This window comes from Typopeltis vanoorti, chromosome 2, assembly GCF_054136105.1.
Source record: "Typopeltis vanoorti isolate ZY-2024b chromosome 2, IOZ_Tvanoo_1.0, whole genome shotgun sequence".
Taxonomy (NCBI): Eukaryota; Metazoa; Arthropoda; class Arachnida; order Uropygi; family Thelyphonidae; genus Typopeltis; species Typopeltis vanoorti.
In genome coordinates this window covers 47,871,122-48,159,479 of record NC_143550.1, presented here as the reverse complement: position 1 = coordinate 48,159,479, position 288,358 = coordinate 47,871,122, and the positions used below count along the sequence as shown (strand labels likewise).

At 34.4% G+C, this 288,358-nt stretch overlaps 1 long non-coding RNA gene across 1 annotated transcript; it reads right to left on the bottom strand.

The window, feature by feature from the left end:
* Window positions 1–79,935: 79,935 nt before the first annotated feature.
* LOC150108986 (uncharacterized) lies at window positions 79,936–263,913 on the bottom strand. Its single transcript, XR_016549470.1, has 3 exons — window positions 263,668–263,913; window positions 199,962–200,241; window positions 79,936–80,551 (listed from the first exon to the last, which is right to left on the bottom strand). It is a non-coding gene; the product is annotated as an uncharacterized LOC150108986 (long non-coding RNA).
* Between the last annotated feature and the right edge of the window lie 24,445 nt (window positions 263,914–288,358).

Genomic DNA, 288,358 nt, shown 5'->3' with positions numbered 1-288,358 from the left:
CCCTTTAGTTAAAAGAGACCAGATAAAGGTCACGTCACTGAAGGGAACCGAACCCAGATCTTTCCGACCAAAGGGATTCGTCTATACTGACTGAGCAACAGAGGCGAAACAAGTTTTAGTTTCCTAAAATATATACATGATTATGCATACTGCAGAATTTCATGTATATATTTTTCCATTCAGCAGGCTAAATTAATGCATTTTACTTAACCGTTAGTCATCTGTATAGATTCTGTGCAAGCAAACTCAGTTGATAGTTAGTTTCTCTGGCATGAAATTGTGTTTTGTCTTGAAGAAACAAATAGTATCCAATTTTATTGGTATTATAATAGGCATAAAACGAATTCCATTTTTTTCACTGAGTTATTTACTCTAGTTTTTATCACTGTTTTGCTTTCATAATGCTTTTATTTGCTTTTATTTTTTTCCTTTGACTGCAGAGTCTTTCCTACTTTTGTATCATTCCTTTTTTTTTTTTTTCGTTTTTAGTTCCATGGAAAATGTAAAATTATACGAAGTTATGTTTACATACTAATACGAACAGTATAATCAATAAAGCGACAGAGATTGCGTCTAGGGAGGGACAAATCATTTGGTCCTCAAATCACAGGTGTGACCTGGTTGAAGTCAGTGTGACCTGGTTGAAGGAAGATTATATATTGAGACGAATAGAATCTAATGGGTATAGCATTTTTCGAGAAGACAAAAATTAATATCGGGAGTGTGGTGTTACTGTTGATCGTATGGGAATTTTTTCTCCTTCGTGAATATTTAATGGCGGGTTGCTATAAGCCGGATAATATAGATTGAGGTAATTCTGAGATGTTTCTGCATATGAGATTGGTGATACAGAGAGGCAGGTGATAATAATGGGTGACTTTAACTATATTAGATTTTATAATAGCACATCAGAGTGATACTTAAAGTCACCAATTTGCCAGTGAGAGTGATCATGTGCTTTTGACATAAAAGGTTGTTAGGCAGATGCAAGCTTAACCAGCTAAAGAGAAATATTACAGCTTTCTATCTGTGCTAGTAGAAGAAAGGGTGAGTATGGAATAGAGATAGCATACATGGGTGACATCCGCAGAAGAAGAAGATATAGTGTACCGCGAGGATTTTGTCAATGTATTTCATACTTAATGGTGCTGGGAATTTGGAATAGCATTGAATACGTTTTGGAAAGAAAAATCAGAACCTGGCAGTTCATGAAAGTGAAGTGTTTTTAAAATTTTAAATTAGCTTGCTGTTTATATAATTGCAGGATAGGATGAGATGTCACCGCTTGTATTAAGGGAATGTACAAAGAACTGCTCTTGACTCTCGTTTGTTTAACAGGAATCTAGCAATGGGAATGTCTCTGAAGAATGGAAGAAGTGAAAAATGATGCAGCTTCACAAGGGGACATAAGTCAGTGGTGGCTGTTACAAGCCATTTTGTATATCAGGAGTGGTGGCGGTGGTGAAGACGTTGGAGAAACTGGTTAGAGATAAATACAAAATTGGACTGACGATAACAAGCATATCGATGATGGGATTTTGAGATAAGATATTTGTTTATTTACTCTCCAATTTAGCATCATCTGATGCTGATTAAGGAAGAGTAAACAAATGAATGACAGTAACGTAACAAAAGCGCATCTGAGTTTGTTCCAAGAGGATTTGAATAGGTTCGGTATGAGTGGAAATTTTAGTTCGATATTGCCAAGTATAAAGATATGCACTTTGGAGAGATGGGATGAGTTGTATTGTATTGGTGAAGTTTCACTTCAGTAGATGGAGGCTAGGAATGTGAACTTATTGGTGGATGTGACTGAAGTTCAGAGGCCGCATTACGAAAGTTGTGAAGGTTACTCAGAAAACTGCTGTTATTGCATATATGAAGGCTACTGGCAAGTAGTGATAAGAAGGTGATAATGCTATTATATAATGAATTGAGCAGCCGATATTTGAATTTCTGAATAACTGGGAGATAAAAATGCATTAGAGAAAGTTTAGAGATTAATACTAAGCTTTAGGATTGTGTAATGTTAATTATATAAGATAATAGGCAGTGGAAGAACGAGGTATCATTCCTTGTAAAAGCCACGTGAATAAAGAAGAGAAAAGATTATTCATTTATTTTTTGCTTAGTGATGGTGAATGAGTAGCATGAATTGATGGAGTTCGGTATATCGCTGTGATATGCATGGAGATATGGAAAACGTTTCGCCTCCCATGAAGAATTTTGCAATTCTATGAATGTCTGCAAAATTACATTAATACTAAAAATATATCACTTGTATCAGAAAAATGAATAATAGTGGTTTGTTTGGCACTGTGTGTCTGTATTGTTATTATTAATGTCAAATTAAAACATAGCACTGTATGTGGAAAAATATTGCCTATGGATTGTTCATTTATGAAGTCAGAATACGTTGCCTTTTTTCTTTTTTGGTGATAGCACAAGCGTTTATTTACTAAGATTGTTCGTAATCTTGCACATTTTCTCTTTAGATTTCAGAAAATATGGTGTATTTTAGTTTTAGGAACACCCAGATTTTTTTCCATCTAAGAACAAACTTCACTCCAAAATAAAATGTTTCCAGCAAAATGAAAATACTCAATCATACTAATTTCTTTATTTTTTCTCCCTTACTTTCCCAAAATTAACCAAGAGGAAAATTGTAACATCTCCTAACTGAATTATCTTCTCACTAAACGTTGCAATGTCAAGAACGCACGAAATAGCTAACGAGAAAAAATAACCATTCAAAATCTAGCATAAATTTATGAATGCCAGAAAACATCTCCACTAGGAAGTGACAATTATACATGCAGAATCACCACTTAAATTAATAAAATATTTCTTCGACTTCGAATGTCTCTCTCTCCTATATATATATATATATATATATATATATATATATATATATATATATATATAGGAGAGAGATATATATCGGAGAGAGATATATATCACTGAAGTTTTATCCTTTCTATAACTCAGACTTATAGCTGTTACCCTCAAGTCAGAAACCAACACGAGAATGAGAATGTTTCTGAATACCTGACCTAGGCAGTGTATTCAACTGTAATCAACTCAATATAATTAAGTTCTCATTATCAGAATTTCATTAGAAATATAGTATAAAATAAGCATCTAAAATTCAGTTCAGAGAACAGTATATTTGCTCTTAATTCACAAAACCAATAAAATTTCAGTCTTTCTGAAAATCCTTCTGTTTTTTCAGTAGACTTGCTATGGGCACACTCAACTCGGACAGCCTAGTAAGCTGGCATACCTGACTTTCCGTGAATATGAACTACAATCTTATATTTTCTTTATTACTCATAGACTTAACTAACACCAAATCCACAAAGCTAGCAAGCGTTCTAAAATCGAAAATGATTCTCTCATACGAACAGCTGATATGCAATATCGCTTGTTTTCTTTCTTCGCGCATGCTCAAGAATGCACATAATGCTTCCGGTTTCCGTTTACCTTATCGATGGAAGTAGTATCGCCATTCCGAGTAATGCTTAAGCGCTTGAAAACGGCATAACATGCAATTTGAAAGAAGCAGGTAAGTTTTTTTTTTTTTTTTTTGCATTAGAAACATGTCTGATTCAAAATAAGGATAGTTTCAATCACAAATACTGGCGTCAAAATAATTTTGTCTATGCAGACAGTTTCCTAGTCAAATTACACACACATTCACACTTGATGCTTCGAGAGGAATCAATCAAACTTCATTGGTTGATTCCTTGAGTAATTTCAAGCAAAACTGTTTTATCACTTTCTATTGGGTGATTTCTTAGTAGTATTGAAATATGTCAGTTATAAGAAAAAAACAACTAGAATAGCATGTTAGACGTTTATTTTAGAATTTGGGTGTAGAATTCGAATTTACAAAATGTTTTAATATGATATTTTAATATGGAACCTTCATTTTGGAAATGTGTCAAATCCGCATTCTTCCAAGGCATATGGAATTGCCTAGTGGTTGTATCCTCCCACGAAAGATGTAAATGCCTAGTACTATAAGTGGACTTATAGTACTAGGGTTAGAAAGGACTAAGGGTTCTTTCTAACCACCTAGGCCGGCAGTTAACATCACATTCAGGCATAACAGAATGATCCAGTTTTCAACAGCCATCAGTAAAAACTTGTGTGTTAGAAATCTTACTTTTAAAAATCCCTATCGGTATACCTCAAACAAAACTCCGCGTTGTTTTGTTTGCGGTTTTCTAATAATTTATATTATTAGAAAACCGCAAATGAAATTATCTTCTTATTTGAAAACTTGCCCGGCGTCTTTTCAGTAAAAACTACATTTAAACATGTCAACCTAATAAAACACAATACAATGTAGTAGTAATTTTAAACTCCGAGAACGCATTACGGAAAATATACAGCATATATTTATTTCAGCATAATCGTGTTTATTACATTTAAAATTATAATTTTAATGTTAAATACTTTTCTCCATATATATATATATATATAAGTATATAAGTATACATACATAAAGACATATCGGTTCTACGAAACTAATGTGACTGCATGAAGAATAATTCCCCCCCCCCTCCTTTTTTTTCTTACTTATTTTACTTACTGTTATTGCAATCCATTTTTGTGACATAACAAATATATACAAACGTACCATAACTCGGTATGAACGATACCCAGGGTTTGAATACCGTCTAGAATGCGAATAATATTTAAAGTTCTTTTCAGTTGCATGTGGGTTAGCCGGAATTATACTGAGATTGCAAGATTTTTCCCTTCCCGAAACTGATTTTTCATTCCGCAATGGAGAAAGCCGTTCAGGAGAAAATGCACACATATATATATTTAAGGAAGTTAAAGACACCCGAGGATCATGGACTGGACCTCTAAGGTGTAAGTACCACTAATGAATAAATGAACAGCAGTGTCCCAGCGTTATGAAATCAGTCTTTAAAATTTTCGGTTAAAATTCAGTTGCACGAACTAATGGAAATTTTAATCTCTTTTGTTATCTCGTGTACAGTTAATCGTCGTCCTTTACTAACTAACGTACGTACTTCTTTTCTACACTTTTGCCCTTGTCTACGTTGATGGTCCTCTGGAGCATAGATAACGTTCAATTATGTTTTCTCTCTGTTTCTTAACTTTCGAAACCACCCGGAGATGTATGTATGTCCCATAGCATCATCTTCATATGCCATTTGTAGTAAACCATATTTCGGTAGCCATTTTGACACTTTCAATATGATTATGCTGCTCTGCATTTTCCGGAATCGTACGAATCATCATATATATATATATATATATATATATACATACTTCATGATCCTATATTTAGATTCATCACTGATGTGAACACTCACATCACTGAAATGCATGTACGTCATTTCCTGCAATGTGTTTGCTCTCCAATATAAGAGAAACCAGTTGTGAAACTTCCAATAAACTGCTTGACTTTTGAAGTTAGTGAAGGTACTATTTCTTTAAGTGAGCAGCTTACCACTTAAAGAACAAAAAACCAGAGTGGACCATTTCATTATGAGAGTGGACGATCGCCACATTTTTTCCCCAAGAAAATAGTACAATTCTGATAAATCGGTCGATTAGCTCTATCATAAAAATATATAAAATAGTCTAAAGGAGTGTTATTTATAATATTGTCAGTCAATAACGTACCACTTACTACAGCAGATTTTTCACTGGCTTCTCTATGCACTATATATATATATATATATATATATTTCCATAAAGCGAAATTTAGCAGTAAGATATGGCTAACGAGTGCTTTAGAAGCCCGAGAAAAAAGGAACCAAAAAAGTATCATTCTGGCAAGCTATTAATATGAAGGGCGTTATTAATCCATCATTGTTATAGTCAGTTAGAACTGAAACTAAAAAGTTTCAAAATTGACCAGAGCTTATGAATATGTAACTTTCGGCATTGGAGTTGCCTTAGTTTGTGCCACAAAAGATATTTACCCTGCCTTAGAAGCCTGTATATTATCCTTTTATTTTTATCAGTGTTTTTAGGTTTCACTCTCCTGGACTGTTTCGAATTGTTCGCTCTCATCAGAGACTAGGAAGAAACCTTAAAGGGGGGGGGGCAAAAACCTCTCTGTTCAAACTGCTAGTCCTGATGATTGTTTTGCTTGTTTATAAAGTAGGCATGAGGTTGTAACAAACTGTCCTTATTGCTATTCTAGAACCAGTTTTCATCATCTTTCTTAATATACAGCTAACTAATTTGCTTATGTAAGATTTGAAACACATCGATTCAAATATTGACGTTTTAGCATTTCAAACAGATTCGCTGACATGTCGAACTACAGTAGTTTTAACAGTAGCTCTCTCTCACACACACACACACACACACAAACGCGCGCGCGTATCATCTGAATTTTATGCACGAGATAGAAAATAATTTAATTTCATAGTCAGACCACCCACAAAAGAGCAAATATCCCATGGGATTTACCAGTTTAGAACTAATAGTGCTTTACTGGTAGGTTTAAATTTCCACTAATAAAAGGTGAATATACGAACTACTAGGCAGAATCCGTAACTGCAAGCAAATATCATTGATAAATATCATGGGTATTTCTACACATTGATGTATATTAAATTACCTAATTCTCAAAATTAAGACAAAATTGCAGTAATACTGTGTACATAGCAATACGAACTTGAAAGCTCGAAGAGCTTACCATGAAGAGACTACTAATGAAACATTATACAATGGAAGGTATCTCCTGTTGTAGGATTGCGATGAATAGGTCTGAATGGTACCGAACTAGAAATGAACTGATCACCCGGTTAGTCCATTATTACTTTTTAATAAATCATATAAACTGAGTGAAGTATTTCAGGTGGGTGATGTTGGATAATCTGAATTTAAAGTAGCCAAATATGGCCTATAAAACTTAAACTGACAAAATATCCCGATCATCTTCATTATGCCTTAGCAAAAATTTACCTGAAAAGTCAACGTTATATGACATGTCTGTAAAAGTGTTGACGTTCATTCTGACTTGAAATTACTCCTGAATTATCAATAATCAAAATTAAAACAGATAAATTCAATGTGCACATTTCCAGTCTTGCTACTTTTTTAAAGTTTTTTATATACTTACATAGATCGTTTATTTCTGATTGTAAGCATATATTCTCAAACTTGGCTGGCAAAACAATGCAACTACAGTGATACCTCGGCTAACGAAGATAATTCGTTCCGGAATCACATTCATTAGCTGAAACGTGATTTCCCGTAGGTTTCTATAGAAAATCGTTTAATTCGTTCTGGATACTGCCTACTATTTAAAGATAAGTTTTATAAAATAGTAAAAAGCACACTATAAAAGGGCAAAAACTCACCAAAGGCTGAGATGAAGGAGAATGGAAAGTAGAATGAAAAACTGACGATCTTTACACTATTATATACACTTTATTAAACTGAAAATATGTACACAACGTTTTTACTATTCTTCTTCCAAATTTTAAAAGTTTATTCAAGGTAAGTCTCCTCTTCTTCAGTAGCTGGCCTCTGTCTCTTTGCTAAAGGAGAAGTCAAAAATCTGTCCAAAGTTGATTGAAATTCTCTTTTTTTTCAGAATGTTTTTAAAGTGATTCAGACATTTGTCTTCAACCAAGGCACAAAGTATGTTCATTTCAGCTTTGTTGGGATGCCAGTTTGTAGCCAACGACTGAAACTCTCCCCAGTAGTGCAGCATTTTTTTAATGTCACCTGTTGGCATTCTTCCATTTTTATTGCTGTCCTCCTCCTCTGATGAGCACTCTTTACCTTCCTTGTCTTTTTCCTGATTCAGTTGCTTTTTCAACTTTTCAAGATCTTCTGTTGTCAGATATTTTGAGTGTTCTTCAACTAATTCTTCTACATCTTCTTCATTTACCTCCAAATGTAATGCTTTGCCCAAGGAGACTATCTTATCTACAATGTCAGCAAGTTCCCCAGCAGCATCTTCAGCATCTTGAACACTGGAAACATATTTCTTATCTTGCAGCAGTCTGGCCATAACTTTTTCTAGGCAGTATTAAGTATCCTAAGAGTCAGACTGGTAAATGAAGCTACATCAAAACATCTTTGGAACGTAAACAACCCAGTCGGGTTGTTGGGTCTCCCCTATGTGATGTGGTCAGCTCATTTCTTTGTCACACACATATACAGATGAAAAAGATAAGCTCCTGGAATGGCCCGACCGTTCATATTTGCTGCTTTATGTTAGCGCGCGCACATCCACTAAAACATTCGTTAGCCGAGTCCGAAAAACAGCGAAAAAAATTTTCGTTAGCAGGGTCACTCGTTAGCCGACGTATCACTGTATTTAAATATATTCTATATTTGAATGTGTTCCGATAATGCTAAAATACTAGTGTAGCTCTTACAGATTTGTCATTTTCAGGCGGTCTCGCTCTATAATTAAATGCGTGTAAAATAGGTGGAAGAAAGTTTAGAAAGGATCTGAAAGCGCAGCTGTCTTGGGGAATGAGGTAATTTTTCTCATTTATGGTGTTTTATATCTGTTTGGCTTTATTAATAATTTCCTTGCAGGTTTTAATATAGCTAATGAAGAAACATAAGTTTTTTTAAAAAAAAAAGACGTGGTTTTATATGCCATTTGAAGTTCATTTCGTTATCTTTCTTATTTAAACTGAGTTTAAACGAGTTTAAAGTAGAATATAGGTTCCCATCGATAATAGTGTGATTCCTATTCCGTATATTGTTTCGGATAATGATTAATCATTATTCCTGTTGTGTCCTATGTCTGTGTATTGTGCATTCTTCTGGCGGGATGAAAAAAACGAATTTTCGGAGTGGGAACCCTGCTATCTCCTTTTACGAGACCGGCTAACTCACTTTTCATTGAAAAACTTTAATACCGTTTACGGGGGACTCTAAATTGAAGATAAATTACAGAATTATTTCATTTAGTATTATACTGATTCAAACATCATCGGCTCGGTGTAAGATCATCGTACTGCTTATTGGAGGATGAAATGGAAAATTTCCATGTTTGATCTCTAATTAGCGCAGAGTTTCGTATTATCCAATCCTTAAGCCGTCCGCTTTGCTAATAAGCTATCAGCGTAAGCCCTTCGTAAGTGTCACACACAAGCAGAAATTAGTTATGTGAAATTGTAATTAATGTACTGGGCCATGTAGTGATCTGGAGGATGTGTTTAAATTTTTTTTCTAGCTCACTGCCTAGCACATTCTTTTCAACTCTAATGATGGCTGCAGTTGGAAACAAACCACATGTAAGATTCTGTTTAGTAAATGTGATCCGCAAATGATTACCGCGTGAAAAACCGTTAAGAGAAATTCTGAGTGATTTGCAGTGTTAGGGGAAATTGAGATTGTCAACAAATGAAAATAAATTGTGGCCAGGCAACCTCAGAAAGGAATTTTTTTTTTCATTTTTGGATATCAAAACATATGCCCAAATACAGCCCGACTTCTGTTTCTTTAACCATTTTAATTAAACGGTCTTAAAATGGAAATTCAAAGTTGCAGTACAGGGATCCTTGTTTCTAAACTTGCCTCGTCTTTATGTGTTTCTTACTTATATATAAGTAAGCAACATGCACCCTATATATACGGTGTGTGGGTGTATAAAGGTAATATATAAACGATAATTTCCCTAAGCATGAATTAATTGTAATTTCTTTCTCTGGTTACCGTTCGATATTTACGTTGCTTCTCCTAATTAATTCAGCTAGTACTAGTGTTTCCTTCATCGATTTTAGCGCTTGAATATGAATAAGGTTAGATATAAAGTGTTATTTATTTATTAAGGAATGATTATGCATGCAGTGCATAATGATTCCTTAATAAATAATTAAGTTTGGATTCGATAACCTTCTGAGAACTAATCCCAAGAGGGATTTGAATTGAAATTTAATTCTGTAATTATACATTTCCCAAGTGCTTCATTCTAATGAACAAGACATTATAGGGTTCATTAGTTGAAATTTATATTATTAAATTTCAATATATATGTGTATATATATATATATATATATTTGTACAGGAGATTGTTTTATATAAAGCCCCTTTAAAATCATAGTATAACGGCACTCATCCCCCCCCCCCCAATGTGTACACACACATCCTCTTCAGTTTCTTTTATTCGTTAGCCTACTCTTCTCTTAAGTATTCCGCAAATGAGCAGGTTCTTCTCTTAGTAGCAAAAACTTTCCACTCTCTTCTGTTCTGAGCCTTCTCTTTCAAGGTTGTGTACCCGTCTCCATTCAGCATGTCATCTAGCATTGTTTTCCTTACTCTTCCTCTGGATCTTTTTCCGTCTATTTTTCCTTCGATGGCATCTCTGATGATTCCATTTCCTCTCAGAATATGTCCCATCCAGTTTCCATTTCTTCTTTTTATCCTCCTTAACAGACTTCTTTCTACTCTTTTTAAGACCTCTCCATTAGTTATTTTATCTGTCCATTTGATTTTTTCTATCCTCCTGCAAATTCACATCTCAAAGCTTTCCAAAATCTTAATTTCTTTCTTCAATGTCTAAGTTTCAGCTGCATAGAGATCAACACTCCACACATAACATTTTATTAGTCTTTTCTTTAGGTTTCTGGCCATTATTACTTGCACTCATTATTACTTGCAAATATAAACAGTTGGAATCGATTTTTTATTTAATCAACATTCGGCTGTATGTAGAAACAGTAATATGAAATATGAACTAGAAATATATGTTGGTATTTACAAATGGTTAATTTTATATAAAAAAGAATTCATTCAACTAATAGTAAATAGTTATTTAGAATTTAAGATATTATGAATTCCAGTTTAGATCAGATAAAAAAAATGATATGTATTCATCCCGATGTATTTATCTACGATTGTAGAATGTAGATTATGAGAACAGATTGAAAATTTGTGGACTACAGACATAAATAAACAGGAGAACGAGGGGTGTTATATGAACGAAACCTACAATCTTCTGAAAGGGTAATACAAGATATCATAGATGGAATTTTTCATTTTATGAAGGTTAAGGAGAGGACGAAAGGCAAATTCATGGAAATTAAGAATGAATGAATGCAATCAAGAAAGGGGTGAGAGCTAGATTTTTCTCTTGTAGATCGGTGCGTGATTGAAATGGTTTGCTTTTGGAGGTGGTGAGTGCAGGTAGTGTGAAAGAATTCAAGAAAAAGTGTGGCGGTGTGGGTGATGTAGTCGTTCTCGATGAGTCCCCCAACTCCTTGGAGATCTCTAGTAATAATAATAATTTTATTAATTTGTAGTAACCGAATTATTTTGGAGACAGTAGAGAATTGCATTACTGGGGTTTTTATTTAAAATTTACAGATGTAATTACAATAAATTAAAACGTATCAGTCTAATGGCTTCCTCAGAACTACTGCTAATCCTTTTCTGATAATCGAAATCCCAAATGACGTTGATTTTCTTTTCAGTAGAGATCACCTGCACAAATGCTGTTATTCCATGCACTAGTATGTCTTTATAAGTGCATGCAAAATGAAATGATCTCATAATTTCTGTACATTCTTTGCTTGATTAAAGTATTGTTTCAAGTCTCCTAATCCAGTTATTTAAGGAGAATTATTTAAGCCTTTGCTTTGCAGTAATACTCCCAGACAAACTGCTGTGCATCAAATCCTTAGTTTCGTTTTTCTAGCGTAGTATTATTCATAATAGATAAAATAAATTAAATACCAGGCGCAAACATTTTTGTAGAGCTTCAAAGTAGCAGACTTTCCACATTCCTCATGCTTGGTGCTTGCAAGAGCCACTGACAGCTGTTCAGCCCTTGCATTCCATTTTTTTTATTTTTTTGTGCTTCAGATCGTTCTACCGGAACATCTTCTTAAGATGACAATTACTCCCGCCTCCAAATACAATACACTCATACCTGTTTTGAGTTTTTTAAGATGCCTGAGTAATCGGCCTTGATTGTTTTGACCTAAAAAGAATAAAAAGAGATGATTGCTTTTTATTCGGCTGATATTTTTGACCTGTGGCTTACAAACTTTTCTCATTCATCGTACTGTCATTACTTATTTCATTTAATTCTTTCCATTAATACGAACATTTCACTGTTAACCCAATTCGGTACTTCGAAGTCTCCACCCTCCCTCTTTCTTTTCTTTTTTTTCCTTTCCTAATATGAATGGCTGTTAATGTGGGTTGCAATGCTATGATCCCAAAGAATATTTAATACCACTCATCTTTTCACAAATGATATAGAGAAGTTCGGAGAAACAAACGCTTTTGTTGATATACCTGTAGATTAGTTTTGACCAGCATTGGTCGAAAGTGTTTTTCTGATGTGCATAGTCGTAAAGTAATCTTTATCCTGCAATTCTGTGAAAATAATCCACACTTTTGCAGATGAAAGCATGTACTGCACTTTCGTTATTATTTGAATGATTTGCAGTACACAGATGAACAAAATCGCAAGAATATCCCCCCCCCCGCCTTCAGTTCTTTTTAAGTACTGGAGAACATATTGTTTGGCATATTGCGCTACTAGTTAAAATGAAATCCTGTTTTATTTCTTCCTCCAAAAATCGACTTATAATAATTATATTACTTAGATCTCTAGAAAAGATGAATGAGATTTCTCTCCTTGGAATGATCTCAAAGGAAGATTAGCCCGTAATTCTCTTTTACATAAACAAGTCGCATGCATAGTTTTTCCAGTATCCATAAAAACTTTAATCTTACTGTACAGGCTTTACTTTTACGGTTCAGTTATTGTTCAAAAAGAATCGCTTTTGGAGGCCGGTTATTTATTACAGATGGGAGATGGTTCTTGAAATAGACTTTAATCTTTCTCCTGATCTGTTACCTAGTGTAACTTCCTAATCCAAGTTTCTGTTTACAGTCCCTAAACCAGGTTTCCGAGCTTTTCGCCCCTAGAGCATCTTTCCGATATTCCTTCCGCTAATACAGATCTTTTTAAGTAGCCTCCAGCAGATCAAGGTCATGTGCTTAGATTACTCCTATATTACTCCCTATTATTCAAGACACCTATTATTTGCCTGACTTAATTGTATGTTCTTAGGCCAGTTTATCTGTTTGTGCAAGAAAAACCCGAGTTAATTTCGAGGGACAGAACTCCCCCGTATAATTAGGGTTTTTAATCTCACAAACAGATGTGGAGGCTCCTATGGAGTGAAGTGATTCGCTCCATAGAACTACTAAATCATCTTAGATTGACAAAGCCATTCAACCGCAAGTCTTTTTCATTTTCGTGCGGATATTTTTGTTGACTGTTCATCGGAATTGGACTAGCATATATACACATTGGTACGCTTTTTATCTCTTAGAACACTTACAGCAAATAGTTTCACTCCATCGCGGAATTCAAGCCTTTTTTTGTCACTTTCATTGTTATGCATATTATTTAAGCGGTACATTTGAATACCAGTATCTCTCATATTTATAAAACGCTGACTTTTTTTTTTTGACGTGCACAATTCACGTATTTCGGCATTTGCTACTGATGTTTCAGTTTTAAATAATTATGTTAAGATATCAAGCTCTTGGTGTACCTCATCCCTTCTTATATGTATGTTGTTTCTGTTTCATTTATATTCATTTTTAGCTCTACGTTTCTTTCCTGTGCATCAAAGCGAAGGTCTCATCACTTTGTCAAGGCCAAATTGGTGCTTTAGCCTTGACACTTGGCCGTAATTTCGGTTAAGGTCCTGGGTCGATTCCTGAGAAAGCTCAGTGTTAGAGTAAGACGGTTTGGAGATGGATCAAGTGTTGGCAGTAAGAAATTCTTAAACCATCGAGAGCGACAGTGTCGTTCTCGTGAAAAGAAAACACACCTAATGCAAATATTATTCTCACTACTAAAGTTTACCTGATATAACACATCAAGAACGAACAATAGTGCTGCTACAAAAGCGTGTGTAAAAGTGCCAACGTCGTTTGTCATTTGAGATCCATGAACCACCACTCAAATCACAAGAGAAAATGGTAATATTTAAGTTAGTTTGTTGTGCAAACAGAACATTGCCCATGCTTTATATCAGTGTTTTCCAATCTTTTTCGAGTCGGACCCCATTTTATAATAGCCAAATGACCTGCGACCCTCGCCATATTTGCATAAAAAAGCATTTTTAATAAAGTAAAGAAAACACATTAAAAATAGATTTTTCAGAATATAATTCTAACCTAATATTTAATTAACTTAATATTTAATGCGATGGTTGTACTTGCATCTGGGCAACCAGATTCAAACTTCGCGGCTGAGTGTTTGTTAAAGCCAGCATCATGTCATCGACAACATTCAGTCTGTTTCTTTTTGTAACTATTTGTAACATAGAATGTTATTCTAATGATAACACTGCATTTATATATTTTATTTTTTGGGAGTGAATCAAGTTCTGCCGCAGGAAATTAAAAAAAAAAATTAACGGCCCGTCATAGCAAATAATTAAAATAATATAAAATGTTTATTATGTATGGCCTTTGATATTTTTTAAGTATCTGCTGCGGTGGACCTTAAGTCACTTCCCTTCATTTATCAAAAATCAGTAATACAAGTACTAGTAGAATACTGCAGTGAACCATATTGAAATAAATAAGTGTTGAAAACACTTTGCGACCCCTTAGGTGTCGCAACCCAGAGGTTGGGAACCCTGGCCTTATACTGTCATCTTCAAATAGCCACTGTTGTGTAGTAAAATGCTTTCATTTCATTCAGTTTGATGTTTATTTTAACGTTGCTCTTTAGTCAGAATAATAAATATATATGTAATCCATGAAGAAGAGAGCTCAATTTGGCATCGAAAATTATTCGAAGCCAAATTGGATATTGAAAATAATATGGATAATATATACAGTGGTTCCCCCTCCCTTATCCACGGGCGATTGCCCCCCCCCCCCCCGCGGATGCCTGAAACTGCGGCATCCACGGGGGGGGGGGGTCATGTTTTTTCCTAGATATAGGTACCTATGATAGCATTTAATTTATAAATTAGGCATATTAAGAGATTAACAACGATAATAATAATAAAATAGAACAATTGTAACAATACATTATAATAAAAGTTATGTGAATGTGAAGGAATCAAAACTAATTTAAAACATGAAATGTTTATTTCTGGAATTTTCCATTCAATATTTTCGGACCGAAGTTGACCGCGGATAAGGGGGGAACTACTGTAATGTTTATTATTTCATAGCGTAATGTTTATTATTTCATAGCTAAATAGACAAAATGTATGTTTTGAAACTTTAAAACCTTAAAGTGATTATTAAAAAATTACAACCTTCCACATGAGTTGCCTTAGTGTTACTATTTAAAGAAGACTGTTCTAGAATCCGTCTATTCGCGTTTTATTAGTTTTGCTGAAGGGCGAAGGTTTCACGAGCTTGTTATCTTTCGAAACTGTTGATTTGCATCAGAGACCACGTAGAATTCGGAATACCTTGGCCGTTCTAGTTTGAAAGATATATTTTTTGTGAGTGAGAGCCAAGTAGGCAAACATCGTTTGCCTACATGTGGATTTCAACTACTGTTCTTGGAAATCACGAGATAACTTCATGGTACACACATCATCATGAGCAAAATACAGTATCATTTTTAAGTCTTTTATAGATTTCGAAGTCTTCTTCCATTTGAACTATACTCCTCATTTTCATATTTTTTTTAGCTTTTAGTAATATTTTGTTTTCTATAGTATATTCTGCTTTCTACTTTTCATAATATTTTGATTATATATGGATATAATTCTCTGTAAAAAAATAAAGGAGGTATTGTGTACTCCCTTATGTTTTTGGATATTTCTGTATTGTATAGAACGCTTCCAAGTTTGGAATGTGTGGGAAAATTTTCTGTAACTGTACTGTTCAATTGAATATTTCACATTGGTTTAGTATCTTCATACTATAACTGTAAATCTAATATGGTTTGTATCTTCAAAGCCTACTAGATTTAGAGTTATCGAAACCGAAAGCTAGAGTCGTTTTGGTAAATGTTTTATTTAAACAGAAGGCTGGAGAAGAAATTCAGCGTACGGAACAGTAACTAAATCAAAAATCTACGGGTTTGTATTAAAAAACTCTAGAGGAAACGAGAATTTTTAATAACTTAGTGTTATACACCGCATTAAGTTGTAGGTAATTTGTGAAATTAAATCTTTCTCTCTCGTTCGCTGCTAAGGTAGGACATATTGCGAGCCACAGAGTCCTTAATTTAGAACACCTCGTGCATGGTTTTCACTTAAAGGACTTAAAATGGAAACTAACGTGTGTTTATGGCAAGAGAAACCTTTTAATTTTAGCTCGCAAATCCCGTAAATACTTTTACAGGAAATACTGGTTATTAAGCAAGCATGAAAAATCCTTAGGTGCGGGAGATGGGAAACGAAACGGTTTGTCATCGGGAAGTGGCGAGCATTCGCGTGAGGTCATAGTAAACAAATACATCAGCTACAATTGTACCGTCACACACATTGGCTGCTGCAATCGATAGCTAACACGGCATTGTAAATAAACGGTACGCGCGCGACTCTTGCATTATAACGTAGCCGAAGCGCTGCTAAAGGCGAAGGGGAGACAGTTTTAAACCATTTGTAGGTTTTTGTTCGCATAATTGTGCAGGGTTTTTTGTCATGTAACGGTATCCTGACCTGTTAAAGAAGAAAATGATTCAAAACAAGAGTGGCAAATAAATAACTAAATAAATTAAAAAAAAAATCGCGTGCGTGTACAGGAAGGTAAGGGCGGATTTATGTATCATTCAGCGGATAACCTAATGATATAATGAATAGTTCCTTCTGTTAAATCGCATTCATTATATGTTGTAACTGAAATAAGGTCTTATTGCAGACGACAGCGAAAGTAAGTTTGAATAAAAATATTAAAACATATACAACACACTATTTCTTGAATTGTCTATTGTATACTGTGTAATAGACTCATCGATTATCTAAGTGCAATCATTAGCAAGGAAGGAGGTAGAGGCAGAAAAGAATGTGTGTGTATTTAAGCGGAACTCGTCCAAATCGAAATGTTTCCGTCATTGTAAATATATATATATATATATATATATATATATATTAATAATCCACAGCTCACGCTCTGCACAGTTGGCTTTCGTAACCATAATTTTAGGATAAAGTGTGAATAGTCTTATGCCTAAATATATATTTTGTGTGTAAATTGCGTGTATTCGCCTGACCAATTTGCATATTTTCTGGGAAAAAAATGATACCATCACGGTATGAGACCAGCTAACTCGTATTCAGTGGAAAAGTACTGATAAAGGTTCTTCGCTTCCTAGATCGAATTCGAACCCAGACCTTTCCAACCAAAATACCTCCTTCGAAGCCGACTGAACTACGGAGCCTTTTTCCTTCATTGTACTAAGGATATTTATAATCGAAAAAAAATTATACTATGGGTGTATTATATTGTGCGTGAAATTCGGCATGTTACATTAAAACTCAATATGTGAACTAATATGTGCCATTGGCTATATTATAGTAGCAAACAAATTAATCCGAACAAGCCGAATTTTCGTCACGTTTTTGGTTTTGATTTCGTTTTTGTTTCATTTTACAATAGGTTTGGTTTACGGTTTTAGTTAACTATTTCGGTTGAGTGCTGCATGTTTTAACCTTCTCTCTACGATATTTATTAATAGTGTTGTGCGTTTTTAATAGTGCATACAAGTTGACATTCGTAGTGTTTTATTAATTTTTTATAGCTATAAAATGGATACATCTCCAAGAAAGCATTCAAAAATATGTACTCTTTCTCAGCACATCAATGACTCAAAGACAAATTGCCAATGAGTGTGATGCTCGTTTGGGTATTGTTATTATTTCAGAGACAGAAGTAGGATCTTTTACTACAAGTTAATTTCATGGGAGAAATAATTTTTCATGTATTTTTTTATCATGGCATAGAGTGTTTTATCATTTTTTTTTTCTATTACTGTTTAAGCATTTTTCATTGAAGAAATTTCTTTTTACGGTTCTTCATTGTGAGCTATTATCCCTTGTTTGTAAAGTAATGTTAATTTTTAATTGTAGAAGTGTTTTATTTTCCCATATTCTTGAAATCATGCCTATAGGGAACACTTAACGCTGATCGAACAGCTAGTGTTCTCTTTTTGCAGACGGTGAGATCGAATTTCTCAGTAACATGAATATTTGTGAATGTCTTTAGAAGCCTTTATTGAAGGCTCGAAGTGACTTGAGAAATAAGTTTGGCTTCTTGAGTAAGGTTCCTCGATTATCTTATCCTTATTCCACCGCGGTACTGATGTACTCTAGGTTTCTAAAATTTCATAGGTGGGTTATCATTATATATCCTTATTATTATTAATAATACATAAAATCTTCATGGAGTCCCAGGACTCATCATGGGAGACTACGCTATACATTACACGATTCTCAGTCCTCCACTGTCTGCACTGCACTAACCCATCTACTACATACTATATATTTTTGTCTTTAATTGCTTATGTTCTCTGTTTGGTATACCTGTTTGTATACCAGCCCGGAACTCGGAGGGGGGGGTGTTAGACAAGCGAGGTAACCCCCTGAGTGTCGAGTCTTCAAAATTCGAGTCATCAGAATTCAAGGAGAACCGGCCTACCAGCCCGGAACTCGGGGGGGGGTAAGGGGGTAAGCCCCTGTGTGTGTGTGTATATATATATATATATATATTAAGCAATTTAATGATTAGAGGCCGAGAGATACCAAAATATAAAAAATACTATTTATTATTTGAAGGCATAACTAGTTTCACAAGTCGTCTTAGAAGACTTCACTGGGTGCATAACATGAAAACAGAAATACATAATAAAAGAGCAACAGCTATAAATTAACTTGCAAACGTATTGCTAACATTTGAAGGCGTTCAGGATGCCATGGTAATATTGGGCATGTTCACGCAGGTATGATTTCGTGTACGCCAAAGCTAGATAGCTGAAGAGTGATAATTAGGTTATACGAGCTAAGATTAGTATTAAAACGAACCGGATTCAGGACAGTTTCTGTTGATTCCACAATTTTTCTTTCCAGCTCATCTTAGCATCTAAAATGTTTTCTGATTTGTTCCTGATCACCGGATGAGTAGCAGAAACTTTATCGTTAATTTCAGCAGAATTAAAAACGTGATTAGATAGCGCGCTGGCTGTAGTCCTGTTATACGTGATCTCTCGTATGTTCTTCGATAGCAACTCAATGGATTTCTCTCTGATCAAAATAGGGCACATTGTAGTTACATAAATAAATAGCATTTTTTCCTATTTTGGTATCTCTAGGCTTCTAGTCATTAAATTTCTTTAATACATCATATAGCCGAGTAAATCTATTGTTGTCATAATAATAATTATTATTATTATTGAAGAAGGTTAATAACGTTTACGTTTAATCATTTGTTGTTATATTGCGTCGCTATTGTTTACTGGGTTCATTTCCTACAACTTTAATATATTTTCCCTTTAGAACTCTTTATATTAAGCTTGTCAAAATTATTGAGTGCTCGATGAATTTAAATTTTAGTTTTAGATGCTTTTAGCATTTTTCTATGTTTTACAAAAGCTATTTCTTTTTTTTTTTTTTCATTATGCAAGCATTTTACATGTTTCGTAGTTAATCTTCTAGCGAAAAATTTGTTAATTTAATTTATGTTGTATGTCAGTTCCTACACTTCGAAATGCTTAGTTACCATTGTTGTTTCTCCTTTTCATATTATGAGGCAAAACGAAACGTGACAAAAAAAAAAAAAAAAAAAGTATCGCTTTGGTCATGTGTGGTTAGAGAGAGATTCATACTTGATATTATAAAGAATTTAATAAATATTAATTAATAATAATTACTATTAAGAAGTTCCGGCGGTAATATGCAAAATTTGAATAGTTTTCTAGATTTATATGCGCACAAAGATCGATATATAACATCAGCCTTGCTTATCGATTTGTCAACCACAGTCTGCTAATTCTAAAAAGGAGTGATCGTATGATCGGAGCGAAAATTATAGCAGGCGTCTGTTCTTTTGTTGCCCGTGCCAGAACCACTTCATTATAACAAATTGGTAACATGCATAAATGAAACATTTCTTTGTTAAAAGTCATAGTGTATTTGTTGTAAACAAGCTGCAGAGTATTTGCTGTTCCAATTTCTATCCGTGTCTGCCTTCTCGTCATGATTCCGTTTTATCCCTTTCGAAGGAGTGTATCTCCAAATGATAGATTGTTGTTTTGCTCTGATTACTTCACCACCATAATTTTACAGAATCTGTTCTGGTTTTGACGTATACCTCTAATTTAGGTGTATGTTCCGATTTCCGATAGGTGTATTTTACTGAAATTTCCTATCATTATGGCAAGTAAATCTCCTTCTACTGCATTTTATTTCCTGTGTTAATATTTACAACTGGCCATTTCTAGTATGTATACCTCCTGCCTTCAGAAAGTGTGGTTTTCTTTTCCACTCGTGGGGTAAAGTCTCTCATGAAAATTACTTATTGTGAAAGGGAAAAAAATTGCACTTTGGTCTACTGTATCTGCATATGGGACGATGAAATCCTCGATTAGGTTCAGATGAGCACTGTTTGGTTTAACCCTTGTTAACTGATCCGTTCTAATTCTATAACGCTAGCTCTTTTCTGTTGTCTTTGTACAAGTATTTATATGGGCACTGCTTCATTAGCTGCAGTATACTAGGAACGAGTCTATCATTACAGAATATTCTAACTGCTAACTCACTGAACCTGTTTTTTCATTGTCGATTCCTTTATTCGCCATTATTTAGTGTTTGAAGGCTTCATCGATATTTCTTAAGCTGTTTAAATTAAGCTATTCAGAAAGCGATTTCATATCATGATGTTTCTTCTCATCTTCATACTTTTAACTCGTCCACCTCAGAGGCAAAACGACAAATTTATAGCCCACTCACAACAAATTTCATCAGGTCCATGAGAATTTTTATTATGATCCTAGGAACCTTTGCATCAGCCGTTCTAAAATTTCGTGGTTTTACAGTTGTAGTTAGAGTATGTTTTCGCAGTGTCAAAGCGAGCTCTGTTTATTAATTTTAGTTATGTTTATTGATGTTGAAAGAGATTAATATCATTGATTTCACTATTAACGAATGTTTACTTTCTGTAGGGTATAGAATTTCATCATTAATCAGACCTTATTCAGTTTTAGACTGGTCTCTTAAAATTGTCGAGATGTTTGCACTCATAAAATAGTATGTTTGAACTTTGAGTTTTATGATGGATTCTTGAAATATGATCTATGGTTGTATTGGAAACACTCTCTTGATGATGTCTAAAGCAGTGCTTGTATTTTTTCTCTTCTCGTCATGCGTCACTGCTGTTCAATATATAGCACACACACACACAGGTATTTTATAAGCGTTTTGATTTATTAGGACGGGAAGTGAAGGCGGGGGGGGGAGCACCAGCAAACAATCGGTGATTCGCAGTACAACTTACACCGCTTCTCACTGAAACACGCAAGACCACAATACATAAAGAGAAATACTGCATCTATGAAAAGGCTTCAACTCTTCTGTATTAGCATATCTTTGTGTAATCACAGTGAAATTTTATAGCGAAATAGTAGGCTGCAAAGGTATAATTACCTCTGGTTAATCAGTTGTTTGTATAATGATTATGCAGCAGTAAATAAAAAAAAAAAGATATCGGACAGCTATGTTGAAATTATACGATGCAACGTTCGCTGTGAAAGGATTTGGCAGGATGCCATTCCGTCTCTTTCAGAAAGCTTCCATTTTGTTGTCGTTTAAAATCTCACTGCTTTTTTTTTTTTTTTTTGCTGAAACCTTCCGCATAATTTTTTTCCCTTTCACTAGAAACACTGGAATAACCAACCATTCAATTTTATTTATTTCTCCCGCTTCCAACCCACTTCGTAATTTTGAGATCTAAATATGGATAAATATATTTATTTACAAATTATCAGCTTTTTTGTAAACTTATCCACTTGCAGAATGGCTGCGAAATACTTCAGCATACACACGATCTATGTTCACAGGTAAGACAAGAACGAAAAAGGCAAATTTTGAAGACGGATTGAAACATCACATGCAATTATGTTATATTCAGATTTTTAAATATGATCACTACGTGTCTAACAACAGCCACTGAATTTTAGGCGGGGTATTTTTTCCATATTTTTGAATGAAATAATTAAAAATTGACCTTCCCATGCATAATTAGACTTTTGCTTGTTTCTGATTTGGATGATTATTTGTCTTTAATTTGGGATTTTGTTGCTGCTTTGCAAACGAGAAAATTTATTATGTAGTTGTAAACTCTGTTTTTCTGTTGAATATCTGATGAAGGATAGCCGAACCTGTCAAATAGACATAATGCATTTATTAAGGTATGATTAAAAAAAAACTATTCGATACCAGATGGCGCACTTTTTACCTCAACTAGCAAGGCAAAAACAATGTAGAAGTGTATTTCATCATCCATAACACCATTAATACTGCTACTGAGTTTATTATCAAAATCTTGCGAATTCACCAATAGTGACTGGCTATTTTCTCTGTTTCTTGACAATTCTTTGAGAAACGCAAACGAATGTTAAGTTAGTTTTCTCTCTCTCTAGCACATAATAGTAGACTGAAAAACACTCAATAGACAGACAATATATAACCGCTCCCAACTATTTTATAAGTTGAGAGCGGCTGTTTGTTTAACACATTCCTAGAGGATCGCATTATTATCAGAAACTATTATGATATATATTAGCCGAAATCCGGAGATTTTAATCTTGTCAAGTTTTGTTCGAATATTATAAACATTTAGAAGATAATATTCGAGGTATGATACTTTGCATTAATGGCGTAGCAAACAGCAAATATTTTATTCGCCTGAGGATAAAGATAAAATTTGCACTTTGATCATTTGTTGGAACACATACAAACTAGGAAATAATTACGAGCATAAAAGACTCAGTTCCTCGAGCATCGCTCTCGGCAGAAACTGTCTTCCCTTTGTTTCCTCTTCGCTACACCATTAATGAGTATTAAAGTATGGCATGACTGCAACCTGTAGTCTAGTGGCGTTATACACCTGAGGATAAAGAATACACCTGGTGGAAAAGGAAAAATTTTGCGTTCTTGTTCATTTACTGGAATATATGTACAGACTCGGAAATAAATAAACAAACAAACAAAAAAAAAAAAACTTCCCCACCCTTACGTAGTATGTGCCTAGTAGTGGCCGCCAGTCTCAGCTCCCCTCTAATTACGTCAGCACATTGCAGTTTCTTACGTTACGTTGGAAGTCATCAGTAACATGAAGTGTGTGTGTGTGTGTGTGTGTGTGTGTGTGTGTGTGTGCGCGCGCGCGCGAGCTTTTAACTAGAAAATGTCTGATCATGTTTGCTCCAATTACTGTACGGGAATTGAGAAATTAACAACTTATTTGTTCTTTCTATTTTTGTGATTTATTGATGGATAATGTTACTCCGGCGTTATGCTAATCGTAGTAGATATTCGTAGCCGAATTCCAGGTTTAGAGGGGAAAAAAGACTTATTTTTCTCTTTATATGTTTTCCCACATTAAAATGAAAAATTAGTTTAATTTTAATGTGGCGAAATGTAATTTAAAACATTTAAAATAGGTTTAATAATTTAAGACTAATTTAAAATATGTTTAAAACGAATGGAAGCTTCTGAAGTAGATTTTCATAAAATATACTAATAAATTTTCATAAAAGTAGATTTTCATAAAATCTACTAATAAATTTTCATAAAAGTAGATTTTCATAAAATCTACTTTTCTGCACGTTCCAGCTCTGATCGACATGCAATTTTTGTACACAACTTTTAAAAAATATAAATTATCATTACAACAAATATATAATCAATGTAAAGGACATTGCAAACGAACCCAGCCGAAGTACCTCGAAATCATCAGTTTAGAAGTAAATCGCCCAAATCAAATTAGCATCAGAAACTAAAGAGCAAGAAAGCGACAGTGAGTAAAATTTTATTTGTTTATGAAGTTGTTTAATTCGAGTTATAATTCATTAGCTTAAGTATTTCTAACTGAAAGCACATTGTAGGAAAGATAAGGCTGCAATTTTCTATAAAGTTATGCCTCTCGAGACCTTTAATAAAATTTAAGTACAATCCTTAAAAGTTATGGTGTAGCTATATATTCAGCTACTATCTACCACACCACTTAAAAACTGATATTCAGCTCATTTCCGCCCCAAAAATAATAATAAATAAAATAAAAATAATTAGAGAGGTAAATCTGTTCATCAGTCCATCGATCTGTTTTCCTCGGCTCAGTTATCTCCAGAATAATGAGAAGGTCCTTAACATTTAACGTGATTACCAACTGGAGGCCTACCAGTATGGATTTCTCCACTGTAAATCCATAGCATATCTCTCATTCCGTATTGCTCATCTCTGGATATGCGCCATGAAAGGCTTGTAGAAACTTGTATAGTCACTCGTGACATTTTTTTCGAACCTTTCTATGAAAAAAAAATTGCTACGAAGGATGGAAGACAGACAGACTACAGGAAGATACTTTGTCCAGCAGGTCTCTGTTAAATCCGATCAAATACAGGAATATCCCAGGGCTCTGTTTTATCGCACACGCCCTTTCTTCTGCATGCTTATTTCCTTTAACTCATATCATATCTCTAGGTTTCCTAACGATATTTACATAACTAACGATAGGACAACTAATTATGACTAACTCCTAACAATACAACTGACGATACCTGCACCGTTTGATCCGAGCATCCCTTTGTAGTAGTGAATGTGGCTATATACATCGCAATCAAAGTTCAAACAGGCATAAATTGAAGCACACGATTTTGCAACCTTCATAGATAAACATTGACAGTAAAATAGACCTTACTAAAGAACTCAGTGCGACATTATCTTAGGATACCATCTTTGCAACAGTTATGGGAAATTTCTGCCCTATTGTAACAGCTCCAGTCGGCTGTAAGAAATGGCTAGGAGCAACAAGAGCACAATCGCAACTTGGCAGGCCACATGAAATCACAGAGAAGGACCGCCGAGTGCTGAAACTGTACGTGAAAAAATTTCCTGTTTTAGTTTGAAACACTTGCTATATGGTTAAGAAATGATTCTTCAAACAACTCCAGCATCACAACTGTTAGTCGGGAACAGAAGAGCCTTAGATTTCCATGGCCGTACAGCCGCTCACAAGCCTAACCTTAAAAGGCAATCAGCAAGGGCAATGCCAAGCTTCGGGCAGAATGGTGTAAAGCTCGCTACCATAGGACACTGGAAACTTCTTGTCTTGATTAATGAATCGCGTTTCACCATCTGGCAGTCCGACAGACTAGGTATGGCGGATGCCAGGAGTACGCTATCCGACGAATTTTTGTAGCATCTGTGACGTTTGGTGGAGGAACCATCATGGTCTGGTGCTGTTTCATGGTTCGGGCTGGGCTGTGTAGTTACAGTGACGGGAATCTTAACGCTGCGACTTAGATAATTCTGTTGAGATGGATAACTTGACTGATCTCAACCTCATCGAACACCTTTGGGAATAATTGGAACGCCGACTGCGAGCCAGGCCGACTCGCCTGCCATCTGTCAAAGTTTTTGGGATGGCAAGCCTTTCCAAAAGATTGACGGCTATTATAGCTGCAAATGATGGACCAATTCCATACTAATATCTTGCATATTAGAGTGATTGAGATGAACAGGCATCAGGATATTTTTGATCAGATAATATATTTGAAAAACGTTGTAGATCCTCCACACTAGTGTCTTAAACTTTTGATCTTCATGCCAGTTATCAGAAGGTAGGGACTATTACACTATGTCCATGGTCTTCTCAGCCTCTGAAAAGGTTTGTGTTTTTCAGCAAAAAAACGAATATTTTTCGCCTCACAACTTTAGATTCTGTATAAATCGTAACCGTCCAACCTTAGAGTATTGTTCGCGCATTTGGTGAAGTGCTTGAAAAAATTTCTTTAAGATTATCGATAATGTCCAGAAGAGGCATTACTGCTAGTTGACGATCTTCCCCACTCTCATAAAGCCTCTCCACATGCTATTTCACAGACAGTTTATTTCAATTAGTGTATTTTATCCCTGGAGATTTACTCTAAAAACGGTCTCTGACAAGTGAAAGACGTGGTCATTATATAATAATAATAATTGTGTAGCTCTCAAATGCTGTTTGGCACGAAGAACCTTTGTATAAAGCGCCAAAGGCTTCAATTCGGCGACCACTCCCTAAAGGGTCACTTGTAACACTATCCAGGTATTTGCTTACGCTTGGACTCGCCGAACTTTATATATTTACTATATTCGGCATGAAACTCTTTGAGTTTCTTATTCGGCTATGAAACAATATGGGATGTAATATCCCTTAACTTAAATAACTTTGTATAAAAGATTTTCCACTAAAGGCGAGTTAGACGTTATCATATGGAAGTAGTGAAGGATGTCTCCAGGAGACTCGGGTTTTTCATCTCGAGAAACAGACAAGCGAACATAAGAACACTCGCTATTAATTATATGTAATAAGTGACGAGGCAATGAGGGCATAAATCACTGGCCCCACTGCCTTAGTTACTACAGCTATAACTCGAAATACTGCTTACATTAAAAATCGCCATGAAAGAAATACTCTATCACTAGGATATAATGGTTAGCTCATAAATCCTGAAAGTTGGGATTTTACTTGAACCGCTTGATAAAAGTAAACCAGCGTTTATTAGATAGGCCATTCCGTAGGTTAAATAAAAGAATTGTGTGTTCACTCAGTTTAACTTACCAGTTTGGTGGGAAATAACACCCTAGGCCTAAATTTATTTATTTGTGCACTTTACTGCCAAACTGGACTTTTGGAAACTTCACTGAGATCTACTGCTTGTTTATGGTTTGCCGGCCCGTAATTAACTCGATTGCAGAGGAAAATCTAATCATACTACATGCATCATATGAATTTCATGAAAGAGAAAAAAAGTACTCCTTGTAAAGTATCTGCTTCAAAGGTATATTGAAGCCATTAAAGCCAATAGAAATACTTCGTCGCAAAGTACTCTGTATTTTCAAAGGGGGATTAAATAATTGTTGTTTCCTTTTCATGATGAATATTGTTCTTTCTGAAATTTATCATGGACAGAATCCAAGAAATCAATTTGTTCAAGCATTGTATGAAAACTGAGTTGGCTTTCTCATCGTTCCCTGTGATGGGCAGACAGCGCCTCTCTACCCACTCCACAACGGTTGCCAGGAGACCAAAATGACGTAAGAATTGATGACGGTTGTTCAGTGTCAGAGACGACATTTCAAGGTTAGCGTTCAAGGTCAGCTTTTCCGTACCTCGTGCGCTCCTACATATACCTCCTCTCTTTCTCTCTCTCTCTCATAATAGATAGACTGTGAAAGGTTGCTGAAGATCAATAGGGTTCTTTTCCCCCCACGTGCCGTTGATTAAAGAAGCGCCAGTCGTGTAGTAAATTTGGAAACTAATTCCAGCTACAGTCAGTTATCCAAGCTTTACGGAAGTCGTAAAGGTCAGACAAGAAAATCTTTGCCGGAAATGCGCTCTTCTGCAATATGCAGTAAAATGAAAGTAACTACAATAACACAGCCGTGAAGATTATTAGCAAACTTCCTCATGCCGTATTTGGAAAGCGAGTACGCAGTTCTTACGACATCACAAAATTAAATTCTACAATGAATTCATTCAACGCTTGCCACCTGCACTCTTTGCGTAGAGGCGGGCTTGATAAGAGGCGACAATGATTAAGCAACTGGTTACTCCTGAATAATAATAGTTTTGTGTGTGTTCAGATTTTCATAATAATTAATTGCTGAACACAAGAAATTGCCTGTTGAAGTGCGCGCGCACACACACACACAGTCATAATACCTTTATATCATCCATTAAGAGAATTCTTCACAGTTCGGGAAAAGTGGTCGAAATTGCGTAGACACGCGTAATCTTTATGTTCGCCACATAATTGTTCATGTATTCTGTCTTCTTTTTACTCATTACTTTCTGGTTGACTGTATAATCTTCAGCATATCTTTATAAAACGGTTTTCTTTTGCATATTATGCTTAATAGTATAATATTTTGGGAGATTTCCCATTTTGAATGCACTCTGTCATCACTTTTCATCATACATTGCCCATTCAAAATATTTACCAGCATCCTATTCGTAGGTGCTTCTTTTGTTGCTATATTGCTGCTATGCATCGTAGCATGGATACTATACAACCTTCGAACATTCTGCCACATCGTTAAGATTGCTTCTCTCAAATCAGCGAATGTCTGAGTGGAGCATTCAAATGCCGAAACTCTCGATCCACGTAATCCGAGAGATGTTCTATGGGATTCAAATCCAGCGGATGTGGTTAACATCTAGTTGATGTCATGTAGCGAATCATTCTAGATGGATGCGAGCAACGTGCACGGCGCCTTACCCTGTTGGTACACACCTGTGGTGCCATCTGGGAAGATATGAAGGAGCGTACCTGATCGTTAAGAGACATAGGAAAACATCTCCCTACCATAACGCCTCCATACCTTCCACCTCCTGCCTGCTTGTTTCTGCTAGACCACGGTATCGTGGTGATTTGTCTCTTCAGGGTTTCACCTAACCTTCCGTCTACCGTGAACGTGGCATAGCTGGAAACGAGATTCCTTCGAAAAGGCAATTTTTCGTGTCGTTGATGATTAGACGTAAGCATGAACACCTTGACTGGGCGCCTGCTTCGGAAGCCCATATAGAGGTGGTTAATTGCACTGTGGTCTGAGAAACATCGCCATTTGTGCTCCCTAGTTAAATTCCATGGTAAGCCGTTCCACAATTTTTGTCTATGGAGCTTGTACAAGGCATGACAACCCGAGTTCACGACTAGCATCGATAATGCACAGGAGCCTACCATTGGTCTGGCGACTGCTGTTCTGTTCCGTGTTTTCTTCCACTGCTGAAACACCTTAACCGCAGCACTCCTTTAGTTGGTACCATACAATCAAGCATTTTTTCGAACCGTGAGTTCATTTCGTTTGCCCACGTCGATCGGCATCTTCGAACGAACAGCTCCACACACCTTCAGTGTCATATACACTGGCTTTCACCATGATACACGTGCCACCTAGCGAGTTGAAATGGTAGATTGTGAAATAAAGAGAATGATCGTCATTTTGTGACTCTGGACTCTGTGGTTTATGCTCAGGCCTACACTATACTATGAGAACATTGAATTTCAAATTGGACAGAATAGGATGAGTAGCCTTTATTCCCATAGTCTGCTGTGTTTGTTAATTGCCTGTTCTCTGCTTTATATTCTGCATTCTCTTGAGGATATATAAACGACATTCGGGGATGGAAAATCTCCTGTATGAGGCGGATTTAACTCACCTCTACTTGAAAAAATCTTATGAAGGTTCCTCTCTTCATTGATGGGATTTAAACCTTTGTTTTTGTATATAAATAAATGTTTTGTTTTAATACAAATTTTCACAACACAAATTTGCATTTGCACATTGAACTTACACCCTCCGATTTTGTATTTTTCTTTTAAGTAGAGAAAGAATCTAGTAAGCTATATTTGTATACGATAACGTGTATAAATATGAAATTCCCATTTGTGTTTTGACACGAGATGGAGCCGTAAACTGTAGTAAATGAAAACGAAATGAAATATAACTGTTGTTTCTCCAGTTATTTATATTAAGAATTAAATTCACACATGCATTGAAATATGTAAGAAAAATAATTAAAATTAGAAGAAGGAAGAAAGGGAGAATTTAAGGAAAGGAATTTCAGGTAAACGAGCTATCATGAATTAGTGAGATGGTATTTGAATTTCATCATCTGATGTGAGACCACTATCCTGTTTACTGGAAGTACGTGACGTGAAAAAAAGTCCAATGTTTGATCTCTAGTATAGAGTTTTGGATTATTAATCCTTACTCACCCATATGATATACTGTTGATTCATAACCTTGCTTAAGTGCAATTCACATAAAAATCAAGTAAACAAACGGTGTGTTTCAGCAATAGTAAAGTGCGCAGATATTTTTAGAAATGAGGTAGTCAGTTGCATCATTTTCTGCAGTTATCGGTAAGCATATAGACAGGGCCGAGCCGTGCGGTTGTGCAGATTGTGCGCCACACAAGGGCGCTTGAAGATACGGGCGCCATTTCATGATGGGAAATATATATATATATATTATTTATATATATATTATTTATATAAAATCTATACAAATAATAAAAAAATATATAAAGTTGCATTCAGCTTTAAATGCAACCACAACGATTTAATGTCAATTATGTATAGAGACTCTGTGTAATGTTCATAGTTTATTTAAGCTTCAGTGTTTTAGTGTTTTTTCTTTTTTCTATAATGTCACCTGATGGAGGCTGTTGCAAGCCGAAATTAGTCGTGTTTTTTATATGAAAACCTTTTTTACTTAAATCTCAGTTCTAGTCATTTAATTCTTTATATATCAAGGAATAAACATTTTTGAAAATTTTTATTATTAAAAATTCCTTATTAATGAATTTCAGTGATTACAATGTTCTACTATTGTTAAATAACATTTATTTTTATGTATGCGTATAAAATGTTTTGTACTTTTAACAAAGTAAAATTTTTCGCAAAAATTTTTCATGGAAACTTATTTTATGGGGGCGCTGATAAAAGGTTTTGCACAAGGGCGCCTCCTACCCAACGGCATATGGAAACTGCATATCGGTATTCTTTCTGTTTGTTTGATTCTTTGTTATAACAGTTTGCTTTATTCGACCTAACACTCCAAATTTTGTATGCCTTTCTGTTTTACCATGTGAGACGATGGTAGGCTTTGTCTGAAGTAAACATTATACATGTTTACTTCCCTCGTATATGTTTACTTGTATATAGTGAGAAAAAAAAATGATTGCAAAACGCATCAGGTTGAAAACTGGGTATATTAAATTAACACAAAACCTAATTTCGTTATAGGCGGAACATCGGTAATTTATAAGCATATTAAGAGAAAATAGCTCAGCCTAGTTATCTTCATGAATTCAACGCTTGTTAAAAGTCAAGCAGAAAGATGCTGCTTGGCTTTGATCAAGAGTCATTTTACGACAGCAGTAGCAATGTCGGATAATGAATAAAGAGAAAATATAAAAGAAAAAAAATTAAAAGAAATGGAAATAAGCGCTAAAATGTCGAGAAAACTGAACCTAATTATTCGAAATTTATTCTATGATAACTAATTTATTCCTTTAGATTCCGGCCAGAACAGTAAATTCATTAAAAAAAGTTTGGTCTACTCTAAGGAAAAAAATAGTTTCATGTCTATTTTTTGGATTTTTTTACAGTTGTGAAATGATTTACGGTTCGTTATTTAGGCAAATGCTCTCGTTGACTTTTTTTTTTTCTTGTGCTGCACAGTAGTTCATCATATGAGTTCAAATAAGCAGTGAAATTATCATGCAAAGTTAAAAGTGTACACATTCTTCATTAATGACCTAAGTGTCCATGAAGCTACAGTTTTGATATTCGTCTCTGTTAACTATCCCTCTCCGCCGTGTTATTTGAAATCCTCCATACATGAAATGGAAATATCTTGAGAAATTTTCAGAAAATTCTTTTTTTTTTTTTTTTTTTTTGTGCTTCTAGATTCCCTCTTTAACTATGTATACACATATCGCTGCAATACTGATGCAGTTAACCAGTTTGCTATATACATTGAATAATAAGCATATTCCTTTGTGTATACTTTTATACGCGATTACGTTATTTCATATTCATATGAATAAATTCATTGGTAATGTTTTTTTTGTGTGAAATATTTTCTTTCATTTGGAATAGCTCTCTCTTTCTGATTTTCTAGCTGTCTCAGACACTAACTAGCTATTCAGACAATAGCGATTCCCTATCAAGAGTGAGCAACAAAAGAAAAAAAAAAGAAAATAGAAAAAGGAAACTTCTATGCAATATGTTGCTCGCTTGTTATTCAACCAACAGACGCCTAGTTGTAATGGGCTGACATCACTAGGGTTTCGACATTGTCACGCATGACTAAGAGTCCAGTTGTCTGGGTTCCACGGATTGTTCCAAGGTTGTTCGTTAACGGCTTTGGAGATAATTCTGCTGTGACCGGAAACGTAGAATAGGCCCTATTCAATTCTCCCCTTCCCCTGCCTCTCGGCATAGTTGCTAAAGAAAAAAAAATGATGACAGTGAAGCGAACATCGAGATGTTTCTTGGCAAATCTGGCAGTATTTTTAGCTAATAATAGATCTGCCACATAATGAAAGCCCTTTCTGTCAGTCCATTGCAAAGAAGCGTAGTTTTGTTGGTATAATTTGTAGGTGCTTACCAAAAGATTAGCAGAGATAAGATTGTGCCTGTTTTAAACAAAACAAATGCCAAATAAATTTCTGATACAAACATGTTCATTTTTCTCATCGAACATTTTCTCAGTGCACATGGTATATAGATGAACTGTTGCATTTAACAAAGAAAATAAAGTAGAGTTTGAACACTTTTACACCCTCATTCTAATATTTAAGTTATTTCCGCATTCCAGAGTGGTTGACGGGTCGGGTCGACTCCATTATCCCCAATAATATGAAAAATCTGAGTGTGTGTAGACAGAGCTGATAAAAAAATATCTGGGACAGAATATTTTGTAGAGAAACTACTAACAGCATCGAAGCGGCAACATCTCCTGATGGTGCTTGCTGAAAAAGAAAACGGTAGCTTGATTCACTCGTAGTCAGTTATTCTGACGTATTTTCCCTCTATCGAATTTCTGAAATGGATGTGTTATGAAGGTGCATTGGTGTTCACTTCAAATTCTGCTACAAACTTGATGGGAAGGTTTCATGAAGTCTGCAAACTTCATAACTCAAACAAAACAAACGTTACCATGGAATAACAATCGTAACCATGTTCGAAGATAGCAAGACAAGTTGTCAAATTTCAAGGCAGCGCTGTCGTATTTTTTTATGCGGTGGAAAGTGGATCACGAATTTTCAAAATAAAAATAATGTTGTGGTTCCTATACCTTCCTTAATCACCAGATTAAGGAAGGTATAGGATCCTAAAAGGGATAATGAGGTTCAAAACATCGTGGTTATACAGCTGAATACCACAGTATGTTTGGTTGTAATAATTGCAGTGGAAGCAACCAAAGCTATAAATTAGTGTCTTGGGTCTGCTGGTCATGTGCTCTAGCTGGTTTGTTTGCTTTACTGAATGAAACACCCGAATTTCTGGGACGGGAAAACCCTGCAACCTCCGTATGAGATGGACAACATTTAGTTGAAGGTCCTTATAAAGATTCATCGCATCCCAGATTGATTAGAATCCAGAACATTTTAACTGAAAAGCAATTGTCGCGACTGCTCTGTGACAGAAGCCGGTCATTCATTCCCAAGCATATGCCTATCAGAAATGCATCGAACAGTGGAAAGATATTTCGAAGAAGACACGCGAAATGTCTGCGTTAATATCACTACAAAAATTCTATTTGGATATCTCTGATTAGCCTTCTTACGTATATAATGAATCACTTCTAGGTATGCAATGATATATTTAGGGCACATATTAAATCAGTTATCTTTTAAACGATAAATGCATAAAGAAGGATGCCTGCTCATTCATTTTAAATATTAGTAAGCATAGTCGTATCTGCTTGTATCCATTATTTACAAATATTACAGTACAGAAAAATTGAATATGGCGTTCTCAGATTCAGATCAAATGCAAATAAAAAAAAAATCAGCTAACGCCTTTTTTTTATTCCCGTATACGGGGAGTAGGCGAGGCCATTTAGCCCTATCTAACTTTTGGAGACTGAGTGGGCAGTTCAATCTCCACTGATACCAATCAGAGATAGATGGCCCAAGGCTATCACTAATTAAGCGGTACTCAGTGAAGAGAGACGGCTCAAAATGTAATCAAATGCAAATTAATGATTATATATATATTCTCATTGTGTCTGTTATCGAGGCTATAATCTCTCTCTCTCTCTCTCTGACTGATTATACTTTTTAGGAAATATGTGAATTTTCCTGATCCCCGAATAACATTGATCTGGAGACAAGTGATACATGTAAAAGGCGATGTTCATGCTTGTTCTAGTACGAGCCTGAACAAATGATGGCAGTTTTTCAGGATTTAAGAGAAATAGATAATCAACTTTTAACATCCTAGAGTAAAAACGAATTGAATTTCCGTAGATGGAGAAGATCTTTCTCGCTGCTTTTCATATGTAGAGACCAAATTATAGCAGTATTCTAACCATAGAGAAAACAATATGATAATTGGATTATCATATCATTGATAATCCCACTAAGCATTGATGCACAGATATTTCGACTAACTCATCCACCAAAATGTCAGTTCTTAAGCGTAACTGGACCTGCAGTGAATTGGCCTGAAGCCATGCATTTTGGCATGTTGATACTTTCCGTAGAACTGTTACGGTAAAGGCAATAGAGTTATGTCCAGAATGTTTATTATTACTCGACACCTCCGAGCACTTATCTTGTGAGGGTGCTTCACACCACGCTACCCACAGTCTACACTACTTAATCCCTCATTAACACACTGCGTTAGTATCTGCTATCTACAGAATACGTTATCTGGCGCCACCTAGTAGTATTTTGCCTGTTTTGCGTGTTGGCCGATTTACCTGTATGCAAATCGGCCAAATGTGCCGTTTTTTTTTTATCCAAAAATGTTTAGCATTTCTATATATGCCGATAATTTTTATCTCTTTATTATAATTATAATTGCCTGTTCACCGCCAATCGATCCCTCACTCAAGTCGACAGATCCTTGCGAATCACTCCTTTAGTTGATCAAGATTGTTTCTTGTGCTTCTTTTCAACGTGATGTTTTCATGACCTCAGCTGTTATCTATCTAAATGGCTTTGATTGTGCTAGAATTCAATGAAATGACTGTTATGATAACATCTTGCTCGAAGTTCAGTTGACCGTAATACACTCCTGATTTCCAGTACTGTACAGCATTGTAGTTATTTAGCATGCACCCTTTTCCGAACTTCGCTCTGCCACATGGTTCATCAATAGTATGTGATATTTGCAAAAATTAGGGGTATGGGATTAAGTCTTGCAGCATTGTGTATAATTATACATGTCATCGACCTTTATATAATATTATACATCTTTATATAATATTACACGGAATCAGTTGCTATACTGCTGAAACGTAAAAATATTTCTTTTTTAATTCGGGCTTTATTTGAGTTCTGCATTATATTTCATATGTAGGATATTCATAACCTCGAAAAAATTAAATGTTCATGTTGAAGATGCGTTTTCGCCATTTCTGATGTATGATTAGTGACTACTACGTATTGTTTGACAGACTGTAATCCTATTTAAAATGCAGGAACTGCAAATCATTTGATGTGGATTAAATTAATTTGGAGACTAACGGAAAGATTGTAATACGAATGAAGCTTGAACAGTACTGTTCATCGTATCATTTGGGCTTTTTTTGTTCTTCAGTTCTTATTTCATTACAGTTATCATAGGATTTACAGGAAGCAAAGATTTGCTGTTTTTTCTCCTCTTTTTGCATTTTCATGGCAGCTACGTTTGACCGTTTTGTTATTATTAAAATTATTATTATTATTGTTATTTGGAATGTGACGTTTCGGAGGCTCATCATGTAACTTTATAATAATTGCTGTTTCGTAGAAGGAAGAAGTAAAAATATAATTAAAAACCAAGATATTTCTTAAAGGTTTTAATCTCTTTCGCCCTCGGTCGGTATCGACCATGATCTTTGCAAATAGTTGGATCTGAATGCCATCTGGGATCTTTATAAGAATTTTTCAGCTGAAGGTGAGTAGCTATTCTCATATGGAGGTAACAAGGGTGTTTTTCATCCTGCAAAACAGGCAAACTGATCGGAGAACATAATCGCGTAATAGTAATAATAGTCCAACAGCCTTAGTTATTTCGTAATTAATCCATAATTACAAAACAGCAACAATCTCTCTCTAACACACACATAGGCTCTTTTTTTGTCTCTTCCCTTTCTTTTATATTTATTTATTCTCTCTCTCTTTCATCCCGCTTTTCAAAGAACATTGTTATTGTTAAAAATTTCCTCACTTCTTTACTGTAGATTGCGCCCAAGTCTACGTGGTTCACTGCATTATACCAGGGTATTCGACTATGAACGTAAACAACGCTCAGAGGCCCCATCGCCCACGATTACCTGGTAAGATACATTCAAAGTGAAAAGAAAGGTGGGGTATAGCATAAGTAGTAACAGCCTTAGGAGAAATATGGCCATTCCAGTGAAAGTATAGGTACGTTTCATATATAAAAAGGACCAACATGGATAATGATAATTTTTTTAAAAAACTTTTCCTCCTTTTAAAACTAAATTTATTTTAATCCCTTTAAGTTACTTCAAATGTGCATGCATCCTTGAAAAGATACGTTTGTGAAGTTTCAACAAAACTTACTAATGGCGTAATTTCAGAGCACTTTATTACTCGGAGCTGCACTTCTACATGAACAGAGTCACATGGGAGTTCTTTAGGATTGCATTTATAACTTGTATTCGTACAAGTTTACAGGAGCGTCGTTCATAACCTCTGACATTCGGAGGAGAGTACTAGCATTATGTAACGACAACCCACCTACCTCTGTTGTTATCAAAAACAACCTTTTGACATTTAAGGGATCTCTGTATTACAATCAACAGAATCGATTTCAAAGCTTAGCGGGGGCGAGCGTGGGCTGAGTAAATGGCTCTCTAATGTGGAAAGAGAGAGAGAGAAAGAGAAAAGAGATGTTTAATGAAGACAAACTGGAAGGGAGTTGTAGGACTATAATACAGGAGGGGGAAAAACAAGAAACAGAAGAGATAAAAACTGAAAAAAAGAAAGAAGTCTAAAAATGGATAAGGGAAGGGAAAGAATAGGTTTGATTAATTAGGGGAGAACCGGATAGGTACAGAAAGAAAGAAAGAAAGAGCGAAAAGAGGAAAGAAGGAGAACAGCGACACTGAACGGAAAACAAGCAGAGGATGATAAAAGAAAGAATTTGTCCTCTGTTTCCCATCGGTTTCTAAACCAGGTCATCAATGAATGCATTGCTAGCTGGGCTTGCATCTCACTCTTCATGAATCCGTATTGTGCAAATCTTTAGGTAATAAACGTCTCCCTGTGTGAGACCATTACTCTGTTTATTGGAAGCTGGAGTGGCTTGAAAAAGTTTCTAGGGTTTACGGATTAGATAACCATTAACTGCCCACGATTACTAAGGTCCGACAGTAACTGTGAGTGTGATTCACATGAAAATACTTTATAGATTGTGGTAGTTGAAAGTATTAAAGGAAAATTTTATATATTCCGAAGAAACTTTATGAAAACGTTTCAACTGTACATGAGCCAGCCAGTTATGAGAGGGTTTGTCTCCTGGAAAAACTGTATTCGCTGGAGAACATATCGATGCACATAACAGACTTTGGAAGTAGGCTTAACGTTATTATCATAATTAGGTTTACAAGAAGGTAATTTGCTTGACCATAGCAGACAATTGGATCTAAAGGAAGATGGTAGATTATTGCATCAAGAATACGAGGGAATTTTTCTGAATGAGTTATCCAATCTCAAATGGAAATTGGATAACTCAGTCCCCCATCTGTAGAATAAGAATCCATTGAGGAATCGCATTCTTTTGAAAAACACGATTTCTATTGTTTAATTATTCCTACAAATATGTTCCAAAATTGCAGTTTTCTGTTAAGTAGATCAAGGTTAACTAAATGATAATGACGACTACCTGGGTGCTCTGGTTATGAAATTGACAGCTGTGCAGTGAGAATTTGTAACAATCATAGTTCGTTATACACAGGTTGATTGCACGTGTAATATCTTCCACTTTGCTTATTTCGATCCTGAAACCTAATTGTAGATGCCGTGAATCATTCACCTGGAGATATCTTAAACGAAATATTGATTTAATTATTAATGCCACACATAGGCTGCGATATTACTACTAATAATAATATTAATAATGGGTGTCTTCGACACGCTTTTAATTGTGAAAATTTAGTTAGTATCTTCTTCTTCAACAGCTTAACGGATAATTTAGTTCTTATGCTGCCATTACTTGGTGGGTTCTCCGTCTGTCTCTAACATAACCTGCATCTAGTATGAAGTGTTCATCCAGCTGCCTTAAGTCTTTCATTAGCACATCCATTCACCTTGTTCGGGATCTCCCTGTTGGTATTTTATTGTCAATTTAATCGTAAGGTTATTCACTAGTAATAACCAGTGAATTCATTAACTGGTAATAATATCTACTCTCCAAACTTGACCAAACCACTCAGTTCTCTTACTTCTTATAAATGATAGAATTTTGGGTCTTTAAATGTTTACTGTATGGTTGAGCAGGCCAGACCTTTCTTTTCTTTTATGCTCAACATCCTCAATTTGTCATTTCCTTTCAACTCAAATCTACAGGTCCTCTTCCCCGTGTAGGCTAGTCCACATGAGCCTGGTATTCTCTATATGGTACATGATCTTTTTTAAAGACCATAACATCCGAGTGGATTTTCAAGCCGATTCAAACCGTCCTCAGCCTCCTGAGATCTCTTAAGGACAGCAGGGACAATTTTGTTATTTGATTTTTAAAAATACTCTGTGTGTATTTTGAACCCTGACGAAGCTACCAGTTTGTTAGTGAAAGCGAAACTAGTCGATCATAAGTTTCAAAAATAACGACTAATATAATATCATTGTTTATACTTTAATAAATTCATAATGTTTTTAAAGTTGTAGAAGCGCTAAAATATAATCATATGTCCACTTTCCTTTGCAGAAGCCACACTTATACTGTCTGCTCTTCAATAAGCCAGTTATGTGTGTGTAGACAGTATTTTGTAGAAAGAGTCCGAGAGAGAGAAAAAGACAGAGATCTATAGTTACTGGTAATCATGAGGTCTCCTGTATTTGAAAAAAAAATAGGAAACAGTATGACTACATTTCAGTCACTTGGACTTTCTTTATTGCCATGTCATCTTGATTAGTTCGTAAATCCCAGTCGTTAAGGGTGGTCCTCCAATTTTTAATGTTCTGCTGTAATTTTATTTTAACCGGCTACCTTATTGTTTTAGTGCTTTAATAACAACATAAGGACGTCCAAATCCATCAAGATAACAGAATTCCATTTTTTATATAAAAATTCTGCTGGGTACATAATGTTTCTTACCTTATATTTAGAAGTTTCGAAGTTGATTTTTCTGTCATGGAGGCAGACGTCTTTACCATAAATTCCCTTACTATATGCGTGCAACGCTCGTGAACGTGACACTTCCATAACATGATGCGTTTTCATGACGAAAATTTCTGGATAACGTTGGTAAAGATATTTTTAACGTCCAAACACTTCCACATCGATTTAACTAATATCTCTAGTCTCAGTGCTGACATCAATGATGCACCATTGTGGTGCATCACTGATGCCTATAATGATGCATCCTTATAGGCATTAAAACCCGACCTGTTATTCATCATTGACTTTCATCTGGAATCCTTTGCGACTATAACTCATCTCAACTTTCCATAGTACATCATACATGCTGCCTTCAGTAAGAGGGGCGGAGCATGTGCTTTTTCCATATCTGCTGTCTCATGCCTTTCATATGATTTGCTTTCGCTTAGGATTTTGCTCTCCTCATTTTGTTACATTCGTTTGCTGTCTTTACCGTTCTCTTAATTCTGAACGCGTTCTTAAAAAAAAATATATATGTACTTTTTTTGTTATGTTGCTCTGGCCCATGAAGGGTTATTTGAAAATCTGTAGTACATTTTGTACTGTGAATGGGTTAAGGATTTTGTTTTTCATTTTTATCTATTATATATATATTTTGTATTTTTATTTTTTACACAGTCCGGAAACCCTGCTCTAGAAACTAAACATAGAACTTTTTCAAGCCACTTCAGGTCTCCACTAAGCAAGCCAGTGGTCTCACACTGGGGAATAAAATTCATCTCTCACCTAAAGGCAATCACGAATATCCATGCCCACCGCGGGATTCCAACCCGCAGCCTGTTGGTTGGAAAGCGGGTACGCTAACCACTCAGCCAACCAGGCAACTCAATAATTTGTTAATGTTATTGTTCTTCTCTGTTATTCACTGGAAAGAGGTTAGTGGAAATGCCCATGGGAAAGGGGCATCGTGCAATGGAACGACTCACATGTTTGTAGCTGGTATAAATCGGAGAAAGTCAGTGCAACTGTGTCTGGGTGAAATGGCTGCAAGAAGGAATCTGACGAAGTTTGCAAGAGGTGGCGTTGTGATAGGATACCATTGTCAACAATTGGCCTGCAGGCCAATTGTTGACAAATTGGGCCATTCCAGGTCAACATTCAGTGATATCATACTGAGATGGAAGCGCAGGAGGTGAACTGCAAGTACTACTCACACTGGACGATAAGGATAATATGTAAAAATCGCCATTCGTTAGCCGACAGGTTCAATGCCGGGTTTGGGGCATCGACCGGAACACGAATCTGCACAAAAACATTCAGCTATGAAACTCACAAAAATGGCTTTCCAAGGTAGGACAGCAACATGCAGCGTCGTCTTCAGTGGTGCTGGGACGTGGAAGTTTGGAATGCTGTATTATTGAGCGAGGAATCATGCTACGCCCTCTAACAAGCAGATGAAGGTATGTGGGTGTGGCGGATGTCCGGTGAACGTCTCTTACCAGAATGGATAATCGCAACTATGAAATTCGGAGGTGATGGTGTAATGGTATGGTCTTGTTTTTCCTGGTTTGGCCCCGGACCTCTGTTTATGGTGCCACAAGCATTGAACAAAGAGGTATCTGAACGATGCAATGCTTTCTACTGAACTGATCATTGTCTCTTTCAGCAAGACAATACGCTGTGTCATAAAGCTGTTGCTGTAACTGCATGGTTTGTAGACATGAACGTCACCACACTTGACTGGCCTAGACACTATTGAACATCTGTGGGATGAACTGCAGCGTTGGATGAAGTCAAGGGACGTCCGCTCCACAATTTATCCAGGACCTCTTTACATGCCTACAGGAAGAATCGTTCAAACTTCCCATTGATCGCTATTGTATGCTTGTAGAAAGTATGATTGCTGAAGTCATCGCAGCGAAAGGAGGGGGGGGGGATTGCTGTGTGTTGCAAGCTGTGAATATCCTATTCATTATCATATCCTATGGCATTATAACGGCAATTGGGATGACAATCGTGATTTCTGCCTCTTTCTCAGTCAGATTATTTCTTCCAGTAATCTGATCCGAACATGATGGGAGCACTTGCTCTGATAAAATAACGGAAATTATTGTTGATGGGCCGACCTGATTAGCCGAGTGGCTAGCGTATCCACTCTGTAGCCAAAAGTCTGCGGGTTAAAATCCCGCCTAGGGCATGGATGTTTATGATTGTCTTTCACCTTCATACATTCATTCATACAAATATATATACACTCTCGCAATATGGAGTTGAGCGAAAAGGGAGAAGTAGACCCAACCCTCCCTCAATGGGAGAGACCTTCATCCTGCAGTGGGAAAGATATAGGCTGATATCATCATTGTTGATGGAATGGAATGCATTTATTCCGACTCCGCTCAAAACTTCCGATCCCTCTAGAAGTCCTAGTTCTCCAACGAATGTGATAGAGTAAATGACAAAAATTCAGCATGCATTCATTGACTCGAGTTAAAAACTTCATTTTCTCACTCTGCTTTGTAAGCGACAAATGCACTAAGCATGCCTCCTGTCCATGTGGTATTCGAGTCCAGAACTTCTGTTATACTATGTTTGCACATAGCAGTGGCAGACCTCTTGGTATTAGACTTTTCATTCTTGTTCTACAGCATACACGGGCTATATAAAGATGTAGAGAAACTCTTGTGATAGTTCTTGATATTTGTAGGGCATGTGATCGTATTTCGTATCGAGAACCTCTTACGAGGATGCTATATTATGGTCTGACTCTCATACCTTGTAATTGAATTGCTGGTTTCCTCTGTGGTCGTCATTGCATGTAATGCTACATGGCATCCTCTCATGAAATTTATTACTGCGGGTGTTCCCGGGTTCCGTGCTCTTGCCTACGGTCTTCCTACTTTACATCAATGACCTTCTCGCTTCCTCTGACTTTCAGTCATATGCATGGTTTTGCTGATGACACTCCTCTCCGTTCCTCTTCTTCATTCGACAAACCTTTTAGTTTTCAAATGATTCAATCTTCAGGACCTTCCATGTCGTGGAAACGGATTTCCTCCTCATTCTCAAATAGGCTGAAGATAATTTAAAGAATTTCACTGCCATCAGGACAGTACTGTCGTATAGCCCAGAAGAAAGATTACTACTTTTCTTCTTGTCACTTCATTCCATCCACCTTTAATTTTGGAACGGCCTTTCCCATAGTTTTTTTCACAATGAGTGACAACCTCTAACTTTTCAAGAACTTACCGCATCCACAGCGTCCTCATCCTCCAAAAAAAGTTGGCATTCTAAAGCCACCCCATGAATTCTCTGTTTTATGCAAAAGAGGACAATCTGCCTAGTAGGTGACCTTTTCTCAATGCCCCCCCCCATCTGTTACTTTTTCATAGGCCTTCAGTTTCAGCGATGGTTCCAGTTGCTCCAGAGAACTAGCAACCATTATTCCTCCTCTTTCCTCGAATCATGGAATCGTGTAAGAATACGAACAGTCACTATTCAGTATGTATATATATATATATATATATATATATATATATATATATATATTATATACAGTTCAGCTCCAAACATCATCTTTCTTCATTCCATCCACCTTTAATTTTGGAACGGCCTTTCCCATAGTGTTTTTCACAATGAGTGGCAACCTCTAACTTTTCAAGAAAATTGTCAATAGACTCCTTCTTTATCCTTAAGCGCTTGCCCACAAGCATATATATATATTATTTTCCTTTCAGATACAGTTATACTAAATTACTGTGCTTGAAATACTTGGAAAAAATATCTGTGTTAGACCTTTAAAACGGGAGAAACAATTATGTAAATATTCTTTTGTTCGAAACTGTCGAAAAAAAAAGATACTGCAGTTTCCTCCTGACTTTATCTGCATGCTATGAAACCTTTAAATATCTGTCCAACGCTTGTCATCTTATATTCATTGAATTCCTTTTCCCCCCTTGTTTCTTATGAACATTGGGTAGGGAAGAGGAGGGTACCATACCATGACAAAACGATATAATTACTAATAATCTTCATTGTCTGTAAATTACTTGTGTACTCTGTCACGGTTTGCATGTTTTTCTGGATGAAAAATATGATACTTCATGGGGAGGGGGAGAAATTGACCTTCACTTGAAAAGTCATAACGCCACCTCTCACTATCGAACTTAGGTCTTTTTTACCAACATATGAATATCGACGTCCTCGAGATCCACGGAGTTCTGTTCATTCTCTTGGCGCTTTATTACCTTCATTCAATTCCTCTTGTTTTGTAAACCAAAGTTTGAAAACTACAGATCGAAATATTTATGAGTAATCACTCATGCTGGTTATTTATGGTCTCCTTTGCTGAATTTTTTCAAGAATGTTACTAGCCATGCTGAACTTGAAACATGTACATATTCATTCATTTCGTATGGTGATTCAACGGCTGCGAGCCCCATTTACGGGGAGGTATGGCATCACCTCAATCCCCTCTATTTTTATCCGGACTCGGGACCGGCATAGCTGACAATTCCAACCTATGGCTGGAAGAATTGTCTTAGGTATTCCTGACTGTATCCGTGCGTGTTCACGGGGCCGGTTTGTAGGATGAAAAACCCCAGCTAAACTGGTAGGAAAAAACCCTGCTGTCCACGCTCAAGACTGGCTAACTTTTCTACGGCTGAGAAGGATCCTTAAGAACCGGAATCGAACCCAGGACACTCTTTTCTCAGGCATATGGTTGCGAAACGCAAAGCCACTAGGCTAACCGCGTGGACACATGTACACATATTTAAATATGAAAAAAAGTTTTGCAACATCTCGTTGTAGAAAATAATTATACTGTATAAGGGCATTGTATTGAGATAGGTAAATTAGATTATATTTTTGGTAAGCAGTAACGAGAAACGATATTTTTGGTAAATTGAGAATGTTCATGTGTTGGTTTTGTCTTTCATCCAACCTTATATTTGTTAGCTGTTGTTTAACCCCACTTTCAAACATAAAGAAAAGTTTTATTATACTGCGCCACTCTATGTGTGAAATCACACAATTTTTGTGAGGGAATCAAGCACCAATTAGCACTACAGCTATAAGAACTTACTACAAGCCGAAATTGTCTTACTTGTATATAGGGTTTCACGCAAGATTCGTATTTTAATGAGCGGTGCAATGAAACTGAAATTAGGCAAGCATAAGAATCAAGTTAAACAAGATATTTAATTCTCTCACAAATTTATTCTTACATAAGAAACAAGAACTCTATTAAAATCAATTAGAAAACAATTTATGCATTCTATAAAGAAATTAGATTCTACTCAGCTGAGTGCATCAATTACTGCTAGAACTTATATATAAGGCTTTTACAATTCTCATCCGTTAGAATTTCAACCTAGTTTCACTTTAAACGATATCAATATTCAGCAAAACACTTAAAAATTAATTATTTTTAGTCTCACTGAATAATCATAAACTTCAATTTTTATCAAACACTTAGCTGGGATTATCAGTAATTATCAAAGGATTAAAATAGTTCTTAAAAGGCTCAGTCTTGAATTTACATATACATTGTGAGATAATACATTCAAATATGAACTAATTCGTCAATGAAGTTTCTCACATTAGTTTCACAAGGAAATGTTTTATAATATCACTCATTCAGGCTTGACTAGCTGGCTCCAGCAACACGAAATTTGACCAAGTTCTCCGGACACAAGTAACACTATCACACGTTAGTTATAGAATAGATATTCTTACCGGTATGATCATCATAGCTTGCACATTATGGAAAATTCTTACATCACTTCTAGGCACTCGATAATCTTCCACTTTAGACGACACAAAACTTGTAGTATCCTTGAGTTCAACAACTTATTTGTCAGGACTGGAAAAGATATTTTCTTGCTCGTAATAACTTGTCTTACGATAAATCTCAATCATATTATTATTATCCATCCACTCAGGTAAATTTCTTTACAAGGTGACAGGAAACTATAAATAATTATGAGTTCGAAGTAAGATTCATTAAAATCGGAACAAGCTTCCAAATCTTTGTTGCGACGCTCGATCTCAGGTTAGGTCACGTCTCACTACCTATCTACACTCACTCCATTTTCCTTCTGGTTCCTTCTTCCTCTATATCAGTGGTTCTTAACTGGTGTTCCGCAGAAGGTGAATAGGTGTTCCGCAAGAAGTTCTGGAATTTGACATTTTAAAATTAATTTGTCAGCACAAATTAATTTAATGATGGTTTAATTGACGTTTAATTAATTAGTAATTAATTATCAATTATTGATTAATAATAAAAAATCAGCTAAATTACAAATTAATTATTAATTTATACATTACAAAATAACCAAGGTGTTCCGTAGTCGAAAAAAGTTTGAGAAATACTGCCCTATATCATAAATCCTCTCTCTTTTTCCCGCCCAAACCACGAAATTATTACGTGATCGTTGCACAGTTCTCAATGCTAAGGCACGCGCTATCATGAGATAACTTAGTTTTTGACAGCAGCCGATTAAATCACAGCAGAGTCAGAAATACTTTCACTTTCCGTAACAACAAATAAAATGCATATATTATGCATATATTGCAGTTCACTTAGGATACATTTACAAGTTAAATTAATAATTTATACAAGATAAAATAACTAAAAAAAATTACAATTATTATTTCAATGAACAAATAACAGTAAGTGTTTAAATTACAATTTATTTAGGAGCAAACTTAGCTCAGGAAATGCAATTCATGTTAAATCATGTTAAATAATTAATGAAATATTAATAATCATAAAATTCTTCATTCACAATTTAACAAAGGCTTATTTTTCTTTAAAGAAAACTTTTTTTCACACAATACTCATGAGCGGAGAAAATAGACTTCTTATCTCCCTTCTTTCGAGGTCTTAAATAATATCTAGTTTGAATAAAATCTAATTTATTACTACAGTCTGTATTTGTGTATCTCTCTACATTTTTACTTAGATTCAATCTGCTTTTATTACTGGGAATAGTTTGTCCCTTATTTTTGTAGTATGGGGATGTCTCATCGGAGCAGATCCCTCATTTTTGTCTCTAACATTGTGTCTTGATTGTCTCATGACTGGGTTTTTCATTCTAATGGTACTTCTGCGATCTGTCATTCCCTGATAATTCCTTTTCCTTTCCCATACATTCTCCAAAGAATCTTCTAAGTAGGATAGTCTGTCAGACTTGTCCTTTCCTTCCCTTCTTCTTCTTCTTTCTTTATTATATCTTGGATGTAAACTAATTGCTTTAGCAAAGTTGATTCCAATTATCAGTTGATCTGCTTTGCCAACTTCTAATTCTGGTGTAGATTTTTGCTCTTGTAATGTTAATTCTGTGGTAGGTTTAGCTTGAGGTTGATTAGGTTTATCAGAATTTGAGCCATTGAAATCTTCAATTGACTCATTAGTAGTTGGCTGTACTTCACTTGTAGGTTGTATCACATTCGTCTTACCATGCCTTTCTCTTTGTTTCTTCCATCCAATATTTGTAGGTGTATTATTTCTCCAGATTTTTCTTCTTCTATTCGTTATGGATATCTCACCCTTAGAAAAGTCACATGAGAAACAATGATTTTTCATAAAGTTAGTTCCCAAAATGATGTGAGAACTTGAGTTGGGTGTTGATGGAATAATTAGTAGATTCTGCCAAAAAATAATCCAAAATTTGGTAGAAAAATCCTTACACGAGCTTTCTTATACGCCATAAAAGTAGTGTCAGAGAGAGTAGTAATTCTCACTGGTCTCCTCAATTTAATAATATTTTTCCATATTCTGTGCTTTATATGCATGAGATAGTCTCTACTGATAGTTGAAGCATTGCAACCTGTATCTAGTAAGATATTACATTGATACTCTTGGATATTTCCTCTGATTTTCATCAATTATTCATTCATCTTAAAAGAGTTATCAAGATTACTATGTACTTTATGAGGAATCTGTCCAAAATTCAAATCCCGTCCATTGTTTGAGTATCTATAAATATATATATATATATAAAAATTACAATTATTATTTCAATGAACAAATGACAGTAAGTGTTTAAATTACAATTTATTTAGGAGCAAAGTTAGCTCAGGAAATGCAATTCATGTTAAATCATGAATGAAGTATTAATAATCATAAAATTCTTCATTCACAATTTAACACATGTTAAGTATTGAATCATGCTTTATTTTATAATTTCTGTGTCAGGAACGAGGGAGATGCCTATAAAATCAAGCTTAGCTTAGTTTGGAGCGTGTTTGTGTGATTGTGTGCGCGCGCTCGCAACCCTCTTTATGCTATTTTATTTAATCTCTCTCGCGATATGCGCTATCCCAAATAGTTTCTCTTTGCAGTGTTAAATACGAGATGTATAAGAATTGTGCTAAATAATATTATTTTATGAATTTTAAGAGATATTCTGAATATCATTTGAAATTATATTGTACAGCCAGAACGGAAAAATGTTTGAAAATTAGCTTTCAGTACTTTAATATATATATATATATATATATATATATATATATATATATATATATATATATACTGGGTGGCCACTTTATAGGAATACCTCATTTAGGAAAATGGGGAGTGTTCCTAATAAAATTATATATTATTAGGAACATAATAAATTCCACTGATCGTATACTCGATCCTTTCCCCCGCTTGGTTCCATTTCTGCATTTATTTCTTTAATGAGATGTGAGTATTTCTGTCCCGTCTTGCTAGCAATGTTGGATCAAATAATTTCTGTGCACTCCACATATAAAATAAAAAAAAATACTAATAATAAATGTTGCCTTTATTGTTTCCGTGGTATTTTGTCATTTTTTTAAAGTTTAGTTATTTCTTTTTATTAATTTTTAACTTTCTGTTTGATTTTTCTGTTCCCAGTAACTTACGACCTCTTGTAATTAATTTAATAATGTTCTATTCTGAGAAAAGATTGAGAAAGAAAATGCAACATTTTCCTTCTAAATATTTCTTATTTAGTTGTTTATGTGAAATATCAATTATTTAAAGCTTTAATCCTTCTTTGTTTATATAATTGCATAGGGTCTGTCTTAAAGCTATCCATACAAAAATGTGCTGATTGCCAAATACTTGCTCACCGTCAAATCGATGTGCTGTGTCAGTTTGATAGTAAACACATATTTTGCAAAATTTGAGATTTATTCATAAGAGATTTCTCTAATTTGAATTTTCTTAATAAAGACAAGATCACCTCATTTTAATATACATTAAAATGAGGTGATCTTGTCTTTATTATTTCTTTAATTTTAAAGAAAATTACCTTTTTGAAAGAATTCCTGAAATGATTACCTCAGTTTAATGTATATTAAAATGAGGTGATCATTTGAGGATATCATGCAATTCTCTCACAAAGGTAATTTCAATAATAAATGTGTTTAATCAAGTTAATCAGTCAGAAATCGAAAAAAAAAACTGGTTTAGTTCAAAAATCAACTTTGCTGGTGACACTCTGTTTATTTTTGATTGGCAAACTATATAATTAAATGGTTCAATAAAAACCACCGTTTTTGAACAAAGCGAAAAACATTAGTGCAGATATCCGAAATATTGGAAAGTTTGTGATTGCGGGTTTCACACTTTTCTAGATGATTTCACAGGAATTTTTAATGCATAGTAATAAAATGATGTCTCAAGAATTAAAACATACAGAATTAAATTAGGGTGTAGTGAAAATTTGTGTTATGGCAAGCAGAACATTTTGGACAATATCTTAGAATAATGAAATTTTAAAATAGCACTAACAGCATTTTATTACTTAGTACTTTTCACGTATTTGAGTACTTTTCTTATAAGCAAAAATAATGCTAAACTTATTCAAATTAACCAAAAAATTAATAAATACAGTACAGTAAAATAGTTGTGCAAAAATGTCAGCACATTTACTGATTTAAAACCTGCATTGGATGTTACCTGGATTAATGTCATTTGATATGCTCTTTCAATATTTAGATCACGGTAATTCTAAATTTTAACCTCGTTTCAAAGAGTGCCTTCTTTCAATATTTCTTGGAATTCGGTTTCTCGAAAATCCTTTAATTATTCAGTTTGGAGAACGGCAAACAACACTAACAACCATCTTTTTTTTTCTCCCTGTCTTGAAGCAATGAATGTTCATTCTACAGGAATTGCTTCAGCCTTATTCTGTCTTTATTATTGCTTTCTTTAGGTTCCTTTATTTTCTTAAGCTATGTAGGATTATTACAGCAATAATGTGATATCGCAGTCCAAGCCCACATTTAATTTCTCTCAACCAGACATCGTTATGCAACAAAAAATGTTCAGTTTTCTTTTCTTCACTGTTATTGAATTAGATACTTATGATGACATTTGCATGACAGAAGAAAGTAATGAACGTATGCACGAACATTTAGAGCAAGATAAGAGGATTAAAATTAAATGAACACAAAATACCAAGAATTATATCAATTACAAGAAAAATATGTAAGACATAATAAAAACGTCTTACTCATTATTTTAAATAAATTAATTCCTAGCTAGGTAAATTCTAAAGAATTTACTGTAACTATAATCTAATAATCTCGATAATTCAGTAACTTATCGTAATTCTCACTCCTTAGTTGGATGTCCTTCGATAGCACATTAGTAAGAACGATAAGTATATGGAGACTTTTCGACGGTTCGATCCTGTCTAGGAAGCGAGGAATACTCGAGAACTTTTCAACCGAAGGTTGAATTTACCAGTGTCAAATTTAGATAGCATGGTTTATCCTTCCTTGGCTAATTTGCGGTAACATTAGTACACTATAGTTCCTTAACCTTTTTTGGACGAGATTAACAGAAAAAAAATGAATGGTTTTCACGCACAAAACCTCGTCTACCACCTAAAAGAAAAAATATCATCATGTAATGATGATGTTTTTTCTTTTAGGTGGTAGATGATTTTTAGTTTCACGTTTTTTTTTTTTTTTAAGAAAAAGTAGTATCTCAATATGCAAGCTTTTTCGTAGACTTTTGTTAATACAAAGCCTGCAAAAAAGGATTCTTATAAAGCATTTGTACTGCAATTTTTTTTATTTCCGAATTATTTATTATCTTCATTTATTATTTTAAATAGAGATCGTCTATAATACCGATTAAATTACTTCATTTTTCCATGCTATAGTATTTTTTTGGTATAATAAAGTACGATGCTTATATAAGCTATACATAAAAAATCGAAATCCAGAAAAATATATATGGTCGTGCGTGTTACACACACACACACACACACACACACACACACACACACACACACACACACACACACACACACACACACACACACACACACACACACACACAGGAAATTAAGTGAATATCGCACTTTCAAAGTAATATTTAACCAGAGAATGAAATGCATTTGAGGATTTCTTTAATTCTCTCTCTCTCTCTCTCTCTCTCTCAATAATGCAGTATGACGATGAAACTACGCACGTGCCATTTCAGGTAAAACCTATAGAAACATAACATATGAAATAGCACTGCTAATTAGTATAATTCTCCATACTAATTAGCACTGCTAATTAGTATAATTCAACGTACTACTCGTTGACTGGATACTTTTTTTTTTTGTATGCTATGGTGTTTGTCATAGAAACTATGAAATGTACTCAATGTAGAGTACTGATTTCTTGTTTCCTCATTTTTACACACATTATATACATCGAACAATAAAACTGTGATGCATTCATGTACAAAGCGTGCTTAAAATCTGGAATATACAGTATTAGTCTCCTTAATTTGCTTTTCTTAAATGAATTCGAATTGTGAACTTTCATATTTTATTCTTGACAAAGTATAATTGAGTTATATAATGAGTTCTTATTTTATTTTGTAAGTTTTAATTATTATTATTTTTCACATTCTGTAAAGCGTGAACAATATAATAAAAAATTACGAGACAATGATTTGAAGTCAGTCGATATAAAAAAGACTTTAAGCTTGTTTAAACACCCCGATATGCACCTGAAAATAATGTTTCATTGTGGCATTAACAATAATTCAAAATTCCGTTGTGCTTAGCTTGAGTATTATAGTAATTCCTGTATACTGGTTGCATTTTACACCTCATACGGCTGCACGGCTTTTCATCCTACAAAATAGATAAACCGACTAGAAGAACAGACGCAGTTAGGACATTACACTTGCCTCATAGCCTTAGCTGCTTCGTTCATAAGTCCCGAATAGTTGTAGTCATAGCTTTTTTTTTTACTGGTATCATTATTGTAGAGTCCAAAGACTCATCAATCGCAGAAGACTCTATCCCATTAAAGTGATGTTTGTTTGTCACGTAACAGACAAAAATGAGTTCAATGGGTTGGGTTTGATGTTCTTGTTCGATTTTCTTGCTTTTCAAAGAGGGAGGAAAACTAGTTTCCTGGAGCCTCTCAATTCTTTATGAGACCAGTTAACTCATATTAGTTGGAAAGTTCATATAAGTGCTCATATCGTTACTTGATTCCAATTCGTAGCTTTTTTTTCCATCCAGATGTCGCTTCTTTGCATTTATTCGTGCTCATTCACATATGGTAAATATTATAATTGCTATGAAAAATCGACCTCATATTAGCTTTCCTTTTTTTTTTTTATTTCGCTGAAATTTGTCCTAGAAGCATTATTTGATGAATTTTTTATTCTTATCAAAATTCATTAAAGAAAATGCTGAAATGATGCAGCTAGCGATTTTTTTTTTTATTGCGCACACACAAGTTTTAAGCTAAATTTCGTTTCACAGAGATGATTTTTAGAATTATTTTGGGTCTTTTGTACTCTCGAATCAAGAAACATTTCGTTATTTCTCTAAAGTCAAGTAACATGTTTGTAAATAGACAAGCTTCAAAATTTAACTTAATGTGCAATTAAAAGAAACCAAGAAATCCTGTTCGTTTTGAACTGATTTAGGCACTTATAATGCAGATCTTCTATGATTAAATATATGTATGATCGTCTCTTAACACTTGATACCATTAATATCCACATCTCCTATGAACTTTACGTATATATAATTACAATTTTCTTAATTTAATTTCCATGTACATGTATATTGTCTGTAGTGTTTATTGTACCAACTAATTGAATAATTATTAACTAATTGAAGTTAGCGAAATGAAATACTGTTTAATTTGAACTGATGATATTTCATAACCATCGTATTTTATGTTTGTTGGCAGGAAGGGGGGTAAAAAATATGAACTGAGTTCATACAAGAGCCAAATAACTTAAAACAAGTTTTTGACTTATTAAGATCAAAAGCAGATCCACCTTCATTCTGGATATTACTCATCATGAGAATTGGCGATATGGTTGTTTCATTTCAAACCGTACACGAATAACAACTGAGTCTAATTGAAGTCCTCACCGCAAGAATGGAAGGGTAGCTTCACGTATTCTTCAAAGCTATTAGTTGCTTCAGGCTAGTCTTTCAGTGATTCTCTCTCTCTCTCTCTCTCTCTCTCGTGTAATACCCTTCTTCGCGTTGTAATTAATTTTTAGATCTCTCTCCCTCTCTTTTTTTTTATTTAGTTTGGTTCACTGCTACTAATTTAGGTCTGTTACATGCAAGTATTGTGATTTGTCATCGGTCGAGTTCTATTATATTTCCATTGTTCTTAAAGTTGGAGCACTCGTTCTTCAAGTTTGATGAAGAAAAAAAGTAGTAATAAAATTAGGACAGCTTGACTTTTCACACTGTCTCCCAGCATCGTTGTTAAATATCGGGAGCTAGGTACGATATTTTGCCTAGATTCCTAGAAAATATTTTATAATTCTCTAAGGACATTGTAAAATACTGAAAACTAAGTATATGGATTCTAAGTGTTTTTAGGTATGAAAGTAAGCAATATAATAAGAAGTATGAGCTATACAAATACATGTTGATGTGTTAAAGTTTTGATAAATTCATGCATAACAAAAGTAGAAATATTCGTTGTATCATTTTCAGAATCTGAATCGGATAAGTGCACTTAAATCTCAAGGGCATTAGATATTATTATTACTACTACTACTACTAATAATAATAATACTCTAGTATCTCCGTAGTGTCCGAAGACTAATCGTTGGAGGTTCACACTAACCATGCCTATCACAATGCCTTCTTAAACTCCTTCCTCCTAAAAATGCATTCACAGTTACTTCCTGCAACCCAATTAACTTTCTAAGAGGAAAGAAAGCAAAGAAAGTTTTTAGAGATGACTCTTCTTTTTCTCTTCTGCGGTTTGATAAAAAATTTCATATACATCTGCCTACAAATTGAAAGAGAAACTTTATTTAGGACGATGTTTTCCGTCGAAGATATCCACCAAATATGTATCATTTCATTCCCTTTAGAAATTCTTAAAATTCGTTCACTATACACTGAATGAATATTATGAATATATACAGTACCCATTGGATGTAGAGTAATCGAATACTATATTTAGGTAGTATCATTGTACGCGTATATTATATTACTGCTGAAATAATCTAATCAGCAACGTCAGCGGTTAAATTCTCCTGATAGGTCTCAATAATTTCTTTGGTAACGGTACCGATAGTTTTTTTTTTAATTATAATGCAAAGCAGTGAAAGAAACTTTAGGTACTACATGACTTTTGGTATGATGGAAGACTACCACTCCTCTTATGGGAAGCCCTGTGTGGCTTTAAAAAGTTCCATGTTTGGTCTTTAGACTAGGGTTCCGGATTATCTGACCTTGACCTGCCCATGGTGCTAAATATAGGTTTTAGGTTTACACCCAAATGTGGTTGATGTACATCATAAAACGTTAAGAATGTTATTTACAATCACTAATGTCTTAGAACTTAATCATCAAGCATCCTTTAATGGACGAACAGATAACAGTGGAATTCAGTGTAACAAAACTGTAGTCTTGTTTCACGCATGCAAAAAAAAAAAAATTCTTCGCCTTTTCTTTCCTTTTACTGAAATCTTTAGTGATAGGCAAAACCTTCCGCAGAACAGAGGTTGAACATTTAATTACACAACTGGCTGCTTTGACTATCTTGCCCTTAATTCTGAACAAGTTACCCCGCATTCCTAAACCTCCCAGTATCCTGAAAAATTTTGAAAGAATGGATACCTTTTCATGTTTCCTAATTATTATACTTCACAAATGGATATGGTATTTTTTCTCTTTTTAATCAAATTCATGCTATCATGTATATTATATATTTCAATACTCTGAACTTTAGTTTGCTATAAAGTTTTAAATCAACAGCCAGGCTGTGTAGGAATTAGCAATATTGCTTAAGTAATATTACGTAAGGTTGTTAAACCTATCATACATTGGTACCGTGGGTTTGGCCAAGGGTTGAATAATCCTGAAATTTGTTCTCGAACATGGAACTCTTTTAAGGAACAACATTTGAGGTGACCAGCAGTATACTCCAGGGATCAGCACTTGGTCTATTCATTCAGTCTTCACATTGATGATCTCGGGAAAGATTTGTCAGGATACAATGTTGTTTGTTGATAATGATAATGCAAATATAGGCAAAGTGACTGACATGCTGCATTTGCAGAATTATTTAAATAGGCTGAATTTATGCTATTTGAAAATGGTTGTCGGTTCACTGCTTATATATGTAAAGTTATGCACTTTGTAACGTGATGAAATATCCAGTGACGTATATTGGTGGGATTATGCTAGTAAAGAAAAACTGACCAGCCTAGGGGAACTTGGAAGTTTACTTGACGGTAGTGTATGTGGAGATGAGTCTGCAAGATTTAAGGAAATCAGCGGTGTACCTGATGGACTCAAAGACAATATAGTCAAGATTGTAATTACAATCTTTACTTAGAGGGTAATTGCAATGATGAAACAAGCATTGACATGCAAGGATAAGGAAGTCGTTTTGGCTCTTTTTTTTTTTTTTTTTTTTTTACAAGGATTTGATAAACCCTCAACTACTGTGCGCAGATCTAGTTCCTTCTTGGTTTCCGAGGTGATTTAAATACAATAGAAAGGGCGCAAAGGAGAGGATGTAGAAGATGGTTTCATGATTGTGAAATGTAGCTTATGAGGACAGATTGAGAATATGTTGACTGCAGACACAAATGAATTGAAATACTAATGAATTTCTGTTTTTCTCATTCCCTGTATGTGTGCGAAGAGGGGGGGGAGTATGATATGATAAACTGCACACTGACTGAAAAGAAATTTCTCTGAGGAAATTCGATAAATTCGTTTGGCGATCTCGGATCAAGGTGATATTCAGATGAAAGAGGAGAAAGAGAGTGACATGACAAAGACCACAAACTTCTGAAGGAATCATATAGAATACTATATTAGATAGAATTTTTCATTAAAAGAAGGATCATCCTTTATGTGAAAGTGCATCCCTGGAAATTGAGCATGAATGTAGTTAAGAAAGGGGCGAGAGCTAGATTTTTCTCTCATGGAGCAGTGTGGGATTGAATGACTTGTAGGTGGTGCACAGTGCAAGCAGTGTGAATGAAGTCAGGAAAAGGCATGGCATTTGCTGTAGGTGATATATGGCCTCACTTAATGAGTCCCTTACTCCCTCAGGGATTAGTAATAATAATAATGATGATAAACTTATAGTCATGCGTTTAATTTCAATATAAGAGTATTCGTATTTATGGAATGCTTTCGGTAATGAGTTCAGAGCAAGCGTTGGGATTGGTAGAAAGCACTAATCAAAGAATGCAAGAAAAGATGGAGATAATTCCATTGAAATACGAAGCTGAGATTGACTGTGGGAGGCGTTTCATTGGTGGTGCGGGGGGGGGGGATTCGTAATTCGTACCGAATTATGACCTAAACTGCTGGAGAAAGAGAGAGAGGGAGGGGGGGGGGAAATTGGCATATACTTGGAAGAGTTTTTAATAAGGAATAGATTAAACTCATCCGCCATCCGAACAAACGGGAACTTTGTCTTACTTCTGCTATTGATCAACTTATTACTGAAGGTTCTGCCTTTACTCCTAGTGACTAACATCTTGATCTAAATATCACCTGGGCTCGGGATAGCCAAGCGAATTTATCGTATTTACTTAGAGAAATTTCTTCTCAGTTAGTGTGCATTCATCATCTCATTCCTCATGCAGAGAAACTGAGAACCAGAAATTCATTAGTATTTCTATCCAATTTATATTAATGCTTAAATCTTCATATAAGAAAAAAGATCGTTAAAAAACTGCATCCCTTCTTTCCACTCAGCCAATGTATAACCCTGAAAGGATTGTTCTATTTTCTTGTCTAATATTTATCGACAAGTTTCAGCAAATATTTTATATCACTTCCCTCCTGAAAAACGCTACTTTATTTGTCAGTTTATTCACAAACGCGTGTTTAATCTACCCCTTTTCTACCGCTTCGTATGCACTTCTGAACAAAGGACACAAGAACTAACATCGATCGAGTCTAAATACTTCTACAGTCGTACCGCAGTATCGAATACAGCTCAGCTGCCTGCATTAGAGCGCCCCAAGCGGTGATAGTGTGTTATCTAACGATTATGTTGCTCACTTAATGTTTAATTCAACAGTTTTATTTAGCTCTTTAATTTAGCTTTAGAGTTAAACTATAATTACAGTAGAATATTCAGAAACAAAAGAAGGACAGTGTAAAGATGTTCATTTTGTTGCGTAAATACGATAATTGTTCACACGTTTTATTATCATCATCATCATAGAACAACTTAAGATCGATTAATTGAAATGTGCCCATTAAAGATTCTCAGAGTGACAGTGATTATAGTAACTGCCAGTCAAAAACAGTGAAGCTCCCTGTTTTCAAAGCACTTTTTTCTTACTGAATAAAAGAATGATCTCTAAGAGATGCAGCATTGAAATCTGTATATATTATCTAACAAGAAGAATAAAAGCAGTGATACGCTTTTTGCATCAGCACAAAAATTGTCTGATTCACCAGGAAATGTGACATGACATTTAGAGAACGTGCACTCAGATGCATCGTGTAGTAGATGAAACCTATCAAAATTGTAAGCACGTACACATGACGTCAAAGACATGACGTTAGCGTCAAGAAGAAGGAGAGTATATTTCATACTTGTAGTGATAAATTGTACTTTCTACACAAAAATTCTCTTTTCTCTAATCAAGAGGTTATGCGAATAATTCTCATTCATATATTCTGAATTAAAGGTTACGTTTAGGCACTTCTGCACACATTTTCTGTCGCACATTGCACAGAATGGCACAAATAAATACGACTTTTAGGTGCAATTAGGGCAAGCCTGCTTCTGAATGATCACAAACTCCTTTCCTTTCCTTAATTATACTGTTTTGATTTAGTAGCAAGGATTCACCTGTTTTGATCTGAATTTTGTAATTTAGATCAAAACAGGTGAATGCTGTGTATTTAAGGACAAAGAAGGTAAAACTGGAACTTATTTTGTCCTCTATCCATGAAGTGTCTTTGTTACAAATACGTCCAAACATAAAACTTGTGTAAGAAATTAAAAAAAAAAAATTGTCAATTCGGTAAAAATCCTAATGAATAACACAGCGAAAATTCAACTGTTAATATTTTATGTTTACAATAAGGAATAAAATTTACAAAAATTTTAAAATCCACACAAATTTAATTGCTTAACTTGTAAGCACTTTCTCACCTCCCTCTTTAAAGCAGCTAACCTTAGTTTCCTATCATACTAACATTTCATCTGTTTCCTGGCGTTGTTTACCATTTTCTCCACTACTGAGAATTATTGACCAGCCTCGTCACTCACTGCATCGAAATTTTTAGGAAACAAACCAGGTGAGAATGGAGGAAGTAAAACTTGAGTAACGTCCAAGTATCTCTTTGTATCGACCACCCTTCGGTTGGAGAACCTAGGTTCGAATTCGGTCTAGGACACGGAGAACCTTTGTGAGAGTTTTTTTTTTGTCTGAAGGCGAGTTAGTCATTGTGATACGGAGGTGGATTGATTTTTCTCATCAAACAGAGAAACTGGCCAGGAGAACAATTTACATTCACAATACACTCGTTTCATAACCTTAATGCTTTATAATTCCAAAAGCAACAGCAACAATAACACCATAGTACCCATTTTGTGGTACTTTTTATAAGTAGATCAGTTAATTATAATTTTTAACTTCAACTTTATTTTTCCCAAAAATCGTCCAACAATATCTTGGAACGATCTCTTGATATTCATTGGTTGCAAAAGCGTAGGGTCAAAGAGGCTTATGCTGTATTTTCTCCTCTTTATATAAAATGTTTTCAGAGGCCATATTTTCTTGGCATGATGTCTGCCATTGCTCTATTTTTTTTCTTTCTTATAAGCACACAACAGTCCTTACACTTTATTACTTCTACCAACTTGAACATATTTGAGAACTTGATACATGTTGAATGTGCAGAGAAGTATTAAAAGTTTATTGTTACTGTTATGCAACAAACATGTTTTTTAAGTTTGTTTAAAAATTCTACAAACGAGGGTTATAAACTTTTATCTATTTCGATGACAAGGCCATATACGTTGCGGCGGTAACAAATTCCATTCCATCTCAAAATAGGAACTTAGGTTTTTGTTTCTTCTCCGTTTTAAGTCTTAGACCTGTTGCGATACACTGCAATCCATCTTTCTTGGGCTTCCAACTGGTCTTTTATCGTTTGGTTTCTGTTTTTATAATTATTCCACCTTTTTGCATCCTTTAACATGCTTTTCCCATTCCTTTTCTTTTCTTTTTTCTGTTCATTCATTTACTGGTTAGACGTCACACTTGTTTTGTATATCTCTGCATTTTTAACATTACGTTGCGGCGGTAACAAATTCCTTTCCATCTCAAAATAGGAACTTAGGTTTTTGTTTCTTCTCCGTTTTAAGTCTTAGACCTGTTGCGATACACTGCAATCCATCTTTCTTGGGCTTCCAACTGGTCTTGTTTGTTTTACCTATAATTTTATTAAAAGTTTTGTTAAATTATTTATAAATTAATTGTTTCTAAAAACGAAAATTTCGTTCCTGATAATAATAATAAGTTCTGTTATTGAATACGAGGTCCAGGTAGTTGTTTAGTTATATTAAGGTCTCTATCAAGATGTTTAATTACATTAGATTTGTTGACAACTCCATAAATGCTTTAACTATAATGGCAATGATTTCCTAGTCCACACAAATAGCCACTCATCATCTATTAGTACTGCAGTATTATTTATATATATATATATATATATATATATATATATATATATATATATATATATATATATATATATATATATATATATATAATTTGTTATTGTTAAGCCAGTGCTGATTGATCTTAGGAGTGAGGCACTGTTCTTATATTACTTACAATAGATTGTCAGTTTAGGTACTGCATCAAATGTGTCTGTTTTTCTTAAAAATTCATATATTAAGTAAGGAGAACTAACAATATCTTACGTGATATTTTGTTTTGTTTGATTCTCTCCCATTCATTAGTCAGACTAAATTTTTCCCTGAATTCTTTTTAGTCAAATTAACTTTTGCAAAGACTTGCCATAAAATGAAAAGCCGACTATTTTTCATTATCTTTTATATCACACCCAAAAGTACGCAGCTGTGTTGCTCTTAACACATATAACAAAAGACGTTAGCGCTTGTTTTGCATCTCCCAGCTTTTAAATGTAACATAATAAATTAGAGAAAAATGAGAGATTCAAAGATAAGTTCATTCTACCAGACTGAGAAATTTGTGTCAGTACAATAAGATAAAGGAATACTGACACGTATTCTGACATATTCAGATCACGTCTCCAGTAATTTTCAAACTATTGCTAACATAAAATGAATAACTGGTGACCCTAATTCATTTTAGCATTATTGTTGACTAATTCATGATAAAATTTCTCTTAAGTGGTAGAATTTTTTTTTTTTTTTTTTTTGGATTGCAGGTTTAAGATTCAGTACTTCGAAGTGCATTAGAATCATCTAAGTTAAATTCAGTTAAAAATTAAGTTTTCAGTTACAACTAAAGGAGTCGGCCGATTTCATACGGGAGAGTCGAGGTTTTTTCGTGCCACGAAACAGGCTGACTAGACATGATTTATCAGTTAACAGACATAATACACACTGGCCGTGTAACTTTAGTTGCTTCAGCCATAAATCCAAAATTATCTAATCCATGAACCTTAGTTTTGTTAGAAACATTTCTGAGTATTTCGCTTTATATTTTCTAATGATTGCTCGTTTAGGATTAATATACCGAAGGCTGTGGGAGGCTTCATTATTGTTTTTTAATAATAAAATAAAAAACTAAGTGTACAGAGTTACTGAGTTCTAGTTTTAAAATGCTGCTTGCATCTAAAACCTGTTAACTTAACCTTTCTAGAATTCTAAAAGGCCAAACGTTTACTCCGTCCTAACAGAAGTATTGAAATCTAGGTCTCCTTCGCAACCATGTAATGATTGGCGGGGTGACTTATCCACGGAGTGATTATTTTATCCAGATGGAGATATATTTCTGGAGCTTTACTTTTGTACTTTAGCCTCACTTTACTTTCTGGGAAGAAAACATGAAACCGGAAACAGTGAAATGCGTTTCCTCTGCAATATAATATTTAAGAAAAAACTCAGTCAGAATGACTATTGCGCAGCACTTCGTATAGAAATAAGCGAATTGGTATAATTTAATTGGAATAGATATTCATCGCGGTGGTAAAACTGAGACACCTTTCTCGTTTGGAATACTTAAATGAAATTTGCAGGAAGATAAGGATATATATTTGCAAAAGTATGTCATCTGAAAACGATAACTATATATATCTTCCCAGCTTTCTAAACAATAGAACAGAACGTTTCGAACAGTGTGACATACAAGTATAGATCAAAGACATGGCCAATAACTAAAGAAATACTGGGTAGCATGAGGAAAACTGAGTGTGGAATGGAGAAAGACATGCTAAACATCACACTTGCAAGACAAAATAAGAAATTAAGATATAAGAAAAGAAACAAAAGTGTTGGATATAGAGGAAGAAATTTTAAAATTAAAATGGAGATGGATAGGACATATTGCACGGATGAAAAGCAATTGATGGTCAAAGATAATCACCCAGTGACATCCATACGAAGAAAAACGAATGCATGGATGACCAGAGAGAGGATTAGAGAATGAAATGGAATGAATGGAGAATCGGAAATTTATAACCGAAACTGGTATTAAAAAGGGTATAGAAGAAGGAGAAAATATTTGTATATATTTAGATCTGTGAATCGATTATTTATCATTTTCAATCCAGTATTAAAGGTCGCAGCAACAATTATGCGATTAAAAAAACGGGGACATTCGAGCTGTCAGTAGCAGAAATATGTATACTTATTCTAACTATTATGAATGTGGAGATTGAAAACCGGAAGTAGAATGGATATGGAAATATCTTAAATATATTCGTATTATGTTGAGTACCTCAATCATGATGATATTGATGGTCACCAAAATATTTAATGTTAATATTATTTTAGTTTGTTTTGGATTCATAAAGGTCCTCCTCAGAGATATGGAAGCGAGGAGGTGTTTTTGTTTAATCATCATTTCATGCAGGTGTAAATATATATTTTACTCTTTAGCGATTATATTTTTTTCACTTAGTTCCTTCATTAAGTACAAAACATTCTTTCTTGTTAAGAACCGTGTACTGACTACTATGAGATGAATCAAAAAACAGAAACTTTTTCAGGCTGACCAAATGGCACTACAGTTAGTACCGAAGTTCCTCTAAGGTGTACCCACGTAAAGTAGAATCTGTTGGATTATTCGCAGTTAATTTCAAATTTTTACTCTTTGAGAATTAGCATTGCATAAAATATGATTGTATATTGATCTATAGGTTTTCGTTTCAACAAAAGAAAATGTAAACTTCAAAGCGCACAAAGTTCTACTTCAAACTGTAAAAAAAATTGACAAAGAAACTTTTGAAATGCTTTGAAAGTTGTGGTTTGGTGAGTAAACAATGAGCAGCATTCAAAATATTTCATTTCTGAAATTGAATTGACATATGTTAATGATGCTTAACATTATTTTCCTCATGTCAAATAGGATAGCTAATGATTAAGAACGTATCCATGAAAACAGAGACAAGTATCCACAAATTAAATAATTCAGATCATGCCAAAGTATATTAGTACATCATCTAAACATTAAACAATGTTTCCATTCACTCTGGTTTTTGTGCAGTTATATATATATATATATATATATATATATATATATATATATATATATATATATATATATATATATATATATATATATATATATATATATATATATATATACATATACATATAATTAATACTTTGTTCCAATAAGTCAATAATAGTTCCAAGTGATTAGTAGTGTTGTATCGTTGTTTGGAGAACATTTTCTTTTGCCTGAAAACTATTGTAAGAAGGAGAAGTCAATAAATAAGAATAGGAAGAACAGTAGAACAACATTGATTTTTTTGGAAAATATAATTTGTTACATTAATTTTTGTTACTAGAATGGCCACCTTACGACGCATATTCTTAAATTATATTCTTTCATCCGTATGTAAAGTATTCTGCTTACCCATTTCGGATCATTTTTCAAAACATATCTATAAGTGTAATTTAGTCACAGTTTTTGCAATGTAGTGCACTTCGAATCTGAAAACACACATCAACCGTGAATAAGTTGAATGTTTGGGTTAGTTAGTTGGTTATTGTACCGAGAGGGGTGGCGTTAGTACTGAAGTTTCTCGGGTTAGTCTCTGATTCGTTATCTACTCATGCATAGTTCAGGATTTTACGAGGAGGGTTTGAAAAGTTCTGATAAACACCTAGAACAAAAATGATATAAAAGGCAATTGATATAACCACAAGAAAGAACATATCTTCTTTACTCCCATGTTTCATCAAATTGTAACAATTTGTTCCTTTTTCCTTTAGGATATATAAGAAGACATGTCAGATACCTCAATTCCTTCATGGTGAACTCCCCCCTCCTCTCGCAGATACTTTCTGATATTCTATCTCCTAATTCAAGTCATATTCAGGCAACGCCAAGGTCCCCGAGCGCACTTCTAACCACTGCATCCAGGCAGGCTGTAGAGCAGTGCTTCCCAACCTTATGGATGCCAAGGTCCCCCTTTGGAAAAATTAAAATATTTCACGGCCCCCATGGGGAAAAAAATCGTAATACAGACATATATTATTATAACATTTATTGTATTTATATTCAAGATTTTGCGTTTGTAATCTTTTTTGTGCTTCTTATCAATACCTTTGAAATGAAACTTATATGAATAAGCATATATTTACTAATAATATTCATTAAGCGACAAAATACGCAGGAAGCAACATTTGTGAACCAACACCAATGTGTGCTTTCCTCCATTAAAATATAAAAAATAACAAAAAAGAAATAATAAATAATAAAAATTAAATACGTTTCTTTTAAGATTAAAAAAATCTACTTAGTCTGGAAACATTTTAAATTTGTTTTCATTATTTCACGGCCCCCCCTCAACAAAACTTACGACCCCCAGGGGGGCCGCGGCCCATAGTTTGGGAAGCGCTGCTGCAGAGGATCCATTATACACAATGCTTTTATGTGGCATTACGGTGTGTTCTTAGGCCATTTCTTCCGTTTGCGGAGTGAAGGGAGCCTCCATAGCGCAGTTGGTATCGACGATACCCCTTCCTTGGAAATGGGTCTAATACCGTCTAGGATGAGAATAATATTTTAAGGAGTTTTTAATTGAATATGAATTACTAGTCTAATACAGGGGTAACAGGGCTTTACTTTCTGCTGAAAACTTGGGTTTTTTCATCACGAAAGATATGGAAATGGTCAGAAGAACACACAAAGGTTAAGAGACATAATACACTGGCATCATAACCTTAGTTGTTTTGTTCTAATTATAAATAAAATTAGCTGAATGAAAACCAGAAGTTATCATGGAGAAATAAACACACTACCACTATATTGCGACTGCCTACCTCATCTTCAGCTGAAAAAGCTCTTTTAATTCGAAGAAATGTTCCCCAAACCAAATGACTGAGCCACAGATGTGCCCGTGCATTATTGCATTTACTCAGTGTTTCTCTGCTATTAGAGAAAGAATGTGATGGAATTAAGCGAGTAGACCCGAAGACTGAAATCATATTATATCGCACTTTAGTTCCCTAGTATTAATATCAGAAATTTCTTCTTCTCGGAGGTTAGACTTGTATAGATTTTTACGAGCACTGTTCAACCGAATTGCTTCATGGGATATCATGGGATAGTTCTCTTGTTCAGTCCTTGTTTTTATCTTAAACCTTTTATTTCCTCTGCTCGCATGTAATAGTCATATTACACTGGCCTCATAGTCTTAGTCTTCAGCTGTATTACCCGTAGCAAATGAAACTTACCATATAATAATGTACAACACCATCACTTCATAAATACAAAAGGTAGGCATTGTATCTCTCCTATCTTTTGCTTTAATATTCATATTATTATGTGATATGTTTTTAAAGTCTCTTGGAAAATGTGTTGTGCTAGAGTCATAATCTGCTGTCCGAGTAGTGTCAGGTTTAAGAAACGTGAAAAAATTAAATTTTAGTTCTACTGTCCTATGTTCCATATGGTTACTCGCATTTTCCCTGTTACTTCGAGTGGTTATCTTGGCCTTTTTGATATACTTGTTATCATTAAATTCTTCTGGTTTTTTTTTAATTTTTTATATGATTGTTGAATGTTTACAGTTTCCGTAGCTCTCTCTCTTTACTATCTCTCTCTTTATCCCGCTATGGATCCTCCACAGTGGGATAAAGACAGAGCTAGTAATATCACACGCGGTTTTCAACGCTTACAGAATGCGTTTCTGGATATTTATCTTCATTTTTCAGAGTATTTAAAATCCAAGAAATAAATAGAAACTTTTTCCCAAGTACAATCATAGCGTAAAGTTAAAAGAGCTTACCAAAATGTTCTCAAGGGAAAATGCTGTACAAACAATAAGGAAAACTCCAGATTTAAGTAAGAATAAAATATAATTACAGCCATTAAAGTAAGATTAGTTGTGAAAGGATACTTGAACGAGCGAATATTAAAAACCGGTCATTGAATTTTTATTTTTGTTGAGTATTTCATTTTCTGTAGGATTATAGCTTTTTTTTTTTTTTATCAAGCTGAATTAATTACTTACTGTTCTTACAATATCTGTAAAAATTAAAAAGTATTATGAATTTACTGAGTTCATGTAAATTTCCTGCTAATTATAATTTAATTCGCACACCAAATATATATTAATTATCATCATATTATAATAAGCACTTGCAAAACAAAAAGCATTGCTCATATATATTACATGAAGATGGTTTACAAATTAAGCCCGGTTTTTTTTTTTTTCATTAGACATTTTGATAATCTGGTTTTTTTTCTGATTTCATTTGTCTTGGTGCATTTTTCGATAATTATATTTAATTATATCTTGTGGTCTCAAAGTGGCTTAAATAACTTGGAGTAAGCCTGTCGGAGTTGATATTTAGTCTGATATAACGTCATGTGTTTAAGCATCCAATGTTAAAGAAGAGAAATTTGTTATTCTTAGATCAGATAACTTTAATCTCTCTCTCTCTCTCTCTCTCTAGAGAGAGAGAGAGAGAGAGAGAAGTTTTTAAAAGTTTTTAAAATTGCTCGTTGGAAAATTTCTGTAATCAAAATCATTTAAAATAAAATAGTTAGCAGTTTATATGTTTATATTAAACAACTAAAGTTATTAGGCTAATATATTATATCGGTTAGTTGCGCATGTTTCTCCCACCCCCACTTTTTTTTTTCTTTTTGTTTCAAACCCCTGCTTTCCGGGAGGGGAAAACTCTGCTGCCTCAGTATGAAATGGGCTAACTCACATTCAATTGAAACGCCTTTCTCAAAATTCTTCGTATTTCTAGGGTGATCCAAACCCAAGTTTTACCAGCCGAAGAAAAAATGTTGCATTGTGCTTGCGACTGCGCTGTAGAGACTCTCCACTGTATGTGGGAATTGAATAACCTTCAACGTTTTGTACTCATACATTCCTTCCCTTTTGTCTTGAAGAGCTCCGGAAAACCTTTGCCTTTTGTTCGGTTTACATAAGTTAGCACTACTTTGATATCAGACGTATTAAATATGTAACATTATTTTTGATACATGTTATTGCTGTTTGATTCGGTTTTCACTAACTGAAAGAAATTAATGCTACTTTTGCTGTCTTTCATTTTAAATAAGAAAATCAGTTGCCCTCTTTAAAGCGGAAAACTCATTTTCTCTTTAATGTGAATGGAATTTATTGTTATATAAAGCTATCTATTAATGCAAAAATAGGTCACGGTTAACGCTGAATACCAGCGAAAATATATGTTAATTATGTATATTAGGGCATTTCCATTCTTAAAATGAAGGAAGAAAGTTTTGTTACTTCATTTGGAAAATGACTTCATACAGCGAAAAGTTAAAAATATTTTGCTCTTTATTCATTTCCTTGCGGTCTAAAAATAGCCACTTAGGACTTTAATCAGAAATATATTATTTCAGACACATTGACACTGCTCGCTGATGTAATCGTCATCATCGGTCTACCCAGCTATTCAGTCATCTTTTTTTCTTTTCTTTTTTTTAATGATAAGCTTACTCACGAAAGGTAAACCCTATTGTACATTAATATCATGAGTAGGCTAAGAGATAGAGTAAAGAAAGCGATTTACCAAGCTCACTACCTTCTATCCAGTTAACTTCATCAGAATTATAAAAGTTAGGTATATGTTTTAGAAGTATACGAAAGTACAGTTGGGATTTCAGCTGAATTTCAGAAGTATCAAAGGTTAACAAAGATGCCAAAATGCCGGAATTCAAGATGAATATCAAAATGCAAAAGTTAAAAAAATATTGGAAATAATATAACAACGCATTATAATAGATTTCTTAAATTATTTTTATTGACAAAGAAAACTGGTGTTAAAATACACTAAGACTAGAACTGATTTTCCCATCCAAATTCTTACAGAAATCTCCATCTGGAATGGATGTTGTGGGATAGGATGAATAGAGTAGCAAAATGTTTGCAGATGTTCACATTACAACCATATCTAGGGAGTAGTTAATATTTCGCATAGATCATATTAAAATATTTGTCATGATTACTGTTTGCATATTATTATTACACCATATAAGTGATTTTAATATAACATTTTCGTCATTTAAATCGAAATAATGTAGTTCTATATAAATATTGAATTTTTATATGATCTGCTTGGTTCTCCTATCACTTAGTTCATTCTTTGGACAAAGATATTTTAGAGGTTACCAAACTCTGCCGCGTATCTCTTTTTCTCTAATCTTTGTGCTTGGAGGGCTGAGTTTTTAAGCGGGGTATAAATTAGAAACCAACATATACGTAGTTTAAGATGTTACTTATACATATGGATAAAAATTACTTTTATTACTATTACTGTATTATTATTACATGACACCTCAAAGGACTCATCGTGGGAAGGCGCACTTCTCCATTATAAATAACTCGGCGTTTCCTGTACTTAATCTTCCTGCTACACGACACTACCACCATCAACATACAACACCATTTGCCGCCTACCATCGCCAGCAATAGTATATTTTGTCTATACATTGCGTGTGTTCTCATGACCGATTTGCTTGTATGATGAATATAAGATAAATAAAAAAAAAAAGTTGAGTTTTTAGAGCCTCAAGAAGGTGAGATTTACTTTTTTTTTATTTTAGAATTCTCGAGATTCGTTAAACGATGTGTTAAATGAATGAAACAGGTTATACCAGTCAGCTACTGAAACGCATGGGAATAACAATAATTAATAGAACACCTGCCTGTAATCTACGCAAACATATTCATGTTCCACCAGAACAATTCAGGTCAGCTTTAGGCTATAATAAACTTCCGTTCCCATGTTATGACTGTAGTTAGCTTCAATTTCTAGACTAGTACTGTTTTTCCTTCTTTTTTTTTTTTAGCAAGTAATTTTGAAGCATCGCATAATATGCTTGGAACACTTATAAATTCCGACAGTTTCCTGCATACTGCATAATTTGTTTTCTCTAGTTATACTTGATGAGACAATTAATATTGGTGCAGTGAAAATTCCTACAGATTTTTACAAATGGGAGATGATTTTCATTTTGAATTTATTGAAGACGTGAAGTGGTTTGAAAAAATACCATGTTTAGATTACAGAGAAGAGTTCTTGGATTATCTAACCTTACGCAATGAATGCTAGTAATGTGCTACAGGTTTACAACTTTCATGGATATTGCTATCATAACAAATTCATGCCTATATCATACAAACAAAAGTTTTTGTTATTGTGTGAAATTCTAGTAGCGTTGTTTTCTTTGAGGCATTTTAATGGGCTTTAACTTGATAACGTCACGTCCCTTTCTTAAAAGTGGTTTATCGAGACCGAAGGTAGATGTATTATTTGCATCCATAAAGTGATTAAAGTAATTTTTCCTTTCTTTGTGCCTTTTGAGAGTGTTGTGAATAAAGCGTAATTAATCCTTCTCGGAATTCTGCTATTCTAAAATTACACTCCTCTGCTAATGACTTTTAACATCTCGACCGTCATTAACTTAGCCTAACCGTTTTACTCAAGGTATAATTATAAGGCTTGTCTTTCATAACAATTAACTGCTACTGAAAGTAAAGTATGTATTAATAACCTAGCCAATTGTTTTAGTTTGGTACATTTATTTTTTAAGACTCCACTCCGTTAAAGTTAGCGGATTAAACCATTACACTAAAATTTATTCATACGTGTAATTTTCATTTTCTTGCTAATGTTCTTAAAAATGAACTCAAAATAAAATCACATCAAAAATTCCTCAGATCTTTCATTTAAAACTTTAGTATCATCTTTGTTCTGCTTACTGTTAACATCCTTTGTAGATTTATGTCTTCTATTTCGGTATAAAAAAGAACTCATGCAAAGAGATTACTGACTTCAAATCTTATTCCATAATGTTAGAATGTATTCTTTTTTTCCCCAGTAAATATGCGCATTCATTACATATATATATATATTTTAACTGCTTCCCATCTGTTGTGATATGAAATTATTTATCATGATTTTGGGAAATTCAGTTGTCATTCCAAGCAGAGAAACTTTTCAAGGATGAATATTTTGGAAGGCCTCAGTAGAAGCGCATGCAAAGAACACGTAAATAGGGAATTAGCAAATTATGTAGGTGATGTTCTAGGAAATTACGTATGTGAAGAAAATATCAATAAGCACTACTTTCAGCTTGAACTAAACAGTATGCAGAACAAACTTTGACTTTGAACTTGGTAACGAGAATTCACGCTCAGCAACAGTTACAGTGATGCTTAAACTGCAAAAACTGGTCGCTGGAAATAATGGGTGTTTTGGAGCGGGCAGTAAATCTTTCTGTAGTCCATTTTCATCTGAGTAGAGATCCTAGATCTGATAGCACCCCGGCGAATGCTTCAAGAAGGATTTCGTTGTCTCTCTGTAATGCATGATGGCGGAATTGTGACGATGTAGAGACATTTTTTGATACTGCCATGAACAGTGAAGTCTTTCCATGTTCTGGATAACGTTGAAAAGCCTTTCTACAGTGAAAGGCTTCACCTATTCCTGCAAGACAGTGCCATGGTTTGAGGAAAACATGTACCTCTAATGGACTAATTAATTTACATTCCGACTTAAAGCCGATTGAATACAGCGGAATAAGGCTGAATCACGTGTGAAAAAAAATCATCTCTAGAGGCTGATATCTCTGGAAGAGCTCAAGATAGACCTGCTTGGAAAATAGAAATTGAATTCCCATGAAACTTATCGAAGTATGTAGAAATGTTACTATAAACCAAATGGCTTGACATAGGCCGAAAGTGAGTCTACATCTTATTAAAATATTTCGTATCTTAGTGTGTATTTCTCAGGTCTTTAATATATTTGGCAACATAATGCATATAAAATATTCAAAATTTGTGCTCATTTGTATATTCTCAACTTCTTTTTTCGATAGAAATAGCACAGTGCTTCTCACCCTGAAGTAGTTCTAAAGGATCATTTCTGATACGTTCAGTCAGCAACCTTTAATGCAAGAAAACTTCGTTGAAATGGAAAATAAATTTATAAAGTTTTGGTGGGATAAGGAATTTTTAATGCACTTTAATGAATTCAGCATATTGTGCATTAAAGAAATATATTTTATTTGGCACTGGATGTTAGCTTTAAGTTAGTATTACAGTATCATACAAGCCAGATTGTTAACTGAATTTGTAGAAAGAAAGCGAAGAACTTTCTTTGGGGAACTCTGGACTTTGGGGATGCTGAACACAATTTAATTAATAATGAATAACTTAATTATAAACAATTTAATTAACAATTAACAACTGAAGAATATGGCTTTTTCATCTTGAATAAGCCATTTTCTTCAGTCGCTGTCCAACTGACAGGAATTGAAAAAAAAAAAAAAAGAAGAGTATTGGGTTGAATTGACAACATTTGTAAACCAATCATCCTTTACTTGCGCTTGTAAGATAGTTAATTATTCTAGAGTTCTGAAAGCTATACATGAAACGAGTTTAGATACAAAATGTTACTCTGGCTTATGTTTGTTCTGTTTCCTCCAGCTTCCCTCCTTCCGAACCAGCTGCTTTCTCAGTCATAAGCCGTATGGGCTCCCATGAGCGTTACGCTAAGCAGTATGCAGTATCATGCAAAATAAGCAAAGTAGCAAAATGCATTGAATCTTACACGATGGTCGTCTATATTGTAATACGGTGATAACTGGTTATGAAAAATATCTTGAACTTTCAGTCAGGAAGTAACCAGTAACAGTTCATTGTATGCTTTATTTATTAATGCATTTTCGTTTTTACATCTTGTAATACTTCACAATAAATGCACTGTGCTATTGGAGATTACGATTTTCTGTATCTAAAACGAATCATTTAAATAAATATGCAGTTCATTAAATTAAGGTAGTTTTGTAAGTCTTGAGAAAGTGATGGATATTCTTCCATAGACAGCTAGAGCCATGGAGAGACGCTTTCATACTAGTACAACTTATTCGAAGAAACTCGGATGCAGTTCAGGTTACGCTCGTCTTTTTTGAGTCAGCGCCTCCGTAGGAACTAGACAATGGTTAATATTTGTTAAACTTTTATAGGAACTTTTATACGCTATTTTTCAGCTGAAGATGAGTTACCCAGTCTCATATGGAGGTAGCAGGACTTTGTCTCTCGGAAACTCAGATTTTTATTTATTTATTTTTATTTTTATCCATTGTATAGTTCTATGGCCTTAGTTACTTTGATATTAATAATGGATTGAAGGCGAAATAAAATGTAAACGATTTGTTTTATATGATCTATCACAACTACGTGTATATTGCAAGTTACAAATCGGGCATCTAATTTAATCTAATTGGGCATTTATGTTTGGATACTTTATCCATATACTTTATATATATATATATATATATATATATATATATATATATATATATATATATATATATATATATATATATATATATGAATAGTGGATCTCACTGAGATTATGGTAATTTTAAGAAACTTGGCTAACATGTAATCCAGTGCTATTACACTTGTATTTGCAGATTGTTCGGATGAAGAATCCAAATAGCGGGTTGTTGGAAATAACACAAAGGGTCGGTTTTCAGTAAATACCATTTCCACATTTGGAGGTGTTCGACGTTTTTCGATTTTGGAATGGAAATGGTTGCGAATTTAGAGATTGTGTTTACATTAGACGAAAAATGTTTCATTACAGAATAAATTAAGCAGCTTTTAATGTCATAGATAGACTAAAAATTAAGAGAATTGAGTTCTTTGATTTTTTTTCCCATTACTCGCTTACATTTTTTTTATTAATTACTTCTCTAACATTTTTATTTATGAGTATCAGATGTCACTTCCAGTTGGAAGTGAAAGAAGGAATATGTTCATCCTCTATCCTTTACAAAGAGCCATTTTTTCCAACTTAATATCTTATGCCTTGTAATTTTACAATGCTTACCGACATCATAAAATATATGACGTTTTATGAAGATTGGATTTCACGGGTTAAAAATTATTACGGAAGAGAGCATACTGACAAGAAGACAGACGTAGTGATCCGATAAACCCATTTTCCTAACTGAAATTACTCTTGCAGCAAATCAGCCGTAAAAAAGCGAAATCCTCAATTCCAGGTTTCTTTCTTAAAACATACAGGGAATGGAAGAAAATGTTTCCTCTTTAACCATTTAAACATTAATGTTTAAATGGTTAAATAAACATCTAATGTTTAAACATTAGATTTAAGAAGGTATGCTAACTTCGTGTATTAAATGTTTCTTAAATGCTAACTTCATAAATATTAAATGCTTTACAAAGTTGCAAAGATCTTAATTCTGCACCAACCATTCGATTTCGCAACTCGTAATATATTGCTGGACTACCTCCATTCGCAATTACCGATGCCACTTGGTAGCTTTTCTACTAAATGGCGATAAATGAATTCGGGATTTTGATCCATTTCTTCACCAGAAATGGCAGTCGGTTCCTGTAGAGAACATCATGTGTTGGCGTCGTCGTTAACCGATGGTCTAACTGACCAGTTTAGCTTTGCGCTCTCATATCTTCAAACCACATCGACACAGTTCTTGCAGCACAACATGGTGTATTATTATATAGATACTAAATCGAGTCATTTCCATCAGACCGCCACAGTGCAAGTAACACATTCATCTTATGCTGTGAACTTCTAAAATGTGTATACCCTAAATCTTGGTAGAGAAAATCCATTTGGACACGGCAGGAACAGTGTACCATTATTTTCAGCATTTTTTTTTTTTGAAGTTTCTTTTCACAGTCACGTGTTCATCTTTGACCTTATAATTGATCTTGGATATTCTGTGTTAGAGTTGCACGAACTAAATTCATTAATATGAAACATCCCATAATAACACGTCGCTGGAAGTTCGTGAAGTCTAGTCTATATCATGTCCCATTTCCAGTGTTGCATTATCTAGTCATTACGTGTCTTTCTTTCTTTCTCCTTATATCTTGCTGTGCCATGTGGTTTTGTTACTGGTACGCAACATTCCATAAACATCGGCAGCTAATATTATTTTGCAACAGTACTGTAACCATTATTACTGATAATATAAATATTGGCTGATGTGTTAAATGCATTAAATTATCAATGTTTATTTTATGATTTGACAGCAAATATCTCAAAAAAACATCTCAGGTCGATTTTATGTTACTGATGAAGATTGATTTGAAATATAATCAGTGTAGTCGATTATATTACTTTACTTCGTTAATCGAAGGCGAATTATCACATTAAAATGGTAATTTCTTCCACTTATTCCCTCCGATGCTCCAGATATAGAATTAGGATGTTGTTTGGACCTATTGTTTACCTTCCATTTGTTTTTCTTTTACTTTTCCTTAGCTGTTGACTTTTTCTTACCAAAAGTTATTAGCGTTCCGGAACTACCTAGACCTTTAGCAATTCCATTGTAGCAGCGGATGTGAAACGTCTATGTTAAATAAAGTCATACGTTTAAGTTATTTCCAGGCTGCCTCTCCCGAGTAAAAGAAAAACGAAATGTCCGAAGTTTTAAAATCAGTGTGTTCACCGATTCTGTGTGATAGTGATAAAATAATTAATTTTAAGTTTTTCAATAATTAATCGTGTAATTTTTATTTATAAATGGTTTTGGTAAGACAAAAATGCCGGTTATAAACAGGAACTTTAGTCAATATTGTCAAATATGATATTAAGCCTTATATTATTATGGTCAATATACAAAACAGTTACCACTATTCCCCTGAAAAGGAAAACTTTTTACCAGTCTATTCTTCCTATGCTGACAGATGGCTGTGAAACATGGACATTAAATGCAAAGGAAACTCAAAACTAAGAACAGGATTTAATATGGAAAGATGTATGCATGTTATTATAAGACTGGATCGAAAAGGAACACTTGGGTAAGAATTCAAACCCAAGTCTCTGACATTATAGAAAGAGTAAAACATCTGAAGTGGCAAGGCTAGGCATATTGATCGAAGACATGACAAAATATGTACCGGATTGGATTCCATGGGATAAAAAAATGACTACAACGTCGGCGAAGAGCGCGAGGGACTGATGAAATCATAAGATTTACAGGAGTAACATGGGGAAGAAAAGCCATTGGCAGACAGTCTTGGAGTCATCTCGAAAGGGCCTTCATCCAGCATTGGATTGAAAATGACTGGCAACAATGATGATGATGACTATTATAAGAAGCAGAGGAGATAAAATTCCCTTTTATTATTATTATTTTTTTTTTGAAAGATTACATAGTATCCTTTAACTTAGACATTTTAGACATTGAATGAAGATTTTGAGTAAACAATATTTTTAAAATAAAATTCTGGCTTTCAATCAGAGGTTTAATAAATAGTTAAAATTTTGAATGTGTAAGCGATGATAGATTATTGTACGCTTTCATCTCATGGTAAGTGGTTTTATAAATTAATAATTAGCTAACGGTGAACAGGTTATGAATATTATTGTTTGATGCTATTACAAACGATAAATTTTATGCATTATATGAAGTTGATATAGACATATCAACTTCATATCGAAATATAGAATTTGTTAGGATATTCGATGATAGTAATGATATGCAATTAGCAATGGTGAGCATATTAATATTGTCATTGTATAAGAAGGATGGAGGGAAGGTATCAAAGTGAGAGAGCGAGGTAGACGTTTTCAATGTGAGGGAGTGCGTGCCGTTCTACTTAAAGTTGGAAATTTAGGAACTGAATGACGTGTTACTGTTGTTTATTATAGTAGTAGCATTAGCTAGTGCATTTCTTAATTGTTAGTATTAGGAGTTTTTCTTTTCTCCAAGTTGTCCTGTTTTCCTCTCGAAATTATGAATTCAGCCTAGAACAATCTTCAGGTAATTATTAACCTCTTTTCATTAAATAAAAGGACATTATATCTGGCTATAAAAAGAAATGGAAATATATGATCTGCTTTTATTTAATCAATCAACGGTGCCAGAATTAAGCCTTTTAGGCTCTTTATTATAGTATTATTAACTCCATTAATACAATTGACGGACTTAATGTCTTCTGGTGGAAGACTGAAATCATAAAAGAGGATCCAGAATCTAAATACCATATTCAGTTTGGAAAGTAGCTGATAATATTGCCAAGATTTCATTTCGAGATTAAAAGAATCACGATATGGTAACAGTCATGCACCGGCCGTTTTTATTCATTCCCTCAAAGTCCTTCTTGTTCGGCCCGAAGAACAGCTCCCATTGATATTAAGTACAACTCCTTTTCTAATTATTTACATAGCGTTTCTCAGGAATGTTCTCCAAGTATAATATATTAGGGCTTGTGGGAAATGCATATTCTAAGAACTTCCTTTAAAAACTCATTAATGTAAATATACTTTAAGTAAACTTACTTTAATATTATTAAATATTGATCTCATAAAAGTTATACATAAAATGTGAAGCGTGTAGGAAGGAAGTTCACTGCAGTTTAGAAGTAGTGTCTGTGTGTCTGTGTGTGTGTATATATATATATATATATATATATATATATATATATATATATATATATATATATATATATATATATATATATATATATATATATTCAATCTTACATTTTCAATAATTAAAAAACAATGCCAGCCAAATAACATTTAAATTGCAGTTAACCTTCTGCTTTCTCGATAGTCGGCTCAATGTTTATTACATACGTGGTGGTTTTTTTGATGAGATATTGCTTTTTTGTTGAAGCAGGTTAAAATAGTCAAATAACAATGAGTCAAAATAGGTTAAGGTTGGTTTGTAGCGATGTATGAGACATTTTACTTTCTGCTCCCTCCATAACAAGCTAGCATTTCATTTTTGTTCAGCTGTGCGGAATATGTCACTTGCTCTTACGCTACATAAAGCACAACTACCAAACTTGAACCAAAACTGGTTGACTAAGAGACTTGTAGAGGCGACCCGGGAAGAAGCAATTTCGCTACATCCCCCCACCCCTCTGATTTTAGTTTGATAACTTTTTTTTTCCAGGTGACTTTAAGCATTGTCAGAAACGATGAAGTAGGATATTTGCAATATAAATTCGAAAATTAGTCGAAATCAGTTGAGCAACGAGTCTAGAGGTGTCTGGAATTCTCAGGATAACATAAAAAGCTAAAAAATAAGTATGTTCTGAATTTGGTCGAAATCAGTTAGCCAGTGTGTCTTGTAGAGGAATTTCTGGAGGAGGAAAACTTCAAAAATACCGAAAAATTCTATTTCCGTTTTTCTGATTCTTTCATTAATTGATTTTTCATGTTCGATTTGGAAGAATTTATCTGTTGAATAATTATGTAATAAAAGTGGTCTTGTAACATTCATTTTTGAATAAGAATTACAGCAGATTGAATTTTGATCACACAGATTCTTGAAGAAGAGCATATCAGTTTCAGTACAGCACTTGTTTTAATAATCGCTACTGTGACTCTTGATAACTTATGCGTTGCTGACTTTCACTTACTGGTTATTTGTTTTAATGAATTTACTTTTAAAATAGTAAAGATACTTAAAGGGCACTTGAACAATACTCTTTGTTACATAAGCCTAAAACCACTCACTGTTTTATAGTCATTTACCTAATACAGATGGTAAATGACTATAAAACAATCAAAAAACGAAAATTTATAATTTCAAAATTATTTTTGTTTTTCAACATATCAGTTGAAAAACAAAGACTAATAAACCTTTAAGACTAATACATTTATTCTAGCGATGCTCCAGCGCCATTACCCCGTCCCTGTAGTGGTTCTCAGTAAGATCTGCAAAATATCCCTCTACAGCTGCAATCACCTCTTGATTCGAAGAAAAACGCTGACCAACAAGGAAGAGTTTTAGTTTTGGGAAGAGATAGAAGTCAGAGGGAGCCAAATCTGGGGAATAGGGTGGATGTTCCAATAATTCATAGTGAAGATCCCTTAATTTTCCGATTGCCAAAACACCTGTGTGGGCAGGTGCATTGTCCTGATGAAAGATGATTTTTTTTCTTCTGCAAACTTCTGAAAATTGTTTTCTTCTATTTTGTTTCTGAGTATCTGCGCGTAGATTCTTATATGGGAAAGTCGATGTTATCGCTTTCTTTCCAGGTTTAATCTTAAAAAAAAATTAAGTAATTCATCCGAGCGCCGGTTCAGTTGGTTTCGACGAAGCTCTTTGCTTGGAATGATCTGGCTTTCAATCTAGTCACGGTTTCGAAAGCCACTCCAGGCCTTAAGAGACTACAAGTACGCGGATTATTATTAATAATGAGGAGGGCTCTCTCTCTCTCTCTCTCTCTCTCTCTATATATATATATATATATATCGTCTCTCTCTCTCTCTCTCTCTCTCTCTCTCTCTCTCTCTCTCTCTCTCTATATATATATATATATATATATATATATATATATCGTCTCTCTCTCTCTCTCTCTCTCTCTCTCTCTCTATATATATATATATATATATATATCGTCTCTCTCTCTCTCTCTCTCTCTCTATATATATATATATATATATATATATAGAGAGAGAGAGAGAGAGAGAGAGAGAGAGAGAGAGATAAGATAGATAGATAGAGAAGAGAGATCCTTAATTATTTATTGCCTCTATGGGTCCACATACACTCGACGGTTGGAGGGGCATTAAGGTGGGGGGTGCGCTTCACTACGTTTGATAATTTTCTTCATCCGAGTTATTCAGGTGGGTAGCATATCTGCTTTCCAGTCTACAGGCTTTGGATTCTCCTGTCACTACAGCATATACATGTATGTTTGCGAACATCTAAAGGGTAGACGATTTTTGACGCCCGTGGGAAGCTACTACCCAGCTTATTGGAGGATTTGAAGTGGCTTGCAAAATACCGAGTTTGGTTTCTAGGAGGGAAAGAACCAGATTGTCTGATAGCGCACAGACGGTTGTCAAATGTAATGGGTTTACAATCTCTCTCGTGGGCGGGATTCATATTAAAAAACAAACAAACATCGCCGTTTATGAGATTCTAAACTATTATACTTCACAGAATATTAATTTTCAAGTTTCCTTGAGTAGTTCCAAGAACAAAAGGAACTTCATTGTAGTGGGTATGTGTAAAAAAAAATCACAACCTGTTAATGACTGTCATGTAATGGCAAGCGTTGTTCGATAGCCTACCTACGTTCTAACTTCTTGTGACATTTGATTTATAGGGAACAACTATTCAATTCCTTGCGGAAACCAGCCAGTTGGTACAATTCAGTCTGAAAAATCTGTCATATGAGACTCCGCAGTACATGTTCAAATGCGCATATAGAATTTGGCATATTTACAGCAAGAAGATAGAAGTGGGAAGAATATAAATATTATAAATCGAAAAACTTTATGAATTGCTTCTTAATAATGATGCTTCTGAACTTTTCTCCAACTTTTCCACACATGTTATTGGAAAATTCTACCTGATGTCATAAGATTTTTTTTTTTTGTGCCATGCGTATTTCATATTAAGCAAAACGGTAATAGCAAACTGATTATTTTTGCGAATTCTTGCCTGGCATATGTCTCTGGTTGTCCTATACGACAGTGCTTCCCAAACTTCTGGATGTCAGGGCCCCCTTTGGAAAAATTAAAATATTTCACGGCCCCCCCTCGAAAAAAATCGTAATATAGACATATATTATTATAATATTTATTGTATTTATATTCAATACAAAACATACACAGCGAATATTGCAAAAATCAAATGCAAATATTACATTTTTAGCATCTTACATACACACTTGATATGGCACATTATCTCATAGTTTTATATAGATAGATAGATATATTGTTATTGTACATTTGCAGTACAAGCCCATGAAACGTAAAACGATTAGTAATAAAGAAAGAATTAAAAACATAAAAGAAGTTTAATAACAATTTAATGTGATGGATGTGTTTCAATACTGCTACACCAATATCAGGTGAAATATTTGAAACTGCAATTCTTAGATTTCTGCTTTGAAATGAAACTTATATGAATACTCATATATTTACTAATATTCATTAAGCGCCGAAATACGCAGGAAGCAAAATTTGTGAACCCGCACCAATGTGTGATTTTTTTTCAATTAAAATATAAAAAATAAGAAAAAAAATTAAAATTAAATAGATTCTTTTAAGATTAAAAAAATCTACTTAAGTCTTAAAACATTTTCAATTTGTTTTCATTATTTCACGGCCCCCCTCAACAAAACTTGCGGCCCCAGTTTGGGAAGCGCTGCTATATGGTACTGCTACACTAGTAACGCTCAATAAAGAATGAATGGATAATGACGCCCTGACACACCGCATGGGCGGTGTGTAAAGTTGCTTTATCTGTCAAAGATGATGAAATCCAAATATTGCAGACATTGAATTTCAAATTATTATTTGAATTTCTGAAAATGGACTGGTACCACTCAGTACGTATGCTAAAATCAAAAGAAGAAAATTGCCTATAGTCTGGATTTAAGTTAGATTACAAGGCTTTCCAAATATAATTGTATTTTGAGAACCACAGCTGTAGACTGAAATCAGTTATTATAGATTCAAAAGTGCCTTTAATGCATTTCATTTGGTTAAAGTAAAATGTGACAGTTTTTTGAAAGTGACTCATTTTTTTCCTATGATAATTTTTTAACAACTGTTTTATTGCTAAGAATATCTGGTTACAACGTACTTATAACTGTAACATGAGGTAATTATCAGATGAAGCTCGCAGATAGCTGTACTCCTGTTTTGCTTCAGTAGAGCTTTGTTTGTGTGACCCTTTCCTTTACCAGACGCAGCGCTGATGATATCCTTGAACTTGCAACGGTTTCTTTTGCAGCTTGCTTCTATTTTCGTCATCTCGTTAATTAATGACAGTTGTTTTGTAGCCTTGAAATAAAGCTTGGCGGGTTGCTACTAACTGTTGCGCTGGAAGTGAAATATTAGAATAACAATTTCCGGATGGATATCATCATGATGTCTTTTTTTTCTTTCTTTTAATGCTAGCAGAAAAAATAGGAGTATTTGTTTTCCACTGTTCTCTACACGTTGAGGAACAAGAAACGTAAAATAGACTTGAAATACTGTTATATTTTTTCCCGTAAACGAAGTGACAGTTGTGAACAGAGGATCACAACTTAGTTTTTCTAGTTTATTACATTTTGCTCTCTGTAACGAGGACCATTTTTGCCTTCAGATCAAAGGAAAAAAATCGATGAAAACATCGGGATGGTCGGGCTTTCTAGCTGGATTCAACTGTAAGGAGAAAAAAAAATTATAAGTGGACAATATGTTTGCTTTCATTTAATACTTTTTCTGACATCTACAAGTAAGAAGATATTAAAAACATAAATAACTTACCCTGTTATCAATATTTAAATTGCTTCATCGTAGAAATACACACGTGGTGGAGAAGCTCACTTTCGCAACCTGTCAAAATCGATTGTAGAATCAGTTTTGACAGGTCGAAACGATTCTAGCATCATTTAGTGTAAGCGAATCGATTGCGATTACCACTTGATATAAGGAAGCCAATCTAAACTGCTTTATCAGTATGCAGTCTTCTGTCTGCGCGCGGTCAGAAGTTTTCTGCGCACAATGAGCAATGAATTGCGATACTAAAAAAAACAAAAATCATTTTCTAGCTAACCAGTATTATTCTTATGCATCTATCAGGCTATCTTATCTTTCATTTTGTCTGTGTTAAACGTATTTGTTTATAACTGAATGCTAGAAGAGCTTAAAAGAGTGAATCCACTGTTTTCACCACAATATCCCAAACTGCTCGCAAAATACTTTACTTGTTCATCATCATATTTTCGCAATATAGCAGAGATTTTTATTCTGTGTTGGAATTATGCAGTGTGTCTGGACTTTTGCATCGCCTAAGTTGTGACTCTTCACGATGCAATAATAACGCATCGCTAGGCTAGAATTACAGTAATACCAAAAACTTTAGGGCAGTTATTTGCGTTTTTATTTCCCTTGAGGATTGTTTTATATATTTCTGATATTTTTTCTAACAGAATTTATATATATAATAATTATATAATAAAATACTTATCATATATAGTCCACAAATAATTACTATTAGCGAATATTTTTTTTCTGAAGAAATTCTATTATCTCGGTAAACTCATACTGTTCTATTTGTTGGTACTAAAGTTTTTCATCGGTGATTGCAAAAAACTACTGCCTACAGTTTTGTACACTAGATTGGGGAAAGTTGTAATTCGTCCATAAATCTACATTCATAGCAGCTTGTAGTGGCTAGCATCAAGGATATTATTGCATTTGGACTACTGGAACATTTTTCTTACATGCCTTCCGGTTTAGTATTGTTTTCTTTTTCTTAAAAGACGTGTCTGCTTCGCGGATAAATTTAGTGCTTTAATTTAATTTACACCATTGCCTTTGTGTGAATATTTTATTAGTCCAGACATATGAACAGCATTAGCATCATCTTGTTGCATGTGCCTTTGTTGAATGAAGGTTACAGAGTCTCTGCGGCATATTGCTTTAGTGAGGCGAGACCTTTATTAATTATGATATTTCTAAAGACTGCCAGCGTAATCTCCTAAACACTGATGATATCGACCTTACGCATTTCATATTATTTCTGGGTCTTGTAGTTGTTTCAAGGAACCAGAATAATAATGGGTATTTGTAGTTACGATTATTTGAATAAATTATAATTGTTTCAGACTCTTGCTTGTAATTTTAAACGATAAAAATATTATGCTGAAATATTTGTATCATAACCCATAGTGACATTTAAGGCTGTAGCGGAATTATCGAGTTTTATTTTTCCATTTGGCTGGTAAAAAGCTGACCAGAGTGATTTGATCATTGGTCCCCGATAATGCATTGTGGTAACGTGGTCCATTAATGCAAACATAAATAAACAAAGATTTAATATTAATGGAACTTATCTGTATATGTCACTCTTTGTTTTAAAATTAAAACTTAATATTTATCCTGTATTGGTTGAATATTGAGAAATTGAACCTGTTTAGGTTAAATATGATGGATTTGTAAACAGGATGTATAGATAGTATTTTATATAACTTAAAAACTTATTATTATTATTATTACAATGTATGGTAAGAGGTTTTTTAAACAAAATTGAAACGGAAATTACTGTCTGTACTTACATACGTAGCCGAACAAACAAAAAAAAAACCATACGAATAAGAATTTAAAATATTGGGGGCATAAGTAAAGTAAAAAGTACATACTATTTTAACGAAACATGGATTACAGTGTGTATTACAAATTATCTCAATTTGTTTTGATTAAGCACAAAAATTAATTTCTTGATCCTCTTCTAACATTTAATATCACACTTGACCCGACGATTAGTAAGACGTTTATTTTTAAATATACTTTTCATGAATTACTCGCATACTGTCCAGCTTCTGAAGTCCAGAATATCACGGATGCTGCGTATAGGTAGCAGTAAAATTCGTTAATGCTCAAGAAGGTCTAGAATGTTAAACGAACAATTGCATAAAGGTAAACTGCAGTTGTCTTCCATGACATAACAAAATAAGAATAGTTCTGTTAATTCTGCTTGCTATTTTATGTCAAAAGCAAGGAAAAACTACTTATTTTTAGTGTACTTAATAGTAGACTCATCTTTCTCAGATATTCAGAAATCACTTTCCCCCTAGACATTTTTCTTATGCCTTTTCTACAGAAATTAGAAAAAATTTCTAATTTTTCTTATGCCTTATTTTCATGGGCGCTGCTCCAATGAACTGGACACTGTCACTCCAACATCTCTTTCCTCTCAGCATGTAAAACCACGAGAGCTCTCTTATGGAACAGTGGAAAAGTCTTCCTTACACTGTTTCCACTGACCACTACCTTTATCTGACCATTAAATATACCAGTAGGTTATTCCTCCTTAACACTTGCTCTCATACGGGACACTTTATATATATACTGTAATCAGTATTTACTATACTGTACAAGCATGTATCTGTAGAGTCTACTCTACGTCAAATGTACTCAGTATTAAGCGGAGTAGAATCGGTGAACTTCAAAGGAGGTGTTATGATAGGCTGCCATATCAGTGGGCTTCCCATCTACGACATGAATAAAATACTGTATTACTCAAAATCAACTGTTGGAAATGTGATTTCCACTTTTAAGAAAGTTAAAATATAGAAAAAAATTAACTGGCCTAATAGCATTCCGTTCTCGATCAAGATTCAGGAAGTAAGCTGATACCAGGGGATTAAAGAGCGACTGGGAGTGGTACAGAAATCTCGGGGTCAATGTGGAAATCAGGCAGGAGTTCAGACACTGCTACTATATAGCAGTAGGACACTCGGTGTTTCTATGGAAGAACAGCTGCACATAGAAGCCAAACATCAGTCATTTCATTGAGAAGCGCATTGCAACTTCGTTATGTACACTGTGATTATGACTAGTCCGTAGAATGTTGGAAGTTTATGATATTGAACGACGAATCATGCTATGTCCTTTTCGATCGTTTGTGACAGTGTGGGTGTGTCGGATGCTTAGGAAACATATTATGCCTGAATGTAACATTCCAAATGATGTGTAAGGGAATGGAGCTATTTCTTTTATGAAGCTATACTCTGATGTTTTGTCGTATTGCCTGGAAGGAAGAACTTTGATGAATATGCAGCACCTCTCGATAATAAAATGGCTCCTATATAGTAGCAGTTCTAGAGAACTGCTAGGTATGACTTCAAATAGACTTTAGATTTGACAGAGCGCAAGCATAGGTGGTTTGGTTACATGGTTTGAAGAAATGTATGGAAAAACTTAGCTGGCCTACTAACATTCTCAGTCAGAGACCAACTGGAAGAACGTCGGGTGTTTGCGTGGCAAGTGCAGATTGAAGGAAGAATGACCTAAAATGCTCCACACAAAGTGGTAGGTGTATCTAGGATAGAAAGTGTAATGAGTATCAAAGAAGAAAGTTACACGCTAATGAGTTAGTTTTGATTTCTCGGAAATGTAGTTCTGTCCCAATACTTATTTGAACGTAACATGCATTTTATCATGTTAGGTTGTGATGCTGCTGGCTTCTCTATTGTTGTTATCTTTGTTGTTTTGCACATTGACGGACATTCCGCCAGTTGGCGACGGTGTAGAATTGTCAACGGGATCTCAGTGAAGTGTATACTAGTCAGGCTTTAATCTATTCTTTCGATTTCACTTTCTCAATTATACACTTCTAAATGTTTACTCTCTAACTTCTTACGGTAGTAGATCTAATTGCTTTTCATTGTGTGTCTAGATCTCCTGAATCAATTGCCGAGTTTATTTTGGCTCACGTTACTAATGAGTTTGGACTCCTGTGCCATGAATCGGTTTGGTTCTTAATTGTCTATTCTTGGGTTTTTGCTTATCTTGCGAGAAGAAAAATCTTGAGTTTTAGAAAGAAAAATAAACATTCTCATTTAATTTAAGATCAGTTCACTTATCCCTACTTAAAAAGAAAAATCTGGAATATTCTGTTGATAAAGCTGAAATGGAACTCGGATTTGTCATTCGTGATTAGCAATATTGGAAGAGTTCGGCTTAGTGACGCCCTTAAATTGTTTAAGAAAAAAACTAATATTTATATCTTAATGAATGTAATTCAGTTTTAATTCTTGCAAGATTTTAATTATTAATTCTATGTTGTTGTGTGAAAACATCACCTCAAAATACAGTTATATGATATGCTCATTTATAGACCGTATCAAGTAACACTTCCATGCATTTTAGTAGCCGCTAATACTGACTATATGTATTCGAAAATTGCCTTTGTTTTGCGTTCCTCTTTGAATCTGTATCATGTGAATACAGCAGTAGTATCATGCCAGCCTGAAAGAAAAATTGTGCATACGGTTTATAAGGGGGCACTGGAAATTAAAATGAGTGTCGCGTCTTCGTCTGTGAACATAATGGCACAAAAATTACATTATTTACCGCAAATTAAACAAATTTTTCACACAAAGGATTCACCATACCGTTATAACAAATAGTTTATGCATAAAAAATAAGAAAAACGTTATTTCTTCTTGGCTGAAAGTGTTCTGCAATTCTAAACATGTTTTAAATGTTTCGTTGCTATGTGCTAGACATATTTGGTTTCTACTTCTGTGCAAAGCAGAAACGAAAAAATATATAATTTTGTATCGCTAAGCTGAAACAGCCAAAGATGAACACTGGCTTCCCAGTGACTTTCCTATTTTCCTCCATCCGAGCCGACTACGTGAAGGTCTCACAGTCTCCTTCACGCATGACATGAATTTGCTGTTGTCATGTCTGATGCTTCACTTCATGCCTTTAATAAAAGTTCGGATTTTTTTTATAATTTCTTTTCAATTATTTGTAGTTTTATTCGCAGCTGACTTTTACATAGAAACATTAATTAACCTTCTCCATACTTGCAAATTTCCAATGACGGTTCCTTATGACAGACAGCATTAGAGGTCCCTTTGTTAGATCTTAGAACACTGAAAATCTGACATTTTTCGGTTCCTTCATATTCATTGTACGCTGACTCGCAAATTCCGTTTATGCTGTATCAATGTGACTTGCACTCCTGATAAACAGTTGTCTGGGAGGTGAGAAGAGAATTCACTTTTACGAACATGAATATTAACTTATTAATTCCTTCTATAAAAAGTAAAAACGATTGATGATGAATATATTTCAGTTTTTGGATGGAATTTACGGTTAATGAATGGTCATTCTCTCTCTCTCTCTCTCTCTCTCTCTCTCACACACACACACACACACACACACACACACACACACACACACACACACACACACACACACACACACACACACACACACACACACACACACACACACACACACACACACACACGTGAAATAGAATATTCTTAAAGTTTGAATATGAAGAGCTGTGTGCTATCTACCTGATTAAAGGCTGCATAAGCTGCTACATAAAATAGCATTTACTTGCTTCATTGACTAGTGTTCTCATAGTGAAGTGCTGTGTTGCTGAAACTTTTTTGCGGAAACCCTTCACATTAATTCCAATACTCAGTGAGTGTTTGTTCCTTTGTTAGCTATAAACATGTGCGCAATTTATCTGCGATTGCTAAACTTCAATCATCCCAGTCTGTTTTTCCATTTCACTAAAAATCTCTTAAGATTTATTTGAATGCTAATTCTTTATCTTTCCACTCTGTAGTTTTCTCTTTTGAACTACCAGTAAATTACAATACGCATAGTTACCAGATTTCTTTATTTATTGCTTTTTATTTTTGGGAGAGGGGCTGAAGAAACAAGCCAGCGTGAATTTAAACGAAGCTTCATATAAAGTTAAGTTGTATTATATTATACTATGTTATACTGTACTATATATAGAGTTATATTATATATTAGAATATATATAGTCAGAAAATGTAATCAGATTTAACGAAAAAAGAAAGAAAGAACTTGGCGATTTTTAGAAAAGTAATTTCGAACAAATCAGCACTCAGATTCAAATAATTAAAAAGATTATATTGCAATAGCATGTTGATACCAATAAGGCTATTATTTATTTATTTATTTTTTTATTTCAAATGAGAACAATATATAGCTACTGAAGATAAATTTTAACGTTTGTTTTCAACGTTGCTCAGAAATTTATTCATCTTATCAAAAAGCGTACACAAACTCTCGATCTCATCGCTTTTCCTTCCGAGTATAACATTTATAAATATGGGTGTCTGATTTATTTTTATAAAAACGTGCATCGTTGGACCTACATTTCCAATAAATGTGCGGCTTCCAAACTGAGTCTCAGGGCCATAAGTTATGTTTAAATCTATATTTTGAAAAATAAAGCAAGGAAAAAAGTATTAAACTGTGTAGAAATACAATTTTATTAATACAGACCAGTATTTTACAATAAAAACATTTATTCAAACCTACCAGTTTCGCCAGCAAACTGTCTGGCTTTTTCAAGGCATTACGGAGATATGAAAGTTAGTAAATGCAAATTAAAAGGAACATAAAAAACGTTGTAAACCAAACTAGTATCTATGGTTACACATTTTGCGTGACAGAGATGACTTATTGTTCTTATTCATTATCACGCATGCGTGTTTGTTGTAGACTTGTAATGTGATTACTGGCTAGCTATAGTTCAGATTGATTGAGAGAGAGGATCAAGTTTTTCCACAAACTGTTTAGAATTACACCCTGATTTCTGTTGAGGTTTCCGCAGGTTATTAGTACTATTGTGGCTTCCTTAAATACACGATGCCTGTAGTCGTCATCGAGATATGGCATGGAGCTGTTTTGCCAATCTATCGTGTGGTTAGACGTGCAGAAATGATGTGCTAAGCCGGAAGAGATGCTTCTGTTGTGGTTTACATCACCAACATGTTCTTTTGGTCTAATTTCTAAACTTCGTGAAGTTTGTCCGATGTAGGCAAGACCACAGGAGCAGGGAATGTAATATACTCCTGGATATTTGTAGAACGGAACTTTATCTTTTGGAGATCCTAAAACTTGTCTGATGTTGGTGGTTGGTTTGAAGACCACTCTGATGTTGTGGGCTCTTAGTATTCTTGCTATTTGATAAGAAATTGACTTGATGAAAGGTATCACTACAGTAGAAATGTGCTGACGGTGGGATTCTTCTTGTCTGGGGTTGTCATTTATAGATATTTTTTGATGATGTTTTGAGGATATCCATTTTGTGATAATGTGTTAGCTATTATTGAGAATTCATTCTGTGTATCCTCCTCTTCTGATATAAACTTTTTGGCTCTATGTTTCAACATGTGGATAATACTCATGGTTTGAAGTATAGTGAAGATATCTTCCAGTATCTGTGGGCTTTCTGTAAATGGATAATTTGACACTGTTAGGTTGTTTTTTTTATCAAGATATCTAAAAAATGCAGTTGGTTGTTGTTTTCTACTTCCAGAGTGAATTTTATCTTGCTATGTATTGAGTTGATTTTATCCACAAACGATTTTAGGTTGTCTAAGCTGTCTTGCCATATGATGAATATATCATCCACATATCTCCACCATGTAGATGGTCTCGGAGAGATTGCAGAGAGAATTTCTTTTTCAAGTTTTTCCATGAAAAGGTCTGCACAAGATGGCGATAGTGGGCTTCCCATTGCTAGGCCTTCTAATTGTTGGTATATGGTGTTGTTAACCTTGAAGAAATTAGATTGAAGGCAGTGTCTAAACATCTGTGTGATGTCTAGAGGAAAGAGGTCTTGGATGATGTTTATTACCTCTTCTACTGGAACATTGGTGAAAAGGGATCTAGGCTGGCTGAGAACATCTAGGCTGGCTAGCATGTCAGTTATTGCAATCTTAATGGCTTGGAGTTTATTTACAAAATGTTGACTATTCTTGATATAGGATTCTGTTGATCTTATTTTATTATTTAATAAGTTTGCAAGATGCTTTGCCAAAAGGTAGGTTGGTGATGATCTTCCATCAAGTATTGGACGGAGAGGTATATCCTGTTTATGTATTTTAGGTGCCCCATATTTTATCATCATCGTCATCATACGTATCAAGGATTTAGGCCTAGTATTTAGGCCTATTCCGGCCTTAGACGTCATCGTTGAATCGTTTAAGAGGACGTCCTGGTTTTCTTTTTCCTAATGGCTTGTACTTTAAGGCTTGTTTTGGTAATCTTTCTGTTTTCATTCTTTGAACGTGTTCCATCCATTTATGTTTATATTTTTTAATTTTTTCAATTACTGGTTCTTGGTTTAATTCTTTCATAATATCTTCGTTTCTTTTGTGATCAAATAGGGTATACTTTGCAGTTTTTCTCATAAACTTCATTTCTGCTGTTGTTAATCTTTGTTTGTCTTTTTGTTTTATTGTCCAGATTTCGCTTCCATACATTAAGACCGGTAGGGCTAATGTATTGTATACTTTTAGCCTGGTTTGTTTTTGAACTAGGTTTGGTTTAAATATAGAGTTAATTACTCCTGTTATTTTTAAATATTTTGCAATTTTTATGTTTATATCTTTTTCATTTTTATAAGTGATCATACATCCTAGGTAGTTAAATGAATTCACCTGTTCTAAGATCTTGTTATCTAATACTATTTTAGTTCTTGCTGGATCTTGTCCTTTAAAGGCCATAGTTTTTGATTTTTCCGTTGATATTATCATACCATAATCTTTGGATATCTCATTTAGATTTAAAATAGCTTTCTGTAAGTTATCTTCAGAATTTGTAGTTATTATTTGGTCGTCTGCAAAGAGGAGAGTGTTTCAGTTAACTGTAGGTGAAAGTTTAATTCCTTGATGTAAATTTTTACTCGATTTTATTATTATTTCATTTAAGTAGATATTAAAAAGAGTTGCTGAGAGGGGACATCCCTGTTGGACCCCTTGGTTTATCTCTCTTGTATATGATAGCTCGTGATTTAATCTTATTTGTATTTGATTATTTTCATATATACTTGTGGCAGCTTTTAGGATATTATTTGGTATTTGTCTTTCTTTTAATATGTTAAATAATATGTTTCTTTTAACTTTGTCAAATGCTTTTTCAAAGTCAATAAATGCAATATGTGTTTCTAAATTATATTCTCTTCTTTTCTCTGTTATTAATTTTAGGCAGAAGGCTGGGTCTATACATGATCGTCCTTTTCTAAATCCATTTTGTACCTCTAGAATAAAGTTTTCGGAATATTTCATTAGTTTGTTATTTAAGATTCTGCTATATATTTTGTAACATGAATTTAGTATACTGATACCTCTATAGTTTTTAGGGTCATTTCTATTACCTTTCTTAAAGATAGGAATCACAATTGCTTTTTTCCATTCTATTGGGGAGATACCAGTTGAGTAAATTTTATTTAAAAATAATAGGAGTCTTCCTTTGAATCTTGTTCCTGCGTATTTATATAGTTCTGAACCTAGCTTATCTTCTCCAGGTGATTTTCCGTTTCTTGTTTCTTTCAGGCTGATTTCTAATTCTTCTTCAGTTATTTCCTTTTCATTTTCGTTAATTGTTTGCCAGTTGTCTTTTTTAAAATATTTGTCTGTCCACAGTTCTGTGTAGTAATTTAGATATTCTTCTAATTTCAATTCAGTGTTTAATTTTATGTTTTCTTTGGCATCTGCATTTAAGTGTTTTAAAATCTTATATACATTGGGTCTTATTTTATATAAATCATGTTCTAAATTAGAAACAAATTTGTTCCATGATTCTCTATGTCTTTTTCTGACTTCTCTTTTAGCTATGGCTCTTATTCTTTTATATTCTATTTCATCTTCTAATCTTTTACTGCTTAACCATTTGTGATAGGCTTCTTTTTTCTTTTTGATTATTTCTTTGATTGTATCATCCCAGATCTTCAGTTTTTTTCTTTTATTGAATTTTTTGGTCTTTCCTAAGCTTTCATTTGCTGCTGCATTTAGTATCGTTTTTATATTAAGCCATTCTATTTCTATTTCTTCATTTTGTTTTATTTTATCTAGATACTGGTTAATTCTTTGTTCATATAGCCCTTGTACATTTGTGTCATTCAATAGTCTAGTTTTATAAACAAATGTTTCAATTTTTCTTTCTGTTCTTGTTACTTGTAGCCATTTAGGTGGTAATCTTAATTTTATTTTAACAAGGAAGTGGTCACTGCTTATTTCATATCCTCTGTGAACTCTAACATCTAGTGAAAATTTTGATGTCTTTTCATTTAATATGAAGTAATCTAATATCGATATCCATCCTCTTGCTGCCCAAGTATATTTATGTGTCTTTATGTTTATAGAAGGAATTCATTATTTTTAGGTTATTATAAACTACAAAGTCAATCAATTTTTTACCATTTCTGTTTAGAGTGTGTTCTCCATGTATTCCTATATTATTATTAATTTTTGTGTTTCCAATTCTTGCATTTAAGTCTCCTGCTAAAATTATGTAATCATTTTTAGTTATTTTATTATATATGTTTTGTAGCTGATTATAAAAATCAATATTATCCTGTTCTTTTCCTCCTTCTGGGGCATATAAACCAATTATTGTTAAATAGCCTCTATCTATTTTTATTCTAGCTTCTATTATTCTTTCATTCCATAATTTATAATGTTTTAACTGTTTTGAAAGGGAGTTATGAATCCAAATCATGACTCCTGCTTGTGCTCTTTGGTCTCTGTCGACTCCACTGTATATCACATTAAAATTTTCAGTTCTCATAGTTCCTTTTAATTTCTTTTTTGTTTCAGTGATTACTGCTATTTTAAAATTTCTTTCATTTAATAACTGGTCTAATTCTATTTCTTTATATGCTATTCCTCTTACATTCCAGTTTGCTATGTGTATTATATTTTGTCGTTTCCATTTTCGTTTTCCCTTTTCCATTCCAGGGTCGTTTCCCATAGATTCAATCTGATTATCTTTTTCTGTCAGCTTACAAGTATCGTTATGTTCTCCATGTCAGGGGACTAGCCTGACGATGGAATAGTTCAGTGGTAGGGCTGCTACCTTAAGGCTTCTGAACTCTCCTTCTTCCGAATTTAAACCCATAGGAGGAATAGGGTATATTGAGGGGGAAAGGGTAGATTATAGAAAGAAATATAGTAAGGTTTATAGAGAGGACATAGTTGTAAGGCCAGAAATGAAAAGACCCCATGGCCCTCGAGTACTCTAATAGCACAAGGGTCATAAAGTAAGAAGAGTTGGCTGATAAGGCCTTATAGGAAAGATTAAAGTAAGTGGGTCTTCCTCAAAGTAGAAGAAGGAGAGGATAGATCCAGCTAGGGGTCCATGGGAGTGCCGCTTCCCTTACAATCAAGATGATTGCCCCTTATGGCCCTGTTGGTCCACGAGTCCTTATTCAGTATATTCGGACCACCCCAATATATATATATATACACACACACACACACACGCGTATGTACACACACACACACATGGTGGGCTCCCCTGTCCGCCACCCAGGGGACACGCTCTCTAGGGGTTACAGGGTCCCCTTAGAGCCCATATTTTATTAAATAATAAAATAAGATCAACAGAATCCTATATCAAGAATAGTCAACATTCTCTCTGCAATCTCTCCGAGATCATCTACATGGTGGAGATATGTGAATGATATATTCATCATATGGCAAGACAGCTTAGACAACCTAAAATCGTTTGTGGATAAAATCAACTCAATACATAGCAAGATAAAATTCACTCTGGAAGTAGAAAACAACAACCAACTGCATTTTTTAGATATCTTGATAAAAAAACAACCTAACAGTGTCAAATTATCCATTTACAGAAAGCCCACAGATACTGGAAGATATCTTCACTATACTTCAAACCATCACAAGTCACACAAACTGAGTATTATCCACATGTTGAAACATAGAGCCAAAAAGTTTATATCAGAAGAGGAGGATACACAGAATGAATTCTCACTAATAGGTAACACATTATCACAAAATGGATATCCTCAAAACATCATCAAAAAACATCTATACAATGACAACCCCAGACAAGAAGAATCCCACCGTCAGCACATTTCTACTGTAGTGATACCTTTCATCAAGTCAATTTCTTATCAAATAGCAAGAATACTAAGAGCCCACAACATCAGAGTGGTCTTCAAACCAACCACCAACATCAGACAAGTTTTAGGATTTCCAAAAGATAAAGTTCCGTTCTACAAATATCCAGGAGTATATTACATTCCCTGCTCCTGTGGTCTTGCCTACATCGGACAAACTTCACGAAGTTTAGAAATTAGACCAAAAGAACATGTTGGTGATGTAAACCACAACAGAAGCATCTCTTCCGGCTTAGCACATCATTTCTGCACGTCTAACCACACGATAGATTGGCAAAACAGCTCCATGCCATATCTCGATGACGACTACAGGCATCGTGTATCTAAGGAAGCCACAATAGTACTAATAACCTGCGGAAACCTCAACAGAAATCAGGGTGTAATTCTAAACAGTTTGTGGAAAAACTTGATCCTCTCTCTCAATCAATCTGAACTATAGCTAGCCAGTAATCACATTACAAGTCTACAACAAACACGCATGCGTGATAATGAATAAGAACAATAAGTCATCTCTGTCACGCAAAATGTGTAACCATAGATACTAGTTTGGTTTACAACGTTTTTTATGTTCCTTTTAATTTGCATTTACTAACTTTCATATCTCCGTAATGCCTTGAAAAAGCCAGACAGTTTGCTGGCGAAACTGGTAGGTTTGAATAAATGTTTTTATTGTAAAATACTGGTCTGTATTAATAAAATTGTATTTCTATTATAAAACCACCAAAAATGTATAATTTAAATTTATTAAACTGTGTAATTAGAAAACTATGTTTATATTAAATATTGAGTTAAGAACCTTAGTAATACGTGTACTTCTCACATATTTTATACTGAAATTTTTACGTTTATTGTTTTCCTGCACGGTGGATGCCTAGCATTAGTCTTCACTTTTACCTCTTGTTGTATGACATATACCATATAAACACAGGATGACTCCAGTCCTTTTTAATACATATATAATAAAATACTAAAAGAATGGCAAAGTGTAAATATCACGAGAATACAAATATTATCAAATTACTGATTCAATACAATACAATATGCAGATAGGCAAATATTAAGTATTAATAGGGAAGATGGATTACATTAATAGGGAAGATGAATCTTGACAAAATTGCTGCCAAATATAGCATTTGTTCTGAAAAAGTTTACGATTTAAAGAAAATATACCAATAAGAAGGTCGCCTATAATATTTTTAAATACTAAACCAATAGAACTGACGACTAATTTGAATAAAATACATTTACTAAAATAATTGACTTGATTAATGATTTAAGCCGATTTTAATACAAAGAAATACCAGATCATGAAACATAAACACTGAAAAAACTAGATCAGCTAATAATAACATCGGCACATTTTTTGAGAAGGGCAGAAGAATGTACTAAACCATATAACAACGAAACACAGGCATTTTACAAGAACTACAGTGAGAATCAACCTTACAAACAGTATTACCAAAATGAAAAGAGAAAGATCCTTAAAGAAATGGAGTGAGAAGGCCAAAACAGTCCAGCCACAAGGCCTAATATCTTAAAAGGAAGACAACGACAAACACAGGAATGGAATTTTTTTTTTCTGCTACTGAGTTTGTTCATATGAACATAATTACTGTGGGGAAGCGTATTTTTAATAGGCTGGTCTTCCACATCTTGAGACACTCTTTTTCACTCGTCGCGCTGTATTGATAAAAATATAAGACCTGTTATTTATTTATTTGTAGCCTCACTCAGTATGTTTAATTGCATCAAAAATACAAGGGGAAAATATCAAAATCCATCTGTGGAAAATAGGTAGTTTGATTTTTTTGTTATAGTGACGGTTGCTATGTTTTGTTTTAAATTTGGAGTAACTTAGATGAGTTCATAGCTTTGTTGTTTAGCACGCGCATACACAAAAGGATGCCGCTGGCTGCTACTTACAGCAGAGTAATCCATAATTCAGCACGAATCACTGTGAGAGCATTGTCTTATGAATTCTAATATTATTCGGGATATTGAACACTATGTATTTTTTCTCAGTTTCCAGTTCTTTGCTTAATACTTTCTGAAACTGTTTCCTGTCGTTCAAGTCCAAGTGATGTTCCGTTACTCCTACTAACCAGAATATATACATCAGATGATAGCTGATCTTATCAAATCACGTTTCGCTTGCGAACCGACAACCCAGCTACGCTTTGAGACTGTTCTGACAGAAATCTCTCTTATTCTTTTTTGGGGAAGGAAATATCTTCTTTTCTTGGAAGAGTGTGAAGATATTAGTAGAGCTAATAAGTATAAAAAACATTTTGATGGTGCATGTATATTTAATTTTAATTAAAGAACCATTTAAGTGTTAAAGAATAATTAATAAAGGAATATAGTTTTGATTAACACTTTGCGGGCTAGTGAGAAATGAACATCTGATCCTTGGCTCCGGCTTGAGAAAGTCCAATCCAATTAGGTAGTCGTTTGTAAACGGAAAGGTTAAGTGACTAGTTACTTCTTAAAAGTGCATCCTCCATAATATGTTCATAAATAGGAATATTATGAAAGATACACCAAAAAGTAGTTTTTTAAGAAAAATATAATCTATAATCTTTATTATTAAATAGCATGCAGTGACTACTCAGATATATCTGTACCGCATCATTACAGAAAGTCTATTGGGGATAATAAATGCAGTATATGAAGGTTCAAGACCGCCGGTAGATCAGCAGAATGAGTTATTTTTAGATTAGTACGAGGGCAACACTCGCCATTATGTCATTTGCATATTGTCTGTAAATTGCATGTGTTCCAATGTAGTTTACTGTTTTGTTGTGAAAATTCTGACCATCCTAGTGTGTTAAAAAAAATCCGATAATTTCCTCTCGTGACATAGTCGAATCTTCATTATTTATCTTTATTCTCATTGAAAAGTGAAAGAGCCTCCGTAGCTCAGTCGGTGTAGACGAAGCCCTTTGGTCGAAAAGACCGACTCACTCTATGACGTGAGGAATATCTGGTCTCTTTCGATTAAAGATGAGTTACCCAGTTTCATACGGAGGCAGAGGGTTTTCCCTCCCGGAAATTCGGGTTTTTCGTCCCTCAGAACAGGCAAACTGGCCCCGTGAACACACACAGATCTACAGTCAAAAATACATACTTAGAAGTCCTTCACTAGAGGGGCACAACCACAACCTGTCCTAAGGAGGACGGACGAGAAAAATTGGGGGGGAGGCAAAAAATTGAAAAGTGAGCAAAAGAAACATCTAGAAAATTGCTATTTCTAAAGGTATTTCTTACAAATGATTTATTAAGAAAAGTATAGTGGGAAATTATAAAAGAGATTTCAGAGATAGTAGAGGAAATTTTAAAAAGAGAGGGATTAATAATATTTGCTATTAGTAAAACGCAAGCTGTGAAGAACAGAGCAGAAAAAAGTAGAGAATATACTTTTGAAGAGTGGACACTGTATCATGAATATAAATCTAATGGACTTTAGATACATAGTAAACTAGGAAGAGAATATTTGTATGGAAAGTGTGAGAGAAGGAATGCTTCAAAGTAGTTGAACTAAAAGATCAGATCGATATTATTTACATGATGTGAAGTCATGACTGCGTGTGTTGGAATTATGGCCTTAGCAACTAAGACTGGTGAAGGGCCAGTGTATTATGTCTGCTCATATGCTAAGAGGAATATTAAGATTGATTTTTCAGAACACAAGAAAATGGTGGAATGTTATTTTCGTATGTTAGCGTTGTTGAAGGTATGTTGGCTCTCCAGTATTAAGTAATTTTTTCAAACGTTAAATAGCTCACTCTCAGTAACATGTCCTAACGCATATTATAGATTTAATTGAGTATTAAAAATGATATAAGTGCATTGAATAATAAATGTAGCATAATTTTAGTAATGACTGTGTCGTGTATCACAATATTCACGAGAAATAAAATTAATGCAAATGTAATTAGTTATACATTTTAAACGTATGAATTGCAGTACTGTAACGATTATTTATCGTCATTATAAATTTATGAAATGCACTTGAAGAAGCTTCCCAATGGGAATTTAGATATATTTTTGCACTGTTTATTCAGCAACGCTTTCTTGATTAAAATGCTAACGATTCGTTCTCCTTAAGGAGGGTTATATTGAAATGTTGCTTTATCATGAAATCATCCTCAGTGGACATTTTAGAAATGCGCTAAACCTCTCAAGAACAGCGATTTATAAATTTTATTCTTGTTTGTATTAGTTTATTTTGTATTTATTTCCATGAAGCAGGTTCGATAACAAATGCTGTACTGGAGACGGAACTGTTAGTTTGTTAGAATTACGACAGACGCAACTCTTGCTATGAGATCGGTTATGTCTGTTAATTCCATTGCCGGATCGCTCGTTTTGCAGGATGAAAAACTCCAAGTTTCTGGGAAGGAAAATTTCCGTGTCCGTTTGAGATTGGATAACTCCCTTTCAGTGGAAAAGTCCTTATCAAGGTTCTTCGTGTTCTAGACGAGATTCGAACCCAAACCTTTCTAACCAACGGGTATCATCGATACCGGCTGAGTTACCGCTATCTCGAATTGGGAACGAGAAATGGGATTGAAATGCTATTTTATGGAAAATAATATGGAATGCTAAATAGAATATTTGTGTTATAAAATTTATATAATCATTTTGTTTTTCATTCCATAGTATGCTTTTTTTTTTATTAGTACTTAGAATGTATGTACACATTCAATACACATCAATATTCTAGTCTAATGTTAGGCATGGCGTAAACAATGCTGTTTTGATGCTGCTTCTACTGTACTTTGCTTATTAAAACATGAATAATACATTTTGATAATAAATTTTAATCATTCACATACTATTCTAATATGAATAACATATTTATATGTATTTTACAACACGAAAGGTTGTAAACCTATTATATATTAAGTGCTGGGGAGGTAAAGGGTTAGATAATCCGAACCCTTTTTCTAGAGATCAAACATTGAACATTTACAAGCTGTTGGAGGCCTACAGTAACCAGGATGATCTCCTGTCACTAAGCCATGATATTTATCTACTACTTAAATGTTAGGTTGAAGACTCCATATCTTTGAACTATGGCCGAGCTCGTCCTTAAAATCAGATCAATATTTGGGTAAACCTGTATATTTCGTTACGATATACGCTTCCATTTTAAGGTAGATGCCTATACTAAACATAGAGAATAACAAAAAAAAAAGAAAGAAAGAAAAAGAAAGAAACAGCCACGCCACTATATCTAATACATTTAATAATGCCAAAACACGAAATAAGTGACTTATTAGGAACAAAATTAAAGCTAGAAAGTGTAATTGCGAATGGCAATGATGAATCCAAACAAATCAAAGTACCACTGAAGTGGGTTTTGCAGAAACAGGCTTTCGATGGGCACCTCTTGAGATCTTTCGTTGAGCCGCATGAGTACTTTCATTCGATCCATTGACTTCTCTATCCCGACGTTAAGAACAAATGCAAGATTTCGGGGTATGGTACGTACGCTTTTTAAAGAAGACTGATGTTATTGCATGCATTTACAACATTTTAATGCCTTTGTTTTAACCATCTTAAAATAATTTCTTTCAGTGAATTCATTACTCGATGGAACATTTTTAACTAATTTGGATTATAAGAAAATCAGTAATTTTCAAGAAATTTTCCGGTTTGTGAAAAATTTAATGTGTTTATGTCAGTCTCGTGAAGATAACTCTATATTAATACCGATAAGATAGATTTGTGTTTCTATACTTTTTTTTTTCTAATAGTATTTCAGGAGAAAATGCATCAGTGGAAACATGCAATGCAAAGACATTATGATGTCATGTGTTTAACAGGTTCTGATAACAGGATGTCAAATACCTTTTTGGGATAGATAAGAAAGTTAGGCTTGATGCTTCAAAAACATCGATGGGAAAAAATAACATATTCCTGGTAAGCGAACAAAATGTTTGGTGCATTTTAATACTCTGGAGTGAGAGCTGGTTCGTACAAATTATTTAAAATGTGAATTTTGGATTTCTGCCACTCAGTTGATCACCAGTGTGTGGGGCGCTGGATGAGACGATATTCACAGTTTTTTTTTTTTTTTTTTTCAGATTTTTTTGCGGGCTACTTGATTTTCAGAAATAAACTATAACTGCTTAGCTAAAGTTACTTTCTATTGGATCTTTTTCACGAGTTACGTTAAAGTATTTGAAAGTAGTAAGCAGTGATGTCTTATGAATTGTTCTGAGAAACTTTGTTATTCATCTTCATTTAAAAATTACTTTCAACAGTATTGAAATAGCTGACATATGAAAATAATCGCGCTTGTGTATCCTTGGCTAGTATTGAAAAACATCAGTATTGATACTGAGCTGCGTAATCAAGTTCAAACGGACACTTTTCCACTTTATTGTATCCATCCCCCTCGGAGACACATATGTAAGGATTGTAATTCAGATAAAGATGGATTTCTCCAGACAGAGGACAATAACGATAGTGCGATGCAGAATCATGATAAATGCAAACCAAATAAAAACAAAACAAAACACTAGTAACGTGAACTGCTTTGTTTGATAACCAACTTTAAATTTCATATTTGTAGAAAACTGACAACCCCAACTAAGCGAAATATTGATCCACTTATTTAAATGAAAATTATTTTTACACTAATGTGACCTAATTTGTCTCTGTTTTGTTACTATTTATTTATTTTTGAATGTTGAATATCACTGTCTCCCTCGAGACCTAGTTAATTACATTCATTAAACCGATGTAATATTAATATTACATTAATATAAATAACTTTCTAATATAATTTCAGTTAATCTAAAATGTCTTGCGCTATCTCTTTTCAGTTTATATCCTTTGCAAAACGATATGAACACCTCCATATTACGGATAAAACATCAATTTTAGTACAGAACGTATCTTTTATGGAGAGTTAAATGTTTCAATCATTCTTGAAATTCTGATAAGTTAGATCTAATGTAACTTATTAATCTAGATTTAGATTTCGCCAGCCTGGTTTGCAGTGGTTAGCGATCCACTCTCTCTTGCCAGCACATTATAAATTCGAGTCACACCATAGGCAAAGGGATGTTTTGTGAATGCTTTTAAATGGTAGATGAATTTCATCGTCCGTTGTGAGACCATCTCTCTGCTTAATGGAGGCCTGAAGTGGCTTGGAAAAAATTCCATGTTTGGTATGTAAAGTAAAGTTTCCAACCTATCTAACCCTAGTCCACCCATGGTTTTCACACTAACCCAGTTTCGGTTAACAGCCTTTCATGGATTCACATAAAAAGTTAATCTCAGAAATGAAACACGGAAACAACTCTCTTTATCACTATTGATGCGTACACATACATCAGGGATTATTATATTGAAAAACCGGGATCATTCGCAAAATAAAAAAAAAGGATGATTACATATTTAACGTATCTGAAGTACAGTGGAAGTATAAACTGATTTATTTATTATCATATTTTTTAAACTAAAAGATAAAATTTAATTTGTCTTAGTTGGTAAGGGAATCCGCAATTCAAATTTTTACATCATTATACTGTGAAGTAAATTGTCATACGGGTTTGAGCGACGCTAATACCATTCATTAAATATCCTCTTTCTGATCATTGGTTATAAATGAGGGATGACAAAGCATCAACTTTTAAGGGTACATTATGGACTGCTGTTTAGTTTTCAGAGAGTAAGATGCCATCTAATATTAAAATAGTTGTAGGATGCTTTTTGTTCATAATATCCACCGAAAAAAAATTGAACAGTGAATCAACGAAACATTTTCTTTTAATTTTGAATGATATTAAAAGTATTTCCATTAAGAGTTGGAAAATATTTTCACAAATTCATGTAGAAAACCTCATCATGTCAAGACTGATATGATTAGTAAGGAACTGGTACATTTTTCAGTAACCTGAAAGCATTCAAAAGATATCGATCGCAAATCAGGTTTAATCCATCTGGAAAATCGGCGCTAATTCATTATAAACTTTATTTGGTTGGGTAGTACTATGCATTAATATACGCTACTTATGTTTCTTTCACTGAGATATGAGAGAAAAAAAGTGACAATAACATTACTGTATACTGCTAGAAATCACCGCTGCTGACCAATTGGTACTGTGCTTTGGTGTGTAGATGGCAGCACTGGTATGGTTTGCATCAGTTATTGTGCATAACGACAGTTTCGACTCTGACAGGTGCAGTGTTTGTGAATGTTGCAGTGTAAGTGAATGCGCAGTCACTTCATTGATGGAAACCGTGTTCTTAAACTTTGAACCGGCAGTGCTTTCTTACATTGCATCTTTTACATTATAATAAAATCATCTAAACGATAGCCCGTAGGAAGAATGCGTCCTAGTATCGATTTCCATGACCTTCAAGAGTATATTGAGAAATTGATTTACGAAGCATCCATATAAAGTCAAACAGTCAAGACATGAACGTATACTCACACTTTTAAGCACCCATATTCTCAAATTGTATGCAGTTATTTTTTCTATTTTAGCTTTAATTTCTAATATAACATCCATATACTAGCAGACAGACTTTTCTCATTACAACTTGAACAAATCTAAACTTCAAATTAGATTTCAGACCATTGCTTTCACTTTTTTGAGGATTGGTGTATAATCTTAACAAAGATGATTTTATATTATATATCTTAGTTTAATCAGAGGCTTAATCCTTATCTAACTGTCACAAATGTAACAATCATCACAAAGTTCTATTGATGTGTAATTTTTTTAGCACAGTAGTATACTAATTAATTAATGCATTTAAAATTTAATAAAGCATTTTTCTATACTTGTGTACTATACTTGCTGATCATTGTTGATCATTACCTATGAATGTGAGTCGGGGGTATCGCAAATGCAACGGACAGTGTACAGTATTGTTGCTCGTTCGCACATGTACGATTTAAGTTGTTTAAGTTATATCGTAACTAGAGATATTTGTTAGAACATTCCATCTGTTATGTTTTATGACGATCCACGTAACTTCCGAACAGACGTAGTTGCTAAATTTGAGCATTCTCCTCTCTGAATAATGGTCTCAGTAAGCAACTTACTACTTCTAAAACTAAAGAACCTCTCCAAAGAAAGTGTGTTCCGCGCAATAAGACATTTAATTATCCATAGATTGGTGTGTTTAAATATCCGTAGAGGACCAAATGTATAGATGGAATTCCCCTACCCACACGTGCGGAGAAATATTATCCGAATATCTAGCTATTATTAGCGGAATGCAAATATTTGGTGTAAAAGTTTTTTCTTCGAGTATTTTGCGCTAAAAGTAAAAATCCCAGTATACGAATTTGTATTTCTTTGTATATCTCAAAAAGTAGATTAAAAGCACATCGCAGGAGATATTGAATACGGATAGAGAGCACTTGCATTCGACCAAAAGATGGCGTCATTCAGCCATTCCATCTGTTGAAAAATGGCAGGAAAACTAGAAGCATGGTCATCCGTAGAGGCACACAGCGTTATCCGATTTTTTTTTATATTAAGGGTACCAACCTGACGAAATTCCATATCTTACTAGATATGGAATTTCTGTCATCTACAGAAGTGTATTGAGCACACACCATTATCGCTGAAATAGGCATTGACTTATGCCTTTGAGATATTTGGTAATGTCTTTGTAATTATTGGTTTTGGAGGTAGGTCCTTTGAAGTGGACGGATATTGTAAATATTTGTAATAATCACCCAACACACTGTCATTTCCTGGTCTGAGGCTTGACTTATGCCTTTGAGTTATTTGGTAATGTCTTTGTAATTATTGGTTTTGGAGGTAGGTCCTTTGAAGTGGACAGATATTGTAAATATTTGTAATAATCACTGTCGTTTCCTGGTCTTAGGCTTGATAAACGATTTCTTCTCTCTCTCTCTCTCTCTCTCTCTCTCTCTGAGATAGATACCTTGATGGAAAAGTATTGCATCTCTAAGTCGACTTATGTGTCAGTGCATTTGTGGCAGAATAGTACTTCACATTAGAGTACTTGCTACCTTTAGCTTCTTCTTCTTCTTTTTTCGTTCTTATTTTGAGATTTTCTTATTTAAATGGCAAACAGCAAGCCTGAAAAAGTCTGACCTCTCTTGCAATGACTACTTGAAATATACCGTGAAAAAAAATTCCCATATCTTGTCCTTTACTTATTTCTAATAGGTATTAGTTCACTTCAACACAGTACGACCTTTAGGTCATACTGTATTTAATCGAACAGTGACATAGAAAATTTCTTAATCCTCTCAAAAATGATTCTGTGCGAGCATGAGAGGGGGCAAACTATTTCGACAGTAATTTTTTATTAGTAGCTGTAGTCTCTCATAATTCTGTATTGCATCAAGAATTTAGAAATGGGAAAAGGAATAATCCTGTGCAGTTTGTCGCCTAGAACATGTTGCTAAATAAGAAAGGAAATAAATGCTTCTTTTAGGTATAAACCATACCCATTTAAAAAGTTATCTGCGGTGAAGTCTCTGGTGTCTACAAACATGATGTGCTAATGAAGTTTCAGGACCCTGTAATCTTAATGTGTTGTAACGCCACTGATTTGAATGCCAGATGTGGTAAATTCATGATGAAATATGAGTTACAAGTTCTAAAAGTACAAATTATGTGAAATGAAGCTAAATTACTCACATACATGCTTCTGCTTTTATCCTAAACTATAACAATTTAGCTGAAAACTGAGGAAAGAGAATTACGATCAGTGTACAGAACATTAATAAACAAAAAAGACTCAGAAAATAGAAATATTATAGTTACTTAGCTTACATGGTTCACAATTAAAGCATGTGAAGCTTAGTGCAATCTCCCTGAAGAACGTCAGGCGTAAATAAAGCTAATAATGTATGTGTATCAGAATCTGCTCTGTTACTTAATTTAAATTCCAGTATGTAGCTCTCTTTCTCTCGCTCTCTGTGTATGTATGTGTGTGTGTGGTCAGGCCTATTACACCAGTCTGTTTGGACTGTAATCAACGTCAGTAGCTGACGTGGCGGGTAGCAAGAGTCCTTACACGGCTGTAATCATGTGACTTGTATATACATCTCGTGAACGGTTTCCATAGTAACGGTACACAAAGTTAAGTTCCTTTATCACTGGATGTTTGGTTAGGGTTGCTCATTGCTTGTTTCCCGGTACGAGTTAATTCTTTTCCCCTCTGTCATTAGACTCTGTAAAGAAATCACCATTCTCAGTAACGTATTTGTCACAGGCTTTCTGTTTTGGAGATGACAGGATTAAAGTCTATTTGCATACGTGTTCCGTGCTCCGGGCAGTGCAGCGTGCTTGCAGTTCCAGTAGAAACATCTGAGATTTCAATAATTTCAGGAGGATGTTACTTGGTAATACTTCACAGCGTGTGCCGTGAATGTTTATACAGTTCGAGACAGAATTTTACATCCTCTAAAACGAACACGATATAATTAAGGAGAAGTACAAAATTTATATAAAATATCATCCGGGAGGAAGAAAGACGAGGATTTTGATATTGTACATTTTCTTAGTTGTATATTTTTAATTAAAATATTACAAAATGCTCACTTTTGTCATTTTGACTTTTTTCTGTATGCTACCATCATGATTAATCTGCACTAAGGCAACATCACTCAGTCGGGCTGATTGGATAGGACGAAATTTACACACACACACACACACACACACACACACACACACACACACACACACACACACACACACACACACACACACACACACACACACACACACACACACACACACACACACACACACACACACACACACACACAAACGTTGAAATAGATTTAGTTAAGTTTCCTATTTTAGAATGAAACATGGTGATATGTACGTTTTTATTGCCACGTGTAGTCTATACTGGTATACGAGAGGCAAAAGATAATCCTCTAGTACAGCGTTTCCCAGATTTTTCTTACGACGGAACACTTCACAAATCCTGAAATTTTCATGGAACACCTTGGTTATTTTGTAATGTATTAATAATTAATTATGCCATAATCATAAAGAGTATTAGTACACTTATATATACGGTGTGACATGATGACAAATATAAAATTACATTTAAATCGCTTATCAATCACTAGACATATGAAATCTTGTAGCATATTGTAGTTTCCTCAGGCTAACATCATTAAATTAATTTCTGCTGATTTTCATTGACATATCCCATTCTGATCACCAAAAATTTATAATATTATTATAAGTACTTACGATTGAATACAGACTTTTGCTCCTGTGTGCTGTGTAGATTTCCCCTCCTTTGTACACCCTGGAGATCGCTTTGTAGGCTGTAGGTGGATGAATCACTATCTGTTGCGTCACAAACACCTTCAGTAAGCGATTTCTTAACACCAAAATTAAACAAAGTCCCTTGTCTCATAATCATATTAAAATTTAAATCTGTAGGCCTATTACTTTTAAAAAATCACGGCACTACGGTTTTGAAACAAGCACTTTCACCCTACAGTACGAACTGGCGAAGAAAGTATTCAGTATTACTAGATTTGAGAACCGGATACAGACTACCTTGATCTTCAATTTCAGTGGAAAAATTTTCTTTATACTTCTTGCTGGTTGGTCACTAACATTTGCAATACAGATATTATTTCGTTCAGTTTTGAGAACAGAGGATACGCCGCCCACTGTTGCAATCGGCTTACAGGCAATTTTTACGACCAGTCATAAACAGCGGTATTCCCTTTCCCGAATTACTTCCATGTTTAAAAATACACGGCTTTGTCACTGACATCACGGAACACTTATTCACTTTCCGTGGAACACAATTTGGAAAACCCTGCTCTAGTAAAATGGTAGCGGCACGCGGAGAATCAAAACATGCTAGCTTCGAAAGAAGCTAGCATGTTTTGATTCTCCACACGAAAGTCCACTGATATGCAGGATGCATATCAGTGGACTTTCGACCATAAGCGATGGCAGCCAAGGAAAATGTAGCTGTAGGTGCATGCCTCTTGGGCATGCACGTGACGACCTTGGTTTTTCCATGATTCCATGCATTCCTGGAAGTCCTCAAGTAAGTGTTGTGTTGAGCACTTCCTGCGATTCTGCCTGGATCTCAATCGTGTCAAAACGACGCCCTTTCAGCCGGAATTTCATCTTGAAATTTTTGGAACAGGAAAAAATTCGCAAGGGACGAAGCGAAACTAATATACTGTAGAAGGGATGGAGAATGGCTATCTTCATGGTGGTGAACCCAGTCGTTGTTCTTCCACTTGTCTGAACGTTTGACGACTGTTCTCCTTTAGCTACTTTAAATCTCACAGTAAGACTTGCCGTTGACAATTTGACCATGGGAAGGAAGGAATTCCTTGTTTACAATGCCTTGAATGCCAACAAAAAGAGATTAACATTGACCACCAAAACGTTTTGCTTTGGCTCAGCATTATCACCAAACTCTTCCTTAAGCACTCTGTGCGCGGTTTTTTGAGGTTGAAACAAAATTTGATGCAGAGTGAGAAAAGAAAATTGCCGAACCACTAAAATACGACGTTACAAAAACGCAAGATCGCGAGAACGCAGCCTCTCAGCTTGTTGGCTGTTGGTATACTGATTCACAAAGGATACTGTTCGCCCCTTATAGCGGTGGAAGGCCATACTACAACCGGTTTGCCCGCTATTCCAATTCCCAGAACTTCTGGATAGTACCTCGTATATGGAAGTGAATACTTCAGATATGTTTTCAGTCCGTGCATCATTTTAACTGTGAAGTTAGGGAGAGGTGCACCGCTCTGGAGATGTACTCTACTGGTATCAACTTAGTATCTGGAATGATGAGCGTCTGGAATGCGACTTCTGGATGATACAATGCTTCCTTCGTTATGCCAGTTTTACGGGAAAAAAAACTAAAACAACTAGACTGGCTAACACAAAGTTCCGATATCAGTCAGTAGAAATCTATAGAATGAACTGAAAAGTCATGGGCACGATCAGATAAGTGCATTTAACAGCGGTACATGGACTGTCGGTCATTGTTGATAGAAGAATGCTTCAGACTAATCACTTGACTGATATTTTCACAAGCTGCTAGCGGGTATGCTGAGAAAGGTGGAAAATTAGATGGGCCCACGGGCGGCTCACACTCTATTGAGGTGTGTCTGTCCAACGCAGGCTTCTTTGAAATATAGTGCTCGCCTAATATATTTATTACCATATAGTTGTGTGTGTGTGTGTGCAATTATGGAGGAAATATTCTTTATGCAGATTTATTTTATACATTAGGTTTCTCTTGGTGATAAAAAATGCTTGTTATATATTCAGTTTATATTCACGTAAAAGAGTTGCAGTTCGGAAAAAAAATCTCTAGGTATATGTAGAAATGGGAAGTGATTCTCGTTTGATTGGAAATAAAGATATAGTTATTTCTTTTGCGCAGGTTAATTTTGAATGCTTTAAAGCCGAATATATCCTAAATGAACATTTTCTGAAGTGGAAAATAAATTCTCGCAATCAGGGAAACGTCAGGAGAACACATACATAACATTTACTTACAGTAATATATTTATAAGAGTAAGACTAACCATCTTATCCAATTAAAGTTATGGTTACGGAAACCAGAGGATACTTGCTGGTCATGGGCTCTTTGTGCTTGTATCACGATGGATAGATGGATGGACGGACGTAAAGATTCTCAATATTATCATTAATACTATCAATACAAAATAGTATTAGGACTTTTGAAGTTAGGTTGTTTAACAATTTCTGTTGGATAACTCAAACAAGTCATGACGCCTCATCCGTCTCTTACGTTTAGACATCTCTTTTATGTCTAAGAGAAAGAGAGAGTGACGGAGCGGGATGCGGTGGTTTTTTGTTTTGGTCGAAACGTGTTTTTCCTCGCTAATAAAAGAGAAAATTTTCTTTAGAGGATAATTAATCTAATGTGTCTATATTTTATATGTGTATATGCATTATTTCCGACGATCTATTTATGTTGTCTTAATCATGTTATCCGTTTTTATTTTACGCGAGAGTTCATGCAACGTTAATTCTGTCAGCTTCTATAAAAGTTTAGAAAAGTTTTGTTCAGAAGCCATAGGAAGCTCGCACAGCTCAATACAAAGTATTTTTCCCCATAACGTCCAATGCGGGGAATTTAATCAATCTATTTGAGAATAGATTGGTTATAGAAAATCAGCCTGTAGAAAATTAGTTATAGAAATATAAATATATATTTCGTTTTTACCGCAAACAAAAGCCGTTGTATACTCACACGTCTAATCCCAGAATCACAGAAAATTTGCGCAGTTCGATCTCCAGTCGTGTTATATATTCACGATATATAACACGATTTTTACCGGTAAGTACGATTTTTGAAACACATGATCTCTGTTTCTGTTGAATAACGTGTGGGTTGTAAGGGTCGACATTACTGATAACATCATAACGGCCCATTGCTTTCATTATTTTTTGGGGAGCTATTCAATGAGAAAAGACGTAACGGGCTTTGAAACATTTTTGTGTTGCATAAATACAGCACTTAAGTCCTTAGATCATCGCGAGGAGTGTTGTTCGTTGATTTAATCAACAAGTATCTGTCTAGTAGACTATGTTAATGACCACAAGAAATTAGAATTATTTGGCATTAAAATATCCCACATTTCATTTCATACTCGTTGAGTAATTTGTATATTTTATTTTGTATGAGATGAAAGGAAGAGAACGCTCGTAAAATAAGTTGGTGTAAACATTCTTTGCCCTGGGTTGTGTAGAATTCTGTTTATGCTGTTTTCATTAGTATTCATTCATAATTAGGTTTCACATTAATTATATTTGATTGCTTCGTTGATTTCATAATAGTTAGAAACTTTTTACTACCTTTCTCAAAATGTGTAAGCACCTTTATCTGTTCGTCCTCCTTTACGCATATAATAACTCCACTCTGAGTTGCGAGCTTTTATTTAAATTTGGGTATTTTTGGAATTATGGCCGAAGCGATTGGGTCTATAAGACCCATTATGCCTGGTATGTATTCTCTGACTGGCAGCAGTTTGCGTTTCTCGGGATGAAAATCCCGCTTTGAGGAAAAATCTGCGCCTCCAGAGATATAACTCCCCTTATTTGAAAGTCCTACAGGGCTTATAAAAGTTGAAATTTGGAATCTTTCCTGAAATGTGGAGTTGGCCCAGTTTTGGTATAAATCGGACCACTGTTGGCAAAATTAGACAAACAATTCGAAGTTACAACTCAAAGGCTACAGGAATGCTATCGTAAAACACGTCGTTTTATGATTGTCAGTGCCAGAGTACTAGCGATATCGATGATACCATTTGGTGTCAGAACTGTGTGTTTTATTCTTGTGTCAGTATAGAGAGACGTTTATAAAAACTTTTCATCTTTTGAATTAGCTGATATAATTACGCAATTGACAGGATTTCTTCATTCTGGAATTTCAGGTTTTTTGCCAAATCTTAGTTGCTTTAGCATAATTTTTATTATTATTTTTTTTTGGTTGGTTAGAATTAGAGCCGAATCATCTAAGGTTATGCCTGTTACCTGTACGCTTTTTTTTCATTCTTGTTTGCTTGTTTTGTAGATAAAAAAAATCCAAGTTTTTGGTAGGTAAAATTCTGCGACGTTCATATGAAATAGGCTAAATGACCTTCATATGAAAACGTGGTTATAAGGATTCGTAATACAGTATCCTGATAACGACAATCGAAACATATTTCCCAACCAAATGTGTTGCGTGTCACACCGTTTCTCCGATTGCATTATGGAAGTGCCCAATTTTATGCTCTCAAAGTTTTTTATTTTATTTTTTTAAATTGATTCGTTACCTGTGAATTAACCTATGTTTATTCACCATTTGGGGAATTAACATTTAATGGAAACGCGCCAACTGAAAATTTTGTGCGTAAATATAGTAAATATTATAGAAACTGGCCTTTAGCTATCAACAACTGTGTTTATCTATTTATTATTTTAAATAAATCTAATTCACATCTTCTACTAACTACCGTTATTGGTCTATGTATATATTGAGCAATCTCAGCTAAGAGAGATAGTTATCCAAGTATTCAAAAATAACGCTGACGAAGCTAAAACTTGAAGGCAAATGTTTTGTCTCCAAGTTGCTTGTGTTTCGCTGGTTTGTTTATTACTTTCGTGGAATGAAAACAAACCCTTCCAAGGCCATCTGAGATCGTCTAACTCATCTTCTGTTGAAAAGAGTCCATGTCCTCAGTGGAATGCAACCTTAGCCTTTCTAAGCGAAGGGAATGCATTGCAGTTAGTATACATTGTATATGTATATATTTTATCAGAAATATAAAGTTCAAGAGATAACTTTATTAGTATTTATAAAGCAGCGGTATACTTTGCAGTAATACTGTAGGGATATTGCGAATTAGAGGGAATAACATGTTCTCCTTAATTTGCCCAGTGCATGGGCAAAATTAATTTTGCAGTGTGCCCCACTTAGAGTAATGCGCTTATGCGAGCCACAACGCTAGTCATCATCACTAGGGACAAGCACGAACTATAACAAAATAATTAATTGCGGCAGTCCATGGACTATTGCGCAATGGCGCAACTTACAGATGAACCTTGCCAACCAGCTTAATTACTAGATGGATTGGCACTTAATTGCAATACTTAAACAATATTTATCTATGTGGTCAGAAGTATAGAAATGAATGCCAAAAATTCTTTGGCTTGCTTTCCGTTTTTTTTTTTTTTTTTTTTTTTTTTTTTTTTTTTTGTAAACAGCTGAGGCAACATTCAGTAAGTTTTTTTTTTCTATTTGATTTTGAAAAAAAAAAAAAAATCAGAATAAAACCTTTTAGACAAGGTATGTGGTCCAGATACGAGGAGAAAATTAAAAAAAAATTAATCAAAAACCATTATCTTCTTTTACATCTTTTATACACCTTTCTCAATTGTAAAATTAACAAGACAAAACCTTCATGTTTTCATTTTATCTTAATACTTTTTTTGTTATATTATTGCCTGTTTCCTTTGTCAATCTCTCTCTCTGTGTATTTGCAACCACTCTCGATTTTTCTTATATATTATATTTTAGTATTGTATTATAATTATATGTTATGCCATATGTTTTATATATCATAATAAATATTTGATGATGATAGTGGATATGATAGCTTGACACACAGAAACAATCACACCATATTTGAATCCTTGATGACGCTGGATGCATATTACTTGCCACTGTTATCTGTGAAAGCTTTCTGAAGGTGCACACATATCTTGTGATAGTAAAAGTGTTAGTGTTGGATTTATTTTTTGGACACTTATTAGGGTGGGAATGCGGGCAGTCAGCTTTCTAAGTGTTGAATTTCTGTTGTTTATGTGAGATGCTCGGAAGCAACGTCTTTTGCAAAGTGAGTGGTTATATAATATTGAGAAATCATGACCAAGGTGAATAAAAATACTTTTTTGCAAGTAGTGTACAGGTATTAATATCTAAATTTGCCATTTTTATATTAGACGAGATTCAAAAGTCTAAGAAGAGGAAATTCTTTCAGGAATTATTATTATTATGTGACACCTCCCAAGGAGCCCAAAGACTCATCACGGGAGGGCACACTATTCTACTACAACTCACCGTCTCCCTTACTTAATCCTCCAACTACACAACTATTACAATTAACACAACTCCATCTACTGCTCACCACTATCAATTTTATATTTTGTTTGTAAACTGTGTGTGTGTGTGTGTGTGTGTGTGTGTGTGTGTGTGTGTGTGTGTGTGTGTGTGTGTGTGTGTGTGTGTGTGTGTGTTCTCCTGGCCGATTTGCTCATATGCGAGATGAAAAACGCAATCTCCGGGAGAAAAATCCCTGCTATTTCCGTATGAGATCGACTAACTTACTTTCAATTCCAAAAGCCCATATAAAATATCATCCTCTCGTCACGACAAGAATCGAAATGAATTACCCATACAAACTAATTATAATTATGCTTTCTTCTATTATAGTAAGGTTTAAAAATTGTTAGAGCTAACGGAAAATTTTCGAAAATATATAGAGAAGAAAATTGTGGTGATAAAATTTTAATAAACACACATACACACAAGCGAACTGATTTGAAATAATAATAAAAAGTTCGTTTCGTAATAGATTTGCTGTTTATTGACACTGACACGGCAACTGAACTCAGAACTGTTTTTGACATATTACTAATTTTGCCTTTTAAAAATAGTCTGAGAAATAACTCGACAGATCTTCAGTATTAATTCTTTTCAGCCAATTCGGACTTATTACTAATTCTTCAGTTAATTTTTCTAATAAAACCTGTCTGATTGAAACCAAAATTGAGCCAGCCAAACATTAAAAATTTTACAGCCATTGTAAATGTAAATGATTTAATTCCATCCACTCAGTCAGAGGAATTTTGTTTCACTTCGAAATTTTGTCAGGTTTGCCCCTGGAAATCACGAATTTGAAACAAAAATCGAGATGACGCGAGAAATTTTCTTACGAATCTCAAATACCAAATTTAGCCTAAGAATAATGTTAATGATATTTATGTATATTGGATGGTCTAAGGCAGTTGTCTCAAACTCAAATTGCATGCGGGCCGAATGCACGATGTGAAAGCAGCTGACGGGCCGGAATTTTTTTTTTTTAACAAAATGAGAATGAATATATTTATATATATTGAATCGTACTTACCCCTAATGTATGGATACCACCCCTTTATAACCTTTATAATTATGAAACCCTTTTATAACCTTTATAATTTGAGAATAAATAATGACAGCCTATTCTCTTTCTTTTATTTATTAAATTTTTCTTCGACACATACAGAAAAAATACATATGTTTGTATGTAAATAATTATAAACTTCTTTATTTCTTACCGTAACTTGACACTTGATGGCGTTTCGATTCTGATAAAGTTTGTAGCCTTGAAGAAAAATAACTAGAAACTATCTTCATCACGGATTGTAGATGCTCATCGGTCAATCGGGTTCTTTTCTTAGACTTATTAATTTTCAACTGCGGAAAAAACTGTTCACATATAAATGTACTCCCAAACAAAGCGATTATTCTTATTGCAAAAATTCGTAATTGAGGGTACTTATCTTTTGACAAGTACGAATAAAAGTTAATCAAATCTGTGCCTTCAAATCTTTGAATAGGATTTATATCACACTGTAAATTAATTAGCTCCATTTGTAGATTTTCTGGTGCGTTATTCACGTTTGTTTTTAATGGTAATGAAAATAATGTAAAATCGGACTCCAAATCATTAAAATCTTTCTTTAAATTCTTGTCTAATAATGCTATTTTTCTTGCATATTCTTGAGATTTTTCATTTGAAATAATAGGGCAGGATTGAAGATGTAGGAAATGTACGAAATATTTTGATTCCAGTTGTGTTTCCCATAATTGTAATTTAACTTTAAAAGCTTTAATACAAGTATACATGTCAGATAAGTTTATTGGCCGGTTAAGTCAACAAGAAATGTTAAATCTGTTATCCATGTATCATTACGTAGCTCGTAGATGGTTTTATTTTTTTTGTGTCATGAAAATTTTGACTTCATTTATTAAATCAAAAAACCGTTTTAATACAGCTCCTCGACTTAACCACCTCACCTCGTTATAATAAATCATTTTTCCGTACTCACTTTCAATTTCTTCAAGCAATGCAACAAATTCTCGATGATTCGGAGCTCGTCCACGGATAAAGTTTACTGTTTCCATAACATTATCCATCTGCAAACTTTTGGCACAAAGTGCTTCTTGATGAATAATGCAATGTATAGTGCAAAATTTATTCTGAAATTTTCTTCTTTCACTATATTTCTTAATTTTACCGCTACTCCATTTTTTTTACCAACCATAGCAGCTGCACCATCATTTGCAAATCCAACCATTTTATCCCAAACTTAATTTATCTTTATTTATTACAGTTTTTATTTCAGAAAAAATATCCTGTGCAACAGTTTTTCCTTTCATAGGAATTATTTCCAATAATTCCTCAATTACTTCAAATTCATCAGTGACACCTCGTACGAAAACGGCAAGTTGTGCTATATCTGTGATGTCAGTACTCATCAACTGCTATTGAGAATGCTGCAAAATCTATACTTTTTTTCTTTTAACTGACATCGTAAATCACTAGCGATTTCGTTAATACGTTCCGCTACCGTGTTGGCTGACAAACTAATATTTTTAAGTAATTGTTGTTTGTCAGGACAAATAAGTTCAGCAGACTTAATCAAACAATCAAGGAATTCGCCATCAGTAAATGGTTTTGATCGTTTTACAATGATGTGCGCGAGAGCAAAACTTGCGTGAACTGTTGCTTCACTAGATTTATTTGCTTCAGTAAAAAATTTTCGTTCTAAGTCAGATTTCAGAAACTGTAACTTTTCTTCCCTCAATTTGCCTTCCAACATTTCAAATTTTTCTTCATGATTCGTTTCGTAATGGCGACGTAAATTGTATTCTTTTGGAATTGATATTCCCTTATTACAAATAAAACATACAATTTTATTGCGTACAACACCACAAAAGTACATAATTTCCCATTTATCTTGAAAAACACGTTCTTCTTCTTCTTTTACTCCACTTTTCTTTTATTCTTTGTTAAAGACATGGCTTGCAGTTTAATCTCTTAATTAAAATCACTATTATAATTTTATTTATAACTTTAATTCAACAAGATGAATTTTCATATGAAAGCAACACTCAAAAGTTATGCACAATTCTAAACGATAGGTATTGATATAATGTAGATCTAACAACAAGCACAAATAAACAGGTTTTATAAGCCGTACGTTAGTTTGTCTCCATCTATATTGCAATATGAACTGCGCAGCTCTGCATTGGAAACACCAGAATAATGAAGCGCCACCAACTGTCGGCTGGCGAACTAAATTTACTGATTGTAAATGTAGATATGGACTGAGCTTATGCGCACATAAACTCAGTCCATATCTCTATGTCTCTAAAACTATAAGCACCATATTTACAACAAATACATAATTGAAATGTATTCGCGGGCCGTGTAAAATTGCTTCGGGGGCCGGATGCGGCCTGCCAGTTTGAGACCACTGGTCTAAGGAATCTAATAGTTCCTTGCACATTTTGCGAAGCACCTAAAAAAAAAAAAAAAAAACTCTTAACTTAATTTCAGAAACAAACAGCATCATGCGTTGACTGATTATGCACTCGGTATCCACTATCTATATATATCACTAGACGTGTACTATATAGGTATAGTACAGTCTAGTGATAGAGAATTAAAATATCACATTTCTGTATTTAATACAATAGAAATTGATGAAAGGTAACTTCATGAGTCTTATACTCGTAAGTTAGATCTACGGATTCTTGTAGTTTTCAATATATTTTCTTTCTGTTTTTCAGCGTTTTTGTTTTTTGTTTTATTTTAAAAGTCTAGATGAATATGCTTGGCATATTTATCTTCAATTCCAGAACAACCTTCTTATTTCAAATAAACTACACACCATTTGTTTGAATGGCCTAGCTTCGTATCCCGTCTGGGACACGTGGTATCTTTATATGGGTTAAGAACTGTAATTGAGTTAGCCCGTCTCTCGTACTGAATCATCTCGAATACACTTGAACAGGAAGACCGGCTACAGAACATGCACAGTTGATAAAGACACACGCATGGCCATTTACACTGCGTAATTCTAAACAACACCTCGCAACCTGCTTGTTTACTCTGGACTCTTGTTGCCCTGGAGACCTGGATTGTAATATATCGGACCATTTCTTCAATGTTTACATAGCGTAATTATAAACCAGGCAAAGAAAAAATGTTTCCATTCATATTTTATTTTGGAACATTAAAGTACATGGCGAAGTCTTATTTTTATTATTAAGAACTAGTTCCATATATTATTATGGATTGGATAATAATAATATATGATAATATAATATTATACAGCATTGAGTATGCTAAGGAAATTTTGTTTAATGCTGATCCTCATATGGAACGAAGCTTTGAAGTCTATCGAAATCTTGATAAAGCGATCGCCGGCTATCGCAAATTGCATGACAAGATGAAAAAGTCAAGCACGATTCAAACATCTTTACTTATTTTTTTTTGTAAAAAAAATTTGTAAAATCAAATGTTTAGACATTAAATAAAAAATTAAGCAATTGATTTTTTTATTAACTTTGATTTTATCCTCTAATATAGCTTATACTGTAACTTTTTTTTACCAAATTTATACTAATTGATGGATGAATTATAATTATTCCTATTGTTTATTGTATTCGCTTAACGTCATTTCGCTTAGCGTGCATTAATTGATGGATTAATTAATCGTTAAGCGAGGTTTTCCTGTATTATATGATAATCTATATACGTTATATACATACATATATATAACGTGTGTATATCTACCTTATATATATAAAATGATAAGCCATTTTATGTCACGTTTTTTGAAACGTTTTGAAACTTCAAAAGTCCGCATTCTCCAGTGTCGCACATGCTGTGAACAAGCACTGACGTGTTTCGCGCGGTCTCCATTCATACACGATTTTTATAGTCTACAAACCTTGCGATTGTTTAATATTATGTTCTTGATAAACATTTTATCACATAAAAAATAATTATGTCATCCAAAAGAAGCAAGTCCGATTCTTCTACAGCTAGCAAGAAAAGAAAACCATTGACTTTGGAAACAAAACTCAACATTATTAAGGATTTTGAAGGCGGAATGAAAATTTGTGAGCTAGCAAAGAAGTTCGATCTACAGGAATCCACAGTAAGAACAATCGTAAAAGAAAGGTTTACAGATTTTGCAGGACATAGATTCTAACGAGGAACGAACTGTAGCCACAAGGCAAGGAATAATAAAATCATTTGCTTGCTATGAAGAAATTTTGCGTGACAAGAAAAAGACATTATGCTGTCAGACGAATCTATTAGATTTTATGAAACCATCGACATCGAAATAACTTTCTTTTTTTATGTACGAAAAACTACAATTATGATTATATTTCTTAAAAAATATAGGTGTTTTTGTAAACCTTTGTATGTTGGTATATATAAATTACATGCAAAATTATACCCCGAGTTACGCGAATTCGACTTACGCGCTTTTTGTTGGTCCCACCTACCGCGTAACTTAGGGGTTTTACTGTATTGCTTCATTTTTGTGAAGAAGTGAAAGAAATCTGAAACTCACGAATCAGTGTTGGTTCGTCATGACACCAAGTTTGAGGGAGTGATGATATAAAAATAGAAAAATAAATATCAATCAGGAAAAGACATAATAAGTTGAAGTGATTTGTTGGAAAAGAGCGGCTTCACAAAACAGCCAAATATTCTGCAGGCATGATCTAGGAAACGAACGATCTCCGGAAAATGAAATAAAACGGAAGAACAAAATAATGAAGTATTTCTGTCTTATATATATACACACACACACTACTATTAGTTATGTTTCTAGATGATTTAGTTTCTAGATGAATTATTGAATGAATCAGAGAAAGATTATTTTGTGTTGGCTTTTGTCTCCTTTCATTTATCTTATAATAGTCTTTCTCTCTCTCTCTCACACACACACACGCACACACACACACACACACACACACACACACCTGCAGATTGTATACAAACAACCCCACATCTATCCAACGTTATAATAATGTTCTTACATTTGAGATAGCGTACTGAAAACCTTCCTAACAATTGTTTATGCTATCCAGAAGAAGGTGTGAGAGATGAACCTCTCTCACCAAATCATGGAATTCACTTTCTCAAATACGTTGTTTCTTTCTTGAGTCTTTTATTTGATGTTTTAAGGGACTCTACTCAGCTAGTCGCTGTCATTTCTACTCTTCATTTAAGCTTATAAATTATGAGAACTGTTGGTCATTATCTATTCAGAGTTTAGCTTTAAATATACAGATCCAACTTCTCAACCTCCTCTGGAACATTCTTCCACACATTTTTTCCTAAGGACTAAAGACTAGCTATTCAGGAAGCACATTAGTAAGTTCCATCTTTCTTATTGACCACTTGTCCCACCCAGGGCACTGATTTGCTTATGTTTTGTGAATGAGGCCGACAAGAGAGGATTCGGACCTTGGTGAAAAACACATCCCCCCCCCTACCCACGCACGGACCAACTCGATCATCATCATATTGCCCAGTCGAGAAGGTGTCCTTTCGGACCGCCAGTAATATGTAGCCGGCCTGGTTGGCCGAGTGGTTAGCGTGTCCTCTCTCCAGCCAAGAAGCCGTGGGTTTGTAGGACAATCACAAACATCCATGGGCATGGATGTTTGTGATTGTCCTACAAACTTTGCGTGGAAAGGGAATCTGCGACTGTACCGCTTGTTCTTACAGAAGATATCGTTGCCAAAACCATGTGAGGTACGGCAGTGACCATACGGCATCTACGGACGTCAAATGTGGGGGGAAAAAAAAGAAAGTAATATGTACTGGTTCCTTCCCCCCCGTTCATCGACCCTGTTTGCGAAATATGTGCCATATTAATATTTAAAAAATAATAAAAATAAAAGATCTTAAGATGATGAAATAACCCAGAGAGCAGATAAGTTTTACTTCGTGTGAGCGCAGTTAGCTTCCCATTGTTTCTAAAACAACATAGTATGGTTAAGTGATGCGGGCTCCGTTCATCAAAATTTATTGCATTGTCTATTAGAAGTGTTTACAGATAGTATTCAATTTTTGTTTAATAAGCATATTCAAAAAACCGGATTATTAACATGTAATTGCTGTTTTCTTAACTGGGGTTTTATGTGTTCTCTATTATTTGAAAAACATTTCTCAGAAAGTATATTTACAAGGACCAAAATCCACCACAAATCACATAATGCAGCTGCTTTAAACCTCGAAATTTGGATCGTGTCCACAATCGTTGGACTTTCCGATTAAAAAATCAACAAAGTGACTCGTTGAAATAATTACCTGTGGGAAACCTAACGGTGAGATCTCAGTATAATTGTATTGATTTCACAAAGGCTTCATAACGATAATTATGCACGTTATCTAATATATCGAACGAGAATCGCCGATAATGTAACCGTGAAACTGAGGGGAATCGTTTCTGATAAAAGTAACTGCAGTTGTATTAATGGACAAAAGTGTATACTGACTTAATGAGAATAGTTAAAGGATCCACATTAGTTGGAAATTGATTACTTCAGCCAATGTTAAAAGTAAATTGACATTCTCCAGTGATACAAATTATCTTCTCTCTCTCTCTCTCTCTCTCTCTCTCTCTCATACACACACACAAACTACAGAAGTAGTAATTAGCACGTCATTGTTATTACAAATATTCAATACAGTACAAATCATATCTTACATATTTATAAAAAGATATTATGCATGTATGTACCTTTTTCATTTAGAAATAAGAAAAACTCTTTCAGATTGTGATACTGAATATTTCTCAACAGCATCGCTTATCTCAATCTCCTCTGAAAGGAGCTACTTTGAGAGAGCAATGTGTTTTTGTTTTTACAACATTAATTGATAGTAATTTTAAAGAATTTTCACACTAATTACAAAAATATGATTTGTCCATAGGTAGCTATTACGCTGCTGTCGAAGAGTGTGAAATGGTTAATTAAATAAAGAGTAATTGTACTAGCTTTAAGCATTTGATGGAAAGATATAAGAGCATGTGGACGACATGTAACTGACATGTTTATTACGGTATTTCCACGAACATTTACCAAGAGAAGAAGAAATATTCAGGTTTATTGATTCTAAGTGTCATGTATATATATCCTAAAATATATGATTCATTAATTCGTCATGTATTTTATTATTAGGCCACATTTTTAATACCTTGTTTAGAATAGCGTTGATTTGCCACATAACTGTTCAGTGTTTCGAATTAAATTTATGATCGAACTTTAATAGCTATTTAACCGGAAACCGAGTATTACAATATAGTTAAAAGAGTAAGGCTTATGCTAAGTATAGTACTATTCCTTTTTAAAAGATTCTTAAATGTAACAGCTTTAAAGACATTTCGTGCAGATACAATCTGTTATAATAATAATAACCCACATTACATACAGGCTCACAGTCTGCCTAGATTGGCTCCATTATTTTAGGATAAGGTGGTTAGTCTTATGCTTAAATATATATTTTTCCTTGTGTAGATTGTTTGTGTTCTCCTAGCCGGTTTTCCGGAGAAAACCTTGCCACCTTCAGTTTGAAAAGACCTAAGAAAAGTTCTCTACGTCCTTCACGGGATTCGTACCAGGTCATTCAATTCAAACTGATTGGTCGAAACCGACCGAGCTACCAAGCCTCTTACAGTCTGTTATACGGTATTGCATTCCTGGGAAGGAACCTAACCCACCAGTAATATTTCTGATTTCTCTTACTCCTTTCTCTCTCCAAAAACAAATTAATATTTTCTAATCCTCAGTCAATATTACAATACGCAATAAATATTAAATATTTTATCTTAGACATTTTTACATATAGGTTTCTCGTCTTGGCGAAATCTGATAGTGGACACGTAATTTCGAAAATTCAGAAAGAAATAATGCAACCAAACACTACATTCATCTTGTCCCAGAATGTTTATAATCTACCCCTAATAATATTATTAAGAAAAACTCGTTCACCCAGTTAAACGAATTTAATCAAGTACAGTAGCTCTCGAATTATAATAAGAATATCGATAGTGTTTAGAATAAATGCATACGTTCATTAATGAGAATGACATGATAATTGTATTAGCATAATGGATATTGTTGTATTGTCCTTCATTAACTCTATGTGTGTGTATACACACAGACACACACACACACACAGACACACACACAGAGTTCAAGACGCCTGAATCAACAAAAGTCTCTATATTTAGAAAGACAACACACACACGGACAGATATTTGCATGCGTCCTCACATCACCATCCAGCGCAAAAGTTGGGTATTATATCAACTCTTGCGAATCGTGCAAGATCTGTACTGTCAGATGAAGAAGAACTAAAAAAAGAACTACAACATTTTAAATGGCCCTTTAAAAACAATGGCTACTCTTTAAAAAGTATTAACAACCAATTATCCCACCGTCAACGTAGCAACGTAGAGACACAGGACGACTCCAAAGGTCATATCGTCTTGCCATATATCAGCACACTATCCAAAAAGCTGAGTAGAATCCTAAAGAAGTTTAACATATATATATATATATATATATATACATATATATATATATATATACATACATACATACATACATACATACACACACACAGTAGCTAACAAATTAATCCGAACAAGTCGAATTTTCGTTAACTTTTTGGTTTTGGTTTGGTTTTTGTTTCAGTTCGCAATAATTTTGGTTTAAGTTTCATATTTTCGTTTTTAGTTTGTTCACTATTCTGGTTCAACGCTGCGTGTTTTAACTGTCTCAACAATGCTTATTAATAGTATTTTGCGTTTTTAATGTTGTAAACAAGTTGACATTCGTAATGTTTTATTCATTATGTGTAGCTATGAAATGAATACATCTCCAAGAAAGCGTACAAACATATGCACTCTTTATCAGCATACATCCATGACTCAAAGACAAATTACCAATGAGTGCGGTGTTGATTTGAGTACTGTTAATGTGATTTTAAAGAGGATTAGGGACACAGATAACTTTTCTCCTGACAGAAAAGGAAAATTACACTCACTGAAGATTGTTTATTTACTAGTTAGGAAATCAAAATGAATCCAAGATTGGCTACTGTAGACATATATAGAGACTTGGCAGTTAGTGGGATTAATGTTTCTAACATGACAGTCCGTCCAAGATTGCTGGAAGCAGGGAGGACTACCCACAATCCAAAAAAAAAAAAAACACCTGTTGACGAAGGCTATGCTGAAAAAGAGGCTCCAGTGGCAGTGGACAAAAGTGTACAAAGATTGGACTGTTGAGAAGTGGAAGAAGATCATGTTCTCAGATGAGAGCTATTTCTTTATCCAAGGAGAGCGAGTACCCTTTGTTCCCAAATCAGCTTCTCAGAAGACTTCTCCCACCTCCCTTCAACACGTTCCTAAACACCTACCTAAAAAGATGTTCTGGGATTGTTTCACACAGGACGGTCAAGAATCACTTGTGTCTGTTGACGGTATGAAGAAAAGTGACCCATAAATCCAGAGAGAGACAAAGAACTCATCTTCGAACAGGATTTCGCTCAGTGTCACACTTCAAAAAAAAGTGTGGCACTGAGCTAGGAGAACACAAGCAATCTACACAAGGAAAAATATATATTTAAGCATAAGACTAACCACTCTCCTGACTTTAACCCAATGGAAAATTTGTCGGACCAGAATAAAAAAAAGAGACCGGAAAAATTAAATTGTGATACCAAGGATAAAATCCATTATAAGAGTATGGTTTCGAGATGCAGAAATAAGAAAAATGTGTTCTGCGTTGGTAAAGTCCATGCCTAAGCGAATTAATGAACTTATTAGGAACAGAGGCGCACCTATAAATTATTAGCTAAAGTTGTACTTATTTTCTTGCGAAATTAAATTTTTTCTTTAAATTGCGAGCTTTCGGATTAATTTGTTTGCTGCTGTATATATACAGTTTTTCCAGATCATGTCACAATTATTTGTTGTTTCCGGCCACTTTACATTACCTGCATTATTTCTCCTCTCTTCTGTAGCATTATTTCTCCTTCGAAGAGATGTTTTGAATTCATATTATAATCATTTAGTTGCTGTTAATTAAAGCTGTTTAATACAAATTTGTAATTCAGCTCAATTACAGTTCTGTATTTAAACATCTCTGAGTCATGTAGCATCATATGATTCAGCAGTTACTTCAAACCATTTTTCTGTACTTCGTTTAACTTTTGTTTCTTTGTCTTTTATTGATTTTTTTTGTTCTTGTTGATTATTTATCCTCATGGCATTATCCTTTATTGGTTTTATGGTAATAAGCAAGAACACAAAGCCTGGCATACCAGACACGTACGTGAGAGGAACTAAAAACTTACACAAAATCTCAATTTCCTTAGGCCATCAATTATCATACCGATAAGACCGATTTCAGAAACCCGCAACAAGACGATCATGTAGCTTTCTCTCTCCTCCCCCTGCTTTGGGAGAGAGAGAGAGAGAGAGAGAGAGACCTGTCCTGACACCACTTTCTTTCTTTTCAATTCTTGTTATATAGCAACATACTTTGTGAGCTATATGGATATTTTATTGTTTTTTTGACGTGAAACACCTAGATTGGATCCCATCTGTGACGGCAGGAACTTTTTTAAGGGTATAGAAGGTGATTTAGCCGTGCTCATACAGAACCGACAAGGTTTTTCATACCCCAAAACAGACGAACCAGCCAAAGAACGCACACCATAACAGTATATATTCTGGCTATGAAGCCAATATTTTATGTTGTAATTATTCGCTAGTGATTCCACCCAATACAGTTATCCTACTAGATAATCTTCGGATGTTGTAACATGTTCTCTCCTATTAAAATAAAATTACTATATTATCTCTTTCTCTCTCTCTCTCTCTTACTGTGTGTGTGTTGGGTGTAAATATATTTCCCGCGCGACTTTTGCAATATCTTGTATTCAACTATATAACTGAAAGGCACTTCGCTTTCAGCTTTAATGGGGAATCACTCTATACTTGTTTCAGTCACTGATTAAGAGTAGGTTCCTTAGAAATACTAGTGGGCAAGTTCGTTACCTAATAAAGATGAATATTCTGTTCTGATTAAATGCATTAATTCGTATCAATCATGAAGCCTTTCAGCACTCTCCCTTTCAAAGTTTAACTGTTACATCATACGTAAACCGAAGCGCATACGAATGACAACGAAATACAATTAGTTCATCGAAGAACTAATGCTACAGCATTTCTAAAGAGGCTATTCCCATCTCGAGTTATAACCAAGAAAAAAGGTTAAACAAGCCGTCGTCATTTAAGAATGCACAGGATAGCACTCAAGACAATTCCTGACATCATGCCTCGTTGGCTATTGCAAACATTTTAGATGCAATTTTAGTTTCGTTCTTAGAAAATGTGATTCTGATTAAATTTTTAATATATTAGGAGTCGGGCAGTAACCAGTTACACTCCATTTTCGCTTCTAACACACAGAATGAAGATTTTCCCCCCTCCCTCTGCATTCTGTAATTATGCCTTTATTCTTTCGGAGAAAAACATTTCGTCATGCGTATATTTGACCATCTTCAAGCGAGATGATTATCCATCCAAATTACATTTCACACATATTTAACCAAATGTTAAGTTTATTCTCCCTTTTCGATCTTGAACTTATGCATGGGTTGACGTATATCCCGCAACCTTTCGTATTTGGGATTACCATGTACTGTTTTTCATGCTAACATCATGAAAAAAAACAGTACAGTGAAGTTATTAACTGTACTGTTTATAACTGTACTGTTTATATATATACTAACAATCCCGATGTTCACGCATAGTGGAATTATGTCTAACTCCAGTAACTGCTAATGTACATCTAAATTTGGAATGCCTCAGTAGAACGTAGTGAAATCGTAATGATTTTCAATGTTATGTGGAAAATATGAATGTGGCCTTGGGTATTTAGAGGAAAGAATGAAAACTTCTAACCTACTGCAGCTTGACGTCCAGCCTTAAATATTCATTTTAGTAATGTTGCAATGACTCCCGTGACAACTCTTACCGTTTTTTTGATTTTTGTATAGATCAAGCTCTATTTCTGTAACAGTTTGTAATTTCTCGGAATCAAACATAGTATCAAATTTGAATGTTTTTTATATATGGACAAGTTAGTGTTTAAGTTGAACGTAACTTAATATGTTTTTTCTTAAAACATATGAAATAAAAAATTTGTTGTATAGTTTAGTTGCTAACGTTACATTTGTAATTATTCTTTTTATTAATATATTTTATTTTTATGATATAAAAATTTCGCTGCTATACAATACCCCTTCTAACATGTTTTGAAGAAGGTCATGCATCCTTACCCAATTCCGTTTAGTTTTCAAGTAGGTGGCATGAAATCATACATATCATACTCGTTGATGGCCGTATATCAATCTTCCTTTTACAGATACAGAACTAGTAAATCGTGACTTCTGTGTGACCGGTTTCACGAACACCTGTGAAAGTTACCAAACCTGAATGCACTGGGAATGTCCTGGATTTATTGCCTTGGACATGAACAAATAAGTACGTGCCTGATCAGATGAGTGATTAGCATTTGAAGTAAACATGCACATGATTATTTACGTGGGCCACTTAGCATCAATTGATATCGTTTTACTTTTATTTACAGATTCGATTAAATATTTCTGAAAAACATTAGTAAACTAATATAGTGAACCGATGCAAAAATAGGTGGTGAGATGGGAACAGCATCAAATTTATGGCATTCCACCTCTACTACTGGGAAGCTGTGTATTTTCCAAATTCTTCGGAGAACAGAAAGAAATATATAATTGTTTAGAGAGAGAGAGAGATATATAGTGATCCGTGTTAAAGGTACCATTCTAATTTCTCCTATGTCTCTTCTTAGTATATATCCAATTCGTTTCTCTTTCTGTGACTTTTTTATTTCACTGGCGACACTTTTTTGCTGTGTCTATATATAACAAAGTTGTTGCTACCGAACTGTTTTTAAATTTTATGCATGCACTTGTTTGAAAACTATTTAACTTGGCTTCCTGTTTCTTTCTCAGTTTCCGTGTCTGTGATACATGTAATAATATGGCCTTCACATTGCTATGGCAGATCTTTATTTTGATTTGATTATGATATGTAGATGATTTCCGTATATTATTCAATCTTCTGAAAGTGGTATTTGCTTTCGTCAGTCTATTGTCGCATATTTATGAGAAATTCATGGCCTTTTAATGATTGTCCATAATGGTTCTGTTAAGAATTAGTAAAATCTTTAGAATTTAGATATAAGAAAGTAAGTCTTTACTTTATTCCATGATGTTCCTAAGTAAAAAATGTGATGTATGATTTTTACTCTTGAGAGACACTTGTGACATGAAATTAGGAATTATAGACTCGTTAAACACAAGAATATTTTAATGTTTGCCAAATATTTTAGTCTGAAACTAACAAACTATCCTTAGTGGCTACATAGGAACAGTTTTTTTACGAGGTGGAATACCAACAATTGATCATTCAAAAGTAGAACGAGCCGCGTGATGTTACATTGCTAAGCATTAAAGAGAGGTAAATTTCATAGGCGTGATGAATAAATTATAGGTATTAATTCACATTTCATATAACAATCTTAATTTATAAATTCAATTAAAGATAACATAAGACTAATGTAAGAATTAAAGGTCTCAATTAAAAAAAATTAATGTATTATTCGGATTAAACTTTTCCATATTTTTGATAAGTATATACAATCATTTCGATTCAAGTTAGGGCGTTGAAGTAAGGGCCTCATTACTCCCTTTGAATAGGCGTTCGAATTTATAGCGACATCTGTGTAGAAGGCGATTCTTGGACCAGAGGATGTTGTGGCTTGTCTCTATCCCGTGCTGCGCCAATCCAGATCTATCCGATTTGTTGTGAAGAAACATCAATCATACATTCTTCACAACAAATCCGATAGATCTGGATTGGCGCAGCACAGGATAGAGACAAGCCACAACATCCTCTGGTCCAAGAATCGCCTTCTACACAGATGTCGCTATAAATTCGAACGCCTATTCAAAGGGAGTGCTGTGGCCTAACTTCATCCTAACTTGAATCGAAATGATATATCCTTTATGTTTGTCAAAAATATGGGAAAGTTTAATCCGGATAACACATTAATTTTTTTTTAATTGAGACCTTTAATTCTTACATTAGTCTAATATTATCTTTAATTGAATTTATAAATTAAGATTGTTATATGAAATTGTGAATTTATTTTATTTATTCGTATGGAGTTTCCTCCCTTTTTCTCCCCCCGTCCCTATTGGGACAAGTTGATGGGGGGGGGTTAAGTATTTATGGCTATAGATCTGTGTGTTCACGGGGCCAGTTTGCCTGCTTGCGGGATGAAAAACGCCAGTAGTATGGGGGTCACTTCTGACAAGATCAAGATAAGATAAGGAATCGTGACGCGATTGGTTGATAAGATGATGACGTCATCATGCGCATGACGTCATGAGTTTGGAATTTCCCTGGGGGGCATATGTGTCAATGGCTTCAGTTCTTGTGTTTTGTTCGCGTATGGAATTATGGGTGATGATTACAGATAATTATGTGTCGTGATTGGTGGGACACTTCTGACAAGATCAAGATAAGATAAGGAATTGTATCGTGGGTGGGTGTTATTATCAGATGTAGATAAGTGACGTCATTTGTTATTTGTAAATAAGTGACGTCGTTTGTTATTTGTAAATAAGTGACGTCATTTGTTAGTTGTAAATAAGTAACGTTATTGTTTTGAATGGAAAGGGAGATATATTAGTGGATAAGGCTTTATCGTGATTGGTGGGACACTTTTACCAGATCAAGATAAGATAAGGAATCCCGACGTGGATGTGTGTTGTTTTCAGATGAAGATAATGTTTGGAAAGTTCTGGGGAACATAAACATATGTCTCTCTGTGATATCATATGGTGTTTTGGTTTGCCTATGGAATTGTGGGCGATGTTTTTGAGATAAGATATCTTGGAATTTTCCCAGGGTGACACACACATCCATCATTGTCGTCATGTGTTTTGTCTTTGGTTGTCTATAGATGGCTGTACTAATTTTCCAATACAGTTTGGGGTATTTCTTTCCTGTTAAAGGGAATTCTTAGAGTAGAGTCGTGATGGCGGCAGTGATTAGGCTTTTCTGAATAATTTAATTATATGCTGATGTCCCTCAAACACACACACACACATTAGACATGAAAAGTCGCTAATGTATCCATGTTGATACTCTAATATGTACCCTATGATTATTCTTATGAAAAAAAAAAACTATTCAGTATTAGAACTACGCTTACCAAAACATACGAGCAGTGATTATTGAAATTATAATTATCAGGTGTTATGTTTAAGTTTAAAAAAAAAAAAACTAACATTTCTTTCAAGAATGGGAACGTCTTGGTACTATCTAGGTTTTCTGAATATTCCAAATTGTTGATTTTTAACATATATTCACAGCACAGAACACAAACACAAGTCTGAAAATGCAGTTGACTTTTTCATTATAGGTTACTGGGGCTAACATATATTCATAGCACAAAAACACACAAAACATAGGAGTTGAAAGATATTTCTATAAATAACCAGAAAGGCTAGTTGACTACTTAATTTAGATTACTATCCGATTGGTTCTCTGTTTTAATTCTTTCCCACAGTTTCTCATGCTAATGTTTTCCCAAACTTGGTGGGAAAATCTATGCACCATTTTGTTTAGGGTAAGTGTTATTTCCGGTTTCGAATTCAGGGTGCTGTTAGAGTATGGAATTCTGACAAGTGAAATGATTTTTTTTTCAAATTGATTGGTTACTTTTTCTATTTTACTTCTAAAATTCAGTTTAACTACATATTCTAACAGAATAACTGAGCATAATTTTTTCTTAGTAATTTTTTTTTCTTTCATAATTTTTTTAGCAGGGTTTTTTCTCCCGGAAACTCGGGTTTTTCATCCCGCATACATACAAATCGGCCCTTCAGAACACACGCAATTTACAGACAAAAATTACTAGTTGTGGTGGTGTTGGAGGTGGGCGGTAGATGGCGTTGATTCGTAGTAGAGGTAAGGTGTAGAGACAGTTGAAGATGTCCTCCCGCGATGAGTCTTCGGACTCCTTGGAGGTATCAGGAATAATAATAATAATAATAATAATAATAATAAATAAATAAATAAATAAAATGTATGTGAATTTATTTTCCAACACTGTAGATTTCTCATTAAGTCTTATCTTATATCTCTCTTATCCTGTCGCCAATTTTGTTGTACGTTGGTGAGAAATTGAGAAATCATGTGTTTAGGTTGGAACTCTTCGTTCCCGTGGGAAATTATTGCTGTAGTAAATTAATGCTTACATTTATTTATTTTTTTAAAACCAATATGACTATTAATTTTACCTTCGATTCCTTGTGCTCTTAACTATTTATGTAACTGAAATTTATTATTATTATTTTTTCTTTAGCATTAGTAATTTTAAGTAACGGATATGAGACAAACAAGGTTTTGAACTAGCTGTAGCATTTTCTTTTAGAAACTTCTTTTGCCAGCACAACAAATAAATAGTTATTTCTTATTATTTCAAATGAATATTAGCTCTGTAATATATACTTTGTTAATTTCTATGTTACATTTTATTTGCCTGTGATATTATTAACAAATTGTATTTACTGAATCTAACATACAGAAATTAAATAAAGTGAAAAAGACAGTATTTTTTTTCTCTTATTCTTTTGCTTTAACATTTGCGCTGATGTTCATAGTGTATGATTTGCTACTGGTGCTTACGTGTAATTCATGTGATTATTCTCCATGTGACATTTCAAAACAAGTTAAACTATGGTTTTGACATAGTTCAACTATGTAAAACTCATTTCCGTTAGTCCCAGTTGACTGTTGTCCTCTCAGCCCGACATTTATTTCACAGTAGGGATATTTATATATATTTTTTAACACAATTATTATATTAGATATTCTTTCCAATACAAATAAATAATTATTTATTCTTATTTCAAATGAAAATTAGCTCAGAAAGAAAGAAAAAAAAATGTTTACCCTCAAATAAATATTTATGATCACAGCAAACAAGAAATTCATCAGCTTTTTCAAAGTTTTGAAATTCATGCACATATTGTTTTCATCATTTGGTATCATTTAAATGAAGAACGGGTCTGGCTATTAAGTTCGTTAATGATTTTTGATTTTTTCTTCCAATGGCGAGTATTTTTTGATATATGCATGTTGATTCACCTGTTATCTGCATGGTACGATACCTTTTTATTTATTTTTTTTTGTCACTTTTCAGGTGAAATATTCTCCACTAAAATTCTGCCTATTAATTTAATACCCATTTCCTTTTGCTTCCAAGAGTTGACAGTTTCACTGAGTGGATTTAAAAAAAATGGGGGGGGGGGGGAAGAGTCTATGGTTAGTTTGTGGCATGAAATTTCACAAGGGAAAAAAATGTTATGGTCTTACTTAAATTTGTATAACACATCAACGACACCCAATTTGTGCATTTAAATTTACACATTTTATTTGAATGAAATATTATTTACAAATTGTATTTACTGAATCTAACATACAGAAAATAAATAAAGTGAAAAATAAAATCTATTTTTTTGTTCCTTAATCTTCTTATTGTTAAATTTGCACTGTTTTTCAAAGGGTCTTCCCATTGTCAAAAACCACATGATGGAATTGCCATCATGTGGTTTTTGACAATGTGACTCTCATCTGAAAGTTATTTTTGGTGATGACGTCATCCTCTTATCAACCAATCACGTCACTATTCCTTATCTTATCATGATCTTGTCAGAAGTGACCCCATGCTACTAACGCCAGATAAACTGGCGGAAAAAACCGTACTGCCCAAGGCCTGCTAACTTGGCTATGGCTGAGGAAGATCCTCAAGTCTTCGACGGGAATCGAACCTGGGACACTCCTTCCCCAGTCACATGGTTGCGAAGTGCACAGCCACTAGGCTAACCGCGCGAACAAAATTGTGAATTAATGAAGGTGAGTTAGCCGATCTCATACGGAGGTAGCAGGGTTTTTTTCTCCAGGAAACTCGGGTTTTTCATCCCGCATACATACAAATCGGCCCTTCAGAACACACGCAATTTACAGACAAAAATTACTAGTTGTGGTGGTGTTGGAGGTGGGCGGTAGATGGCGTTGATGGAGATGATTCGTAGTAGCGGTTAGGTGTAGAGACAGTTGTAGATGTCCTCCCGCGATGGGTCTTCGGACTCCTTGGAGGTATCAGGAATAATAATAATAATAATAATAATAATAATAATACTTCTCTTATGAAATTTACCTCTCTTTAACGCTTAGCAATGTAACATCACGCGGACCGTTCTACTTTTGAATGATAGGTACTGAGGGTAGTCTGTTTCAGACTGAAATATTTGGCAAACATTAAAATATTCTTGTGTTAACGTGTCTGTGATGTATAATACTTTCACTTGTTATAAAACCAACTTGATTAGGCCATAATATGTTTGCTATTTAACTATTAATGCTATTTATCAAATTTTTACAAACATTTTTGCAGGTACTGCCTGTTAACTAATTTCATTCCAGTTTTCACATTTAGTGAAATTGCATTTCTTTGTATGGTTATTATTGCTTATTTCTTCTGTCTGGATATCTTTTCCCCTCTCCAGCACATTTTTAATAATAGTTTGCAATTTATCAACAGGAATTTCTGTAGTTGTCTTAAGCATTTGTACTGTTATATTATCATTGCCACATGTCTTTCTAGTTTTCCTCTTCTGTATTACGTTCAGTATTTCGTTTTAAATTGTATTGTACTATTTAAATCTATACTTACAGGAGGTTCCTCTATTATTGTACTTCTTATTATATTGTTTTCCACATAAAAATCAAATCAAATTTCTCTCTCCATCTTTCAACAGTCTCATACTATTTAGTTAGTAACAATTTTTTTTAAAATCCTTTATTGCATTTTCTTTCTTTCAGAGAGTATATTTTTCTTTTTACTTCACACACGTTTCTATTGTGCCTAATACTAGCTTTTCGTGCTTCTCCTGAAATACGGTCCACGTAATATCTCCTCTTGCCGATATTTGAACTAACTTGTCTTTCTCTCTATAATTTCTGAGATGAATTTCTTTAATTCTCTGAAACAGCATTTAAAAAACTTCTATGAATTTCCAAGTCTTATTTGCTAACCAATGAAGTCTGTCTACTTCATTATATATTATCCTAAAATATTTACATCTTCTTTCTATCATATCTTCTGGCTTTCTTCTTTCCCACTTTGTTGTTCTCATCCTCCAAAATTTGAAATCGATTTTTTAACATAACAGAAATATTTTCTTCAATTTTGAACTTAGACATATCTTATCCTTAGTTTTTGATTTTTACTTTTCATATAAAACTTAAGTTTAGCTGTCATTAAATAATGATGACATCCTACATCAGCTCCTCGCCTTGCTTTAACATCTAAGAGTGAGCTTTTAAAACTACCCTTGATTGCAGTGCAATAACTTTGGTTTTTGATTATAGTAGCTAGTGATATCCAAGTCATATTTATGTATTTCTTCTATGTTTAAATATGCTTCCTCCTATCAAAAAATTATTCAATTCACAAAATGCATTTGAAGTAAACATGCACATGTTCATTATTTCGTTTAAATCACCACTCATCTTCATCATTTCGTTTGCTAATTTTGGTGCTCATGTATGTAAGAATAATTATTATGATAAGCTTCTATATTTGTTCTATAATACACGTCTGTAATTTTTCATAAAATATTTTTTTCCTTCAAGACCTTATCGTATTTTAGTGCATAAGTCTGTACAAAGGTTAATTTAATACATCTCGAATATAATCTAGCCATTATTATTTGATCAGTTATAGATTTCCACTTCATCAAACTTTTACTTGTCTCTTTAATATAAGCGCCACTACTCTTTCATTTTCCCCACCAGATCCTGAATCTATAGGTCTCACTTTTCCAAAGCCTGTTCATCTTAGTTCACTTACTAAAATATATATTATGTACTATCTCATTTCCTTAATGACTTGTCTTTCCAGTTTAGAACATACTTCTAACATTTCATGGTGCAGTCTGTATAGAATGATATTTTAACATATTTAGGTACTTGTATTAACAATTGATCAGATTTTCTCTGCATGCTATTCACTGCCTCTTTATTAAATTCGCTCAGAGCTGTAGCTACAGATAATGAGCCTTCATCATTATCCAGCCTAACCCAAATCTCCATTTTTTTTCTATAAAAAGCATCAATGATTTACACTGCCTCTTTCCTACGTTTTTGGGGGGAACAGCTTGCTTTTCTCGTTAAACTCATGATAAATACTCATTAAAGACTAATAAATAACAGTTGTAATACCAATAAAATACTTAAGAATAGCCCCTGAGTAAAGGATGCTTTCTCAAGTATTTTATTGAACTGAAGTAAAAACGACTTTTCTGAATGTAGATAATAAGAAGGCGAAGACAGTAAGAACTTCAACTACACCCTCGTGCCATTTGAGTGCTACAAGTAAAATAGTGCTCTATCGATCTCACTTTTAAATTTCATTAGCATATTGTGGCATGGATGTTTGCGAAAGTATCTTATTGGAAGTCTGGAGTAACAGTACAAAGATCATGTTTGTTCTCTAAGGAGTAGGGTTTCCGATTTATTTTATCCTTGACTAGCTCTTAACTGCTATAAGGTTTATCTTTACTAAGTTATATGATTGTTTTGATAATGTCGATAAGCAAATAAATTGGAGAAATACTTGTAAATTATTTCCACAGATAAAATTGTATAGAAAGGATCATGAATAACTTTTTAATCATTTGAGATACATCAAACGCAGAGGCATGTTTAAGTCATCTTCTAAACATAAATGAATAATAATAATAATAATAGATAAATGATAAATAATAATAATAAAGTGAATATCACCTGTTGAAGACATATTACTCATTAATTTCAACGAAAAATTATATCAAAAGAAATACTACTATAAGCGTACTCCTCTGTAAGTACATCATCTGGAAAAACAGTGTGATCTCGCATCCATGTGAGCTGACATCCTTATAGCATTTGTTATAAGGATGTCATGGGTGGTACCATCTGATTGAATGGAAATTGATGGTATTTTGCTAGAGAGAACGACACCTTGTACTCGCATGACTCAGTTTCAGTCGAAGACCTGATTGTGAAACTGAGAGGTATGATGAGAGTATTTGTCCAGAATATTTCGGCCAAAAAGACTGCACTCTAAGTAATCAACCTCCGTATTCGACAAACTTATTGTGGACACCTTTTTTTTTTCTATGTTCATAAAATCTTTTTGAAGTATCACTGATTTAATGTCGATGCCCGTAAATGATTTTCTAGCAGTTTACAATTTGAACATGCCGAAAATGAATTTTGAGAAATATTTGCAAGAGAAACGGCGACCATAATGTAATTACATTAGAAGGGATTTCCTTTGAAGGAAATTAAATTAATTATGAATCTTATATAAACCTTTTAGTATTTATGCAGTGCATCAGTACGAATAGTTGTTGAATAGACCTTGAATTTGAAGATACATAGAATAGAAATCCCTTTAGATTTTGGCTTAAAACGTTTTAATGATTTTATGAGGTAATTTCTGTACTTGTTGGTCGTGAATTTATGCACGCCTTGCTCTCTGATTTATTTTTAAATTCAGAATGCTTGCTAATTTACCTAACCCTTAGCCTTTTATAAACGAAAATATTCCATGCATATCTATTCCATTAAAATAAGTACATTTCGATTGACGCAATCCTCAACAGCAAATTTACCTGCTAAATAGAACGATGTTTTGGTTTTATGCGGTAGGAGTGGAACTAAACTTAATAAAATAAATTAAACAATTTCGTACAGTTCTCCAAAAAAAAAAAAAAAAAGCACACTCGTAGCAAGAGGAGATAGTCGCGTTCGAAAGCACTGCTCAATTGTCTAATTGGTTCTTAATTTATTTATTATTAGTAGTAGTCATTGCACAGTGTTCTTTACCGTGAAGAATCAAAAATGTTAAACTGAACGTTTTAATTGACAACACAAGGGGATATTCGGAAAGCAAAATAAGAAAAGTTAGAATAAACCGATTTCAATTTTCGCAACACGTCTTTAGAAAAGCACTAGTTCAACCTGCGCGATGCTAGCTTCGATCTTCTGGTAAACATAACTCAAATTCAAGAAGGGTATGCAGTGTCAAGTATGTCAATGTATGATGATAAATATTCGTCTGTAATCAATAAAAATTGAAAGGAAACAAACCGATAAATGGGATTTACAGATGCTACAAAGCGCAGCAGTAAAATCAAAATTCAATGAAAATGTTTCAGAACTACTGGCTGTACAGTTACGAAATGAAAGTGAACTTTCTCAATGGAACAAACTACAAACAGTTATCATAACTTCTGCTAAGAACCACATCAGTAAACATGAAGTTCTCTTATCCACTGATTTATATCTTAATCTTTCTTCTTCATTTGCTCTTCTACGATGAAAGAAGAACATGGAATAGAAGAGCAAATGAAGAAGAAAGATTAAGATATAAATCAGTGGATAAGAGAATCAAACAATTATGCAGAAGATTGAAAGAAGAATGGATAAATAACCAAGATGGAAACGTAATCGTTTATAATGAAAAGATAAATGAGAGATGGGTGGAATATTTATCAAATCTCTATGATGATGAAAGCGAACATGATCGACGATTTACGACACTTTAGGTTATGTGCAACAACACATACCACTCTACCTACAAGAAATGAGATACAACACATAATCAAGAATCTTTCTAATAATAAATCACTTAGGTGTGTTATCATCCCTGCAGAACTGCTGAAAGCTTTGACTATTAATACAATAACACCTACTTTGTGGACACCATTCAGCACATCTATAAAACTATAGAATTACCTGAATCTTTTACAACATCGCTCTGAATACAATTCCAAAGAAACATAATGCCCCAAACTACGAGGATTATAGAACTGTGAGTCTAATCTCTCATGCATCTAAAATCATTTTAACCACTGTTAACAAAGAAATTGAAAGAGCCTTAACTGGAAAACTAAGTGAATAACAGAAAGGCTCCAGAAGAGGAATGGGAACCATTAATGCTATCCTGGAACTAAAAATATTACTAGAAAGATCACTTGAAAGGAATAGTATCTGAAACATATACATATGCTTCAGAGACTTTCAGAAAGCCTCCGATCATGTTACACACAATGAACTATTTAATATTTTAGAAAAATTAGACTTTGAAGATCATGTACAGAAACTTATAAAACAGATTTACTCCAAACAAAAAATGCAGCTGTTTAACTCTGAGACTTATGAAGTGAAAATAAAAAGAGGGGTTAGACAGGACTACATCCTTTCACCAAATCTATTTAATATCTACAGTGAGACAGTGATGAAAAAGATTGAAAAACAAAATGTAGTAATCAGTATCAATGGTATAATATACAACAATCTTAGATATGCTGATGATACCATTTTAATTGCAGACAACAGAAACAAATTAATCAAATTACTGCACCTACTAATTGAAGAAGGTAAAGATTTCGACCTACATTTAAATACAAAAGAAAGAAATTTCTTTTATATATGGAAGTGAGACCTGAGTATTCAAGAAGAGAGTAAGACAACAGATAGAGCCCTTTGGAATGTGGTGCTACAGAAGAACCTTGAAAATGATAGAACACTAACAGTTTTAGAAGGAAAGATTATGGGAAGAGGATCAAGAAGTTGATCCTCTTCCCTATGCTCAAACAAAAAGGCTAGCTGCCAACAGAGAGGACTAGAAGGACATGGTGCTCTACTCTCGCATTGAGGAAGCTACATAATGATGCAGCGTCAAAGTAATAGCTTTACACTATCCGCAAAATGCAGATTTCAGAAAATAGTTGGATAACTATTCGCTGAACCTTAAATTTTTCGTGCATAGAAATGTCAGACCTCTTATGTTTTAGACAATACCTGTCTATTGATGACATTTAGCCAATAATTGAGAGCCAAGCCCTTCTATTAAAAGATTTTGAACCTATTTCTAAAGACACTGAACTTTAAAAGTATATAGTTCGGTAGTCATCCTCCTCCTCCTTTCTCAGTATTTGGTTCACTTTTTTAGATATGAAATACTTATGAAATATCACTTTATTGCATGGAACTTGATCACGCCACTTCAGGCCTCCAACAAGAATGATGGTGGTTTTACCTCGGGTGATAAAATGATACAATTAATATTGGCTCCATTACTGATGTACTTTCTTTTCCCTCCTTTATGACTCCATTCTTCATTTTTTCCGACTATAAGTTAAGTGATAGGGAATCTTAAGTAACTTAAAAAAAACAACCATATTTCAACTTTTGAAAATATGGGTGTGAGTAGGAAGTTCTTCCTCCTTCAGTTGAGTCCAGTTAGGCGTAATTTCGCAAATGACCTTTAAACGACATAAGCATCAAGCATATTCTACATTTAATCGAAATCTACCGGTAGAATGACGCGACCTATAATTTAGGTGTCTGCGGAGAAAGGTCTTCTTAAAATCCTCTCCACTCTTCATTTCTGTCATATTAGACTGAATTTATCAAGAATTGTTTCGAAACATAATAAGCTATTAACGTAATAACAAATGTTTGGCCACACTTTTCTAAGATGATGATAAGAGCTTAGAACTTACGCTACTACTATTGTCTTCAGGATTTCTAATAGGTTAATTAGAACTTAATTAGTTCAATTAGAACTGACAATCAAGTTAGCGAATTTCAAAACTTAATGAGTTATTTCAACTGATTTTTCTTATTTTAATTGTTATTCATACTAACGTCCTAAGTATGAAATTCTTAAAAAAATATAGTACAATAATAACCGATTACAGTTGTGACAATGTTTTGCTGATAAAATGAAGAAAATATTCAATAGATCTCAAAAATTAAAGGAAAAGGAACAGTAATAAGCTTTTCATTAAAATTACTTCAGCTGTTTTGAAAGGAAGCGAGCGCATTGTGATCTGTAGTAATAAAAATCAAGTAAATAGTAGCTCATACTGAGAAATGGTAGCCGATCTCTTATAAGAGATTAATATCTGGTTTTATTTATGGAATATTTTAAGTTAAGCATTTAGTGGTTTCCAATTTTCAGGATATCAATTATTACCAAACAATAATGACTATTAGTTTAATATTAATAAGTATAAAGTTATTCACTTAGGCGTGATGAGATATCCAACGGCGTATTATATTGGTGAGATTATGCTTGGAGTAACTGATAAGGCTAGAGATCTTGGAATTATGGTGGATAGTGAGTTGAATGTCACATTGCAAATATGTGTCGGAGGATAATTGCGATGTTGGAACGAACATTGACATGTAAGGATATGGAAGTCATTTTGCCTCTTTATAAGGCATTAATAGACCTCACCTGGACTATTGTACGTAGATTTGGTCTCCTGTATTCTGAGGAGATAAAGAAGTTGTGGAAAAGCTGAAAAGTAGAGTTACAAATATAATATCGGAATTATGGAATGTAGATTACAAGGACAGAATAAGAGTATGTGGACTGCAGGCACTGGTAGACAGGCGAAAAAGGGCGTCATGTCAAAGAAGTCTATAAACTTCTAAGAGGGTGTTATAGTTTATCGGTTGATAAAAGTTTTCATTATATGGAGAGTAGAGATATGACAAGGGGGGGGGAGCATCCTTGGAAGTTAAGTTCGCGTGTGGTTACAAAAGGAATGAGAGCTAGATTTTTCTCTTACAGATCAGTGAGTGAATGGAACTGTTTACCTGCTGAATTGGTGAGTACATCAAATATGAATGAGTTTAAGAAAAGATATAAGATATGGATGATGTATGGCTTCCCTCGATAAGTCCTTGACGCCCTGGAGATGCGATGATCCACTTCCTCCTACTAATAATAATATAAATTGTCCAGTCCAGCTTCAGATTTCAGCTTTTAAACTGATCTGGGGATCAACTATATTGGTCATATTGGAAACAGTCCAGTATGATTTCTTGTAAAGAAAAAACAGATATAAGGTTATACAATCCGAATTAAAGATACTGTTCTTATATTGCTTTCTCAGAAACTCAGTTCAGTAAGTCCCCTTATGCACACCTCTAATCAATAATTTACTAAATAAATACAGACTGCGATGCCATTTTCATAAGGTCATGAAAAGCTTTTGTTTTCAGTCTTTTTGAACATTACCGCGAAAGTGGCTTCCCATTTTCTGAAATATAGCTTTAAAAAGGCATACATAAAGAAAGTACAGATTTAGATATATCATTGCACGAAAGAGAAGAAATGTATACGCTACTAAACCTGAAACGCCCGCCGGAATATTTCTTACTCCCTTACGCTAATTTAACTAATTTCTCCTACGCTGCTTTCTAAATGAAACACGAATCATGAAAGGAACTCGAGCTATAAATATCCTATTCACCATGTGGAACACCTTCAAAATCAAATACCGATCAGTCTGGTTCTTCCAAGGACCATTCAATCCCAAGAATAATAGGATTGGATGGTGGTGGATTACATTCCCCCTCACCTACACTTTTTAGGGTGATCTAAATCATTTCTGTCATGTTAAAAAGGATGTACTTTAACTTCTATTTTGGCGAATTTGTTATTGTTTGAGTTATTGTTAGTAGTTAATAGCATATTAGTAAATCGAAGTAGAAAAGAAAAATTATTAGGAAGAATCAAAGGCACTGCCAGTATTGAGCTATTCTAAAGTATATATTGTGGGAATCATTCCCTCTTGTCTAATAAAATTTCTCCATCTTCATATTATTTTTGTCTGGTATTAAAAAAAAATTAATTTCCTCTCTAACTTTTTTTCCTAGCTTAAATGACTAGGAATGCTTCATACCGGAAGCTTTAAGATTTTGATAGAAAGATGTATTCAGATGCATTTGCTTATTTAATTAAAAGCTCATTATTGTTATCAATATGTGCATATTAAATAAAGAACAAGACATGTGAATGTTTTTCTGTGTAAAGAGAAAAAGTATTGCAAAAACGCTCTTAGGCGAAAGCTACTTTCTTTTAACAATGAATGTTTCCTCGTTAGAAAGGCACCGCTGTTCTTCCAGCCCCTTTTCTTTCTCTCCCTCCCTTCCTCTCTCTCTCTCTCTCTTTTTAATCTTAAAACAGTAGTTCCTGAAGAGTTCCGGCATAACAGTTCCATCTGTACGTCTAAGTCATCCTTCGGAACACGCGCCTAACACGTTAGTTGAGTAGAGTAGGGAAAGGCACCCTGAAATTGATTCTTTCCCCTCGTATCTTCAGTCACTATTCCCGTTACTCCACGCTCGGATGGAGGCGTTGGTGCGCTCTACTGAGTTCCTACCCATACTTCACCGGCAATTGGTGTGCTTCCCTCCCTCTAAACCCGGATGTAACTTTGGCAAGTTTATTGTGTCAGGCGACATCTGCTGGAATGTATGAGCCAGCGGTATGTAATCAAATTCAACAAGGTCCCGATACAATTTACCGGGAATGGGATTTTTCTGTGAAGGTTACAGGGGAAGAGATTTCTGAGTGCTTGAAAGAACGGAGATTGAGTGCTTTAAACCCTCTTGTATCTCACTTACCATTCGTAGAATGTTTTGTAGACATTACAACAATATGCTTACTTCCACACACGCACACCGCCAAACCTCATCACATAATATTCCGTGGTGGCTTATTTTTTGACAATAGTTTTTAAACCGTAAGGAGAGTGAATAAAAAGAGACTGAAGGCAAGTTGAAATTGACGATATTTTGCTTGTAATATAAGGAAAGAGTGCCTACCGAAAAAAAACAACAACGACAACAACATAAGTGATGATATTCCTACTGGAATTCATTTCAACCAGGGAAATAATGTGAAAAGTTACATTAGCCAATTCGCTCTTTCTTGCTGCAAAGGAAATGTTGGCTAGTTATTTTGCACTCTGTTATCATATTAGAATAATGATGTTGAATGTTTATTCATCTTCCTTTTGACGGATGGGAGGTTATACGAACCTTATTATTTTATTCAAAAAATGATAACGGAACAATAAGATCTAAAAACCCAATCAACAGACGTAATTCAAACATACATTGGCCTACAGTCATTGCTCACTCATAGGTAGGAAGTATATCCGTACCATATGACGAAAAAAGTTTCGACTCACTCCCTTTGAACAGGATTTGATATTTCCTTAGGTGATCTTAGTAACGCATCCTGAATATAGGGTATATTCGCAGATACTTCTTTGTGGAAGAATTTGTTAGAAGATTGCAATAAAATCAATAAAACCCCCAGAGCACTGTTTGGAAAATAATAAATGCTGTCGAGGGTCTCGTTGCAGTTGTGTCGATAAATGGCATTTTAAAGAATTAGTAACGTGAAATTTAAGAGAGAGTAGCTAGTTTAAACGTACTGTTCTTGAAGAGTGAGTGAAAATAAAAAAAAAAAGACCAAATGGAAATAAAATTTGATCGTGCTGGGTTCGACAGTCCTTATGATTTCAATGTTTTAATTAAATTGGAAGTATAGCTTGGTATAGTTTATATCAGTCAAAAAGATTCAGTACTTAAATATATAGCTTTAACATGAACTCAGATATGATTTCCAGAACATCACGACATTTTGCATTTCGGCTGAAAAGACCTAGGTTCGAATTCCCAGCCCCCTTTAAGAAGAGAGTTTTTCAACTGAATCTGAGTTAGTAGATCTCTCATACGGACTTGAGGATTTTCCATCTGAGAAAAGAAGCACACGGACAGTAGAGCATACGCAGTCAACTGAAATAATACACTGCTCTCATAACCGTAGGTACTTAGGCCCTACCAACCTAACCACCTCAATCCTTGAATTCAAGATAGCTCTAACTGTACAAACTCCTAAACACGTTTATCCAGTTAGATCTTGTTTCCCTTAACTTGGAATACTTAGCAGAAGGGTTTCATTTGTCATGAACCAAAATTCCTCCTTTTTTTTTCAAGTCGTTTATCAGAATAGCAGGGTTGACGTCCTCTCATAATGTGTTCATTACTAGAGTTTGTAAGCTACTCATTTTTATATACTCGTATATAAATACTCGTATTTATACGGAACACTGTTCACCACGAGCATCGATAAGGCAACAGCCTCAGTAGCTCAGTTGGCATAGACGAAGCCCTTTGGTCGGAAAGATCTGGGTTCGATTCCCATCTATGATGTGAGGAACCTTTATCTGGTCTCTTTTGGCTAAGGTCAGTTAGCCGGTCTCATGCGGAAGTATAGGGTTTTTTCACCCCGGAACTCGTGTTTTTCGTCCTTCAGAACAGGCAAACCAGTCCCGTGAACACACGGATTTACAGTCATAAAATATATAAACATAATCACTCATTGGGAAGGCTCACCCCCCCCAAGGGGAAGGGGGGTAAACCCCATACGAATAAATGAATCGATAAGGCGTGGGCACCCACCATTGGCCCAGCGAAGTACTGTTTTATCGTGTATCCTTTCACTCCTGAAGCACTTTAATACCAGCACTCCGCGAATAGCTTACAGTATCGACACTTTCCTGGCTACTACCACCTTTCAATCATGCCCTTTTCGAACTCCGTCTGGACACATCCTTTGCACAAGTCGTTTTCACACACCTCTAGTAGCATCACGTACACTGGCTTTCAGCATGATACGAGTGCCGTCTGGCGGTTGAAATAGCCGATTGTGAAATAATAGGGATGGTCATAATATGTTGACTGGACTGCGTAAAATAGCGTGGGCTAGTCTTATTAGTAGATTAGAACATTATTATTATTATTGAATATGTTATATTGGATTTGGTGATTCTTAGTGCAGGATGACGAAATTGATTTTTTGCCTTTAATTTGAAAGGAAAGAGAGAGAGAGAGAGAGAGAGAGAGAGAGAGAGAGAGAGAGAGAGAGAGAGAGAGAGAGAGAGAAGAATGGATGGAGTAACGTGGAAGAAAATTAGGATATCTGGAGATTTATAGCGCACACAATCTTTTTAAAATTCAAAATTCAGCGAGTGGTTTCACACACAAAAAAAAGGTTTCATTTTTTTCATTTCTTTTCAGCAAAGTAAACAACAGCAGCGTTATCTATAAAAAGAAAAGGTGTTACATTTTGGAACACCTCTGAGATAAACTTGTGTTTAGAACTAGTTCAGAATACTCTGCCACTTTCGAAAATATATAAAAAAAAAAAGATTAAAATAACGATTCATATCTCATTGCTATTTTAGTAATAACCAAATGATCTTTTTGTAACACTCCGCATGTGACATTGTTGACCACTCAAACAAAATCCCGTCCTCGTGGTAGTGAACTATAAAAACCAAAAAGTTGTGTTACCGCAAAACAGGGTTGGAATCTTACTGTGAGGCGGGTGCTAATAAATCCTTTCCATATAAGCCAATAACTTTCACTACTAATTGGGAGATATTCAGAGATGATTCATTTGTTGGGAATTCGGTCTGACGATGGTGCGTTCCATTTAGAATGACGGACAAAAATTACGCTGTGGGGAAATAATTTTAAGTAAAACCAGGCTTTCAAAACTTTGAAGGATAACAGTTCACAACAGCTAGCATTTTTATACTATATTGACACCAGAAAGTGTTCGAAGATGATTCTTTATCGTTCTTTATACAGTAACACGAAAAATGGTCGATTGAAAATACTACCGTTTCAAGTAGACAGTCTGAAGACTGTGATGTTGATTTTGTTGTTGTCGTCTTATCACTACAAATAAGAAAGAGAAAAAAATACACTTCCCATCCCCTTTTTTGCTATCCTGTACGATAACCTTTCACCCATAAGCGGTGTTCTGTTCCGACAGAACGTGACTTACCCCACGACAGACTTTAATGGTAAGCGATCGGTCAAAGATCACTTAACGGCTGAACGGACAGAATAAACGCATACTGTCTGGGACAGACTGGCACTTGTTTATTTTATGACTCAAGATTTTTATAATTTTTTCCCCCATTCGTTCGTCTTAGTTCGTATTTCTAACAGTTAGCAATATTCTGTTTTCAGGAAGAGGATACAAAATCGTTTGGGTGAATTGCACAGTGAATTAGAAAGAATTTAAGACATTCATTTAGAAAATACGTCATTTGTTTCTTAATAAAATGCAGCATAAAATGAATTAGAGCAAACAGTGAGTTACATGTTATGACAAATGAAATATTTCCATAATTAAACTTCGTAAAAAATAGTGAAACTTTTACTATTAGCAAGTGGGGAATGATGTTCAAAAATAACAATCATATTCTTTGAAATACTTGGTGGTTTGTAACACTGAACAAAGTTAATTATCTAATGATTCTTATTAAACAGTCCAGAACACTAAAAAACTATTCAAACTTATTGCTGTGATTTCTATTGTAATATCTGCATTCTTTACAGGTCTAAGTGAACGTTTTAGGAATTATAGGTTTCATTTAGGTCCTAAAGGAGACAACTTTGTTTTAGACGGATTATGATATCAGTAAAATATATGGAGTTTTTTTTTTAAGTCTCATTTTAATTTAAAGGCAATAAGAAAAGTAATTACGAAACCAGTTGAGCATTTAGATTTTGTAGGTTGTGCTTATTAGTTGTAATATAACAGAATGTGCCAAATGATTTTTCCCCCTAATCACTTTATTGTGTAGACTTTAGTATGAATGCTCTGATATCGCAACCCCTTTCGAATATTGATTGAAATAATTTTATTATGATAACGGAAGAGTAATATTTACCAAAGGTCAATAGATAAGAATACTAAGTTCGTATTTTCATTGAATAAAATTATTTAATTTATTTTTTATGATGCCTTATTTTGTCTCCTAAATAGTTTAATTTCATTTAATGTGTTTTGTGAATTGCAAAACTGTTAATTAGAAATGTTTTAATCAGCTATTTCAAATGACGTGTTAACCGCATCCTGTAGACATTTCTTCCGATTCAAGGTTCTTCGTGTTAAAGCTAGTGTTGAAATCAGAATATATCAAATTGCTTATAAACGACGTCTAATTAGCCTAGCTGACACATTAACGGCATCTTAAGGAGACTTAAAATAACATTATAGAAAAGGTCATGAGCATATGGTGACAATAATATCATAAAAACACAGAAAAAAAAATTCCTGTCAACCTTGTTTATGTAGAAATGGTACTCGTGCACAGAACGTTTCTTCGTAAGTTAAGGAAGGAAAGCTAAAGACAAGTTCTCTTATTCAATGTCAAAAAGCTAGAAAATGCGTTTCAATTACAGAGCACGGTTATAGTCATCCCAGTAAGTATTAACTAAGGACAAGTAAAAGAAATCAGTAAACAGTGGATCCTTTCCGCTTTGGTCTTTCGCTGCAGCGATGTGAAATTTTCCATTCAGGTATGCCGTATATTGAAGTTCTCCCTCAACTTTCTTTATCCTTTTTTTTTTTTCTCATTTTGTGTCATTTTTTGGTTGAATTTGTTGCAATAATAAAATAATTTCATAATGTCAAATTTTATTAGCAATAGTGGTAACATTAATATCTTTTTATGTGAATCCACCCACAAGAGGTTTTAAACGTATAGTATGTTTAGTTGGCTCAGATAAGAAACCCTGCTGTATTGTATGTATCAAACATGGGACTTTTCCAAGCTATTTCAGGTCTCGATCTTATAATGGGAGATGAAATTCATCTAACTCTTAAAGACATTCATAAAAAAAATAAAAAATAAAAAAATAAAAATCCATGCACGGATCTCAGTGCGGAAATGAATTCAAACACATGGCCGCTTGATTAAAGAGCGCATACGCTATGCACTCGACCAGCCATCCAGCCGGCTTGGCTTATTTTCGCTTGATTATCGATTATGTCACGGAGACCTTTGACTAAAGACAAGTTCACAAGTAATCTCATCGACTGTACTGTGAAAGTGTTCAGGTTCAAGAATTACTTAGGTTTTCCTTTTTTTTTAATCATCATTTTCACAGTTTATGAGTTGGAAAGTATCCGGTTTTGTGGTGAATTCTCGATACTTAAACGATCATATTTAAACTGCTTCCCTCAATGTTTCATAATATATGTGATGCTATTCGTACACAACAGAATTTTTTAGTTTTTTCACGAACAGTTTTGGCAGCTTGCTCTGATTAAAAAAGAACTTAATCATGAATTCGTTTTTCGACAAATAATGAACACGACGATTTAATCCACTCATGTTAGTTTCATATTTTACAGATTGTAACAATTAACGAATCAGAGTAATAGAAATATCATAATTTAGGAATTTTTCAGTTTTATTCATTGGACTTTTTCTCAGAAAATTGAATTCTGCTGTTAGGAGAATTACGTTTTCATCCCAACATACTGCATTCCACAACAATATATTTGGAATTTTATTTGCTTCTATGGCAATGAAATGTATAAAAAATATCAGTGATGTATAAAAATTCAATGATATGCATATCTAGCAACCGACGAATTTATTTTCCAAGCTTTTACTTCAGGACTTTCTTTTTTGATATTTAAAATCGGAGTATTCCTTTTTTGCGATAAGTACTTGGGACAGAAAGAAACGCATAGCAATCTGGTTTATTGATCTGTTCATCAGCATGTCTCTGCTATGTTTCTTTTTAACGGAATCCTGTACTTGCATTTTTATCATTTCATGAACATTTTGTCTTGTGATGTACAATATATATATAGCAAAATTTAATATCACGAGGAATAGGTAGCATCCCATCGAACGAGGAGAAAAAGAAAACAACCAAGCAGTTACCCTTTTTTGTTACGAAATTTCAAATCTGTTCATATATTCCAAACTCCGACGCAGTTTTCATTGCACTGATGTTGATTTATATCTGTTGATAGTAAAGTTTTGTGATGAGAACATAGGTGTTATTGAAATATCGATACAATTGTTTTGATTAAAAAAAAACTTTGAACTTTATGTGGAATATCGGTTATCTAATGCGCAGTAATGAAGTACAAATTCCTGAGCAGCTAGTTGAATCACAGATGACTCAGAATGGGAATTTCTGTCTCGCCAGGAAATGGCTAATGAATGTTGCGCCTTATTGCTTGGCACTGTCGCAAGTAGATAAGGATGCAATGAACTTTACAATACGTTCTAAACTGACATATTTTTTTCTTTCTTTCAGGAATGTTTTACATTCTTCAGATTCAACCAAGATCGTGTCTCCTGTGTGTGAAAAGATTGTAAGAGAGAGAGAGAGGAAAGAGAGAGAAAGATTTCTGTTTACATGGATTTCAGTGCTTGTGAAGTACTTGGTGTTTCTTGGCAATATTATTATTGCCAAGAAACACCAAGAAATAATAATAATAATAATAATAATAATAATAATAATAATAATAATAATAATAATAATAATAATATTATTATTATTATTTGACACCTCCTTTATATATAATATAAAGGAATGCAAATGCAACAAAGTTATTTCTAATTTCCTTATTATGCAATTATTTACATTATTTGCGTTTTTGTGAAGTTAAAACCCTTCAAGATTCTAAAGGAATATTGTAGTGTGCCGAAATTTCTAAATGGCGCTTTTTGTTTTTTTTTTCTCGGTCATCCCAAACTCCTTAACTACACATTTAGACGAATTTCCATAAATAGAAACTTGATTAGGTATAGTTTCTGGGAAAATTCCCATGCTACTCCTCTTAAACACTATTATTATAATTACGGCTATTATAGCCTGTTTTTGTTTAGGAGTGTCCCTTATTTTAATGGGACACTTGTTTAATTGGCTATTATTACTCAAAAAAGGGTATATATATTTTAGGGCATTATGGGTGAGTATAGAAGGCAATTATAGCAGAATAAAAGAGGTGGAAAAATTTTGTACATCATACCTTGTTTCGATACTAGGATGTCTTCCCCCTCGCTATAAACAACCTTCAGCAGGATCATGAAATTGGAAGAAATTATATATATTTTAGGGCATTATGGGTGAGTATAGAAGGCAATTATAGCAGAATAAAAGAGGTGGAAAAATTTTGTACATCATACCTTGTTTCGATACTAGGATGTCTTCCCCCTCGCTATAAACAACCTTCAGCAGGATCATGAAATTGGAAGACATCCTAGTATCGAAACAAGGTATGTACAAAATTTTTCCACCCCTTTTATTCTGCTATAATTGCCTTCTATACTCACCCATAATGCTCTAAAATATATATACCCTTTTTTGAGTAATAAAGGGTATATATATTTTACTCCTAAACAAAAATAGGCTCATTCAAAAACACTTTCCTCATGCTTACGTTATGATAATGGAAAATGCTGAAATATATTATGTAGCCTCTTTATTAGGTATACATCTCTGTCATCTATGGAATCCATTGCTCTTCGTCTGAGAGTGTCATTTGTTTTAGTCTGTATAAAACAGGTAGGCAAATAGATCGAGAAAATGTGTGTGCATAATTTATTGCTATAGCAGACTAACAGCCTGGCCTAAGGAACTTTGAGAACGAGATTGTTTGCGCCAGGTATGTGGATACTACCGTAGCACCAGCAATAGTATTTTGAGTATTCCAATAATGATTTAACCTAGAGTATTCAACCAGCGACTTTCTTATAGCTGGAGACAGCTTGTTGATTTGGGAAGTAGTCAGGTTAGAAGAAGAATCGTGCGTTGCATTAAATGACGTTCATTAAATTTATTATTGCATAGATAGGAAGTTTATATTTGTGTCGACTCTGTCAAGGCTTAAACGTGTTACCCTTAGAACTTATATTTAAATCACAGTGTGCGAGTTAGAAAAAACATATGAAGTGAGGACTTAACTTGAGGTTAAGTGTATAGAGCAGCTTGTGGAGAGTTGTTGACGGCATAGTTGAAGATCAATGCAGGGATATTTTAATATTAACGTTTTTATTAGAAGGAATGAAGTAAGAAATGCAGAAAGGTATGAGGCAAAAAATGATGCATGTTTTTCTGTCCCCCGCTGTGATTTAATATACGAGGGGGGGGGGGCTGAAAGGTTCTAATAAACACCTAGAACAAAAATGATATTAAAGCATATACTGTATATCCTAAAAGAAAAAGAATAAATTATTACAATTTGATGAAACATAGGGGGGGGGGGGTTAAAGGATATTAAGATATGTTCTTTCTTGTGGTTAATACAATTTTGATAATACAATTGTTTATATCCGTTTTTTTTTTTAATATAATTTTTGTTCTAGGTGCAGAAATTTTCAGCCCCCATCGTACGTTGAAGAAGGATTATTGTTGTGAGTTCTCGACATAAATCGCTCTACAACGATAAGTTTGAAAAGGCCAGTAATATACAGATGTTTCTTTTTTTTACAAATTTTTAGGAAACTTCTTTAGGATTTGCATTCCGTTGCGTCTTCCTTTATACATTAAACCTTGTGGATCTATTACGACCACTTTAATTTGGCTTCTTATAAATTCACTTTTCATAATGATAGAGTAACAGACAGCAGACTACCGCTGTAATTTTCAGTCTGTTACTGTGTGTCTGTTTTACATCAACAAAACCGAGTTTCTGGCAGCTAAAACTGCCACTCCTGTATGAGAAAGTTTAATTCACCTTTAGATGGAGAAGCCTTCGTAAAGGTTTTTTTTTCTAAATTTATCTTAAACGGGATTCTAATACCGTAGTCTATCCAACCGAATAACGTATTCACTACGACTGCACGGCGAGGTGAACTGGTGTACAATAAACACATGAACTTGTTTGTTGACTATGCAGTTATTGTTGAATATTTATTACAACTAAAAAACCAATAGTAACTCATTTATTATGACATAATGATATCATTCGAAATTGAACCAAATTCATTTCATAGTTCATTCATTTCTTATAGTGCTTTAATATAATGTGGTATGATATGGCGTCCTCTCTCTCTCTCATAAAAAGTAACTGTTTCGAAATTAAATATAACCAGTATAGCTGGTACAATAAAATCTCACATAGCCTTAGATAAATTGCTTCTGCTCTCTGTTTCTTATATTCTTATATTTCTTATATTCTTACATCTTCTGGATTTCATTAGATTAGTTTGTGGCGAAATCTGTTTACGATCGGAAAGCTGTGCAATCCGAATCCTGTCAACGACATCGAAATTAAAGATAACCAGTATAGCTGGTACAATAAAATCTCACATAGCCTTAGTTAAATTACTTCCGCCCTCTGTTTCTTATATTCTTACATCTTCTGGATCTCATTAAATTAGTCTGTGGCGAAATCTGTTTACGATCGGAAAGCTGTGCAGTCTGAATCCTGTCAACGACATCTATTAAAAGTTTCTGAAAGTATTAATAGTTTTCCATTCTATAAGGAAAATTTTTTTTCGCATAAAGCATTTCACCTGTCATGCTGAACGCCCCAGTTTATAGTTACCAGGCATATTCTTTGTGTAACTATATAAAATAAAATACATAGCTCTCTGTTATGTTGGACATTGTTGTTATCCAAAAGTCGTTTGTGACTCAAATGGAAAGATCTGTCTTCGAGTTTAGACTGATTCTTTGATAATACAATTGTCTGTAATGTTAGAGATACATGACTGACTCTAAGCAGATTTTGGTACAAAACTATTTATGGGAAAACAACGTGAGCTCAGTTTATCTCATTTACTTATAGCTGCAGAGCAACTAACATGCCATGTCGTGTGCCGAAAAAAGTATACCCTTTGTGACGGAGCAGTACTTCTAATTTTTTTTCCTAATCTAATCCCATCTAATTTGGTTTGGTTACAAAAATAGTCACTGAAATTGTGGAGAGGTAAGCTTTTTATTCTCATCTATTTATAGAAGTAAATTAAGAGAAACATTTTCTATAATGTATTTAATAAAAGAATATAATAATTTATATTCTTTTATAATGAAATGACAAAAACGTGAATCAGGCCAACAAAAAGAAAGATTGTTCATTAAAAAAAAAGTTATCATGTTTACATTCACTGTATGTACACAACATATTTTTGTCATGACAAGTTGAAAAAGCATGTCATCTATCATAGAAATCTTATACTGATACATGCATTTTTTATTGAATTAGGTGGGACGAAAAGCAGCTTTTTAACAATATAAACTAGAACTAGACATATATATTTTTTCAATTGGTTATAAAGTAAATTATATTATTGTTTGCGCGTGAAGTATTTTCAAGACTACTCTACTTATATAGAGAGATTGTTAAATTCTTAACAGTTGCCTTAGTATAAACTAGAACTGCTCATTCGTTACTGCTGAACCTGTCACAAGAACAGAGAATCGATAAATTCTAGTAGGATAGCTCCATTATCTAATTTTTTTGTGTGAGCACATATATTAAGTTCTCGATTTCATTCCATTTACTAAAGTTACGCTCTAAGACTTAAGATCGCTTGGCAAAATGAAGCATCCTGCCAAGAAGTTCTTTCCTAATAGAGAAAACAACAGCCTAAACTAGCATCCACATTTAATTTGTACATTCGACTGTCTTGTTTAGAAATGCGTTTCGAATTTAATTAAAGATTATTGGAGTTGAGCGATCAATGGGAATATTTGCGATGAAATTTTTTTATTCCTTTATATATTAACACAAATAAGTCTGATAAAGAAGTATTAATAAGCGGGTTAGTTATATATTTAAATTTTTAAAATTGAATGTTAACCTTTCCAAACTTGTGAAAGAGCACTTTTTAATTATCCTAATATGATAGACTGATATATAGCCTTAACAAGTAGACAAGTGGTGAAGTTACCCTGCAATTGAAAAGCATTCAAAACAAGTTTAGTTAGTCATTTTAATCGCATAATGTAATCTTATTGTTTCCGAAGGCTAGTTTGTTATAAATTATATTTTTCAGTATATGTGAGATAATTTCATATTGTTTATTTGTTCTTGCAGTTAACAAAAGTATACGAATTCAGTTATCCTTTATGCTTTAATAATAGGAACATAGTATAGTTTCTTGTGTGAATCATAACCATTTCTAAAGGTTACTGAACCCGCTACGCATAAAACTGAAATGGTTCGACCATTTTGACGTGTCCTGATATCTACATATATAGGAAATTTCTCCTCTTTTTAAGTAACTTAGAAAGCTTGTTTAGTATTGAATAATCAAGAATCATGCCTCTTTGTTTAACTACCGATGATCGTTTGTTTAAGTGTGAAACTCAGTAGAGAGTTTTTAGTGCGGAACCGGTCCTACCCACCAAGAATATGAAGGCAATCTCTTTCCACGTGTGCCAACTGAACTGTGTAGGTGTTAGAATTAGAATTTTTGGAGTATGTCAGGGAACTCTAGTCTCATTCTACTTCAACGGAAATGGAACCACCCAATGCACTTAATGATATGATAAGAATTTAAAATACTGTTGACCTTTATATACAGGCGATCCTGAAGTGCTTAGTTAATGACGTGATGAACCTCTCGTTCCTGAGTTTCTCAACGCAGTAGAATTGATTGCATAGATGGAATGAATTAGGAGACTGAATTTCAAAGATGATAACAACAGTTTTGATATTCTTGAAAACCATTTGTTGAAAATAAGGTTTTTGTCACACAAACGTGCTTTTTTACATTTCGATTGATAATTTAGAAAGATGCACAATAAGCATAAATCTTTACTGATTGATTATTCTGTAGACATCTTGACGGTGTATGTGTGCAGTGTTTTCTACTTCTTAATAACAGGTATTCGTTGCATTGCGTCAAATAGTTTTTCTATTTCTTTTCTGTTTTAATTACAGAATTTATAACTTTTGATATTCTTAAAGGTATCTTATAATAATTAAATTGACAGATTAAAGGAAATACTGAACAAATTTTTCAGTGTATAGATATGATACATTACATATTTTTAAAGGTAATGTTATGTCTAAAATCTCAGCCCATAAATCTGCGATCTCGCATTCGTTGAAACGCCGGTGTCTTTTTGTGTTATTCTTTTCAGTCAACGTGTAGATGTCACAGTTCTTCGATGTACTGTGTATCAAAACTATTTCCAATAAAAAGTAGATACTGCTCGCTGAAATCTTTACTCACGGAAATACTTTCCTACAGTAAATAGAGAATCATATATTATTTCTTTTCCACATTATTTCATGTATAAAAATCCTTGAACAGGCATACTTTTCTTAAAATAGTTTCCATTACGCCGTAGCTATTCTATACGGAAAGAAAAATACATAAATAGACTTAACAGCATTCTAAATTCGGAGCGCAATTCAATTAACAGTATGGTCTGTTGAGCAGTTACTAGGCAGCATTTTCAAGCGCCGATTCTGTTACGGCGCTTCAAACGAGAAGGGGACAACCCTAATATCCCAACGATTGACGGAATGATCACTGCGCTCTCATGCAGGAAAAACACACACACACACATATATATATATCCTTCAGATATGAACAGGAAGTTGACGACTTTCTCCACCATATTATTGCGTATGATGAGCCATGATATGATATCATACGTTCAGAAAAACATAACACCACGATCAGATTGGGTAGAGCGGACGGTAATTGTCAACCAAGGAAAAGTAACACTGATTTTTTTCCCCTCCTTAACTGTAGGAATTTACTGTTCACTGAATTTCTGGATTACATTGATATTACGAAAAACGGTATCAACAATAAATAGGCATAGTTAGAATTATTTGTAATGCTCTTTCAATAGTTCTGATTCTCTGCCTGTGAGAATGAACAAAGTAAGCTTAGTCACAGTTCATTTGCATTTGAGATGAGGCGATGTTGTGCCCGGTTAGGGAGTTCTTCATTTAGCAACCCAAATCACCCTCTGACTCGCATATTGTCACTAGCTTCACGTGGGCAGAATGTCTCAAATTACATGGATATTTTTATATGCATAAAAATGAAAATATACATGATAATGAAAATGTCACAACCTTAGTCTGCTGTTGCGATATTGCAACTGAGATATGTCCATTTGTAATGACTCCGCTTAGTCCGTAGGATAATCCTATGGGAATTAACTTATTAGATGCTAATATGTTAATCAAAAATCGAATACAGCAGGGAAAAAAAGCAATAGCAAAAGCAGCATGCAGGAGAATAAACAAAAACAGATGGAACAATTTTGTAACAAAATTAGAGAGAGACTGTACGCTCAAAAGACCTAATGCATATAAAATCCTCAAGGATCTAAGCAATGAAACTAGAGAAAAAGTAGATAATAATACCATTAAAATAGAAACATGGAAAAATTACTACCAATATCTATGGTATGATGAAAACATTCAAAACAGAAACCGCCCTTTGTAAACATATCGGACAACTTGGAAGTCATCACTCTAGAAGAATTAACAGAAGCATTAACCCAAAGCAACAAAGCAAAACAGGAAAGGCTCCAGGAGAAGGCAATATAAACTTGGAACTTATCAAATATGCAGGACTTGAATTCTTACTCAGGTTACTTAACTTTTATAATATGATCTGGAAAGAAGGAAAATGCCCACAAGATTGGACCAAAGCAATAGTTATTCCCATTTTCCAAAAAGGACACAAATCTGATTGTAACAATTATCGTGGAATCAGCTTACTTAGTACCTGTTATAAAATATATGCAAAAATCTTAGCATATAAACTTAAACGTATAGTAGACCCAAAATTAATAGAAGAACAAAATGAATTCAGAAAAGGCAGGTCTTGCATAGACTCTGCATTTACGTTAAAATTATTAATTGAAAAACACAGAGAAATGAACATAGAAACACACATAGCTTTTATAGATTACACCAAAGCATTGGATAAAATTATCAGAGAAAAACTATGGGATATTATAAGAATATGAAATATCAAACCCTTTAGAGCCTTATATAATATATATCAAGATAATAAAATATCTGTGAAGTACAATAATTCAACATCAAGCTGGAAACCAATAAATCGAGGAGTACGTCAGGGTTGCCCTCTCTCACCAATTTTATTTAATATATACATAGATAAAATCATAAAAGAATGGGAAATAACCAATGAAGGAGGATTCAAGACAAACCGTAACACCAGATTAGCTACTCTTCTTTTTGCTGATGACCAAATAATCCTTGGAAATAATGAAGATGAACTACAAAAATCATTATGGAGACTAAATAATCTGATAAAAACATATCAAACTTGTTTGAATACCAGATCTTTGTTTTACTAATTATGTAATTAGTGCCTTCTTGTTAGTGGTATTGGACTTTCATCCACCAAAACCAGAGAAGGTTGTATTCATTACAGTAATAATTAGAGCGGTTTCAGTATCTTTCCACCACTCTAGCTATCACTTGTACCTTAATTGCTTGCCATCTTGTTTCTTGAGTACTGACATTGTCTGCATGTTTTTCAGGTTGTAATCAACTCTTACAGGAACAGGTCTTTTGCTCCTGTGGCAGGGTTGACAGTCTCTTATGAAGCTATAGCCTTAAGAGAGAAGAAGACAGGAAAGATGAAGTGAGTGGTCTGTCCTGAAGGAGATGGGGGTGTTGAATAATTATAGATCATATAGGATTTTTCTATTTAATTTTACTTTTAAGGGACTCTCTCCAGTTTTGGGGGACAGTTTCCCAAAAGTGGATTCTGGCAACTCAATGGACTAGACAGTTTTGTCTTTTTTAATTTGTTTGGTGTTTTCCCTTACTGTTAATATTTTTGCCTATGTTATATAATTTTATTTTAAGTTATTTTAATATTTTTAGTTTTTATTTTGATTTTTTATTAATTTTTTAATTATTTAATTAATTATTTATTTAATAATTATTTAATAATTATTTAATCCTTAATTTTGGTATAGGATAATGATAACTAGCTTTTCTTCTCTGCATCCAGAGAGTTGCTCAGAAGTTGGTTATTTGGGAATTTTGAATAATTATTTTCATTCCCATACCTCTGAATTAACATTGGTTATTAGGTGTATGTCAGAGGCTTGGGGAAAACACTTCTCTGAAAGTGATAGAGATATTGGTGTACTTGTTAGACTGGTTAACATATGCTCTGGTGGAATTATTTAAGAGTATAGTACCATAGGCTTTAAGTAAATAATGAACCTAAGAGGTTGATTAAACCTGAGCATGGAGGGCCAGGCTAACATAAAGTTATGTTTGGGATTAAATTATAATCAATTGTAAAAGTGAGAATTTTTGGGGATAAAAAAAAAAATAATAATAATAGTTAAAAAAAATAATAAAATAAATATAAATAAGTAAAAAAAAAAAAAATAGGTTGTTGTGGCCATTTTGTTTACTTTTCTTGGAATTGATCATGGGAGTTTCAGAATGATGCTGCCTTCAGATAGGTAGCATAATGCAGGTGGGGAACTCCATCTTTTCCTGAAAAGATTTGCTCCCAGTTCTGCTAACTGTAGTCTCAGGTAGTTTTTGATTGATGCTCTTGAACTTCTTTTAATATCCTCTATTGTTTTCTTTTGTTTTTGATATGTTACAATATTCCTAATTTTCCAAATTTGATATTTAATTTCAATTAGTAGGTAGAGTAGTTGATTTTTCAAGCTTCCTTTCCCTGGTAGGTCTTGAAGGTATAGTGCTTGTTCCTTCCTGAGTGTGGGTATGTTGAAGGTGCTGCTTACATTAGCCCATATTTGTGTTGCCACTGTGCATTCATAGAACAGGTGTTCTTAGGTTTATTGTAGGGTGCAAAAGGCACAATTTGCACTTTGAAGTATTCTCCATTTCAGGAGTTTTGCAGTTAAAATTGTGTCTGGATGGTGTACTTGAAGCAACAGTGTTTCCATTTTTCCTTTTCTTGGGGGAGTGTGTCTGTTGGAATGTTACTAATTGCCTGTAATATGTCCTCTTTTTTTAGTTCTTGAAGGTGCTGTTTGTTCTTCTTTGTGGTGATGATTCTTGCTTGTCTAGATATGGTTCTGTAGTATTCTGAGGAAATTTTTGCCTTTTCACCACTGTGGGTTTGGCCTGTGAACATTTTGTACTTTACTCCTAGCCAGTACTGGCACATTTCATGGGAAGGGTGTGCAGTTTGCATAATCTTAATTACCTGCATAATTTTCTCTACTGAAAGCATGTCTTTTATTCTTGGGATGTTCAGACCCCCTTGTTCCTTTCTTTGGGCCAATTTGTCTTTACTGACCTTTGCCTTTTTATTGTTCCAGAAAAAGATGTAGATAATGTCTTCCAGTCTTTTAGTTTGTAGTTTGCTGAGTGGAAATGGAGTTGTGTAGTATTTTATCAAGGGGATCATTATTAACTGTTTGATGATTTGTGCTTTTCCAGTGGCAGTTAGGAGTACAGATTGCCAGGTTTCTTTTATACAGATGATTTTATTAATTAATTCTTCTTCGTTTTCAAGTTGGCCTAGGTGGTTGAAAGGAATTCCTAGTATGGTGATTGGTGCTGGATGTTGTGTTGCACCAGCTCTTAATACTTTTATTTTTGTTTTTGATTTGTTAATCTGAGATCCTGTTATTCTGTTGTACTTTTCTGTTGTCTGGAAGAGAGTTTTAAGGGCATTATTGTTGGTTATGATGCAAGTGCCATCATCAGCATGTAGAACACATTTTATTTCATGTTTCTTTGTTGGTGTTATAAATCCTCTAATTTCTGAGTTCTGTCTGATCATTTTTGCAAGCAACTCAATTTGTGTTACATATAAAGCTGGTGAAACAGGGCAGCCTTGCCTTACACCTTGCCTTATGTTGATGTCTTCAGAGAGGTTACCATTGATGCATATTTTGCTAATTATATTCTTGTATAGACAGTTTATCATACATTGGAAGTGTGGGCCATAGTTATGTGCTGTTAGGAGTTCATGGTTAACTCTGTCAAAAGCTTTGCTTTGGTCAAGGGAAACCAATGTTGCATTTATTTTTTTTTCTTGGGTGTACTGGATGATGTCTCTGATTAAACTAGTTGTCTGGAAGGTGTGTCTGCCTGGTATAGCACAGGTTTGATTTGTGTGTATTATTGTTTTTAGTGTTGGGCTCAGTCTGTTGGTTATTATTTTGGCTAATATTTTGTAGTCAGTGTTCAGCAAGGTGATAGGTCTCCAATTGCTGACCTGCAATATGTCTGTCTTAGGCTTTGGGATTAGGGTTATAATTCCTAGTTTCTGTGAAGGTGCTAATTCACCATCTTTGATGAATGTGTTTGCAGACTTGTGTCAGGATGGGAGCTAGATTGTTTTTAAATGTTTTGTAAAAGGTACTCCCAAGTCCATCTGAGCCTGGTGATTTATTTACTTTCAGTGTGGAGATTGCCTGCTTTACTTCTGTTTCTGTAATTTCTCTTTCCAAGTGCTCTCTGTCTTCTTGGGGTATCTTAGGTAGGTTACTGATTATTTCCTCCCATTCCTTTTTGTTTGATTGTTTTGTGGCATGTAGTTCTCTGTAGTAAGTTGTGAAGATTTTACTTATTTCTTTAGAATCTGTAACTGTTAAGCCTAGGTGCTGTATTTCCTCTATTGCCTGTTCCTGTCGTTGTTTTTTAATTTGGTTGTAGAAGGGCTTCGTGAATTTTATCTCTGCTGTTATGTTGGTCAACCTGCTTTTTAACTGTAGGGTGTTTAGTTGTGTTTCTTTGATTCTTTCTATTTCTGATTCATACTTTTTGATCAGGTCCTTCATTCTGGGCATGTTGTGGTTGTTTGAGTCGGCTTTTAGTATATTGATTTTCTTGTAGAGTGTGGAGGTCATCTGTCTTTGTTCTTTCTTTTTGTTTTTTTCCCATTCCATTATTATTGTACGACATTTTCCCTTTAGGTTTTCCCACACTTCCATTAGTGGTCTTTGAGTTCTGCTTTGTTCTGTTTTTACTGTTTCCCAGTTTGCAGTTACAGTCTCTTCCAGTGTTGCTAGTAGATCTGGCTCTTTCATTAGAAATGGGTTCATGCGCCAGAATCCAGGCCCATGATTTGGTGGTTTGTAATTTATGTGATAAAATCTGATAAAAACATATGGTATGGAAATTTAAACCGACAAAACAAAAGTCATGGCCTTCAAAGGTGCTAATCCAATAAGAAGCAAAATAGTAATAAACAACAAAATAATAGAGCAAGTAAATACATTCAAATATTTGGGTTGCGCAATGTCATATGAAAATGAAGCTCATATAGAACCAAAGATATCAAACTTTTTAAAAGTAACAGGCATTATAAATAAAATTTTTAAACCCAATTATGTACAAAAACACACACGAATAAGAATCTATAATACAGTAGCTAAACCAACCTTACTTTATGGCAGCGAAATATGGACAATAAAAAAAGCAGATGAAAGAAGAATTGAATCATCCGAAATGAAATTTCTGCGCAGAACTAAAGGAGTCACAATAATGGACAAAATGAAAAGCAGCGAAATCAGAAAAAAACTTGGAATTACAACCTCCCTAAATGAAACAGTTATTTGCTGTAGAGAAAAATGGAAAGAACACATACTAAGAATGAATAGAATCAGAATACCTAAACAAATTCTAAATTACCGCCCAAAAGGTACTCGATGCAGAGGAAGACCCTTAAAAAGATGGAATTGAGTCCTGAACAGGCCACTTGGCCTATAAGCCGAAAGGAAGAAGAAGAGATGCTAATATGAAAAGCCTAGTCATTGTGAATATTGGCGTTCTCATTGGCTAGGCTAAGTTTAAGGGTTGACCTCCAACACTCAGTTGGAGGAGGTTAACTGAGTTAATCGACTGTTGGCCGGAAATGATGTCAGTATTGACAATAAGTAATTAGTATTCCATTAAGATCGATTGTGCCATTATTATGAAAAGAAGATAAAACATATGTGACGAAGATGTTATTATCACCAGTAATCAATGATATCAATGAACCCGTTGGTAGCGATAAGAAGTTATTGAATCGATAATATCAAGTTATATGTTCCACCGCTTATGAAAGTGTAAATGGAGTTGTTTGAAATTGCAGACGAAGCAACCAAGATGAGACTTGCGTTTTATACACATACCGGCCACTGAATTAGAAACCTTTATGTAAATGTTGGTAAAAAAATTCTATGCAAAATACTTGGTCACGTTCGTCACCACGTGTTCTAGGCAACGATGCTGGTGGATCGCCAACAGTGTTGATCGCAATGGGGAAAACTACGGATCTTTTGGAGTTCGATAAAGGGCTTATTGTGGGCGTCCGTCTGACCGGAGCTACGATTTGAAACTCAGCAGATTTCACTGGTTTCTCAAAAGGTGACCCAGGTGTTTAATCAGTGGAAAAATAACTCACTTACTTGTCTAAGAGGCGTAACTGTGGTTCTAAGATGGTCTTTCAGGAACGTGATCGCCGTCATCTTTTACGGACAAACAGAACTTATGTGTGCAGCAATTGACCGAAGCATTTAATGATGGCTGTTCCCGATCCATATATCACTGAACTATGCGCAGACAAACGAAGAGGATCAGTATTAGCAGTCGCATGCCTACAGGTCTAATACGGTATTAAAAGTCTAATTCAGTGGCCGGTATGTGCATATGTGAACTGCTTGTTCTTTTAACCGTTTCCTTGTTTTGTGTGATGAAAAATTCGATTTTTGGGGAACATAAATGGAAAACAGGACTGAAAAACGAATGAGTGAGGGCGGGGATTGGCGGATTTTATTGTTTCAGGCTTGGGTATTTTTAACGACCCTTATTCTTGGTGAACAGCTTTGTGCGCGAAATTTTATCACTGTATTATTTCATACCTGTCCCACGGAATTTGTATCATAGAGAGAAGATGATAATCACCAACCTAAGCTTTTGTAATTAACGCCTGGAGTTAATTATATTCACAAATTTATGCCATTGCATTTAGGGCAGTTTGGTGTTCATCGAAAAATATCCGGATTTTTATGCAAGTAATGCCAACTATTGCTATCAAGAAACAAGAAAACATTTTTTTTTTTTACTAGAAGTTCTCATTTGAAAATCTCTGAGTTGTTGTCGGTTGTAGTCATTTTGCAATACATCAAAGCAAACTAAGGCTGTCCGACGACGCAATTAATACCCACGAATAAATCGTGGGTATTAATTGCGTATTTTCATCAGTCGATTCATCTGTTCTGTGAGGAATCAATTCCCAACCTTTCAAGATAATATAAATAAATAAAAACTTTTCCACCTTTGTATGAGACTGGCAGTCACCTTAATTTGAGAAATAGATTTTGTAATTTCCTGTATGGAATTCGAACTTGGTCTCTCCATTGAATAAGGATGCTAGTCAGAAATAAGTGCATATATATATAATCATCTGGAAAATACTGTATCGCTGTATCGGATATACTTATTTCTGACTAGCATCCTCATTCAATAGAGAGACCCAAGTTCGAATATATATATATATATCCTCTCGGTTTTAAGTTATCAGTATATTTATGTATAAACTTAAAAATTTTTTTTTTCCTTTAGGTAAATTATTCAAGTTTATATGAATTAGATAAAATTAATGCCGAAATAGTTAAGGATAGGAAGCAAATGTATTTATGTCTATGTGTATGTGTGTTCACGTAAAACAAAAAACTCAAGCATGAAATCAAAAAATATTTGTTGATGGAAAGCAAGTTATCCACTCTCATACGGATCCATCCCATATAAGTTTCGAACCCCAGATTTTTCTAACTGAAAGTTACTTGCGATTCTTTTGCTGGCCATGGAATAAATGCAAACCATCGGTCAGGTCATTTAATCAAACCATCTTTAGTATCTTTTCCTAATCCATGCATTTTTTATAAATATTAAATTTCGAAGACTTTCCTTAAAGGTGGTTTTATGCATGCAACCAGTAATTTCCGGAGAACATGAGTAATTTAGATGTTGAGAAGAGAATTGAAGTATTGACGTTTGACTTACATATCTAGGTTGTTAACCTTTCAGAAATGCTGCAGAACGAATGCAGTTTGAAATAAATAAATTAGAGGTGAATGAGGTTGAAGATAGACAGCATGAGAATAGTAAACTTTGGCTTATATCTTTACAGGTAGGAAGATGAAGACGTTATGCATGTGAGTGAAATGAATCAGTAAGGAACGTGGGAGAGACATAATCGATCCGCTGCATTTTCTCTTACGAACAGGACAGAATATTAGGATCTTGGAGACATTACTTTGAATACGATGTCTGTTCGGCATACTATTCTAAGATAGGTTCGGAATTTGTGTACAGTTAGCGGACAAGAAAAGCAAACGTTTGGATAGTTGTAAATATGATATATTTTGTCCAAAAATTCTGGAAGTAATGTTTAACCTAAGGGATATATTTTGTGAAGAAATAAAATAGCAATTTCACAGAAAGTGACTAAACTATAGGACATCCGAAAATTATGCTAGTGTTTAAATGCATGTTTTTTCAAACCAAATTGCTAAAAGTTACCTAGACCCAAGATATTTTCTCTCGTACTCGTGTCAGAGTAAATCCTATTATAATCAGTAAGCGTCATGATGAAGGTAGTTTGATAAAACGCTTCATATGTTTTATGCAGACGAATCACTGACTCAAACTTTGATCGACGAATTTGTGTCCAGAACTTAGCCGAGTTTATGAGGCTGATTCACCGATCATGTATGTATCGAGTAATGTCATAACCAATTAAAAAACGCCTTCATGGTCCAGAAAGATAAGTTATTTTTGCAATGTTCCAGTATCATCTAAAATGAAAATTTACATTTGGATATTGCTTGGTCCGCTGTTCACAATATGTGCTGAAGAATTCCTATAGACGTCCTGTAAGATGCACGATATTATGTCTGGAATTAAGGCTAGTTCCTAAGAGTCTTATTTTTAGACAAAGCAACAAACCGCACTTCAAGGAATCGGATCGGACACAACTGGCGAAGTTAGGATTCTAACTAGTTAACCTACTTAGCAACTCTCCTGAAAGAGATTTTCTCCAAAGTAAATGTGGTGTGTGTGTGTTCGTGCGTGCACACACAAATAACTTCTATCATACCTTTCCCTTCGAAAAAAAACAATAAACAGCACTGTTTTAGGTGCTTTGCAGAATGAATAAGCATCTGTAAGATTTATCTGTCCATACATTCTTGCCCTGTTGTTCAGGGAATACTATAGCTGAATAAATGTTACTCATATTTAGTATTTGTAATCCATATACAAAATAGTCACTTCAATTTTTTTTCAGTCGGACTGTTTTCAAATAGCTTCTACTTCTTGCTTTAATATTCAGTTTGCTGCGTCTCCAATATTCAATGCAGGAAGTCTGTTCCTCCCTTTTTTGGTCTACCAACTGGTCTTTTCGTATTTGGTTTCCAGCCTATAACTATTTTTTTGGGTCTAACCTATAAATTAATTTTTTGGATCTAACCTATTAACATGTTGATTTCATTCCGACCTTTTCTCTTTTAATCATGAATTTATGGATGTAATTGGCATTCTTCATAAATCGTTTAATTTTTTACTCTATCAAATTTTGTTTTGTTAACTGCTTTTTTGATGTTTCTATTCTGGTTTCATATGCATACGTCAATATTGGTCAGACTACTGATTTATATATTCTTATTTTTGTTTCTTTTATTTGATCTTTATTATTTCCATATAGATGAATATAAACATCTGATATTTTATTAGCCTTCAGAAATTGTTCTTTTACTTCATGTTGTGTTATATTTTCATTGTTTACAGTTATTCCTACGTATTTAATCTTCATTATTTGTTCCAATATATTTCAATTTAGTTCGTATTTACATCTGTTTGGTTCTTTTGAAGTTATCATTTTAATTTCCGTGTTGGAACTGCTGCATATCTATTGGAGTTTGAATAATGTCTTTTGCAGATCATCTTTATTTTATGACACATATTAGAAACAAATATTACCTAACACATATTAGACATTATAACACCTAACACATATTAGACATTATAACACCTAACACATATTAGAAAATGTTGCAAGAGAGAGTTTGGGAACAAAAAGAAAATGGATAAGAAGCAGAGGTTTAAGACAATGGGACGAAGAGATAATTGAAGAAAAAAGACTGCATATAAAATGGCTAAATTTAAAGGACAGATGAATCACTCATCGAATATAAAAGGAAAAGAGCAATATCAAAGAGAGCTTGTAGGGAAAAAAAATAGATAAACATACAAACATTTTATAGCGAAATTAGAATGGGACTGCACAATAAAAAGACCTAATACATATAGAATAATGATTCTATATGAATAATGATTTAAAAGAAAGAACAAAAATTGATATGATCGAACCAGAAACTTGCCAGGAGTATTTTCAGAAACTATGGCATGATAACTCCTTGATACAAGAATCTTCCCGAAATATAACATCAGTAATATAGATGAATTTACATACGAAGAACTACAAAATACTCTCAAACAAAGTAGAACAGGCAAGTCACCAGGAGAAGATAATATAAACACAGAACTTATTAAATTTGCAGGTAAAGAATTGAACATCAGATTTCTAAAATTTATAAACCAAATATACAAAGGGAAAATCCCCAAAAAGCTGGGGTAGAGCTCTAGTGATACCAATTTATAAAAAAAAAAGGTCTAAAAATAGACTGCAAGAACTATCGTGGCATCAGCCTCCTCAATACAGGATACAAAATATATGCAAAATTGTTAACAAACAAATTAATATCATATATAGAGTCACAACTGGGAGAACAGAATGGATTCCGTAAGGGAAGATCATGTATAGACTCAGCTTTTATCTTAAAAATAATTATAGAAAAACAGAATACAATATTGAAACACACATAGCTTGCATCGATTATATAAAAATATTTGACAAAATTCTGAGAAATAAACTATGGGAAACTGTAAAGAAATATCACATTCCAAACCAGTTTGTACAATGCTCTATTAAACATACCATAGTAATGAAATAGCAATAAGGCAAAATGATATCATATCCACTTGGAAACCAATAAATAGAAGAGTCCGTCAAGGCTGTCCTTTATCACTCATAGTTTTCAATATATATATATATATATGGACAATATTATCAAACCTTGGAGAGAAGTAAATACATGTAGCTTTCAAATCAATCGACATACAAAAATAGACACACTACTCTTCGATGATGATCATATCATCTTTGGAAAGACAGAAGATGAACTACAGTAATCAATTTATAATTTAAATAATATTATATAACAGTATCGCCTAGAAATGTCAACAGAGAGAACTAAAGTCATGGCTTTTTATGGAAATACCCCTGTGAGAAGTAAAATAGTAATAAATAATAAAATAATTGAGCAAGTTAATAATTTCAAATACCTAGGCTGTAAACTATCTTACATACATGAAATCGATATTGATTTTAAGATGACAAATTTTATAAAAATCACTGAGTAATTAACAGCACCTTTAAACCTAATTACGTACGGAAACATAGAAGACTCAAAGTCTACAAAACAATAGCCAAACCTACTCTATTATATGGAAGTGAGATCTGAACCTTTGGAGAAAGAGACATACAGAGAATTCAGGCAGCAGAAATGAAATTCCTTAGGAAAACAGAAAAACTTATTCTATTAGATAAAAAAAAAAAACGGTGAAATAAATAAAAATCTCAAAATTAATTCCATAACAGAATCAATGATTAAATATAGGAAAAACTGGCTAGACCATATAGCAAGAATGCAGAGAGAATGGCTACCAAAAAAGATTTTAACATATAATCCAAGAGGAAGAAAGAATAGGGGACGACCAAGAAGAAGAAGATGGACTGAGTCCGAAACAGGCCACATGGCCTAGAGCCTGGATACGACGACGATTATATTTTATGAAAGTAATGCTTATCTAATCAAATTTATATTTTCTTTTTTAATTTTTATTCCATTTAATTTCTTTCTTAAATTATGTTATTATTTCGTCCATGATTATGTTAAACAAACATGGACTTAAAAATCCCGTTGTCCGATCAATATCCTTATAGGGATTTTCTGCGTATTTGTGTTCGGATATCTTATTACACATTCATTTTTTTGTGTCTGACATTCTGACTCCGTCGAAAGGCTTCTCTCTAAGTCAATGAAAATGAAACGGATAAATATTGGTTTGTTAAATTCTGTTGCTTTTCTGTTATTTGCTTTTAACAAACATAGCATCATTACGTGACCTTTTCTTGTGGAATTTTTGTTGTCTATCATAACTTGATTCTAATTCTTCTTTGATAGTTCCTGTAGATATTTTTAGGTTCACAGCACATTAAGTTTATTTCTCGATAGTTTTGGGGTTCAGAGTTTATTGCATTTTTAAATATTGGTATTGTAATATTCATTCTCCATTCATTGGGAATTTGTCTTTTCTCAAAGATATGTTTAATTATATTTCTCACGTTTTCAGTAATTTCTTTACCTCCATATTTTAGCATTTTATTATAAATTCCATCAGTTCCATATAATCTCTTATTTCTCAATTTTGAGATGACTGATTCTATTAACTTATTATTTTCGTATTCCAGTTGTTTAGAATAACCTTCCCAATAGTTTTGCTTTGGGGGTATTATTTTGTTATTTATTTCATTTCTTATTCTTTTATATTCTTCATGTTTGGCTATATTGGCACTGATTATATTTAGAGTTTAATTTTGTAATTTTATTTTTATTCTAAATATCCTTTCAGATATGTATTCCTATTCTTTTATTTCATTTTGAAAATCCTCAAGTATTGTTACTCCTACTAATGCTTTAACTCTATCTTGTTTCTCCACTCTACTGGGAAAAAATCTGATAATTATTTAATTTATACATTCCTTTACCTTTTTTGTTTCTGATATGCAAGCTATTTATATATATTTTGCTTCTCCAGTTCTTCAGTTAATTCTTGTTGTTTTTTATTTAAGAGGAGCGAATGGTTCAACTTTCGATCCTTAATGTGTTCCGTTTCCAGTGCCTTTTCCTTTCTTTATTGGTCAAATCCGTCTGGACAGTCCGGCTGCATTTTGTATTGTTTCCATGAGAGTTTATTATTTTTTACATCATAGGGACGGGTTGCCAGCCCTATTTGTTGATACCCTTAGCGGAGGATGTTGATGTGGTCTTCATACCTAGGGTGATCCTTCTGGTAGTTTATACTACCGGCATACATCGCCCTTCACTCTATCACCAGGTTGAGGTAGCGGGGAGGAATCAGAGAGTACAAATAATCAAATTATAAATTCAGAATAGGCTAACTGTGAAATTATATATTGCAGTAAATTCAATCTGACTAGAAGGAACTGAAAAAATTGGGATTGACACACACACCAGATGACTAGTAATTTTGGTTCCAAGGAGCCCATTTTTGTTATCAAAAATTTGGAAAATAATTTGAAGTGATGTTAACTTATGTTAATAATACCTTACCAGCTGGTTGGAATTTAATTGAATTTGGTATTTACGATGTCTAAACTTTGAAACATTTCAAGTTTGGTTTCACTAACACCATCTGCAGTAGCAGAATTAAGCAAAACAAAATATTACTTGCATAGTTAAGACAACACAATTTTTTTGCATAAATATCTATATCTATCAGTATCACCCTGATAGATTTCTTTGTACAGCGTTACTTTATCTTTATTACACACATCATCATCATCATAGGATTATCTGGCTATTGAAGAACATACTGGCATGCAGAGATAAATAGTTATTGTTCCTCTTTATAAGGGCTAATTTAGATTACTGCACACAGATCTGGTAGCCTGATCTTTTGGAAGTGTGGACAAGGTAGAGTGGAATCAGAGGCAAGTGAAAGCTGGTGGCAGTTCTGTGTGATAATCCATATGAGGAGAAATTAAGCTTTGTAGGTTACAGAAGCTGGTTGATTGGACGATGAGGGGGGGATATGATAGAGACATAATTTGCTTTGGAAGTTTATAGAATTGATTTGGAGGAATATTTCAGTACATGAATAATGTGAGGAAAACAAAATATTATGCATGGAAATTGAATAACAGTGTTGTGTTAGCAAGAGTATGAGATCTAGATTTTTTGCTTGGAGAGTAGTGAATGAGTGGAATGAATTGTCAGAGTCTGTTGTGTGTGCTTCAGTGATTGAATTCAAGGTAAAATATTAGGTATTGTACAGCTATTGATAATTAATGTTTATGGATGTTTTTTCACTTGGTTAGACTATAAATTATATATTTAGTTTAATCCTTTATCCAAGTGTAAGCAAACAAAGTTTACTCCTGAAGTATCTTGAGGGCTGGGGCAACTCATGGTAAAGGTGGTATAAGTTCTCATCACTTGCCTTAGTATCTCCCATAATGCAAAGCACATCTTCTTGCGGACATGTATAGTGCTATGCATTATCGGAAGGGTCACTACCCAGACTAGTTTCGACTTTTATTGAGGTCTCATCAGTGGGAGCCAGACCAAGCGTTGGTGATACCATTACTTCCACCTTGGTATCACCACCGCTGGGTCTGGCTCCCGCTGATGAGACCTCAATAAAAGTCGAAATCGGTCTGGGTAGTGACCCTTCCCATAATGCATAGCATTATACATGTCCACAAGGAGATGTACTTTGCATTATGGGAGATAATAAGGCAAGTGATGAGAACTTAATTAATGTTTATATAATGGACCTCCCGCAATGAGCTTATGGACTCCATGGAAGTGCCCAATATAATAGTAACAGTAATCACGATAATTCTTGTTTAGACAACAGAAATATCGAATTGAAAAAAAATATACAGCGAACAATTTCAACCTAAATTAAACAGTTGTAAGAATTGGCTTACAACTCTTGTTTGGCGTACTGCATAAAAGATAAGATAATACTTTTCGTTGTCTTAACTAGAGTAGTCATAGGGTTATGACTATGAACCGCTTAATAAAAGATTAACCTTTATTTTCCTTTATAAGTCTGTTTTCATTTAGAAAACAATCAGTAAGAAATAATAATATTTTCCGTATTCTTCTATAATTGGATTGTTTTGTTCGCAAAACAGTTTCGAATAGTAATAATTTCTCTCCGGCTTCATGAAATTTTGGATCAATACTGATCCTAAGTTGGTATTTAAAATTAGGATCAATATTGATACACGAACTATCTCATTTAGGTCATTTTAATGGATATTATAGAAAACAGTGTTGACAGAATATATGTCCAAAACTGTTCTAGGTTAAACTCTTTGTGGTGATTGATAATGTAATTATACAAGAATGCGATTACAAAACGTACTTTTTATTTCTTTACTTGTTGGAATGTACTCCATATATATAATTTTTCTTTGCTTAATTGAAACGATTCCAATACCGAATTTAACTTTCATGCAGCAAGTGCCTAACTATTAATATAAATTCGAATATTTTCGATAAAATGCGCCAATTGAAATAAAAATTGAACGCCATGGATATAGTTTCCGTCCAATTCTCGTCGCAAGGGATAATTTACCCCTTGAGAATTGGGTGGAAACGATTTTTAGGCAATTTAATGCCGCCGACCTGCCATTCCTATGCATACCTCTAAGGAGAGGAATAATTTTATGTCTGTAGATATGCGTGTTCAAGGGATCAGTTTGCCTGTTTTCAGAAGGAATAATCCTGCTACCTCGCATTTTGGAAATACTGTGCAACAATCTGTGGATGTTCATTTCTCGAATAGGTGGTTGGACAGGAAAGAACAAGCTTTCTGGTCTGTCCTATAGTCCACTTTTGATATGCACTGGATAAGTATATGCTTATCCAATACATATCAAAAATTAAAGACAAACTTAAATGATACCGTAGCTCCAGAAATATTGGAGCGCATATGGCAGTAGGTGAGTAGTAATTGGATAATGATAAGCTACATATGTAGATATAATCGAACTTGTCTACTTCAAATAAAACAGCTTTGCAATCTGTGCTATCATTTTTAATATTCGCTACTAAATAGAAAATAGAAAGTTTCCGAATATTTGAAATGATGGCTTTCAATGGATTTCTCCATTCTCTCCCTACCCTCCCTTTTGAGATGACAGTGGTAACTCGTTAGTCATATAGTAAAGATTTATTTCCCTCATTTTAAGGATACTAGGATGCGGACTGATTTGTAAACTGTAGGGTACATTAATGTGCCTACAACCTAGAAAAATGGAAAAATAAACAAACTCCATTAAAGGCCGGGGCTTTATCTGCGTAAGGGACCCATAGAATCGTCGTTAAAACGTCTCATTTATGGCAGGAACTCGCATTTAAAAACAGGATTCATGTAAGTTTTAAGTACTACACACGAAGCGAAATATATCCACACTTATTTATTATCACTTCTGAAATAGAAGATGAATTTATATACCAGTGTTGTTTCTATTTAAATTTTCATTTGGCGTTAGTGTATGTTTTCAAAAGAACATCATTGTCTTAATATATGCTTTAAACTTGTAACTGAATAATGAACTTAAATCCTAAACTTAAAAATTCTAAAATTCTAAGCAAATTCTATACAAATCAAAGTTGAGACATTTTAATAAAGCCATATTAATCTGCTGATGTCATCTATTTATAAAAGAAAGAGAAATAACATGTATTCCTGGATTATATTTTTTGTTACAGAGAACACAGATTGTGTTCGAAAAGAGAATCTAAGTTGTTTTTTTTATATAGGGAAAACACATCGCCTTGAACTTATATAAAACTTCTGTAGATCTCTCCATGGAGAATTTTACAGAGGCTTTATGACATCTTATCTCACAACCGTCACCTAATTTCATGAACTGCTATAGTCAGTTTAACTGAAGTCCGTTCGAAGATTGAAATATCGAATACCTTTGTTCAGTTTAAATTAACCATAGGAGTATTACTCGTTAGGTTTTTTTTGTTGTTGTTTTCGATTTAGTGTATCTAATGAACCTGCTAAAATATTATGCAAGTTGAGAAATTAACATTTTTAAAATCGGCTCGTCTTTCAGAAACTGAAAATGAAAAAATGCTAACAGTTCTGCATTTTAAAGAGTTATTAGCCTCTGGAAACAAGTGGCATACCTTTATATGGAGAGACATCCTATAATAGTCCCTAAAAAGTATTTTAACATCCTACATGCGTAGGCAGCTATCTATCGGCGTTTATTTCTTATTCACGAAGCAGGTGGGGTGTGAATTGAGTCAGACAGGTTGATCTATAGCACACTTATCACCTAATACACTCCGGTTGTTTGTGTGGCTAACTAAGTATGAGCTGCCCTTTGCTTGCCTTAACACCAATACCTGTAAGGAACGCCATTATTAACATCCCCACCTGTCTATATTTAACCGTGTTTGGGGTGTGTAGAACCTGTTCGTTGTCCTCGTTAATCAGCGGAGACAAGCACAATCAGCGTTCGAGCAGCTGCCTGCGCACTGATTTTGTCACCCACGAATGCCGTAAAATCCTAACCAGAAAATGCACTAAAGTGCATTTTCTGGTCAAAACAGAGAGCGTTTCAGAAATTGTTTCTTTTTAAGAAATTGATGAAAAACAGGATAGTTTGCAATTATTCGCCCTTTTCCGTAAAAAAAACAATGCTTAATTGACTATTTATATTTAATTTTTTTCTGTAAAAAATAACGCACGACAAAAAAACAACAACAAAAAAAAAAAATGAACCCGATGAAACAGACGTCGCTTTTGGAGTAAAAATACGCAAGATAAAGGTGAACTTCTACCTAATCTGCCTTCTCTATGGTTTACTGTCGTATTGTCAGTAATATTTTTATTATTTACTTAATATGTAATAATACGAGTAAGGCAGCGAATATTTTCGTGTAAGTAGATAATGGTCTTCCCTAGTTTATGTGAAGATAATCATTACATTGCCTTTTTGAAGGTCAAAAAAAAAATTTTTTTTGAAAAAGTGAATACTGAATGTGTAATGTGAAGCAAGGAATTTTAATGGTTACTTGAGTTTTCAATTTTTATGATTTATGGTTGAAGAAACTCAGAAGCGAATCTTATTTAGTCGTTACTCACACTTAAATCAGATTTTATAAATGATCAGAGATAATCTGGATACTTTTACGAATAACTGCAAGATACAATTTTTAGTTTTACATTGTTCTTTTCTCTTCTTGCTTTGAAATATAATTTTCAAATCTTAGCTTACGTTTCGACTACAAGATCGCAATTATGTTCTTTCATTTTTGCTAATATTCTTTTTCTTATTAATTTATATAATCCTCTTTTTCAGTAAATCTCTAATTTCAATGAAATGAGAATAATATCCGGAATTAGTATTGAATGGCAACGCCAAACAGTTATAGGTTTTGGGTGGCAACAGAAAATATTTCACCCACCATTAGGGAAGTACTAAGCAATGAAAAAATAGGAATGTTAACATTCTACACCCATTTCTTGGAAGAGGCGCGTTTAAACATAGCCAAAAAGGCAACCACTTATTTCACATTTTGTCATTTTCTGGGTTGACTTAAGAACGCCTTGTACAAACCAGAAGAATAAACCGTACATTAATAAGTATAGTAAGTGCACATTTGCCATTCTGGGTTTGTGCTTGTATAGATTAGTGACGAGACAAATAACTGTTTGTAAAGTTTATTCTTTTTATTATTGGTATGTGATAAACTAGTTTATCAGATAACAATAATAATAACGATAAACTTTACAAACGATAGTAACTGCAAATTAAGTTAAAATCGTCGGTGAAATCGCTGTCATGTTGATACCATACGTTGATGAAGAGGTTTATAGTACATTATTTAATCAAATAGTTGAAAATGAGGAGCGTGCATCTTAGAACTTAAGAAGAATTTATATTTATTTCTACGTTCTGGATTCTTATAATATGAATGGAATCGGCTTCTTGAACTAAATGTTATCAGTTTGTTGTCATTTTCAATTCGGTTCTGAGCAGCTCTGTAGCACATTAAAAGTATTATATTTCAACACACACACACACACACACACACACACACACACACACACACACACACACACACACACACACACACACACACACACACACACACACACACACACACACACACACACACTTTAGATGTGATTTGTATTATCAAATACCAGCAATATATTATTGGCTAGCAACAAAAATTCAGTACAGTGATGAAATCTCCCACTAAGAAAATGGTGAGGAGGTGTACTGTTCGTCTAGACAGAAGTGATCTGTACATTCTATTATAAAGAAAGCCTCAGATTTCATGGCCCGCTGCTCTGCGACATCACCATACCTGTATAATGTGTATCTTAAAACAAAGATATATGAAAATTATAAGAAACAGGAACAGCAATTTTGGGAAGTTTTGCTTAATGCTTAATATATATATCGTTTGCAGTATAATTCTTTAGTTAACGAAACAAGATGTAAATCTAGACGAGCAAGCATCTGACGTTTTCAAAACAAACATAATTTTGGAATACACGGAAGCCACACAACTCCGCAATAAATCACCAGTGCGATGGAGATTATGCTCATTAGGTAATAACCTCTCTTAGCCAACTCAACCTTTCAGTCATTGCGGAAACAGTCCAGTTTTGAAGTAAAGTGACCGATGTCATGTTTCGTCTTCAGAGGCAACAGCATACCAGTTATACTGTGAAGATCCAGAATCCCCTCCCTTTCGTTCTAGGTCATAGCATAAAAGCTGTTCCACAGGATAGCCGGCAGATAGTAACAGTATTGAATCCTCCTGATGGTAATGCATCAGGAGGTTTCCATGTAGGTGGTAAAAAATTTCCTCGAGGAAACTGATTTTTCAACCTACACTGCTGATAAACTGGCCAGAAAACAGACATAATACACTGGCATTAGTTGCTTCGGCCACGTTTCAAACTTACCCAGTTCGTGTTTCCAGATCAGCTAGCCCATAAAATTCAAAGGAAGTCTGTTATGTAGATATTTCGATAAATAAATATAGATCTTAACACAGCCTTACAGATGATGATGTATTTTCCCATTGACACCTAAACAAGAATAGCGCAGAATAAGTGTATGTGTGAGAGAGAAAGAAATTTGACTTTGGGAATCCTTGATTTCCATTTTATTTCCTAAACGAAGATTGATCAAAATGTCAACAGGTCTTCGAATCACTTTACGGATTCTTTTAAAATTTGATGTGATATATGATGGCAGTCCACTTTAACTAACTTTGATGTTAGTGTTGCGAAACCTAGAGAATATTTCACCTTTCTTCGAGATGAAAGAGAATAAAATAGCTTGTCACTTGAACACTTTGGTAACGAAGGTTTTTGATCTTGCGACGAGTTGAAAAATACTAACCAGAAACCATCCATAGAAAATCCCTAATTTAAGTACTTTTAGTCTGTTTTTATTGATACTATAATATATTGAAATATTATAACATAATTTGGAAGTTAAAATGTGTACTTTTTTTTTGAAGAATGAGTCTGAAAAAAAATTTACGATGGCTACAAGATCTATCAATGAAAACGTTACTTTTGTGCTAAGAAAAAAAAAGTTTCGTGTAAGTATTAGCTGCGTGTGCGACCCTCGTTATAAATTCTCTATGTGCATACCAAGACAACTCATTCAAAGAGAACACTGCAAAGCCATAACCCTTTTGATTGACTCATAGGCCAAGTAATCCAGAATCTATTTGCATTTTCTCTTATAGCCACTGGCTAAAAGATACCATGGCTTCGTAGAGTTCCTTGCCAAATCTCAAGACTGGTTATTGGGAAACATTAAGCAGGCTAGTATCATATATTTAAGTGTCTTTTTTGTGCATTGAAATTTAAGAAAAAAATGTCCGACCATAATAAATGTCTCAATAAATTTTACTTAGCTTTTTTCTTTTCTGAAGTAAATTACATTGTCACTTTATGGCAAATGTATGAGATATAACGCGCGCACGCACTCCCACTATGTAATCTCTTGTGTGCTGTTCTTCGGTATACATTCTGGATCCTGGAAATCTTGATATATGGACAGTCCGTGCGGAGGTGGCTGAGTTTGATGAAGAAGTGGCGATGCATTTATTTCTAATGTTGCATATATTTGTTGTTTACAAATAAAGTTCCGCGTATATGGTGGTAAGCGCTAAATGTGTGTTTAAGTCTCTGTTGCCAGTTCTTTTGGAGTAAATAGGAAAAAAAAAACACAACACGCATATACACTCAGATTATTCTACAAGATTAACTTGCGAACTAACATTGGAACATGCATGTAAATAATGCAAAGAAACTTTATTACGCATGACAGTGCAGACTGTGAGAGCTGACATTCCACAAGGTAACTGTTACTCATATTACACGTTATTTCCATGCAGCTGCCTACCTACAAGGTAACGCGCTATAAATGGCTCCTACAAAACGGATTTTTATAATGAATTTCAACCAGGTAGGTGTTCATTCTCTCCTGAAACTCAGTGTACTTGATTGACTTGCGAAAGTCAGTTTACATGAAATACTTTGCAACGAAATAGCAGATCTTTTAGTACAGTACTGTTCCAAGAAAGGTTTGTGCTTCGAGGTAAGATTCTACGATAACGTTTCTCAATCTATTACCATGTATTTACATATTACTTTTCCATTTTATCATTCGCTGTCGGTGCTGTAATGAATGCTACTTCTGCCATACTCTTTCTTCACTACAGCTGAAAGGGATACTTTTTTAAATCTCTTAACTTTTATTGATTATAAGCATAACTTGATGTAATAAAAATCAACATTCAACTGTCTTTGGTGGGAAAAGAACCACCAAAGACAGTTGAATGTTGAAAACAATCAACTGTCTTTGGTGATAGAAAACTTGGATGCTACCTTCATTATAGTGCAGTGATTTATTATGTTACGATGGAACGTAACGTGAAACATAGTCCTGTTTTCCCTCGCACAAAATCTTAAATACGTAAACATTTTTATGCGACTCTCACCCAGAAAAGCTCGTCAACGTATACTTTCTAAGAAGCGGAGTTACTTGGGCACGAGTATCAGAAGCCATTAGTCATAACAAATGGGGAGAGATGAGATGAAATATTGTGATTTGTTAAATAGGTTAATACTTAATAATAATAATACTTGATACTTAATAATTTGCATTAACACTTGAAATATCAAGTATTAATTCTTGATATTTTTTATAAATATTTAAATAAATATTTAAAACTTGACATTTCAAGTTTTAAACAAGATATTTAAAACTACTAATAGACTGTTATAAATCTCATTATAAACATGCGTTTAAATTATTATCTATTAAGTCATTTAATACTGCTTTCATATGAACAATCAGTTTTTCCTTTAATGAACGATTCTTTGATTTTATCCTTATTCATCGTGTGACCTAAACCATTGTTTACCTATATTTCGCAGTATTAAATGCCAATTAAAAGTGTGATATCCTGTCTTATATCCAATCAGTTAAATGTAAATTAAAAAAAAAAAATAAGCAATTAGGCAAACAGTAAGCAATTATAGCGTTCGAAGCTCAGTCTGTCTCGACGATTCCATTTCGTTGAAAAGACCTCGGTTAGAATCTCGTCTAGGACGCGAAGCACCTTTTGTCAGGTCTTTTCCGTTGAAGGTGAGCTAGCCGGTTTCATACGAAATGGTAGGATTTTTTCTTCCTGAAACTCGTTTTTTTTTTTTCATCCTGCAAAAACAGACAAACCTGCCAAGACATACGCACTTGACAGCTATAATACACTATGCAGATAGGATTAACTATCTATCAGAGCATTAATCAGGTTTTTAAGAAGCCAAGGTTCTTGGCTGTGACAGACCATTTGAGATTCGTTATAATTACCTCACTCCGAAGATTATTTTATAAATAAGAAAAAAAGAGTTCTGCATTTATAATTTTGAAAACTAGCATAGCACTAGTATGAAACTCTCCCCCTCCCCCCGAATCAGTAAGGCTGGATCTGAAGAGAAGAGGAGAGAGAGAGTGAATACAAGGAGTGTGTATCTGGGAGCTAATCAGTTCAAGTTCGGTCAACCATGATTATTTGATGGGTGTATGCGTCTAGGGAATTCTGAGTCGTAAATGCTTCTGCGGTACTTCTTTTCCTGTTTCTAATAGCACATTGATTTGGTTACTTAGAATTTTTTGTACACACAATATAATCTGAAAATCATGATGTATAATAGAGCATGTTTTATTGCTGAATGGCTAGATATAGAATGCTATTTTGTTTCGGTTACCACTGTTATTTACAAAAATAACATATTTTTTATAAGTTTGGTTAATTGCACTATAGTCTAAAGGAAACATTTTCAACAAAGAAATAAAAGACCCAAAGTGGAGAAGTAAAGATTATACACACGTATTTCACTTCAAATTGTTTATGGAGTTCTTTCAAGTTATAGTTTGAATGTGTTACTAGAAAACTGTTGGAGTTCAGAAGCAACCGATTCTAGTCGCTTGTTTAACAGTGGCCATTCTTTATATTTATTTATTTTTTGTATATTGTTTTTAGCAAAATGTGTAATCATCTATTTAGATTCATTTTGCCTGTGAATGCTTGAGTTATTTCTAGACTTTGGATGGATGAATATTTAATGAAATTTGGTGTTTGGAATCCATACAAAAATCCGTCAGCCAACTCAGTTTTGGTTTTGATCTGATCATTTGTATTGACAAAATTTGGCAAAATGATTCAAATCGATAGAATATTTGCGTAGTGGATATATATGGAATTTTAAAAAATTGGCTGATTATGATCTCTATTAAAATTTTCCATTTGATTATAATTTTCATTTCCTTCGGACAATTATGATAGCAAATTTCGTCGAAATGAAAGTATATATCTGTCTGCACTACGTAAGCCAGAAAACAAGCCGGTTTTTCCGCGATTATTTGACTCACTTTTCCGATTTTTATATAGAAAGGTACATCTATTTGATCTCTCTTCGATTTACCTTAAATTTCACTTTTACTATGATATTTCTTGTGAAAACGAAGGAAATTCATATCTGGAACGGTTTCTGATTGCACTGTTTGTAAACAGTAATAACGTTATGCTAAGGTGATGTATATTTGATCATCATATGAATACATTGTAGTGCAGTATTTTCCTAGTCCGGACAGGTTTTGATGAAACCCTGGATTTATGTCTGTCTACGACGAGAAGAGCGTTTATTAAGTCTTTTCAACTGAATGAGTTAGCCAATCTCATACGGAAATAGCAGGGTTTTTAGTCCTGGAAGATTCATCCCGCAACTGATAGATTTTTCCTCCAGACAAGTCAACTTGGGTTTTTCGTACTGCGAAACAGTGCCAGAAGAATGTATGAATAGTCCTCCATACTGTAGCCTTAATTACTTCCGTAATTCCAAACAACAGAGTATTAAACTAAGATACGAGTGCATGGTAGGAGAAAGAGTTTCTCCACCAAACTTCCACAGTTGGATACATTTGGTCATAAAGTGTTCTTCCTTAGGCGTCCACCATATCCATACTTGCCCCTCTGATCGGAGATCGGAAAAAGATGCATCGATATCATGTATTTCCAACTCCTTACGGACTTACGATGTTCTTTTTATTTATAGTAATGTAGCACGTACTGTTAATTTGCTCGGATTGATCCTTGGCTTTTGTGTAGATACTCTTTTATAAAAACTGAGAGTGTTCAGTCATCCGTAGTATTCTTCTACTAACCACCCGAAAACCTGTTAACGCTTTCGATTCTTGGGTGGCTACTTCTGCATTATAATGCTAAATACTATGTACTAAACTGCCATGGATTATTTGATTCCGTAAGCTTCCTTGTGCTTCTTGAATTGAGATATCTTCACCTTTCTCCATCTGGTGGTAATGTTCCTTTCAGTAGATTTTGGGTGATCCATTTCACCAGTGTCCCCAATAGATAGGTCAGTAATATGTCCTCATGATTCTTTAGAAATCCATGATAACTCTCCAATTGCTGTGGATAGTTTATAGATATACAGCTGTCTTTCATATTCATGTCTGTTGCCTTATAAAATAGAACGTGGTTATAGTGTTATCTAAAATTATATTTATGTTAAGTTATAATTATGTAATTAAATTGACTCAACATTTATTATTTAATGCTATTTAGCACTTGTTAAATCACTAATTACTATTTTAAAAATTAATCAGTTAACACATTACATTCTGATCATTACCTTTCTTGGGTGAAATGCACATAAAAATCACACATCTTATTAAACATCCTAAATCTAACTATAGCTTTTAAGTGACGTATTTTCGTTTAATGGAATATATCTATGTATGAATAGTAAGAAAAGTTACCTTAAAATGGGTAAAATATAGAGTCATGTAGAATATCATTCATAATATTCATAATAATAAAAGGAATTTCTCTTGGTAGCAAACACGTCAACCAGCAAACGAATTTGTAAATGAAGCGGAAAATCAGGATAGGATGGATGATTTAGGGAAAATGAAGTTTGATGATAAGCTTTTTTGTTGTTGTTGTTGTTAACTGGTTAGTTCAGTAGATAGCGTATCCACTATCTAACTGTCAGACCATGTATTCGAATCCGATTATGCCATAGATTGCAAATGTTTTAAACGAAAGATGATTTTCGTCTCTTTGAGACCATCCCATCACCCTCCTTATTGGAGGCCTGAAGTGGCTTTAAAAGCACGTTTGTTCTCTATGATTTATTGATTCTCTAAATTCTAGCCTACAATACAACAGCACTAATATGCTATAGATTTACAACAAAGTCATATGATGGATATGATAGGATGAAATGGAGATCACAGATCACACTGCAATATTATTCGGAATATAAAGATCTGGAATATATAGGATGATAAAAATCATCTGTTACTAAAATATTTACAAATATCCATGGTATAGTGGGATTTGAATATACAAAATTAGCGCGTAAACACAAATGATGTTGCTGATGTCACATGTCAAATGATGTCACGAGTCTTAAATGGGAAACTTTCATTAGAACACCACCTAGATCGAGTCTGAAATATTCCTATGTTATTAGGTGAGAATTATATTTTAACACGAGAACAAAAATGCGCATAATTTTAATTTTTGGTAATAAAGCCCGAATGCAATTTTCATGGAATCATCATTATCATACCAAAATAAAATAAAATTACTTTACAATTTATTCTTAAGAGTAATTCTTTTGGGATCACATTTCGGCTACAAGCTTAACATATTTAATATAAAGTTATTGAGGGCCGTGGAAACGGTTTCTTTTCATTTGTATATACACCAATCTATACGAACTCTTTAATATTTTTTACACCGAAGTTGATGCATTAAAAGCTAGCTAACAGTTCCATGCAAGACATTTTATGTCATTAGAACAACATTCGTACAAGTGCTGGAACCAAAAAATGTAATTCGAAACGCCGACGTTAAGTATGCTAATCACTGAACCTCTTTCTGTTGTAGCTAAGCAACGGTGTCGATTACCAAACTAAGGTTGTTGTATATTACGAACAGGCCACGATTGAACACAGAAGTGGCAATACTTCACACAGTTATCTTCTGTCTTTCCGTGTCTTACGTCATATTTGTTATGCTAGGAGGTCAAATTTTATTTCTCTTAATCAGTTATTTTAGTTGCTAAAATGTCTAATTAAGATTTTTAGGATATAATTAAGTTATACTGTGATTCAAACTGCAATCTTGTGTACCGACCACGTAAATCTATAATGCGCAGAAAAGGCGGTAAGGGCAAGAGATAACACGTGAAACTTAAATTTGCTATATACCCCTCCCCCCAACTTATCTTGTAAGTAACAGAGTCAATTAAAATGGTCACGAGTTGTTTTTATATTATGTGTTCCGCCAAGGTTGCAATACGTGACGAAAACTAGTAAATGTTTGAAATCACCACGGATTTTGAGTTATTGATCCAGCCAAAAAAATTAAAAAAAATGTTCTGTTCTACTGGGCTCACCAACCTCATATTACTTCAAGTACTAATAGATGTGGAGCCTTCATAGCTCAGTAGGTAATGGCGATGCTCTTTGTTTGGAAACTGAATTCCAATTCTATCTGTAACTCGAAGTCATTTATGAAGCTTTTTTTTTTCTCTGAAGTCATATGAAAGCGGAAAAAATTTTAATCTTACAAATGGAAAAAAAAGCAAACTGACCAGAAGAATACACGCTAGTAAACAGACACAATTTTTCCTCACAGTTTTAGTTGCTTCAGCCGCAATTCAAAATGACCAGGTGTTTATTATACTACTAACAAATTTTCAATTCCCAGAGTCTCATGTGATATGATAGGAATACTTTTAGTACTCAAGAGCTTTTTTTGCAAACCTTTAGTTAGTAAGAAAAAAAAAAAACACTGCTCAGTTAATAATCACAAACCATAGCACGTATGCTACTTCAACATTGATTTTTTGTATCATTAATACAATACTCAAAACGCTTATCACTCATATCTGTAAAACATTTCTGCTTTGTTTAGCTATCTTGTTCACCGAGTGGCAGCTCCGTTCTTATTATAGGTCTATCATGTTAGCTTTGCATGAGAGAGCGCTCTTTTTTTTTTTTTTTAATCTTGCCTATACAGACTTAACTAGAGCATTTTGCTATCTAAATGTTGCAGGATAAGTGTGTTTCTTCCCTTGAGTGATCTTGCTTAAGTGTACTTCAATGAATACAATAAAATATTTTCACTACAAAAAAAGTGAACGCATACTTTCATGCTTGACACACCCACGCAGGTTTACGTAATGTTTATTGCTGTTACTGCTAACAATACACGACCGTTTGCAGCCGACTTGACATAGTTGCTGACTAAGTACAATTTGCTTGTACTCGTACATAATGTATTGCACTGTTGGCACCACTGCTTTTTTTTTACCCCCCCCCTAAATGAAACAGCATTAAAAGCCTGTCATATAAAATCTGTATTTAAATATGTATCAGAAAATGGAAATAATATATGATAATTAAATTTTATGCTGTAACTATCATTATGAGAACATTAATCAGAAATTGAGTTATCCTTTTCAAATTTACAGACCAAAGGGGTGTTCAGAAGTTCAGAGAGAGAGAGAGAGAGAGGAAGAGAAAGAATGGGGGATTTGCATAGTACATGGCTTATAATCAGACTGGTGTCTCTGTGAAACAGAAGCCGTGTAGAACAGTCTTACTTTATAACATATAATATCACGAATATCTGTTGACCTCTATACTGACAGTGAAGTGCTATGAAAATAAAAGAAAAAAATATATCCAGTATAAAAATAAGCTTAGTTTTATCTGAGATCAACAGAGGAAAGGAATTTCTTATTTTAGAAATAGCAAAGGTCGGTAAGCATATTGCATTAATTAATTCAAAGATTTACTGATTTCCTTGTGGTAAGAGATGAACAGTCATTCCTGAAATATAGTTGAATTTAGAAAGCCTTTATTCGCCTTAACCACAGGGGTGTATAGAAGTTGAAAGAGAGAGAAAATGGGAGGTTGCATAGTACATGCTTATAATCACACTGATATCTCTGTGAAACAGAAGTCGTGTAGAAAATTCTTACTTCATAACATTTTTTAATATTCTTTTTCTGGACGAAAATATTGGTACGTAATTCTGTTTACTTCAGTGGATGACGTATTTGGATCTTTTTTTCCTGTTAAGTTATTTTCAGTGTCGATTGGTGTTTGTGTTTTATAACTCTGAATATCACTTTAAAACAGAAAAGAAATGCAGTTGATACGGAAACATTTTTGGAGGGTTTTAGATTGCGTATATCGTATTTGCAATATGCCATTTAGCCGAAGATTTTTTTATACCAAACTAACCAAGAATCCGAAATTTCGGAATAAAAATTAAACTAAAGAAATATTTTCATTTCCCTATAATCGCATTATTAATATTTTCTTTTACACTGCTTGAGAACAAGTATTATCCTGAACTTCATGAGTAATATTTCGCGTTGTGTAAGATTTCATCGGTAGTATATACAATGGTTTGTATCCCTATCCCCGCTTGTCACGTGGGAGGCCTGGGTTTAATTCCCTACTGGGTAGGTTTGTAAGATTATGTCTTGTAGTTTTTCATGGAATGGATCATTATTAAATTATATTCTAACTGTTAAATAGGATAATGTTAGCCTAATTATACTATTATTTATTCTTCTACTTAACATGATGCACTGGATAAATTAACAGTTGTCACGTGTCAGTTCTTGAAGAATTGATTGTTTTTTTTTTCTTATTTGATGTTTGCTTTAGATATTTGGAGACGATGTATCTAAATCAGAATTTTTTTTTCTCCTGTTAAAGCTATCTGTAGTGTATTATCCTTGCCTAAATTTTGACCGTAAATTCAAAAAGTTTTAATTGTATGATTTATAATTTTTTTTTAAATTCAAAATTAAAAACTGCAAAAGATATTCCCGCCCAATAAACGATATTTATTTATCTTGATATCCTTTGTTGATAGGGAACATAATACATCTAAAGTGAATGGTTTTTTTTTTTTTTTTTTTTTGCTTGTAGAAGTCAAAAATTGCATAATATGGGCAGATTTAGTGATGATGCCATTAAATAAAGTACTATCATGGAATCAGCATTTTGCATCCAGTCATGACGTACGGTTCTCACATAGTCAAATAGGAAAATGCAAAATTTGATGTTGACGGATTTAACGGGACGAACATACCGGGTAAGAAAAACCCCACCCCACTACTTCGTCTATATGGGATTCATCTAAATGACCTTTCTTATGTAAATCTGAATTAGCTTTACATAAGAAAGACCAAGAAAGCGTGTCTACGTTTACATATACGTTTTGAAATCGGGAAAAAATGGACTACCATATTTTTAGATATGGAATGATGTTATCAAATCTTCATTCTTTCCTTACCCACTTAAGTTTTTGAAACAAGAAAATAAAATCGCTAGGTAACGTGAAATAAGGATACTAAACAACGTCTAGAGTAGCGAACAAATTAATCTGAACAAGCCAAATTTTCGTCAAGTTTTTGATGGGTTCAGTTTACTATTTTCTGGTCTGGTTTTAGTTCACTATTCTGGTTGAGTGCTGCGTGTTTTAACTGTCTCTACAATGTTTATTCATAGTGTTATGCGTTTTTAATATGTAAACAAGTTGTCATTCGTGTTTTATTCATTTTGTTGGCTGTAAAATGGATACATCTCTTTAAAGAGATTTAAGGAGAGTGGTATCTTTTCTACTGACCTGACAGAAAAGGAAATGTAGGTGAAAACTACACTTACTCAAGATTCGTTTGCTAGTTTGGAAAAGTAAAATGAATCTAAGATTGTCTGCTGTAGAGTTAAATAGAGGCTAAGAAGCTAGTGGGATTAATGTTTCTAACATGACAGTCCGTCGAAATTGTTGGAAGCAGGGAGGACTGCCCACAGACCGAAAAAGAAACAAGTGTTGACGAAGGCTATGGTAGAAAAAAAGAGGCTCAAAGTGTACAAAGATTGATATTGGGAAGTGAAAGAAAGTCATATCTCAGATAAGAGCCAATTCTTTGTCCAAGGACAGTGAGCACCCTATGTTCTCAAATCAGCTTCTGAGAAGACTTATCCCGCCCTCCTTCAAGCTGCTAAACACCTAGCTAAAAAGATATTCTGGGGTTATTTTATACATGATGGTCCAGGATCACTTGTGCCTGTTGAGGGTATGATGAAAAGTGACCAATACATAAAAATATTGGAGAAAAGAGTGGTTCCATAGATCCAGAAAGACAAAGAACTCATCTTCCAACATGACCTCGCTCCATGCCACACTTAAAAGAAAGTGAAAGAGTTCCTCAAAAACATCCAATTGCTTCAGTGGCAGGTTACTCTCCTGACATTAACCCCATAGGAAATTTGTGGGCCATGGTGAAAAAGAGACTTGGAAAATTAAATTGTGATACAAAGGATAACTTAATACAATCCATTATAAAAATATGGTTTCGAGATGTAGAAATAAGAAAAATGTGTTCTACGTTGGAAGAGTCTATGCCTAAGCGAATTAATGAACTTATTAGGAACAGAGGAACATATATAAGTTATTAGGTAAAGACGGAGTTTAATTTTTGTACTTATTTTCTTACGAAATTAAAATGTTTCTTTAAAATGTGAGTGTTCCGATTAATTTGTTTGCTTCCGTATGTTGTTTTGGCCAACACTTCCTACATAGTCAAAGCAGAGTCAGAACATTGTGTGCTACATTTTGAACCAACCCGAATATAGCAGATCCGCACATAGTTGTTATCATTCAAGTATTGTACAGTTGCTACTGTTATACCTTTTACCAGACGATTTGAAGAAAATTCTTCTGGGACATGATGTCGTAATTGTTATTGAAAATAATATATAAATCGTTGCGAAATGAATTTTTTATTAGACAGACACTTCTAGATGAAGATTAATCGAGACTGCAGGTATCTGCTACTTTCACATTTACTTTTTTTCGTTATTAGTAACTTAATTGCGTATATCTTGCATAAAGTTACTTATACACGCTAAAATATGGCAAATGATTTTCAGTATATTAGTATAGTAACTGTCCAATTGAATGACACCATTAATTGTGATCAGCATGTCAGAAGAAATTAGAAAGGAATTTGGAGAAATAATACTCATATTGCGAAGATTTTTTAATATAAATCCTACCATCTGAAGATAGGATTTACATAAAAAAGTCCTGTACAGTACAGTACTAGTGTAGTACTGTACTGTAGGCTCTCTTTTTGTAGTAAGGGTTAAATAATCCGAAAACCCTTCCCAAGAGCAACAAGGCTTTTTGAAGCCACTTTAGGCCCCCAGTAAGTAGGGTGGTCTCACACTGGACAGTGACAACATGGAACAAAACAGCAGGGCCGTTTGTTCATATATGTAATAAACCCAGCGTGTTCTACCTTTTCATGTTACATTTTCCGTAGTGAAATTTATTAAAATTAAATCCATACGGGGCGTATGTATATTGTACACTATATTGTATTCAAAAGCGTATTCAAATCATTATTTTTTTGTGCTTAGCATTTTCCCACATTGTATTCCTTTCTCCATACAAGACTAGTCATTGTATCCATGAACTATAGTTTATAAAAGCTTTGACTTGAGCTAACTTTAAATTTCCTTCCTTCTTTCTCTTTATATTAAACAATGGAAGGTATGGACAAAGAAGTGAACAAAGCAGGCAAGTACATAGGATCATCGGAAAGAGAAAAGATACAATCGATTGCATTACGCGTATTAGAAATATCGGCATGAAAGTAAAAATAGCACATACTTGATTGTTACTACGGTCGTCATGCCAACATATCAGCTATCGTTGTTTGTTTTGGTGCATAAACACCTGTGTCTGCCGCAAGTATCTCTGTTAATTTCATCTTAGTAAAGCATTTTTCAAATTCATAAAATTAAAAGCTTCGATTCTATAAGCTACTAACCATAGAAACAATACAATAAGAGGAGAAGACTTAATTGAAGCTTATAAGACTGTTAAGGGATGTATTAAATTAAATTATAATTTCATTTTAATATTTTCCTAAGAATCGTGTGTTGATGAAAGATGTATTTTAAATTAATAAAATGTCACTTCGATTAGATCAAGGAAGTATTCTTTTAATGAATGAGTTAGCAATCTTTGGATTAGACTTGAAGAAAGAATTAAATACCTTAAAAATTCAAGGTGATTCGAAGTATTTTTAGGCATTAATTTACCATTTACTATCCCTAACAATCAATGATATACAGTCACCCCCTTGACTTACGCCGGGATTCTGTTCCATCCAGCAGGACGTAAGTCGATACATTAAATCAACAGAGTTATAGGGATAACGAACTTAACCGTAATAAGTATACTGTCATTTTAATTTTTAAACCTTATAAAACTACGAGGGAGGGTGGTCTGAAAAGTTCTCGGCCTAACAATGAAAAAACGAATTTATAATTTCAAAATTATTTTTATTTTTCAACATAAACTCCCTTAAGACTAATACATTGATTCCAGCGTTATCCCGTCCCTGTAGTGGTTCTCAGTAAGATCTGCAAAATACCCCACTACAGCTACAATCACCTCTTGATTCGAAGAAAAACGCTGACCAGCGAGGAAGAGTTTTAGTTTTGGGAAGAGATAGAAGACAGAGGGAGCCAAATCTGGGGAATAGGGTGGATGTTCCAACAATTCATAGTAGAGATCCCTTAATTTTTCCATTGCAACAACACCTTTGTGGGCAGGTGCATTGTCCTGATGAATAATGATTTTTTGTTTCTGCAAACCGGGTCTTTTCTCACAAATTTTTTCGTCTAGCCTGGTTAAAAGATCGGAATAATATTCCCTCGGTTATTGTTTTACCCTTTTCAAGATAATTAATAAACAAAATGCCTTTAACATTCAATAACACCGATGCAATGACCTTTCCTGCTGATGGAACCGACTTTGTCTTCTTTGGCGCTGAACAACCGGCTTCTGTCCACTGTTTTGACTGCTGTTTGGATTCTGGTATGTAAGGTGAATTCAAGTCTCATCCATAGTAATAAATCAACGCACAGTTTTATTCTTGATAAAACGCTCCAAGCACTGTTCAGAGATTTTCATGCGAGTGTATTTTTGATCTGCTGTGAGCAAGCGCGGCAGCCATCTTGCGCGAAGCTTTTTCATTTGCAATTCTTTATGCAAAATATATGCTACACGTTCTTTTGAAATGCCTGTAGTCTCAGCAATTTCACGCATTTTGACTCGCCGGTCATCCAATACCATATCGTGCACTTGATCAATAATTTCTGGTGTTGTTACACTTTTTGGACGTCCTTCACGTGGATCATCTTCAAGGCTGGTACGGCCACGTTTAAACTCGGCAGCCCATTTCTTAATTGTCGAAAACGAAGGAGAAGAGTGCCCATAAACTTTTATGAACTTTGAATGAATTTCGTTTGGCGTTAAACTTTCTTTTACGAAGAATTTTATAACCGCACGATACTCAGTTTTATCCATTTCGAGGGATACAGACAGCTGTATAAAACAAGCTACTTGATAGAATGACTTGCAGTTTCACATGGATGCTTATGATAGATGTACCAACGTAGAAAAAAAATCGTGCCGGTAGTGTTGCCATCTATGGTCGAGGCCGAGGACTTTTCAGACTACCCTCGTATACTCTGCGTTATTGCTACTACAAAACTGAAGACTAATCACTAAAATCTTCTTCCACAATCACATTTTCATTAACTTCCCTATGTGAAGGACCAGGTGGCTGCGGCTCTTCTGGTGTAACCTTTTTTTTTTTTTTGATGAAAATGTCCAATGTGCTTGCTTATTCCTCTTCTTCTTTTCATCATAAAACTGTTTATAGTAAACAAACGCATCAGGTACTTTTCTTTCTACTAATAAGTAGCGTTCAACTTCGGGGTCCATATCTTCAGCCATTTTGAGAACATCGCTAGATGCAGAGAACATTTCTGCAAAACTCTTCACTGTGAATTGTTTAACTACCTCTTCTTGTTTCTCTTTTCCCTCTTCCTTTTCTCGTTCTTCCTTTTCTGCAACACGTTCCTCCAACTGGACCAATTCTTCGTTTGTCAACTCTTCCGGGGCACTTGCTATGAGTTGAACTATGTCATCATCATTCACTTCGAGATTCAGATTGTTGACTAGGCTCACTATTTCTGCACTCAATTTAAAGGTATTCATTTTTTTTTTCAAAACTTCCAAATTCGTGCAAAAACCTTTTTCTAATGTATTTTGTCTTTTTCCATGTGCTACTGATTCATTGAAAGGTTACTTCGTCCCAAGCCACAGCAATATTTTTAATAGCATGATAAATATTGAATGCTTTCCAGAATTGCATGAGAGTCTGATTATTTCCTTCAGTAGTAGAAATGGCTTGTGAAAAAGTTCTCCGTAGATAATAAGCCTTAAACACTGCAAGAACTCCTTGTTCCATGGGCTGGATCAATGAAGTAGTGTTTGCAGGGAGAAACATGACCTTGATCTTAGAGTGAATATCACTGATGTAAGGTGGATGGCTTAATCTAGAATTAATAAAATTTAAAATGATACATTTTCTTGAACACAATAGCTTTCCATTTCACTCGTATAACAGTTGATTAAGACATACTCAAACAATTTTTAAGTCATCCGCGACTTCTTATTGCTTCGATAATGAACTGGAAGTGTGTGCTTCTTAATGTTTTTGAAGTCTCGTGGATTCTCACTGTGTCATATCACAAATGGTTTCAGTTTATATCCAGCCTCATGACCTCCTAACAAAATCATAATACGGTCTTTAAGAGCTTTGGAATTAGGCATAGATTTTAGCTTTTTGGTGATGAATGTCCGCTCGGCCATTTTTTTCCAAAACAAGGAGGTCTCATCCATATTAAATATTTGCTGTGGCAAATAATTTTCCTCCATAATAATTTATCCAATTTCTCCACAAATTCCTTGGCAGCTTCTCATCGGCACTTGCAGATTCACCATACATTTTCACATTATGCAACGAAAACTGCTTGAATTTTATGAACAACCGGAAAAAGCGTTGAATTCGTAGTCGTAATCGAGCCCTGCTTTCTCCTTCAACATGTTGAAGAAACCTAATGCCTTAGCGGTTATGGTCCTAGTGCTAAGGGGTATGCGCTTTTGGTTCAGGTCCTCTATCCATGACGCAAGTAACTTTTCATATCACCGATAGGACTTTGTGGTTGCTTCGTCACTATCATCGGTTTAATGGAAGCAGATCCTTTCACAGCCTCTACAATTTTATCTTTACTTTTCAAAATGGTCGTCACTGTAGAATGAGACGATCTGACGTCATGTACGATCACATTGACGGGCTTACCAGCTTCATGTTGCTTTATAACTTGCAACTTCGTTTCTAGATGAATTGCTCCTTTTTTTTCCGTAATTCTTCACTAGTTTTTTTTTTTTACTGACCGTGTAGGAGCCATGTTGCACAAAATATCGCAAAATAGTTAACGATAAATACACAAATAACCTATATCTCAAACACAAAATCAACAGAGGAAGGTTGCCGAGGGAGGTCGCCGCTGAATGCGCTGTTGCGACTGCGCATGATGCATTGTTGCTAAATAGAAACGGTTTTTTACTTTACGCTCGCTTGCGTCTTGTTCGAAAGTATAGTCAAAAATGTTATTCCCTTATGGAATTACGGACGTAAGTCGAGGGATGACTGTATATTATTAAGAATAGCCGGTGTATTACATCATCAATGGCATCTTACTGTTAAGAATCCGTTAGTGTTCCACTTGCTGTAACATTGAAATATTCCAAGATATTTACGAAATCCCTCATTCAACAGTTATAGTATCGAAAACGTAGTGTTTTGAACCTCCTGTTGCACATTTAGTTCGATTCTTGAACATCTCTTCATTAAAGAGCTACTGGTGTTCAATACGAGTTCTTGCAACTTATCTAAGTAGAGTTGGTGACTCCACACCATTGCTGCACAAGGATCACTCACTAATTGAATGAAGATTAAAAGAGGAAAAGAAAAAAATTTGAAAGTACTAATGAAAGAAAAAAGGTATTAATATCAAAGTCACTTAAATTAATAAAATTACGAAAGTATAATATCACAACATAGTGCAAACAGTAGGTTTGTTGAAGCATTGTCTTAAGAACAAATGGTGCAAAGAATGAATGATTTTATTTTTCTTAAATTTCAATTCCTTTTTTTCCTTTTATGGTATCTCAATTTCAACACTATCCCCCCTTTCTATTTCCTTGTTATGATGAAGTAAATCGTAATTCAATAATCATAATATTTTGGTACTTCTGTGATTTATTCTGCTAATTGAACTAATACCAAAATATGTCGTTGATAATAAAATGTGGACTTCCCAACAAAAGCAAGTATTTACTAAAATTAACTCAAATAAAACTTTAATTTTTGGTATATTGCAACAGCCTTTCTTTCTATCACTCTCTTCTCTCTTTTTTTCTGTTCAAAATAATAATAATAATAATAATAATAATTTCTTGGAAGTTTTTGTTAGGTTAAATCTTTCACAAATTATTAACTTCTAAAAATTTTATTATTTCGCATTAGTTTCTGTTGTGAAAATAGTAAAAATTAGAGTTTAATTTCTGTTATAGATATTCGAAACATTTTTTTAACAGTCATGAAATCAAACATTTAGAAACGAATGTTTTACCGACTTTAGCAGATCGCCAAATCAAATAGAGTTGACTGTCATAAAATACACAATGCACTAGTAGGGATTAAGATTATTTAAAATTTAAATGGATACAAATTAACAAGAAAAATGCATGATGAATTACTGTTTGATGCACAATAATCCTTATTGATTCGTTCTAAACTATTGCAAAATATATAAGTGTGATTCGAATCTTGGAAGAAGTACACACAAGATACACAATGCGTTCATAGTAATTGGAAATACTTTGCTATTTCTGAGGTAGAAATGTGGAGTGGTAATAAGGAAATGGTATTATCACTTAAGAATATATTTAATCTACGCTCCTTTATGAATCGGTGTTGTTATGTTGTCTAGTTATTATTTCTGTTTTTAAAATAATTTGTAATTTTAAAATAATGCCCTATTAAAAAGGCTGAGTTCATGAAATTACGGAGTATCGATAGAATGATTATTCAATCGATTTGTCTTTATCGTCTCTTCACAATAATAATAATTTATTATTATGAAGCAAAATGCCAGTGATATTGGAGTAAAGATGCCTGCAGAGAAACATTCACAGTAACCAACGAATTGTCGCCACAACGAAAGCAATTTCCGTTTATCAGCTATCTAAATAACAGACTATATAATTTCCGAACATAAAATTTTTATGACTACTGAAAAATCATCCAGGTTTCGCAGTTTATGTACTGCGAGAGTTTATACAGCCCATTTATGCATTTATCTGGCGAGAACCTGACCTAATAAGCATTACATATATAACAGATATTTGTCATGTTCCGAAATGTACTAAAATGTCATATAATATCTATATTAAGGTATTGTACACATCGAGTCGGTTCAGGCATGTATTATTTGGAGTTCCGATGGAACGTCGTTGATGCACGCAATCACTTGTCTTTTCGTAGTTTCCCAAAAATATGCTGAAGTAAATATTCGGTTATTATAGCCCCCCCCCTTTCTGAAATATGGTTTTGTGTTCTTTTTCTTTACTCTTTGCTTATTATTTTGTATTCCCTTCATGATCTTGATCTACAGTAGTAATGCATGTGCTCCGTAGCAGTGATATTCATGCATTGTGTCAATGTTTGAAACATTAATAATGAGATTTTTTAAGGTTCTGTGCACATTAATTTTTTAACTTCCGTAGCCCTTCGCTATTGACATATGTTAGGATCCAATCTAGGAGGTGAAAACATTAAATGGACTTTTCGAAACAAGCGCAAGGTAGCCGGCCTCATACCCAAGTGGCAGATTTTACATCCAGCAAAATAGTCAAACCGGACATAGACATTCTGGTCTCATAGCGTAGCTGCTTCGGCCATGTGTGTTAAAAACAAACAAAAAAAAACAACATTTACTCGGTACTCAGATTCGATGACCGGGATATTTCAAGATTTACGTGTTGTATCGTTCTATATTTGAATCCCACATAGCACAGTCTTTTATTGCTTACAGTATAAACAATAAAAGAATGGCATATTATTATTATTAAGCGAAACCTTCAGGGAGTGAGGAACTCATCGAGAGAGGTCATACTATTCGCACCAGCTGTCATATCGGTTCTGAAATAAATTCACGCTACTTGCACACACACACAACATCCAACGGCAATCCATTCTAATCATGTACTACTCAACGAGAGAAAAATCTAGCCCCCCCCTCCTTAGCGGCAATCATTCCCAGCTTCCAAGAAAGCCCTCTTGTCCTTTCCTCATCCTCCATAAATTGAAAAATTTCATCAATTGAAATCTGTATGACCCTTTCAGAAGTTTGTAAGTCTCAATCATATCACCCCTCTTTCTCCTGTTTGCTAGTGTCTGCAGCCTACAAATTCTAAATCTGTCTTCATAATCTGTATTCCACAATCCTAATATCATTTAACACTCTCCTTTGCACTCTCTCTCTCCGCTGTATCAAAATCACCACGGAGACCAGACCTGTGCGCAATAGTCCAAGTGAGGTCTTATCAAGGCCTTGTAAAGAGGCAAAATGACTTCCTTATCTTTACATATCAAGGTTAGTTTCAGCATTGCCATTATTCTCTGAGTTGTGATTACAACTTTTGCTATATGACCTTCAACTTCAACTTCCTGTCTACTAAAACTCCAAGATCCCTAGCCTCATCAGTTTCTTAATGCATAATCCCACCAAATTGGATATCTAATCACTATTCAAATCATTCTACAAGTACTGCATTACAGCAGCACTCCTGATTACCCTACCCGTCTTTGCATCATTAGCAAATACATGTATGCCATATGTCAAATCCTTTCCAATGTCATTAATGTACAGATTGAATAACAATGAACCAAGGACTATCCTTGAGGCACATCACTGGTTACCTTGAATCTTGCAGATTTAGACCCCCTGTATACCACTTTTTGATATCTGTCAGTCAGCCATCCTCTTATCCATGCTAATAGCTTATAATCCAGTTCCATATTCTCCAATTCATGCAACACTGTACCATACTGTATTCTGTCAAAAGCCTTAGCAAAATCCAAAAGTATCATGGCGTATCCATCCCCCCCCACCCCCTTGTCTAACTCAGTGGTAACATTTTTATAGAATGTAAGTAAGTTGCTAAAACATGGTCGTCCCTTAGTAAACTCATGATATTCATTGCAAAGTAGAGATTCTCTGTCAATCCATTTTTGAATGCGAGCCCGAAATTTCCAAAATCTTCACCACCACCACTCCTGAGGTACTGATTGTTCGATAGTTGGATACTTTCTTTCCATTCCTGTGGAATTTTCCCTGTTCTGAGACTCAAATTATATAGCTTGGTCAAGAGAATAGCCAGTTCAGCTGAACACTATTTTTAGCATCATTGCTAATATCTCACCAGTTCCCATTGCCGAATTCTTATTCAGTATGCGCAACAGCTCTAGTACTTCCTCATCATCCATATGAGTTTCCTCATACTTCATGTAATATACATCTGTTATATTATCTATAGACTGGTCCCTCCCCATTTTTCTTTCCTTCTTTCTTTTCTTCTTGCTCCTTCCCCCCCAATGCTATTAGAGTATTCGAGGGGTAGGGGTGAATCTTTCCTATTTTGCTAGTTCATCTTATGAGGAAAGGGCCTCTGCAACCCTGCCACTTTCTTCTTGCAGTAACTTTACTTCAAAATTCACTATGGTTGTGCATTATAACACATCTCATGCTGCATCGGCTGTCGCTTAGAATAATCAGAGCCGCGTTCAGGGCTTAGGCAGAGGGTCCTGTTCGAGAAGTATAGCAAAATCTCCATCAAAAGTCAGTGATTATACAGTCTCCGTCAAAAGTCAGTGATACTGTGAATGAGCAACACAGAGGATATTAGATTAATCTTAGAAGGGAATTTTACATAGGCACATGGAATTTTCGGGATCAACAGATTGGTACTCTTGACATTGTCTGTAAAGAGATGGATAGGTATGAAATTGACATCCTTGGAATTACAGAGACCAGATGGAATGGAGAAGGTCACTTCAAAAGACAGGATGGTAAGTTAGTTATTTACTCAGGTGGTGACTCAAAACATCATGGAGTAGTTGTGATACTGAGGACAGCTCAGGCAAGAAGCCTTCTTGGTTATACCCCCATTAATGATAGGATACTTTCTATTAGATTTAAGACTCAGCCTACAAATGTATCAATTGTGGTAGTTTATGCACCTCATATGCACCCCACGGATAGGCCTGAAGAAGAGATTGAGGAATTCTATGAAAACTTACAAACTGTTTTGGACTGCCTACCAAGGAGAGACATACTTTACATCTTAGAGGACTTAAATGCAAAAGTGGGAAAGAGTATGAGAGTCAGGCCGGAGTGTGGCATGTTTGGACTGGGTGAATGTAACACCCGTGGTGAAAGACTTTTGGAATTTGCCCGTGCTAACAGATTAGTTATTACCAATACCTTCTTTCAGAAACATCCACGATGGATCTATACTTGGACATCTAACACTGATAGGTCAAGGCACCAGATTGATTACATCCTGGCTCTCCAGCGGTGGAAGACAAGCATCTCTGATGTGCATACTTGTCCTGGAACAGATTGTGGTACAGACCATCTGCTAGTAAGAGCCAAAGTAAGACTAAGACTCCGAAAACTTCCAGGTCAGGCACATCCCATTATACTGGATGTTAGAGTAATTCCTAGTGGATTCACAGAAGAAACATCAACTCGGTTGGATGTTTTTTTGAGTTCTCCCCAGACCAATGGGGAGAACTCACCAGAAATGCTTTGGGAAGGAGTCAAGGTGATAATACAGGATACAGCGAAAAAGTATCTCGGCTCAATACGAAGACCAAGAGACCCATGAATATTAGATTCAACATGGGAACTAATCAAAAGAAGGCGGTTGGAAATAACAAAGAGACACACAGGGACTGAAGAATACAAGAGATTACATGTCAGAAGAGCCATCAAGCAGGACAAGGAAAAGTTCTATACTAATAAATGTGAAGAAATAGAGTTCCAGATGAGGAGGCACAATTATAAAAGGATGTTTTATTAGTTCGCGACTTAAAGCACAAGTTTAAGCTTAAATTGAATGCCATCAAAAGACAGGAATGGAGCATTACTAACAGAAGAGCTGGAAATCAAAAACAGATGGAAAGAATACTGTGAGAAACTGTACAGCAGAGTGGATAAAGAAAATGTGGAGCCCTTCTACCAGGAAAATTTTGATTTGGAACCTCTTCCACTTAGGTATGAAGTTGAAAGAGCAGTTAAGCCGCTTAACAGCAATAAGGCCCCAGGTGCAGATGAAATCCCTGCAGAGTTAATTAAGGCCACAGGGGACGGAGGGAGATAAGAGTGATTCATAAATTGATTACAAGGATATGGGAGACAGGATCATGGCCTAGAGACTGGAAGAAGTCGGTTTTCATATCAGTACAGAAAGGTGATATGAAGGCGTGCAAGAATTATAGAACTATTAGTTTAATATTTCATGCAAGGAAAATTTTATTGAAGATCATGCTAATTAGGATTGAGGCCAAAGTTGAGGCAGAGATGCCCGAGGAACAAGCAGGTTTTAGGAAAGGTAAGGGCACCAGAGATCAGATCCTTTGCCTTAGACAGATCATAGAAAAATATAAAGAATTCAGACTCCCTCTGAATGGTAATGTGTTTCTTAGACTACTCTAAAGCTTTTGACTGTATTGGGCACGTGATACTGTAATGAAAAGAATGGGTTTCCCTCAACACACTATCACGTTGATAGCCAACTTGTATAGGGGAGCAAGAAGCCACCGTAAGAACATGTGGTGGATTGACTGACTAGCTTCAAGTTGGAAAAGGAGTTAGGCAAGGATGTTTACTTGCTCCTCACTTGTTTAGTATATATACGAAGGACATCACGCGTGAAGCATTGAATGAGCTCAGGGCAGGAATTAAGATAGGAGGTAGATTGATCAGTAATCTGAGGTATGCTGATGATACAGTACTCCTTTGTAATGACATGGAAGAACTAGGACTAATTCTTGACAAAGTTAACAAGATCAGTAATAACAGAGGACTTCAACTCAATCCTAGCAAGACAAAGATTATGGTTCTCAAAGGAAATACAAACAGAAGCTCTTGAGAAACAAATGCATCTTAATGGAGAAAGAATTAGGAAGTCAGAAACCTGGGATCCATTATTAATGTGAAGAATTGCTGTTCAGAAGACGTCAGAAAAAGGTCACGAATAGCTAAAACAACAGAGACCTGTCTAAAATCTGGAAGGATGGATCTATCTCCATGGGAACAAAGTTGAGGATTTTGGATACAGTTGTTTTTCCAACAGCGACTTATGGATAGAAACGGATATCTGCTTTTGAGATGTGGTGTTACAGAAGGCTGTTAAGATGATATTGAAAGGCATAAAAATGAATTGGTGTTAGAAAATATCAGTAGAACGTTAAGGCTCCTTAAGGATATTGACAGTAAAAAGTATTAAAATATTTTGGACACATAGAAAGGATGGAAGGGGGACTTCTCAGAACAGTAATAGAAGGTAAAGTTCTTGTAAAAAGAGGAAGGGGGTAGACCATCAATAAGATGGATGAATGGATGGTGTGTGTGTGTGTGTGTGTGTGTGTGTGTGTGTGTGTGTGTGTGTGTGTGTGTGTGTGTGTGTGTGTGTGTGTGTGGAGTGGCTGATCTTCAGAGAGGGCGCCAGAAAAGCAAACAACAGGACTACATGGCGAGGCCTGGTATGGCACATCACCGACCACCGGAGTGACCATACTGCATCTGTAGATGCCCAGTGAACATAGAGAGAGATATATATATACGGTGAAGAGATAGCGGTGAGTTCAGTGTTATATACCAGATTGATAGCTTTTAGCAAAATGGCTGTGAGTATTTGAACAATCACTTCTACATCAGTCACCCGCATATCAAGAAAGATGTTATTTGGTATAGTGACTCTGTTATAAAACATGCCATTGATGAATGGGTTATAACGTCAAGTTTTAAGGGTGCAAAAATTAAAAATATAACTCAAGCAATTCAAAAATAGAATAGAAAAATAAACGAGATCGTAATGGTAGTAGTAGGTACTAACGACTTAACTAGCGATAAGTTCAGTATGAGAGAGGACATGAAAGAGTTGTTGGAAGAGGCAAGAGTGAGAAAGTGAAAATAGTATGGTACCTCAATATGATAAAAATGAATTAAGAAGGACTATGATGGCAAATGATTCAATGGAAAGAATATGCGATGAAATTGTGGATGAAATTCAATCGAAAGAATATGCGATCATTTTGCATTTTCAGACAACACACATAATTTATTAAGAGCTTAGCATTGTTATCTTATCACATAGCAGTTTAATTATATTGTTAGTTATCGTAAAAGATATCATGCTGCTTTTTATACTTATTCAGCGTACAGGCTGGTAGAAGAATTGTTAAACATCTAACCTAATGATTTTAATTACTCCCCCCATTTTTGGAGTTCAGTAGCAGAATTGTTTCACACACTGTCATTTTTCACTGAACTTCACTGATTTCGGGTCATATCAAACATTCAGAAATAGATAAGGGATGATGTTTGCATCGCGTGATGTGACTGTGAATGTCGTCTCTTCAAATGCAGACATTTATGTGCTTTGCACGATGTTAATCTAGTTGTTGGCTGGTTGTTCACAATATTTTCGCCTTGAGATTAACATTCATATTTTCCCATGACCATTTACGTTAGAACAAAAGTTATTCCCTTTTATTCTTTCACTGTATTTAAATAACCACTGAAAGCAGTAGCTAACCTTTGATTAATGAGATTCTAGATTGATTGCTGAACAAAACAATCTTTAGGTGTTCGGAAATCCAAAATTATGAGGAAAAAAAAGAAAGAAAATTAAAAAAAAGAGGCAAACTTCATTTTCATTTTGAAGAAATGGATATTTCATACAATAAAATTTATGATTATGTACGAGTTATTCTGTTAGGCGAGTTTTTTTTTTTTCTGTCATATGCAAATTTCTTCGAGATATACAGTGCACATATACTTGTAAATGATTCTAATGATTATAATAATGATCTTGTGCCTTAATTATGTAATTTGTTTATAATATAATGCATATATCATATATCACATGCATTGGAGAAAAGCGATACTATTTAAAATAGAAAGGAATGCATACCGACACTAAGGGTGGGGGGGGGGGGGTCTCAGGAAAACTCAAGTAACAAGACAGTCAGTGTTTTAGACATTCTTTTTTTTTGTTTTATTCTTTATTTCAGTTCTCATTTGTTGATCTCGATGAATTTATTATTTGTTAAATTATCTCCCTGCGCTCAAATGTTGACGGCATTTATATTCTCTGAAGCGCTCTTCAGAGAATATAAATTTCCATTGCTCTTCATCCCCTTCTCTATCGATTATAGCGGAAAACTATTTCATCATGGAGACAAATAATATTTTCTGTTCATCTATCGGAGTAAAAAAGAGCTGAAAATTTCTTTATTCCACTCTCTTTCTATCCGAGGCAGCATTCACTGTGGGATGCGATGCGATTTGTTGTATTTTCGTGTAATATTCAGATGAAACTGAACGCTTGTACAAATTGCTGTATATTTGCCAGTGATCCTATATTGATTTATTAGCCAGTATTTGAAGTATGTAGATGGGCAGAAAAACTAGTTTCTAGTCGCTTATTTCCCTACCTGTTCAAAAAAAGAGAGAAGTAGTCTGAAAAAAAAAAAACATCGAATTCACCCGACTACCCTGGAACAAAACCCACCTTAGCGTTGCAGTAGCGCAAGAGACGGTAACGCCCATCCCGATAAACTGGTTGTCGCTCGCATTATGACCTCAGCACATTTCTCTGTCGGCAGCTAAACCAGATAAACGGGTCTTGCTATTCGCGTTCAAAAACCCGCCACCAAACTCGTCAGGGCGGTCCTTAAAAACACCGAGAAAAGCAGGTTAGTGTGGAATAGCCCCCTCCACTTTTTCCCCTTTCCCTTCTCTCTTTCTCTCTCTCCGCATCTGCCACTAATTATCCACCTTTTTCCGAGGCGACAGGCCGCCATATTTAATGTACGTGAACTGCGGACGGTGTCCGGAGAGGCGGCAGCGGTAGCTGTTGTCAGAAGAACGAAGCGTCTCTTACGTCCTTTCCACCAAGGCTACTAAAGGACAAAAGCTCGGAGGCAATCTGTAGCATGCAGTGTGCAATTGATCCAGTTTAAAGGTTCGCTTCCATGCAAGCTCTTTCCACGAAACACTGCGTATCTGGTTCAATTATGGTATATCGAATGTGATATTCACGTACTTCTAAAAATTCTTCTCTCTTTCTCATTCGCTCTTCTTCTCTGGCACACGCTGCTCACCATGTTTTATCTTCTTATTGTGCAAAATGAAAAGCAAGTGCTATATAAAGAAGTAAACATTCTTAGGAATGTATTATTCACTCCTTTTTTTGATATATACAAAGTGTGAATATATTATTAGCTCTTTGCATAAAAAACTATTGTTTCGTTTTTCTTTACATGTAGATTTCCCATCGTTTTTTTCCTTCTCTCACTCTCCCCCCCTCCCCCCCACACAGAGACAGAGAGAATGACATTTTTTCCTCCCTCGTTTTCTTCAAAAAGCGAGATAATGGAAATCGAGAGAGAAAGAAGCCCGCACCGCCTTACTTATTCCCTCCCCCTCCTTTCCCGTCATTTTCAATTACATCCCACTGTAATTGAATTTGTCGCAACTGTCATCTTCATAGCCCTGCTGTCAGTTGCTTTCCAGTGTGAATTTCTGACACATGCGCATCGTTTGCTTTAACAACTACATTATACAGCATATCAAATATAAATTCATACTACATTGACACAATCTATAAAAACTAGTTGCAATCGTGATATCCGTAGAGTGACGTCGTAAATATTACTAGAAGATAAAAAAAAAAAACAAGAACAACAATCATTTATGTTTTATATGACAAAACGACAACCAGAAGTAATGGTTTGATAACTTTTCTAATAAAATTTCATTACGTACAATCATGAAAGTACATGACGAATCGATTTTTTTTCCCTTATTTGAAAGGAGAAAGTTTTACTTACCTCATTTACACTCGGTCTTTGGGTGAACGCCAGGTGATAGGTTAGGTAATGGTCATCGGATTGTACGGGCGTCAGTAGTTGCACCTTAAAAAATATTTTTTTCTTTCGCTTGATAGTGGATGACTTATAGACATGGAACCGGTCTAGCTGCAAGTCATTTATATTATGCTCTCTAAAATGCATAATCGTTATGATGTAGTATGTGGTAGAACAAAGAATTACAACATTAGATTGTTATTTCTTCTGTTTTTACTATGAGCGAACTTCTAAGGATGTTAATCTGAAAATGAAAATAAAAAAAGTAGAGATTTTTATAGACTTTCTCTAAACACTGTATAAATATTTTTCGATTACTAATATAAACAGTAAGAAAATTATATGTATACCTGATTAAAATTATGCCCTTGTCCACACACTCGAGACCTACTGTTCCCCCCCCCCCCCATGTTATAGATTAGAGATGTAAGCAATCTATCTCGTGGCTTAACCTAATTTGATTTTCTCATTTGAGTAGAGGCATCATTCACTTCACGAATACAATGTCATATGAATCCGATGTGTTAACTAGGTTACAGGAAAATTCATCGAAAAGGCAATTCATCGAATGAAAAATTCATCGAAAGACAATTCGTCGAAAATGCAATTCATCGAAAAACAATTCACCGAAAATTTTAAATTTTCGATAATGTTATGGTAAAAGTAATCCATTTAGAACAAAAACTGAACCATGCAGACAGCTTCTTGTACCAACCATTTCTACTAAGTCATTTAAGTCATAGAGTTTTTGTAATATAGTACATAATTTGGACACGTTATTTCTTTGTCTCCCCGAATATAGCTGAGCTGAAAACTGGAACGGTTCGACATTTCCTTGTAAAAGTTGCAAATAGCGAATTTGAGTAAAATTCATCCATTAATAATTGCTGTACTGAAGTCGCATATTACTACTAGCAACAATAATAAGAATGGAGCCTGCGCAGTTCAGTCGGTAAAAACGAAGCCGTTAGCAAGACCTGGGTAGTTGGATCCCATTTACGCTTAATTTTCATCAGTCCTGTTCTGCTAAAGGTAAGTTAGCAGGCATAATACGGAGATGGCTGAGCTTTTTTTCCGGAAACAGGCAAATCAATCCCATGAACAGACATGAAACAGTTATCGGACAAGAAAGATAAAAACCATATTGCTCTATAATTTTTCCCTATGAAAGTAGCATTGTAATCTCCTTATTCACGGTTCAGGTTTTGTTCTAAATATATCAATTTTCTCATAACATTTTCGAAAATTTTAAATTTTCGGTGAACTGTTTTTTCGATGAATTGCATTTTTGAAGAATTGTCGTTCGATGAATTGTTCATTCGATGAATTGCCTTTTCGATGAATGTTCTTTCGATGAATTGCCTTTTCGATGAACTATCCGGATACCGTTAACTATTATGATACACTTTTTAATAGCGCCTCCGCAAGCATTTCGGCGACACAAATTCTTTTTGTTGGAAAGATCTAGTTTCGGATTTCGTTTAGTACGCGAAAAGCCTTATATAAAAGGATTTTTGCGTTTTTTTGGCCTGAATTAGCTGGTATTATACGCTGATGTTATAATTTTTTTTTTCCAAGCAGACAAATTGGCCTAAGAACACACGACTGACATAAAATGCGTGGCTCATGGTTTTCCTCGCTGTTACAGGATGTTGTGATGTGCTGCTATATTTATCAATTTTCGGATTGATGCACCAAAGAAGAAGAAGAACACTACATGACCAAACCATACTGCTTGATCACTATGCTTAGCTCTCTCTCTCTTGTGTGTGTGTGTATGTGTGGGTGCATGCGTGACAGACATTAAAATTTCTGACAGTTAATTTCTCGAAACACTCTCTCTCTTATAGGCTCTTTCTCCCTTATGTCGTTGTGTCATATTGTCTTAGAAACACAATTAGTAATATATTTTGCTGGAAAACATTAGTATAATATGACAAGTATTAGACGTTCTTTTTAAGTTTTTATGGCAATACAATTAATAAAAAATAACTGCTTTCCAATTCTTCTATTCTTTTCAGCTACCTTTTTCTTACAAATCTAAAAACAAGTAGGTTAACAAATTTTCTGTCGATGGGTCTGTGTTGCAGTAGACTGCATTGATTTCGTTGTGTACATTGCAAGTTCGTAAATGTGTACATTGCAAGTTTGTATATCGTAAATGACAAATTTCCCATAGTAAGCTCTTCGGACGTCTACTTAGAATACAGTAAAAATAAGAAACATCGATGGACATACCAGATTTTAAGTTCCTATTTCATATATGTTACAGAACTTAATTTTCAGTGAAATATGATTCATAAAATTTCAGTAAAATCTGCCGATATATTTTATTTATTGACCGTTATAACTAGAACTTTCAATTCCCGTGGAATTTATATTAATCCTGAAATGTTTCTTAGCATAACGATAATATATGACTAAATTCATTTAACCTTATATCATTAAATTAATTTGTAACTAATTCGTAAACTATCTTTATAAATAATGTACTAAATCAATGCTATGATTTCTTTGGAGACTACTAAAGGGAAGTAATCTGTATAAATCTGTATAATATACACATTATCATTATACAGATAATTAATCAAAGACACTTGGACAAATAAGGCCTTCTGGCTTAAAATTTGATACCTTTTACTCAGATCAAATAATGTGAGTAAATTAAGAGCCAAATAAGGCACAACATTTGAGTTAAACGTGCTTAGCGACTTGCAATCTGCTGACCATTCACAGCAAAAATTTAGTTTTAAGGGGAGAAGTGTTAATTTAAGAATAAAATAAAGAAGTCAGTCGGTGTTATTAAAGATCTGTTGTAAATAAGTTTAGAAAATGAATTTTTACTCAGCACATTTAAATGACTGAAATAACAGCTAAATATCATAGTCTGCTATACTGCAATACTTCGTGTGATCATTTCGTATATCATTTATAGTATGAGTGAGAGAAGTTCAATAATAAGGCTTACTGCAAACAGCACTTTAAACTAAGACATATCTTTATATCTTGATATTTTTATCAAAATATATCGTGACATTTTGTGCATAATAAATATTTTATTCAACAGATAACTATATTTAGATTTGTTTTTAGGCGCGTTTGATATTCGAAATTATATAATATTGATGAGCGCCTGTTGGATGTACGAAAACCACACACACACACATATATACAATGTATCATGATACACTGGTAAGATTAATTTCAAAGTATATTGATACTGAGTGATTTATTATAAGTAATAGGATTGCTTATGTCATTTTATGGCAAACTTAATTTAATAAATGTTATTTGACACTCATGTAGGAAAACCCGCTCCATTTAATGAAATATTTTTTTTCATTATTCGATATTTAAGATATTACTCACAATATCATCGATACTGTTCTTCATTACCTCTGCAATAGAAAAATGATGCTTAGATATAACCGGAAGTCAAACTGCTTGACACAATTTTTTCTCTCTCTCTCTCTCTCTCTCCTTTTACTTCGAATAAGAAACTTACTTCTTATCTGTTTGCAATTATATTGTTAACATGTTGTGTTTAATGAACTGTTTAAATTACTCTTGCTTTAGGTTCTTACACCTTCAGTTTCCACACGAATCATTTTGTGTTTTTGACTTTGGTTTCACTTTATTTACCGACGATCATATCAATAAAGACAAAGAAATTTAAGAAAGAAAGAAAGAATCAGAACGTAAAAATATCAACACATTGACAAGTCCAAAGGCATTTAGTACTTAATTCAGGTTACGGATTTGGGATAGTATATAATTTTATCTTCTTCTTCCCATTTTCCTGGAATATTGTAATTTGAGGCCCCAGAAATGAGGTATTCCTACAGTATATGATACAATGTAGTGCGCCGCCCTGGTTGACCTACTGGTTAGCGTATCAGCTCTACACCCAAAAGACTGCTGGTTCGAATCCCGAGCTAGATGCTTGTCATAGCTTTTGTCATCCTCTCAAGATCGACTGAGATCCACCGCGGGAGAGGTATAACAAACCTTCCTCACCAATAAAGGGGAGGGGGGAGGCCTTTCTCAGCAGTGAGAGGGAGAGGCACCATAGGGCAATACGGTAACAAAGAAAGTTAAAACTTTCCTTGCCCTTATAATGTAACAGAAAACATTTGGATATTCCAGTTTTTATTTATTTTTTTCAATACTAACCTTAATATTGAAGTGATATGAGAAAACCCAACAGGGAAAATACTAAATTTAATGATTTTTCCCCTTTTAGTGCAGAGATTTTTATGTTTTATGCATTCCTCTCCTTTTTTCATATTTGTACAACTCAGATATAATATTTTTTCTTTATAATATTGTGGTTGTACAGTATTACGCAATTAAATTGGGATAGTTTATTATTATTTATTAAATTATGTATAATAAATAAATATTTATTATAAAGAACTACGTACTAACCATTATAACCACTTTAACACAAACTGGGAAGGAAACATTCAGATCAAAAGGAAACGACTTAAGACGAATTGTTAATCATTGTGCTCTAAAGAAAGATTTGGAACAGGTGTACTAACGATAGCGATCATCGTTCTGCGTCGAAAGTAAATAAATGTTTTTATTAACCTTTTATAAATGGAAGATAAAAACAGGCCTTTTGATGTATATATCAAGTCATCAAGTCGTACCTTACCTAAGTACCTTTTGACGTTTGCATTAAAACAACCGATATGTGGTAATTCGTAATTCTCTAAACAGGATGATCTGTTTTTAATTAGCAGATTCCTTTTTTTTTATTAAAATTAATATAAAGATATTATGGATGGAATGCACGTGTTTGTTGCTTGTCTGTTAACCAAAAGAAGACTAAAAAAGTTTGATTAAAGCAGAACTGGGAGTAAACGAAGAATCATAACAAACCTTACTTCAGCAGTTTAATAGAGTTTTAGAATTACAGACTGGATATGTATTAAATAATTTTACTCGTACCTCTCATCATGTCCGTAGAGACAGGTGGCATCCGAGAAACAAACAAACAAACAAAAAATTAATAGTTTTATACATAGTGCACTTCCTTATTCTACCGGCCTGGTTGGCCGAGTAAATAACGTCTTCGATCTCCAACCAACCAACCAACCAAGTGAAATTCGAACCAACTTGGTTCGAATTTCACTGCGAGTATGGATATTATAGCCTTTCTTGGTTGGGATTTGTATAAAAAATCTTTACAATATTTTAGATATTCAAGATATTGCATACCTTAATCCCAGATCACGTTTTTCTTCCTTGCTATATCACTGATGATGAACTTCTCTTCTCTTTAATTAAAATGAGATTAATCAGATTTAGCTACGTTTCAACAGTGAGAACGCCATTTTTATCTTTGTCTTACGCTTTTTTTTTGCACTTTCCTGCATAAATTCTCATATATTTTGTTCACATTCTTTTTGTGATTATACCTTGACCTTGCTTCTATTATCTTTTTCTGATCTGAAGTATTTTTTGAAACACTTAAGAAAGCACACTCACTTTTTTTTTAAAATGTGCAGACGTGAGGCAGGGTGGAGAGAGAGAGAGAGAGAGAGAGAGAGTACACCATCCATCATGACTGCTCGACTGCCTGACATTTCTAGAATCCATTTCCATGTGTTACAATGAATAATGAAAGACTTTTACTAGTTACAGCTAGTACACAAAAACATGTGATCTGAATACATTATTACCTTGGATGAATGCTTGAAGTAGCAAATAAATGCACCGGTCTGTGTCCATCAGGATGTCCGATGGAAATAATTTTGTCTGTTGACGACAGATGGCGGTAGAGCATGTTTGAATAACAGTACTTCAATCTTTCCGGTATACACAGGAATGGCCTAAAAAGATGCTCTCCAAACTTTTTGAATAAGTGGGTTGGATGGTAATTTCTGTTCAATCTTGTTTTAATTTCCATTGGAAATAGAGCTGCATATAATTATAACCAGTTCTATCTCCCATTCCATTCACTGTGGTATCAGTTTAAACGTCTTCTACAGCCAGGTATAGTCTGTCGGTTATAGTATGGAAATATCGTATGAATACATACATTAGATATTACAATATGAACCAATGTTAGCCTGCTGTAAGACAAAAGGTGTCATTTAATAAGAAAATACTAGTACCATGAGTCGACCAATGGCTGGAAAGGAAACATAAAATGTTTGATATCTATCTTAAACACACAGCTATCGCTGTTATTATTATTTTAGAGTTATAGCTGTAGCAACTAAGTTTAGGAGACCACTGTATTATGTAAGATAATTGCTTGTTTGTTGGATAAAAAAAAAAACAGTTCCTGGGGGAGAAGCATAGCCACCTCCGTATGAGATCAGTGAAAAGCCATCATAAACGTTCTTTGCGTCCAGACGGAATTCGAACTCAGATCTTTCCACGCAGGGGGAAATTTTCGCTACCGCCAATGAAGGCTAAAAAAGTGGTAGATTCTGTGAAATACTTGTGGAGAAACTTGCTTAGTGGAAATATGATGACGAAAGGAAGTTAGTTTTTGAGAAATGCTTTTTTACTGGAAAAATTACGAGGAAGGGAAGTAATGAGTTTGCAGTGTAACTATACTACTAACGAGATGTGCACAGACTGTTGGAATTACAAACTAACTCACACGAATAACGATCACTGAATTAGCTATAAAAATTACAGTTTTCTCTCTAACCAGTAAGAAATACTGTGTCATTCATATCGTGTCAATAACTTAGATTCGTTTCCATATCGAATTCGTAGACCATTTTTATCTTAATACAATAAATTCATGTTGGCTTACTTTTCCTCTCCCATACATCTACATTGTTTAATAATTTAATTCCCTCTCACATACTTTCCTATTCTTTGTTGTATTCCATACTGATGCTTTTGTATTAGATTTTATCTTAATTTTATTAGTTTTAACTATTAGAGATCACCTTGTCTAAAACTGTCTTCACTATAGCATCTTGTAATTTCTATCGTTTTCATTAAGAAATGTTCAAGAAAGTTCAAATAACGATGGCTACGCACTTCAGATTTCACCCCAACTTTAGCATGCTGTATCTGTTCCAGAAGAAAGCAGAAGAGAATGTGTGAGTACTATTATTTCAGAAATCGTATGTGCGTTCAAGGTTAATTACTTTATTTTTTAGATTTAAACTAAACGTAATAATTACTTGAAATCTTCGGTTTAGTCACTTTATCTTTTCAATCTTAGTTTCCTAAAGGCAGCGTGCCAATTCTTAAGATGGGTTTTTCTTGAATATCCTCTTTCATGTCAAAGAATACAAGTATATTTTTATTCTATATTTAACCTCTGTAGAGAAGTTTTCTTCACGCGCTACCTCAAAGAAACTTAGGTTCAGTCGTATAATAAGATGCATTTTTCAGCCTTTTTTTTTTCATGCTAGATTAAATGAAAATCGCAAAGCAGTTAGACGGATATGTATGTATAACCAATTCGTGAATACACAACCGAAAGACATCACAGATCAATAAAGATTTATTTTAGAGTATACTATATTATTCTCTAAGCAGCAGAAATGCTGACAGACTAGTATAAGATGTTTAATGTTGAGAAACTAAGAAAGGCCTTTCCTCACGACATGATATGGTTTACTGAAAATGTACTCAAGATTGTAAATTAAATATATATGGGGGTCTATGTATGACTGTGTTTACAATTAGTAACTCAAGTTTGGCGAGTGTGCCAAATGCACATCTCTTTCGTTATATTGTGCAAAAAAAAAAAAAAAAAAAAAACTATATGTCATAGATTCTCTTCCCGACTGGTGAGATGATACGGTCACTATCATATCACTCAACTGTTAATGGCTGCAGTACTGGCTCACTGTGCTCGTATATTATCGTGGTCTAATTATTTGGTCTAGTTCTCGCAGGTGTTCACGGAACTTGTGAACACTAAAACACTGTTGAAACAAACATTGACATATAAGGATAAGGAAGTCAGTTTGCCTCTTTACTAGGCTTGGACATCTTATCTGCACTATCATGCGTAGATCCTGGTCTCCTGGTTCTGAGGTGATGTAGATGCAGTGAAGAAGGTGTGAAGGAGAATGTTAAAATGATTCGGGACTGTGGATTTAGATTTTGAAGACAAATCGAGAACCTATGGACTGCAGACACTAGCAAACAGAATAAGGAGGGGCTGAGAAGTACAAACTTCTAAAACGGCCATCTACGATACGAGTCGATGGAATATGGAGGGCGGGGAAAGGACGAGAGGGGGATCCACAGAATGTTCGAATGAATGCAATCAAGAAAGGGGCGAGATAGATTTTTCTCTTAAAGTGGTATATATTTGGAATGGCTTGGCTTTTGGAAGTGGTGAGTGCAGATAGTGTAGAATGATTTCAAGAGAAGGTATGACAAGTTGTGTGAGTGATATATAAACTCCCTTGATGTGTCTCTAACTCCCTGGAGGTTTCTTGTAATACTGATTATACATGGTTATTATCCTCTTAAGTTTCTCTGAAGTCATTTCTGGTGTAGCATAATCAGATCGTTCCAGTGTAACTAATGGCCGAATAAGGCTTCTTAAAATAACTGTTTATACAATTTGATTATATTCCTATTTTATGTCTTAGTACTTTTTTTCCTGTCTAAATGGAAGGAGAGTGCATTTATTCTGGGTTTCTTCTCGCAGAAATTCTAGTTTTACATCCTGGGAAAACAGGCTAACCCGACAGAAGAACGCACGCGGTTTAACATACTCGTAATACACTTTTCGCCTTAGTTGCTTCGGCTGTAATTACAAACAGTAATACCAATCACTCTGGATGAATTAATTCATAGAACATATATTCCATTTTCCGTCATCATCGTTCACTGAACCTGGGCATTGTCACAATTTTAGTCAATAGAGAAATTTCGATTTTACTCTAATGAGAATTCTCTAAATTGGAGGTCTGATATGGAGGAAGCAGAGTTTCACCACTAGGACGTTAGGATTTTTCCTCTTTTCTGGCGGCTGTTTGGCACTAAAACAACCGAATCGCAACCAGACATGCAGTTAACAGACATAATAATACATTACCTTATAGTCTTAGTCACTTCGGACGTAATTCAAAATAACCAAATGTTTAAATAACTAAATTTTCAACCATTGCAGAATAGGTAATTCCTGCAATTAATTATCCTCCAATTAATTACATTAATTACAAAATAGGTTTATCCCGCATCAAAGGTTAACACACATAACTGACTGGATATAACGCCAGGACTATTTTTAGTTCTAAAATATACGTTCTCCTGCACGCAGTCAAAACGCGCCATAATCTAATGTGGTTTACAAGGTCTGTTTTTGGTTTTGGTTTCAGGTCACAATAATTTTGGTTTTGGTTTTATTTCACTATTTTGGTTGAGTGCTTCTCTACGATGTTTATTATAGTGTTGGTTTTAATAGTGTAAAGAAGTTGACATTCGTAGTATTTTGTTCACTTCGTGTAGCTAGGAGATCGATACATCTCCAAGAAAGCGTTCAAAAGTAGGTACTCTTTATTAGGACACATCTATGACTCAAAGACCACTAACATCGCATTAACAGTACCTGACTAACAAAGTAAGTATCAAACTAACACCACACATAAGTGTGGTGTTAGTTTGAGTACTGTTAATGCGATTTCAAAGATGTTTAGGAAGACAGGTACCTTTTCTCCTGACAGAAAAAGAAAATGTGGCGGAAAAGGAAAACTACACTTACTCAAGATCGTTTAGTAGTTAGGAAAAGAAAAATGAATCAAAGATTGTCTGCTATAGACTTAAATAGAGACTTGGCAGCTAGTGGGATTAATGTTTCTAACATAATAGTACGTCGAAGATTAGTGGAAGCAGGGAGGACTACCCACAGACCAAAAAAGAAACAAATGTTGACAAAATATGTAATAAAAATATTTTTTTTATTACATATTTACTATGTAATAAAAAAAAAGCTCTAGTGTGCCAAATTGTACAAAGAGTGGCCTGTTGAGAAGTGGAATAAGGTCATATTTTCAGATGAGAGCCATTTTTTTTTTGTTCAAGGACAGCAAGTACCCTATGTTCTCAAATCAGCGGCTAAGAAAACTTCTCTTGACCCCCCCCCCCCTTCAGCAAAGTCCTAAACACCTAACTAAAAAGATGTGTTCTGGAGTTGTTTTGTACATGACGGTCCAGGATCATTTGTGCCTGTTGACGATATAATGAAAAGTGACATAAAATATATAAAAATACATAAAAAAAAATGGGAAAAAAGAATGGTCCCACATATCCAGAAAGACAAAGAACTCATCTTCAATCACAATCTCGCTCCATGCCACACTTTAAAAAAAGTGAACAAGTTCCAAACATTACAACATCCATTTGCTTCAGTGGCCAGGTAAGTCTCTTGACATTAACCCAATAGAAAATTTGTGGGCTATAGTGAAAAAGAGACTTGGAAAATTAAATTGTGATACCAAGGATAAAATCCATTATAAAAGTATAGCTTCGAGATGCAGAAATAAGAAAAATGTGTTCTACGTTGGTAGAGTCCGCGAATTAATTCGTAAGCAAATTAATATGTAAGCTAATTAATGAACTTATTATAAACAGAGGAGCACATATAAATTATTAGGTAAAGTTGGAGTTTAATTTTTGCCCTTATTTTCTTGCGAAATTAAAATTTTTCTTTACAATGTGAGTGTTCGGATTAATTTGTTCGCTACTGTGTGTGTGTGTGTGTGTAACCCAAGAGCAATAGCTCATACTAGGGTCTCGTACGGAGATGAATGGGTTTATCATCCCCGTAAAATAGGCAAACCGGTCTGAAGAATGCAATATACTCAGTTAAGAGACATGTTACATTGGTCTCATAGTTAAGATCATATGCCATGATTTGACAGGGACAGTACCGGTTTAGGACCATTTCTCCCTATATCCCGAGACATACCAGTTTTTTCCGGTTTTTGACCATTCTATTACTATTCACAGAAATGTCAGTTTATTTATTTATTTCTAGAAGGGATTCTATTATCCATGTTATGTGTGACATTCTGCGAACCGAAACATCAGATTGAAAAAAAAAAAATTTTTTTCCCCTTCTAGGTGATAACTGTGAGTTTTATGATAAATGGCAATAATTTTCCAATTTTTCTCCATGCACGAGATGGCTTCTAAAAGAAAAGTAAATTTCATAAAGACTTACAAAAGGAATTCAGTTTTTATTAAGAAAATAAAATATATCACCTTCTTATCCCGGTTTGTCTTTCAAAAACAAACAAACAAAAAAGCGGTTTTGTCTGGTTTCCTCTTTCTAAAACTCATTCTAAAATGCATAACGTTACAGATAGTTGCATACATTATCATTGTATATAACAGCGTTTCCCAGATTTTTCCTACGACGGAACACTTCACAAATCCTGAAATTTCACGGAACACCTTGGCTATTTTGTAATGTATTAATAATTAATTATGGCATAATCATAAAGTGTATTAGTGCACTTATGTATACGGTGTGACATGTTGACAAATATAAAATTACATGTAAATCAGTTATCAATCACTGGACTAATGAAATCTTGTAGCATACTGTAGTTTCCTCAGGCCAACATCATTAAATTAATTTGTGCTGATTTTCATTGACATAATCCATTCTGATCACCAAAATTTTATAATATTATTATAAGTACTTATGAGTGAATGCAGACTTTTTCTCCTGTGTGCTCGTAGTTTTCCCCTCCTTTTGTACATCCTGGAGATCGCTATGTAGGCTGGAGGTGGATGAATCACTATCTGTTGCGTCACAAACACCTTCAATAAGATTTCTTAATGCCAAAATTAAACAAAGTCCCTTGTCTCTTATTCATATTAAAATTTAAATCTGTAGGCCTATTACTAAAAAAAATCAGCACTACGATTTCGAAACAAGCACTTTCACCCTACAATACGAACTTGCGAAGAAAGTATTCAGTATTACTAGATTTGAGAACCGGATACAGACTATCATGATCTTTAATTTCAGTGTAAAAATTTCTTTATACTTCCTTGCTGATTTGTCACTAACATTTGGAACACAGATGTTATTTCGTTCAGTTTTGAAAACAGAGGATACGCCGCCCATTGTTGTAATCGGCTTACAGGCAATTTTTACGACCAGTCATAAACAGCGGTATTCCCTTTCCCGAATTACTTCCATGTTTAAAAATACACGGCTTGGTCACTGACATCACGGAACCCTTATTCACGTTCCACGGAACACAATTTGGGAAACCCTGGTATATAACATATAGAAAATAAGTGCGTTATATTTCTTTTTCTAAACAAGTTCGAGGCTCGTTTAGTTTTGGAACAAAATAAGCCTAGAATAGCTAAATAATGTCATTTATATTTACACATAAGACAAGAACCTCGAATACTTATCCAGTATACTCGAAACTTGATCAGAATCGATTTATTTAAACAATTATTCCGATTAAATTGTCTTCACTTCTGTAGAAGAATAAATATTATTTAAGTAAATTCTTGCATGGATTTGGGTTGATTTCGTGTCTTATACCTGAAATTGTCTCTTATTGAATGTTTAGCACTAAGCAAGTGAGTAGTGTTTGCTTGACGCGTTGTTGCTTTATGTGGTTTAATATAATATAATATAATAAACCGAATAAATATAATAAGCCTGTACACATCTAAGATGTACTATATTTAATGTGATTTAATGATGTTTTTCCATGCAACTTCTTTTTTTTAATGTAAACTTTAAATTTTAAACTTTAATTAAATCCCAAACTGGAGAGGAATCTGTCTTACTGTTCCTATTACACTGAAACTCCAAACTCCTACCTTCAGGTCAATAATAAAATAATACATATCATTACTATAAATAAATACAAGAATATTGCAATATACAACATATCACATTAAATATAGTACATCTTAGATGTGTACAGGCTTATTATATTTATTCGGTTTATTATATTATATTATATTAAACCACATAAAGCAACAACGCGTCAAGCAAACACTACTCACTCTTAGTGCTAAACATTCAATAAGTGTTATTATGTGTTACTCTGAATACATACAGAATATAACATTTTTAAAAATATTTTAAGTTTATATACAACTAGTAATGTCTACTTAATGTAATCCATACTCTCTTAATGATATCACTGACGTGTTTTTTATGTTATTCAACTTACGGATTTAAATTGATTGTAATAATCAATTTTTAATGCCGTCCAACTTTTTCTCCAACTTACGGATTTAAATTGATTGTAATAATCAATTTTTAATGCTATCCTACATAAGCTATGATGCTAAGTTCTTCTTTCCACGGAATTGCACTGTGAATTTGCTATACACTATTCTATTCTTGAAAAAATATTTGAGTGGAAAAGTTCGTTTACATAAATATATTTCACAAGTTACATATTTTGTTTTTGTGACATTTAGAACAAATTTATTTAACTGGATCCAACTGATCACCATTTATTTACCATAAATTTGTATTCCCCCTCCCCCAAACTGTGACCAAAGTGAAAATTAATGCGGTGTCATCATCGAAAGCGTGCGTTAATTTTAGTTTGCGTTTAAGTTCATCACAGAAGCTTTTTACATATATTCTAATAATTAAGGTTGGTCTTAAATTGTTCATATTTGGTCTAATGTGTTAAAATTAAGAACTTTTATTGCTAAAAGACGGGGATTCCCTTATTCAGGTAATATTCACTAATTTCATGTTGTTAGTCTGTGGTGTGCCAGTATGGGTAAGTGGTGCTATTATTTGATCTATTCTACGTTAAAAAATTTAACCCTGAGATGGATAAGTGGCTGATAAAAAAAAAATAAAAAAATATTAAAAAAAATCCCGCGAACAATCAGAAGAAGCAGAAACAGACTCAAAAAAAAAGGACAGTATTTCATATTTTACCAGAACAGCCCGCATCGTCTTCAGAACCAAACGGTAAGAGGCAAAAAATGTAATATATGCATTTGATTGTTGCAATATTCGCTGTGTATGTTTTGTATTGAATATAACTACAATAAATATTATAATAATATATGTCTCTATTACGATTTTTTTTTGAGGGAGGGCCGTGAAATATTTTAATTTTTGCAAAGGGGGCCCTGACATCCAAAAGTTTGGGAAGCACTGATCTAGAGGTATAAACAGATTTGTAAAGTTCAGAAAAAAAAACATGTTATGTATTATTTGTTTTGCATAAACTCAACCGATTCTTTAAAACGTTTTTTCCCTCCCAGATATTTCATTAGTCTAATACACTGGTGTCCAAAAGCTAAAGACACAACATTTTTACTTGTATATGAAAAAGTTTTCACGACTACAGCCAAATGTGGACATGAATTTATTGCCAGCATACTAATAAATTATATTACATAAAAATGTGTTATACATTTCGTACAAATTAAATTGCAATACGTTTTTGGCAAAAGTTACAAATTTCCAAAGAACGTAGTTAAAGAATTAATGTATAGTTCTTACAGAAAACTATGCAGAGAGACGTTTCAGTATGGAATATGTCCACTCTGAAGTGTGATGTAGCTTTCACAACTTCGTACCATGATTAGCACCGAGTGATTCAGGAGTTCCTGAGGTAAACTGGTCCAATCCTCCTCCTTCAGAGCAAGGCCTTGTTTGTTTTCTGGAGAGTAATTTCGAGCAGTAATGCGTCTCCCAATTGTGTCCCAGACATGTTCTATGGGATTGAGATCTGGGGAGCTTGTTGGCCACTCGATTCGATTAATATCCCCGGTCTCTAAAAGTATTTCCACTGCTCATGTACGATGTTGTGTGGTATTGTCATCCATAAAGAATTGTTCGCCTACAGCACCACGGAACACTCGAACATGACGGTGAAGAACTTCGTTGCAATATCGTTCACCAGTCATAGTACCTTTTTCCAGCACTTGTAATCGATGCGTCCATTAAGCGTAATGCCTCCCCACACCGTGATCTCAGCACCGCCCTATCTCCCCCTTTCAAGAACATTCTGGCGATGGTAAGCACTAATACTTTCGCGCTAGATCAAGTGTCGTCTAGAATAGGAGGAAAGACTAAAATGACCCTCATCTGTAAAGAATACATTAGAGACTGTTTATGGATACAAGGCCACTGAAAACGTGCTCTACGATGAGCCGTGGATAAAGGGATGCAGACTAAAGGCCTTCGGACGTTTAGGCCTACTTGTTGCAGAGGTCTTGCCACAGTTTGTCGAGATATCCGAGGACCTGTGCTCGAATGGAACCAACTTGCAAGCTGACCTGCCGTGGTACGTCGATTACCTTTTGCTGTTATAGCCAAAAATCTGTCTTCATGCTCCGTTGTAGAGTGAGGAGGATCTCTTAGCAAACATCTGGAACACATTTCATTGATTTGAAACGATGCCCAGACCCTGGATACAACGCTATATGAGATTCTGAGATTCCAAACTCTCTGGCAATATCAGTAATTCTGCGGCCTTCTTTAAACTTTCCAATAATTCTTCCTCGCGTTGAAATCATCTACATGATGTCTGAGACATTACAAGACATCCAAGTTTGCAACTTTGTTCCTTCACGAAAACAGCTTCCTTAAACGCAATTTACTTAGCGCAGCGTTTTGTTTTTTTATCCTGTTGAGTGCTACCACGTGACCCCTTTGTGCGCGATTCGAAAATTTGAATGTAAAGAGTTATAATTTACGCTTTCTACTCGAAATCGTAAATTATAACTTGCCACAAGCTGATTCGTCTGGATTTTTCGTTGTACTCTTCAGAAAGGGAGTTCGTCGTTAGGTGTTTGAACACCAGTGTATTTATCAGTTTCTGTCTAATATTTTCAAAAAACCGATAGGAGAGTGATTGGCCTATATTTTTTTAAAAAATAATTTTTGTTTTCCTTCTTATAAGCTGGTGTTATTATAACCTTAAAATCCGATGAAATATTTTTAGTTTGCCATTCTGAAGTTCTATACAGACTGTATATAAACTCATAAATTCAGTACGTTTATAATTTTATACCTGTTTTCATAAGCATTCGTGGTATTTTCGCTAGAATGAAGTATTATATGAAGTAATATATAGACATTGTCAAGCAAGCGGTACGCGCACCCTTTTAGTGGAACTCAAGAATCTTATCCGAAGAATAGTAGAAGATGGAATAGAAGTTTGTTCTGTTGCATTATGGTTGGTCCGCGAGCCTTCCTTTCAGCAGTTGCAAGATAGTTGATTGAATTGTCTTCTTCTGAACAGTCATAAATTTTCAACTGATTTTTTGGTGTAACATCTCAGACATTAGAACAGGATTCTGCGTTGGGCAGATAAGGGATTTATAAAGGATTATTGCCTTTATAGGTGATCTAATTAAAAAGGACATCGTTTTTTTTTTTTTTTTTCAAGACTGGGGAGGCTGGTGATCTGATGTATTTGCACGGAGGAAGACTAGAGATGAATATGAGTCAAGAACATTCTAATTATTTATTTATTTTTTTTGAGAATCTGAATATTTTCAAAGGTAAGGGGATGGGGAGAGAGAGAGGCGTGTGATTTTTCTTGTTAAAGCAAAGGTAGGACTGCATTTTGATAGCATTGAATTTGACTAGATTGTCATTATGTATTTGGCAAAGAGTATCCAAAGCGTTGAATTGGCAAGATCTTGAAGAAAAAAATCAATCTTTCTTTGGTTTTATTTAGTTTGGTTTTTATAACCTAGAAATTCCCCGCGCGTTACAGCCAGCTTAGGCTGTTATTATTTTTCCCACCCTAATCTTTAGATAGCTGCTCCATAATCGACTGCTCTGAGAAAAGACGTATTCTCATATTTTATTTAATTCAATTTTTATTTATCCAAATAATATTAAAGAAACAGAAATTGACTATTTAATTTGATGAGTAAGTGTCAAATGAAAGTATTTTTAGTTATTCTACATGTTATCAGAGATTGCAAATTGAAAAAAAAAAAAAAAAAATTGAAATGCAAGAAGAAGAAAAATAAGGCATGTATTCCCCAGGTCGAAGCATATAAATTGAGTTAAAAACTTTTAGAATGGTATCGACAGCCTTGAAATTTTTGCAACTTCCTTACTGATTAGATCCCCCCCCCTTTCCATCTTGCAAGAGATATGAATGATAGAACAAGACAGGAATTTCAGTAGGCTGTAAAGAGAAACGAGACTCATTATCTGCAATTTCCGACGGTTTCATGTACGTTGACGTTGCATTTATAAAGCGTATCAGTTATCCTTATCTACGAGTAGAGTAAAACCTTCATTGGTGGTGCTCGCACGCCACCCTTCGCGAGGATACAAGCTGGGCTCTCCAGCAGAGAGGAAAGATTTTTGTCGACCAGTAGGGGAGCTGGAACACCGTATCCTGGAGTAAGGCCCTAACACTGACCTTGGGGCTATCTTCAGCAGTTGGTGTGATGCGTCGTCAGGCCTGATAAAAAATTATGTCTGTCTATCGGCCTTCTGAAGTAGGGAGCGTCATATATACACGCATTAGAGGTAGTGCTTCTGGGGGAAGGGAGGGGAGAGTCTAGTTCTACTTCCCTACACCGCATCGGAATGGAAATGCTAATACGCATATAATTTCGAAAAGAAAAGGCGTTGAAGTGTATTTCCCCCCCCCCTTTTTTTTTTTGACACCGGAATGAGTGAATACTGGTTATAAATAGTTTTTTTTCTTCCGAATATTGGTTATGTTTAAACATTTTTAAAATAGTTTTGATGTAGTATAGTTCATAAATTATATTCAGCTAGTTTTCTAGTTTATGGTTTTAAATTATATAACTGTTCTTAAAACTATTACATGGTCATAAAATTATCCTAGTCTGAAATACCTATATTTCTAAAAATATTGCATTTACCGTATTTAATTTCGTGTCACAGAACACATAGAATTTAAAAGTTTTTTTTCTAAAAAACAATTAATAAATTCCTAAGTTAATTAATGTTTTTTCCCCCTTTTTTAAACTGCAGTTCATTCCTGGTATTTTCTCTCAAAATTTATGTACACAACTACGAATGAAGTAACATATGCTGCTCTATGTTAGTCTTTTATCACACTGGCATTCTTATTGATCTCATCAAGAAGTTTCGATTATGATTAGACTGCGAAGAACACGAGCTGCGTTTTAAACGTTTCCTAAATAAAATTAAAAAAAAAAAACATATTGAAAAAAAAATATTTGTATTAATAATCTATACTTCATAATTGCGGCAACGGAAATGTGCATAAAAATATGCACAAGTCAGAGTACACCATGAATTTGATGATCATGGTGTACACTATAAATCCTGCCCTGTGTGTGTGCTTCTTGTTTATAAATAAAAAAAATACAGTAATTTATTAGGAAAAATTTTATTTTTTCTAACAAATTATATATAAATAATATATCCGTTTCACAAAAAAAACCTGAGCTGTTTCCATCTTTTTAGATGAAGAAAGTAGTTTTTCGTCTGTAAATTTGGACTTTTGTGTCCGCATTAGAGGTAAACCAGCGTGAGAAGCAAGAAATTATACAGACATTAATAATACACCAAAATATTTCCGACGGACTGGCTAGTGAGTTAAAATAGTAGGCAAAGTTTTAACTTCAATATTTTAAATGGACGTATTCTCTAGTGTGATAATTTGACCATTTATTGCGCGATAAAAAATAACAACAACAGGGTTTTGGAAGGAAAAACATTCCCCCACTTCGGTACCAGCTCGACAGAGGTTATATTTTTTTGTTTGTGTGCCTGCATCTGTGTGATATATTGTGTTTATACTCTTGTTTATATATATTATACAGTATTTTTGTATATACCATATGACGCAAAAAAAGTACTGAATAACTATAACGATATATATTTTGGAGTAAGCGGTTTTATTAACGAAGAAATATGTTTACATATTATGATATGCAAATCCACAACTATCAGTACAATCTTGGTAGATTACGTACTCGAAATGGGTACCTTGTCTTTCAAAACAGGCTTCGTAGCGCATGCGAAGGTTCTCTGTCATCATGGAGAACAAGGGTTGAGATATCTGCTGGACATGTGTAATTTTATCCCTTAGTTCATCAAAGTTTGAAGGCGGGTCACGATGGGATACCCATTCTTTCAACATACCTCAAACGAAGGCATCGATGTGAGATCAGGAGAACATGAAGGATACGGGAATTCTGTGAACCTCGAAATGAGCCTCCCGGGGAAGTTCTCTTTGACAACTACGTGATGTGTGACAGGTTGGAATGTTTTTTGCACGACACGTCCCAGGTGAACGGAACCAACACCAACATTTCTCGATGTAGCGTTCGCTATTCAAGGTTACGGTTACACCACCCTCTTCAATGAAGTAAGGCCAAATTTTGCCATGGCCGGAAACTGCACATCATGTGGTGACCTTCTCGCTGTGAAAAGGTTTGTTTCTCTTTGACAAATTCAGGTCTCCAGAACATTAAAAAAACCTGTAGGTTCGTCTGTTTACATGACCGCTTAAATGGAAATGCGCTTCGTCCGAGAATCAGAGGTTATATTCACAGTATTTCCACCGTGCAGCGTAATCCATTGTTGTTAGACACACTGACCCACCCGAATAGCGTACGAAGAGGCACCCTGCTTTAAGGATTCTCTGTAGCGATCGCCTCGGTATCCCAAATTTTACCGCTGTTCAGCGTGGACTGTGTTTCCAGCACACGCACATGATTGTCATTTGTGTTATCAGTGCGTGGTCTATACGAATGCTCTTTACATTGCGACAGAACACTCCCGGTACGTCGGAACCTCTCGATTAAGGCAATCATGACACTGTTGCTTGGGGCACACTTACAGAAACGACGAAAAAAAAAAAAAAAAACTGCCCACAAACATAACGTAGGTTTGAGACATTTGCTTTACCAACTCCGTATGAATGAAAATAATGCTCAAGAATAAACGTCGTTTCTTCCAATGTCAACACCATTGCCACAGCTAAATGTAATGGTGCAGACACTACACGTTCTTCGGTTAATATGCATGCAGTCGAACGGATGTCGAAGTTCAGTACAGTTTTTTTTTTTTTTTTTTTTTTTTTGCGCCATTCCCTAACTATTGCTTTGAGTGGCAACAATGAGCAAAACGAAGAGGGCATCTTAAATCACATGTTAACAATGAAATGAGCAAAACAGGACATTATTAAAACGTAAAAGACATTTCATTATGACGTCATAATGCGATATTCCTTGCCAGGTCTATAAATATCCACGTTCTACTTGCGAAGTTGTCCATTCCAGTGGACTCATGGTGTTGTTAGGAAAAAAGGTTAAGCCAATTAATTCTAGTTATCCCTAATTTTTATCAATATCATGGGTATAGATGTAATGATTTCTCAATCACAGTTCGCAGCAGGAAACTATGATGGAAATCACAGCGGGTGAGAATTCGGGTGGGTTTTGGATGAATTTTTAAATAAATTCATATGGGTTTAAATAAAGCTATTCGTTTTGTTAATATCATTCAGTTTCATTTTTTTTAAAGAAGTTCACATTTGAATGTATTAATATAACGTTATCGAATGAGTGATAATTCTTCGTTAATCTCGTAAATGATGTCTAGGCTATTCCGCTATTTTTCTTGTATTTTTATGCAACTCTCATTGCAATAATTAGGAAACCTGATTCACTGGATGTACCCAATGCGACTGCACTCCTGTGTGTTAAAAGGCAAATTTCAAGATACATCGTCGCCTGTACGTATCAAAATAGTTTTACTTTGTAGACTATTTTAATCGATTAGTATAAGACGATTATTATTATTGCAATCTTAAAGTGGTATGAACACCATTTTTCGCTTTCGCAAACTTCCTCCAACCCACATATATGATATTTTGAGTACAAGTGGCCGGGACACAATGATCTGAGTATAGGCGTGCAAATTTAATGAGTCTGAGTGCGTTAAAGATGACAGCTAATTATTTGTAATATTTCATCATGTCGAATTTCCGGCACACGATGTGGTGACGTCGCTGTGAAGAGGTTTCTCTTCGACAAATTTAGGCCTCGAGAAACCAAGAAACCTGTATGTTCGACTGTTTACATTACTGCTTAGATGGAAATAAATGCGCTTCGTCCGATAACCAGACATTTTGGTGGAATGACGGATCTTCATGGACATTGGCCAGCATGCGTGCAGAGTATTCCTGACGTGCAGCGTAATCCGTTGCTGTTAAACACTGACCCACATGAATGACGTACAAAAAGGGGCCCAACTTCTTAAGGCTCTCTGTAGTGTCCGCCTCGGTATCCCAGGTTTTACCTCTGTTCGATGTCGACTGCGTTTCGGAGACTGTAATCCAGCGCGCGCGCGCATGCACGCACACACACACACACACACACACACACCCGTGATTGTGATTTGTGTTATCAGTCTGTGAGAATGCCCTCTGCATGACGGCAGAACACTTCAGGTATGTCAGAACCTCCCGTTTTAGGCAATCATGACACTATTGCTTGGGGCACGCTAATCCAACTGCTCACAAACATATAGGCTTGGACCATTTGCTATACTAACTCCGTATGAACGAAAATAATGCTAAACAATAAACGTCTTTTCTTCCAACGTCAACACTATTACTATAACTAAATGTAATGGCGTAGTCTGTAGATGTGCTCTTCTATTAATGTTCATTCATTCATTTATTCATAACGGCATATCTCATAGTTCGTGTACTGAACGGGGAAAAGGGCGTCTAGGTTCAGTACTCTTTTTTTTTTTTTTCGTCCTTACGTACATTTACTTCCACGTACCTTGGGTTGAAATAAGTACAAAGATGCTATTTCAGAGAAACTTAAATTGTATACATCACAATAGGTTTGAGAGCTTTTTTGGCTTTGATGACACTTTTCTCTTAACTGGTTTGTGATATTATGAGGCAGGTATGTTTGAACCCTTTAGCCTGACCACCAATCGATGCACGATTGTGCAGGCTAATAAAGTTTTCATGCGTAATTTTTTTTTCAAACTATACAGCGAAAGCATCTGCAGCGCAACCAACAATGCATTACTGTGTGTTGAAAGAAACATATTCTGCTTAGTAAAATTGCTAACCCAGTAGGAGACATAACATTATTTTGAACCGTTGCAGATTCCATTGGTGATCATTCTTCCAGACATTAAAACTAATCATGCGATTTTATATCAGGAGAAACAGCTCCAAATTCCTGTATATTTACGCTACTATATTTCGCAGTCGGGGGGTGATGCACTCGGCCATCTGATCATAAAAGGGTATAGCATAATTTGTTATTATCACGTTACACTTCTAAGGGATCCACAGACTCCTTGAGGGAGGTACCTACTCAACAACTCTCCGTCCTCCACCAATTACACCACACTGCCACTACCATCATCATCTCCACCAACGTCATTTACTGTCATGCTTTCCTTCCTACAAACCGATAGGACTACAAGATACGTATGTAGTATCCTCTGCTTCTGTGACGAGCCACCTTATCTCAGTCGGTATCGACAATGCTATACAGAGAAGAGCTGAGTTCAGATCCCGTCTGGGATGCAATGAATCTTTATAAAATATTTTCAAGATGAGTCTGTCTTATAAGGACATGGCAGTTTTTCTTTATTTTATTTTTTTTAAAATTTATTTTGATATTGGGTTTTGATCCGGCAAATTCGGATTTATTATCCATAAGACATGCAAACCGACCAGAACATCTTGCTTCCGTCGTAATTCCAAAGCAACAACAATCCTGGTATTGTTGTTGTTTTGGAATTGACCTTGAACCCCTGTAGGCTTTTTTTCCTTGATCATTTCCCACCCATTGAAAAGAAGCGGTATTACGTAAATTGTGAGGGCGTCATAACAGCAAACTAATGCACAGAAAGATAACAAACACCAAGCAACCAATATGATAAATATATATGACCTTGAAACTATCTCTTTCATCTTTTTTGATCTATACAGCAGTACAGATCAGGTGTGACGATAAGAATATATATTAGGTTTCATTCTTAAAATAGAGGTTGTTCGAATACTAATTCGACGCAGTATATGTATACACACACATAGTTTTTTACAAGTTTTATTCATCTGTTTAACTAACTGTAAAGTTCAAAAGGGCCTATTTCGACTGCATTAATCTGCATTGTAATGAAGGGCATTGAATATTTTTATTTACGCGTGGAATGTTTAGAATATGTGAACCAGTGATCTGTTTTTTGTTTTTTTTTCAAAATACGAAACTTTTTGCATGAACTAAGAATATGTATATTTCGAAAAAAAAAAAGTTTAGTGTTGCCTATAGATGTGCACGAGAAACATAGACTTGAATTCAAGGTCTGCTATCTTCATAACCCCCTACATCTAGCTACTAATACGTCGAATATCTAATCGTTATAATGCCTTGAAATGAAGCAGACTCATCCTGTATGACAATAAATGCTTTCCATTTTCACTCGATTGCTTCGTCAAAAATTTCAGCGGTTTTGATCAGATATTAAGTTAATCTAAAATGGAGATGCCACGGGGAAAAAGCACTTGAGTTTATTTTAATGAACATTCTTTTATTTTCTTTAGTTATAAAAAAAAAGCCATTAGTCTCACCCGGTTTCTTGGTTTCGAATGAACAACTTGTTAGTCGCTCCAGGAGTTTCTGAATGGTTATTATATAAAGCTTGTATAGAATTAGTGGAATGCATCCATTTGAACACGGGATGACCTCATGTGACCGGTGCTTGACTATGATCATTAAGAAAGCCTGAAGAGATTTGAATACTTTTTTTTTTTTTTTTGCGCACACACACACACACACACACACACACACACACACACACACACACACGAGTCGTGTGTGTGTGTGTGTCAGAAAGAGAGAGGGAGAGAGAGAGAGAGAGAGAGAGATCGGCAATCTGCATAAGGTTTAGTGGCAATCGTGCATTTTTCCTCCCTCTGCGGACGATCACCCTGCATCCACGTGTTCCAGGTGCGGCACTAACCACGCTGTCCATAGTACATTAGTCCTGCTGACGATGCTCTTCGGTCAGCAACAGGTCCATCGCCACAGTCGTCACGTGACTTTAGTGTACACGTGAACGGATGAAGGTCAGTAGACTCTGCCAGCACATAAGTATCGTCTCTTGCGGAAAGAAACGCAGAACTGCAAAGGTTACTCAACCAGTGGTTAGACAAGTTCTGGAAGAAATTTTGTACTTAAAGTGTGCACTGCACGCTCATTTAGTACACAGACGTTGTAGAGTTAGAAAGAATATGGTGTGCGTAATTTTGAAAGTAGAAAAAAAAAGGTTTGTCGTGTTTATTAGATTGTGGTCTCTTGAAACAGGTTGAACAGTGGAAAATGTTTAGTACATTTTTATTTCTTTTTATCGTTTTCTCACTTTTCAGAAAATAAGAAGTTGAGAGCGCATTTCACTTTCTAAAGAATACTATTTATCTCTGCCTTTAACGAAAAGATTTTTCTGCATGTATTATGTATGAACAATTATACTTTCAGTTGTTCTCTAATACTCTGACAGTATCATATTTCCTATCACGATATATATGAATCATCATAGGACAGTCCAATTAAAAACTTTTTATAGATAGTTGATAACTATCTATAACTATCTATAAATGCTGATAACAGATTTCTCTTTTTTTTCTAAGAAAACGTCCAAGTCTTTAGCATTAATAGTAATTAGTTTTGATGTAATTTTAGTTCCGGCGACCTTAAAATTTTCTTGGAGATTACAATTTAGTACTAGCGTCTTCAGAGGGCAATTGGTAACAACAAGACCCTTCTTTGGTTGGAAAAACGTAGGTTTAGAAACCTATCCGGGACGCGAAGAACATTTATAAGAGCTCTTTTCAAACTGACTGAGGGTGAGTTAGTCGGTCTCGTGCGAAGGTGACGAGTTTTGCTCTTACGATACAGAAAGAGCAACACCGTAGAAAACGCAGAAATATCAGCCTATGAATATGGGATTAGCTATTCTGTCATTAATATACCGAGTTTATATATATAAAAAAGTTATCGGCTGCTGTCCAAAACATGTAGAAGATAGGATGGGATAGCTTGCTCCTACATGAATAATTTTCTTGAAGATAATTGTGAAAAAAAAAGGTTAATCTAATTATTCATTAAAAGATAAGAACAACATTTTAAGTGATTAAAAATTTATGAACTTGGATGGATTTTAACAGATGGCGTTTTATTTATTTCACAGTAATTATCTCAGAATTGTTTTATTTAAGTTTTCTAATCTTGATTGAGTAGAAGCTGTACAATTGCTATAAAAAGTTATGCTTTCCATATTTCATAAATATAGGATGCAATGACAGGTGTCCATATCAGAAGTTAACACAGCAACAAAGTCAATAAAAGACTGATCGATATAGATGTTTGTATTCTATATCATTCTCTCTCGCTTTAGTGCACTGAAATAATTTTTTTCTTCATTATCCTATTATCCCAAAAATGAGTGATCAGTATACAACCTATAATGAACAGAAAGTATAAAAAAAATCCGATTAAGGTTTGACATAAGAAAATCATTTGATATTCCTTTTGTTTAAATTCATCCCACAACACAGGCAACTAGGCCTGAAGAACACATGCAATTTAGAGATATGACTGCCCTCATAGCCAGCTGAGCCATATTACTTAGACAGATCTTATCAGATTGGAAAAATTGCGTGAATCTTTAAATTTTTACAAACACATTTTATAATAAATTCTATTTATGTGTAGATACTGCATTGCTTAACTTTATTGTTTAAAATTTGCTCTTTTGTACATAACATATTATTTACTAATTTATCTCTTTATTACTAATTAACTTGTATACTGCTGTAATCTTTAATTTGGCGATTAGCGCGGCGTCACCTTGGCTATCCTTGCGTCAGCAAACTATAAATCAACCAGCCAACCAACTCTAGTTGCTTTGGTTGGCATTCTAAATAGTAGCGATCTTTTGTGCTTATTTGCTGTAATTTTGAGCGTATTTTCAAGTAATCGATAATTGGTTTTAATTATTTCAAGAAATATTTGACTGAAATACATTGAAATGATGTTGAAAGTAATTGCAAGAAAGTAATTGAAAGTCATTTTAGATTCTATTTTGATGATGTGATCCACTATTTGGGGGATTTAATTTGTTCTATAAAAGTAGTATTTTGTTCCAGTTCTCTAAACAGTTTATTAAAAAAAAAGAGTCCAGTGGGAGAACGATTCTCTGAAATTCGTAATGATAAGCAGTTTTAAATTATAACATTTTATACATAATAGTGAAGATAAATTATCTCCCAGAAAATTAAAACAATTTTATGTCTCTTATGTATATATGCATATCTGGTTCTTTCAAAAACATTTTAATAACTGAATTTAATCGTAGAAAGCTTTCGTAAAGATATCTTAACATGAGCTCTGAAAATTAGTATCATATAAAGGACTAATGTAATAAAGTTGGTTTTAATTAGCTGAAATTTGGGGAAAATAGAAAGAAATGCAGGAAATAAAACCAAAAGTGTTGAATTTCATTACAGTTAAATAACTGAGCTAGTAATGCGTTTTATTAATGAACGTATTCCAACTTTTCCTAAAAAAAGAAGTCGGTGAATGAAAAATATCCTAACGGTTAAGTAGCCAAAGACTCACACAGTATATACTTCCTACAGAATCAGCTAAAACTTTTATTTCCAAAAATCGGTGATATATATATACTGAAGACTAAGTATTCCTTATCGAGAAATAGAGTTAAAATAAAGTCGAAAAGATGCCAGATTCTGGAAAGCAGAAGAGTAACGAATCTGCAGATTTTAATTAAATACACTGAGGGTAGCGAATGATTTACCACGGTATAATATTAAAGTACGTATTTCTAAACGAACTTTTCCTCCACCACATGGACATTTTTAATAAATTCAGAAAATATGTTAAACCTTATTTAGGTAGAACGTTCAACATTATAATAACAATTTGCATGCAAATACATTTTAAAGTCGTATTTTCTATCGAAATTGTTTTTTGAAGAAAACGCTGTTAGACAAACGCAAAATTATATTTTATTTAAATTAATTGATTATAGTTCTTAAATTTAAAAGTAATACATCAACACTTCTTTATTTCGTTAATCGTTCATAACTCTCTTATTCAGTTTCCTTTTATAAGATCTAGAACGAATCGGCTATCGTATTTCTGTTTCATTTGCATTGGTATTCTCTTTCCCAGAATCTTTTCTCATTTCCACAGCTATCGACGATGTCCTGAGACTGGAAAGACATGAATTCGAATCTTGTCTGGGACAGAATATCCTTTATAAGGACTTTTCATCTGAAGATGAGTCATTTTTTTATTCTACAAAACAGTCAAATAAAACACACACGTTTTGCAGCGTTAAATGAACCTCAGAGCTTCTTTAGCTGCTTCGGTCAGAATTCTAAATAACAGCAACAACAGTGAAATATAATCTCTTTTCCGTGTCTGTAATGTTCAGATGAGACCCTGCTCTTCGCTTATATTTCCATGATACCTTGAAAATTATAAGGAATGTACAAATGAACCTTTGCGTCACGTTCATTTTGATTACTGCAGCCAGATTGATAGCGTTTGTCTGTTTTCAAAAAATTGGGATTCTTTTTGAACGTTTCCAAAAAAATCTCACGGCAGTATTGAGCATTATTCACGATAATTTTCCTAAACATAATTATTTCTCTCTCAGCTAGATTTACCGTTTTTTCTACATCTGCATTCTGGATTAATTTTCTTATTTCAGGAAGATTTCTTACCAAGTAAAATTGTTCCTTTGCTCTTTGCTTTTAATCTGAAGCTTAATAACTCAATAGTACTTCGAGAAATTTGCTTTTATTGTTTTTAAAAAGTCAGTTACGAGTTGGTTTACTCAGAGAATAACTGTATACAAATAACAAAATGAATTTGGTTTTATTGACATGTGCAGGAGCGGTGATGTCATGAGAAACAAAACCGCAGTTGGAAAGTTTACACGCTACAGTTCAATAGAAACAAAATCATGCTTAAACTAGATATCCCTAGTTGTTGCTTATTTATGTTCTAGATGCAATTGGAAAGACATTTTTGACTGGTGGAGACTACATAAAGAATGCTAGTTCTGATTAAAATGGTGTTAACAAACAGTCACTAGTAGATTCCTAAAAATGACATACTGGGAATTAGTTTAATCACTTGCATGTTCGTTACTGTTTCATTTTAAATATTACATTAACATGAAATAAAGTAGTTTTGTTCATCTAAGAGGCTTATATCATGTGATTTGCAATGAAAAAGAAAACAACTAATTGTGCGTGATGATACTAAATCTTGTCTTTCTGTCACTACCAAACGTGGCGGAGTTTACAGAATGCAGTATGATAGCTATGCTAATGGCCAAATTGTTCTGAATAGAGTCAGTGTGGTATATGATATTCACTGGAGAATTGTGGTGGAGCTTGGTTTGGTCGGTTTGCTTTTTTTTCCCTCTCCATAACGAAAAACTCTCGTCTCAGGGAGAAAAATTCTGTCATCGCTCTATGAAATCGGCATCATTTGAAAAGTTCGTGTTCCTGGCTTCGTGATGATGCAGCTGTGTAGTTCTGCACGTACCACTTTTTACGTCGATTTCAGCTCTTGAGGACACCAATTACTTCTGTCAACCGACAGAAGTTAGTCAGCTGATTGACAGTTTGGCCTACAGGAACAAATTCCTAATGCATACCTCGTTTCTTCATAGTTAAAGAAACGATCATCATGCTCGTGATATTTCCCTAGACTAGCTTGAATAGATTTTTTCTGATGATGATTGTTTTTACTATTTCAAACATTTCTGAAGCAGTTTCACAGATTTAAAAGAAATCTTGGTGTAAACTCTTTGCCCTTTCATGTCACTTTTTTAAAAACAAACGTTATAAATAATCAAGCCGTTATATTTTCTTCTAAAATACCGCTCAGACATCGAAAAATATTAGGGAACATTTCTAATAAAGCGAAAACAAATTAAGAAAGTAATAGATAAAAGAGCCAAACAAAAACACTTCGAACATCTCCATTGTTACTTGTATACCAAATAAGCAATCATTGTGAGCGTTTGAAACTTTAAAATTTGGAAAGGGATTGGAAGCTTAAGAAGCTACACAATGCAGAAGTGGCCTTAGTAACTGCACTGTTTAGAAGACGCGATCCTTCCGTGAAGCAAATCAAGAAAAAAAAAAAAAAAACGCTAGAAGAATACGACTTGTTTGTTCAAACAAACCCACTTCTAAAGAAATGTGTGGACCGTGAATTATTAGTTTTACAACATTGAAACCACAATACATTCAGAAATAGAATGCCGCTCATGCTTTTCATATCTAAGTACTGTTAACTCGATGCTAAGCTTCTTTACTATAATATGGCAGTAGCAGTAAACACAGTTTGCATATTGTTAACATTATAGTAATATGTTAAATGATGAATTAATCAAAATTTTCAAACTGCAGTTTTCTACAAAAATAATATAATTTGGAAGAACTTACAATTACGAATAAAAAAGTACATAAAATATTCTAGTCTCCTATCTTGCGTATTTTGTATTCATGGTCATAAATCAATAAGCCGCTACAGGCAACTACTCCAGGACGAACACATTTTCAGGCAGAAGAACTATTCGCAAGAGACAATAAATTCTCATTCCTTCGAATAAGCCATTTTATGCTAGTAGTTCATTGGTCCTACTTGGCACATTACCTATGAATAATAAAATATTTGGTATGCAGCATATCACCAGAATGCATTCTACTGTTTAATCTTCAGCTGTTCTTACAATAAAAAATCATAAACCTTTATTGTAAAATAATATTTTTATTCTTGTTTTCAGCAATTAATTCAAAGAATTTCCCTCATTCCAGAGGCATTACCTTGTCATTTCTACTACGCATATTAGTGTATTTTCCCACTCAGAAACATTTTAATTGGTTCGATTAGTATTGAGGTAGTTAAGGCTGCAAAACATCCATTGTCATACTCTCTATCTGCCTGTTCTCTAGTCTCCATTTCAGGAATGAAAACAAAAACGAGTTTCTGTTGAAAAACGTTATACTTTGAGATTAGCTAAATCAATTTCGTTTGCAAAGGGAAAAAAACTGGCATCCTTGCCTTTCTGAACAAAGTGCATGCTTCATTCTACTACGTGGCAGAATTTTCATATCGTATGATCTCTAAACACAAGAATCTCAACATACTTTAAGTTTCAAAATGAAGCTACTCACTTTTATCTAGAAGCAAAGCGAAACTACATGATTCGTTCGATTACACAAATTCTCCATCTTTGTGCGCCCTCTTCCTTTTCTGTGCATCTTGCTAAGCCTTGCGTATTTCACAGTTCTCTGTGAAATTTAAGTACGCAACATTATCGTCTTGCAGTCTGATGCCTCTATAGATTATTACTTTTTGCTGACTGTATCCGATGGCATTATATTTGTATTTAACTTCTAGTTTACTAAATATTACCTCACAAAAAGAAGAAAACTTTTTGTCTGCCTATGAAGTGATTGCTAGTGAATTAATTGAAGTCTTTATTGAAGTTTTGAATGTTTGAAAAATAAATGTGTTTGGTCTCTAGAGCGGGATTTCCGGATTATTTAAAATTGAAAATAAATAAAAAAATATTATCTCGCCCTCTGTTTTTAATGAAGTGTAGGTTTTCTATTTTGTGGGTTAGAATTTCATAAAAACTGTTCCATTTATTACATTGAACGCGAATGAAAATGGTAAATTAAACATATGGTAGACGAAATCTGGCTTTCTGCATCGAAATGTGTGTTGTTGTCTTCTCTCAGGAAATTTTCTGTAGAGATGAAAAAACTGAAGTATCTCGGAGAAGGACATTTCTGCGCCATACCTTTATATCAATTTAGTACTTAGCCAAAAAAAAAATTCATTTCAAAACTTAATATTACTGAAAACTTTTAAACATCCTGTACTGATTTAATCCTTTGTTTCATCCTTTTTAACGGAGAAGCCAGACACTTTTCTCCTATTCTTCTTATTCCATGAGGGCATATATATATATATATATATATATATATATATATATATATATATATATATATATATATATATATATATATATATATATAGCTGTTGATCCACATCTTCGATAAAAATAATTTAGTATGTAACATGTTAAGAAATATGATCCCCTTCAGATATTTTACTCCTGACCGGTCTTTTCTGTCTGTTAATTCTCGCCGAGGTTTCGCTTTTCAAACGCCTGAAATTTGTATTAATTAATCTTTCTGTGGTCTATCTGACTTTTATCAAAAATGAAGTGCGCACATTGTTTTGGATTATAAGATTCAAAATATAACAACGCTAGATTACATCACATTACCTTTCAATGCTGAATGCTAAATAAACAACTATTAATGCAGTGCATCGAAGCTTCACGTTGTCTATACAAGAAACGTGTTCAGGCAGGTCAAGAGACAATACAATTTATCGAAATTCTGTTTTGATCATAATACCTATAATGCGTGTGTGTGTGTGTGTGTGTGTGAGAGAGAGAGAGAGAGAGAGAGAGAGAGAGAGAGAGAGTAAAAATTTAAACTTTACTGAGAAGTGTCCTCTTCTGTTGTGTCTTACCCGTGAAAGATTGTAGACTGGAAACTTGCTGTTGGCAGAGATGTTTGGGATTGTTTTTAGGTGGGGGATGAATTTTATCGCACAGTGTGAGACCACCGACCAGCTTATTGGAGGCTTGAAAAAGTCGCATGTTTTGTCTCTAGAGCAAGGTTTTCTGACCATGTAAATAAAAAATGCAAAAATATATGTATAAAATGAATTTGAAAAAGTAAAAAAAATCCTTACCCCACCGACGGCACTAAAGTACTATAGGTTACAACCTTTTGTGACGGGAGTTACATAAAAAAAGTTGTAGCGACGTTTCAAAGAATCAGCATATCCAAATTGGATAAATTCTGATTGATAGAAATTTTATCGCCCAGAATTTATTTTAAACACAGAGATAGTAAAATTCTATTATTCCAAACAAAACAGTTTCACAATAAGGTTATAACTGTGTTCATCAGGATAAACCATTGACTAACAACGGAAAACGTTGTTGAGAAATATAGTGTTCTTGAGATAAAATCGCGTAATATTTCTGTGAATTATGTGAATCAGCTTTGAAATAATCCGCCAACTGTATTTAAATTTCGACAAATCTTTGACTTTATCTCAGACTCTCTCTCCTAGAATGATATAAAGGTTATCTAGTTTAATATCTAGTATAAATCGTAATGATGATCACTATTCATCATTACGAATATCGCTATTCCTGTTATAAAAACCTGATGATTATAACCGTAGGTTGGAAATAGTATGTTCTGATAATCTCCAGCCTTCTATAGGTGGTGCTATTGAACACCTTTATTTATCTTTCTTGCTTCTCACGGGAGATTATATTCCGATGTAGTAAACGCGCATCCGCATTGAATCTTGATTCGTAATGACTAACCGAGATTTAGAAATCTTTGGTCAAGTAAACTAAGGAATCTCCACAAACAGCCCCTCCCCACAAAAAAAAAAAAAAAAAAAAAAAACGTAGGCTTTTGTGAACTGAGACTGAGTTAGTCTCTGAAAGCAAACTGCTTACTTATATTTCTTCCATTTTTAGCAGTTTTTCCTTGAGATTCGAAAATGTCTTACGAGTATTTAATATAAGTGGACGATATGATCCTATTCACAAGATTTCCTCAGAGTTAGGTTTCGTATAGTATTCAGAAGATTACCTTGAACTGTTAGCTATGTACTGTTATTAGATTCTGCATTTTTGAAAGAAAAAAATAACGCATGAAACATTTACTGAATTTTAATACTATACGACTCAAGTTGACATGTTTATCCTCGTTTTTCTAGACTTTCCAAAAGAAATATTCCTGCCTTCAAATCAGTCAAACACGAAATGGCATTTCTGAAAAAACTTTCATGAAGTGTACGAGTTCTTTGTTAGAAAACTCAGCCCTTCCAATTCCTTATTTACGATATCATTTTAGACTATTTAGTTTAGTACGAATTGCTGCCGAAGCCAATGAGGCATATATACTATCTATTAATTGTACGTGTTTTCAGGTCAGTTTATATATTTTGTAGCACCGGAAATTCATATTCCTCCATGTAAGCTGGGTCCGACCTTTCGTTGAAAAACCTTTCTAAGGGCTTTTCATATGAAAGAGAATTAGTTGTTCTCATACGGAGAAAATAGGAATTTTCTTCCTCTGGTCAGTTTCCCTTTCAAAACAGGGAAATTGACCAGAGGAACATACGCAATCAATAGGCATAACTTCTTATGTTCCTCTTTTCCTCATAGCCGTAATTCCAAACAATCGAACTCAAATGAAGGCCAGATGTCGCGATGTCCTCTCGACTTCTCTATTGTGTCTCCATCAGGTTAGAAGTAAGCACATATTCACGCATCTCACCGTCAGTGAGGCTTGTGCTTCGGTAGTTTCCATTCCATATCACAAAACTATTTTCTCATTCCTTATAGCTCGCGTATTTGCTTTTCAAACTCCGCATGAACATATCTTATAAACAGAATAAAATGGATTGGCATATGATACCAAAGATATCTCTCATCCAGATCAGATATCTGGTTGTTGCTTTAACGTTTTGAAATCAGTGCGCGAATGAAATAATTACCTCCCTTTGTCATGCTCCTTATTGCAAATGTTAATGTTAAAAGAATTACCACGCACTTCTTTGACAGCTCTTTTACAATTATATGTCCAAATTACTTTTCAAATGGTTATTTGTTTTCGTCGGTGTTAGTGGTGATGACCTGAAGTTAGTATAATTACTATACAATACTGTTCATTCATATACATTTGATGATAGCAGAAAGCAAACATTTGAAACTGCATTTGGTCTAGCTCATCCAATCACTGTTTGAATCAGTCAAATTGTAGCCGACTTCAATAATTTCCTGCTTTGAAAAACTTAATACTACTTAATTCTTCTAATTACGTACAATTTTAGTATTCTTTTCTGGTCTTTGGTAAGACATAAAATGAATCCCTCTTGGCGGTTATCTTGTTGAAACAGATCATTATCATCTTCTTTCGGATTAAGATATTCGCAATTGCTATCACAAACGCATTTATTTATTGGAGTTTATTTCCTGTGCAGGTTGTTTAAAATAAAAATATGACAATGGTAAACTAAGCAAGAGATATAATTAGTATGAGTAATTTTATGAAAACAAAATATCTTTTACTCTCTGAAATAGTAAAATATTAAACACCGTTATTAGATTTGTGTGACTGCATGATACCTCCTCCAATGAAATATTGCATAGCAACTGTATTATTGAGTTGGTTTGAAGGTCTTTGCACTGTAGACCGCCTAAACACGAATATCTATGCATGTGGCATCGGTATTCTTGATCCACTTTATATAAATGTTTAGAAAAACATCCCATATACTTAATTTCAGTTATTCAAAGGAATACCAACATTGACTATATACAGGGTGTTCGGGATAAATTTGACAGTTTCGTAAGGAAAAAGAAAATCTTCTTTGTATCTATTAAATTTAATGAATTGACAAAAAAACATTACAGGCAGAGTTAATTACAATACTATCAACAAGATTTACTCAAAATAACCACCATTAGCATCGATCACAGCTTCAATTCTGCTTCGGAACCTCGAACAAGCTGATGCTACAGTCTCCCTGGGAAGGGCCGCAAAAACTGTTTTAATTTTATCCATTAACTGGGCTTTTGTATTACTGGAAGTGCGATTGGTGTCTTTTTCAACTGCGCCCCATACAAAATAATCCATGGGGTTAAGGTCTGGGGAGTTTGGAGGCCAAACATTTGGACTGGTGAAGTCGTAGAAATTTTCAGACAACCATTTTTGACTTTTCCCAGAGGTGTGGCAAGGGGCCGAATCCTGCTGCCATACATACGGCCTACCATTGGCTACCCTTGTTATCCAGGGCTTGACTACAGTTAGCAACTCCACGAACAAAGCCCGAATTCCAATGCCAGGGTTCTTCAACACCTGTTCCTGCAGATTTGCGAGGAATTCTGCTGTACGAACGCAATCAGATCGTCTGCTAGGGATCTTTCTTCTTGCTACATCCTCGTAGTCACCATTGCAAGTCTCTAGTTCATGCCTGATTGTTTTTACTGTATTCAGGGAGCATTGGGCAGCAGTCGTAATATCCTTATTTTGATGGCGGGCACGAATCATCATGATACAAGTTATTCTCTTCCATGATTCAGGTGGGTTCCAGCTATCCATCCTTTCTGACATCTTGTATATGAATGAAGAAGGGTCCAAACTTTTAAATGAAGAGAAGTGTGTGTTAATACATGTAACTTACGGAAAAATATAATTAATTATAAATATGTCAAATTTATCCCGAACACCCTGTATATATATATTCTATCCCAATGGCTTTAACAGGCCTTTAAGGTCCACAACCTTCCAAGCATGCTTGGATTTCGTAACCGAAATACGATGATAGAATGGTCACTCCTATGCCTCAAGGTATTCTTGGCTGTATCCCTCTGTGTTCACGGGGCCTGTTTGCGGGATAAAAAACACCAGATAAACTGGCGGAAAAAACCCTACTGCCTGCGTCCAAGACCGGCTAACTTGGCTATATATATATATATATATATATATATATATATAAATGTAGAAAGTATTTTACCTTGGGTAAAATAAATGTTAAGAATACCAAGCAATTTTTAAACCTGGTTTTACTCCATTTCCCAAGTAAGCAAACAGACAAATATAAGTCAAGTTTGCGCCTGCAAGTGATGCAAGTCTAGCTGATCCTACAGGTAGTGCAAGACCAGGGCAACTCGTGGTAAAGGTGGCATGAGCTCTGATCACTAATCTTTATATTTACCCTTAATGCCAAATATATATATATATATATATATATATATTGGATGTATATATTAAATATATATTGGACTCAGTCTTCTTTTTTCTCATCAACACATAATTAAATCAGTCATGAAGCTAAGTTCATTCATGCCTCCGCATCATAGCACTTTCACTAAGTTTCAGTTGAGGAGGCTCGGGTTCAAATATCGCATGTACAAGTGAAATTTTCTAGGCAGGTTTCAAGGTTAGATTGAGTTAAACAGGAGGAAAAATCAGGAGAAGCATATAACCTGCTCAATTGATAAACGGAATGCGTAAAAAAAACTAAGTGGATCTTCTTCTTCTGAATTTTGGTATAATTGTGTTCAGAATTTAGAGGACATTTTAACTTGTCTGAAAAGAGACAAGTTAAATTGTCCATCTGACCATCTAATCTGTCAAATATCATACAAAAGATACCAAAATCACTGAGCATGTGTACTGGAAAGTTGCCCTTGATTATGGCACTGGTTTCTGAGCTGTTTTACTTTTCTTAAAAGTAAATCTGTATTACAAAAATTCTCAATTGCGAAGTGCTGAGCGTTTAGGTTGTTTTATTGTTTCCTCATTAAGCCAATAAGGCGTCCGTGTTTTATGATGCCTTTTAATTTGTATATGTTTTCGAGCCGGCTTGTCTAGGAAAGAAACACACCCGAATTTTGTCACAAATCGGTTTTTTTCCCCCTGTCTCATTTGAGATCATAAAATCTCAATCTCGGTTGACAAAGCCTAGGAAATCTTTCTCATTTATTTCACATGTTTCTAACGATCATTTTTTCCCAAGAACACAAGGAAATTTTTTCCAAGGATGTCTCCTTGAACTTAACTTGCATTCTCTTTGTTCGTATTCAGTGTATTTAGATTATGTGCATTGTCAATAAATATTTCCAGGTATCTGGAAAATCGTTTCTATTTTATCTTGCCTGAAAGTTTTGAACTTTCTATATCTGTGAACTCTCTAAGAGTATTAAAATTTTATTAGCCATAAATACGTTCAGCTTCGAAATCTTCTAAGCATATATGAAAGCATAAACAAGTATGATATGCATATCATACTTGTTTTACTTTTACGTGATCCTACTGCATGGATCTTCCTTTATGATCTTCTTTGGCTGAGAATACCCTTGTATCATTCTCGTGAATGTCCTATTTACGCTGTCAGTCATTTGCCGGCCTGCTTAGTCAAATGGTTAGAACTTGTACTCTACATGCAATACATGGTTGTGTGTTGGAATCGCAGTGTGGGTATGTCTGAGAATGTTCGCTGTGTGGTAGATGAATTTCACTTTCCTGTGTGAGGTCGTCATCCTGCTTATTTGAGACAGGAAGTGCGTCGAAAAAGTTCCAAGTCTGGTCTCTATAACAAGGTGTCCGGATAGGTTTATACCCTTTCGTCCCCTTCATAAGTGGGATTCACATTGTTTTTTAAATATTAAAAAAACAAAACAAAAAAACTGAATTTTTGAAAGATTCATTATCTTATTTGAAGACTAGTAAGTTCAGTACACCTGACTAGCTGTATAGTCCTGTTGTCTGTTTCTTGTGAAGTGTGATTATCACTTATATATAACCTCCTATTGGAATCGCTTCGCGTACAGCATCATATGTATTAAAATTATCGAGGTAATTTAATTTCGGTTCAGATTTAAATCAAAGAGATGAGTAGCTAATTATGAGAAAGGAATGAAATTATTTGCTCAGTATTCATTATCGTAGAATCTCTTTAGCTTTTTAGGCTACTAGTTAAACCGTAAAAGCTGTTTTTATTAACATACAAATTCTTGTTTTCACCCTTTTTTGCTATTGAGTTTGTATCGTTTATTAGTTTCCGTATAGAAGCAGCGGTGTGTGTGTAGGATAGGAGCTCGGAGCATAAAAGTGGTAGTTGCCCCAAGCACCTAATTAAAAATGCACCGAGTAACAAAAATTTAATTATAAAACGTACCGGTTTACAAAAATTAATTAAGAAGATGGCAGTTTTTTTTGGTTGGTTCCCAGAAACAGTAGCCTTAGCTCCGTCTCTCTCGCTGTGTGTGTGTGTGTGTGTGTGCCTGCTTGTGTGCGCTCACAAGCACCAGAGGCATGTAAGACTTGATAGTGGGCAAAAATGGTTAACATACAATATCAGCATTTTACAAAGTCATGCAGTAAGCAAATACGGAAAGTATTCGCTGTCAATGCAAAAGTAAAATTAAAGCTTAGGAAATGATAAGGCTGTTTAAGAATCATGAAAATACCACCATTGAAAGGCGTCATCAGGTCATGCAAATGGCAGTTGGCTCAATCAGTGTGTGTGTAGTGAGATTTAACTGAATAAGCTCTGCTATTGTTTTTCTATTTTAGCTAAGTTGAAATGGATCAATTGTCAAAGATATATTACTGTATAAAGCATGTTTTCCCACCGTCAACATTTTTGTAACTGGTCTCAAAACTTTTATTAGTAAACATTTTGTCGCTTACTTTTCCGAATTCTAAAAACAAACAGACTTGAATATGACAAGCATAACATGCATTGTTTGTAAACTGGAAATTAATAATCCATTTATGAATCACGAAACCAGCGCTCAGACATCGAAGAAGAAAAACTTATAGAATTATTTTCACATTTAAAATTTCAGTATATTTAAATCAATGAATGTACACGATTGGTAAAATCACAGACAAATATTTCCCCAATTTCATTGACAAATATATCAATGAAATTCTTCTTATGGGAAACAACATTTTTACTTTCATAACAATAAAATTAAAGCATCGAAATAGACTGATATCTGATCTTGTTCAATTTTTGTAAAAATTAAAGTTATGATGCAATTTTTCCATCATCTATAATTCCAGGGAGAGAAAAGCAAGAAGTAGCTGAGGTTCGCAGCCTCATGGGCTAGATTGGGAAATACGGGTATAGGAAATATAATACAGCCAGCTCGGATGTATTGCAAGATGTAATCTAGAATTTAAGAAGATCTAAATTACTTTCCAGCCTAGCTACAAAAATATGCAACTTATTTATTTTATAATTGGGTTCTCCACCGGAGCAGAAATCCCCAATTTAGTTGCCAGTTTGGTCTGTGGATGCAGGCAATGTAAATACTCGTCGAAAATTTGAAAGTTTAACTGTTCTTAAACATATTTGACATGCTTTTTTTTTTTTTCCTCTCTCTCTTTCGCTGCTATGTCTAAGTTCTGGAATATTGTCCATAAAGAAGAATTATATCCCTAAAAAGAATTATTACACCGGGGGAAGACTCGCGTAAAATACTTTATTAACATAGAATTTTCGCCTAATTATCATAGGCATCATCAGTACAAGATTAGATTGGCAAATAATCATTAACAGACAATTCTAAAAAGCCCCACGTAAGTAGTTAATGTAAGATAACTATAAAAGGTCAGTAATTCTCTAATTTATTATTTTTTTAAAATTATATATATTTAGACAGTTAGGAAAGATTAGCTGATTTAAAGAGTACTATCTCCCACAAAGGGGATAGACGTAAACCGTCGGATGTGTTTAAGTTAGGACTGTGAAGTAAAGTTTCATATGTTACTTTATAATGGCGTTCTATGAGGAAACGACTTTGATGAAGAACTCTTGTCTTGTTCTAATGAACTCTATGTTTAGTGGTGTTGATATTTAGTGTTGATAGCATGCTCTGCAAGTCTAGACTCATAGTATTTATTATAAGACTGTTCTTCTAGTCGAATAAAAGCAGATCTTCCTGTTTGTCTGAAATAATCCACAAGAGCAAGGAATCTGGATGACGCCCGGATAATTGAGAGGTGGAAGCTTGTCCTTAGGAGAAGCAAGAAAGGTGGATACCAGATTCCTTGCACTTTTCGGTTATTTTATTTCGGACAACAGGCAGTTATTCGAATGACTGACGAATTGTACTCAATATGCCTCCTACCTTGCCTCAGTTTGCTTTACTTTTTAAGTTGTTTTACCTTAAACAGTGCAATGTCGTAGCGGCCCTTCGGGAATTTGGAAGGCTTCATAACCTGCGTACAGGTCTTATGTCAGCTGTAGCACTGAGAGCTATGATTAAAAAATTTGAAGAAACTGGATCACTAGGAGTTAGACCTGGCAGAGGACAGAAAGCAGTGCAAGAAGAGACAGTAACAGACGTTGCTACTGCGGTGTTTGACGACACCAGTACTGGACCAAGCGCTCGTGCCATAGCTCGCAAACTTGATATAGCTTATGGTACAGTGTGGAAAATCTTACGGAAAATGCTTCACTTCTATCCGTATAAGTTCAGTCGTGTGCAAGCACGATCGCAGATTATGATAAGCGCATGACCTTCGCGATAACGTTTCTTGCCCGAATGGAGATCGACAATGACTGGCCTTGCAGAATATTGTGGGGTGATGAGGCTCATTTTTATGTGAATTGGTCGATCAGCACTCACAACTGCAGAATTTGGGCATCTGAACATCCCCAAGCGATCCAGCAAGTATTCTCACTGCATTCTCAAAAGTAATCGTGTGGCGTGGCTTCACAGCCGATTTCATAATAGGACCATACTTTTTTGAGTGTATTACCTTTACAGGGCCTGTAACCTGCTCCATTACTGGAGACATTTATCGACGAATGCTGAAAAATTTTGTCATTCCTGCATTGCAGCAAAGACAATGTTTGGACTCCGTAATTTTTAGGCAGGATGGAGCACAGCCACACATTGAACGTTCAGTACAGCGCCTTTTACGCCAACATTTCAGTAATGAGAGGGTTATCAGTCAATTCTTTCCGACGGCATGGCCGCCTCGATCCCCGGACATCACTCGATGTGACTTTTGGCGGTGGGATTATTTGAAATCCGTTGTGTATGTTGGTGGCGTTCCCAACTTGCATGCCTTGAAAGAGAACATTAAACGGGCTGTTATGAACATCCAGTCCGACTCCTTACGCTCAGCTGTAGAGCATGTCGCACACCGGATGCAATTTGTTGTACACAAGAAAGGTCAGCACATCGAAAATCGTGTGTGTGGTCCAGGGGACCCTGATTCTGATGAATAAAACTTTATTTCCTGTGAGTTCAGTCACTACATTAATTTCTGTGTCTCTCGCAAGTTGTTATTTTAGTTTAATTATTCTTATTCTTATTATCATTGTAACACGTCATATATCCAGCTGGAATGAGTGACGGGGCTGTCACTTATACCGTCGAAATGTTATTATTCCATTTTATCTGCCTTTAATGTAATTATCGCTTGTTTTCGGCTCGCCAGCGCCAAACTTTTCCCTATCGGCGACCTTTGGTACTATATTTTTTTTCGCGGAAATCATCTCCACATGCCTTCAAAAGTCTCAATATAAAATTTGGTCTCATTCCGTTTATTGGTTTTAGCTACAGATGCCTCCAAAGAGGGAAAGTTATTTTATGGCCCTGTATCTTACACGGTGGCCATAAACTATCCACAGATCATTCGTTCATTGAATAGCAGTCCTACCAGGACTGCTATTCAATGAATGAACATATTGAAGCATGTCCGAATAAACAATCCGTCCTCGTATGTAAACTTTCGAAATTCCTCTGGATCATGTTGGATATTCATTGTCGAGTAGGATATATGATACTTGATCGACGATTTAAAGTATAGGCTTACGTATTACGCGTCCTTATCATGTGTCTCATATGTAGATGTGGCAAGGTTCCCTTCAAGGAAATACAAGTTTTTCATCGCAAGAGAGGCAACCTGGCCAGAAAAATACACTCAAGAATCAGAAACTCGGCGTGTGAGTGCCCTCACACACACACACACACACACACACACACACACACACACACACACACACACACACACACACACACACACACACACACTAAATGTTATCAGTTTGTTGTCATTTTCAATTCGGTTCTGAGCAGCTCTGCAGCACATTAAAAGTATTATATTTCAACACACACACACACACACACACACACACACACATTGCTAGTAGGTAGAACTCAGCAAATGTAAAAATTGCAAAGGCAGCAATGGATTCGAATTTCAAAGAAAATTGTATCAGTATAAAGTATACACACGCACACACGTTCGTTGCTTTGGTCGCAATTCCAAGTGGCATTCTTATCATGTGACTAAAGGTTTCTATTGGCATTAACGGAAGCGAAATGAAAAGAGTTCTTTTAAGCAAATTTAACCTCTGGTGCAATGCTGATATAAAAATTTCCCTTTAAAATTCGAACCATGCTGCCTTCTCGATTGCTTGCCGAGTTTCACTTGCCAGTAGTGTGTGTGTGTGCGCCCGTCCGCCGAGTTTCAGCTTCTCACTTACAAACGGAAACAGGCGAGTAGGTGAGCGATATAACCAGCAAGAGCACAAAACCAATATCGAAAAAACAAACAAAAAAAACGATGAAAATTATGTTTTTTGTCTGCATTATCAATAAAACACTACACCGGAAAGCCAGCACATTAAGCTTTCATAAGACATACTTTTCTAGCTTCCCACTCAGAAATGCGTTTTTTTCTTGTCCATCTTCATATGTTAGTCTACCTATTTGTCTAATACGGTCAAGTATTTGGTCTGTTATAAACCTACTTTTGGTAATAATGATGCACTTCAGTTTCTCTTGGTAGTCTACTGCCTTTGTTGATGTATGTTTTTATTGGAAGGTCTGCAGGCGAAAGAAGGGGAATCTGAGTGTCCGTCACGGGGAAAGCTGTCACCTCTATATGAGACCAACTAACAACATCCATTGAAAAGTCCTTATAAATAATCCTCCTGTCTGGAATTTGAATCCGATGTCGTCATTGCCTACTGGCTACTGAGGTACAGTGTTTTATGTATACTAGTCGATATCTCAATTTATTTTTGTGTGAACCCCCACCAACTAAAGTTGAACATCTATAATTCGTTAATTTCTTCTGTGGGCTGAGAGTAACAGTCCGGGAGTCCTACTTGTAGAGGTCAAACAGAACTTTTTTCAAGCCACTTTAGGTTTCCAATGCGTCAAGGAGTCATATGTCAGGTTATTTAATTCATCTTTCACCTCATAGCATTTACAAACATGTATGAGATTCGGACACATGACATGAGAATTATATATAGAGATGATGTTTTACGTTCAATGGTCATGTTGCTCTTATTTCAGTGTACATAAAAAATGTGAACGCTTTCAATTATAATAACAATTATTCTCTTCGGATATGAATTCTCCTTTAGCAGATATTCATTGAATTTGAATATTTAATTCAAGTCAAATATAACTTACAACATCTATTCATAGTACCACTATACTTAGTGAAAGTTCACATGCCAATTATGAAAAGCGAATATTTGAAAATAAATAAATAAAAACTTCTAGAGTAATCTTCAAACATGCCAGTCTAAAAAAAACATTGTTTCCATTCTTAGTAGTGATCTACAGCATCTAGGGATAGAAGATATTATTTTTCATATTTCAGCATTCACATGTTATAAATCTCTTAAATATTAACATCTTAAGTTGTAATTTTAATCACCCAGTCGTGCCAATTGTCGCATATACTTGTTCGAAAGGCAGGTTGCTCGAAATATTGTGCGAACCCTGACGCCATCCGAGTATTATTTTATTTTAGGAGAAAACATCATACGGACGTTGAGATACACGAAACCGTTTCGATCTTCCGATGTTACAAGTGTCCCTCATCACATCGCCACTTCGGAAGCATCGATCGATTTTGTGCTGAAGTTATCACCATTGGAATCCTCCCACCCCATCCCCTCTCCACGTCCAATAACATGGGTGAGTAGGAATCATAAAGGGAGAGGGGAAAGAGAGTCAAACGGTTGCTTTAGCCTGGTGGGTTGGTAATGGGTTTTAGGGCCGTCAAGGCAGACCACGAGACTGATAAACTTCCGCTACTCTGGCTACAACCATAACATAATAGGCGGTAGGGGAGTAACTGTAGAAGCGTAAATCCTCCACAGGGCACAATTAATTCTTAAATCCTTCGACAATAAATTCAGAGATGCAGCAGCAGTTTGTCATGATTGGAAGTCTCACTGAAACGCAAATGAGGTCAGCAGGAATCGAGGAGCGGGCAATAAAGACTGTAGTTAGGGAGACGGCGAATGATGACTGATGATGAAATACTTCATGAAATTGACTACACCCAGTTCAAGAATTTGGTGAAACCAAGAAAAAAATCAACAAAATTCCGATAATAAAAGGAAGAAAATCTAATGGGTTTTTTTAGACCAAGTGGATCCAATCTGTGGATCCTCTTGGCCTATAAATTTAGGGCTTCATTCATTCGATTAGAGAATCCCTTTGATAAGCTGAGCAATGTTATTAATATAAGTGCAACATGAATTCTCGTTTCAGTTTTGTGTAAGTATTCCTCCTGATTTATTTAAATAACAATTTCTTTTCTCTCATGAAACACATTTTACTTGAAATTTAAGACAGCAGTTATTTCTTTCTGTTGCATAAAGTATGGCACTTCTCCTAATGATTCATTCTACTACATAAGGTAGAGATGCCACCTTTCTGCTGCATGTTTCTATCCATCCCGATTGTTTGTCATTTAGTTGAAAACGAGTCCCCCCCCCCCCTAGGAATAGTTATAAATTATTTTCAATTGAATGCAAGTGAAGTAGTCTCATACAAGGTAGCAGGATTTTTCGTCTAGGAAACCTAGGATTTTCATTCTTCCAAACATTCAGTTATATCTGCATAATACACATGTCAGTGGGTTATCCAGAAATACGCTGCTTTCAATTAATTCTAACTAATCAAATGCTATTTGCCACCGATTTCTAGACGATGCCTGTTCCGTCCGTAGCTGCGTGTTAGTGGTGAGCTATTTCCATTTAGTATGAAGATGTCTCGCCTTTTGGGCACTGTGTTTCAGATCATAGATGATCAATTTACAGTTTACTTTCTAACCGCTGAAGTATCTTTCTCTCCATTAATTTGCCTTCTATTTTATGACTTCCGTCATCTGTATTTTCTGAAACACAGAAATATCCATATCAATGTAAATAAGTTTATTTTTTTCCCAATTTTAACCAGTATAGAACCTTAAATAAGGTCCTATAAATTGTTTGTCGCTGCGTTATGTGTGGGCCAATGAATTCACACACACACACACATATTGAAGTGCATAAGACGGTAACAGTACTACGGTACTTCCCTCTGTAGTTCACCTAATTAATCTAAAAATTTTACATTTGACGTGCTGTGATTATAACGTTCGTAACAAAGAAAACATCGGCAACTCTTCGTTCTTTTGTCTAGAATTTTCTTAAACTTCCGCATTAAAATCGATTTTTTAAAATAACACTGTGTATTACGTCCATCGCATAGCTCAAAAACACATTATCTCTCCATTTCCATTGTATAAATTTACAGATAACTACCGCAATAAGTATTGTAATTATTGAAGTTTAGTAATTGACAGAGTTTAGAAATAAGATTTTATAAAGGTATATTAAATAGGATTAATGTTAAAAATTAATGCATCGTAATTGGAATAATGCCGAAACTGTAGAACGAATCAGATTTATAAATTATATTATTTAGAAGAATTTCAACACATTTTTTTCGCACTGTGGTATTCTTAAATTGTAACGTTACACCGTACAACTTTGGCACTGTGTTGAGCTGTTACTTGTACATTATTTCGTTCTCTTTGGGGGGGGGGGGGGGGAATAAGGTGCACCTTATTGCTTGGAAAGCCTGTTCTGGTTTGACTTCGGAAGTCCAGTAGGATTCTTACACACTCATTTATTGAACATTGCATCACTTCATTTGTTTTTCAGTTTGCAGTATTTAGTGTAAATTCACAAACAATACAAAATACCACAAACGGAAATACTACTGTATAACTTTAATAGCATATAATGCAAGAAAACAGGGAACTCAAGATAGAAGAACTTGAAGAAACTGAACAAGATAAATTGGAGTTATATATATTGAAGTTAAAAGAAAATATGAAAATTGTCTTACACTACATTTGGGCAATACACAAGAACCAGCTACTCTATCAAATAAACCTATAAAGGTTTATCTGATAGAGTAGCTTTTACCAATTTAAAGATTTTATTAAATTATTAAAACATATATCAAAAATAATACACGTTTATAGCTGAATAAGTGAAAGTGACGATAATGATGAAATGGATATATTTTTTTTAAAAAGTAATAGATGAAGATAAGTGTCAATATACAATAGCCATGGAAGATTTCAGTTCTAAACTTGGAGTCAAGAGGGACGATAATGAAACGTGTAGGAAAATATGGATTACGCCTTCGGAATGAAAGGGGAGACATGCTGATTAACTTCTTGCAACTGAACTTCAAAGCTGTGAATACCTTCTTCAAGAAGAGACTGTGGTTGAGCTGGAATGGGACAACAAAAAATGAAATCGGGTTTATATTTTCTTCAAGCATTCATATCTTCAAAAATGTTAGTGGTTTAAATCATATTGGCATCACCTCTGATCACAGAATGGTGAGAAGGAAAATAGAAATACCGATGAAAGCTGAGAGTTGTATCGCAAAAAAGGAAAAATATTATAAAAGTTGAAACAATTTACACAAATAGGGATACCTTCAAGGTATCAGTAGAAAATAAACTTAAAGAAAATACACAAATGACATCAAATACAGGAATAAGCATTGACCAGGAAGAAGAAAAAATAAGAAAGATTCTTATTGAATTAGCATAAAATTTAAAAGAAAACAAAAGGAGGTGGACTAGGAAACTGTCAGAAAAAATAATAAACCTCATTGAAAAGAGAAAACAGTTGATTGCAGAAAGGAAAAGAGGAACTATTGAAATACCAGTAATAAATAAAGCAATAAGGATAAATATAAAAGAAGATATTAAGATATAAGATGATTATATGATCGAAAAAAATTATTGATGAAAATAAAAACCTTAGAATTCTAAGAGGTAATCTTTCATCTCTCTCAAAGAAAGAATATTATAACTCATGAAGACCAGAATGGAAGAAAATTATTTAGCAAACAATAAATCATAGAAGTAGTAAAAATTTCTATATGAATCTGTATAAAAGTGAAGATAGAAGAAAACTCAGAATCAACAGAAAAAAATGGACTATGACAATATTCTGATATACCTCCATTAGAACTTTTTGAAATTGAAAAAGCATTAAAACAAATGCAAAACAATAAAGCTACCGGAAGGATCCTTTAAAGAAGGTGGGAATATTCTAAAACAAGAATTGAAAATCCTCTTCAATAAACGCATCAAAAAAAAAAAAAAAGAAAAAGAAAAAAAAAGAAAGAGAAACATCCCAAATATGGAATGATGCAAACATTATTTTACTGCATAAAAAAGGAAGTAAATTAAAACTAGAAAACTACTGGTCTGTTAGTTTGTTCCCATATTTATAAGTTTTTCACTAAAATTATAACGAATAGATTAGAAACAAGACTTGATTCAATACAACTTTCTGAACAAGCTGGTTTCATAAAGAACTTCAGTACAATAGATCATATTCAATCAATAACCCTGCTTATTGAAAAATGCAATGAATACAACCTTCCACTTCACATGGCCTTCATAGATTTTTTAAAAAAGCTTTTGATTGCATAAAAACATGATCAATAATAGAAGTCCCTAGAGATTATGGCATTAAAAACAATTTATTGACATAATAAAATATATTTATGAAAATGCTACAGCAAAGATCATTCTGGATGAAATAAGCGAAAATTTTCACATAAAGGAGTCAATGTTAATGGAATTAAATTAAACAACGTAAGATTTGCTGATGAGATTCTTATTATTGCAAACAATATGAAAGATTTAAAAGAAATGATAGAAGATCTATCAACTAAATCACTAGAAATTAGATTAGACATTAATTCTAAGAAAACCAAAATAATGACAAACCGAAAAGGATACTATGAAAGATACAGTGTTATTACGGTGAATAATAAAGAAATTGAAATAGTAGATGAGTATCTATACTTAGGAAAATTTTAACAATGAAGAAACAGAGTCATGGAAGAAGTGAAAAGAAGAAAAGGATGGTCAACTTTTAGAAAACTGAAGAGATTTTTAAACAGCAAAATAAAACCTGAGAACAGAGCAAGACTGTTCAACCAATGTGTATTGCCTGTTATGACATACGGAGCAAAAACCTGGACAATCAAAAATGAAATAATAGATAAAATGCAAAAAAACAGAATGAAGAATGGAAAGATCTTTGCTTAACATAAGACTCAAAGATAAAATCAAAAATGAAGAAATAAGAGCTGAAACAAAATTTGTAGATATTGGAGAAAACATACTTCAAAAGAAATGGAATAGAAAAGGGCAATAGATGGACAAAAGTTTTACTGGAGTGGTATCCATATGAAGGTAAAAGACCTGTGGGACGACCAGAAAAACGATGGTCAGGCGATATAAGGATAGCAATTGGAATTCCCTGGCACCAACAAGCTCAGGATAGAAACAGATAGAGAGAATTGGAGTTACCTATAGCCAGAAGTGGCTATAAAAAGTGTTAAAATAAGAAAGTACTTAGTGTATGTAGTTAATGCATTTATTTTTAAACGTGTTATCACATTAAAAATAATATAAAAATTTAAACATTGCTATACTTATTTATATATTTACAATGATATCAGCGTATGTGATATGGTAAAAGAACTTAAACACTATTATTCTATATCATGTCTTCGGATAACATACTCCAAAGACTCTAACATAAACTTTATTATCAGTTATTCCACGCCATCCCTTCCGAAGTGCATACGCTGTTAAAGTTGTAATACTCCATTATTATTCTTACCAGCGTAAAAAATTCGTAATTGACCTGTTCTATTGATTAAGAATATACATTGAATAAACATATTACGTTTTAATTAAGTATTTAATTTAACACCTTAAATTAACATAGTATTAGTTAACAGAATGCATTATTTAGTTCTACAACTTTTAAAAAATTATAATGTATTTTTTAAATGAAATCCCTTCAACGAATTATACAGTTTTCCATTAAAAATGAGTGAGAGAAATAAGCAGCAGAAAAATATTCCAGTATACTAATTAGCACTGTTAGGATCAGTTATCATAAGTTAAAAAAAAGTGGGTTTGTGGGAAGGTGAGAATCTCAGTCATGCAGCAGCAGTTTTCTTGATCTGAAAATTATCTACTGAATAATAAATCATATTGCCATCGTATGTATATAATGTTTTTCTAAATTTAAGAATAGTTTTTGGATGGCACTTTTTTTTTCCCCACTGTCATGTAGTTGAATTATAAAAGCTCATATGTTTTGATAACATGTTTCACAGGAAAAAAAAAAAAACATTTCTAGATAAACGGATATCCAATTGCTTCACATCTCAAAAGGACTATATGCGCTAATTACCATATAAAAATAAACAAAAAAAAACCCCAACAAACATTGGTGAAACGTTGTGCAATCATGTTTGTAAAATTCAAAGAAACCTAAAGTGTTTTATACGAACGCATAAGCGGACATCCACAGCAGAAGTTACGCACTCTTTTGACACGGAAGCTTCATTCAGTGAACTCGAAAACTTGAAGTTGTCATGTGGTTACTGTTTCAACATATTTGACAGAGTATGTGTGAAATGTATACAAAGACACAAGTTAAACTTTTCTTGCAATAAATAAAGATTCACGATGTTACAGAAACTGAAAGACCTTTGCCTAAAAACCTGAAATTCACCCTGGTTTTTAGACAAGGGTGACCTGGGCGATAGTACGCTCCTACTTTCATTTTGGAAGATGGATTTTAAAGAGCAAATATCTGACCAAACATAATTGCTTTTAATATGCCCTATCTGGTGTATGAAAGATGAAATAAATACTGCATATTTTGATGTTTCTAATTCAACCAGCACACATTAATTATTATAAAAATAACTAAAAAATTTCACATTTGACGTCCGTATGGTCACTGCCGTACCTCACATGGTTTGGGCAATGATATCTTCTGTTAGAATAAGTGGTAAGGTCGCAGATTCCCTTTCCACACAAAGTTTGTAGGACAATCACAAATATCATGCCCATGGCCTCTTGGCTGGGGAGCGGACACGCTAACCACTCGGCCAACCAGGCCGGTCACATTAAATATTGAGAACACTGTTATTAAGCTTTTAGGTAACCAGAGTGCACTGGACAGTTTTGAGAGAATGAAATTGAATTTCAAAGCTACCCAGATGTAGCCTTCTTATTTTCGCAAGAAAGATCGTACTTCACTTTCCCTTACTTTTTCAATATCAAGATATTCAAATATTATAAAATTTTTATTCTTGGACTGACATACTAACTACCTTTCCTGGCTCAGCCGTTAGCCTTTTTAACTTTTAAAAACTGAAAACTAGGTCACATTTCCATTCAAGGTATTACTTTTCCCCATATACGATCCTGATGCTATAGAAATCTCAAATACGTTCAATTTTGGAATACTGCTCACGCATTTTGAGTGATGCACTGAAAACTTTCCTACATATGTTTGTTGCTATACAATCTAATTAATCGACTCCTCCCCTCTCATACAGATTCACTCTAATCACTCTCTCATACTTTCTTCTCTGTGTCCCTTTTCTAGGTATTTTCATTGACAATGTTCTTCGAACTTGCCACCATCATTCCTCCATTTAATTCCATGACTATAAGAACACCAATAGCTACTGTTAACATCCATTTGCTCTCCATCATCTAACCTATCGAACCAAGTTCGATAATTTAGAAGATAAGTGCTTCTCAGCACCAGCACGCTTATAATCACTGAACTATTGAGGGTGGCACGTTTAGACGAATAACAACGATTTAAAACTAAGAGTAATAATATTTTGATGATAAACTTCTGAATGATGAGAATTCTGAAGGAATGTTATACACTATTTTTGTGTATATCCATCTTCATCATAAGTGTTAAATCCTACTTTGATAGCTAGGTGGTAAGAAATATTTGGTATACCTTTAAATATGATTTCATTAGCCTCCCAATATTGCTCAGAGTCTTTAATCTTTCATAACATTAGTTCTGAGAAATTTTGCTCACTGACCTGCGTAGCTGCCAATGGAAATTTCGCACAAGTTCATACTGCCTCAAAGATTAAAAGTGTTCTTGACGGTAAGATAATTCTTTAAGCTTGTGATGTACACAGAGAAAAGAAAGCACTAGTAGGCCAGAGAATAGCGAACTTATATTTGCGTGACGAACTGTGAGTACAAACAGTTATGTTTAATTACAAAGTAATTATTAGAAATTACGTTACCTTCAAACATTTCAGAAAATAATATAACCAAAGAAAGAAATAACGGCATGACCAATTATTACAAGTACTCCATTTGAAATAAGTATTAGAACAGATTACATTTCAGAGAAGCCTAAATTGCTCATACTTCAACTGCATGTTGACCTTCTGTTCATCTCGATCAGTATTCCGTAAAACTACACATCTTGGCATCCTCTGCCAGTGATAATTTCAGTCACGTAGTTAGAATTGTATTGTTGTGGTTCAAAGGTGCTCTTTTGGATTGAGATCAGGACTCTGTGTGGTTTGCTTCAGCCCATATCGCAGTAACAACGACAGTGGGATGGTACACCATATTGAAAAGAGAGGGATTCCGTAAAACTTCACAGTGTAATTGGTTTGGTTAGAATTATAGCATCTGAGATTATGAGGGTAGTACAGGCCGGTTTGCCTGTATTGCGGGATGAAGACCTCGCTACTATTGTATGAAAATGTTGGAAAATGTCAAGCCGCTTCGCGAGACCGCTACGGAGGTGCTGACCGTGTGAGATGCTTTATATTATCCTTTCAGACAGTACAACCTAATGTCCGCGTTTATATTTATACCAGAAGAAACACTCAAGCCAAATTTACATCCTGCAACAAACTTTTTAGTTCAAATGAGGCACTCGGGAATAAGCCGTTCCTCTATTATCATACACACTTTCTGCTTGTCAATCACACTGGATAATGGTACTGCGCAATTTGTCCTCACATACCACTGACCAGTCGCAACGTTCTTTTTTATCAATATATTCTGTACTGTTGTTTCCTGCCAGAGTTTATGTCTAGCTTGCGTGTAGCTGTCATTCCGTAGAAACCGAGATTGTGTGGCTCTTTGCATAGTACTCTGCTAACTCTAATCCATGTAGACTCACTTGTTTGAGGTTTTTTTTTTTTTTTTTTTTTTTTTTTTACATCGTTTTAACAAGCTTTCTGGAGGCTTTTTGGGTTTCTAGGTTTCTTCGCTAAGTGTCCTAAAGTTGATTTTAGACGATGCAGTCTTTCACTGGTATTCGGCGAAAAGACTTTTTCGAAGTAGATTCTGTTGACACTATATAGATATGTGTAGTCGACTCTAGATGGATCTGTTTTCCCTATATTTTTTGCAGTATAAGTCAGGCACGTAATGATAGGAATAAACAGGGAATGTCCCACTATTTATTTCAACATAATGTTGAAGTTTTTCGAAGTAGATTCTGTTGACACTATACAGATATGTGCATGTAATGCACATATCTGTATAGTGTCAACAGAATCTATATATATATATTTGTATATATCTGTATATATATATATATTTCACTGGAAAATGGTACTGCGCAATTTGTCGTCACATACCACTGACCAGTCGCAACGTTCTTTTTTATGAATGTATTCTGTACTGTTATTTCCTGCCACAGTTTATGTCTGGCTTGCATGCAGCTCAATGGTGTAGCCTAGAGCTTTTGCCGCCCGGGGCGGTCCCTGATTTTGTCGCCCCTCTCAATACACACACACACCAAAAATACTACAAAAAGTCAAAACGACGTATAGGGAAATAAATTAAAACATTATGTTTATTTTTGAAGTAAAACTTTAATTTCGACATTCTAAAATGTTATTTTTCTTCCTTTTCTGTTAGCAAAATCGTCGATGACATTGGCGAAGGCTATTTCATAATAATGTAGGTAATTCTTAATCAATTTTATTTAGAAAAACTCCTCTCCCAATTAGCAACTCTTACAGCAATTGTGAGGAAAATTCGCAGTAGTAGTATTACAATATTTGGAACTGAGTTCTCGAGACTGTATTTTAGAATTAACCAAAAGTTTAAAAAGGTTCAAAGTGCCGCCCGGGACGGACCCCCCCCCCTCTAGCTACGCCTCTGGTGCAGCTGTCATTCCGTAGAAACCGAGATTGTGCAGCTCTTTACATAGTACCCTGCTAACCCTAATCCCTGTAGATTAGGGTTAGCCCTATATATATTTCATCTGAGGATTTTCTACGAAGGTAAATTTTCGGATTCCATCCGTACCACGGTTTTTTCTTGCCTGAGGGCCAAACTAGATTCCCCTCTTTCCGACGGACGTAGCAAATTATATACTATAGTTAGCGTTGATTGAACTCTCTAAGCACAAATTAGGTTTATATAACAACCTAATTATTAGGTTTATATTAGGCGGTGGCAGGTGATAAGGTCTAATACGTAAAGGAAGATAACAGGATCGCACACACAGACATACACGCATAAATAGATGAGAGAAACTTTGAATCCACATTAAAAGGAATTTAGATTTATTAATAGCCTTCCTAATTTCGTTTAGCTGCATATCATAAAGACATTAATTTGCTACTGTTGTTTTGTAAGGCATTTTGATAGGCTTTTTTATTAGTTTTATTTTAGAATGAATTGAATATAACTGCATTCTGAAAGATAATTTCTCGAATATTTGATGTTATTGGAATCTATCTAATTTCCGTCAATGATGAGTTTGCCTGTTCAGACAAAGGCAGCAAGGTTTTCCTTTGGAAATTTAAGTTTTCTTCCCGTCAAACCAACCAACCAACCACTAAAATCTCATGCAGTTTACAGACATAATTAACTTGCCTCTTTGTTCTCAGTTACCTCGTGGTCAATTCTCAATCACGAGCCTCTTCCAACTTTTCGAGATGCTGTTTTTCTGATTTGGCATCTGAACTTTCATTATTTCTAAAGCTATTTTTCTAGGTGGCTTGTAACCGTCCTCCCGGCTTCTTTTAAGTGCAGAAGTAACGTTATTTTCATTTATTCTTTTCTTTTCGATCTCTGCCACAGTCTTTAGTCGTGTGTGTGTGTGTGTGGATTTTCTGAAAATGATAATCTTCAGATATTCAAATCCATTGACAACATGTTCCTTCTTTCTTCTTCCCAATTAACAGCGAGTTTTTCTATTTGGGATTAAAATAAAAGATTAACTTTTCATTAATTCTCTCTATCTCTCTCTTTTATGTTGTTTCTCGAGATACATTTGTTGTGAAGAAAGCGGTCTTCGGCGAATTCCAGCATACTTAATTAGCTAATACTTCGTCTGAGTAGGGGGGGGGGAGTAGTTTCTATCTTGTTTAGAGATTCTTATCAGAGCGCTGTGTGACAAGACGCATTTAGCTAGCATACCCTTCGGCCATATATTTCTTATCGTAAACAGGATCAAACCGAAAAACAAAAGTTCCTTATTTCTTCGACGTTCACTACCGTAAACACGTGAGTCACGTGTCGTGTACTAGCAGATGGTTTCATGACACTAAGTGGAAACTTTAGCTGGTAACGTTCCGCCATCATATTTTTCATGTTTATGTGACAAGAATGATTCTTTAAAACGCCTCTCTCTTCAGTGAAATAATACCGACACTGAAGCTTGTTCATTTAAAGTATGCTTTGCTGAATTTTTTTTTTTTTTTTGGTTTTAATTCCACGATCAAAAGAAAAAAATGCATTATTAATGCTAACACGACTAAGAATGTTTTTCTAAAGATTTTGAGGAGATATATATATATATATATATATATATATATATATATATAATATCTGAAGAAATCAGTGGCATAGCAGAATTTTCTAGCATCACCTACTAATATGCTGACAGCATTAGCTGTCAGCATATTATAGTAGGTGTCAAAAAAAAAGAAAAAAAAAAGCAAACGAAACAGATTTTGTTAAGAATAAAATCGCTCATTTCTAAGGTTTCCAAATACAAACATTCGTTTGCTTTGCTATGAACCAAAAAGATGGATTTTTTTTTATCCATCTTTGACTTAACATAGGTTTACACTTGCTAAGACCGAAATCTTTTCAAGCTATTTATTTCATGTTTATTTTTTATGATTTCATATCGTTTGCCATTCCAAGACAAAGGCTTCGTGCTGACTTATGATAATTTAAATAGGGGATTAATTATCTCTTATTACTATTACACAGCACAAAATAGCTAAAGAAAAGTGCATTGTAAAGAGTAATGAGTAACTGGCTTAATTTTTTTTTTTATCTGATTTTTTGAACATTTTGCATGCCTTTTGAAAGTCAGGTGAATGCATTTAAAAAAATGTTTCTGTTTTATAGTGTTAATGCTAAAAATCCCCATGATCTTTATTTTTTTATTTTTGTACTAAGAATCGAAATAGCTCTGGGAGCAATTTCTTGTTGGCGGGGCATTTTCCAGTATGTTTCTAATAACAACGAACCATGCATGCATGGCATGTTATGAGTACTGTATTCATATCGTGTTATTTGTATCTAGTTTTTCCGTAGTAATTAAACTGTCAAAAGGAGTTCACTATTCTGTTTTACGCTTATACATAGACTCACACCGTACAAATCGAATAAAAAATGCATTTCAAAGCCACCCTCACTGAGTTTCGTTTACACACAAAACGAAATCTATCAACTGCTGGAACAAGTAAATAAATAGCAATATATGATTCAAAAGTCCATTCAAATGAATATATCGTAAAATACAGAAAATATAAAGAAGATATATTAACCTCTCGAAATGTATTTTGTGATATTCATAGCTAGGGGACGGGTAGGTAAGTGTATCTTCATTCTAGATGGGTATTCAAAGATTGCGTAATCAAAGTTACTTAGCGTTTCCTGTTGTTGCAGTAATAAAAGTCTTTTGCGGAAACGTGCATTGTCTATTTTGATTTGTTATCTTCTACGTAGTAATCTTAATTAATGGTCACAATAGCAAAAATTCAGCTTCACTCAGATAACGTCTTAGAAACTTGTAAAACACTCGCATGAAGTAAGTGGATAAATTGGTCGATAAATTGTGTTTAATCGGTTTGTATCTGACGTCCGGTTCCTATGTTTTTAAGGATGGAAACGGGTGAAAAGCTACAGGGGAAAAAATCCTATGCTGATATATTTTACTCCTAATCCCAGGAAGCAAACAGTTAAATTTGCGCCTGAACGTAGTTCAAGTCTAACGGTGGTGCAACACCAGGGCAACTCATTGTAAAGATGGGTAAATCTCTGATCACTATTCTTAGTATTTTCCATAATGTAAAGCACATCTCACTAAGAGATGTATACTGTAATACATTATGGGTGGGGTCACTACCCAGACCGGTTTCAACCGTTTTTTAACTGTTTGCTTACTTGGGATTAGGAGTAAAATAACCAACTTTATAAAATTACTTGGTAACCCTAATATACATTATTCCCAAGGTAAAAAAAAACAACTTATTTACATCTATATCTCCTCCAGAGATTCTTATTCAAAATAAAAACACCTTGTAGCAACTTGTATAGGTAAAGTTGATAAGGCTCTGTATTACTAAAACCTTGGTATTTAAAGGTCTAGCTACTCACTGAGGAGATCTCAAAGAAGGTTGAAACCGGTCTGGGTAGTGACCCCACCCATAATGTATTACAGTATACATCTCTTAGTGAGATGTGCTTTACATTATGGAAAATACTAAGAATAGTGATCAGCTCTTTACCCACCTTTACAATGAGTTGCTCTGGTGTTGCACCACCTTTAGACTTGAACTATGTTCAGGCGCAAACTTAACTATTTGCTTACTTGGGATTTAGGAGTAAAATAACCAAGTTTATAAAATTACTTGATATATATATATATCACACAGTTATTGTTTTATGTTTTCATTTTTCACGTTTTCTTCCCAAGATGTTTAGATAGAAAATAATAAGTCAGAAACGCTGTTGTAATGGAAAAAGTCATCTGTATAACCGGGCATCGGTATTTTGCAGAACGGGAGTACTTTTTAGGGAGAGCAAGTGAAGTGAGATCGAAAGTGTAAGTTGGATTATTATGTCCAAATGGAAGTCCTTTAAATAAACAGTTGCAACAATAAGAACGGTTATATGATTATTTTAGGTTTCGTTTTTATTTTCACATTTTTTTTTCTATATTTCATTCATAACTATACAACTGAATTCAGTGATCTTGTTGATCATCGATAACAATTATCAGAGGAGCATAAATACTCTGTGTAATATTCACATAGAAACTGAATTTGTTGATGTCGAGCGTATATTCTTTTGTACAAATTAGCCAAATACAGAACTTTCAAAATAAAAGTAATACGTTATTTATGTTGATATTATGCCAAAATGTTTGATATTAAAAAGGGAGGTAAGTTTCGCTCTATATCCTGCCTTTCTAGGTTTGTTTTCGTTTGATTGATATTAAGAAGCTAAGGCTGTGACACACCGGTGTTATGATGCTGGTTGGTTTATCTGTTTTGTGGCATTCAAAACTCAAGATTTCGAAGGAAAAATTTGTTTACTTCCCAATGAGACCGGTGACTCAACTTTAACTGAAACAGCCCTTATAAATGTTCCCTGTATTGCGAACGGTTGCGCTACTGTTTGGTCTCTCCCGCTCCGAACTCTATTTGGAAAAAAAAAGAAAATAGTGTAGATGACCGAGAAAATGAATAACGATATAAATTTCCACAAGCGTCTTTATTAATCGTGGTGTAAGTTTAAGATAATATCACGTACATCAATATTCATTCTGTACGTTTATTTTTATTAAAATCCAAGTGCTGCTCTCTCTTCTCTCTCTGCTTAAATTACACATTTTAAATGTTTACAGTTAATTAAAGAAACATTTCTAAGAATTTTACTTTAACTGTTAAGGAAAAAGTGCAGTTTTCTAATATATGTCAAACTAAGCTTAGACTTAAAGCTTATGGTATTTTAATCATTGAATTGCATAACATGAAGAAACCCACCATTCGATGTAGAAATGCTGTGCTCACTTATAAGAATAGCACCTTGCAGATTTTTTTTTAAAAAAAAGAAGTTGAACATAAAGTAATCACAGTTTATATTAATTAATAAATGGATTCTTGGGGTTTTTAACAGCTTTATTTCTTATGAATTAATAGCCCAGTTCTTTACTTGACAATTCCTTTTGAGTGTAGTTATAATTTAATGATACTTTGATTATAAGTACTGTGAAGATTTGCCTTATTAATCATAAGTGTATATGAATGCATAAGTACCAGCTTTTAGGTTGAAACTTGCGAATTAAGAAAAGTTTAAATTTCAAGAAAATACTTTTGCGAATGAACTATTTCTTTTGATGATTAAATAACAGAAATAACTTTTTTGAAGTAATTCGACAGGTTTCTTTCTAGTTTTTCTTGCTTTTATTAAGCATTCACCGGCACACTATTTCCTTCCCTTAAAAACACATATACACAAAAAAAACATAATATGCTAAACAGATATTATGTCAGTAGACTGAATACGTTGGTGAGTTGGGTATGTTTTATGAGATTAAAAACCAAAGATTCCTTTAGGAAAAACCTGTTAACCTCGTTTGAGGCCACTTAGCTTACCAGCAGTCGTAAACTCCTCTTCTCCTCATACATGTTCCTCTCATACTGTAACAGGAATCGAACCCTGCACTTGTCAGCTGCAGGTGTTATAGTTATGGTTGCTGTAGAGGTGTTTACAGTGTAATAATTAGATGCTCAAGGCTGTGCTTCAGATCACGAGTTGTTGAGTATTGAAATCGCTTGTCCAAATCGAACTTAATTTAGGATAAATGCAAAGGAACTTTACCTATGCCTGGCTGCCCCCAAATTTTTACCGATGACCAAATATTTGCTTAAATATTTGGTATTCGGCCATCACAGGCTGTAAGCGATATAATTAACTCTTATCTGATCTGACATCTCGTTAACTATTCTGTTCGTCAGAATTACTAAACCAAAACTGCATATAGTTTAAATCAAGAACTCAGTCAACATTTTGGTATATCGATGAGTATACTAAATAATATACATCTATGTGTATATTATAAATGTAGTCCTGATGATTCTACAGAATGATCGTTAGCGAAATGCGTTGGCAGTCGAGTGAGCAAATGAGTTATCCCACTGGGTAACTTACTTTCAGTCGAAAAGCCAGTATAATGGCTTCTTGCTTCCTAGGTTGGATTAGAATCCAGCCTCAGAAGCACGTAAATCACTAATTCTCTGCAATCTTTTTTATTATTTTGAATACTTCAGTGTCCAGCACAAGGATATTGAAAGCTTCACTTAATACCCTGTACTCGTCTGGCTGATAAACGACTTATTAAGCTAGTAGAGGTTTAAACTCAATAAATATTATCACCAAACGGTCTCCCTCCATGTGGGATTTATACAAAACTAAAAGTTTGACATGTTATCCATCCAAAGAAGCAAAACAAAAAAAGACTTTTAGCCATGATGAGAAGCAAGAAAACGACTTATTAGTCATATCGCTGTTCCGTTTATATTAAGAGACTTTTAATTGTGCGCAAATTATTGTTGATATAATTTTGATTAAGTTTCGTGGCGTGGCTGCTGATGCTTTGTTAATCACTAATATATGAGAGTACATCATTTTTATTTGAAATATTCCAATAGAATAACACGGAAATCAGTATGACATCAATTTTGTCTCAGAAATGACAAGACATACCGCTATTCTGCAATGTACAGAATTGTTATATGTTATATACCAATGTTATACCAATCGATGTTATATAACATATAACATTGGTATATGTTATATACCAATGTTATACCAATCGATGCAAAGTAACAATGCATTCTTCAGAGCAACAGCTTATGGAATAGACATAAAAAGTGTACTTAAAATTGTCTGGCTCAAAAGTAAATTGGGTTTTTATATTTTATATAAATTACTGACATCGACTGTACGATTCATGGAGTTAACAAACTTTATAAGACGACTCTGATATTTCCTGCCGATGACAAACCCGAAGAGGAACGAACGGATTCAGGAAGGGTGGAGGAGAGAGAGAGAGAGAGAGAGAGCGGAAAGTGCCCAGGAATACGAGGACAGGAAATGCAAGTTTACAGTGGATAATTACATAGTGATGTAGTGAGCTAGACAGATCATGACCTCTAGGAACGATCTTCCCTCATAAAGTGGGTATTGCGTTCTACGGAACTGGGGGTGTAACAATGAGTGTAAAACATTTGTTACTTATTGTGGTATACATAATTTATATCAAGAATAAACATTCGGAAACAATGAATCAATAATTTGGCCAAATGGAGACAGATAAATTACGCTTATTATTTTTTGGAATCCTCCCACCCTTTTATTGGCTGAAAAGAATATTAGAATAAAATAATAAAAGAATATTATTTATGCCTAAATCACAGAAAACTCTTTCGCATTCACGTATTTATAGCATATAGTCAGACAAGTCATTTTCGAGAAGAAAAATTTAAAAATATTGTTAACATGAGAAATTTATCAAATTTATATTTATGATATTTAGCCATGCTCGTTTTTTTTTTCAACCTTTTTTCAGCCAAAGAAGAAAAAGAAATTTCATTAATTTAATATTTAAATATATTACATATTACTTGTATCAGTTGTATTCCGGAAAGAATGTAATGTTCTAAACGATCTGTTAAATCTTACAAAAACAAATTTGGTACAGGGTCCAGACACAAACACACACACACTGAGCTTTGGGTCGTTCGGTATTATTTAAAATGATGAACAGCTTGTAGAAGAATATAGTTTAATCAGTTTTTATTTATTATTACCTATTGCTACTGAGGTATGCTTTGAGATATTTCGATCGGTGTTCCTCAAACGTTTTTGCTCACGATACAAAAGTGAAATCGTATTCGAACCATACGGAAGCTGATGACATTTCGATAAGTACTGGCTTTCCAGATATCGAAAAATATCGCTTTTATATAACATCAGATTTCGAAGGCACATCAAACCCTGTTCATTTGGCATCATCCTCTTTAACTTTCTTTCACCTTGGACGGTTTGTCTTTTGCTTTGTTAACCAGTTTTGGATTTCTGATATGGAAACCAGTTATGGATTTGTGATATGAAATGTTGTTTCACTTTGTTTAATTTCAAAAACGAGTATGCTAAGATTTTCATGCACCGTGAATTCAATAATCACGATTACGCCTTGAACTCAGTAAAGCAAAAATCCCCCCCCCCCCCAAAAAAAGTATGCTTATGTACATTGATACAAATCAATACGTTTCTCAATCATTTTTCAAATACAAGGACCGTAATATTAAAATCCAAGTTAGTGTTGTGAACTAAAGCAAATTACAGATTTATCAGACTAAAGAATTTGCATTTTTTCTATGTTTTAAATAATACGAATAACCAACAAACAATTTGTTTACAAAATTGAGGAAGATTAAGAACACAAATCTAGTGCATCAGCTTTGTAAATGGGCTTTAAACTTAAAATCAATTTCTAAATTCCTTTACATTTTAATATCGCAAATATATTACGATGTACAGATTATGACTTCAGCAGTAGATTGAAAATTGCGCATGTTACTGAACGAAAACAGCAAACATAGTCTGAATTCGTGCGATATTGTAATGATAGACATCGTATCTGTCATTAAGATGTTCGGAATTGCCGAAATATTCATCGTGTTGCATGAAGATTTGCATTCCCTGTCAGGAATAATATAGACCAGCGGTCCGCTATGAGGCACGTAAATTTTATGTTGAGATTGCGTATGCTTTCTATGCTCATATTTAAAATTGTTTCAGCTATCAAATTTGCGATCCTCTCATCTGAACGTTTTAGCGACAGTTTGTCACGATTCGGGGTTAGAGAAACTTCTCTTGAAAGAATAAGCGACCATCCCGAGTAAGGAATTATATCTTCGTTGACTTAAAAGGTTGGGTTAGTTTGCCCCGAAGTATAACTGAGCAGAATTTTTATTTGTTGTCTAATGAATGTGAAATAATTTGTTTTTAATCCCTTTCTTCAAATATAGCAAAATAGTAACTTCGATCATTTTAAAATATCAGATTTGTGTTGTTCTTTGTTTTTCATGGTATGCACAATTTCGTTTTTCGGTAAAATTACTTCTAATTGGAAGACTTCAAGTTGGAAGACTGATTGGTATAATATGCTGTAGTAGAAAAAAGTAATAGGTGATGAGTGTAACCAGTATTGAAACGTTCAACACAAATACGCGATAGTGTATTGCATTAAATGCTGCTGTTTGTTCATCGTTGGAATGTGTTGTTTAAATTTACGAAATTTATAAAATTGACAACGTTTGGAGTTGATTATAAAATTGTATTTCTTCTTCTTTCCACATAGGAATAAGTTGAATATACTTATATAATCAGTGTTTCATTCTTTTCAGTCGATTTGCGCGGAATATGCGAATTAATTTTCGTCCTCTACATCCATGTCTAATAAGCAGATATTTCCTACTGCTATTCAAATAAAATCTTCATTTTCTTTTTACTCTCAAGGAGGGATTATACTGCATATTATGACAGTCAAGGATGTAGCAGATACTATTAACGAAATTAATATATTATGATTAGTTTCCGTCAACATATTTCTCCCTTCCAGGATTGTTAGATGATTGAGCTAGCATTTAACACACTTGCAAGTGCATTAACTCGTCCTCTGTTCTTTTTCTGCCATTTTCGTCTCAAACAAGTGTTTGGCTAATCTTTCCTTTCTCATTTTGTTTAAATGACCACACAAACTTAGATTAGCTTCTTATATATTCTCGAATATTAAACAATGTCACGATGTTAAGTCTCTTTTTCCTTTTTTTTTGTTGTTTTTGTTCATCGATGGCATTTGTTTACTCTTCCGATTTCCTTCCCACATTCCTTCCATATTTCATATGTAGCTCCTTCACTAAAATTTTTGCCCAGATAGCTGAAATGTATAATCATATAAAACAATAAACAATATATATTTTCAAAATGACACTAAAGGCATTGAAAAATCAAAGCAAAATATAAAGAATGAACAGAGTATAGTTCTTAAGTTGTTATTTAATATGAAAAGTAAACAGTTCTTTGGTTATGTATAAAAAATAAACGCCTATCTTTATCGCTATGGATATGTGCTACACGTGATTTGTTACGTAGCAATGCACCCGCGTAAGTTGAAGAGATAAGTAAGGTACCGTAATATTAAAGAGAGGCAATTTAGTAAGAACACAAGCCTATAATAACGTGAAGTTTAAACCATAGTTCTGGTTTTACGTATAAATAAATGCATGTGAAGTGGTATAGAAATCACCTGAATAGCATATTGCGCATATTTTGAGAGGGGGCGGGGGATATTAACAAAAAGTAAATATGCTTCTGTTATCTCAGTTGCTACCAAAGTCATTTATTTTAGTTTGGAAAGATAAACAGAAGTCACAACTGAATAACATACTAAGTAAATGCTTCATTTTATTTTCATGCAGTACAGCATTGAAATGTGTTTTTCTAAATACATACATCTTATATTACATTCAAAATATTAAAAAAAAAACATTTATCGTAATTCTGGAGGCTAGAAAGAGGGCATGAAATGCAAATATCATGGACCATTTTTTTTGGTAATTAAATTATGCTCGAAATATATACACAAAGTGATTTCGAAATACCATCAACGCCCTCCTCTCCATATGCTAGTGTACTGTGGTCATAATAAGATGAAGTAGTACCCAATGACCTTCATCACATATAACAGTAATGTAGGTCTTAGGCTATACTCCACATAATATTGATTTCTCAATCGTCTCACTTACCGGAACATCCAACATGGCTCCTCGCTGTCCTCCATACACGGTATTCTTGCTATAGACGGTGCTAGCAGCTCCATTTCCCCCCCTTTATTATTATTATTTTTTTTTATGAACTCGAGCTTCCTAAAAAAGTCGGTGCATTCCTCCGCACGTACGATGCACGGATCAACAGCCACGATGCCTTCCCTAGCCACCATTATGTCCATATTCTAAAGTGGGCGGAATCCCTACGAGCCGCTTCCCCCCGTAGCTCTTGCTTACTGCGGCAGTAATCTTGTTCGCCAGGCACCTAACAACCGGCAGCCATAACTGTTGGCATCTTGCCAACAGTTCGCGCGTGCCCAACATACATGTATGAAGAGCGCTGAAGTGGAGAGGTGGCTGCCAGCCAATCGGCTGTGAGCCCTGCATTTACAGTCGCTGCGTCTACCACCGCAGTCCATGGTTAGCTCTGTCGCGGGGTCCACATAGTGCGTCATGGGTCTTCTGCAGTGGGTCATTGCGTGTCTTATGGCGTTCGCTTTGTCGATGGATTTACGCTAAAATAACCTCCCGTCGTGGTTATCCTTCTATAGACAGGTAAGTGAAACTGTTTTTTCTTTGTGAACCGCACCCCCGAGTTAGTAAGTTGCTTTCTATACAAGAGCCACAAGCGTATACTGGGAGCTGCCCAGTACGGAGCCTCTCACTCGGTGTCCTCCGCTAAGCTCGAGCAGCGAGGTACTTGTAAGAAATATCGATGCGATAAATGAAGAAGCAGACGGCACTACCACTGAGAGGGGAATCTAGAGTAATAACAAGGACTAAGAAGTCTTTTATAGATGAAACTCGAAAAATAACCCTTCAAAATTATGTAGAACTTCAAAGTTTTGACTTTCAATGCGAAGCATTGCATTCCCGAAGCTTCATCTTATGCATTCGTAAAAACCCAGGGCGGGAGTTGATGCAGGGGTTAAATGCGCACTTGTAAAAATGTCCGTCGTATGTTATTTTGAAACTGCGTATGTGCCTAGTTACCCTACTCTTGTGGATAAAACGTTGTTAATTGATCACAATCGGGATTCCTTTGATTGAACAGGTCAACAAATTGTGAAATAACGAATTACTTGTAGGATTTTGCGCGACCGATATTTATCGGAAACTTTTACCGCCCTTTTTCCTTGTCAGATTTATCGATGTGTCAATTAAGTCGATTTTGGACATAGAGATTCAACAAACAAACCTATTTTTTGTTGCATGAAGTTATCCAAATAGAAATGTGCTCTTATCCATTCCTATTTATTTTTCTAAACTTATATTCAGCTAGCTAGAAATGACGAAGATTAGGGAACGAGGGAAATAAAAAACCTTCTAAAGTTTTCTAAATTTTATTAAGTATTAGTTAAGGTACAATGCTTTACTTAATGCAGTTGGATGTACAAAACCCTCCTTCATGGTCCATTAAGAATGTCACTTAGCAAAGTCCTTTGCCAAATGACACTTCAGCATTTTATTTTTGTCTCGTATGAGTTTTCAGGGTTATTTTAAGGACGCCCAGCATATGCTTTGGACCACGGTATTATAGTCGTTCTTTTATACCTGTAATGGAACATAATCCCACATGCAGAAAGCTAGAAATGCAGCCTACTTTGAATTGGCCATATTTCTTGAAATATTTCACTTCTGATATCTAGCACTTTGAAGCACATGAGATTTTTTCTTTTAGATATATATTCCGTGAAAGCACTTTCAATATGGAAGCGCTGCAATCATTACCATTTGCAGACAGCTACTGCAGTTTTCGAGAAAAGTGCAGCTGTTATGTCTTCGGTGCTGCTTTTCACAGCAGCTGGGATTTTTGGCTTCTGTTATGCGCCTTAAGGAGTTCTCACAAGAAGTAATCGCAAATTCAGATTTAGTAAATATCATGGCGTGGACTGTCTAATTTTCGAAAGGGTCCAGGTTATTGATTTGAGATGATCCTATTATGAAAATGCTTATGCAACAGCACAAATAATTCACTCTAAATTTGACGTGTTCTGTGACACCATCGAATTAATCAACATGAAATACTTCAATAAATATGAACAAAGAAAACTATAATAACATATTTTATTTTTATTCTTTTCTCGTCCATAATAATAGTGAATGCAAGATATCTACGTTTCTCTTAGGTAGGTGAAAATGTTCCAGTTGAATAGAACTGGAACACTTTCTTCAAAAATCCATTAGAAACGAAGTTTAAATCTTGAGCGTTGAATAAAGAAATGAGAGAAAGTGTTATGATTCTGGATTTTCAAAAATGTATGTAGTTGAAGCATCGATTTTTGTAATAGAAAAATCCAGGTTACAATTTGATAACTGAATAGAGCCACGAAAAGTTGGCCGTTTTTGATGAAACCGTATATATAAACAGAAATCATTATTATTAAGGAAATAAAAGCAAAAAAAAAAAAGTTTGTGATGAGTAAAAATTGCAGAAAGTGGTTTATATATTAAGGGGATTGATTTCACAAGTTCCTCGACATTGCAGTATAATGGGAAAGCATTCAACGTTCAGGTGGTCGATGGTTTAGTTCATCGGGTGTTAGACCACCATTCCGTTATATATATAGAGAGAGAGACTTGAAGTGGTTTGAAAAAGTTCGTCTCTAGAGCAGGGTCTTCGGATTACCTGACCTTTAACCCGTCAGTTGCAGGTGAAAGGTTAGGTAATGGTAAATGTTCGATGGTCTATGGTTTAGTTCATCGGGTGTTAGACCACCATTCCGTTATACATATAGAGAGAGAGAGACTTGAAGTGGTTTGAAAATGTTCGTCTCTAGAGCAGGGTCTTCGGATTACCTAACCTTTAACCCGTCAGTTGCAGGTGAAAGGTTAGGTAATGGTAAATGTGACGATAGGTTATTGACCATTTAGACGGGAGTGACATAAACATGTATATACTTAAATGAATTTTTATTCATCGTAAAGTTTATTTTCATAAGAAAAATTACATGTGAAATAAAAATTCCTTCATATAGAAATATAGTGCGAAAGCCCTTCTCCATATTCTCTTCTAAAGTCTTAAAATATGGATGAAAAATAATTTCATCCATATATGGAGCGAGAACATCTAAGAATAGTGGCCAACTACCGAACTTTTATTTGTTTGTTTACCTTAGTATCGAAAGGTAAACACACAAAGAAAAGTTCTGTTTATGGTTTCCACAAACCGGATTTTTTTTTTTTACTATTGCCCTTGAGGTCATCCTAAGGTTAATTTTACTTTTCTTCATAGGATGTCTCCAGTGGTTAAAACAATGTTCGACTTTCTCCATTATTGTGAAATCTTGGTCATTTGTCATCAGATGGATAGGTATTCCGACGAAGTGCTTAGCATTGAATATCCAAACAGCTATAATGGCGATAAAATTTTTCTTTAAGATTTTATTTTCTCTTTGGGAAGAGGAAGTAACTAATCACAGTTAAATGCCTAGACAACATTATCGAGAAAACGAATAAAACCTCACATCAAAGTGTGAGATTTTGAGGTTTCGTTTGTTTTCTCGATAATGTTTGATGCCAAGTCTAAGTCTCTTTGGAAAAAAAATTGAAACCTACTGCTAGTATGTAGAATTGCGCAGGCTTTACTCGTTGCTATAGGAGCCATAAAAGTAAAGAAATATGATCTAACTGTGCCTTGGCATGGCTGTAGATTAAGGGCGCTTCAACTTTGGTTTATTTTATTAGCCATACACATTCTAACAAAGATAAGTTATTTATTCCCCCCCTGCCTTATATATGTGATGGCTGTTTTCATTAATTACTTTTTGGTATTGAAATGGATAATGACTGAACGATGTTTTCAACATGTAAGAAGATTGTTCCTGGAATTCATCTTTTCCATGAAATGTTCACATTCTGACACTGTACATCAATTTCTTGTAGAAGATTGGATGCATAGGAGCTGCATTGTAACATTAAATTATTTTAACATTAAAATTGCGGAAGTGTATTTTAGTAGAAAGTTATAGTCGTCCTGGTTGGTCGAGTGGATAGCGTACCCACTCTTCACTTATAGGTATTGGTTCGAATCCCGTGGTGGAACGAATCTTTGTGAAAATCTTTAGGTGGCAAATCATTTTCTTCTCCAAATGTTACATTACCACTCTGCTGATTACGACGCTCCTGAAGTAACTTGAAAAAAAAATTCATGTTTCTCAAGCAGGTTTCTGATTTGTATAATCCTTAGAACCCCTAAAAAATATTCCATATAAAAATATGCCGTATTACTTGTTTTCTCTTGTACTTGATATTACCACAAATCAAGATCCAGGAATAATTATAACGGTGATTATGAAAACAAAAATGGGCATTTTACTTTTTTTTTTTTTTAACAATCTTACTCGCGAAATGTTGGAAACTCATTGCGCATTTAATACCCTATGTGGGCTGATGTTTAGATAATCCAGATGCTCCGCTCGCGACACCAAGCATGGTACTTCTTCGAACCATTTGATGCCGCTAAACAAGGCGGTGGTCTCTCACTATGCTAAGAAGATCATCTAATACTTTCAAACATCATACATTCTCCAGTTGGGTTGGTACCCTACTGGAGAACCAATCCTAAGCCGAGATGTTATTCATTTCATCTTCCAGGCCTGCAGATTGCGCGGGGACTTTGTCACAATCCACTTAATATTAAGTGGCAAAGGTTAAAATCCAATCCAAGAGAGGACGATTTTAGATTTTTTTTTGTTAAGTGGAATCTAAGGTAACCGATCTATATATGGTTTTATTTCCACAAAGCACAGTTAATATATGACTGGCTAACATATACATTTCAATAGATGTAATATTCATGGCATATGAACGATTGATTAATAATAATAATGTACGGTATTTAAGGTCCGGGACCTGTCCAAATTTGCTTTCTCCGCCATAGTTTTCAGGTGGGTGATTAGTCTTATAACTAAATATATATGCGAGTTTCCCGGAGAAAACAACCCTCCATCTCCCTTTGACACCTGTTAACTCACCTTCATTTTAAAAGCCTTGATAAAGTTTTTATGAATTATAAGTTCGATTATAAGTCTATTAGAACTCTGTTCTGATATATATATATATCAGGAATTCTCAAATATTGAATTATTTTTGTTCGAAATGTTATCGTTCAGCAAAACACTTCCTGTGGAAGTTTTCAGTTGTCATACATATGTGAAAATGTGAAACTGCAAGAAAGTCGATATAATCCAAATCATTCATGGCATAGTTTTAATCATATTTTAGATATATTGTGGTAGGTTTCTGTAAGTTTCGGTCATTCCCATAGTGAAATGAAACCAATGAATTTCCACAGAGAAATGGTTTCAGGTTAATAAATGTTCTTTTTTCTTGTGTAGCATCACTTGAGAAAACGTAACTAGCAAGTGTCGCTCATTCATTCACATTTGAAATCATTATGTTACAATATGGAAGACTAAGTGATTCTTTTTCAAACCATTCCTGCTGAAGCTAATGTGCACACTAAATTTATGGAAAAACAAGCTGCTATCTGGTTAAGTGTCTGTGGAAGTGGTGGGGAGGGGGGAGAAGGAGAGATCCCTATTATAAACCGAAAAAAAAATCACATTGTTTCCAGAGAAGGGACTGAATAACTTCATTTATCTCCACTTAACATTTTCACCCAACCATATCTGTTGACCCAGAACCTCAAGTGTATATTCTCCGCAAAAATAGGTATGAAAAAATTTTCTCGTATCAGCCTTTGTCAGTTGTTATGCTATCTTATAACCAGGTTCTAGAAACCTTTACAGTGACCTAGGCAGTATCTGCCTTTTGCCGGCTAACTTATATTCAGTGCGCCTCTGTTTCAAATCCATTAGAACAATCTAGAAAACAATTTTCCTCATCAAACCTTAAAGCAACAAATAAAGTTACATATGAGTAACTTTCTTCCAAAATATTACTGGGTTGGATTTCTTTGAAATGTAACTTTTGGAATGTGAGTAACTTTAGTTTGGGATATTATGCACACAGGGTGATGGCGATTAGACGATACTCTTCGCATAATGTTACTCAATCTCACACAACCCTGCTATGAGATAGATGATTCAGTTTAGTGAAAACACAGTGATGCCGGAAGAAAAGTAGTAAATTGCCCACTTCTGAAAGAATGTTTCGGTCTTGGATAAATGTTTCATCCAACCATGGCTTAATTTCCTTAATTCCTTTGTTGAGTTTGCATTTGCAAGGCAAAACAAGAAAAAAATCAAGAACCAAACTTTTTTTGTTTCAAAAATGAAACAGTATGTCTTGTGAACAGCTAGATAACATTAACTATTTGAATCATCGGATGGATGGATGGGAAAATAATCCCTTAAGGCCTGTTGGAATCCAGTAGGATATAGAACTATTACGCGGTCTTGCCGAAAATCTGGGCCTATCCTATGATGACCATATTTTTCAAGTTGAGTTCCTTATTGTTGCCGATACATTTCCAAGAATGTCCCTTACGTATTGCTAACCGATAAAAAAACTATACAAACAACTAAAATCACCTCTTGACTTGGAGAGACAGGGACATGATTAGGGTTTCTAATCGCAGGCTTCTCTGATTCTTGGTCTCATCGATATGCCGCTATCACTGACAACCTTCGCATAATTTAATAAATTCACGTTTATGATGTTATGAAACGTCAGGAAGATTTATTTTCCCACCTTAAAATCAGTTCTTTAACTGTAGACTATTCAAAGAAATAAATTTTTTATTTATCTGTTTTGTTACCGCATAATGTCGCAACTGTTATCTATCCTTACTTTGGATAGACAACAGGTGGAAGTTCTTTTCTACCCAAGAATGGACCTCACGTCCTAATGTCTGTCTGGTTGGATGAGTGAACAAGGTCTCTGCTCCCCAGCAGTGGGCCGTGGGTTCGATTTCCACTGTGGGCACGAATGTTTGCGAATGCCTTTAGGTCATAGATGATGTTCAGTGTCTGGTGCGAGACCATCAGCTTGCTTGTTGAAGGCCAGAATTGACTTGAAAAAAGTCCATGTTTGGTCTCTTTGAGCATTCCTAGATTATTTAACCCTTAGCTCACATACAACACTATTATACTATGGCCTACCCAACTATCGTGGGTGGAATTCACCTAAAAAGGAATGTAGTTAGGTGGAACAGCTTTCAGGAAGTTAACTTTTGATTATATTTGGCTTAATCCAGTATGATCTTCAGACAGTCATCATCATTATCAGGAAATTCATGATATATACCCTCAAGGGATATATACCCACAACAAAGACTTGCTGATCTGTTTTGAAATCTTATACCATGTGTAACATTAGAAGATTTTTTCTTTCATGAACATTTAGCACCTACACTAATCCAAATGATCAGTAGAAATCCTACAAGTATTGTTTATTACTACAAGCAAAGGATTTATTTAAGCTTCAAGTATTTTCGTGTATGTAAGATAAGAAAGCCTCTGAAACACTTTTCTGGCAGAACAGAATTGAACATATACTAGAAATCTTTTGTAATACATGTATATCCTTCTGTATTTTCCGTGTAAATTTAAAGAATCGAGATTCAGGGAAGAATATCCATAATTAACGTTTGATTTTTTTCCATATTTAGTTTTTATAAATCGACAACTGGATTCTGACCATCCTAATTAGATTATACCTGAGAAAAATTAGAGGAATTAATTACCCATCAAGCCCACTTTTGCTAGACGTGCAGTCTCCTGATCTAGTTATTAGCCAGTAATCGATGCTGTTAGTTTGTAAAGGCATTTTCTGATTATAAGTTTTAATCCATTTTTTTTTCAATAGAGTGTACGAGTATATTTGGTAATTTTAAAATGTATATGAAGTTTATGTTATCTTGATTCTGATGTCAATAACATCAGAATCAAGATAACATAACTCAACATATCTGTACCAAGTTGATGACATCTTTATCATTTGGAATCATAAGAAAGAAGAATTAATGGATTATCTCAACAAAATCAATAGTTTCCACAATGCCATCAAATTCACATTAGAAATTGAAAAAGATGAAAAACTTCCATTCCTAGACATCCTAATAAAGAAAGAAACCAATAACAGTATCAACCTGTCTGCGTATAGAAAACTTACGAATACTGGACGTTACCTCCATTTCAACTCGTCACATCATATATCTCAGAAACTTAGCATTATCCATATATGCTTAAGAAAAGAGCTATACTGGCACCACAGACCAAGATGACTTACAAGAAGAATTAACTACAATATCCAGAGAGCTAGCCTTAAATGGTTATCCTAAAAGACTCATCAACAAGATTCTCTTTTCGGATATTCCACGAAGACAGCGTGATGAAACCCAATACATTAGCGCTGTAACTATTCCATTTGTCAGCATCATTTCCAAAAAATTGGCTATCCTTCTAAAACCACACAATATTAGAGTAACATTCAAGCCAATCAACACTATTCGGAAATTTTTAAGATCACCGAAAGACCCTCATCCATTCTACAAGTACTCTGGAGTGTACAATATACCTTGTTCCTGTGGTTGTCTGTTGTTTCTAACATAGCACATAGGCTATGTTAGAAACAACAGACAAGATATTTCAGGCCTTTCTTCTCACTTCGCCACTACCAAGCATCTTATTGAGTGGGATAAGAGTCATATGCCCTATATAGAAGAGACCTACCATTCCCGAACCGTCAAGGAAGCTGCTATAGTCGCCCGCTCAACAGGAAATCTAAATAAGAATCAAGGTCTAATCCTACCGAAGATTTGGAAAACTTTTATTAGATCACTAAACACCACAGAAATGAACTTCCACGCCAATTGCGTTATGTATCTCCACAAATAAAATCATGTACCCGCGACACGCGTATTGTCTCACGCACAGTAGAACTGTCAGTTAAAACTTAGTCTGTTACCTTCATATCGCTTAATGTTACTCACTTGACTAACATTCCTAAAATGTGTTAAGTTTCTAAAGCTGAATTAGTTGTTTATCGCAGACAGGTGGAAGGTCCTCTTCCTCACAAAAAAGACAAACCGGCTTGAGAACGTGTGCAGATGATAGACATAATATAGTGACACTTCATGTCCTTTCCTGACATGACAATAATTCTAAACAACCAAACAAACTTCATGAGACTGTAAGAATCGAAGACTACTCATTGAAGAAATGCATTTGTTTGAAATTTATGTGCAGACTTCAGGAGATAGTTTTACAATGAGGTTCTATTTTCTGAATCGTGTTGCCATGACTAAATTTTAAAACGAATGTATTTTTTTACAAGCTTTTATTTTTTCTGATTCTCTATGATCACTAGAAACAGTTTATTTGTGTATTGTTTCCGAAGTTGACACATCCCCCTCCTCCCTTCCCCTCTGATGAGACCTGTTGCACGTGCTTTGGTAGACGAGTAGGTGTGCACGTACATTACCTATCAGCTATTCCGGGACTAATATAATGTGATGGTAAAGGATCACACCTGTTCCTTTAGCAAACAACAGACGTCTCGCGTTAACATACATTCCTCAGCTAACTTGCTAAAGAAAAGGTTTTGGCATCTTGTGTGAGTGTGATTTTTTTTAACCGAGATATTTAATCAAAAAATCTAAAGGAAGATGCAGAAAATATTCCTCGTTTGTTCTTATATCTTAGTCAAACAATGTCGGATATGATGGCTTCATTGTTCTCGAATTAATTATATTACAGTGTTCAGATAAATATGCCTTTATTTTTGTACGTAGGAAACATCTTTTTTCAGATCATAGTCATCATCCCGATTTCTTTTTCTTTGCTGATGATAATTAGTTGATTTAATCAACCTGTAACACACCACATGCTAGTTGTATTACAAGAGCTAATGGGATGGTTATTTCTTGTATTCACTTCATGTCTTTCGTTTTATATGCAATATGGAAACCATTCATTTTGGCTGATTCCAATTCTTTCCTATTGCATTCATATTTATTGGAATTCTGCTTCATGTATTCATTATATAAATTTGATAAATGATCTCTGAGTAATAAAAATATTTAGGCTAATCTCAGACCTTCAGTACAAGAATTCAGTTGTTAGGATTGTATTATATACAGAATCGCATGCTTTATTTTAAGAAAGTACCCCTTCCTCTAAGTGGTCAGTCAATTTTACTAACTTATATGTTTTTATTCTATTTTTCACTACGTTATAGAGTCACTCAACCAGCTACTCTGTATTCATTATTATTATGTTTGTTTTAAAGACTTATAATAATAATAATAATAATAAATATACATTACTCTATAAACAGGCATGTTGAGAATGAGTAAGATACCGTCAAAATTATTCTAATTATTCATTGAGCTGTCTCATGAGAAAGTAATGATTCATTATTTTTCTGAATGAACATTCAGCATTATCGTCAGTATTACAATACAAAAAGTGCAGGTGCTTTGATTTAGTCTTTTGATGAAACATTCTTTCATCAAATGTTTGTTATAAAGCGTCCTTCCATTTTTATAGTTTCTTGGACTCGTCTTAGTTATTTTGATGTAATCTAAACAACTACTCATGCAAATATTTTAACAAGGCTACTTATTTCTTAATTTTCATTCAGATGTGAGGTGTTAGCAGAAGTTTTTAAATCGAGAGAGAGAAAACGTTCTCTGTGGATGAGAGAGAGAGAGAGATTTTATAGCTTCTTTATTTATTTTTATTTCTCATTTATATATTCTCTGTTCTTTATTAGGGCATCTGCAAGGAGAGGCAGATGACTCCACCTAATAATAAACATGAGAGCACTGTAGTCGATTTAGGAATAACCACTTAACTTAAATGGCTAATTATAATATAACCAACTATTTAAAATATCCGCTCTCTGAATCCGTGAGATATCAGCTATCTGGTGAATATTCAGAAATAGGCTTTACCGAGAATCATATATGGAGCCTATCCGTTTTAAGACTTCATCTATGTTTTAGAAATAGACAAACTACTGAGCCCACGCAATTGCTTTTTTATGTCACCTTCACCAATGAAAGGTTGATGACCAACAGCACATTTACTGATGTTGATGCTAAAGGTTAAAAATCCAGGAATCCCGTTAGATCTAAAATTAAATATGGAAATTTTCCAAGCCACTCAGACTTCCAATAAGTAGGGTAGTAGGTCTACCACTTCAAGATTTAAAAAGACATCTATGTCAATCTAAGGATTCCAATCCTATGCGGGATTGGAATCCAGAGCTTGTTAATTGACAAGCGGAAACACAGCGGATTGACATTGCTCACTCCGCCAACCAGTCGGCAAAGTTAAATGAATGCATGGACAAACCGAAGAAAGCAGTGATGTCATCTTTCTGAGAATTACTTTTCTAACAACATTATTTTAAACTGTAATTTTGTTCTCACTATTTGTAGAATTTAGTCTCTTTTTGAACTGTTCTTCAGGAAAATTGATATAGGAAGCAAAAAAAAAAAAAAGCAAATAGGTCAAATAAAATAATAATAATACAACGCGAGCGAAAGATAGGAAAGGATGAAAAGAAAGTAACAGGAAAAGGAAGTAAAGAGGACACTAGTGTGGATCTGAAGAGAGTGAGGTAGATGAGATTAGATGAAATTTTAGAAAGCAAAATACATAGAATAAGAAAGAGTTCAAGACGAGTAAAGAGGAAGTACAAAATTGAAAAAGGCCACAAAGAGATGGGGAAAAGTGGTTTCAAAAATAGAATTCCACGAATAAATAAGGAAACTGAACGGAAAGACGAATGCTACAGAAGCGAGGTAGACGTTGCAGTATTTGGGGTCACTCACGATGCTGGAATCGGTCGTTAACGGTTAAGGCCCTTGCAATCATGTCGTAATCGCCTTAGATACACTTTACCCCAATAACTGCCACTGCACGGTGAACAGGAGGGATGGGCGCACTACCTGTCCAAATGCAAGCGGCACTTTGGATGCCTTCGGCAAAGCGTGCTAAACGTATGAAGCCTAACAACACACGCTTTATCTGCTGACGGCATCGTTAGTGACTTTGAATTCGTACAAAAGTCTAAATATGCTTTAAAAAGGGCATTCTATCGTTTCGTTGGGCGTACGTTCCATCCTTCATGTGACAAAGCAAACTGAGTAGATAATCCAGGAGTCAAGAAGCGTTTAGAACCTGTGGTATGGTAATGATTATACCAAGACATACAGATCAAATAGGAATATCAGAACGCAGGCAATGCTGTCATCGCAGACATCCATGGGTCATTACCGAAATGTTTCCCCCCCTTTCTTTCTTCAAAATAGACAAACGGATAACTCGAGATCTGCAGGATATCATGCTTTGTATCTTGCAGATCTTTGTAGCCATTTGGAAATTCCTTGCAAAGATTATTATAAAGGAATGAGAAGGACAGAGATAAACATACAAACCCTCCTGTTTAACTTACACGTGCATCTGTCCTCGGTGTGTAGACATGTTTGTGGTTGAGTGCGCAACGCGGCAGTTGCGTTCTGTGCTACACACACACACAATCCTGTTATCAGCCTCACGTGATCCATGCGTGTAACTTGAAAGTTTGGTTTATGCTTCAACGATCCGATTTTTATCACACAGGAATCCTCTACCTCTCTATTAGGTATTTCTCTCGACAGCTAAAACATGCTTTCTGGCAGCTGATATGCAAGTTATCAGTTTCTCTTTCAAATACGTTATTAGTTTAACTTATTATTACTTGTTATTATTATTATTTTATTTGTTATTATTATATTGTTACTTATAATTTAACTTAAAACACGATATTATTATAGAGAATGAATAGAATAACAGCATTATGCATACTTTTTAGAGAGACTATTTATTTGTAGAGCAAAATCTATGGCAAAATCTCTCTCTCTCATTTCATGTTGGTCATATAAAATCTGTTCTTTTAGATAATGTATTATTTCATTCATCTTTTCTGTTTTTGTTCAGCGTCATTATATGAATTAGGAGCAGTTTTATATGCAAGATGTTTTCTGAGGTGTGATCTGATGTCTGATTTTCATTCTTTTTTATGTGTGAAGTCGATCTACGAAAGGGTGCAAATCTGTCATATATTTTTAGTACCCTGGGTGAGCTAAGTATTACATAATCTTATAATTTTACTCTAGAGAGCAAGATTGATACTTGTACCAAGCCACTTCAGGTCTCCAGTAAGCTTATTACCTTATAAGGCAATTAAAATCGTGTATTACTGTATTTCGATTTTGTTAAGGGGATTTAACTTCCTTTAAATTAATTTTTCTACTTGTTTTTGCTAATGCGTTATAAATTGGTAACAAAAATATAAAAATTCAATATAATTACAAAATTATCCTCAAAAGTGACAGTGTCGTATACTCAAAAACGATAGTCATGTTACTGATTTATTATTTGTTTATGCGAATTCTACATATTATGATTTAAAGAATCATAATTTGATTTAATATTTCTCCGGTTTTCTGAGACAATAGTTTTTTCTTCCAATTTTGTATGATTTAGCAAATGATGTTTATTGTTACATTGTCCGAAATAATTATGACTGTATTTTCATGTCGTTTTCTGAGAATTTAAAAATTCTTTCTCTTCTGTTTAGTTTCACAAATCGACTTGTGTACGGATTCAGTATAGGGTTCGTTATCACTGAACAAAATATGGTGATTATTCTAAAGCTTTTCCCTCCGCTAATCTTTCTATTACTCTTCAATGAATTTGTTTGTGAAGGTTTCTTCTTTTCTTCTTCTTCTTTTTTTTTCTTCTTCTTCTTTTTGAAACTGTTGCTTCCTTAAATGTTTAAAATGCAAGACGATGCCCAAATAGTTAAGATTGCAGAAATGCCAAAACGTTTAAAAGGCTAAAATATCTGGCACCAAACACGAAAAATTCCTGGCCCTAAAGATAGCCTGAAGCTGCTATGAAACACTTTTACAGCTATCTCATGACGACTCCGAAGCCTTCCCCATAAATATTGTAATCGTGTCAACAGTGGTGTACATTACTTTTCTGATGTACAACATATTGCGTGGCCTGAAAACTATGAGTTCCTGATTATCAAGGACTTTTAAACCTACTCAGTATGCAACGTTTCATCATAAAATTCAGTGAATTACCCCTTCTGTAGAATGTTTGAGGATAAAAAATAATAGCAATAGCATTTTCTTCACGTTTTCCGTATTGCTTTTCCTTTTGCAAGTTAATTAGTACTTTTTCCATTTTTAAAAACCATGCAAATAAAAAAAAAAAAATCACTCGCCCATCGTATTTGAAGAAAAACAAAACAAAACAATAATCTGGAAGGAATCTGCGTTTATCTTTTTACTCCTATGTAAAAAGATAAACGCTATGATTTCAGATGAATAAACGAATGATTTCAGATGAAATCATTCGTAGATAGCAATTTAGTTTGAGAATATTCTCTCAAGTCTTCTTAATTCTAATATGATGTTATTTATATTTTTTCCCTTTCAATTATCATTAGTCTTCCCATCACCGTCCTTTCCTAGTTTACTGTTTATCTTTTTTTTAATGCAAAGTTCTTGTGCTTATAGCGGACTTTATTTCCAGGAAAAGTGCGTTTATATTTGTTCTCCGTTCTGGTTCCTGCTGTTATTTACGAATTTTCTTTCTCTTGCCCTCTTTTGAAGAATGAATTTATTGACTGACGACTGCTTGACGACTTAATGACCACACTGTTTACCGAATACGAAAGATCACTGAGAGGTCAGATTCCGAAAGTTCTTCTGTCATTTATAAGCGTCCGTTCTTCACAAATGGGGGTTTTGTTTCTTTCTGAAACGCCGGCTTAAGACGTCTATAGTATTGGATAAGAGTCAGTGACATCATTGGGAAACTTTCTTGTAAGAGAGAGGAGGTCAGGAAAGATTTGTTTATATCATTTCCCTTGCACCGATAATAGAAATTGCTTTCAGAAGTAGATTACTATTTTTCTTTCGAACGCACAGACGATGGGAAGTAAAATCTGAAATAACTCTTTAAAAGTACTTTAATAAAACTTTTGCCATTCTGTCATTTTCTATGATTATTTCTTTCCTATAGCATTTTCCATATGAAATGATCTCTCTCACTTAAGAGAACTGTTGACAAAGATACTCGATTCAGTTTTTATACATTAATCACCGTATTTATTTGATTATAAAGAAACTGGCAGTAAGAAGCTGAAGAGAAATTAACGACGATACTTATTGCCTACAAATTAGTGTGTTTAGATTCTTTAATTTCATAGGAAACTTCCTTACTATTAAGCTTATTTAAAAAGGAATTTCTCTTGTAATGAAACGATTTATGAATTTATCATTAAGGATCATGATTATTTTGGAAATTTTACAGTCGAAGCAGCAGAAACTATGAATCACGGTGTATTATGCATGTTAATTTCATGTGTTCTTTTGACCAGTTTTTGTTTGTTTTCGAGCATGAAAAACCTCAGAATAAAAGTTTATGAAAGTTCTTCGTGTTTGGACAGGGTTCGAACCCAGGGGCATTGCCTATACTGACTGAGGTACGCTCATCATCAAGGGCTATTTTCTAGGAAGGAGCAAAGTACATAATAGGAAACAGTGAAATGTAAGTCACCAAAGCCTCGAAAACTAAGGCAGGACTCTTTAACCTTTCAGACAGTGTGGGGGCGCATTAAAAATTTCAATGAAGCCCGCGGGCCACTAAGCTATACTGCGGTATTTAGAATTGTAGGATTCTTTCCAGATTCACAAGGAACGCTGTGCATTTGATACTTTACATAAAATCCTATAAAAATAAACAAACTCAACTTTAAGAGAGTAGGTAGGAGTCGGGATCATGATAAGTAAATACAATCAATACTTGAAGAAAGATAATTTAATGAAGAAAACATTCATTTTTTACAATGTCAATGGGGAACTTGGCAATGTTTTTCCTTGACCAGCTTGTCGATGTTGGCATCAATGTTGGAAGTCGCTATGCGCAGAGTATTCTCGAGATGTTGATCCGTAATCTGAGTTCTTGCCTTGGACTTCACATGTTTCATTCTGGAGAATAACTGCTCACATAAGTATGTGCTTCCTAACAAAGCTCACATCTTCAAAGCATGCCGGCGAAGATTAGGGAATGCGTCCTCAGAAATGTAGTCTGTAAAATGTAAGCAAGGGCACATCGAATAACTTTTCTCTCAAAGAATAGTTGTTTTGGAGTTGAAGCAGCTCCATTTATACTGAGCATGGCATTTCGGCAGCATTTACACGGAATGGCATTGAAAATAAATATAAAGAAGACTGTTGGTTACGAAAATTACTGAATCTCTCTTCGAACTCACTTCGCAACACGGCTAATTTTGTAGAGTATTCATCAAGAGACGAACAGTTGGACTCAGCGAGAAGCTGAAAATGAGTTAAGTCTTTTTTTGGCAAGTTGTGCCTCCCAAAGTTTGAGCTTGGCCACAAAAGCTTTAATATGATCAAACAGTGTGCACCAGTTGATCTTTGGATTGCAGTCGCGTATTTAGGTCATTCATATGCAACGAGATGTCGGTCACAAAGGCCAAGTCTGTCATCCACTTCGGATCGTTAAATTCCGCAATCGGATTCTCCTTGGTTTGTATGATCTGCGGTATTTCGTTCCTTAAGTCAAAGACTCTTATAAGAACCTTCCCTCTGCTCAACCAACGCACATCACTATAATAAACCACATCGCCGTGATCCGCTTCGCACTCTTGGGTCAAAACCTCTTGGAACTGACGATGATTCAATCCTCTTGCCCTTATAAAGTTGACGGCAGTCACAATAACTTTCATGACATTCTCAAATCCAATAGTTTTCGCTCACAAATTCTCCTGGGGGATTAAACAGTGGTAATGGACGAAATCTTTTCCTTCTAGTTCCGGTTCTTTCCGTAGCAGCGCAACAAACCCTTCGTTCTTTTCCACCATAGCAGGGACACCATCAGTTACCACACCTTCGAGGTTGGTTAAGCTGAGGTCAAAACGCTGGAGCTTTTTCTTGGCGGCTTCAAGAATACAAGTGCCTTTCGTCGTTCCCTTCATAGGTACGAGCGCTAGCAGTTCTTCTGTCGCATTGAATTGTTGGTCAATGCCACGGACAAGATAGCCAGTTGTGCTGTATCCTTCACATCTGTGCTCTCATCTAAAGCAAGTGAATATGACGTAAATTCGGACGACCGTTTTTTTAAAGTTCCTTCAATGTCATTGGCAAGTTCTTCGACACGTCGTGCTACAGTTACCCCAGACAAACTCTGTTTTATAAACACTTCCTTATTATTTGGGCACAAAATATCTCCAGCAGCGATGAGACACTCTTTCACAAACTCGCTGTACAAGAAGGCTTTTGATTTTTTAGCAATTTTTTCAGCTGTTGCATAACTTACTTTGATGCACGCTTCGCTCTCTTCCCTCTGCCTTTTAAACGTACCCTGCTGGCATTTTAAATCAATTTGGAGACGGTTCACTTTGTCCAGACGAAGCCGCCCTTGAGGATGATCGAAATTGGACGCATGCTTTGTCGCATAGTGTCGTTTTATATTGTATTCTTTTGATACTGACACTGACTCACGACAAATTAAACACACTGGCTTATCGTTGATCGCCACAAAAAAGTACAAATTGGTCCACTTTTCATTAAAAACCCGTCAAGAATCACTTGATTTACGCTTTTTTACTCGTAGACGCCATAATGGTGAACCCAAAAAATGATCCAAAATGGCCGTGTAACGGTTATTATCCACTGAATATATCTCACACTAATGAAAAAAGTCTGGCGATATAAAACCACAATAGGCTATGGCTAGGCTACTACGTACCGTTTTGAACGGTTAAGTACCGTTTTTTTTTTTTTTTCATATTTCCCGGCCATCCTGTCGTTTTAATAAAAATGTCAATTTTGTCCCGTTTTTAATAAAAACTATAAATATACTTTAGTATTGGTCAATCATAAATTATTATTCATAACCTATAATCGTATATCGATATCATGGATTTCAGTAATTTGTATAACCATGGAATCGCATTTTTGTATACTAAATATCGAATCTGCAGTAATTTATTCAGAAAAAATAAAAAATTCTTGTTTTCAAAACGCTACGACAGTAGCGTTTTGCTGCTGTCGACTGTTTACCAATTGAGATCGAATGTTTTGCAGTGAAAGTACACAAATACTGTAGTTCAATATATATACAAGTCAGAGTTGAAGAACTGAAAAGCGTTTGTGACTTTGCCGGAAACAATTTCGCTAAATTGTTAAGAGCATGGAAATACAATATTTTTGTCCTTAGGTTCATCCGTTGGTAGAATTTTAAGCATGTTTGATTGGCTTCATTCTTATTTTCTTTCTCAAGAAAATAAGAACATTGCCCCCTGTTATATTGCAAAAGTTGTTTGAAGATCCCTGTTTGAAATTGTGGTTGTGATATTTCAGAAGTAGCCATGAACATTGAAAATCTTGTAAACAATTTAGAGTCCAGAAAAAGTGAAGTGTTTGTAACTACTGTGAAGAAACAACTGAAAATGTTAGTAGATTCAGGAGAAATTAATGAGGCTAAGTTTTTTGAGGTAGTTGAGAATTTCTATGAAACCAGCTTAGAATATGTCATCAAGTAGAAGTGCAGTTTAGGAAACACTGAGAAGTTCAAGTGAGTGCTTAGTAGGATGACACCTGAATGGAAAGAAATACAGGACAGCTTGAACGAGGAACTCATCACACCCACAGAAACAGAAGAAACTCGTGTATTCGATCAGTGGAACCCTCATAAAATCTATAATTGTGAGGCAGTTGGATACATGGAATAAAGAAAGCATTCCTATATCTGATAGATGGGTACAGATTTTTTTTTTTCTGAAATGAGCGAAAAACTCCTGGACTTTCGAGACTTTTGTAATATTGTAGAGTTTATTCTTTGTCTTCCATGAAGTACAGCACCTGTTGAGAGAATATTTTGTTATGAACAGTATGTGGTCAAAGGAGAAATCTAGATTAAGTATTGAGACAATGAGGGCTATGTTAATTGTAAGACAAAATTGTGTCATGGAGTGTGAGAAGTTTTATAAGGTGTTGAAAGACCGAAATTTCTGCGTAAGATCACTTCATCAGAAAAATATTCATGGTACGATCGTGGTGAAATACAGTCCCTCTCTACATCTACCTATTTTTGTATGGGTTCTGTCACTGAAGAATAATGTAAGCTCAATATGTGTAATAAAACTTTTTTATTGGCTTTTTCATGAATATAGAATATTGCATAACCCCGTCAGTTTTTGCCATCCCAGTGTCCCGTTTTTGTCTCAAGGAAATGTGGTCAGCCTAGCTATGGCTGACACGACGAACCTGCGTACGCTTATATATATCACACTGTTCACGACTGACTGACTGACTATGGACGAGATTCTCTTGTATTTATATGAAAATAACGAATTATCGAGAACCTTCGAGATGTATGTGGAAGGCACTTGACAGCGCACTCGAACGAACTACTGCTTCAGCCATTTACCTGCGACGTTAGTACTAGTACTTAAGTATCGCTTGGCGCAAGAAGCAAGTCTATTTAATATTTATTTTTATAGGCTTTTATGTAAATTATCAAATGCACAGTGTTCCTTGTGAATCTGGAAAACATCTTACATTTCTAAATACCGCAGTAGCTTAGTTGTCCGCGGGCTTCATTGAAATTATTTTTTATTTAATCGCGTTTTAATGTTAATTGGTTATTTTTTCACAATGGCCGGCGGGCCACGCATTGAAGACCCTTGAACTAAGATGTCTCTATCCAGTAGAGATGACTTAAAATTTCAGTTTATTGGAGCTCCACTGCTGTTGTACTATTATATCTCTAAACCATACGCAAACATCAAAAACTACACAAAATCTTATGGTTCTGAAATGCTAACGTTTCAAATTCAAATTTACTGAAACCATATAACTGCAATTGCATAAATTCATTCGTTTTACTGGAATTTGAATTTCAGAGCCACTGAGATGCAGCATGACTTCTGCAGTCTGAGGCCTAAAAATAGTTTCATTCAAAACCTTTTGAATGAAACATTTTCTGCTTTATAATTAAAATCTTCTAAATTATGTAGAAACATCTTTAAAAATGAGCATTTGGTATTTAACTTCATATGTAAATATCTTCACTTAGAATTTCTGATATTTGGAATTGCAGAATACAATATATATTCTGCATTCAGTTCGGACTTTACGAGTAACTTTAAATTATGTGTTAGAAAACTTCACAAAAGAACATTCAAATCTCTTTTTAACTTTAATTTGAAAGTGTTTCATTCTAGTGGCTTATCATGGTCTTAAAGGGTATACTTAATCTTGTTGAATATGCGACAGGGAAGGTTTTAATTGCTAATATAGAAAATCTGTGAAGTCAGTTTTAGGATTTTAGGTCAGTTGGGTCTTTTAACTTGCTCTTCGACTAATTTGGTGTCATTTATAAATTCATTCAAAATTATTAACCAAAAAAAAAGAAAAAGAAAAGAAACAATGTTTCTAGAGTTATCTACAAGTTACAAGATGGCCATTGCTATTATTATTTTCCTAGGTTTATTATGTTGCGGTCTTCAGGTGAAGGTCAACAACGATAAATTGCATGTGTGGTAGTATCCTGTAAAAGCAAGTGTTTTGTAATTTAGATTAATGATGGTACCATTAGCAGTCATATTTAGAACATCCATCATTAAGTCTTCAAACAGCAGTCGCTAATATTACCACCCAGACTGCTTACGCTCTCAAACACATTCGTGTGCCACGAATCTTCGGATGAAACGATAATCACAAAAATCAATTACAGTACCCAGTTAATACGTGTGGTCAGCGGGGTGATTGAAATGTTCTCTCATGGGTTATAAACAATTTCGTTTTGATAGATGGGTTGACAGCAGTGCAGTATTTTTTAAAATTATTTTCTTAAACAACAGCGGTGGATTTCTACCTGTACACATGTGTGTAGCTGTTACATCATAAAAAATAAAAAGCTGAAGTAGATAGTATTTATCAGCAGATAAAACAACATAGTGCTCTCCGAACGCTTTAATGTAGGGCTGTTATTTCTGTTGAATTGTCTAAATTGTTAGCGGAAGAGAGCTAATAGACCTCTTACACCCACATTTATACATATATTCAGGTTACAACCATTTCCTGGACACGTGTTACGAGTTTTACAATCCGGTATACAAGTGGAAATAAGGCGCGAGACAAGTTTATTTTACACCAGGTGGTAGACGTACAATGACAGGTGTCTATAGAACAGGATCAGTGGAGGGGAGGGATGGAGGAGCAAAGGGAGGAAACAGCGAATGCAACTACATCTACTCACAAAGTGAGATGTACATTTAGACGTCGAATTTCATTTAGATATACTCGCAGCGTGTTAGCGAACAGGATAACGAGCTCTTCCTCGGCCTCCAAACCGATCCCACGTCCAACACATCTACATATTAATCACCGTATGGTTATTGCAACCCAAATTGTGAGGTGTGAGAGCGATCATTGCCTGTGCTTGGTCTGCTTATGCGTTCATCCCCTTAATTGTCGAGAATCAGAGTTATTAATTTATGGTGCCTCCGTATGACGGAAGGTATTCTGAATCGGATTTTAAGTGCGAAAGATTTGATTTTTTTTTTTTCAAAAGATAACAGCTTCCTTTAAGTTTATATATATAGAGAGAGCACTGATAGTTTAAATCTTTAGTGGTTTGAGGCCATATCAGATGGAATAATAGTACAAAATAATTCGAAAATTTTAGGCTTGGGCTTGTTACAATTCGCGTGTAAAGTGCAGTATCTAGAAAGTTGAATAAAATTCATAGAATTCAGTCGAATTTATCAACGACTGGAATTGGCTGATATCTTGATTTTTTCATCGAATAAGGAAGCACTTTATCCTTGTAAAGTAGAAGAATGTAATGTTTCCAATTATAGCTGCCTATTAATTGTTAAGCATCCGAAACTGAAATAATATAACAGAATTCTGATTTTTTTTCCTTTCAGGTGTACTTTTTCCAACATTTGGTAATAAATGCTTTTAATATGATACTAGATGGAGCTCTTCAACTGTTCCAGGCGCCAAATCTTCTTTATATGGATTTTTAAAAGTTTCTTTCCCTGTCTTTATTTATCTGAGCAAGGAAACATATGTTTACCAAGTTTATAAACAGTATTCGTATTTTTTGCATTTATTTTGTACCATGTTTGCTTGCAAATGAATAACGATTGATTTTTTTACTAATGTTATATTAGCAAAAATGCACATTTCGTTTTTATTAATGTTTTTTTTTATAAAGAGTAGAGATTTCATGATCAAAATAATAATTGTCACAAAATCTAGAAAAAAATTGAAGATGCCAGTTCTTGTAATTGTTCTATGAATAGCTTCTCTATCTTTTATATTAGTGCGTCTACTACATTGGGTCTCTGACTTACCGCTCAGGGTCTCTCTCTCTCTTCTTGCTGCTTTATAAAGAAGTCTTCTAATCACTGATGTCCTTTTAACCGCTGCTTTCTACGAATTTGATTTCCTAATCTTCAGCTTAAAGAAAAAGTTCAGATGCATAGGTCATTTTGTTGCAGTTGTGATTTAGATTAGTTTAGCGTAAAGTGAATGATATTGTTTGCACGAATTTCTGATCTCCAATCAACCTTATATCAGTTCAGATATCACTCTACACTGATTTCTTGCCTATTTTGGTACAACTGTTATTTCATAAATCCGAAAGTGGATCAATCGTATATATGTCTGTACGCGTTCGCGCGCGCGCGCGTGTGTGTGTGTGTGTGTGTACATATTTATTAACAAAATACTTTATTATAGTTTTTGAACTATCCTTCTGCCTGATTCTTTAGTATCTGTTTAGCTTGGTGCGATTGATTTTCAAAAAGAATAGCGTATAATCAAGACGTGCTTTAGATGATAATAATCTCTCCTCTTCTCCTCCCTCTGAAAAATAGTTTGTCCGCAGAAAAATAAATGCAAGAAATGCTATGAAAATATTCAAACATTGATAGCAAGAGTGCTGCTTTAAGTAATAAAGTCTTGCGCAGTACTTGGAATTTGAGTGCAAGGACACAGAAAGTTGACACGGCTAGAAACATCTATCAAATTATATGCATTTTTGAAAAGCCAGAGAATACTGTTTGTTATTGCATTCACTAGTGTCTCAAATAATATTTCTTAAGTGCGATTGAAATCAAAATAGATTGTTTTGCTTTCGAATACAACTTTCCTCATCTGTCATTTATCGCACGTTTTATACGTTTCAAAAGCTTGTTGCCCTGATTTGGAAACAGTCCAAGAAGATTGAAGTAAAACAACATCCGTAGTGTTGTAGCATTCAGTTTCTGAATTTCTTTTTTATAGCAGATGAATTCATATAAACACCTGTTCGATCGTTCTCGGAACACAGGCAATTAAAATTTAAATCTCATCCTCTTAGCAGACCGCACTTGAAAATTGGAGACTTTTTATTGGAAATCCGAACAACCCAAAACAATATTTAGATTCCAAAGATTGCCATATATGTGGGGAAAAGTCAATATCATTGTGAAGATTTTTTTTTCTCTCTCTCTCTTACTTCAATTTTTCAACTATAAAACATGTCCACAGATCCACTAGATAATATACAGTATATTATCAATACGAGGTTAGCGCTTTCGCATGTACACAGATACGATAAACTGCGCAATAATTTTTCTATTTTTCTTTTTAACTGAGCACTGAGCTTGAGGGACTGTTATATGTTGGAGATCTCTCAGTGAATGCATAGCTTATAGAGGAATTATCATCCTACCTTTTCCACCTCAAATTTCATCTTTTTTTCAACCACTTTTAAGACATCAAATAGAAAAACTTCCTATCATAAAGCAGAAGACTGCGTTGAATTCAAATATCGGTTCCCCAATGAAATATTTTTTGCGTTCTATTATCTATTTCACTTTTCACAATTACTTATCATATTTTTTTAAAGGAACATAAACATTTATACTATTACATGTCCAACCTAAGTCTTTGAATTTCTTTCGTTCAAAATCTTTTATCACAAATCTTTCATTTGCAGTTGTTAACATTTCTTAGTTCCAACTGATCTTTTAGGAATATATAACATGCTTTTGCGTGAAGTTCTTGTGATCTTATACATACAATTGACTTATAAGTTGTAAATGTGTGTTGGCGTATAAATAATTACTGTCATTTAAAGTATGAATAAATTCTTGATTGTATAAAATTACTTTCATTCCTGACGCTTTCATTTGGGAAGACCAAGATCTTTTCAGCTGTGAGACACGCCTAGTCTGGTTGAATAGAAAATTTAGCTAAATATAAATGAAAAAAAAAAGTTGTTTCTGGTTATGTTTTTTTTTTTTTGTGTGTGAATTCATTCACGAACATTTTTCAACATACAGCATGATAGTATTATGGGGGCTAAGAGTATAGCTAATCTGGAAAAATTGTCTACAGACCAAATATAAAAGTATTTCAAGCTACATGAAGCTTCCAGTAAGCAACGTAGTTGTCTCACACTGGCCGATGAAAAGCCATTACTGCCTATACCACATTGGGATTCGAACCTATAGCGGACCAGAACTACGAATAATTCTCGTGGATTCTGTAGTATAAAACAATGCAAATTACCTTGATAAACAATAGGTCACTGAAAAAAATTGTAAGCAGTGGTGCCATGTTTATAATCCTACTAGACGTACCAGCTAGCAAACCCATTCCCAA